General features: G+C 26.9%; 14 protein-coding genes, 1 long non-coding RNA gene and 2 pseudogenes across 31 annotated transcripts; 16 read left to right on the top strand and 1 right to left on the bottom strand.

Moving 5' to 3' along the window:
* The first annotated feature begins 3,410 nt into the window (after positions 1-3,410).
* LOC114126633 (putative histone-lysine N-methyltransferase 1) lies at positions 3,411-10,851 on the top strand. 3 transcript variants are annotated; one of them, XM_050198489.1, is made up of 3 exons: positions 3,411-3,524; positions 6,552-6,642; positions 8,926-10,851. In XM_050198489.1, exons 2-3 carry the CDS (start codon positions 6,559-6,561, stop codon positions 10,696-10,698), a joined length of 1,857 nt encoding a protein of 618 aa, XP_050054446.1. In that variant the 5' UTR covers positions 3,411-3,524; positions 6,552-6,558; the 3' UTR covers positions 10,699-10,851. The 3 variants fall into 3 exon arrangements, with proteins under 3 accessions (XP_050054446.1, XP_027846430.2, XP_027846431.2); XM_027990629.2 differs by lacking the exon at positions 3,411-3,524 and adding an exon at positions 5,592-5,742; XM_027990630.2 differs by lacking the exon at positions 3,411-3,524 and adding an exon at positions 5,624-5,927.
* Positions 10,852-12,803: 1,952 nt separating this feature from the next.
* On the top strand, positions 12,804-14,584 carry LOC114126634 (uncharacterized). The gene is made up of 2 exons (XM_027990633.2): positions 12,804-13,350; positions 13,454-14,584. The coding sequence occupies exons 1-2, from the start codon at positions 12,958-12,960 to the stop codon at positions 14,000-14,002; spliced, it is 942 nt and encodes a 313-aa protein (XP_027846434.2). The 5' UTR covers positions 12,804-12,957; the 3' UTR covers positions 14,003-14,584.
* A 437-nt stretch (positions 14,585-15,021) lies between these two features.
* Positions 15,022-18,250, top strand: LOC114126628 (tektin-B1-like). Its single transcript, XM_027990622.2, has 6 exons — positions 15,022-15,817; positions 15,887-16,103; positions 16,185-16,399; positions 17,129-17,351; positions 17,414-17,637; positions 17,710-18,250. Exons 1-6 carry the CDS (start codon positions 15,615-15,617, stop codon positions 17,840-17,842), a joined length of 1,215 nt encoding a protein of 404 aa, XP_027846423.1. The 5' UTR covers positions 15,022-15,614; the 3' UTR covers positions 17,843-18,250.
* Positions 18,251-19,314: 1,064 nt separating this feature from the next.
* LOC126548950 (uncharacterized) lies at positions 19,315-29,015 on the top strand. Of its 2 annotated transcripts, none has more exons than XM_050197072.1 (5): positions 19,315-19,491; positions 27,208-27,290; positions 27,356-27,383; positions 27,461-27,738; positions 27,827-29,015. In XM_050197072.1, the coding sequence occupies exons 2-5, from the start codon at positions 27,223-27,225 to the stop codon at positions 28,350-28,352; spliced, it is 900 nt and encodes a 299-aa protein (XP_050053029.1). In that variant the 5' UTR covers positions 19,315-19,491; positions 27,208-27,222; the 3' UTR covers positions 28,353-29,015. The 2 variants fall into 2 exon arrangements, with proteins under 2 accessions (XP_050053029.1, XP_050053030.1); XM_050197073.1 differs by lacking the exon at positions 19,315-19,491 and adding an exon at positions 24,560-24,781.
* Positions 29,016-33,490: 4,475 nt separating this feature from the next.
* On the bottom strand, positions 33,491-40,016 carry LOC126549409 (nucleolar complex protein 4 homolog B-like). 6 transcript variants are annotated; one of them, XM_050198525.1, is made up of 9 exons: positions 39,919-40,016; positions 37,289-37,442; positions 36,986-37,223; positions 36,712-36,906; positions 36,578-36,638; positions 35,604-35,714; positions 34,919-35,076; positions 34,651-34,844; positions 33,491-33,665 (listed from the first exon to the last, which is right to left on the bottom strand). In XM_050198525.1, exons 2-9 carry the CDS (start codon positions 37,400-37,402, stop codon positions 33,546-33,548), a joined length of 1,191 nt encoding a protein of 396 aa, XP_050054482.1. In that variant the 5' UTR covers positions 37,403-37,442; positions 39,919-40,016; the 3' UTR covers positions 33,491-33,545. The 6 variants fall into 6 exon arrangements, with proteins under 6 accessions (XP_050054482.1, XP_050054483.1, XP_050054480.1 ...); XM_050198526.1 differs by having other exon boundaries at positions 39,984-40,002; XM_050198523.1 differs by lacking the exon at positions 39,919-40,016 and adding an exon at positions 37,543-37,710.
* LOC114127215 (uncharacterized) lies at positions 39,106-145,884 on the top strand. Of its 3 annotated transcripts, XM_050198522.1 has the most exons (3): positions 39,106-39,160; positions 39,436-39,586; positions 144,030-145,884. In XM_050198522.1, the coding sequence occupies exons 1-3, from the start codon at positions 39,121-39,123 to the stop codon at positions 144,793-144,795; spliced, it is 957 nt and encodes a 318-aa protein (XP_050054479.1). In that variant the 5' UTR covers positions 39,106-39,120; the 3' UTR covers positions 144,796-145,884. The 3 variants fall into 3 exon arrangements, with proteins under 3 accessions (XP_050054479.1, XP_050054478.1, XP_027847197.2); XM_050198521.1 differs by lacking the exon at positions 39,106-39,160 and having other exon boundaries at positions 39,274-39,586; XM_027991396.2 differs by lacking the exons at positions 39,106-39,160; positions 39,436-39,586 and adding an exon at positions 142,316-142,994 and having other exon boundaries at positions 144,030-145,882.
* LOC126549411 (uncharacterized) lies at positions 42,608-43,142 on the top strand. Its single transcript, XR_007603526.1, has 2 exons — positions 42,608-42,781; positions 42,845-43,142. It is a non-coding gene; the product is annotated as an uncharacterized LOC126549411 (long non-coding RNA).
* On the top strand, positions 44,870-47,511 carry LOC114127219 (xaa-Pro aminopeptidase 3-like). Of its 2 annotated transcripts, XM_027991404.2 has the most exons (8): positions 44,870-45,069; positions 45,155-45,285; positions 45,357-45,657; positions 45,717-45,901; positions 46,047-46,350; positions 46,496-46,737; positions 46,822-46,942; positions 47,019-47,511. In XM_027991404.2, exons 1-8 carry the CDS (start codon positions 45,027-45,029, stop codon positions 47,186-47,188), a joined length of 1,497 nt encoding a protein of 498 aa, XP_027847205.1. In that variant the 5' UTR covers positions 44,870-45,026; the 3' UTR covers positions 47,189-47,511. The 2 variants fall into 2 exon arrangements, with proteins under 2 accessions (XP_027847205.1, XP_050054476.1); XM_050198519.1 differs by lacking the exon at positions 44,870-45,069 and having other exon boundaries at positions 45,151-45,285; positions 45,334-45,657.
* Positions 54,607-108,111, top strand: LOC114127218 (organic cation transporter protein-like). 5 transcript variants are annotated; one of them, XM_027991400.2, is made up of 13 exons: positions 54,607-54,781; positions 59,818-60,005; positions 103,007-103,281; positions 104,105-104,272; positions 104,339-104,442; positions 105,198-105,352; positions 105,418-105,586; positions 105,643-105,772; positions 106,270-106,459; positions 106,681-106,809; positions 106,880-107,064; positions 107,130-107,263; positions 107,362-108,111. In XM_027991400.2, exons 2-13 carry the CDS (start codon positions 59,894-59,896, stop codon positions 107,438-107,440), a joined length of 1,830 nt encoding a protein of 609 aa, XP_027847201.2. In that variant the 5' UTR covers positions 54,607-54,781; positions 59,818-59,893; the 3' UTR covers positions 107,441-108,111. The 5 variants fall into 5 exon arrangements, with proteins under 5 accessions (XP_027847201.2, XP_027847200.2, XP_027847202.2 ...); XM_027991399.2 differs by having other exon boundaries at positions 54,608-54,876; XM_027991401.2 differs by lacking the exon at positions 54,607-54,781 and adding an exon at positions 59,375-59,646.
* LOC114127223 (uncharacterized) lies at positions 130,913-133,080 on the top strand. The gene is made up of 2 exons (XM_027991406.2): positions 130,913-131,598; positions 132,027-133,080. Exons 1-2 carry the CDS (start codon positions 131,093-131,095, stop codon positions 132,766-132,768), a joined length of 1,248 nt encoding a protein of 415 aa, XP_027847207.2. The 5' UTR covers positions 130,913-131,092; the 3' UTR covers positions 132,769-133,080.
* On the top strand, positions 135,649-138,886 carry LOC114127216 (uncharacterized). Its single transcript, XM_027991397.2, has 2 exons — positions 135,649-136,229; positions 136,956-138,886. Exons 1-2 carry the CDS (start codon positions 135,751-135,753, stop codon positions 137,716-137,718), a joined length of 1,242 nt encoding a protein of 413 aa, XP_027847198.2. The 5' UTR covers positions 135,649-135,750; the 3' UTR covers positions 137,719-138,886.
* Positions 145,885-147,502: 1,618 nt separating the features above from the next.
* On the top strand, positions 147,503-150,555 carry LOC114127221 (uncharacterized). The gene is made up of 2 exons (XM_027991405.2): positions 147,503-148,109; positions 149,415-150,555. The coding sequence occupies exons 1-2, from the start codon at positions 147,619-147,621 to the stop codon at positions 150,214-150,216; spliced, it is 1,293 nt and encodes a 430-aa protein (XP_027847206.2). The 5' UTR covers positions 147,503-147,618; the 3' UTR covers positions 150,217-150,555.
* Positions 150,556-157,934: 7,379 nt separating this feature from the next.
* LOC114127212 (uncharacterized) lies at positions 157,935-160,033 on the top strand. Its single transcript, XM_050197763.1, has 2 exons — positions 157,935-158,498; positions 159,113-160,033. The coding sequence occupies exons 1-2, from the start codon at positions 158,017-158,019 to the stop codon at positions 159,852-159,854; spliced, it is 1,224 nt and encodes a 407-aa protein (XP_050053720.1). The 5' UTR covers positions 157,935-158,016; the 3' UTR covers positions 159,855-160,033.
* A 1,149-nt stretch (positions 160,034-161,182) lies between these two features.
* LOC114127214 (uncharacterized) lies at positions 161,183-165,677 on the top strand. Its single transcript, XM_027991394.2, has 3 exons — positions 161,183-161,563; positions 161,655-162,345; positions 164,830-165,677. Exons 2-3 carry the CDS (start codon positions 161,843-161,845, stop codon positions 165,647-165,649), a joined length of 1,323 nt encoding a protein of 440 aa, XP_027847195.2. The 5' UTR covers positions 161,183-161,563; positions 161,655-161,842; the 3' UTR covers positions 165,650-165,677.
* Positions 165,678-167,443: 1,766 nt separating this feature from the next.
* Positions 167,444-169,494, top strand: LOC114127210 (uncharacterized). Its single transcript, XM_027991391.2, has 2 exons — positions 167,444-168,042; positions 168,320-169,494. The coding sequence occupies exons 1-2, from the start codon at positions 167,561-167,563 to the stop codon at positions 169,056-169,058; spliced, it is 1,221 nt and encodes a 406-aa protein (XP_027847192.2). The 5' UTR covers positions 167,444-167,560; the 3' UTR covers positions 169,059-169,494.
* A 1,016-nt stretch (positions 169,495-170,510) lies between these two features.
* LOC114127213 (uncharacterized) lies at positions 170,511-181,598 on the top strand (annotated as a pseudogene). The gene is made up of 4 exons (XR_007603507.1): positions 170,511-170,983; positions 171,644-172,045; positions 175,241-176,418; positions 180,991-181,598. The product of XR_007603507.1 is annotated as an uncharacterized LOC114127213 (transcript).
* Positions 170,839-172,286, top strand: LOC126549204 (uncharacterized; annotated as a pseudogene).
* Positions 181,599-218,801: the final 37,203 nt, after the last annotated feature.

Raw genomic sequence — 218,801 nt, 5'->3', positions numbered from 1 at the left:
AAAACCAAGAAACCCTGCAGACGACAAGCGAAACTGATATCGACGGTATCTTAATACAATTAACTAATGAACATAAAAGGTTTAATTCAAAATAAACTTATTTTTACCTCAGAAAAATAAATTACATTTTACAGATTGTAGCTTTATATCATCAGAGAGGATTTATTTTTAAAAATTGTTCATTGATTTCGTGTTATTTCTTTGTAAAGGGTCTCTAACAGCCCCTAGTTCAAATTTAGCACCTCTTATTATTTTTTTATAACTAACTTCATGGATGGTTTTCAATGTAAAAATGAGTATCCTTGATGCATTTTATAAGTAAAAAGTAAGAGGCTTCAAGCAACAAATAAATGACTGAAAAATGGGAATTTTTACGCAGAATCAATATTTTGTACTATATTTGAGTTGTAACTCAAAAATAAATTACGGTAAGTACTTAAATTTTTCACCAAATGTTTATATTACCGTTATCTATACACGGTTAAATTTTCAAAATATATATTTACGCTTATTTTAAGGTTATTTATAAACATTTGAAATATTTGCTTATGTCGAGTGTTTTTTTTTTTATAAATGTCGATAACATTTTTTTGGCTGATTCAAAATACTTGAAAATTTAATTCAAAACTTCTCATGAGTCATGAGTTAGTCTTATAGCGACCCAAAAATTATAAGAATACAAGGCATAATTTTTTTTTTATTAGCATTTGAAATTCAAACATTGACAAGAGTTCGTCAAAATCATAAATATTTGCAAATTATTTTGCAGTTAAAATTTTGTATGAGTAACTAAAAATTGAAAATTTAATACAAGATTTTCCATAAGTTTGGCTTACAATAATTATAAAAAAACTTGAGCGTTGGTCAATTAAAAAAATGTTATCTTAACTTTAAATTTTTACGAAATCCAAAATTCTCGCGTAAAATAACGATTTACTATCACATAATTTTAGATTTTTGCTATAGTTAAAAATTACTAGTTGTAGAAACTTGAAACATACACCAGTTGTTTAAATTCGTATTTTCTGTACAAGATTTAATTTTGGGGTACTTTAAAACATAAATCGCCTTTTTCACCACCTACTGAACAATATATCCTAGGCTGACAAATAATCTCCGTTCAAAATCATTTTTTGTTTACAATATGGTACTTATCATTGCATTCAAATATAACACACCCATTATATAGTGACCTACTCTATGTCCGAGGTTCATTCGATAATCGATAGGTACCTAGTGTACAGCAGATCGCTACCCACTATGACCACCCTTTTTAATTTTAAATTCGCGTCCTAACTAAAATATTTAACTATTAATATAAACCATAAGACATATAGTAGACTTATTAAACAATAAACATTATCAATTTAATATCAAGTGCTTATTTATTTATATATAATAATAATTTAAATAATTTAATTCTTATAGGTACCTAACTTAATAGTTATTATATATTTATGTATAAAAGTAGGTATTAAATTATTCAATAAATTAATCAAAATTAATAATTAAAGTTATAAATAAACATTATGTAGACAGTGTACCTATATAATGATATAGCCTTTGATATACATGCATTTGCATTGGTTTTAGTTAGATACTAAGTATAGTATATATTAATAAATACCTACACATTATACACGTCAATATAATATGTGATACTATGTGCGTTTGTTTGAATAATTAATCAATATATAAATATATATAATAGTTTGTAATATTCAAAAGTTGGTATCGTTGGTATCTTTGTTAATTACTATTAGGTACATAATATTATATAATTGACAATTGTATTTCTCCTCTGGTCATTAAGATTTTATATATCGACCAATGCCATCTAGTCTCTACTACACATACCTACATGTGATTCGCTTATTATTTTTTTCATTTTTTACTAGATAAGTATACATTTATTTTTACTTATGTAATTTACATAGGTACCTACTGGGGTTATCTATAATCAGAAACATTATTTCGGAAGGAGGAAGAGACAATAATTTAAATTATGACACTCGTCTAAAGTACCTAAGTACCTACTAACATTATAACAATATTGATTATTAGGTACCTAGTTATTTATAAAAATGCATAATAATAATATATACTCCAAATTCCAAATATTATTTGATAATATTATGATAATAGACATGCACCTATATAGATATCACACTTACATAAATCATCACGTAGGTATTCAGTTGTGTTATTTGTTTGTGTAAATTAATAAGTAATATGTATTGTGTTTGTGTGTGTACTTACTAGATAGGTACCTAGGTTTTAACTATTATTGTTAATTTATGTATAAAAATATAAGAATTCATTTAAAGAAAGAGGGGATCTATTGGATCTAATATAATATTTATCGTTAGCCTGATTAAGTAAGTAGCTTGAGTTGTTTAGTCAGCAAGTAGGTATTACAATTTAAAATAAATAAATAAATTATAACAAATTAAAAAATACTGCTAAGTTGGTATATTTTTTAAGTTCAATAAAATCTTTTCAATGCGTTTTATTTATATTATGAATTTGCGTATACCTAATACCTACAATTTTTATATGCGTACCTAATAGCCAATAGGTAAAAAATGTTTATAGATAAAAAGTAAAATAATAAAAAAAATTTAATAGTAACAACAAAATTGTATTAAAAATGTTTATTTTTATTCTGCTGGCCACACTGACTTGATCTAATAATTTTACATGCCATTTCATTTATTATTTTATACTGCTGTAGTGCTGTCTGCAACTCCTACTATAATAGTTACTGCATACCATACTACAACTTTGTTGCCACTTGCCGCTGGCCTTGTTAAATACATTTTTTTTTCAATGTGTTCATACTAAAATTATTTTTGATTTTATAATATTTAAAATTAACGTAGGTAGGTACTGAATTGAAGAGTTTTAAGATAACTTATTATTAAATTTTTGCACATAATTTATTTTAATTAAATTAAATTAAAAAATACTAAAAGTATCTAGACACAACGATTAAAAATAAATGAATACATTTTAAAATATAGTAGAGTGACTAGAACACTATGATATATATATGCCATTATGTCAATATATTATATATATTATATATCATGCCATAGTTGTATTATAACTATCAATATGATATATTATAATTTATATCAATTATCAGCTTAAGATAAAACCATAGACCGAATAAATTCAATAAATTGAAAAATATATTATGAACTAGGAAGATAACGATAAATTCATTCATGGTCAGTGGTATAATATTATTTAACAAATTTTATGTAACTACATAAATACCGAATAACTATTAAAAAAAAACAACATATTTGGAATTAAATAAATATATTATACATATATTTTTAAAACAATAATATACCTAGCTAGAAAAATTCAAAAATTATTGACATCACTATTTGTGGTACCTATAGCTACCGTACTAGTCAATAACTCAGTTATTGCAGTTATTACTGTTATTTATTAAAATAATACGTGGAAAAATTACTAAAAATATTAGGCAAAAACTACGATTTTGTTGTTATGTAAGTATTTTTAACTTTTTTATGTAAGTAAATTTATTAAAAATATTTCATTTAATTATCAAATTATTATAGTAAAAGGGTATTCTACCACTACAATAAGTCAATAACACTGCAATTGTTTTAAAAACAAAACCTAGGTTATACCTATAAACGCTACGCTTTTATGAATTATAATAATGTATTATAATTTATAAGTATACGTACTTATTACCTATCATATAAATAATTTATTAATTAATAATTATTAATTTTTAATTAGGTACCTAGGTATTATACAGATAAATGACTCTTAAAATAACTACAATACCATAATATATAGGTACTATATATAGTATATAATATACTTATAATACATTTGCATAAATGAAATTTTGTATGCATTCAAAAGTATAAAACTTAGGGGGGGGGGGGTTAACATTTTAAAAACCCTATCTGGGTAACACAAATTGCAATTAAGATAACGCAGCAATACTCCACACCAAAATAACCCAACTAACCTGTCTTAGATAGTTATATAGACAGTCTACATCATATCTACATCGTTAAATTATTAGAAAACCCGTAATAAAATATTTATTTAACATTAAGTAACTTTTTTTTTGTTCTGGGGGGGGGGGTTGAACCCGGAAACCACCCCCGTAAATACGCCACTGATACTAATAAGCTATCAATTATAAGGTACCTACCTAAAACTTTCTAGTTTTGTTATACCCAATTTAAATAAATATTAAATAGGTAATATCAGAAATCGTTTGTTTGTAGTTTGTTTAGCTTTTATTCATTTATATTTAAAATAATTTATTAGTAACTAATTATAATACATTTATCGTATACAATAAAATTAGATACAGTAAAATCTCTCTATACGGACCCTCTATTAGAAGGAAAACTCTTTATAACGGAAAAAATTGTTGGTCCCAAGCGATTCCGTTATAGAGAGGTTTTACTGTAGAAATAGGTAGGTACCTATTTCTATACAAAATCGTATTGCATATATCGATTATAAAATAGTAATAAATCGTTTATTTAAAGATGCTAATGCCCTATATAAATATAATACAATTGAGTATAGTTTTTCTATTATTCATATTACGTCTTACATAATATGTTATATTATATTGTTTTAAAGACACAAAAATAACTAATAGATATTTATTTTATTAAAAATAATTTTTACTCATAAAGTAAATATTGAAGAACTTGTTACTTGTTATATCAATACATAATAATTTAATTTAATTAAAAATAATTAATATGACTCCTCCCAAACTAGGTTATTGCTCTTATTATTCGAGTACCTTAGTAGGTAACCTATAATGGCAAATAGCTAATACAAAAATTACTTGAAATTAATAATTACGCACGTAAATGATTTGTATATTATGTATTTTATAAACGTTTTATACTTATAATCAAAATCAATAAAATAATAGCCAAGTATATGTTAGTATTGGTTAAAATATTCATAAAACCTTATTACTTTTAAAATAATTAATTAATTAAAATGATAATATAAATGTATAAGCAAAACAAATACGAATTAAATAATTTTTATTATATGAATATGATTACGTTTATTCACCATTTATTGTTAAAATTAAGTGCATTAAAGATCGCATATTTGGGGCCAGCGGTGAACAAAGAGAGCAACAAGCCAGCAACTATTTTGTTCTGATAATATTTTATATACGTATATTATGTAGGTACCTATTATTTTTTATGTAAGGAAATTATTTCACAGGAATAAATAATTTCCTAAACATCTCTAAGAAATTTATTGAATCTTACAACGGTCACACTGTTTGCATGATCTTGGGGTATTGGGGTAGTATATTTAACTAGTTGGTTAAGTTAATCGATGTTGTTACATTTTGTCAAATAAATCGATTGCAATATTTTTATTTTTTATATTTGAAAGTTTATAATTTTTATTTTTATAATACAAATTTATCAAATTAATATCAATCATAAGTCATAACATTTATTTTAATTTTATATTTCGTAATATGAACATTTTTTAACTTTAATATTTTATAACTACTAGAATCTGAAGTTAACTAAATACAATAAATAAATAATAATAACAATAATATCTAATTTAATAAATAATTTATTATCGTAAAACGTAGGATACAATATAATGATGCTCATTATCGATATTTTACTTAATTCGATTGTCTACTCTCTAGTGCCAGTTGTAAGCCAAGCTGTAAATGAGGTGAGACGATGTTACTGTTTTAGTGTTTTGCTCTACCTTTTTTTCTACTTTCATTTTTATTTTATTTTTTAAATGTGTTTGCCAATTTTAATACATTGCTATTTATTTTAAACTAATCTTAAAATGCCATTTTAATTATCAAAAATATTTACCGAATATAACTAATTTTAATTTAATATTCCACGGTGAGTAACATACTTATAACTAGTTTCAAGCCATTATTAATTTTATTACATACCAAATTATTCATAATTTTTTTTTTTTTTATATATATTTATAAAATACAATTTATAAATTTATGGCAAATAATTATTTTTGTTTATTATTTATTATTGTCTCTTTAATTATTTTATGTTTACTAAATTGTAGCTATTTTATAATATTTTAGTAAGAAAAGTTTAAAATGTTTAAGATAGACCAATAATGAACTTTTAACCAATAATTAAATATAATGTATATGTAGGTATTACAAATTATATTTTATTAAATTGTTTATTAATTACTTAATTCTCCAAATAATTGAATTAAAAATTATTTTACTCTTAAAATAATGGACAATATTAGATACTAAACTTTATTTTGTTTAAATACCTAGGTATTATAATTTAATTTTATATCTACATAGGCACAAAATTAAATCTTTTAATTACCTATTAAAAAAACAATGAATTCTAAATTGTGATAAACTTAAAATTAATAATTGATTTATTCATTATTGACTTGTATAACTATTATTTTAAGTGTTTTAAGTTTTTCATTCTTTACCCTATGAGATATTATCATTAATTTAATAATTAATTTTGTTTTAGTTTTAAAATGACTGAAACAAATTTGAAAAAAATTCCATTTTTTAAATTATTAAATCTTCAAGCTGTTACTTCAGTGAATGATTCATCCAAGGTAATTATTATTTATTTATTTTATCTTTTTATTAAGTAGATAATTCATAATATTTTATGTATTATTATGCTGTAGAATAAACTATAAGTTAATTTACTAAAGATTAATAAATTATACAGAATAAACTTATTTTTGGATCCACTTACGACTTACTTATATAATATATTATATCAACATTTTAATTATTGAAATAAGCATACATTTTGCATAATTCTTTTAGAATCTGCTTACATTTTATTACATTTATATAAATTCCTTAGTATTTAATCATTTAATGATAATTAAATATCCAAAATATACTATTTGATCTACTTTGTAGGCTAGGATCACACTATGCGTTTTGTCGGTTGCTACCAACTGGAGCCGATCGGTAATTGAATCGCAACACTTAAAATAAAATAGGTTTAAATAAAAAACGCGTTATCAAGGCCAGACTAGACTGATTTGCAGAACCGTTTAAAACCGTCGGGAAGCGACCACAACATGTTGCGGTCGAACCGACTAAACACATAGTGTGATCCTAGCCTTAGGTACTCTCACAAGTTACAAATTTTTAAAAATAAAATAATTTATAACCTCATGATGAAAATATATGCTTTATTTATTATATTAACAAAGTGAAATCTTCTATTCTTATATGAAAACAAATTTTTTGGATATTTTCATTTATTCTTTTTTCTTGGATATTTTCATTTATATGACTATGCATTTAAGTTTGATCAGTTAAAAAGTTCATTAGTGTCATATTTATTACTTAATTAGCGTATAAATGTTTATGTAATTACTTAAATTTATAGAATGTAAGGTTCTGATTAAAAATTAGGACATTCATAACACTTAATAAAATTAAAATTATTTATTTTTATACTAACTATTTCAAGACATTGACAATAATCATTATTCTAGGTGAAATATGTTCAATCTTTCATAAATCATAATAGAGAATGTCTTAATAAATATGATAAAATAGGTGTCATAATAATATTATGTACTATACAATCTATTCTTCTGTATTAAAGTTGGTTAGGACTTGAACACAAATGTCTAGACCATTGTAATTTTAACTCTTGGTCATGTTCAATATGTTTAGTTTCTGGAAGAGTTCTCTAATTTATTATTTTTCCTTATTCTTCAATTGTATCTTCACCTTTACTAATTTAAAAATTTACTGTATGTTTTTTTTTTTCAAAAACCATCAATTTACTTCCTTAATTTCCATACCATAAGTATCTACTAGATGTATTGTATAATATATTAATGTAATATATAAATGTTACTTCATTTCTCTCATAAAATGTAACCCTAATATATTTTATAGTCTGTAGAAACATCTGTTTCCTGAACTTTTTAAAAAATTTTTCTTTAATAATTTAATTTTTTCTATCAATATCAAATCTAAGTATGAAATTTGCTCAGTTTTGCTGAACTCATAGTTATCAATAATTAGAGATGAAATTATATCCATACAGTTTTGTCTCTCAATGATTATCTACTTTGTTATGATCTCATTTATCTCTAGCCCTAACTTTAATGAACTATGGTTCAAAATTTATTAACATTTTCAGAATATAAAATTTATTGGCTATTGTTAAATAAAATTGGCTGATATAAACCTATATATTTTTTAATATCCAAACATACCTAATAATAATTACAATAGACTCATTAATCATGCCTGTACATCCAGTAATCTGACTGTATTTTATTTTTATTATTTTTGTGTAAACAATTAGAAGAAAAAGTCTTAATATCATTATTTCAAACAAAAAATAACTTTATAGACCCATTCAACACTGCTCTAAATTAGTATGTATGTATTATTTATACGTTCTAATAAAATAAATTAAAGTTTTTCAATAAATAAAAATGCATTTTTACCTGAACCTCTATCAATTTGGTAATCCGTTGGTCTAATTCAGTGGTCCTCACTAGGTTTTTAGAAAGGGCCAAATGTAATTTTTGAAAATTATTTGCGGGCCGCATACATTATTAATGATAGTAATAAAAAATATAAAAATTATATATATTATATGTATTGTTAGGAAAGAGTATTGTAGTGCTGTTAATAATGCGGGCCGCACTAAATCTGTTAAAGGGCCGCAGGCCGCATAGTGGGGACCGCTGGTCTAATTGATCTAATATCTGTTAGATTACTAGAGTCTACAGTATTTATAATCATTTATTTTATTATTTTTAAAATTTAATTATTATTATTTTTTAGAATATACATATTTTATAAATGTGTTTATATACCCTATACCCATGTATATATATTTTTTTCAGATTTTCAGAAATCATTTATTAGTTTTACCAGACCAAAAATCAGATCTCGTGTACAAAAATAACAGTATAAAAACCGGATATGAAAATTTTTGTATTAAAAAGGGTACTTTAAAATTGTATCCATTCAAAGATTTTGATTTTATTGGTAAACATGTTGTGTGTCAAAAATGTTGTCAAAAATTTGCTTCAAAATTTTCTTATAAAGCACATGTTGGAACTGGTATTTGTGTTAGAACTTACAATGGACCAAATCTTATCTACCTTAAATACAAAAATAGAAATTATAGACAAGTTCGAAAAAAAAATAAAAAAAAATTTGAAGAGGACTTTCACGGTCATGATATAAAAAAAAATTTATTAAACCCTGAAATGTTGAATACCTTACAGACTCGTAATAAATGCTATTCTGATATAACACATCAACGAAATAAAGTTAAAGAAAAACCAATTGATAATTCGGATAAAAGTAATGGTGAGCCATCTGTGAAAAAACCAAGAGGAAGACCTAGAAAAAACATTATTAATAATAATGATGTTGAGCTAAAAAAACGAGGCAGACCAAAGAAGTTCAATGCAGTCGCAGTTGATAGCTTAAGTCAAAATGATAATAGCTTAAGTCAAAATGATAATAGCTTAAGTCAAAACGATAATAGCTTAAGTCAAAATGATAACAGCTCAAGTAGTAGCCCAGAACTCGATGAGTCTGAAGAAACAAATAAAATTGTTCATTGTTCTAATTGTATAGCTGATGATGCATTAAATAATAATGTTAATGATCATGGCAAATTAAAATCATTAACTTGTAAAATGGAAACTCTATGTAAAAAGTTCTGGAAAATTTTTAAAAATGAGTATAAACCTAAAGATGTAGATATTAATGAATATCAATATCCTACCAAACACAAAACCCAGTGTGATGAAGAAAAAAAAGATGATTTACCAGCTGAAGAAAAAGACATTTTATATAAAATTGAAGAATTAGAAAATAATATTAAGTTACTTTCTAATCAGTTTCAGGGTTCTGATGAATATTCTAATGATGAATTAAATTTAATGCTGACAAAAATTAGTGATATACGTAATGAAATTAAACAAAGTAAACTGAAGAAGACTGATGTGAAGGAATCAATACCAGATGAAGGCAAAGAAAATATTCTACATACACTCAAAAAGAAGGAAAATGAAACTGAGATTGAAATGAATAACATAGATTTTGATAAAAATGAAAAATGTATAGGATTATGGTTAACTAATAGTAATACTGTTTCCTCCACTATAACCATAAAAATGAATGATGGTTGTAAATCCATTAATTGTACAAATGTAGATAATTTTAAAAAAGAATCCACAAGTCAGGACACTTATGGAAATAATTTAAAAACATTAACTACAGATAAAACTCCAAATAAAACTCCAAATATTACCAATTCATTTAATAACCATTTAAATGATCTTGGTTTAAATTATATCTATAACCCTATATTGAACTGTAGAAATTGTAGTAAAAATTTTACTTCTATTGCTGAATGGAAATTACATCGTTCTGAACATTTAGTTAAGTTAAATAAAAGTTTTTTATGTAAAATTTGTGGACTCAAATTCAAAATGTATAAAAATTTTATAAAACACATCAATATTCATAAAAAAACAGAACAAAAAAAATTGTACTACGATAAAAAAAATGTTAAAAACTTAGTATGTAAAATATGTAACAGACAGTATAATTACCTTAGATCATATTATGCCCATATTAAAACCCATATTGATGAATAACTTTTTTTTTTTAAATTTCTGTATTATACATACTTACATTTTTACATGTATAGTAAATTTTCTAAAACCATTATAGATTGTTCACCATATTTGAATTTAATTATTTTTGTATTATATGATTTAATTAAAATATACTTTGTATTTAAATTGCTATGATTTATGAGTTTTGGTATCTTTTTAAAATAAACTATTTTTTTATAATATTGGATTGTATTATGTATATTTTAATTATAATTAATTTAGTTAAAATGAATAAAAAAATCAAAACAATGATAAAATATTTAAATTGTTAGTAATATTTTATTTTTTAGTCTAAGATATCAAAACCATTAAGTGTATTTTGTATATTATGTAGATTAAGTGGTGTGCCAAAATAGGCTTTATTAAAGTGATTGCTTCAAGATCAAAATGGATGGGTGAGTAAGTAGTTACTGAACAATGGATTTAGTATAATAAAAAGTTTTTAATATTTATTCTTTAAAGTTAAAAAAAAAATTTATAGATTACAGTTGTGAGAAGGTGAGCTGTGTGTAAGTGGTTAAACAGTAGTTTGCCTTACGTCTGAAAATGTTGAGCATATGGCACCTACTATTTTGGTATATATTCATATACTCTAAGCCTTAAATTAAAAACAAAGCATATGTAATTTAATGATAACAAAATGTCCTAATGAACAGTTCTCTTGCAGTATGTTTAGTCAATTACCAGTCTGTGATGGTCAGCTTCTAGATCCTGAATAATTGAAACTGTAATATCTAATTGTCATCTGAATCCAGACGATGTAGGGGAATGATATATTTAAATTTTAGACACTGAGTATATCTAGAAATGTCTCGGTTTTACAATAATTTATATATATTTTTAATTAACTATAATACGCCAAGCACTTCTTGGTTTTGATGAGTGATTTAGAGTTATTATTTTACTACAACTTTGAAAATAGGAAATTTCATTCTTTTATGCATTTTCTTTGTCTTAGTGAGTTATTTTATTATTATTATTCAATAATTAAGATTGTTATGGAAAATTTATTTATTACAGACATAATTCATTTTCTAAACATGTCCTTATTTTAAGTTTTTTTAGAGATCAATTTATTAAATTGTGATTAATTTATCTAGTTCGATTTTATAGAGGGTGTATCAGAATGCATTATATCATGTAGGCGCAGCTATTACATTAGATGTTTTTTTTAAGACCTAATATCCTATTTCTGTATTCTATCTAGAATTACCTACTTTATTTCTAAAATTTATGAAATTGTATGTAGCATTTAAATATATTATATTATTTCGAGTTAAAGAATGGATGTAAAATTTATACTATATAATTTAGTACACAAAATTTATTAATATAATAATACAGTTAAAAAATATTCAGGAGACTAAACATATTTTTTACGTTGATTTAACCTAAATACCTAATATTATTTAAGAAATGCTATATATATTTATTTCCTTAATTCCATCAATACATAAATAAATGTCAATAATGTTATTAACATTTTTGTTTTATTAAATTTAATATAGAATACTAAAATATAGGTAGTACAATTTATTGATGTGCCATATGTATCATACTTTATAATCACTATACTACAATTAATGCAACATTATGATAGAATTAGAACACTATTGTTTTTAGTCTACACCAAATTAAAATTATCTAATACAAATTACAAGTTAATATACCTATATGAGACTACCGGTTAGTTGGTAAGTTATAAGAATTATACTGTTTTAATACATCACTTCACTACTCACAATATAAAAAAAATTATTTAACTGTTTAAGGATTAGGGAATTACTTAAAATTGCTTTTGAAGATAGACAATTATAATAATTGTGTATTTGTGTATACCAATTAATAAATAATTGTGAAATTTATTTCATAGGTAAAAAAATTTTCTGTTATAATAAGAACAAAAATAGTCTTGACCTAGATACAAAATGTAATGGTTTAAGCTAGATTTTTAATAATAAAAAAAAATTTCAAGGACAAGAAGGAGAAACAAAGCTGTAGGTAGCCGGGGGGGGGGGTGTTGTTTGTTTGAGAAATACAAATGTACGACGGACTTGAAATCTGTGTATAAACACTATAAACAATGTGATAAGTGATAACTGATAACAACTGTCATTGTTTAAAACAATTGTTTTGTTTCTGTAATTTAGAATTCTTTTTAGTCTAATAAGTAATAACTGTTGTGTATTTTAATGTAAATTGTAAATAAATTTCTACAGCTGTGGGGCCGTTTTGACAATGAATAAAATGCGAACGATTTTCATTTTGGATGCGGGGGCGTTATTTACCCTACAGATTTTACAATTTTTCTGTCTGGATTATTACATAATGATTGTGTTCCAGAACACTTATTACTCCAGATATCCAAACATACTGTTCCTAATGCTCAACATAGTATTGACATTATTGTTCTACCACACTTTCCTCAACTGTTATAGAGAATACAAATATGAACGCAGTAAACAGACAGGAAATCTTGTCGAATGCAAAGCTAAGTATCCTGTATACCTAAACTGCATCACTTGGGCCACATATGTGACTGTGTTGTTCAGTAAGATTATGATGATTTTTTCCAACAATGTCATCTCGTTGGTTTCCAATGATGATTTTATGGGACCACAAATGCTCAAGGTAAAGTACCTATTGCCTATTATACCATTATAATGTATAATCCATATTCACATACCTTTAACAATTTTTTAAATATTGTATTTGTTTTTTTTTTTTTTTGCAGTTACTTATTGGCGTTTCTGGTATTGTATTTTATTTGTTAATCAGTGCTGAATGTTTTGGACGACAAGTAGATCGTGATAAATGGCCTACAAATGCATGTATTATTGAGATTTTTGATTCTGTTGAAATATTATCGATAGTTATAGCATCAAATGCTAAAATTGGGTACATAGAGTATTTGATCTACACTACAGCTTTTTTAAACTTCATGTTACCATTATGGGTATTGTATAATGTTTCTCAGCCAGACATTGATACCAAGCCAATGGGACTTCCACAACCAGTATGTTATAATTTTATGCATTTAATGTTAGTTCAAATGCCTTTTTTGGGCATACGAATGTATATGTGGATTGTGTTCAATCAAAATGCCTCAGTTTTTATTATGAAAAATCTGTTACACTTGTTATTCTTTTTGCATTCATTGTATCCATACATAAAAGAAATTTCGAAGAAAAACCAATATAGTCCCGAAACTTGTCCCAATGAAGATGTGCCAGAAATTCTTTTGACTAATCGTAAGCATGATGAACCCATTGAGTTACTTTAAACGATAATGCATTAAAGACGTTAACATGACCTACTCATTGAAACAAAAGAAAAAAAATTATATTTAAGTTATAGATAATCTTTTAGTTATTACAAAAATGTCCCAATCATATATAGTAATATTAATTGTATTATTAAATAATCAATTATATTTTTAGATATGCATATACTTACAGTGAATATACATATCTAATTATTAAAATGTATATTTTATACAAATATATGTAAGTATTTACATTTTTCCTTATACAATTATTCTTATTTCTTACTGTTTACTTTTTTTTGTGTATAAATTAAATGTTCAAGAAAGACTTACCATGTGTTCTAAAATTGATTCTCAAACATTGCCAAATATATTTTATTAAGACTGATATTAATTTTATATTTTCCTAATATAGTTTATTAATGATCTGTATTACCATTGACGTAATGTATATTTTTATTTTCCTAACGTATAATTTTAATTGAGATGGAATTGTATGTGTTCAGTTTTGTTTAAGTAAATGATGTGTTAATTATAATAACGTTTTAATTAGAATTACATAAAATTAATGTAATAATATAGAATTTTTTTTACATTTTATTGTGGTTGTTTTTCATTATCTTTAATAGAATTTTATAATTAATAATACTACATTTTAATTATAAAATGTACATATTTTAAATAAAAATAATCTTTTAGTATTATGTATAGTTTTTTATAAGATGAGTTAAACTCAATACTTATACAAATACTTTACCATGTTTTATGAACTTATATTATGGTTACATCTTATATAAATATATAATACTATAAAACAAATTAACATTAATAAATTGTTTTGAAACTTATTTTAGAGTATTCTCTAAGTTATTATCAGCAAAAATTAGTAATGGTGAATGAATGTCGTAATTTACTTTCATTGTAATTATTATATTAAATAACTACTAATTAATATATAATATTTCAAATGTTTTAATTAAGAAAGCAGCAATGAAAGTTTAGGTCAATGTTTTAAATTATTGGGTTCAATAATTAATTGGTTATTATAGTAATATATGTATAATTTAATCACAAATATAAATCTTTATGTATCTTAAATTGGTAAAAATAACAATAATTATTTTAATTTTTGTAAATATAACTTTATTGGTATTAATAATCATTGAACAATACAGCTGCTATGGCTATTAGTTAATATATATTAAGACAAAAAGCTTACATAAAATATTTATATTTTTTTTTCTTGAAACTTGATAATATTTATGTTTGATTAAAAGTGAACCCAATGGCTACCAGATTTGTTGTGAAATGTGTTGTTTGTTTTTTGTCTGTGAATTGTTGACTGTTGGTATAGTAACCAATATTGTGAATAATTAGTATACTACATAGTGTGTTCAATAAGGCAAATTATTCATGAACATTTTATCTGATCAATAGTATTATTAACAATATAAATTATTTTTTCTAATAATAATTAACTTAAATTTACAGTACCTATCTAGATAATACTATTAATATATTATGACAAAATTAATATTTCCTTTTACCTAAACAATAGATATTTAGTTTTGTTTTATTATAAGTCTGGATAAATAAGTTTTTGTGTTTGCAAATATTTAGAAAAAGTATAATGTCTATAGTTACCTTTGAGAAACCTGTGCCTAAAGTAGCAAAGTCTGATTGGTATTACAAAATAACTGAATTAAAAGAATCTTGTGATGAATATAGGCGTTATACATTTGTATTGGGAAATGAATCACAAAAATTAAGGAATAATACAGATGTCACTACTTATTGGAGTACACATCATACCAATTCTAAGATTTTTGACAGGTTAGTTCTTATGGTTTTTACCTTGATTTTTAATGATGAAACAGACAAAATAACTTTTTATATTTTCAGGCGCATTGAAATAACACGCTGGAAATATTTAATTGAGTTATGTTATAAAAACTTGCAAAAAGAAATTAAAGACTTAAAAATTGAAAAAGAGAAAACTGAAAAATTTATAGAATTTCTAAATTTGAACTTTACTGTTACAAATCATTGCTTAAGTATAAGAGATGAAAGGGGTGCTACAGATTTGTGCCATGATATTGCATCTATTGAATTAAAAAATGTATGTGTTGAGTAGTTAAATTATAGATAAATAATTATAATTAAATTTATGAATAATATATTACATCAAGAGTTTGCTTAGGAACAAACTACTTTGGAAAAGCTGAAAAATTTGTTATCTGGAGTATGCCAAAATGCATGGGAAATGATAAATAAGTTAGAAGAGTTAGAAATTAATGTTGCTAAAGACTTACAAAAAAAGAATAATACAATAAATATTGATAGTAAGTTATTAGAAATGACAAAAAATTCAAATAATATCACGCTCAAACCAGATCCACTAAGAGTTCCAAAAGAGTAAGTTTTCAAAAGTAATAATATTGATGTTAAATACTTAGGTATGTAGCTTAAAATGTTTAACTATTTCATTGTGTTAAAGCTTATCGTCTTTAATTTTTTTTTCTTTGCTTTTATTATCTTTCATTTATAAATGTATTGTTAAAAAGTAACTAACAGTTAATAATAAATCTATAATATTGGGTATTAATAAGTTACAAATGGTTTTTCTATAAATTATAATAAAACTAGCTATATTAGGTATACACTTATTGACTTATGTTTAATGAGTTAATTTTTAATCTGTAAGTCTTTTCTATTTTAAAATTTAACAATAAAAAGTAAATTAATAATTTGCAAATAATGTTGTTCTTATCATATGATTGTGAATTGTGATACAAAAAAGTTTTAAAGTTACCTACTTCTATTATTTAATACTTTTCAAATGTTTTTTATTTATTGTATTAATGTTTTCTAATTTAAATATTATATAATATATATTATATGTTATTACTTATTAATAAATAAATTTGTAAACTTTACAAGTTACAATGAATTATAATTACTAGGTAGGTGGTAGGTAGGTATACATTTTTTAACAAATAATGTACCTAACTCAAATTAATTTTAAAACAAAAGAAAACTAAAACTACTTAGTTAAAATAAAGTTGTAACTTATCATTGCACAGCATTCATTATGAATAATTAATTTAATATAATATATATATTACTTCAAATTTAATATTATAGTTTCAATACATATGAAAAATGGCTTCAACAGTGCAATGATATAAAACAAAGAATTGAAAATGAAATACTTAGTTCAAAAAAATTACGCGAAACTATGTTTGTGCCACAAATTAAAACTATAAATGATCTGCTAGCTCAAAATGATAAAGTTAATTATAGTCTCAGAAGACGTATTTACGATACAGAAAGGATTAAGAACGAATTAGAATGGCAAAAATGGAATGTAAGACAATTAATACAATATAAGATTATTATTTAAGTACCTAATATAAAGATTATTTAAAGATGTTAACAGATAAGGATAAATTTTTGAAAGAAATTGAAAAATTAGAAAATGCTTTGTTTGAAAAATTGAATCCTAAAATGTTAGTTGAGACACGCTGCGAAGAAAGATTGTATAGAGATGGTATTGAACTGTGTCTTGATAAAACTACTGTTGGTTTACATAAAGAACATTTTCAACTCAATAATACCACCAAAATGTTGAATGATAAGCTAAATCAAACAAAGTAAAATACACCTGAATAATGCTAGTACATAGTAGTAAATGCCATGTTTTGATAATATATTTATTTTTATAGGGCTTTGCATAATACTCTTATTGAACAAATAAATGTACTTGACGAGCAATTAAAAAATAAGACTCATGCATTAAATGTGGACCAGAAATGTTTACAGTATAGAGTACAATTGGACAACCGGAAGTGTAGCTAATCTTCTAATCATTTTTGGGATAATTTGATTAATATTATAGGCATCTTAGACTTAGACAAAATTACTAAAAAAATGTTGATGGAACCTAACCTATGTCAGAACACATATTTTAGAAATTTCATTTTAGGATTAACCAATTTAAACAAACAAAGTCACAACTATTTTTATTTTTCTAGTTGCATCAGCCACTCTTCTATTATTATTTATTATTGGGTATATTCAAAATCAACATAGTTTTGAAATAGTTTGTAGTAGATAATTTATTATAATTTATAATTTTTTTAACCTTTAAAAAAATGTAAATTAATATGTAACTTTATTTATGTTTACTAATTAAATTGTTTGAATATAAATTTATGTTTTGAAATTTATTGGATATAAACCGATATGGCTATACCTAGTTATTTAATGAAATCACAATTATTATATTTATTATCTTTTTGGAAGTAAATAATAAAATGCTAAACAATTAATATAATAATATGTAAGTACAACAATTCTTGTGCATTTTTAGATTTGAATGTATGATTTTATATTCTTTACTTATTTACTAGTTAATAATGTTTTTAGTGTTTTAATCCTTACCCATAGGTTTATAAAAATATTTTTTTATATCTGTGATTGCACTTTATAGCATGACCTGTTCATGTAGAACAAGTTAAAGATGTCATATTCCTCCATTGGTTTATTTTTGTCAGTGACTAGATTTTTATTATTAAAATATTAATTCAATAATTTATGTTTTCAATATTTTGAATATGTCTGTTTTTCCTTATTTATGCATTGCTAAACTACTGGACCGATTACGACGAAATTTTGTACATAGATTACAGATATATTAGACCTATAGACAGAAGATAGGCCAAGTTAAAAAGTGATAGACCCAACCCCAGGAGGTGCTCAAACAGACATTTTGAGATTTACGATGGAAATTTTTGTTTAAAAATTAAAGACCGTTGTTATTAGTTTCATTAATAATAATAATAGCGCGAAAAAAATTATTATAATAATTAAGTATTAATTATTATTTATTGCCATGGAAACAAATAATAAAAAACAGCGGTAGATTATATTTCCTGGATACGAAAATTACACTAGCTTAAACCCGTGCACTTCGTAACCTGTTAAATATCCTACCTCTTATAATATGTCTTAAACGACTCAAATTCTCAAACTGTGTGTTAAATTCGTTACCTGTGATTATGCTTGCAGTACCTATAATTGTATACATAAAAATATATATTATCATATCATCCCATATCAGGAGAAATAAACATAGATTGGCTAAAAAACTCATATTGCATTTTGTTCGTTCAGTTCGTTGTTCAGGAGCTGATATTTACTGTAATATTGATATTTTCGTCAGGTTACGAATATAACATCAAATTTTAATCGTCAGTTTCGTTTTGATTTCGTATCAATCATTCCCTCTTGAACATAAGTTATTATTAAAGAGCTTCTTTATAATAATAAATCGTTCAATAGTCCATATAAAATATTTTGTTTCTAAATATGTATTTTAAAATAGTTCAAATTAATTTTAGTTTGAAAGTGACAGAACAATAAATTACACTATTAAATGTGAAATAACAAAAGATATTATCATGAATGTGTAATTTCGGCAGATTTACAATCAGTAGTCAGTACAGGTAATATACTAATATCTAATATTTTGAAGTTAATACTTGAATGGAATGATGAATATTATGAAATTTATATCGTTTTAACAATGATGCGTGATTAGTTAATATATTTTTTAGTTTTTAAAAAATTAAAAATGTACATTTATATAGAGACTTGAATTTTTATTAAACACTTAGGTAAATTAGTATTTTTTTAACATATAACTAAATTTTCAAAATATTTTAGATCTTTTGAAACTATTTATTAACATTTTAAATGTTCTACTTATTTTACTTTTTTTTCTATCGGTATTAATTATAATTAATAACATATTATTTGTGATTGTGAGTTATAAATTCTAAAAATTCAATAAAACTAGCACAACAATGTCCTTATAAGTTGTTTATACAGCAATTAAAAATATCGAAAATACATTATCATTATTATTATTATTTATGTGTACCTACTTAAGAGCATTTTAAATTAAAATTTTTACAAAATCAAATATTTAAACAAAAATAACTATTATAGTAAATCACTGTTACAAAATATATTTTCCATTGCGACTTGAAATCTTTTGTTACTATACATATTATTATTTATTTATTTATTCATTCAAATTTATGGGTCACTGATATATATTTTCAATATATTTAGATTAGTAGCCGCCAGCCGGTAGGTATATTGGTACTACTTAAGTTAATAACGTCTATAGTCCATATTATAGTAAGTTATTAAATAACACATATGATTTGTTTATTAAAACAAATTGGTACTTAATTCAAACTATCGCATATTACTAATAATAATAAAAAAAAAAAATTATTCGCTGGGTGAGTTTCCCGGTTTTTTTGTTGCACTTTCATTTTATGTACCGATTCTCTCCCAAATGAAACCCACTTAATGTCATGGTTGGTGAGCTTGCGGGCTCAGATATCTGATATTTGAGTCTCACAAAGAGGTTTTGAGCCAGCCCTTACTTTTAATAGTTTTTTATATAAACTAATTTGTCTGATTTATAACCTAAAATAAATGGCAAAGTGATGGTAGTATATTTTCCGTTATCATGCAGGGTGATTTATGCTAAGATGTTACTGATAAATAATAACACACGTAATCTTAGATAATCTAAGCACGTAATACACAAATTTCCCTTAAACACGATATTATTATTGTTATAAATTCAATTATTTATTTTCAAGATTATATATTTTTTGATGTTATATCATAGGTAGCATGATCTTAGAATAGTCAAAAATTCATATCCCCTTTTTAAAAAATCTAAGTGTTCCATTATTTTGTAGATATAATAAAAATAATGCACTTACATTTTTTATTTAGTTCAATTTAATTTTATATGTTTACATATTACATGTACAATGTATAGGACGCGTAGGTACGCATTTACTTATTTATATAATATGTAGGTAGTCATTTACAAGGCTTTAGCTGGAACAAATTTTCGGGGGGGGGGGGCGTAAATCAAATAATATTTTCATTTTAGGTAATTAAAAAAAAAACAACTCATATAAATAATATATATATTATGTAGGCTATGTATAATCTATTGATATTTAATAATTATTTTTTGGCAAATTCTATAATTTATTTTTAAACTAATAGGTGTTTTATAAAAATATAATTATAATTAGATTGTTTCGATTCTCTTTTTTCCATTTTTCATATAATCACTAATTACAATAGGTATTGAAAATAGTATCAATATTCAATATGTAAAACAGTCAATAATCATATTGTTTTATAATTATAAATAATGTAAAAAATATTAGGTATATTATATATTATAATTTAAATGATTGGTATTAATTTGTGAACTTGTAAAGCTGTTATGGGCACGAGCAAGTCTCATATATGTATAAAACTATTACCGTTGATAAATACTGCGAGTATTTCTAATATAGTAATATATTATGTCTGACCAAATAAATACACACACACACATATACATATAAATTGCTTATATATATTTTACCGCGGCCTTACGGGCAATGTGTAATACTAAGCAGTGTACACATTGCTTGGTTAATGTAGTCTTGCCCGGGTAATGTGAACCGCGAATAAAAACATTATAGTTATAATGATATTGATCTTTTATTTTATTGAATTTTAACATACTACGCAAACTTTAAAACAATTAATATGATACCTAATCAAAATTATATAATATTTATGGAATTATTGTTTACCTAATGTTTTATTTTTACTATTATACCTATTTATTTGTACAAGATTTAGTAGAATGAGATTTGGAAATTTGGAATTTATAGTAATTGGTAAGAAAATTAATAAATTAAGGTCATATACAGGTAGATAATATGCAATATATTAACAGAAACGCTTCGGATTTCGAATACTTGGCTCGTATCTGTATGGTACAGTAGTTATGGCCGAGTGCGGTAGAGCGGAATGACTACGAGTTTACGCAGCACTTGGAAGCGCTACATTGAGCGCTTTTAAACACTTTTTCTTATACCTACCAAACTTTCGATAGTTGGGATTTTTTTTTTTGTTAATCACAATATTATAATCCTGATATTGTTTTAAAATACTTTATTTATAAAAACAAATACATAGATTTTTTTATTCTAAAAATACTTATAAATTTGCCATCCTCTCTTATTGTGATCGCATTTGGATAAGATTTATGTAATTATTATTATTTATAAGCTAGAATTTTCTTGGAGTCTCCCACACAAATGATATCAGATAATCGGTAACATATGTGAATGTCTATACAAATTACAAAACTATAGTTTAAGTATGCGAGTTATACATAGTTTAGTAGGTATATAAGTTTATAATATTTTGAGTTCAATTGATGCGGAGCTTCGAGATTCAATAGATGAATAAAATATTTTATTTTTGAAAATCATTTAAATGAGTTTTTTTTCATTTTTTTCATGTAGGTAATACAAATATAGAATTTTCAAAACAATTTTAAATAATATAATGTATAGATTAAATAGATGACACTTTAAATTATTGCAATAAACATTTTATACAACTCTATACAAAATTATATCATGGATTCAAAAATAGTGTTTATACATGCCATCATGCCAATAATGTTATACTAATTACGGGATAAAACATTTATAACACAACAATTAACAAATGTTTATCGCTCCATTTACATTTAAATATTGTTAGTCATAATTCATAAGTCTGAATTAAGTGGAAAGGAAATTTATATTGTTATAATTTTAATTAGTGTAAGAATTATTTATGTAGGTAGGTACTATATACAAATGTATTTTTTCGTGTTGGAAGTTGGAACTTTCAACTTTTACGTAGCAGTACAAATGGGTTATTTTTACTTGGTATATGTTGTATGGAAACTTATACATTCACTTATATTTACTTAAGGACGGTACCTATTGATTTACTACACATGGTGGGCTAACCTTGGGTTTGGGAAAGTAGCAGTAGTAGCCCCCATAGACGTATTACCCCCCTATGCCTACGTTATCATTGCATATCAAAAAACTGTTATGTACCTATTTGAATGTGTAAGATAATTAATAATTATATAAATATATAATACACTCGTTCAGTTTCAAAACAACAACCAGTGGCGGGGCGAGGTAAAATTTATATGTGGGCGAAGTAGACTTAAAGAGAGGCCCTTTTTTTTTAAATATTTTTAGTAAACATTTTTTGAGTAACAAAGAACGCGAAGCCCCTTGGAGATGCGAGGCAGTGGGCAATTGCCCACACCGCCCACGCCTAGCGCCGCCACTGAACAACATAATAATTTGTTGTATGTTGTATGGTTATATTATATAACCTAACCTAACTTCTCTCTCGAAATTTCAGAAAAATTATCAATTATTTTTATTGAGTAAAAATGGTTTCTATCAATGAACTTTTTATTATATAAGTATAAAGATATTCAATCTATAGATACTCTAGTTTTTTCGCGGATAATATTATATTGTAATATTTTTTAATCATAACAAAATAGGTAACTCGTTTAAAATTAAAATGTTTAAAAATCTTATTTTGTCAAAATTAACTTAAGATGGCTTAAAAACATAATGTCGTGCCTATATGTATTATACTTTTATTACCGCACAGCTTTTAATTTAAATTTTTTTTCTAAATAGTATATTAATGTTATTAAAAAGCTGTTATCCTTCTAAACCCATTTCGGCAATTGCCTCAAAAGAGCCTACTTCGCACACGTCATTACTCTGGCTCCAGCACTCCCCAGTTTTTCATTAAAACTACACCACTGGTATAGTTTCGGCCGCTTTGTGTAAACAATATAGGTACATAAAATGGACTGAAATAATAAGATATTGAAAAATTCTATAATTCGTGTAATCGTGTGCCGACGACGTGCCGTATATAAGTATATTATAACGCGTATATTGATATACGCTTGCAGTGTGCAGGACACATGGGAATAATAATTATTATAAACTATTTAAGTGTTGGACACTCGGACAGAAAATCTTGCGGTTCACTCGTTTAAGATTCGTGACAAAGTATAAAATATGATAAATTGCCGCCGATTGATCGTATTGGCAACATATTAGTGGCACATTCAAATAAGATATTATAGACGTGAAACTTATTTGTGGCCACTAATCGCGCGTGGTTCATTGACCGCCGGGCGCGATAATATAATAATATACGAGTATATAATGAATAACAATATTATGGTTAAAATTAAAAAAAATTACCGGAGGCCTGTTGCTGGACTACCGCGTTTCGAACAATAACAATAAATAGATAAAATTGATAAACGAATATTTTATCGCACACACGGCCAGCCACCACACAGGTATTTATACACCTCTTAGAACTCATTGTGCAAACATTAAAAGCGCGCACGTCTTGCCGACGGTTGTCGTAATAATATTGTTATTATCGTACCGCGGTCGGCCGGACGGGCCCGTTCGTCACCCGACCGCCCACCCGGCGGGACACCCGACCGCCCAGTCGGTCCGACCCGTCCACCCGTCCGCCGCCCGGAATAACACCGCCCCGCGCGCGCGGGCCGAGGAGTCGTATCAATGTGTAATATCCCCGTCGCCGGTAACACTGACGACCGACGAGCACGAGCTACCCAATGCCACTATCTCCTCGACGGCCCGCGAGTGTGCATGGGCACATTCCCATTCCGAACGCGACCGACGTCCACCTGGATTCTTGGACGGAACGGCCCGCGACGACGGTACGCGCCACCATCGCCGGACTACGCTGTGCACGGTAATCGCGGCGGTGCCGTCGCCCGAGCTCTGCGACCGTTCCGGTAAACGGACGCTGAACGACCACTTCCTCGTCCGAGTAAGTTCGCAGAAGGTTTTCTTTCGTTGTTTCTGTACGCGGACGTGCGACCGTCACCTTTGAACGCGGCGCACGTGCGCCCGATCGGCGAGGCCCTCTCCAGGATCGCGGTGTACGGCGCTCGGCACGTATTCGCGTACTTATATTGTGTCTCCTGCGCGTGACTGCGCTTGACTCTCTCGTGTCCCCGCAAGACCGTTTTCTCGAGTCGCTCGATCGACGCCAAATACTTCTTATATATTGTATTGTCATTGTGCACTCTCGAGTGATCCACATCCCCGACGCGGTTGTCCCTCGAGATTGTCGGTCGTTTCACCCCCGCGACCACGGTTCCTTCCGTCTTGGTTTTGCCGCCGGCGCTCGTCCTCCCAACTCGATTTCCATTTACTTTTTTTCGTTCGATTCGATGACGATTTCCTCTCTGCCAGTCTCACGATTTTCGCGCGTTCCAGTTGCACTTGGTAAATTCGCGAATATTTGTTTTATGGATTTGTTTTTTTTTTTTTTTTTGATCCTTCAATTTCCCAAACTTTTTTTTTTCTAATCTCATTTCCATGTTTTTATTTACTTTTTTTATCTTTTAATCAATATCATCTCGAGTGTTATAACGATAAATACTGAATTATTATTTAAACTGTACACGGTCAAAAGTTTTTTTATGGTAGTATTCAGTCGCATTATTACATAATTTTAATTTTTCTATATAATTATGATTGTTTGCAGAAATACATTTATTCTAGCTTTGTAAACAATTATATATAGTAAAGATTGTTCGTTAATAATTTTTTATCAAGTTTAATGTAGTTGTATTTTCATTAAAATGTCTAGTGGACAATGTTTTGTTATCTCAGACTTTTTAAAATAATTTTTTATAAGCCATATTTCTTATAGATTAATGTGACCCATTTTACCAGCCCCTATTACTAGACACAGTTAATACAAATGTTAATTATTTTATGTATAAAAAATAAAAAACAATATTCGGTGAATTATTCAGCATATCATGTTGATAAGGAAGATGAAGTTTTTTCAAAAAAATATTTTTTAATTTTTCATTATTTTAATGTACATAAATATTTAATTTCAATTCGGAGTTTAATAACATAATATAAATATTAAATTAAAAAAATTATATACAGTAGAGCTCACTAATCCGGACATTTGGATAATACCTCGGATAATATGGACAATTTATATTTTGTACTTTAGTACTCATGCATAATGTATATATTCGAGAATACCCATGATAGAGATATTATCGTTTCGATTAATAACAATAATAATGTTTGATGTAAAATTGTAAATCAATAAATTTTTAATAATACATAAGGTGTTCTTTGAAAAATATTTGTTAATAAGTTAAAAAAAACATTCTGTTTGATTCGAATTTTTGATAATCCAGATAGAGTCCGTTCCCATCTAGTACGGATTAGCGAGACTCTACTGCACCTAATAAATATTATTTACTGACTAGAATAGTGAAATCAAGTGTCAATTATACATACAATAACCAGAGCCCAACTTAGACATTTTGGGGACCGGGTCTAATTTTTGATGGGGCCCTAAATTATACCATAAGTTTATAAATAATTGCCTATTTAATGATGGTTAATGCAAATAAAATAATGAAATTAAAAATATAAATATAAGTAAAGAAGTGTAGATACATTTTTAATTCAAACAAATGTTTACTGATATATTGATATAAACTTGATATCATGTACATTGTACACAAAGTCAAAGTGCCAAGTGGTACCTAATGCATTTTTCAACATAATCAATGTAAATAATAAAAAAATAATCTACATGATTTCGAATTTAAGACAACGGTTTTTTCTAGATTTTATTTCACTAAACTTTTGAATTAGATCTGAAAAATCAAGTGTGTCCCTTCAGCAGATAGACGAATGAGTGAGTTTAATTTTTCTTAGAGAATATCATTAAATTTCACAGTGCCACTTTAATAATTAAATATGAACAGAGGCCCGGGCCCCAAATAATATTGGGGCCTGGAGTTGCAGCCTAACCTAACTCTCTAGCCCCCTCATAAGTTGGGCTCTGACAATAACTGACTCATGTCATTCATTTGTGTCAGTATGTTTAAATTTGTATATAATATGTCATGTGTGTTGATAGAATTTAAAGCATCTATTTCTATAAAATGTGTGTAGCTAAAGCTATTGGGATAAGATAATAAGTACATAAAATACAAAATTGGTTTTACACTGATAAATTGGAGCAGAATAGTATAATAATATAATATGTAATGATATTTTATATCAGCAATACTAAAAATATTTATGACTTGGTTTAAAGTCACACCTGTTTAATTTATTTCTAACAATATGTTAATGATAATAATTAATTACTCTTTTGAAGTGTTTTAAAATACTTATTTAAATTACATTTTAACTTGGTTTTTTTAGATCACTAAGATAACAATGAAGGAACGTTCTCGAAAACAAAAGTTTTTGAAAAATTTTGGTCTTCTAGCCATTAAGAATCCTAAGTATGTATTTTTTTTATTAAGCTCAATTTAGTGTTTCAAAATAATCATAAATACACGTTTTTTAGGCTTGTAGACGAGGAAAGTGATTTCAATGTAAGTATGATAATTTATTGTTAAATGTTAATGTTATATTAAGCTATGAGTTTAAACTGTTTTTTTTTTTACTTCAGATATGCGAAAGACTATGTTTTTATTACTTTGATGATGATGCACAAGTGGTATGTCGAGGCTGCTATAAAAGTTTTAAAACATGGTTACATTATCGAATGCATTTTAATACATTAACATGCCATACAACTGAAGCAAATTACAAGCTAAACACTTATAATGATGTTTATAAGAAATACAAACTAAAGAAAGCTAAGACTAAGAAAAAAATTAATGATCGTTTAAGTGCTGCACAACTTATGGATTTGGAAACTTTGAACACTCGCAAAACAAGAAAAAGGTATAATTGCTATAATCTACTAATTTTAATAATTTTAATTTAGTGTAAGATAAAATAATAATTGAAATATTATCATTATATTATTTAGATGTTACAAAAACACTAGGACAGTTGTGACGGTTTCAAAATCTTCATCAGACTCTGGTTTATTAAGTTCAGAAAAATTAATTGTTAAGGCAATAAAGAAAGAAACTGTTGAGAATGTTATTAGTAGTGACGAAAGTGTAGGAGAGTTGAAAACAAAATCTAAACCAAAACCAAAATCAATTGGTTACAATACTGTTCAAGTACAAGACATTCCAAGTAGTACAAAAACTGTAATTCCAAATTCACCTCAAGACAATCAGGCAACATTAACCATAAAAACAGAATGGAAAACTAGTGATTCATCACACATTTCTTCAGACGATCAATCATCGAGCTCTGCTCATTCTTTACCAAAATATAGTCCCCAAAATAATGAGGCTTTAAAATACCAGTATGTTTGTGTTATTTGTGATGCACAATTTTCGAGTAAATGTTCACTTACTATGCACCAAGTACAGCATATCAAATCAGACCGCAGTAGTTATAACGTTTTTATGGCTGCATTAACTCAATCTACTAAAGTTTAGCCCATCAAATGTCATTTGAATTATGACCTAAAGGTAACTATCCCTATAATGAAGTATCAAGTCCTATTTTTTTTGTTTTGTTTATGTTACAATGGTTTAAATAAATTGTTTATTTGATGCTTATGGTAATAAGCAGATATTTTAAGAAAATAACAGTTTTATGTATGCGTCATTAAAGTTTTTATCATAGAAGCATTACCATTAAATTTCACAGCATAATGTGACCAATAACGTCTTTCAAATGTATTCTATTTACTTTTATTTGATTCCTATATTGTATTTTTTATTTTATATTATAATAATTGTAACCTTAACCCCACAATTGAATTGAGTTCTAGAACACTGAATGATATTGTTTGATGTTAAGCTTAAAGAAAAATGTAATAACTACTATTACTAGTAACATTATTGAGAATTTTCATAAATCATATCAAATATTATTGAATGCAAGTGTATTTTTATTTATTTATTTATTTTTAATTGTTTTTCCAACAATACCTGAAGTTGCTTTTTTATGTTAAGTTGGTGATACTTTAATATAGGGCACTAAATTTTAAGGTTTGCTTTTTATTTTGTAAAAAAAAATGCTATTATTAACATTTAAGATAATGTTTTGTATTTTCAGTGTACCTCATATAAAATAAATGGACATATTAATTTTTCTTTTGTCTTTGAGTGTTGTTTAAGTTTATGTTTAATATTTATAATGGTATATTATAGTAATGGACTTACATTTTATTTCTGAACTAACAAGTAACAACTATATTTCATTGAATGTTGAATCAACAGTGACTGAATTCTAAACTGTATTTTCAACCAAACGAATTATTATAGAGTCTATGTTAGTGTTATTTATCATATCTAAATTTAAGTAAATAAATTCTCTTAAAATCTTAAAACTTATCATTTAGTAGATTGTGATCTGCATTTACTATTATTCATAAGCAGAACTAGTTTCATAAGTGTATCCATCTAAACATTCTAAAATATTGTTCCTTAATTTTCTGCTCATTATATTGAACACCAAAGGTATCAAATCTTTTGTTATAAAATGTAAATACAAAGTAAAGTACAAAAATATAATTACACAACACTGTAGCAGTCGTTCGCAATCGGTAAAATCTATAGGCCTACACGGCTATATACAGATATAATATAGAATAAATTATGGGCCTATATAGCTAATTAGTTAATAGGACTATGGTTCAGTGGTTCCCACGCATTTCACAGGCAAAATGGTACCATTGAGGTCGCCTGACCGTTGTCGCTGCCAATTCGACGGATTATGTTGGGCGGTTTTTGGTTTTTATAATACTGCTTATTTCTGAAGACCATGGAAGTCAAATGGGAAACAATTAATAAATAATTAAAATAGGTACATATTTATTATTTTCACATGTTATAAACTCGTTAGGTATCGACTATCTTTCAGGTACTTTGTATTTGTAGGCAGGACAGGTGAGAACTTTGGTGGGCCTCGGGGCTGATCAGTTCCGGACCCTTTCACTTATATGTGCTTATTTATGCTCTGACAACGTCCCCCCCCCCGAGGGCTGGGGCTTTAGCCCCCTCTGCCCCACCCTCTCACCGGCCCGGCCTGTAGATTATAATAATAATATATTGATGGATATTATTTTTTAGTTGAACGATAACTATGTAGGTTTTACTCGACTACTGGTACCTATTTGCAAACAATATTAGTGTTATAATCAACGTCTCTGGACTCTGTTACTCTAACACCTGAAAACCTTAAACCACCCAACTTTGAACAGCTAACAGTTAAATGAAAAATAATAATTTTAACGCTAAAATCCATAAAAATAGCTTTATTATTTTATGATATTTTAAATATACTAGGTATATAGTATGGCATTTGAAAATCAAAAGTTGATAGTGGTTTTACTATTAAATATAAAAGTGCAAAAAAATAAAAATGTATAGTTTTAGAAAAGCATAAAACGAAATTTAAAAAAAAAAATTGAAGAAAGAACATTTTGAAATAACGAGTGTTTAATGATAAAATATGACTGCCTACACGGTTTGAAAGCGTGGATTACTCTTAAAGTTAGCAAACATTTTGAACTGCAAAATTACCCTCAGACTCATTTTATGAGAAATCATTATTTTATGTATGAGTATTCAATTTTGTCAAAATTTAAAAAAATATTTGAGGAATCACGTTCATTTTTTTATTTCAGCACGAGAAACTATTACTTGTATTAAATTATCAAATCTATAAGCCGTTTGGTAATTGGTATAAATATTAGTTAAGACATTTTTCATGATTTTGGCGTTAAATTATCAAGCTTTTTACTTCCAGGCATTAATAAAAACTATTTGTGAAATTAAGCTCAACTTTTTAAGTTACAAGGATTACATTTTTTAAATTTACGACCAATTGTTTTAAAAATTTTTTAGTTCGATATTGAAAAAAAAATTCATAAAACTATAAATAGCTCAAAAAGAGTTACCTAACATTTTCTGAAAATTATACTATCTAATATCTATACTAGAAGTTCCCAACCTTTTTTGACTCACAGCACCCTTAGTCATTTTCTAAAAATCTGGAAGCACCCTATAGACTACTTCGGTTTTATCTAGCAGTGTGTAACTGTAAAATATAAACAAAAGTAGAAAGACGTAGGTATAATATAGTACCTATATACACATATTTTATAAAACAAATTAATATATTGAATATTAACTATATATTTTTATTTTTAATTATTATTGTATAGTATTATTTGATTAACAAAATTAATTAAAAATGTGCTTTAAATAATTTAGAGGAACCTTAAATAAAATTCAAGGCACCTTGGTTGGAAATCTCTGATTTATAGAAATGTATAATACAAATATTTTGTGAAAATGTCATGTTCTATTCTATAGTTATAGTAATTATTATTCTTTAGTTATTTGTTTTTGAACTAAAACATAAAAAATTGATTTTTACGGAAACTATAGTTGTGATTATAAAAATTCCAGTTTTATTTTCTTTGTTTTCCCCAATTATTTTAAAAATTATTGGAAATTTTAAATTTTGACGTTCAAGCTTTAAAAACACTAACTAGATTCCCTTTATTACTACAAATTTTATTGTAAGTTATATTAGTTTAAAATCATACCTTTTAGATTCTGAACGAAATGATGAAGGTATTGATTTTACAATGATGTGTTTTTTATTTGTGTTTGTGACCTGTGTACAGCTTAACTTATCGTAATAATGCTTCAATTTCAAACTTCAGTGGTGGTTTCTGATGGAAAAGTGAATACCTATTCTTTGTATTTTCAATACTTGTTATTATTTAAAAAGTATAAGTCGTAGGTAAGATACTTGAAAATTTCACCAATTATTTAGATTGGCATTTTCTTTGCATAATCTTATTTTTATTTTCCCGCTAATTTTCACATTGAATATTTATAAATTATATGCTCCTATTGATTATTATAGGTATATAATCATTGTTTTAAATAATACACCTAATAATTTTCTTAATTTGTTTCTACTATTTTATGCGTGAACACAATGGCAAGGACCTCTTACTGCTATGGTACCTATAATTCATATATTATTTTGTGCACATGTAAATACAGCAACAATTAAACTAAATTTCAAATCAATAAAAAAAAAAAAAATTTGAAATTATTATTGTATTAAAATGTATAATGTATGTAGAAACAAATGAATCGTGTTTCTGTCACAAAACGTTTTTTTTTTTTTTTAATTTCTGTATCTATCATATAAATCATATTTAACGCCATGCTTTCCGCAGATGTTAGGTATGTGTTTAATTTTATTTATTGCCAGTTGAATTATTTTTTAAATATATACTGTACCTATTATGTATTGTGCTAATTGTTATTGTTTTCGTCATTGGTTTTACGGATAACATAAACACTATTCTTGTCTATTATACACAGTAAAATATTAAATTTTAATCTTGTGCGTATCGCATTTAGTTAGATAATTTGATCAACTGACGCTATTCGTCTTTGCTAACACACAAATGTAATTAACTTAAAGTTAAATTAAATTCAGTTAAACTAAAAAGGGGTTAACCAGTCTATAATAATTATTGTTATGTATAAGCTACTAATTTATATAGGTATAAATGTATAATAGGTATATATATAAATAAATATATTGTGCTTACTGCCTACACAGAAGTGTGTTGATTTTCGTTTTGTTTATATTAACATATATTTAATGGAAAAAATATATGATTATATATTATTGTTTATAAATTATAACATGATATATATATAGGTAAACACGCGAGGGCGACAAAACTTATATAGGTTTGCCTAGGTGTGTTAAAACGTTTAAGTCTGTTCTGCATGTGCGATTGTTGTGCGCTATGTTGACGCGCAGCATCGTTGCATCACCGTAATTTGTAGTGTACACACGTCCATCGAATGGTGCAATGACGCCAGAACGATAGGTAAATACGATAGTGTACGGCAATTGTGTCGATACACTACACAAGGTTGAACGTAGATTCTGATACAATACTATAGTCTATAATGAAAATTTATAGAATAGTACTTAAATTTAACTAAATCCTAATGAGTTCAGACACATTTGTGAATTAGAACTTAACAATTAACTTGCATACACTAATCATGTAGAAGCGTACAACCGGTAGCTGGTAGTTACTAGTTTTTGTATTTTTAGTTCGTAAAAACTATTTGTCAAAGAAATTAGACGTTATTAGGTACCTACATTCTATTACAGCAGATTCGAGGCTCTTAAGAAGACACTTTTTGACATCTTTCAAAGATTTAAGAAGTTATCTAGACAAATTTTATAATTATTTTCGAATTTTTAATGAAAAATAAATTTAACTTGCATTGTTAAATTATTTATAAAAAATAGTAGGTAATTAAAGTAATTTTATATTAGGATTTTTTCACTGTCCACATACAAGTCAGTATGACCCTAAGTAATTATTTTATTTATAATATACTTACCACTTGGTCTTGTAATATAACCAGGATTCTGTAAGTTGATACATTTTCTGTGAAATCTATTTAAAATCAATAATACTAGAATATGTTTGCCTCAAATCTTTAATGAAATTTATTGTTTTGGTAAAAAGTCATCCTAAATTTGTGGTGAAGAAAATTAATTTGTACAGTTTTATGAAAAATTAAAACATATTATATTGAATAATATACATGCATCAAAATAATTTAATCGTCTAAAGTCCATAAATCATCCATATGATTGGATAATGGTACAGAAAATGAAACTGGTTTTTCATATGTTAAGCTCACTTTTTGAAAATCTGTTTTGTATTCTTCGTCAATAATCTATTGCAAAACCAAATAAGTAAATAAATATTATATATTTGTTAAAATATATTAATGTAAATATTACTACATTAAACTGTTGTATGTAATTCAATTTATAAATTATAAGTTAATAATACCTTGTATCACATTAAGATTTCATAAATTTTAGTTGCTTAATTGTATACATTAAATAACTTTAGTTAGGTTAATATCCCATGGTAAATAATTATTTTTTAAGTCTTTTTATACAAAATAATAACTTTTTTTAATTTAAAAATCAATAAGATGGTTATTTTGTTTTGGATTTCACATGGCATAACTGATATGTAAACAAATGCCTAGCAATTTCAAAAAAATGAACAGGTGCTCATTTAAATGTGGTCAGAGCTGCACATTAGCTGCATGTTAGACCTGTGCGACTGCACAGGGTGGCAAATTATTTTGGAATTTTAGAGGCGGCATTGTTAATAAATAAAAATAAATTAATTATATAAGGGCGGCATATTATAGGTAATTGGCACAAGGCAGCGAAAAACTTATGAAATGTTGTCCTATGCACTGAATGTGATACTTCCTACCATTATTTTAGCCTTCGAGTAATGCAAAAAATATTTATTTCAAAAACAACTTTTTAATCTACTACCATTTAAAGTTTATATTAATAAGGCTTTTGATTTTTTTTTTAGAATTTGCCATCTAAAAACTTTTGGGTTTTAAAATGCATTCACTGGTACATACTATGTACTAAGTATAGATACATGTATCCATGAAATGGGAGCTTAGCATCTTTTTAGAAATGCGATAGCTGTCACTGCCATGCTAATACATAATAATATATTTAATGAAAATGTAGTTAAGATCTAGTAAATAAATGGACAGTATATTTAACACTTTTATATGTATAATGTACCTAGTATACTTTTTTATGGAATAAAATTGATTTTTTAGAAAATCTATGTAATACTTGACATAATATACTTTAAAGTTGGTTGTTTTAACTTACACTTTCATAAGAGTTGTCTAATAATTCGCTCATATCCCATTCAACTTGTGGTAATTTTTTAAATAAGAAGTTTACAGATTTTCCCACTTTTGGTAGAATGTGTTGTTTTAAAGAGACAAGCTCCCATAATGAGCTGTTTAATGCATTTGATTTTAGTGGATCTTTTTCTTCAAAAATATAAGGATCTGATCCAACTAAAACATGAAATTGTATTAATATTATTATTAAATTAAAAATATATATTACATTTTTAAATGAGCAAAATTACCAACAGAATCACTTTGGATCAATACTTTTAATGGTGGGTGTCTAATTAGTAAATTTCCTATAAATGCTGCCATAATTTGTATGTCAGTTGGTGGTGCAATCAATGAAAGTCTTGCCATTCGTTTGACAAATGCAGCGACTAGCAACTCCGGTAAATGACTATAATAAATACATGAAAATAAAACTGAATAATACACATATATTTAAAATAAATAATAAGTTATTTTAAAACTTTATAAAAAATGCTCTGACTGAATCTTTAGCATAAATAATTTTTTTTTTTTAGATTGTAACTTATAAATTGAATGTAAAAACAAAAAATATAAAAAATAATTAAATATTAGGATTTATACTATGTAAGATTATTTATGTTAAAATCAGTGATTAATTCTTAAAGATGACACTACTTATATATGTTTTGTCATTATCTTACAAACATACATCAATACAATAAACTAAATTTGGGTTAAGGTAAACCAATTTTATGTTGATAACTTTAATATGAGATTGAATTGGTTTATCAAACCTAAAGATAAAACATTATAATATTTGTGTTTGTACATTGTACATACATTTTCTTTGATATTTTGCTTTTTAAATTGCAATGTTTTATATACTAATATTACTATTCAACCATATATAAAAAAAATAGTTTGATTAAAATGTTTAGGTGTATTATTACTTACGTTGAACGAAGAAATATATCAGCCAAATAAAACAATCTTGTTTTATATCGATAATTAAACATGTCCGTGGTAAAAAAATTGTAAAGCTTTCCATAAATATTTGGACATTCTCTATTTAGAAACAACAATAAAAACATTAATTAAAATAAGTATTATTAATGGATTAACTTTATGTACCTAATATTATTTCAAAATTTAAATTACTTTTATTTTAGCATTCTTTCATAGAAAATAATTTTTTAGTAAATTTTAATTAGGAAATAAATCAGTTATTAGGAATCTCATATTCAATGTTCAAACATTTTACCCATTTATACATTTTTAACATTATTTACAAATAAAATAAATTTTTTCAAATTTCAAATGTCTATAAATAGCTCAAAATTTAAATTATTTTTAAAACTATTCCATACATAAAAAATAATGATATAAACACTTGGTGAAAATGTAAGTTTTTGAATTATAACAAAATTAAGAAATTAATTTTGTTAAAAACTAGTTTAGTTTTAGCGTGAAACTTCCTGTTTTTTTATTTGTTTTTAAAAAAGTTATTTTTTAGAAATTTTAATTTTGACTTCTCTAAAGAACAAACTACATCCAATTTTCTATTCAAAGCCACTCTTAAATTTGAATATTAAGCCTAATTAATGTGAATGTGTACATACACAAGATATAAACACACACACATTATTGAAAAATCTATACATTTATTCATCATTCCACTAAGAATTTAAAACAAATTCTGTAAAATAATAAATAGAAAGTACTTATTTTATTAGATGCTTGGATAAAATTCATAAAAACTAAAAATGGCTCATATACTTATTTAAAATTAGACTGTAGGAATATTATGAGCAATAGTAAATATTTTGAAAAATTAACAAAATTATAGTTTGTAAAATGAACTTTAAATTAAATGTAAATGATTAGAAAATATTTTGATTATAAAATAAATAATTTTTAGTATTACTTACAAATTATAATCCTTGACCAAAATAAAAATGCCTTGAAGGCCTAATATTGCAATAGGACCAGCTATAAATGTAACAAATAACATGTTATGACATTCAAATAATAAAGTATAAACAACATAAAAATATAAACATACGAGTGTCTAATGAGTCCATGAGAAAGTCTGCAGTTACAAGCGGATTATTTAAGTGCATTAACATTTTTTCAATCAACAATGTTAACATCTCTCGTCTAATTTTGATATTTGATGACATGAAAGGTTTCATACCATCCCAAATTTCCGTAACCCATGTTTTTAATTGTTCAGAATTATACTTAAATTGAGGACGTTCTTTCAAACAAATTCACAAATTTATTAGGTATTATTAATTTATTTTCCAGTCATCAATATTAATATGACGTATACTCACTGTTATTTTTAAATAATAATTTATCGTCTTCTTTTTTTTCATTAGGAATTTTAATAAATCCTAAAAGATTTGTAAACATATATATATTTGTTTTGTCTGTGTTTAAATGTTGTACAATAGATGAAAAACATTCCCACGAGTAATAACAAAAGTCTAAATTTTCAACATAATTTGTTAACATTTCTTGAAATTGTGACCATTGTATATTAGTAGTTGTAAGCATAGATGTGTAAATAGTCTAAAAAAAATATTTATAAATGATATATTAATTAATAGATTATGGATTTTACTAAATGTTCTCACTCTTAACTGATCAACAGGAAAATAATATTTCTTTTTCACAATTTCTCCGGTTGGACATTTATTTTCCCGTAAAAATTTTTCGAATAATTTTTTGAATTCTGTAACTGACGCCATGCTTAAAAATGTTTTGGTCGATTTTTGTTAGTTAATTACTCTGCAACACAATTTAAGATATTTTACTTAAAAACATTCATCTTGAATTGTGGTTATAAATAATTTAAGTGAGAACAATATGCTTATTGCTTGTTGCTTACTATAATATGGTAATTATTACTTGTTGGTGATCGATACTCTCAATTTTTTAAATATTACTATTTATTATTTATTATTTTGAATATTTTTTTATCAATGTACATTTCTACAAAATTATATAACCAATAAAAATTTAAAACCTCACGTGTGCTTACGAGTGGATCACTATTCACTGCAGCAGCAGTGCAGCTAGTTCCAAGTTACGTACGCGCACCAATTCCTACTATCAACCACTGAGATAGCTGATATACTTATCTATCTCAGTGCTATCAACATATCTTATCAATAACTGATAAGCACTTCGAAATTTTACAACTGTCAAATGCACAATCCGATATTATTTCAATAATTATTTACTATATTAATTTTTATTATTACATTTTTACAAAAATAATAAATATGTCTCAATATTATTTATTAATTATTATCATTAATTAGTAAATAAGGTAGTCGTCAATAGTTAATCTGATCTTACTAATAATTAAGATAAAATATTATTGTAACATTATTTATAATTTATTATACTTGTATAATAGATCTTCAAATTAAAAAAACCACTGGAAAAATGTATAATGAATCAACAATAAGTTTGAGAGTTGCTATTGATTAAGCTTTACCTTATAATAATATATTAACTAAGGTGTTATAATTAAATGTTTTTAATGAATAATAATCATTGTTATATTGTCAATAAGTTAATGCTTAGTTTATTATAGTATCGTATTAGTACATTAATATTACTAATAAATACGGTGAAAGCTTATAGGTATTAACTGGGCTGGTGGAAACAGAATATGTTGCTGAATGCTGAGAATCAACTCAGCCAGGGCCCCTGTAATAAATGTTTGTCCGGGTTCTTTACAAAACTTCTAAAAATACAATTTACCATCTATATAACAATTTTTGGAATAATATTTGTTTTTTAATTATACCAATACATTAATACAAATATAATATTCACTGTTAAGACACGACAACATCTGTCGGGTCAGCTAGTAAATTATAAAAAAAACCAAGATTCATAGGCATTTCAACATTAATAATGTCTTTTCTATTTATCATATAGGTATAGGTATCATTATTTATTGTTATTATAGTACTGTATAATAATGTGAAAATTACAAAATAAATAAATGTTAAAATGATTGAAAATCTTAATAGATTTATAAAAGCTATGTACATGAATATATTTGAAACTGAACATATAAGAATATAGTTATCATTTTTTAATTTTATATTCCTAAACGATAATTATTTAAAAAAAATATGCATTAATAAAATTATAATGAATTATTTTCAGAACGCATAAACTTATATTTATCAAGTGTTTTTTGTATGTGTTAAGAAGTTTGTTATTGTCAATTTTGTTTATTTAACTCGATAAGACTTTATCAGACTGATAAACATAGATAATAAAATCTATATTATCTATGCTGATAAAAAGGAATTGGTGGATTTGATTTACGAGTGGAATAGTGAGATAATATATTTTATTACACATTGAAAATCATTAGTATAATTAGTATTACACTTACGACGACGTATAACACTTTGAAAGAGTGTATTAACAACTAAAAGTTATGGAACAATTTATTAAAACTGAGACCATCGTGGCTGAAGGTGCGTTCGGTAAAAATTGTAACTTAGTGTCGTTCAAAGTGTATAATGATATTATTGAAAAAAAGGAGTGGAAATATAATGCAATAATTGGGGACATCGTCACATCAGACGATAGCTATTACTCGGTTTAAAAAGTCGAGATAAAATGATACGTGACAGTTCTGAATGCGATGTACTATTTCATAATGAATTATACTTTTATGAATATATCATCCCATTCTTATTAGAGTATCGTGGTCTTTTGGTAAATAATGTAAATACTTTATCATTACCAGGGTTTTTTTATGGCCGTAATAAAGGAGGTGAGTTAGCGGAAGAGGATCTTATTGTTTTCGAAAATGTTAATACCTTAGGCTACCGCTTTAGCGAAGAACAGCTGTTCATAGATAAGGATCATTTAATCATTGCACTTCAGGCTATTGCAAAGTAAGTTGACTTGATTTTAGAATAAAATAAATATTAGGTGTAAATGAAATAAAATAGATTATGAATTTTAAAATTTAATTCTATAATTTACTATAATAATATTTAAATTATAAAAAAACATACATATAGGTATAATTTTTTAACTACTATACACAATCTCACTAAATGGCATGTGACAAAAATTAGGTACTTATAACTATAAAAGTTAAAATAAAATTATTAGGTATCTACCCTATGAAAAACAAGCAGATTCAAATCCAATTAATAACAATTTTTTTCTTAAGAAATAAGTAATAAACCGATCAATTAAGTATTTGATATTATTACATTACCCATCTATTTCGTATTTCTAGGAGGTCATTTTTATCACACAATTATTAAAAATATTATAATATACTTGTTTTTGAAAACGTCAAAATGATTAAGAAGACTATTGCGTGTACTCTCTGCTCTCTTATCGCACAGCGTCTAAAGATGCATGACAAAATCTATTTTATCATATAAAGATGCATATCAATTTTATACTTGAATGATGTTGTAGTTTTAAGTAATAACTATGCACCATATAGAACTTTTTTGTGTTTGCTGATAATAAATCGTTTTAAATTAACCTTTTTATTTACGATAAGAACGGGAGGCAATTCGTATATTTTGGGAGGCAACTACCTACTATGCGCCGGGCTACACACGATCTGTTTTATTTTTCATTTTACGTATTTCATATACATATCATATATTTTGCTGAAATCTGATCGACCATTTAGTTACAGAAGTAGTATGAAATCATTAATTTTTTGATTTTTTTAGTTAATGCTTCGACTAATCGTTTAATGTCTGAATATTACTCTGAATTATTTCTATACAAGCTTACAAGCTTGTGTGGTCCATGTGCGCATTCTTCAGTTCCGTTTTACTTCTATGAACTTAATTTCAGATAACTAGATAAGTTCTTTCTATGGATAGCTCATAGCTATCTGTGTATGGTGTACTTTAAGGTTTTTATAAAAATACCAACAAATGCAGGGTGAAAATGATGCCATAACATTAAAGTCGTGAATAAATTCAATGCTAGAAAAAATTCAATACGGTACTGGTTTAAACTGGTTAGTATTTCAAATAAAATATTTTTTACTGTATACATGGAACATAATATACATATAAATATAAACAATTTAATCGATTATACAATACATGTCATGTTATGTCATTAACTTGGACTCTTTTCACCCCCCCCCCCCAAGTTACGCATATGTGAGATAGGGTCATAGGGACAGGGATTGCCGAATGCCATCGCTAGCAATGATATGCCGCCGGCCCTGAATGTATGTAAAATAATAATTAATACCTAGTTTTTAAAAAACCATGACATAATTAAATAATAAACTCAAAAAACACCATTTATTAATAGAAAACCATAGTTGCAACTTGAAAAAAATTTAATTTCAAGTACACTAAGTATTAGAAAACAATATACAGTGGAGTCTCGATAACTCGAATTTCAAGGGAGGCAAAAATTAATTTGACATGTATTTTTCGAGTTACAAATATCGCATTGAGTTCATACGAATTCCATAGGGACGAAAACAAATTCGAGTTATCAAGGTTTTCAAGCTTCTCTATAGATACTTGAAGGTAAACTTATGGAAAACTTAGTGTTGTATTTTTAATCCTTAGTTATAAACACAAAAAATTTTATGATTTTTCAACTTCAAATATTTCGCAAATATTCATAATTTTGACGAATTTTCGTCAAAATTTGAACTTCAAATGCTAATAAAAAAAAATTGTGCCTATGTATTCTTATAATTTTTTAATCACTATAAGAATAACATATGAGGAACTTTGTATTAAATTTTCAAGTATTTTGATAGGGCCAAAAAAATTTTATCGACACTTAAAAAATATTTTTTCAGAAAAATTGAAAATTTCAGTTGTCTATAAATAGCTCAAAAAAAGTCAAAATATTTTGAAATTTAAATCACGTAAAGAAAACGCGAATCTTAATAACTGGTAAAATTTTCAAGTATCTACGACTTATACTTTTTGAATAATAACAAATATCAAAAATCGTTTGAGGCTAAACTGTTATTTAACGCGGTTTTGTAAAAATTTAAATTTCAAACACTTATAAAAATTTTTTGTCTGAATCCGGTAGAGTTTTTTTTACAGATATTTGAAGAAAAATGTATGGAGAACCTTGTATCAAATTTTCAAAACTTAGTTATAAAAGAAAAAAATTTTATGATTTTTCAACTTCAAAATTACTTGCAAATTTTCGCGTTTTCGACAGATTTCGTAAAAATTTGAACTAAAAACGCTTATAAAAAAAAATTGTGACTAACGATTTTTAATTTTTTTTAGCTACATTAAAAACAACTCATAAGGAACCTTGTATTAAATTTTCAAAACTTTTTGGTCATCCAAAAATTTTTTATCGACACTTTAAAAAAAATTTCTCAAAAAAATCGAAAATTTCAGTGGTCTATAAATAACTCAAAAAAAGTCAAAATTTTTTGAAAATTTAACTATATACGGATACCACTGACATTAACATTTGGTGAAAATTTCAAGTATTTTCAGTGATTAGTTTTTGAATTACAACCATAAAAAAAAATCGATTTGGTCGAAAACTGGTTTTGCGTAAAAATTGCCGTTTTTCCGTCATTTTTTTTTTGTTTTTCTCGATTTTTTTGAAAAGTGTTGGAAAATGTTAACTTTTTACCTCTATAATGCACCAAGGATATTCACTTTTACATCGGAAACCACCCCCATTGTTTGAAATTGGAGCATTATTTCGACTAGTTATGCTGTACACAGACACAAAAACAAAAAAAAAAAAAAACACTATTTCTATTAACTTCTATTAACATGAAGATAAAAATTTGTTTAAAGCTTTAAATTGTAAATAAAATATATATGTTCAAATAATAACGTTATTTATCAAGTCCTATTCATTACCCTTACCTTATAAGCCCTTTGAAAATTTTGATTGAAACTACTTAGCAAAAAATATAAAATAATATACACTCATTAAGTAAATATGTTAATAATATTATTGCTCAAACAACCTTATTTAACTGGCTAATAACAAATATTAGGAACATGGCAACCTGCATTATTATTATATAAGTGAATTCAATTATTTAGCTAGTCGTTAAAATAAAAATGGACATAAACAAATCTTGTTACATTACAGTAAGTTTTATAGAAGTTTTCGAGTGAAAACAATAAAAATTTATAACTATTCTTATGTTATAGATTGAAGAAGATATCGAAATCAAGAATAAAAAAAAAATGTACACAAAAATAAGAAATTTCAAAGGTAGATGTATATGGATTGAAAAGTACATATACGACAATAATTAAAACATCCTTAAATGTATGTGCAACTGCTACGGGCTTGGAAGTTTGTCTTACAGACGTACGAAATACATTTTCAGTTGTGACTTACCGGAATTCGTTGATATTTTTGATCTTCAAAAGTCATATATAATATTATTATAATTAATAATAGTATTGTAATTGAAATTAGCATTAAATTTCTTATTTCTGTGTACATTTTTTTTTATTCTTGATTTCTGAGGTACCGGGGCCTCAGAAATAAAAAATAGTTATAATATTAATAATAATTATTACAATGGTAATCACACCCAGCCCTGAATACGCTTATTATTATTATGATTATGATTAATCGTAGACTTTGTTGAATTTGTTATGTTATTTTTTATTTCTGGGGTACGGGGTCTGTCGAAATAAATTTTTGTATAATTGTTAAAAGATGCGTTAGTCCTCCTTGTTGATGAGCCATTTGGAACATTTGAAAATCCGATATAACTAGAATAATAGACACATCCGTGTCACGGGGTGTACGGACATTGTATGGCTATGCTCATTTTTGGTTTTCTGGTGTCTGATAGTGGGTAGCTTAATATATGTTATATTTCTATATACCAAAGTTTGGAAAGTTCATGATTTTCTTAAACTGAGCTATGTTAAAATAATTTTTTTTTCATTATCATTTTCATGTGAAAATGGAATTGATTGAAAACAAAATAAATTAACCTAAGTGAAAATTGAATTAGTTAATTTCATGTTAATTTAAAAATTGTTAACTATTTGTTTGCAACAAATAAATATCAAATTGAGTTAAGATAGTTGTTAAATTAACAGAAATTAAAAAAAAATTAAATTAATTTGATCTTCTTATCTCCACCTCCAATCATCGTTTATTATAATAGATCCTATCTTGCCTAAAATACAATATGCCTTCTAAATAAATAGTATATATTATATATAATCATACCTATTTAATGAGTTTTATAATTTAAAGTTGTGTCACTGAATATCCTCTTTTCTTAACCAAATATATATACTAATTCCTGCATAATTTGTACATTCATGTAGCAGGTGATCTATCACTATTGGTACTTAACCACTTAACCACTTTGTCACGACCAGAACGATTAGCACATCCAAGCACACAACAAGTTTGTGGCATTATTTTAAATTAAAATTGTACTTTGTTCAATCTAGAGTAAAAATAAGTAACTTCTACTTTTTTATTTGTAAGTGAAAGTAAATTCAAGATACAATGTTCATTTGTTTGTTTTTATAAACATTAAATGGTGATGGATGTTGTTTATTTTTAGATCATATTTTTGTTTTGTACATATCACTATCAAACAGTAGCGTAGTTGCAAAGGAGGCGCTTGCCCCCCAACCCACTTTGAAAATTAACTTTTAAACAAAATTTGGTAATTTAAAAAAACAATATATTGAAGTTGTATAAGAAGTTGTATAGTATTAAGTTCTGTATTGTATAATATATTTTATTATTTTCATTTACTGAAATTAATTACTAATTACTACCTATATATACTTGCCCCCCGGCTCCCCAACTAATATTCATAACTACGCCCATGACAATATATATATTTTTTGTCATGGCTACGCCACTGCTATCTAATATTGCTTATTATTATAATAATTATATCTTATTATTTTATACAAGCATATTTTTACTAAATTTTAATTAATTTTATTTGTGTATAACTTATTTTACATTATATGTTTTTGTATAACATAATATTAATATGTGTGATGCGAGTATGTGACATGAAATACCCGCCAAATGATATATTTAAAATTAGGTATCACATTTATCGTATTGTATTATGATAACACAACAGAGCCCACAACCAATAGGACTTTTTTGGCGTCGGCTATTATCACTAGTTAGCAATCTAGTTTATTATCTATATCTGTGCTGTTGATAAAAAATATTTGTGCTTTACGATTATATTTTCGCTGGTTTGGATACACTACATTTGCCAATATGATTTTTCAAAAGAATCACTTTCAAAATTTTTACTGAATGTCTAAATTTGTTAATTTCAATAGATTTTAAATATTGTATTGTTTTTATTAAATTTAATACAAAATGTATCCTCATACCCGTTTATTGTGTTTGAGTAGTTATGCAGGTGAGAAAATTAAATAGTTTTTTTTTTTCAAAAAATTGTTTTCATTAAATGTTACAAACATAATATGTGTGACATTTTGATGCAGGGAAATTGACAGAATTTTGGTCAAATAGTAGATGTATACACCAGATGAGTATGAAAAATATAGTTAAAACACCATTAGTTTGTGGTCAACCAACAGAGGAATCTCATCCCCATTTAGTGATGAAGGGTGAAGTGAGTTTTTAAAAAAAATAATTGTGTAGAGTAAACTTATTGAAATAGTATAATTAAATTATATATTTCAGCTTGTCCCCGGTATACAAAAAGAAGAATTTATGATTAGAAGGCGCAATTTAATAGAATCTGTATTGAGTACGAGGAAAGATTTTTACCACGTAATTGTTATACCGTCAGCTATTAGGCAATATATGTCTGACCATATTCCATATCCGTTTAGACAAAATACAGATTTTTTATATTTTAGTGGATGCCAAGAAACTGACTGTGCTTTGGTTATATGTGGTAATTCTGTTGATAACTTTACTTCAACTCTGTTTCTTAAGCCTTATGATCCTCAGTCTGAGTTGTGGAATGGACCTAGTACAAGTAGGTGATTGCAATATAGTTAACAGTTCGTGTAACTGTTAAGAATATTTTGTTTGCAGAAGCTGAGTGTGCACCATTAATTTTTGGTGTTGATGATGGCAAAACATTACCACAGCTTTCAGAATTCATAATGTCTGAACTTAAAGGGCATAATAATTGTGTTATATGGTACAATCAAAAGCAAAAAGTCCAAAGTATTGTTGATAGGACTGTTAATAATGCTGCTGCAGAAAATTCAATTTATGTGAGTTCATCTTAGGTAATTGACGACTGATCATTATCTTTTATTATTTATTATTATTTTCTGTTATTTAATAAATTATCTTTTATTTAAATTTTGAAGGTTTCTGAATTTTATATACTTATTTTTATTTATTTTTTTTTGGCAGTTAGATGATAGTTTGGTCGAGCATTGTCACAAATTACGCTTGTATAAGTCATTAGCTGAACAAAGGTTAATGCGACAAAGTTGTCAAATAGCTTCTAAAGCATTTATTAAAGCAATGATGTCAACAAAACCAGGGTCTACGGAACATAAACTGTATGCTACACTAGACTATGAATGTCGAATGGGTGGAGCTGAATATCTAGCTTATCCTCCAGTGGTTGCCACTGGAAATAATGCTAATACATTGCATTACATTGACAATAAACAAAAAATCAAGGATGGAGATTTAATTCTTGTGGATGCTGGTGAGATCAAATTAATATTCATGTACAATTTATTTTGTTCCATATTATGTTTAGTGTCTATGATATAGTTACAATTTTAATATCCATAGTTATTATCTTAAGTTTCAATAGTATTAACAACAATTAACCATATGTGATTAATTAGGCTGTGAATATCATGGATACTCGAGTGATATATCTCGGACATGGCCAGCAAGTGGATGGTTTTCTGACGCTCAAAAGACATTATATGAAGCTACTCTATGTGTTCAAAAAGAATTGATTGACATGTGTCAAGAACGTCCATCATTAGACACATTGTATGAAGCCATGTGTTTTAAATTAGGAAAAGCCTTGGCAGCAGCCCATGTGTTTAAAAAAAATGTTGATCCTTCAGAGTTAAATATGGTAGGTATTTAAAAATGTTTTGGACTTTTTTGTTACAACAAAATTGTAAGATACTGGAGTAAAATAGGTTATTGACATTTTTAGTTGGCCCGTGCATTGTGCCCTCATCATGTTAGTCATTATTTGGGGATGGATGTACATGATATTGGTACAGTCAAAAAAAGTATTAAGACAGAGCCTGGTTTTATCATCACAGTAGAACCAGGTTAGTTGTAATGTTCTAACATTTTTTTAAACTTTCCATAAAATGTATAATGCTATTTTAAAATTATTTATTTTAGGTGTTTATGTAAGTAAAAATAATATAAGAGTTCATGAAGAATTCCTTGGATTGGGTATACGAATAGAAGATGATGTGTTGATTACTGAAAACAGTATTGAGGTGTTAAGTGAAGATTGTCCTAAAGAAATAGAAGATATTGAAAAAATCATGTATAATCAATCAAAATGATTTAAGTTGAGTTTGATTGTTTTTAGTTTCTTATACTATATTGTTGTTATACCTTATTATATTTAAGTCCCTTTCTTTTTTTTCTTTTTACTAATTATTTAATGAAAATTATGACGAATTTTTAAAGTAAATGTTGGCTGTGTCCTGTTGAAATAATATTATGTATTAAATATTAATGTTTATTGTGTTTACATTCTGTTGTATTTGTTAACTACAGATAATACATGCATTTGTACTACTGTTAAATACAATGTGAGTGTAAAAATGTTTTACTTGTGTTTAAGATTTTTATTCTGAAAAATACAAATATTTTAAACAGTAAATTTTTCTTCAGATATTATTTACTATTATTTTTCATAAATTTACCATTTAAGAATTTAGAAAATTCTACTACATCATAGTTACAAATAAATAATATTTAATCTAACATATCACGATCCAAGTATGTAAAATATTAATTACTATTTGGAGATAAAAAAAAAATAATGCATATTTTCAGTTGTTTCAAAATGTATTTCATTTCATTCAACTGTCAATCTAAAATTAATTATTGATTTTATTTTACCAATCAATTGAAATTTGTAAATTGTATATTTATTGTTTTTTTGCAACATATTTATTACCATAACAATTAGTAGTATTTAATATACATTATACAAAAATCAAAAACTGCCTAAATATGTTATTGCTATGGTCATTATGTTTTAAATATTTACTTATTAAGTGTAAATAAATAATTATATTTAGATGTTTAAATTTAACCTAATAAATATATTAATAATAATAAACATCCTAATGTGTGATGTCTTGATAGGTTCATAATCAGTGGTGTAGTTGGGGAAGTTTGGGGGTTCACTCTCTTACCATTACCAAATCCCAATTAGTAAATAAATAAGTAATAATAAAAATAATTTTTAATTAAAAAAATAAAAATACATAATGGTGAATTTTAATGAATACTCTTTGATTTAAGGCAGAACATGAATATTTTAGTGATACAATTTTACAAAAATGTGTTTGGTATGTACGACAATTACAGCCTAGCCATTACAGATAATTGAAAGTCAAACTCTCTCCATAAATAATCTATACCTACGTTATTGTCCATACTACAGTTGTAAATTAAATATAGATAATAGCGAATATTTGATGTAGGGTATATATTAATTAATAAGAATAGTGAATTTATAAAATAAGTACACGTGTTAAGGTGCTAATGTGAATATGATTAATATACCTATTTAAACAAGCACTTAATATATTACTTAATAGATTTTAATGTATATTGAAATAAACACTTACATCTTTTACAAAAATGAATTTGATGATAGTAGGTATATTAATATGGTTAAATCAAAAGTTTTTAAATAGTAATATAAATTATTGTAATTCTTATCTAGTGATTTTTATAAATTCTTTGTCTGACACCTGTAATATTTTTTTATATTATATCTATAATATAATATGTTTTATTGATTCACTTAAAAAAATATACATCAATGGCATAAACCACTGGACATTCAATGCAATGAATTGTGAAGAGCTATTTATCTTACTACCTATTCTTGATTTTATGTGTTTTATTTTCTTGAAAATAGTTTCTAAAGTAGTAAAAAAATATTACTTAGCAAGATATTACACAGACAGAAAAATGAACATTGGACTTAAAGAGGTAATTATGCATAAAATTATTATAAATATATTTTTTACAGAAAACATCCAAAAACTTAATGTACTTTAGCAAATTAACTAAATTAAATTAAATCCTTGAAATTATTGAACAAATTCAGATGAATTTTAAAAGTGGTTTTGAATTATAATAATTTATTAAAACCTAGGTGTTAACAAACTTCAGACATCAATTCAGCCGAAATAACTCAGGATAATGTAAAAAATTGAACCCATAATATTAGGCTGTTTCTATATGGGAGAGATTTAAAATTTACATTTTTATTATTAAAATAGTTATAAACGAGTGAAATAATATAAATAATTTACTATATGGCAAACAAAAATATCCAAATAATAAGTGAAGACTCATAGCAAAATTCGAAGAAATTTCAATCGTTGCTTAAAATAAGTATTAAAAAAAAGGTCGGCGTACGTTGATTCATTGTCTCATTGGTTTTACAATGCTGTGCGTTTCTTTTTTTTTCTTTTTTGACAATAGAAAATTCTAGACAGACATACTCTCCTTCAATGCAGTAGTACTTTTAATAAAAAAATAAATAGATCGACCTCGATGCCGAAGCAAAAAAAAGTTCCTAATGATATCACCATCAAAAACCTTACAGTTAAAAAAAAAGCTAATTTAAAGACAACTCAACAAAAAAGTTAGCCTATAAGAATATCTACATTGGTGTAAAGTATGTTTTATGCCTTATTAAATAGAAACTTGTCAACGAAAAACATAAGATCATACTTGGGTATCTGTGTTTGGTGATTAAAGTTTTATATTAAATTTTAATTATTTACTTAGGAATAATTACAAATGTTGTTTGTGTTATGAATTTCTGTTAATATTGTTAATAGATGCTGTATTTTATTAAAAATCGTTTAATACCACGATAAATCATAAATATTAATATAATATATTAATGAAATTAGCAAATGAGGACCACTCTTTCCTCATTATATAAATTCAGTTATAAATACCTATTAATTCTTAAGATAGCAAATGTTGCTTTATCACATTATGTCATACCATATTTACTTGAGCGCAAGTTCGTTTTTGTAATAAAAATGAAATATATAAAATAATATTATCTTTTGAAATCGTATCTCTGTAGCCATGAATTATATTTGCCTTCCTATAGAAAATGAACTATCGACTAGTATATTTTATTTATTCGATTTTCATAATATTAAAGTTATTCATCGTTGCATGGAATAAATCTCGGCGTTATTAATATTTTTATTTACCTATCTACTAGATAGGTATTTGGCGTTACTTATTTATTTTTTCTACATTATACGAGTTTTATTCTTATATTTGTCGTATATTTATGTCAAGTAAAAAGTACCATTTGAATTAAGATGTATAAATGTATTTTAATTTACATTATCGTTACCCTGTTAAATATTTACTTTACCAGTTTAAAAATAATTGAGTAATAATTGTTTAGCTACGAAGCAAAGAATGCATATTTAATATTTATTTAGTTGGTATTTAAAATTCACTTTACTCGATGATTTAATGAGATTTATAGCAAAACATAATAAATATCATTCAGGGACCTATGTAAAACCCATTAAGAAAATAACATTCCATTTGGTCAATAAGTAGCACAGCACACAGAGCCAATGTCGCATATTTTTTATGAACATATTTTACGTTTAAATCAAATACAAGGTAGTTGCACATCCTTGAATAATATAATTAGTACAATGAGTATACAACTATGGGGTAAGCAGCAGGAGTTATACCGTATTAATATTGTTTTTTATACATTTTCGAAGTATAAGATAGAAAACGTTTCTCATAGTTAAAAATTGAAATTATTTCAATGACAAAATATTCTCAACCTCGTTAGTAAAAAAATATATTATTACAATTTTGATTAATTGGTCTAGTTTAAATTTGAAAAATCATCTGTTGTATATTATGTCAATTCGTTTTTGGACGCAGGTATACCATTCTATATCTATACCAATACACACATATTATTTTGGACTAGACTACCAGAAATGCCTATAACTATCTATAGCAAATTAGACACCCAACATAAGTAATTTAATACGTAGTATATTTATATATGTAGTCACTAGTCACAGGCCACAGCTCAATAGACAATAAACTGTACCTATACCTACCTATGTTATCCGTACAGAGAGCATGATAAGTTCGCCTGGTTATACATGCACAAAAATATACGACCGAGAAAAAAAATATGGAGTAACCATTTGTTTGAGTATAAGTGTGTTATGGACATTTATGATTGACTGTAGACATATTGAATACGAAAAACATTAAATTCAGACGGAGTACACTTTTATGTTCAATAACACTTTTCGTCTCCCATATTTGAGCGCGTACGAGCAATGAAAAGATAGCTTTTACACTTTTTGTAAATATGATTTACAATTGTATTGTTTTAGTTTATCATTATTAGTTAATAGTTCTTCATTTATTTTACATGCCTAATACTATGTTTTTATTCTATATTTTCCTTCTGCAATACCTAATCAACAATATTTTAATATATTTCGTAATACTTTTGTGGTCTTAGCTTATTTTCTATACTGCAGACGGTCATCTAAAATTATATAAATGTTAAAATATAATATATTTGCAATATACTTATAGATTTTTATACATTTGTTATAATAAAAGTCTGAATAAATGTTGTAATATTTTACAATTTTTGAAAATTGTTTTTATGAATATAAATAAGAAAAGAAACACAATTACGCTTTAATATATCCTTAACTTGTATATATATATATATATATATATAAATGCGTTTTTCTATATAGGTATGCAGTGAATACATTGTATGTAGGTATTTATAATTCCACTTGTATATATTTTCGACGGCGTAGTAAAACTTGGAATCATATTTGTTTATTGAAAAATTATAGTTTTAAAATTTAAAAAAATACAAATTATTATGTAATTGTTATTATATTTAACATAATTGGCACTTATCTGTATTGAGTATTTCTATAATAATTGTGAATTTGAAAATAATGTTGTTTATCACTGACGATTGGAAAGTTAGGTATTTTAAGAAAAAGATTCTAACGATATTACATCATACATCAAACCAGTTAAAATATTTATTATTGAATTTAGGTAAACAATTTCCTATTACCTTTATACGTTGCTATATTGCATTTGAATTTGCATTGCTACATTAACAAGGATGTGTAGAATAAAAATTATCAATTACTAATACGATTTCATTTCCATTGAATTTGTTGAGGTGTAAACAACACAAAAGCACATTCATGGTTCATAGTATTAAAAGATAAACGGTTTTATTTATTTATTAATATTATAATAACTATACAAATGTATAGGTATAAGTACTATTTTGTAATTAGGTAAGTTATAGGTTTTTATTTGTAATCTATATTATATTTAAATTTATTTAACTAAAAAAATTTGAAAATCAAAAAATCGAAAATGTTTGTAATTAATTAGATAATGTTGACAAAGTAAATATTCGTTACAAATTATTTCAATATTTTAGTACATTACTTTAAAAATACTCTAGATACCTACAATCTACATTGTATATTTTTATATAGATATTAGATACATAGAATCATCTATTAATGTGTATTTAATATTTATACGTTTATGTTGTAAGAAAGCTGTAAAAATAGCCTAAATAATCAAAACGTAGTCCATAATTTGTTAGTTGGCATTAAACATAATATACATTGTAGTATTCATTACAAGTACTTGACTAACTTGACTCTTGTGTTTTTTTTGAGCTAATAATTAAAGTTTAAATTGTGTTCTTATAAATTTATAATACTATGTTAGTGTCTATACTTTACTGTACATGTCTATCTGAAAGTTTATGTTAGAACTGAAATAAATAACTGTAATTTTATTTCCAATCAATTTTTTTTTTTAAATTTTAGATTACTAGGTGTACATGCTTAAGTTTTTGATCGAACTTAAATTGCAAAGCAATTAGTGTGGGTGTTTATAAAAATGTATAATATGGTTTGGAAACACATTTATTTTTTATGCGCGTTATTCATTATTTTATCATATAATATATTATCTCAAATATTGAATTAATAATATTGTTTTATATGATGTAGGTAAGTAAAAAATGGTAAAATGATTTTATCTTAGCGTTTTGCACTTTATAAAATCTATATAGTTATAACATGTAAAAGGTATAGTTTATTTATATCGGTGCAACTAGAGATTATATATGGAGGTGGTGAGGTGCTAATATTTTATACTTATTATAAGTCTATTAGAAGGCTGTCTTATCAAATAGTAAAATGTTGATGTGTATTCACTAATCTGGGTACCTACTGTTTTTTTAGACTATATAAAATACATGTTTGATACTAGGTAGCTAAGACTTTTCTTGTTTTTAAAAATAATTTAATATTACTCATAAATCGCAAGGCTTTACATGCAGAGAGAATTTAATTTTTTGTAAAGTAAATAAAATTTAAAAATGAAAAAAAAATGATGTTTTTAACTAGTGGTAAAAATGAGTGAATTGTCTACACCCCATGTATAATAAAAAATTAAAAGTCAACCACAATATTTAATCGTGATTTACTCGTTATAAACAATTAAAGAATACCTACAGAAATATACAGTGATGTTTCTTATTTATAAAATACAATTTTTTTTTTGTTTATTGTTTTTGTTTGTCATATAATTATATAGGTCCTTTGGGTTTTTCTACAACCCTTGTTTATACTACTGTATTTCTATATTATATTATAATTATTGTGTGTTCGTATAATTTTTTCTACGAATATTGAATATTATATAGAATGCCGTATTACATTATAGTGTGACGAAAGTGCCGAAATCGCTTCGAATTATACATATAGGTAACGTAGGTACAACTGCATGTTTTCGTTTCCGTTGACGTCGGTTCGGTATAATATTATAATCACATAATGGTATAATATATTAAGTTACTCGACATTAATGTTACATATTTTGCTGTGTATGAAGAGACACAAGACGTAGGTATCCACCTACACACAATAATAACTCTAATATAAAAAACAACAACATAGGTATTATACGAAAAAAAAAAAACGTTTGTGTGTTGTGTGCGTTCGCCGCGGTAATGCGACTCGTCGGGTTTTTTACATTATAACATCCGTGCCCCGTATAGGTATGGGATATTATACGCGATAAAATAATATAATATTATATTCCGATGTAGCGTATATTATATGGTGAAAAAAAAAAAAAAACCTAACGAAAACGCTCGAGAAACATCTCAAATCCCAATCGTAGCGTAAACCGGTCGTTCGCCGTAATGCCCGAGAGTCTCCGGGCGCGCATTTTTCCCTCGCGGACGACGAGTGGAGGCGACCTGCGTTTTCAGCCTCGGACGTAATATTATATTATAGGTGGTAGGTATACGTACTTCTGTCGGACAGGCTATATTATAACGATATTATGTGTGCACATTAACAAGCGCGCTTACAACAATATATAATATAATATTATTATATACGTTATATCGGTTATAACTTATTACGGATGACTTGATTTTTGGTGGTGGAACTTCTCTGCGGTCGCGCTCTGCACGTTTTACGTATTTATTATTACATATTATTTTGTTTTTATACACACACATACACACACACACACACGCACAATATTACGTACATCTGCGTGTCTGTGTGTGTGCTGCTCGCGTATGTATATATTGTGTGTGTGTGTTTTTTTTTCTCCTCAATGACCCGCGACCGCCGCCACCACAAAAACCGGTGTGTCTGCGCGTATTCGCTCAAGTCTGGTTTCCGTCGCGTTACGTGCAGCACGCGCGCTCGCCCAGGTATTAATCGTGTCGATCGCGTCCGTCGTCGTTCCGTTTTGCACGTGTCGCGCGCGCCGCCGCCGCCGCTGGTCCACTGCAGCTGCAGGTGTGCATTAACGCATATATATATACATATACATATACTACGAAACGAGTGCACTTTTGGCCGTCACAACAAGTTGCACGCGACAACGATAAACAGTAAATGGATTATAATATATACCTATTATTCGCAGTAGCAATGTTTTACAATAAAATGATAATATTTAATATAATATGTTATAATCATGCTGCCGGCCGAAAGGTAAAAACGTCGTTCGTTCGTCTTTGAGATCCTTCGTCCGCGAAATCTTTCGTCTACACGAAATTATAATGACATCATATTTTAACCGCGGTTACTGTTTGTCCCGACGGTATCGCGATCGTATTCCGCGTCGTCCGCGGCAAGTCCGATGCAGTCCCGCGACAGTCGTTGATGTCCATTATACATTTTGTCGATGTGCCTTCGTTTCTCGCTGGTCGGCCCACCGCGCGTCGTACCTATAAGGAGTCGAGTCGAATACATTAATTATACTGTACACGCCTGTTAAGGCTGATTTGCAAGGGTGCGCATGGTTTTGGTTTGTCTGGATGGGATCCGTCTCAATAACGCGTACGCACTTGATATAAGTGATCAAAACAGTTTGAGGCTTGGGCAGTTGGGGTACCGTTTAAAAATGGACTTAACAAAAATGTGCTCCGAGTAAGCCATCAATGTAGGTCGGTTGAACGTCCAAATGCGTCGAAAGGGAAATTTCGACCAATAAAGAATATAGGGTAGTTTAACGGGTAAGTCTGCAGGATTTACCAATCTTGCAGACTTATGATGCAGTACAGTGGATTGTTGACGATCAGTGGTAAATGTGGTTTTTCAGTGTTTTGTTTGTAATTTGTGTTTCTAGTTACTTTCATGCTTTTTCCAATATTTGTTTTCAAGTTTGTTTTAGCATATATTTGACATCATACATGTAGGTAGATACTCGATTATTGTCTGCTTGAACATTAAAACTCACCCAACTATATAATTAAATACTATTAGTCGATCTAAGTAATTAAAACCCTAAGTATATTTTTTAAATAGACTATCTATTTTTGAATTGTAATAATTTATTATAGTTTTCTTATAAGAATCATTTTTTCGAAATGGTTATTAAAAAAATAGTTATTTACTGAGAGAAAAGATAAGAGAATTTAAAAGTGTATTCATTGATATCACGGTGTTATACAGGTTAGTTAGTAAATTAGTCGATCAAACGTAAATATATATATATATATCGCGATATATATAAAAACTAATTTATTTACTTTACTTACTTTATTAGTGCAGTACTAACTAGATGCTTTGGGAGAATCATATTTAATGCTTCTATTCAAAATGATATTTAATATAGTTTCAATAGGGGAGCAAATTTTAACTTTATGCTTGCGAATAACCTTTTATTGTGGCAATACAAATCCTTACATTATCCATTTTACAATTTTGTATTATCAATAAATCATAAAAATTAATCAGGTAACACTCCTTTTTTTAAATCACCATAATATTTTAAATACATAATAACCTATTTATATTTCTAAAAAAATATTGTTTTTTTAAATTTAATGATTTTCTTTTCTAAATTAAAAAATACATTATATTACTTATTGAATGTACACTGTTTTTAAAATCAGTTTTTTAGTCTCGAAATGTTATATAGTTAAAATTGTTTAAAACTACGAACTTATGAACATAAGTTTACAATCAGTTATGGTAATTTTGTTTTTAATAAGTTCGCATTAAAAAAAAAAAAAAGTTACTAATATTTTAATCGTTAATTTATTATTTTTTAGTAAGAATTTCTTGATAAATTATTGAAGTTGTGCATTATTGAATAGTTTAAAAAATAGTACTAAAGTATTGTGTGCCATATGTATTTAGCTCTGTGTTTGTATACAAGCAGTTATATAAACTATCGAATAATACATACCTACACTAGCGATTTAAGTACGATATAGTCACCTATTAAAATGAATAAAAACTAAAAAATGATAAATTGTATCATTTTAACCAAAAAACTATTCGTGATGTCATAAAAATAATTAAATAATACGTAATGTTTTGTAATTTATGTTCTGACATTTTATAAAATTACTGTAAATCAAAATAATGTTTACTTATATCACACTTTAAAAAATTTAAATTTTGTAAAAATATATTTCGAACATGGCATTAATAGAACCTATATTAAATGTATCGATTTTTACAGCTACCTATAATAGTTGAATGGTGTGAAATTTAACATTCATGGTCATAATTATTAATCATAAGACATGTTTTTTTCTCTTTTATCACAGGCGTTTTCTTCTAACTCTAAATATATACTCAATTACAATGAATTAATAATAATAATATTTCGTTAGAATCGTAATAACTATAATAAGCAATCAAATTAAATGTTAACTATTCGTTTCAAAACTATTGATGAAATTAGAAGTGTACGCGATTTACTTGTTTGCTATACAATTTATACCTACCACTTTTTGGCGGACTTGTGAAAAAAAAATAGTTAGAAAAAATGTTTTAAAAGTGTATTTCAGGTTAAAAATATTAAATTATGACTAAAAGTGGTCTTGTCAAACATTCGACTTGGTTTTAATATTTTGTTGATAGTTTATAATAGTTTATTATAGTTTATTTAGTTCATGATAGTCGATAAGTCTTCTGAAGTTCGCATCATACTGTTGTAGCTTACAATTTATAGTGATAGAGAGGTGTATAAGCGACGAGTTTAGGACATTCATAACAGCTATTTTAAGCAATTGACTAAATCACTAAATATTTAGTTTTCTTTACGATTTTCGTAGAAATTTGATTGAGATATTTTTGGCTAAGAAAGTAAAAACGATGTCTAATATAAAACTATTCTACGTATGATCTGCAATCGACCGGAACGGATTATCATAAATTCATATTTATAGTCTTATAATATTTTTAACCGAAAAATTAAGTGGAGCGACGGATGAATACTTATTTATTATCTAATATATTTTATATACAAATATTCGATATGTACTGCATTAAAACTTTTTATGGTTCAGTCGTTACTCGTTTGTCGATTACTTATATCTCAGCCAAGGATTACCTCTGGGCCAACGCATATAAATGTCTCAAATTTCGTACTGTAAATCAATATAATGCAACTAAAAATTAGTGAAAGCCCGAAGCTTGGGACCGGTTTCAAAATCACTTTTGAAAAGTTATTATTGAAAATGATATCAATAATAGAAATCAAAACCGGTAGGTACTAAAAACAAACTAAATAGTTAAAAATATGAAATCCAAAATTGAAACTATAATTTTTATTAAAAATTCTGGCATACATTAATATGTGATCATTCACATATTATACTTAAAATTTAAAACAATTAATAATTCTATAAAAAAATTTACCATGTGTGCTATTGAACATCGACCAATTTCCTCTCTCGTCGATTTTATTGTATTGTTATTATAATAAACCCAATACCCATAGGTATTTCATAAATATGCGATATCGTGTTTCGTACTTATATTATATAAAATATAATATTAGTAATATTTTGTATTTGAATGTGCACCAGTTTGCACGACGATAAAAATAACCAATATAATATATCTGTAGCATATTTTCAGGGGACGACAGTAGAGAGATATAAATTCCATTTGTACTTTTTTTATTTGGTTTTAGGGCAGTTATTTGATCTATTTTAATAATAAGTTATTTCTATAAATTATATATTTCTGTTGCTTGATGTAGATAAAAAGAGAAATTGAGATTTAAAGTTAAACCGTTTAAAGAATTAATAAATATAGATTTTTTCTTTAATAAATTTTTAATAGGTATATAGTATTATACCTACATATTACCTATAATTTAAGTACATACCGTATTATTATAAACATTAAAGGAACTGATTTTTAATGAAAAACAAAAAAAAAAAAAATATTATTTTTAGGCTTAGGATTTTTAGTTACATAGTCACATAATGTACTAAAAAAAATTGTATAGTACCTATCGGTACTATATTTTATTTGTTAATGATAAATTTCACTTTATTTTGGATTTTAAAAATAAAAGGTTTTTGTGAATTTAAATGGATATCGCTGTTTTTGGAGATGGTATTTCTACCAAACGATGTATTGTAACAAACCCTGAGCCCTCTTGCTCACACGGCCGGTGATGCGCGCGCTCAGGTGGGTACACGACACGCGCCGCACAAGCGCACCGACACTTATACGCACCGTGGAGCGTGTTTACAATAACAATACCGAATAATGGTATTATATGTGTACAATATATATATAATATTATTATAATATAATATAACATCGGTATTTTCGTTGTTGTCGGTTTATTATTATTTTAACTCCGAGTCCTTGATTTCCTGCGAGCACACGCGGAGTACGTTCCTTGAACTAAATTTTCTCGCACGCATATAGCTATAGGTAATGCCCGCACACACACGGACACGGTATACCTAGTAACCTATACAATACTTATTATGTTTACCATACGTGTGAATGATTATGTACGCATGGCGCATAGGTGTAAGTACGGACGTGTGTATGTGTACAGTCGACCGTCACTCCTATACCCTCGGCGTCATCGCAACTGCTGACGATCGCGACCGACGTCGGTTTTGCGATATAATAAATATATTGTAATTTGTATTTAAACAATATTATTATTATCATGACAGCAACGATAATCGTACATAAATAATTCTAATATCGCAATCGTGCGCGAGTTTTTTCCACCCACAATTATTATTATTATTATCGATTGTATATCATCCGCGACTGTATTCCGGTCGGTATCTGCAGCAGTTTACCGCCGACGGTGTCGAGATAATCGTAATACTAATTCCCTACGATCCGATCGTGCGGTTTCGTCGCTGGTGCAATACGTATAGGTACACGGTCGTCTTATAAGTTACCCCGGAACTAAAATTAATATTACTTAAGTCTTTTGCTAAACGTATTTCATAATATTATTATCATCCATCGCAATTATATTTTTCATAATAAACTGTTTATATTATTATCGTTACTCATTTTTTTTTTTATCTATTTGTTGGTATTAGTCAGTCTTATACTAGTTACTAGATGGAATCGAAGATCGTGCAGTATCGTCGTGCGTAATCGATCGGCCCCCTCGTCATGGCTAACAACACGGATAAATGGGTTGAAGAACAGGAGCCCAACTCGTTTCTCTTGGGCGAAGACCGCAGCGTGCAGCCAGGGTTCGTCAGGCAGAATCGTCGACAATCCGGTAAGACGCCTTTACAATAATATTATTATCATCAGAGTTTGCACGGAACTCGATAATAAATTTTTTTTTGAAGGGGGGTATTAAAACTTTTTTATAATTGTTTATCTTGAATGTTCCACATCAGTGGAAATTTGTGGTAATTTAACACTGTGTGAGCCCCCTTCCCGCCGCCGTCATCAATATTTTTTGCGAAAAAAATTACGAATAACCATTCATTGAAAAATAAATTACAATAAAACAGTATAGAGCGTAGACATTAACATGGTACTCGATGAATTTAATGCCATTGCAAATTGGTGAATTTTTCTTTAATTATTTTTTTTAAGTTTAAGTGTTGATAATTTTTAAATTATGTTTCTGTCTATCTGTTTGGTTATCAAACCAAGTTTATTACATTGTAATGATTTTTTATTACTATTTATATTATGTAACTATTGTTTCTATTTATAACAAATTTATTTTTATTTACATTTAAAATCTTAAAAATTACTACAGTCTACAGATTTAAATTTATAAGCAAATCGGTATTAAAAAAAGTCAAGCTACACTAGTCACTATTCTAATTTCTAGTATAAGGGTGGACGAAAATTGAAGTTTGCACTAGCCAATTATTATTAGGATATTTAGTACAATCATTTATTTACTCGTATTTATTCTTTAAAAGTAGTCTGCACTTATGGATCTTGTAATTCCATGTGTAATAACTAATAATATATTATAGACTATGAATTCAATAACACAAGATAATGCCGACTTCATTGTTGATAAAAATTATTAAATACCGTAACAGTAGACATAATGTTTTTAGTTTTTACAGTTCCATTTCAGAACAATATAAACACTCTTTAAAGTTAAGTATTCAAGTTTTGAACTTATCTTAAAATAAAGAAAAGACATATTGTTTTATTTTCATAATATGTTTATCTATAATAATTATTTTAGGTTTTTATTATTATATATTGTGTTAGTTACAATACGTATTGTCTTGTTTTTAAATATTATTTAAAAAGTGCCTAAGTTAGTGCCATAATAAATTCTGGTTTTAACGTCGATTTTAGTATTTATTTTTATGTCTAGTATGTAAAAACTATGTTATATATATTTAGGTAGGTATTTAAATATTTTAAGAGTAAATATTTTTTTTTGCATTCTTGCCATTATATGTATTATAGTTATAGATTTTAATTCCTATGTAGGTAATTTTCCGGATTAATCATTTTAAAGAACTTAAATGATATAATATGCTATATGCTATAAAAATGCAACGTTATAAAAAAGTGAAAATCTAAATAAATTCAACTCGTATGTATCTATAAAGTAATATACATAGCAAATACATAATACATACATAACACATATACTGTTTGTCTAGGATTAGAAAAATAACTACAATAAATAATCGCAGTAAATACAATTTAAACTGTCGACATTCAATTGATGATGTGTCACGTAAAACTATTGTGAAAGGTTCTTATGATATTATCTAAGAAGTGTTTTTGAAAAAAAATATATCATAAGTAAAATATTTTCATTTAGATCCAATTCATTTAGGCATTGTCCCAACTACTCAATTCGCGTGCTTTTAAAGTGATGAATTTATTAGAAAGTAAATATTTCCAACATACGTATATAATAATATACTATAAAACTATGCATCATCTATTTATTTATTCTAATCGCACAGCATACTTAATTCTTATATGCTACCAAGAAAATAATATATTCGAGTGAAATATTAGTATAGTTACGCCAGCTAATATTATTTAACTTACGGTTTATTGAGATTCTATAATACATCTAATAGACTTGTGTTGTACAGTTATGATATATTGTATTTTCTAGACAACAATCTATTATTATTTATAGTGTAATTCTGACTCGTTAGTGCACGTCTTATGCACGTACAGAACGACAAGGATAAACGTATTAAACACCTTAAATCATATGGCAAGTCGCGTCTTTTTCGCTACCAAACACTTGATGTATGGTGAAGTTTGAGTATTATATGCGCATTGTTGCGCGTACTTTTCAAAATAAATTTCACTTTAACTTAATGGGCATCTGTATTCTAAGAAGTATAAGAGTTATTTCCCGGAAATCCGTGTATTGATGACTGCTTATAGGGATCCAATGTACCCACGTGTGGTACACGATTCGATTACATTATGGTGCATAATAATATACCTACCAATAAATAATAACTTGTCTCCTCCTTCACGGTTATGATTGATTAAAGTTCCTATGGGTGTACGTTGTAAACGCCGTAGTACAATAAGATTGTAGGCACTATATGAACATGGTATTCTTCTGGCACGGGGGCAAACCGGTTGCGTATTAGTTGTTCATATTATTTTCAAACGGTATTAATTAATAATTAAGGCGCGCTTCCAGAAATAATGAATAATTGTATTTAAATTTTGAGTGTAGGCAGGCAGAGGCCGTAGACCATCGATAAACTACCCTAGAGATAATTTTCAGCACTATTAATCTGTTGGATATAATCTATAATATAATATGATACTCGAACCGACTCTCGATTGAGGATCGGATCGTGCAGAATTCGCGACCAACCGTTGTAGCGGTGCAGTCATTAGATTGTTTCACAGGCATCTACATTAAAGATACACTTACGTATATTACTGACATCTTGTCGATTTTCAGTCACTCAGATAATCAAATCCTAAACCATATTAACGTATATTATTAATGTTACCTATGTCGAGTTACAATGAGTTTTAAAATTCGAATTATTCGAATTAAATATCAATTTAAATATATTGAATGACTATGCGTTTGATTTCTATTGTTTTTAAGCATAAATATCAAGTCTGTTGTTTTCAATCGGCCTACATGTAACCTTGTCATTACTCATTGTTAATAAATGTATTATTTTAATCTAAGGTAGCCAATACCAATTTAACGAAAATCTATAGCTTAGTTGTATATAAACAAGTGTATACAAAAACGATTTTTTTCTTTTTGAATTGGCCTACATTGGGTAACTTTTCGGGACCTTTAAATTCGTTCTGTGACCTTAGTGTTCCGTAAATAATAGTTATTACTCATATCAGCTATGGCCATTTATGCATTATATGTAAATGTAATTGATATGTCCATTTATTTACCAAAAACAATAAAAAAATAAAAATAAAGTAAATCTGTGTTTTTTGAAAACATTAATTTATGCACATTGTACAGTATATTCACTACAATAATTTATACATACGTTATATTATAATCATACTTATATTCCATGATTGTCTTGAAAGGAATTTTTGTTTTCTTTTACTAGATTTATATGAGATAAATTTATTTTTCTTAAGCTACATATTACTTTATATATTATAGCTTCCTACTGCAACAAATGCATTATACTCGTAATAACTATTGTTGAGAATATACGTTAGTTAACGATTAAAAATACCATTTTTTATTTATTAAATTTAAATATTTTATACTTAAATATAAGAAATACTTAGTTATATTTCCTGCTTATGAAAAATATAATAAATTAACATTTAATAATTAGAAAACACATTTTACATAAAATATAATTGGATTTTTCGATAAGGTATTAAATTATATATTTATTTATACATAAAAAATGGTAATTATATATTTGATTATTAACAATATTTGTTAATAAGCGTTAATTATATATTTTATAATTTTTAAAGAATTTTAAAGAAGTTTTGAAAAATATACGTTTTTTATACTATTTATTAATAGCTATTTTCTAGGTAAAATATTGGAATTGAAGCTATATATTGTTTCGTGATTATTGGTTATCATAAATCTTGACACCCTTAAGGTTACGTCTATAAATTGACGCGACCGTTAATTTTGGATACTGGCCATGAACACGGCAGTGCAACTTAACCCGATGATGAGACACTTCGAGCGGAACCAACGAACATGGTATCGTTTGGATTATTCCTGTCCTTGACATTGATCTCTTAATGGCGACAAAGGTCACCGCAGAAGATCTATTAAAATAAAACCGCAATATTAATTTAACGTTTTCATTTGGTTTGATTTTTTTTTATTTATTATGATACGTATAATTTACGAGTACACGGGTATAATATAATAGTTGTAAAAGCCAACTAAAAACGTATAATACTATATTATAGGTGTACATTCTATAGCACAATTGTGCATTTATAACCACACATTTATACGACCTTAATCGGTATGATATGAAAATTATATTATACACGTTTCGTTCCTTTTATACCTACCTGATGGCTACCTATCCTTATATACGCCTCTCGACGTAGTAAAGTTTTAATTGAAAATTATATTGAACCGCACTAACACAGTATTACATTTATATATTATTTTGTTATGTAAATCGCCGGACAATAGTGTATAAATCGCACGTGGAATTGGACGTAATCCAAACAGGAAGTGATCACCTACACTATCGTTGTACGATATGGTTGATGTTGGTAATTACTACGAAAACAAAATATATACCTATATATGGTAAATATAAATTATATGTGTGCGTGCGTGTACCATCACGTACGGAATTTTGATGATTTATCCGGCGTGTAATATTTGTATTAAAGCCGTCGCAGATGGAATCACATTTTTAGTCGCCTGGTAGTAGGATAATATGTGTATAACATGATATAGAACATATCGCATTGAATTCGATGAAGATTTTCGCTAAATAAAGGATTGCCTATATGGCTGCTCAGCCCACGGTGTGTGACGTATTTCGTTAATAAATACCTATATAAATACCTAAAATCTAAATATTAATAAGAAATGTAAGGGTATAACATATTAACATACTACTTTTTACCATTTTTCTTAAACGTGTGGGTAGTTTAGTATATTATATACCTCGTCTTGTTAATAGTATATAATTAAATATATATGTCTCGTGAGTTGTTTAATGTATATAGGTATAAATATTATATAATGCGTCACAGAAATTATCGAGTAAATAATATTATATTGTAAATATATAGAGGATTAAGTAGAATTATAGAGGCTTTAGTGCTTTCTGCACGGGTTCTTGCGATTTCGATAATATATACATACATTTTTGTGTATCTTTTTGTACAACCTCTTGGTTAATATGACCAAATTACGTGGTTCCTTTGATATCGCATTAAGCAATGTTTATTGTATAATATAGTGCATATTATTTATTTATTTTTGGTTTCGGCTCCGCGACCCGGACGTCCTTGACTGAGAAGTCACGATTTTACTTGCAATGATCCCATATATGCCGTTTATAAGCATGTTGAGCACGTGGTTTTCACGAATTTTGTGTTTTATGTTTTATATGTTTTCTATTATTTTTATAATAATTAATTAGCGTGAAATCGCAGCAGTAACGATACCTACGTTAGAGGTACCCACGTGAGTAGATGACTGCACGACTGTGCGTGGGCCGTTCGAGATCCGAGTGTGTGTAATTGGGGAAATTAAATTAAAAAGTATTTAGAAATCTTCACGTTTCGGTTGTTAGTAAAAATTATGTTTAGTGTAGTAATATTGTAACTCATAAAAGTGATAAAAGTAGTTGGTTGTATTTATAATGTATTTGTATAAATTACTTATAAACAAATATTGAATTGTCAGTCTTAAAAATATACGAAGTTCAGATTTTTTATGATGTGTTAAACTCTTGTGAAAGTCATATTTTTAGTTTTAAGAGCTTTTAGAAGGACATGTTATTATTTTAATTGGTGTTGTTATTTTAGTACCTATCAATATGATATATTCACTTAAAGACGTATTTATTTGCTTATTGTTGTACTTAATGATTATTCCTGTGAAGAAATTTTATGTCGTCATCAAAATCAGGAATACAAACGTATCTTTAATGCCAGTAATCTGCATTACTTTGAAAATAAATATACTCGAGTTTTTAAGCTAAATTTAAAAATTTTAAATCAGTAAGCCAATAAATTGTTGTTGCCAATTTAAATTGATCATTATTGATATTGATGATATTTTATTATTTAACACAAATCAAAAAATTGAATAAAAATTGTAATTATTACATATTATATTGAATTAATTAAATTACACAGCACTGGTGTCTAAATATAACATTCTAAAACTTATATTAAATTTAAATGGATGATCATCGAGAAACGTAATACTCGTTCGAAATTCATAATTACATACGGGTAGTAGGTACTTTTTCTTTGATATAACTAATCTTTGGAGCCTTTGAGGTAATTATGATAATAATAATAATAATGTAGCTTTGCTTAAAATATATGAATTATAACTTTGGGTTGGCGATGTACATTTTTAAGATTAAACTACAAAAATTTACTTTTTATTAACACGAAAGCTGTAGGTTTACACTAATATAATATTTTTTCATAAGATTATTGATAAGAATACAAAATATGACGTAGGTATGTAGTGTATACTTATTTTTAATCTTAATGATTTTGGTGTTTAATATATTTTTAATCGTTTGTAATGTGAAACACCTATATCTTTGTTAGATAAGACATATAGGTTTCTAAATCTGTTATTTATTTTAGAGATTCTCTATGATACTTACGTAATCATTTCAAGAAACCACTGAATTTATACAAATTAAAAATATTTTTATGGATATTGTGTCAGAAAAATTTGATTATTTATTTTATTTTCACATGGGTAATTGGGTCTTTAAATTTATTTAAGATTATTCACAAGAATTTAGTTTATGGTGGTAAATTGTAATGATATTGATAACTATAGGCACCTATTGAGTGTTGTTTTTTTCCAATAGTTTCCAAAAGAGTTTTATGATTACAACTTACAATTTAACGAGTTTCTTATAGGCAAACGTGATGATAATTTGACCTAGTATAGTATTAAATTTAACAGTATTTTTGAATTAGCAAACTATGTATTATTGTGACAGAAATGTTTGAAATTAACTACTAGTGATACTACCGCAGATAATTAGAGTTATTATGATACCTATTTAAGTAGTCTGAAACAAATGATTTTTATTTACATTTTACACTCATATTTTTACATCAAATTAACCTCGGTAACATTTTTAATACAATAATATTTGTTTTTAATCTTAGATATTTTAATATTTTTCTTCTGGTATAAGTAATAATTAATGTTTAAAATAAAAAAATAATCTTCATATCAAAAATGTTAAACTTGAAAGTTTCAGTTTCCTTTGTTTGAAAATTATGAGCAAACTATTAAAAACAATGTATAAAATAAATCAGTAAATTTTAATTTATGTTCAGTAATAATAAACGCAATTTAAAAATGAAATAAATCAAATGATATAAAAAATAGACTTTAAAAGTGGTAATATACATTATGTTTACAATTAATGACCGCCGGTCGTATATTAACAGTGAATACAATACAATTATGACAGGTAGACAGTGATTAAATGTCATGAAAACATATTTAGTGATGCTACCTGCTAGTTCTGTTATTAATCGATAATTTAAAAAATGAAAAGATAGAATTAACTAATAAAAAACATTTTGATTTGTTTATTTTGCATTAGTGTTTGTTAAAACGTATTAGATATATATGTAAACTTGCAATGTATCAATATTTTGGATGATTGCGTAATATTCTTAGCAAAAACTTTTTTAAATTGTTTTTCGTTTTATGAAATATACATGACATACGTATTAAATAGAAAAGTATTATTCTAACTTAATTTTAAATATGTATGTGTAAAACAATATTAATTAAAAGAAAAATGTAACGCAAAAGACACAAGTCTTCTTTCAAAATGTATTTTGATGATGTTAATAAATCGTCTTATCAACAAATCAATTTAAAATAATAATTTTTTTAATTTAGGTAAATTGTTTAAAACAACTGACGTGTTTTAAGTTTATAACAGCACATTTATTCAGTATTTATATACACCTGGACAAATTTTAACTAGTAGTGGTTATAAGTTATAATCTTTTATATTATATTGTCGACATAATGATAATAAAAAATAAAATCACATGTGTTGTAACAAATGTTGAATTGTAGTCATTAAAATGTCTACATGTGTAATAAGTTTGTATACTAAACAATGAGTGTAAAGTTGTCAACGAAAATATTGATGTTTTCTTATTATTCTATACTATTTATCTTTAATATCTATTCATTTTGAAGCTATAGATTATTTTATTTTATTTTTACTTTTGAAGTATTACAATTTATCAGTGCGAGTTACCTAATTACTTTTTTGTGAAATCTGTAAAGTTTTAAGATCTAACTGTAATTAAACAGGTATTTTACCTTTGCTATTCACAATTCTACACTGTGTTCCTAAATAATATTGTTAAAATAACTTACTATAAAATATATTTCTATAGAATAACGAAATGTGTAAATAAAAACACTCTATAATAAAATTATAATATTCAAACCTGAATATAAATTATTATTTATTGGAGTATAAAAACAATTATTTTCTTGAGCCTTTAAATTAAAAATAAAATATTTTTTTTTAATTTCAGATTAGGTTAGGTGGTCTGAAACCTTAAGTAATATAGGAATTAATAAATAAAATAAATATCTTAAATATAATTGATATTATAATGAATTTGTTAGTTCAGTAATTTTGATTGTTGTAATTTAGTATGTTTGCTATATGTTATGTAAACGTTTAAAAATATTTATAACGAATTTTTTTTCATTTTAACAAATTAAATAATAAAAATATTTAGGTTCATTTATGCTACTTTTTTGATTTTGTATTGGTCCAAGAAACGATAAGTTATATTTTTCAAATATTTAAATAACAGTGGTGTGGTACAAGGGCTAAAATAACTAGTTAATGAAAATGAAACAAGGAACTTCATACGACCACGACGTGTCGATATTTATGATAGTAATCGTTGTTAGTATATAATTAATAGTATATCGTAATACGATAAAATATTTTTATTAACCATTTAAATAAAGTACGTGATATGCAAAATAAATTACAATCATAATAATAATTGCATAACTCGTTAATTAAAAGAAAAAATAAATGAATCATAATGTATTTTATTTATATTATTATCTTCATTGTCATGTTATTACACGAACGCCTTACTGAGTGAGAACGCAATTCAATATACATTGATCATCTAGAGTAATATCCAGTATTTAAAATGCCTATTATTTAGCGATCTGTTATTTATTTAAGTTAATTAAATGTCACTATGACATATTTTATGTATACATAAATATACATTTTTTTTTTATGTATTTATAACATTGAATTATAAACCTATTTATAAATTTTATAATATATATTTTGTATTATTTATTTATAATGATGCAAGGTAAATCGAGTACGTTTGTAAATTAGGTAACAACTTTATACGATACTGATTTCCTAAAGAAATACCCAATCTGGGACCAGTGGCGCTGATGTCATTTGAAATATCTATGACAAATTTCTATATAGTTGTAAACCTATCATCCACCCCATCAGAGTTTCTAACTCCCTTTTTACAACTAATTATAAGTACAATTTCAAGTTTTTCTTGAGACATGGTAGTTTAAACTTTAAAGTCTAATTTTTAACAGTTTAATAAGCTCAAGATATCCCACCCACTTACTTAAATTACCAATTATTGCATTTATCACAATTCACAGTTAATCTCTAGTGTTACTGTGTGGGTCGAAGTTGGATACGACATTTTCTTTTCATTACTATTAAGAGGTAAATTAAATTTTTTTATGGTTTTTGTGGCGTTAGTAAATTTATAGCATATTAATTAATTTATGTTTCACTCAGTGAATGCTCGTAATACTTTCTATTGATGAATTACACAATCCAATTATGTACAGTTATCAGGAAAGCTCTCTTGTTGAACATTTTCAATTAATATTTTAATAATATAATAATACATACTTACGACGTATCTTAGAGTTTATTTAATAATAATAAATAGTTGATACTCGTCACTAGTGTTGTAGGTATACTATACCTAGTTGCTACTATGCATAGCGCACTCCATTTCTTCAATATTATTAAAACATTAACGTTTTTTCACAACAAATAGTTCTTTAATTATTAATGACTAATGAGAGAGTAGTTGAATAATAATATCTAACGAACATAGTCAGTAAATGAAACTATGACATTAATATTGAGCAAGTCAATAAATTTGTTAGCATTCAATTATATTTGCTAAATTTCACAATATTTAATTTTATAACGAATATTTAAATTAAAACATTTTTTTTTTTAAATTTAAATTTAAATTGATTTATAAGTAATACAAATAACCTTGCTTGTTAGAATAATACCGGCAGTGTACTTATACATACTTGCATTTATTACTGAAAAAAGCAGTTTAAGCTCTCGAAAAAACAAAAACGCAAAAATGAAAATAATTAGTTCGTTATAATGCATAAAAATTTAATTCGTATACCCAGATTACTTTTAACCACGTAAATAAAATGGTAATTATATGTTTCAGTTTGTTTATAAATTATAATTTATAGGAATGCCAAGATAAAATCATGTGTATTGAATATTGATTATTAAGCTGTCTAACGGGCTTAGTGTGTATTATAAACCGATAGATAGCGCTAGAATTACAAGGATGGACAACTAGCTGAAATAATATTATAATAATTATTTGAGAATAAGACAAATAAAATATTGAAACGATTAAATTTTCCTGAATGCAATTAATTATTATTCACATGCGTTAAAACATGTGTTGATTAAAATATTGTCGATTTAGAAACAATTATTATTTTCGATTTTAATGAAATTATTTTATTTAAATATAAATTATTGTTATATTAAATTATCGTCGTACTTCAGTACCTGGTGGTAAATCTGTAATATTCATTATTACTATTCATGATATTAAACTAGATGATATAATCTATAAAGATTAACATATACGTTTTTTTAAATACTATTTAAAAAAATAATATAAAAACTAAATACTTGTGTAAGAAGGCGTAGGTACTTATCTATACGACTATAGTACTATACGTAAGATTTCTTATAGATAACTTATAAATACTTACAGTTGATTGAAAAATTAATTATTCGTTCCATGTTAGATAATGTGTGGAACGATTAATATAATGATTTTATAATCATGCCATATGTATATTGTGTAACACTTTACATTTTGGAGCAGTAAAAACATTTTGATTTTAAACTTTTAAGTTGGTTTCTAGTAGAAAATTATATTTAGTTGGGGCATTAAGGAGGTCAAAAACAAAACAAATTTAGAAAACGGAATTTTAAGCATAATCGATATTATTATTTTTTTGTAACTGAAATGAATGTAAAGACTTGGCATTTTAATTGAATATTATTATTTGAAATTACTTAATACGAATTAATTTTCAAAATATTTGGCTGATTTTGTGCTATTTATAGATATTTAAAATTTTTTATTTATTTTATTATGTATGATATATTTTTTGATTGCTAAACAAGCTTGACCATTTTGTATAAGGTTCCTTATAAGTTGAGCATATACCAATTAAAAAATATCGAAAAACATAGTTATAATAATTTTTTAAGGCGTTTAAAGCATACCTACAATTTTACAAAATTCATTTGTAACATTTGTAAATTATTTTATAGTATAAAATGCATAAACAATTTTATATATTCATACCTAAGGTATGCATTAACAAGGTATTCATAAGTTTGTATTAATGAAATTTAAAAAAATAAAATAACGTAGTTACATAGATTATCTATTTAATTAGTGATTTAATTTCAAATTTTGACGTCATTTGACGTTTACGCATAAAAACCAAATTTGTTACCAAATGATTTTCGTTTTATTATTTTTAATCAAAATAGAAACTTTAAACATTTTCACTGTTATTTAAAGTTATAATTTTTTTACTTCATGAAATTACACTAAATTTAGACTATTTAAAGGTATTTGAAATTTTTTATATTTATTTTTTAGGAGAATTAATAGCCAAATAGCCTGTTTATGTCTATACAGCCATAGTATTAATAATTTAAAAATAAATTACTTTAATATTATAAAGTTAATTTTATAATTTTAGTAAAATTAATTAACAATGATAGACTGTTTTCGTTGAGAATTGTTTTTTGTATAATATCGCATACAATGATTTATTATTGAATTGAAGTTTAACACATTTATTACAGTGACTTACTGAATTACGGGGCTTAATTCCTACTGTACAGCAATAGTTATTACTAAATATTTAACTTTTTTTTTTTATGAATATTACAACCAAAAAAAGTATATTTTAATTTTAATTGACCGGTTGAAAGTTAAAAAATTATTTTACCGTTAATGGATTTTGTTTTAGCAAGCTGATTAGTTGATGCTATATTAATATCTTTTCTGAATTAATGTTTTAAATAGTTTTGATTAATAAACAGGTGCATACATAAGGTAAAATGTAAGAAAACTTGGCGTTATTAATGTTTTTGATGAGGGAAAATATTATATTTAAATTAAAAACACCCACTTTTTAAGAGGATGCATTTTTAATGTGAAAAATAATATGAAATTGAATTAATATACATACTATGCCTGTCGATAACATAATTTTCGATTCATCCGGAAAAATAATTAAAAACAAAAATCTTCAGGTATTCATGACTTTTAACCATCAAGAATCAAAAAAAAACCTGTACGTATTTTATAACCAAGACATTTTTAAAATTTAAAATTATTGAAATTTATCTAATTATTAAAACGACTATGTCCCCACCGTAGTTTTGTTACTTATAATACACTAATCTATTATAAAAATTCTATAGCAATAGTTGATTTTTGTTCGTCGTTAGCGTTTAGGCAGTGTAATGCCGTTCGTTGAAAATTAGATTTATGGTTAAAGTTTTGCAACACCGGGTCGTGTTAAATTAAAAGCGAAATTTACACTTTTGAATCGCTTGGTCGTGTTTTTCATTTATGCGTTAATATTGAAGTGAAAAAAAAATCCCACTGTTGACGTTTTTGACAGGATCTGCTAGCGTCAATTTCGGCAATAGCTGGCTTTAGAAAAAGTTAATTTTTTTCCGACAGCATTATGACAATGACTCGTAATGGGGGACAGACGTTATCTACCCTTATCATCTATGACGACGGGGTTTATTATTATTATGATTTTTTTTACACGGACGCAACCGAGTAGCTGGTTGTATTATAATAGCTAAAGGGTCTCTTAATTGATATTTTACGGTTTACGTCTGTTTTCGATTTAGAGTGGGCTGGGAATGAAAGCCATTCTCTCGCTAGATTTTCATTTCGAAATTATTCTGATTCCCACATCCGCGATATCTAATAATTGATGAACCAGCCAGTAGTGAATTCGAAAATACGAGTTATACGATTTAATAATAATAATAATAATAATAATTAATATCGAGGAATGTGATAATTTCGATAAATCATTCGCATATTATGCCGTTTTGCAATGATGTACGTGATAATGAGTGCCGATCATCGTCGCCAAGGAGTTTCAGGTTTAATTTCAATCGATCACTCAAAATCCAACTGGATTATATATAATTATATATATAGTTTGATTTATAGTTTTTTTTTTATATAACAGAAACCTAATTATTGACAAATGATTGTGTACCTGTATTAATAAATATAATTTATGACTCATTGTTTTAGTATTTAGTAGAAATAGTCTAGTCAGCCATAAACAAAATATATTAAATTAGAACACATAATAATGTTGTTAATCAAAATTTATACTATGATGATCCGCTATTTAAATTTTGTCGTTTAAGAATATTTAAAAAAATTTAAGATCAAAAAAAAAAAAACATTTAAACATTTAAATGTAAATGTAATGTTTCGATAATATTAGTTAAAACATATTGATTACAAAACATTTGTAAATAATAATTTTTTTATATGGTGATATTGTTATAAGTTAAAATCTTTAATTTAATATTTTATTAATTCATTTTGTATATTTTTTGATGGAGAACATTATAAATAGTAAGATTAGTTGATATTAATAAATTGCATTGCATAATATTATATGCATAACATTAAGTCAGACGTAGGTACTTCTTATGGTTTTATCGGTAAAATTGATTATAATTTATAAACTAAAAATGTATTTATTTGAAAATATTTATTTTTTAATATGATATTTACAGTACATAATATTAATGTTATCAATTAAAACCAATAACGATATTAAAATATTATGTATAGGTTTGGTAAATTCGAATGTATCGAATGTACGGGGTCAGAATAGGCAATTTCTATATATAAATGCAACATATATTGAATGTATTATATTTGAAGGCTAATATTGTTCAAAATAATATTATTATTAATATACAATATTGTACCTAACATAATAATATATTACAAAGGTATTTATATATATTTGTATGAAATGTAATTTTTATTTTATATTGAAATTATTAGCTACGAATATAATTATAAAAAAATCAGTAATGGGACTCGAGCCTAAATGAGTATTAATATAATCCTAAAGCCAAAAGTGTATAAAATATTTAAGTAATTATTATAATTGCTGTATTATGGATCTTATTAAATTTAATCCGGCTAGTTGATAATCTATACAGACGCTATAGACTCTATCTAGACTTATGAAGAGTTAGAGTTTTAGGCATTAAACTATTTACTTTTAAAGAAATTATAATTTATATTTTATTTTTTTATTTAAGATTTTAGTATTTCAATTGTGAAAATTATTTATATATTATAAGGTATTTTGATATTTTGTTATTTTGCTTTGCTTATTTTATTAATGAACAATATGGATTTGTTACTGAACAGAAACAATAATATTTTTTCTGAAAAATACAATGTAATATAGTGATTTTAAGTAAATTATTAATTAATATTATAATCTTATAATTTTTAAATTTCTTATTAATTATAATATATTGCAGTACCTACATTTTTTTTTATAAAAATTATAAATGGATTTTTATAACTACATTTCAAAAAGTGAATATCGATCGTAGTATTATCTAAAAATCTATTTAAATTGATTAATTATAATTATTTGTGCCAAATGTTAACCAAACTGTTATTATAACAGATTGTTAACGGTCAATGCTAAAACATCAAACATTTCTTTTTAGAATTCATTGTAACGGATATTGATCTCTGAACTATATATGATATTTATTATAATATACATACGTATTACGTACAGATAGATACTGTGAATGTTTCGATTTATGTGAAACAAATCGATTTATTATGTTTTAAATTTCGTTTACCTTAAGACACATTCAGGAATCAGGATATTATAAAATGTCAATTATTTATCTAACCACAGATCAGAGTATCAGTGAAAAAACAAATTCAGTTGTATAATAAATTATTTTTAGCAGGTTATGTTGTATAATATATTTTATGTTATAATAATTATTAATTAACAATAAATTGTCATATCATCGTAACGGTATAGCTATCATGGTGGTTATTATTATTATTATTTTAAAATACAATATACGTAATACGTTGAATTACCAATTCACACTACAATATTATTGCAGCAACTCGTAACTTTTGTCGGTAAAGTCGGTGGTTCGCTTTGTACAAATACGATGGTGTGGTAATCGGATTCGTAATTTAAAGTTATTACTCTGCATGATGTGTGTTAATTATTATTGTTGGTGGAAATCGTGCAAGTTCTTCCGCTCGCCAAGACGAGCTACCGCGTACTCGACATCGGGAAATCGGATATCGGCACCGGGTACCGGAAGCGGTCGGCTGGTTAAAACGATCGTCCGGATTGGCAATCGGTTGTGTCCCGATGTCGGCGGGCGTCGCAATCGGTCTCGGGAAGCCGTCCATCGCTTTTTCGTCCAATGGTCTGCAGGCCGTTGGTTCACGACACGCACCGGTAGTTGTTTTTGCTTCGGAGTGACGATGAGCCGATCTGCGGTGGTGATCGGCCGACTGTCCGCTAGTCGGTCGTGGGCGGGCTGCAGACTTTCTACGAGTCCGTCACCGGTCGGCTTTAGGCTTTCCACGATTTCGTCACCGGTCGGCTGATGACTTTCCGTAAGTCCGTTATCAGTTGGCCGCAAACTTTCCACGTGTTCGTCACTGACCGTCTGCTGCAGTCCATCTACCGATCCGTCGACTGCGGTCGCTGTGGTGGTCACCTCAACTTCTGCTTCCGTTTCTGGTTCGGGGGTCGTGGCTAAGTCCTGTTGTAGGTATGCATCTGGTTGATCTTGCGTTTCTACCACATCGTCAGTGACCGAGTATGTCGTGGCCTGATCAGCTTTTTCGAAATCGCCTAGCGACCATTTCTTGTCGGGATTGGCAAAGAACAGAGCTGGTGGTGGGAATTGGACGGCCGTTAGCATGTGAACGCTCTCTTCGCTGGCCATCGGAATGTCAGGAAGCGGTATACTGTCTACGGTTATCCGCCGCTCATTTGTTTCCTCCACCTGGATACAGCTGACGATCGTCGATAGTGACCACCAAAGCGTCTGTACTCGAAATGAAATAAAAAAAATGTATAATATAATATAATACAACCACACATTTTTATATATTGGAAAGGTATTACTTTTTCAATATTATAGTACTATGTTCAAATCGACGAGCTATACATTTTTATATTAATTTGAATGTACCTAGACGGCCGTCGTGTGGTGTGAATTTAGTAAAGCTTGTAAATCTAAAACTCACCTCATTGTTAAATTAATAGTGAAATCGGTATCGTTGTTTTTGCTTACTCAAATACTAAAACTATTTTTGTAATATTATTTTATATGCTCATACAACACCGTCATAGTTCATAGGTGATATTGTAAGAAAAACTATAGAAGAGAGTGCGAAGAGTAGGAAATATAGACTTAAAAACGATTTTACTATACCTACTCTGACAGTTTCATATATATTCGACAACTTTTGACGAAGCTAAGCTCACAACTAAACTGTATATCTTCCCGCCGATGCGATATGAGTATAAACGTTATCTATATTAGGATTAGGAACTAGTAATCGATCGAGGAATAAACTATATTAAATGAAAACTCTCTGGAAAATCATTGAATATCGGTGGAATTTATTTCTGTTTAGTTCAAGTTTTAATTAAATGCAATACATGTACGTGTTATATTAAAATGCATAAATGTCTGTTTGATTTGTACGTAGAGAGACTTAGAACTTTATTAGTTCATCTATTTCGTATTTATTCATCATTATTAAAAATACGTCTTACACACAGTCGTAAATTTATAACACTTATATCCAAACACTTTAGTTGGTTATATCTATTTATTTTTAAATGCTGGATACAGAAAATATTGCCATATAAGGTGTATAAATACATACTTTAAACATTTTTTTTATTGTACCTAATTTTGATTGGTAGGTAGTCGTTTAAGGATGTTGCTTTATAAAGTAATGAATAGTAAAATAAAAAAACAATTACTTATTTTATGTATTTAAACTTCACGAGAAAAACATTAGGACTTCAAAATGAATAGTCGATAATTGAGTTTCAGCCGTTTCAGGAGAAAAAGTGTTGGCATTTATTGTAAATAAAAAACTCATTTATTTAGAACTTTGTGAGCAATTTTGTTTAATATATATAAAAACTAAAAAGAAAAAAAAACTAAAAGAAGATATTTATTGTTATTTAGTTTTAAAATAATAATAATCGTTATAAAATATAACACGTTTAAGATAATCAATGCGTATAGATAATAGTCTAGTAATTGTGATTAAAAAGATATGGCTACCTATACAATTAGTACACTTGTAAGCATTTAGCATACTATTAAAAAAAAAAAAAAAAAATACATTTTTACTTTAAAGTACCGAATTTGTTTTAAAAGTACTTACAATTTGTATGAAGATAGATTGAATGATCATGTTGGTTTGCTTGATTTTAGTACTTCTATTAGTCTGCATACGTATACACTGATGGTATATTCAATATTCCACCAGTTAAACTCTATCATCCGTTTATAAATATCAATTACCGTCTCGACGTTAATGATTGTGTTAATTGCGTGCTTGTATAACATCTATATTCTATGTAATTTAACCGAAATCGGGATATTAATGTTGAATATGTCTTTGTTCCGGTTTGTTTTTCTTTACAACACCAAACATTAATAGAAGCTTTTTCTTTTATGACAATAATTTTACACCGTACGTTAATATTGTTAGTAATTTACGTACTTATATATTAGTTTATGGATTAAATATTTTTGGCTCAATTACGACGCAATTTCGCATACCTACCTCAGAATATTAATCCTTTATTATTATCTATAGGCTATAGTTAACTATAAAATTGTTTCGAATATTAAAATAGCTAAGTCTTAATATGACATAACATGAAATACAATAATATGAAAATAATATTGTGGTATAAAACTTTTTTTTTTTTATAATTATTATCATTAAGTGATTACAATAATATTATGTATGTATAATTAATAACCTATTTATTAAATTACTAATCATGTAGAAAAGATAATAACTGACAGTAAATTAAATTCAATTTACCTTAATGGAAGGTAATTAAAAACATAATCGCTTAATATTTATTATTATTTAAGTTTATTAACGTTGAACGAACATTAGGTACCTACATACAATTTTGTTTTATTGTGTTGATATTTAATAACTTTTTTTACATTTGATTTAAAATAGAATAAAATATACTTTGAAATAGGTATGTATTTTAAGGAGGTTATATGATTAGTTGTACTATTTTTTGAAGTGTAAGAAAAACACAAATGTCGTAAATGACATTCTCTTTTTTCTTAATATATTCATTATCAGTAACATACAATTAGTATTATGGATTAAGGTCATATTTATATTATAAATACTTTGTACTAGATATTATAACATATATATAGATAAGTTCTGTATAAAAAGAACTGTTTTTCGAGGATTTGTAATATCTTAATATAATTTAAGCATATACCTAGTATTTCGATATTATTAGTAGTTAACACATTTATTGTTTAGTGTATATTTTAGTGGTAGATATTTGTATAATATCAATCAAATACCTATTAAGGTGAGAATATGGCAGGCGTCAAATAAACTTTTGATAATTTTTATAGTTTTATATGGTTAAATCAATTTGTAATAACAATTAAATAAGTAAGTTATAGGCTAGGTTATAAATTGTGAGTTACAGTTATTATATAAATTTATAAGTCTTTAAAATAATAACATATTTTGAAACTTTTGTTAAAAGTTTTGCATTGTTTGGTGACAAGAAACTCTAATGAAATCTAAGTTTTTTAAGCTAAATTAAACTTTAATTAAAAATACTTAAAATAACTTTTACCACAAATAATTAAATAATATAATTAAGTATTAACAATGAGACTGAGAAATTGCCTGAAAAATGAAAATCAATTTTTAAATGAATTTTAAAAAGTTAGATTATGGCAATTAGGCTGGAATATGTTGATATTATAATAAAACAAAATAAAATAATTGTTTTTACAGCAGAAAGAAGAAGATATAGGTTTTTAGTGTACAATACATATATGTACGTAAGGTAAAGAAAAACTTTTAGGTGATGAAGTAAAAATACATAAAATCTATACAGATTACAGGATGATTCTATTAACAGTACTTTGTATATTATATATTGTTAAAAGTATTGAAGTTTTTGAAAATATTTTATTTACACAATTTTAAATTATCTGATAACAGTGATAACACTAGAAAACATTTTGAAAAAGCTATACGAGTATATTATGTAGATTTTAGGAAATACTTTTGTCGTTATAAACTTAATAATTATTTAAGTATTTACTTTTTTAAACCACACACATTATATTTTTAGTTTCGTGTATCAGGGCAAAATATTTTAAATAATATTTAAAACGATTTAACACTAACAAGTGGTTAATTAGTTATAGGGCATAACTAGTTAACTCCCGTTTGAAATTTTATTTTTATAAATTAAATTTCTCAGAAAAATATTCTGATCTAACATATGTAATTAAAAATATGTGCTTATATTTTATAATTTATTAGTATTTAAAGTTAAGATTATGGGAGTTGTGTTACAAAAGTTTATTCCGAAAAATGTTTGTTTACTACTCCGCTCTCTAAACTTTAACTAGGTAGTCATAATATACTAAGTAAGTATTCGTTTAAAATCTACAGAAAAATAATCTGCTTTGAAATGTAAAATTAAAATTTCATGTCATCATTAAATAAAGTAAAAAAACTTTAAAATAATAACGATAAAAAAGTAAATAATTTAACTTTTTACATAAATATTGTTTTGTAATCACTTCAATTATGTAAAAAATATATTTTTCAAAACGTTAATACATTTCGAGATGGTGATTGTTAACTGTTAATAGAATCATCCAGTAGAAGTTAATCAAGACGAATAAAGACAAGTGTATGTATTTGAAATTTTTTTTTTTGTATAATTTATAATTGTTTAATGCATAAAACATTTTGTTTTAAACATTTATAAGATTTATTTGCTAAAATGTATACTGATTTATTTAAATAGTCTGATATTAATATAAAAGAGAAATTCATGTTGTAAATTATTTTTTTTTTTTATTATTAGCTAATTGTTTTAAAATATATGATTTCTACTAAATGTCATGTAGAATGTAAAATAATAAGTCCAGAATATGCGTATATTTGTTTTTGTGATATGCTTGAGAGAACAGTGTCTGTAATCGTGTATGAGGAAATAATGTACTTTACAAAAAAAATCAACAAAGAATTTGAATAATTATACATTGTCAGTTTCCGGCACCAACAATGTGCATGATTTTGCACACGGGAGCATGTTGTATAACAAAGATATAAATTATGTAGGTACTTACCTAATTTTTTTAATTTGAGATTTGATTTTTTAATTTATAATATATTAGTAGATTTTTCAATTGTTTTTTTTTTATTTCCATATATTGGTACTTAAATTATGCATGTAGTAATTATCAAAATTGCACTAAGTACTGGATTTTCTAAAGTTTTCGGGCTTTAATATCGAAGTGCCTAGATGTAGCATATACCCTTCGTATTGGATCGTTCATGTGCATTTCTATAAATGAAAGAGGGTACTTAGGGTAAGGGATTGGTATAGTCTACTTGAAAACTCTGCCATTAAGTCTAAGGGAGATTCAGCCACAATATTCCTACCCATCAAAGCCAAGGATCACGGACATTGTTTGGAGGTTTAGATTCTTGGAACTAACTTAACTGGGCCCATTTCCCATCTATATTAACGTCACGGAAGTATAGTGAAGGATATTAATTATGCTTTAGAATATTTTGTCGCCTCTGGTCTTACTAATAAGTAAAAGACAAGCAACTTTTTAGTGCTTGTACTTTGTAATATATATTATAATGTTGAATAAATTCCTGGAACCTATTTCAATTGTTGTTGACTTTAAGTACATACATATAATAATATGATTAATTTATGAATACATCATAATAGATAATGTCTTTCTCTAGAACACGCATCACGGTTATTGAGTAAAAAAATTATGTACTTTCGGTGTAAATAGTGTCCTTCGTAAAAATTATTAGATATTATTATTATTATTATTATTAGATTGTTCATAAAAACAATATGACATGTCCATTTATTATTATTTGTGTTGTTATGATGTTATTTTTACTACGGGTAGGTATAGGAATAAATAGGCTATAAAAAAATGATCGGTTACATTTTTGCCCAGAGGTTTGCACTGTCACTTTTAACTTCCGTATCGACGAATTCTGGTGTTTGGAAACATTTGTTATGCATCTTCATCGGACAATACGGTACATTGTACGTATGCAGCGTAATTGGATTAAGAATGTGATGTCCTCGAACGCTCATTTTACTGTATTGTGACGATGGCATGCAAATTACCCGAAGGGGCCATCTGGTTTTTAAATCTGGCACAGCCGTTGGACAAACCATGTGTATTACCTGCTGATAATATTGTTATTTTTTTCGTTACCTATATATATTTTATTCCGATCACATTTATTACCATAGGTACTAGAATATAGTATTATGTTATTATTATATTATGATTGATCGTGTGCGGGCGGTGAACATATTTGCTCGGAGAATCCATTAATGGATACAGCCGGTGAAAGGTTCCGACTGTTATAACCGTGAACGAGAACGAGCTTCGACGTACATTGAAGTGTCACTAGGCCTTCGATCCGTGTTTTTGCAGTATTCCGTTGCGATTTGTCAATTATACAGAAAGAAAAAAAACGATTGAAAGGGAAAAAAATGTCCAAAAATAAATAAATTATGTTCGAAACATCTGTGGTTCATTTCCTTTTTAGATATTATCATATATTTTTACTCGACCGTGAAAATAATATATAGGTGGGCAATACAAGTGCATCAGTCACGGGTTTTTTTTTACTTTGTAGTAGATACAACAATGTTAAGTAAATTAAAACCATTATCAAACACTGTTTTATTAAAATTTGGTCAATTATTAAACTTTTCAGATTTATTCATGTACCTTTTTATTTTATTTTCGACTAGGTTTGATCTTTAAAAAGTTAAAATATAAAATATTAAGTCTGACGTATCGTCGAGATGTATGATAGTGGTTTATAATGATAATAATATAACTATTTATATCTGCATCTGGAATACCACGGAACCCTTCAGAAATAATCGTAAAGTTAATCGATCACAGCAAAAATAAACGGATATTCATATGCATTAGGCTTGGTGGTCATTGTAAAAGTGACACACGCATAAAAATGGAAAACTAAATGTAATTAGCTAATTTGTTTCCAGATTTGACTGGATTTAATTTAATTGAATTTATTACCATTTATCGGCTCATATCCACGCGGGCACTGCACATACACATTACACATGTGTTTATTTATTATAATGGTTCCATTTGACTGGCTAATAAATCTCCACTTTCTATCATTGACACTGCACTATAGGTACATCATTCTCAATAATGTCAATAAATATGGAAAAATTAAGTCACTACAGAAATATTAGGCTGATAATTTGATATTATGTCGAAACACTATACAATAATCAATAAGTATTATCTTTATCAATCGTATAATTTTTTTATTAACTACAAAGCATAATATTATTATGGTTTATTAACTTTAGTGGGTATTATAACAAAAATACTTATATATATATATTTTATAAATTATACAGTAGATATTTTACGCCTATTTACCTAGATAGTTTGTGAATTAAATTTTGTTGAACCTCTGCTTGATGGTTAATATAATATTTATCATAACATATTATTATATTTTATAAATACAAGTACGTCTAAAAATTTAAAAAAAAAAATACATTCCATTACCTATTAATTTATCGAAACAAAGAAGTTATTTTTTTTTTATTAAATTGCCACTATAAGCGAACATTTCCAGCGGGGCTATCATTATCATTATTATTATGTTGGTGAATATAAATGTATATTTAACATAAATAATTTGCTATGATAGTAAAGAATAATATGTTTATAATATTTAAATATATATTTATGTATAAGTAAAAAAAAATTTACAAAATACTACAGTTAGTGGTTTCGATACATTTAAATATCAACGTAGATAAATCAGTTCGTTTGAAAAAAAAATAAACTAATTTATCATATTTTATTTTTATACAATGTAGAGTTTTACCGGTTTCAAGGTCACTAATCCCAAAATTATAAACTAATTTGTGTAAATACGCCTCGATATAATATCACAACGTAAATTATATTGTATCTCGTCAATCGGTGAGATATACATATATTTATAATGTACTTCATCTAATCAGTATTACATCGTTTGATAAACGAATTAATTGAATATTTTCATAGATTTCAATCGTATAATATTATTCAATTTTTATGCTCTTGGAAATTTTAAACGAACAGGATTTATGTGTTTTTTCTTTATATACAGTAGTTATCATAATATCAAATAAATTTGTATTAAAAATATTTTTTATGATGCAATACGATATATTTTTAACAGTAGGTAAAACTACTTTATACTTTTTAAATAGACAATTTAAATGTATGTTATGTGTATGGAGTGTGTGTGTATCTATAGGTGTACAGCATTTATGCGTACACAAGAGAAAATAGTGCTAAAATAATGAAAATTGTGTTCAGCTGTTTAACTGAGTGAAAGTATGACGAAATAATTGTGGGTTAAGGGATTTTTTCAATGATTTTATCACTACAGGTGTCCTGTTTGGAAACACCACTTTACCGGAACTTTTGAATGGTTTATTTTTTTCCAACATTTTTGGCATTGTAACCATAGGGGGTTAACTTTTAGTGCGCCGGAAATGTTGTCGATTAGCCCCCCTACGATTCTTCTGTAATTCATATAAGCTCCAATGAAATATTTATACTCAATACAAACGTATTAAATTAATTATTTGTATTTTGATAAAATCATAATATAAGCAAATGATCTTGGGTATCGGATTGGTTTTTTTATTTTTAATTCACTTCAACATTTGAACAACTATAATATATTTAATACATTTTGATTAATATAATTTATAATTTTATATATTTATATTCAAGTACAATGTACATAGAATTATTAAACTAAGTATATAAAAATGTAGTTTCTATATTATAAAATATATTGTTTATGATCGGAAAAGGTAAAATTATAAACTAAAATAAGAGTTATGTATATTAAATTTATTTTGTAAACAATTAATAATTGCTTACTATGAAAATACTTTTACATCAACCATGATTATTAAATTTATTATTTTGATTTCAATAATGTAAGTAGGTACATACGTATATAAAAATACATAATTCAATTTACAGTAATTAAAGTATCTTTTTAAAAATTAATAATAAGATTAAAAATATTGAGTATGTACTTAACGAATCACGTAACAATTGTATTATTATAGATTTTAATAATGATATTAAATTGATAGGTTTTTTATGTTCTTAAAAAATAACTATTATTGAAAAAAAAGGAAATAAAATATATACATTCCATATTGATGTATACAAATATTGTTTGATAATTTAAATAATGGTGTGTTTAATGATTAAACTAATGATAAGATCCTTGTGTCGATGCTTAAAAATGCATTGAAACGTTATTGATTAGCCACAGGCGTTTGTTTAGTGATTGAAAACCTTGATTTCATCTATTAGATGTACTTCTAACATCTGAGTACTTAGGTGAGAAAAATCGAGGTGTCTAACACCATTTTCAGACTGAGTCTGAGACACATTTATCCGTGACCTGCTGGCAATCAAGCGCAGACATAACTGATCATATAAAAGAATAGAAAACCATAAATTATAAAACAGCCTGTCAATCCATATAAACCCAAAAGCACTTCGGTTCTCAAATAGGATCGAAAAGTCCTTAACATATTATATTATAATTGCTGTGTCAAAACAATGACTGATCTTTGGCCCTGATGGTCAGTATTTGTTTACGGTGGGCGACAATAATGTAGACAAGCTGCATGACATATTTATAAAGTATAGGCACCTTATAACATAAGTATCAAATATTTACATAAATAAGTTCACTTCAAAAATTAATATTCAATGATAACTTGAATATTAGGTATCTATATATTTTATTTCGTGTAAGCTTTTTTGACCTAAAATTGTTATCATTACCCATAACAATTTAAAAGTTACACTTAATTACAATAAGTCCCGTTACTGGATGACTCCTTCTCTTTAGTTTTTAGTTTTTTTGAAATGTAGCTAATTCATTTAATTAATTTAAACTTGTTTTATTAACATTATAGATATAATTTGTATTTATTGTATAGGTATATAAAAAAATATTTACAAGCCGTATAAAATCTAAATTAATAATTAAAATCAGTTTTTTTTCTTGTAGAATTTACTCTATAATTTTAAACGATGTAAAAAAATGTCTATACTATCTACTGTTTTGGTGTACCTATATTTATTGTTAATTTTTCTTGTATAATAGAACTGATCTATAATTTTAGATCAACATAAATATGTTTTTACTGTTAATATAAATTAATTTAAATTTCATATGTGTTTAGCTAACAAAGTAATTTAATTAAAGATTATATTATATAGCTTACGAGAATGTGAATTAAACATTTTTGTAAAACAAAATCGATCTTAATCAGTTGAAAAGACAGTAATTAGATAATTTGTTAAAAGGAGAAAACTATTGGACGGAGTTTAATTTGAGGGTAATTTGTTTTCGACCTTTCTAGTTAACTTATCTCGTTGGGGGATCTGAGCTATTTTATTCTCTGTGGTTATCGCATGGTAAGACAAAGAATCTATTACAGCAATTTAAGAAAAACATGTGGGATTTAGGTTTATGGAAAATTTTATGACGTGTTTAATTATAACACTCGAATTGTACAAATGTAACACGCCTATTAACCATTGTTCATTACATTGAAATTATATAATTTTCTTTTACATTAAAAAATCAGTAACAAAAAGTGTTAATTATTAATCTACCTAGTGTGGTTAACACAACTACTCGCGTGTGAAATAATTTTGTATTATCCACGTTAAACACATGCTATTCTACGATTAATTTCAATAAAGCTTATGTGATATTGTCAATATCATTTTATTAGTATGATCATAGTTTTAGTATCTAATATATTTTATATTTGGGTCTTTATTTTTTAATACTTGCTGTATATACATTACTCTATAGAGATTTGTTAATTAGAAATACTTTCATAATCATTCGTTTGTGTGACTTAAAAATTATTTACGTGTTGTTAAAAATTACATATTTATTACATAATTAATTAATCGTTTAACGTATTGAGATATATCAAACAAATATTAATTTGAGAGTAAAATATTTCAAAATAAAGACGTTTTAGATAATTACAAGTACTTTTTTTTTTCAAAATTACCAATACAATGTTTAAGCGTAACATATTATATAATTAGTTTTAGTAAATATTATTTTCTTCTTCTTTTAAAATTATTAACGAATAGAAGAAATTCAGTATAACTTTCACGCAGTGGGTGTTCAGTGTTCTTCAGTACTCATTTTGACACACTCTACGTGTGACAAAAATATTTTATGATTGTCATGATTACGATAGTCTGTATTATTGGAAAGGCTAAAATACGGACAGTTGATTTCAAAAAATATTAGTCATGGCGTCTTCAAGTCAAATGCCCGAGAATAATGCTATATATATTAATAAAATAGAAAAATTAAATTATTGCAGGTGTTTTTTGGTGGTACTTTATTGATATGAACAGTTAACAGTAGGTACAGGTTAAACTATATTTTTCTTATGTTTCGTAAAATGAAGTCGAATATCGGTAAAATATTTAAGGTGTATTGCTGACCCAATATGTTATCCAATGTACCTACCGTCAAGGCTATCATCAATTGGTTTTTTCATTTCCGCATGGCCAGCTCGTTTAATGGTCGTAACAATACGACTGGTTTGGAAATTGAATTAAACTATCAATTTACGATATGAACGTGTGTCTGTAATATTTTTCTATTGACAGTAAACATTTTCATCTGCAATTCGACGAATAAAGATAACTTAAGTTATTTGTGTGATTTCAATAAGACAGCGAAATTAATTGTCCATGTCATGATTTTATAATGTTAATGATATTAATTTGTAGTAAAAACAAAATGACCCAAATCAAAAAAAGTTAACGCAATGGGTTAAATTTAAAATATATTATATGTAGTTATACAAAGTTGTAATAGCGTCATTACGATTCTGTATTCCATAAATGCATTTATTATAATATATATGGTTATTATTCGTTTGTACAAATGTTTTATTTTTTGTTATAAGTTAAATATTGTTTTTTAGTAGTTTTATGTAAATAAATACCTACCCATTCATATAAAGCCACGGAGTACCTACATAATATCATTGATAATATATAGTATATTATACATATAGTCGACAAGTAACTACATTTAATTTAACAATACGTCTTAATCTATAGATTATCTATAGGTATAATGCTATTATAATCACACACTTATTTTAAATAAATAAATGTATATGATTCGTATTGATTTTAATATTTTACGGATTAAGTAGTTTATTTTTTAAAAGAAAATTAGTGAAGTTTCAAAAGTGGAATACATTAAGTACCTATTTGAATAAACTAGCTCATTCAATTTCAGTGTAATTTAATACTAATGATGGGTCATTAGCAATGAATGCTACGAAAATATATTCATTAAAAATTTATTAGAAGCTGATTATGTGACAGCTCGGGGAAAAATAATTGTGGCAACAGAGTTAATTTTTAATCGAATCAGAATACTAGTATAATATTATCTATATTAATAAATGACCCGAAGAAGAAAACGCCCCATGAATTTAGAGCCCTATAATATCACATGCAGTATATTATACATACTGCAATGTACATAAATTTAAATTTGAAAGTCATGCCTCGTGGAAACGTTAATCATTCGAGTGTACGTATTGAATATTAGCTTTGTTTATATGTTTTATAATATTCATACGGTTATGGATTCTGTAAGGATATATTAAACGTAACCGGCCAAGGACAGTATTTTATGCTCCAAATGGGTCTGCCGTTTGCAATATTATTTATTTTATTTTATAATAACGCGTTTCATAGGTATTTGAACGGCGTCGGGCTGACTCGGTGCCAATAAATAGCTGCCCGTGGGTGTTCTGAAATCAGAATCGTTTACGTAGTATCCAGCATTTTTCGATCCTTAGATGTGTCCAGCCAAAGCTCACATCTTGGCTTATATGAAAAGACATAAGTACTGTACTAAAAACAAAAGAATAGAAAAACTTTAACCTCGCTGACTTGGTAGAAAGCAAAGTTTCATTTTACTAAATGAGTAAAAGTTGGGATTAAAGATTTTTCTTTTTATACAAATGTTTATACGGGCATAGTGTTTTATATAATGAAGTCAAAAATGTATTTCTATTCTTTTTTTACTGCATAAGATCATAAATCGCTTCAGTTTACTATAAGATAGTTTATACTTTTTTCAGTTTAATGCTACAATAAAATGTTAATATTTTGAATTAAGTCTAATTATTTAAAAATCAAGTAACAAATAAAATTTATTTTAATAATATGGTTGTATCTTATTCATAAAACATTTGATGAAGTATTTAAAGTAGTTAAAGTGATTTCATCATAATGTATGTGAATAGGTATAAGAATAATTCAACCATAAAATATATGTAGATGAATTATTATTATGCTTTTTAAATTTAACAAAAAAATTGGTTTATATAACTATGATAATTATTATAATAAAAAAAGATATCGAATAATTTAGTATTACATAATCATAAACTCTGAAAATATTATATTTATATAAAATACTTTCCAAAGTTCTAGTTTCAAGAATAAATAAAAAAATACAATGAAAATCTATTTAAATGTTGTTAATTATTTTTCTTAGTTACTTATCTTTGTTTGTGGTGCCATTATATTAAAAAATTCTAGACTTTCTTTTTTTAAACCTGTATTTATTATTAATTTAATTTTGGTTTAAAAAGGGTTGAATATTTTTTTATGTTATTTAAAATAATTGATTTTTATGTAAAGAGTTTAAATAAGGAACATTTTAAATATTAATAAACTAGAAAAATAGGTTATAATATAATTATATATAGTTGGAAAAACGTCCTTCATTTCCTAAATTATTAAATATAGTAAATAGATTATTATATGAAGTCCGATAAAGGCATAAATTACTTAATTAACATAGTATGATTGTGATTTATAATATTTGAAAATATTTTAATTATTTAAACATTAATTAATATGTTGGCGCTGAAAGTGCATTTAAATATAAACTATATGTAAAAATATGAATCATGAAATTCAAAAAAAGGAATTGATTGATATTTTGAGAAATATTTTATACAATGTAATAATATTAATATAATATACATAACCATACACATTTTATAGATTGTACTAAATAAAACGTTTTTATATACTCATTTTTATAGTAAAATTTAATTTTTACACCATTAAAAAAGATTACAACAATGACAGTTGACAGAGCACAATAATTATACAGTACTCATAATTATTATAAAACAGTTTAATTATAGTTTTAATATTTTATAATTTGAACATTTGTTAAATATTTGTTATTTGTATAAACATTTAAAATTATATAGTAGTTATTAAACGTCATCTTTCAAAGTTGTACAAATAATTCAATAAAAAATTACTGCTTGGCGGTATCTATCCAAATACTTTATTAATTTTACATACTCTGACCAAATAAATAATACGAAATGTCGATATATTGTAGGTAGTCAAAATAATAATATTAGAAAAATCAATTTATCTAATAAACAGGTCTGGTATTTAAAAAAAAAAAAACTAATAACGTTAAAAGTTTTCTTGTGTGCTGTCATTGGTTTTTCTCGGAAAGATGATGTGTTACAGAAATGTCGAATTTCAGTTATTTATAGTTAAACTTATTTTTCGTAAAGTCGTTAAACTCGGATAAAGTTTATAATTTATTTTTAGTTCAGATAAACAGTATTGACGTTCCGGACCATTTGACACTTTCGCATACCTACCTATCATAACACAACAAGTCTCGGGTATTTAATGTAAAAATAATTTTATTTAAATTATGATTTTTATCCGCTCGCTATCTACAGTTTGGTATTTTTATCTCTCTTTATTACACAACATAATGTTCAGGCATAATGGCGTGTTTAAACTAGTTTCAAGTACGTGTACCTTACACAGCATTAACACGGTTAACAGTGTCTTGATGATAATTACATTTTGCGGGGGCAGAGTCAAAAATGTATCGTCGTACCCGAAGGGGATGCGCTTATATAATAGGTATTGTGATATTATATTATATTACTATCGTGAGGGTTGGATGTGACTTTTTGAAATCGTTTCTTTTTGTTGCAAAACACGGGCCACGGCAGAGTAATATACCGCATAACGTGATCAGCCATCAAGGACTCGACGAGCCCAGGGATCGAAAGCCCGCAAGCACGGCCGTGTTTTTGTTGTAGTACATATTATTACTATTATTATTATATTGTTCATATTGTACACGGGCACGTCGGTTATACAACGCGGCACACAAAATACACGGTACACGATATTATGTGATAATAATAATAATAATATATTATATTTTAAACGTGTGCGGTTCCCCTCCACACGGTCGGTAAAAGCACGCGGCATGTCCTCTTCTCGGCCAATAATTGGTGCACTCGCCGGCCGCTTTATTCAGTCACATTCAAACGTGTCTTAGAATATAATCTTAATCTTGCCACTCGTGAACATACACACACATACACACTAAAGAAAAAAGTTTTCATTTTTAAAAAGTTTCGTCGTTTTATGGCTGTACACATACAATTATTGTTTATTTTTTATGCTCGTGCAATACGCATAGTATAAATATAATACGCACATCACTATACGTCTTAGTGTATACTTTTGTATACATATTTCCTTTTCGCGTACGCCAATCGTCCGTAATACTATCGCGTCGAAATGACGGTGATACCTACGTTTGTTATTGATAAAATATTTTCGAAAATATTCAGACGACAGTCGAAGAATTATACTGTGGAACGTAAGTACATAATATTATATTACATTGGTTAACTAAAAATAAAACAAAACACCACGGATTCAATGTAAGATTTTTTTTATCGATATATTCATCGTATAAAAGTTTTCAGAATAAGTTTTCATATTTTTTGAGCGTATCGCAATTTGTACTTTTATCTTGAATTAAATTTATCGTCTTTCGCTCACCGAACTAAGTTGTACTGCCGATTTTAGATAAGTAAAATATACGACTAAACTTATTTATTTTAACGTAGTATCATTAGTGTCCATCATATTATCTAAATAACACAGTATCGTTATGATTAATTGCTGTAATTAGAAGGAAATTAGAAATTCATTAAGAAGATACATATATAAGTTTCATTTGTCAACATAATACGTACACGGTGAGTCGAAGAAAAAAAGGAAGTTAATATTATAATATTAAACACGTTTTTGAAATATTCACACGCGAATCACAATTTAGAAAACAATTGATTTAAATATTAAACTAAAAACACTATTAAAAAGTTATGTTTCTAAACTTTACCTCATCTAGTTCTTTATACCCTATGCCCTATAGCGTATTATTTGAGAACGACATAGTTCTTACGATTAACATAATATGTAATTTGTGTGTTAGATAATATGATTACAAGACAAAGTTTAAATACAAACAATTTTCGATGTTTAAAAATATACATTCCGCATTGTTAAAATACACTGTTTTAGTAAAAATAATAATAAAAAATGAAAAAAACGAATAATAATAATAACGATCTATACAAACTTGCGTAATTAACACATGAAATAAGCATGTAACCGCTAACCCACTTGCCTTCTTTCTTGTACTTATTATTACGCTAGCAATGAGATTTCACTTTTCCACCACATCCAATTGCAATGGACATCAATAAAAACGATAGTTAAAATTTATTGTGAAACAATAGTGAAGATTTATTTTACAATAACAAAATTTAAAAAAAAAATACAAATTTAAAAAACTTATTTCATTAGGTAATTTATTCTCTTCTTGTTTTTTTTTAATATTATCTAAGATATTGTTATAATCTTATTTGTAATATAAATAACACAATTATTCCATACTTGGTATGTTATTAACTGTTCTTGTATTATTATCAACAGGAAAATGGTTATAATTGAAACTTCGTAATACTTTATATTTTTGAAATAATATTGATCCTGCTGGATTAATCAAGTATGATTTTACAATCAGTATAAGTATGTATGTAAGTGGTGTACATATTAATATAGTTTATGTGTCTTAATGAAAACGAGTTTTTTTATACTTAAGTTTAGATAGGCATAAAATAATTTTTAGATATTTTTCTGAGTATATTTTTCTTTAAGTAATATATAGATTTATTAATGATCGAATCAAAGTGTTGGTGTACAAATAAAATATCAAATTTATTTGTGAAATATATAAAATATCGCCATAAAATAACAAAAAAATGTAATTTTTAGATTACATATTACAAAAATAAAAATAGATATAGGCTTGGGTAAACTGTAGTGGGTTGATGGTATATATTATAATAGAGGAGCAGGTTTATTTTTTAAATTCTATTGATAATATTAATATTTAAAATTGTTAAGTTATACTTTTTAATCAGGTTTTTAATTGATTACCTACCAATCATATTGAGTGAACTTGAATAATTGACTTTGATACTTGAATGCTTTTAAACTCATACGGTCAAGTGTTTAATTAAATATAATAATAGTACTTATTAGCAAACGTCACAAACAATAACTAAAAATCAATCCTTAATAATAAACTTTAAATCTATAAGTAAATTGTATTAAATATGTATATACATAGATAGCAATACATATATATAATATACAATGTTCATAAATAATTTTATCGGTTTTTATGAAAATGCATAATATATTTACATTATCTGAGAGCTAAATAATAATATTGAATGTTAAAAACGTTATTAGAAGATTCAAAGTGATGCTTGTTAGATCAAATTTAAAACAAATTAAAGTTATACTTGTCGACTGCAGTGAGTATAAAATACGGAATATGGATGCTCGTTAAAATTATAGAACATTATAATAGTTATTAATTGTTAATAGTTAGATATTATATTATACTATTTGACAATTAAAAACGTATTAAATTACGCTGAAAGGTACAAGAAAATTAGTAAAAACCTAATTTATTGTTCAAATGTTGAAAAAAAAAATAGAACTGCTTATTCCATTTTTGAATAATAACGATTAACGATATTGTAGTTATTAAATAATTCGTAACCAGTTTCTTTAGATATTATTTCGTAAGCAATAATTTCGATACGAGGAAAGTGAATTTGTATTATGGTATAATTATTACTGTACTGCATGTCATCAAGTAGCAAATTTATTGTATACGAATATACTTTTTGCTTTCGGAGCAGCTGTAAAATATACGTTAGGCGCTTTTATAACATATAGTATTATACTAGACACACGTTTATCAGACACGATATTTTCCAAATCTGCAATACACCACGTACCATAACTGCCGTTGCGATTTATTATATTGTACACCCTCGACCAACTTTTGTTCCTTTTTATTTATTTTTTTTTTTGTCCCTCGAATCCGACGCCGTACACATGACAGTTGTGTCGTAGTTGCGTTCTATATTATGTGTCTCCGTTCATAAGGTGGCAAAAGTCGAAGGACGTGACTAATTTTTTTTTCCTTACACACCCATATATCCACTATCCAGTCGTGTATCGTTCAGCATGAAGTCGTGTTTTAAGTCTGCAGAAAATACATTCTATGTGATTTTGTATATTTTATATACCTAATATAATAAATAATAATATTTCACCCAATGGTTTTACGCTCAACGTATAAATATTAATTCATTCATTGCAACTGGTTTTCATCGATTCATTCGTATCACGCAATGAGTTTATTTTTTTCTTTATTTTAAAATGTAGGTATATAGTCCTTAAAGCGAAAAATTAATGATTTTATAAATGAAATTTGACGATTCTAAGTATTTTAGTTTGAATAATAAAAAAAAATCTCTATAAGTAAATGAAATATTGAAATGAACTCAAAAATGTTAATTATTGATAATTTAGGGATTAATCAAATATACGAATTGACGATTATTTTCTAATATCTAACATTTTTTTGAAGTAAACACATAGTTTAATTCAACTTAATTTCTTGTGATAATATTATTATAAATACATTCTATTTTAAAGATAAATTTCTTGTACACTCAAATAGTTTGTGTTTACTACTGAATTTTATTAGTAAACTACTACTAAACATAAATACCTCAGTTATTTTTTGCGGGTTTGAATCTAAATTTCACTGAAATTATTATTGCCTTGACATTATAATTATAAATTATTCGACAAGTTTGTTTATAATATCACTAATGATGACTATTTTATGATTTAAACAGAATTTTCATTAAAAAGAGGTAGTCATAGTATTACAAAATGGAAAATTTTTTTACGCATGGTGTGGTCTCACATTACTAATTTTTAACAATTGTTGATAAAAAGGTTCAAACGTGTGCGGTAAAAAGACCAAACGAGTGTACGAACTGTGCGATTTATAGTTACAAAATACATACAGCTTATAATAGCGATTGAAATTTGCAACTCAACAGCATCATCTAACAATACAAAATATCTATAGGTTATAACGTTTACCAAGTATATGATATTATGAAGTATAAGTGTCTTATCATGCGACCCGATCATATTCTACCGCAATAATTGTGTATTGTTACTCCGACTATGAAGGCGTATTGTTGATTTACATCTTGACAACTAGTGTATAATGAAATGTCTTTCAGCTTAGATTCACATGGATAAAACTATCACTTCGTTGGTTTAATGGGGAGAATCATAATTTCTACAAATATAATATCTATTGTATTTATTTCTTCTATGAGATTACATCCTATTGCGATTCTATATTGTATTAGGAGGGTACAAGTGCTAAATTCGATATTGTAAACTGACACTAATCATAATTAAGTTTTTGGATTATGAAATCATTAGATATTGTGTTAACAATGGGAAATACTTAATTTAATGTTATATGTTAAGAAATGTTGTCACTGAATAGCAAATCATTTATAATACAAATTATTATTTTTCTCAATACCGATAGGTTTATATATAATTTTCACGTTAGAATATACAATATTCAAAATCCTTATTGGGTATTTTACAAATTACTGTTATAACGTTACCGGAAATTAACTTAGCGAGGTTTTTTGTACATTATTAAAGATTTATAGTATATATTTATGATTTTTCAATTACAATTTATTAAAATGTTTTTATCTGCGAGTACTATAATCTATGCAATGCTTATGGATCAATTATTTAATGAAGGTAAGCTTGAATTACACTTTTTAAGCTTCAATTTACCATTAAATATACCACAATTATTTCTCAATTAGTAATTCTTTTAAATAATACATGGATGAGAATATAATACGTATAATTATCATGAAATCATCAATTACTATGAAATGTTACATATTATTTTTGGAAGTATTATTTATATTTAGCCAAATATATCAATTCGGCATATAAGCTACTTAACTTTAAAAAGTTACTTAAACATTAAAATAAAATAATATAAATTAAAATTACTAAATACATCAAGTGAAATTATTCAAAAATAAATAAAACAAGTTACTTAAATGAGTAGATATGAGTGAATAATAATGACTATAATGAGTCTATAATGAGTAAATATGTGTAGGTATAAGATATAGTGTATTTTACTATTATATACCTCGGTTTTAGATATATTATATTTTACATAGAAACAATTAAGTATCCCATGGATAAATGAAAAAATATGATTAGTCATTAAAAGATTTAAATTTATGTAATGATTATTTTTAATGATTTAAAATTCAAATTCGTAAACAAAAAATCTCTAATATAAGTTTTATCGCTTGATTGTATTATTATATTAGTTTCTTCATTATTATTATTTTTTTTTTTTTTTAACTTATCTTAATTTTTCATCAACAGTTAATTTATGGACAAATTTATATAACACAATATTTAAAATATTCATCTTTGACGTTAAAAAAAACTAAACATATTAATACATTTTTATAAAATTGTAATATAATTTATTAACATATTCAACTCGTAGTTAGGTAAATGCATGTATTATACTAGTTAGTTTTAGACTATGGGCGAATGACATATTTTTTTAAATTTCGTACAGTTTATTATTTTATTTTTTTACTGTATTTTTTCTATACTTTCATATTAAAAAAATAATATATTTACTATTTATGTAGTTATCTACACAGTACACATCGTCATTGACGTACACATACGTGCTTAATATGGGTACACTCATGCTATATTATTTTTCACGGATAATCAAACAATAACCGAATGTATTATTTCATTGTTAATATTCTAGTCTCATATTTTTACATTATATGAAAAATTTGATGTATTTTATTTATTTTGAGATAAATTAAAATATTTAATTGTTTAAAAAAATATTTTATTAATGTTCCAAAAATATATGAGTATATTATATAATATTATAATGAATGTTATTTAATTTATACTTTCTACATTATTTTTACAGTAATATTTAAATATCAATCTTCATTTCTAAAATTCCTATAAACAAATGATAAATGATAAATATCTATATATTTTGTAAAATATTTATTTTTGATAGTAAGTAATATTTTTAGGTTTTTTTTTTATTAAAAAATTCGACAAATTAATCTCGTGTATAAAAATAATTATCTTGGAGCTGTAAGTTGTAAAAAATATTACGACAGGACTTGATTATAAATAATTGAGATCGAATTATTTGATAATCTAACTTATGTTGACATGTTAGTGTATGAACTTTGGTTACATTTTATTTTGATATCTTATTTCAAAATGACCTTTTATCTAATGACGTATTTTATTAGTTATTACCTATACATGTCACATAAGTTAATCTCAGTTTAGTGAATGTAAAACATTCAGTAATAAATATGCCATAGAGTTTACCTATTGTTAATGATTTATAATATAAGATTATTACATGTTATTTTATCAATATAATTCAAAGCTATCGTTTATAAAATGTTTTATTGTGATAGATATATATTTACGATATTTAATGCTTTGATTGATTGCAAAATATAATTATATGTTTAGTAAAGATTTATTCATATGTGCCACATATTAAATTTATAATAAACTACTTTTATAATTTAATAAATAGAACTTTTATCCTTATTTAAATTTGAATTATTATTTTTTAATTGATAGACATATGATGAAGTTAAATACCTGAAATCGTATAAATTAGGTTTTCAGGTATTGATTACTGTTTAGTAATAGAACACCCGTGTTTGATTCTTTGACATCGGCTAACAAGTTACATAAGTCATTGATAAGTTATTGTTTCTTTTAAAACTTAAAACAAGAGATAAACATATTTTAAAAAATTATTCTAATTTTTATTATACGTACTTATATTTAGATATAAAAAGAAATACAATCAAAATTCTATAAACATCACCTTTGTGGTGAAAAATAGTCCCGCCAATTTAATTTTTCCCGTTGACATTGAAATATGTTCAAATACAATACTACAATAGAAAGTATTAATTTTGCTTAATGAACGGATCGTGGGTTTTGTTTCAATGGGTTGACAGCCTCGATGTATTGTTTGCACGCGCGACGAAGACGGGCTCTGCTCTGTATTGTCCAAACGTTCGTCCCGCGTGGTTTAACGTTTAATATAAATATAAAATATATTGTACACACACACACACACACACACACACACACACACACACACACACACACACACACACACACACACACACACACATATATATATATACATATTTTTTAATCTCTACTGCCAATTGAAATTCGGAGTTGTTCATTCAGGTTTTGTCGCTTAACGTCTTTTAAACTACGGATATAACAGTTAACGCCAATATAGGACAATAACGAAACGGTGTCCTACTGGACTTTTTTTTAGTACTTTCATGCGACAATTTAACAGTTTCATATTAGTAGTCATATAGTAAATCGAAAAACAACCCGTGTTATCGCACATTAAACGTTTACGGACCAACACGATAATAGAATCTGTGTATATACGTGCCAAACTCATAAAACGTCGAAACTATGAACAGTTAGGGTTATACAGCAGTCGAAAACAACTTGCACAGATAATATTATAGCTGCTAGTTGACAACGTACAATTAAGGGCGTGCCGGAAAGTTGTGCTGACAATTTGGCATAATACTCAGGAAGTGCATTCAAACGGTATCAAAAGCTCTTATATGAGTAGGTATTCTTGTGAATTTATTTTTGTAGTAAGCCTTGTTGATAAGATGCATTTTCTCGTCGCTGTACAAACAAAAGTAAAACTCTAAAAAAACCTCAAAAGAGACGTCGTCGTTATTTTCTAACTGTTATACTCATTGAACTTTTATTGATAAATGTATATTTAATTTGTTTATGTTTATAAGTTCTTCATTTTATACATCGTATTTTAAACTAAAACATAAAAAAGTATTGTCAATTATACGTTTTAAAAAAATATCATCAGTTTGTATATTTGTTTGAAAATAATATTAATTTTACTTTTTATGGGTAGCTAGATAGGTACCTACACACAAATAAAAGCATCTTAAACAATTAATATTTTGGATACATATTTCAAAACATTGTAGTATTTATTATCAAAAAACTTGTTATTCAATTAAGTAATTTAATACTGAATAAGATAGTTAGTTAGAAAACAATACATATTTTAAACATTAAAATCATGAAAACATTAATTGATGAAAAACTGTTTTTTGGGGAATTTTATTTAATCTTACATTGTTTTTTTTATTTACTAAAAGATTTAATTTAGACTCAACATGATATTTAGATAACAATATAATTTTACACTTCAATCTATTCATAACTGTTGGTACATAACATTAAGTCACGATTTATATATTTTAACTGATAATTAAGTTTAATTATAGCTTTGAAGACACGTGAATTTATCAAATTGTATTAATTATAGACCAAAAATTATAAATAATTTGATAATTACCATAGGTATTTGAATTTTATATGAGTAATAACGAAATTTAAATTGATAAATAAATTGTACAATACACATTACACATGCCAGTAGTATAGAACAAAGAATATTCTTAATTTAAATATTTTGAGCGTGATATAAATATTATTTATTTAATAATATTGATTTGCATATTTATTCTAAAATCATAAAAATTAAATTTATATTCAAAACTGTTGAAAAGAGATGGCGGAGAGTCAAGGTTATCTACTGATATAATATAATTATTAATATTAGATTAAGTTAATATAGGTTGAATATTTATTTACATTTTATATTTTTATTTAAATTATTTGTTTATACGTAATTTTATTACTTAATATTATGAACTACGGTCATTTAGAATTTTGGAGTTATGGTTTATGGATAACAATAATTATTGTACTTCCTTACAAATTGCATAGTATATCTATACTAAAATGAACGGCCATGACTCTGAACAGTTTTTGCAACGGAGTTTCCAATTATTTTTAGGAATACAGTTATTAGTTTATTACTTTTGGATGATTGTTTACGTCATAATTAAAGTAAAAAAATTGTATGATATGTAATTTGATAAAAAGTGTAGATATAATACCAATTCACTTATTACACAATTATATCTTCTCTATTTTTTTTTTTTGTTTTTTGGTATATTTTGTTTTAGAATTTATTGTAATTGGGTAGTTTCAGTCACAATGTGATGTTTTCACAATTTTTAACAAGTATACGCTTCAGCGATCAACTATACCTTTTATTATAAGGGACCCAGAGTGGTAACATTTTTTAATGACTTTAATAGGTTGAAAAACAACTGCATTTTATTGTTTTTAAAATTTACTATTGTATACATATATATAAAATACATAGTATTATAATAATATAACGTTTATATAACGTAAAATTATATTTAAAAAAAAAATTACATGATAATTTACTGAGAAATTGAGTTTACTTACCTGATAGTCAAATAAATTACTAGGTAGGTATACGTATCTTTATATCACTTGATTTTTAGATATTTACTATAATTGTTACTACGCAGTAACACGAGAAACCATCAAACTAGTGGTTTACGTTGTTTATACATAAAAAAAATTCACTCATTATATTATAGATAAGACGTTATCTATAGTTTTGCTAAATTTATATGTTGGCATATTTTTAGTGTTATCAAAAATTATTTATAAACTACGTGGTTTTTGATTACGTTTCGTATATTTTGTTGTATAAAATTTATAATTGATATTGATAGTTGTTGAGAATCCAAAGTCAGTCACGCGGCTGATGTTAAAGCCGTGGAATAGGTTAGGTTAGGAAGGAATCACACCTTAAGGTTGGATCAATCTGTGTTTATATTTGTCCAAAATTTGGGTGGACCTACATGGTAAATCTAATCTCAAGCACCCAAATATCATTTGAAATACGTCTCACTTACAGTTATTTCTCATTACTAATAACCTGCAATACTTAAAGTTTATTTTTTCTGCTAACTTCTAATTTAAATTGATACTGACATATTTTATTTTCCTTAAACCAATAACTTCAAGTAAAAATAAATGGATAAACAATCGATGGTTAGTTATTTATATAATACTATTAAACATAAACCGTATTTGATTTAAATTATAAAATAACTCTATGCTGAAACGACGGATAAATTACAAATAAAAACAATGGTTGGGTTTAGGTAAATAATAATAATTAATAATCAATTTCAAACATTCTCGTGGTTTTTAAATTTGATAAACAATCGACTACTTTTACGTATTATTATAGGTTCGCTACCACTGCAATGAACATCAAATCAATAGGTATACACACCGCTATTGTTTATGAGAACTCTGTCGGTATATTATTATTATCAATGCAACATAATAATATACATAATATTACAGTAGTGTACCGACCGGGTTACGCGCATGATAATTTTTTATAAACATTCGTGTCTGGGCACCGTAAGTGCGTATGTACCTGTACGCAAAAACCACAACACAGACGGATCGTCGTGGCCTGCATCTATTTACCTATGTACGCGTCAGTAAACGGATTTGTTTGATAGGTTTAGCATTCGAACGCAGTATGGAGGTCGACAGAGATGTAATCAATTTATAATAATATTACGTATGCGGCATGCGCGATACTTCGATAGATCCGTCGTATAGGTATATAATACTCACTATAGTATACCTATGTTCGTAGGCAAATATCCTTGGCATGGCGATAGTAATGTGCACAACTATTATAATATGTATATTATGTATATAGTACGTATAATACTATTACGACGAACAATCGCCGTTGCGCCTTTCTCCGGAGAATCGTTTATCCGTTCACGACCCGTTGAGACAATGACGGGCCTAGTGTCCAATAATCACGGTTAACCCCCCCCCCCCCCCCCTTCTCGGTTAGGTTAGGGTGGTTTGACGAAAAATAATATTTTATAGGGAGGTATATAGTTTTTTGACGGTGGACACGATGTATATCGCTCAGTCGAATTATAATATTGTTTTGTCATTAGGAGAGACACTTATAGACAACCGTGATGTGTTATATACATATTTCCGTTTCTACGGACGACGGGTTTAAGTTTTTTATAATATTTTATAACTTCAGTGTCTGACTAGTGGTCGCTTCGCGCATAACGAGTGCAACGAGTGCAAACGGGACCTAACCATTAACCGAATACCACATTGTCAGCGGAAGTAAATTCGCAATACGTTCCGTATCCTCCGGCTATGCATTCGCAGAAGGCCTCCTCCCCCGCTTGTCGATGTTTAACGATTTTCCACACATATACTCGGTGGCAATTTCATACCGTTCAAGGACCATTAATAATGATATAGTTTCCGGTTGTTAATTAATAAATGCGGTTTGAAATGCGATCGAAGTAACGTAAAAACATATATGATATATTATATTATATTATAATTCGGATCGTTTGTAATTCAATGTGGCAAGCTACACTAATATTATTATTTGTTACCATTGAATTTTTTTGCCTAATACGACGTACGATTCTACAGCTTATTATTTGAATGAACATTCAAAGTCAATTGAAAATGTACTACGTTTAAGTCACGAATTATTCAACTATCAACTAATATTTTACATCAAATACAATTTATTAAATTATGCTATTCATTTTAAACTCTAATTGAAAGAAAAAATAAAATATAACATTATATTCGGAATCCGCTTCTTTTATGTTTTAGTATCCAATTGTATATATTTGGAATTGAATATTATTTAAGTTACAACAGGAAAAATATTTATTGAAAACATTAAAATATAATTTAAGAAAAATAAAATACAATGTCACCTCATACTACTTTTATCATACATATTTAAATTATAAATTGGTATTTATTCTTTATTTTTAAGGTAATGTTGGAGTTTTCAAAGATGACAAACGAACGGAGAAGATACACGAAGATCCAGTTTCTATGGCTATCGGTGAATTTGGCCGATGGCAAGCTATGCTTACATTAATTCTGTCCTTGTTAAATTTGCCTTGCACATGGCACATATTCGTATTAACGTTCCAGGGGGCAGATACGGACTTCTGGTGTACACCGCCGCCGGGTGTATTGAACCGGATATCAGTGGATCAATGGAAAATTTTAAGTGGTGTTTTCTCAGAATCATTAACAACCAATGTGAGTTATTAAGTATTTTAAATTCAAGAAAAAATTATAATTGTTAAATAATTTATTATTAAATTAAACCAATTTTTTTATTTATTTGTCCAATAATAAAATAATAAAATGTTAAAAGAAAAAAAGTACCAATACTTTAAATTTAAAATAATAAATATTTTTTTTGATAAAATTACTCATTTTTTTTTTAAACTTTTATTTTAATTTAGATACATTTATTTTGAGTTAATGTATTTTTAATAACTCAAACTTTATATTTTCCTTCCCAATACAAGCTTATACTTATAGTTGAGTTTACATCTTTGTATTTAAAATAAAAAACTCAATTGATATGTATTATTATTGTTTATGCATAAAATTAACTTTTATTATATTGTTATTATTATTATTTAGTTTTTAAACAGCTTAGTATTGAGCTTTAGAGGATACTATTTTATTTTTGCGAGAAAGTTGAAACAGTGATGTTTATACTTTTAAAATCCTTGACTGTGATGGTCATTGAAATAAAACTATAAAATACTCACAGTGATTTTAATAAAAAATTCCATACAAGGTGTCAATTTTGTATCCAATGAATTATTTTGATTTTATTGGTCAATATTTTTTTGATTATTTGATAATTTAAATAAGTATAAAAATGATTTTTACTTAAACAGATTTTCTTTTTCTTTAATCATATAAATTACTGTTTTAATTGTAAATTATATAAGGTATTTAAAACAATATTATATTATGTGAAGGTGAACCTCAATAAAACGTTTTAATTAAATTTATTTTTTTATTAGTTAACAGATTTCTATACATATTTTTATTTTATACATAGGTTTCAGTATACGATCCTTGTCATTATCGTAACATTAACTATGACAGTTTACTTGCTAATAATAGTTACGAAGAATTACTTCAAAGAAAATCAGAACAATATGAGATAAAGGCATGTTCTTCGTGGCAGTTCAATACTACTGAATTCGGTGATACAATCACTTCTGAAGTAATTTTTTTAAAATTAAAAAAAATAAATAAAAATTTTTCATTTATTTGATACTTGGATTTACAGTGGAACCTAGTTTGTGACCGAAAAGAATTAAAAAACTTTGCAGAGATGATGTTTTTGATGGGTGTTGCTTTTGGAGGTTTCTTCTCCGGACTCGTGTCTGACAGGTAAGTCAAATTTTGACAGCTTTTAAACATTAACAAGCGAACAAATATTCATAATATGATAATCATTTTACAAAAAGGTATAAACTTTTAAACAGATTACGAAAATTATTTGACGAACAGTAAAATCTTATTATTAAACACTGTTAATGAAATTAGTTAAAATATGTATATACCTATACTGTTTTTGTGAAACTTGAATATGTGAAATGTGCAGTGTCATAATATTTTGTTTAATTTATTCATTTAAAGTGATGTTAGTTCATACTATAGTAATATTATTATTTAATAAAGAGTAAAATATAATGCGCTATTGTAGATATTAACAGTTTACTAGCGTATACCTACCTACATAAATAACGCTAGAAAAATAGAAATGACCAACATAATAAAGAAAAGTTCAAAATGTTATATCATTTTCTCTATTTTTTTTTTCATTTCCTTTTCATTTCAACCATTATATAATTTAATATCTTTATTATCTGTTCCGGGGTTTGTAAAATTCGTTTAAACATCACGTATACCCGAGTACGTAGGAATTATTGTTAATACTCGTAATTGTTGAAAATATAAATTAGATTTCCGGTAAATTCATTACATACATGTTTATTTTCTTTCTTTAACGATTTAAAGGGGGTCATTTATTGAAAGAACATAGTGATACATTAATAAATTGGTTTAAAATACTTAAATTTAATTAAAAAATTGCTTGATTTATTTGGATAATGATTGATTAATGTTATCTTATATATTTATAGATTTGGTAGAAAGAAGACATTGATGGCTTCTTTAATCATGCAGTTGGCTCTTGGTATTTTAGTGGCTATTTGTCCTTGGTTTGAATTTTATTTGGTACTCAGATTTATTTTGGGATTTGTTTGTGTGAGCATTGTCTTTAGTGGTTTTGTATTGTGTAAGTATTCTGTATATAATATTGTTTAATGTTATTGAATTTATCATGGTTTTTGTTAATTATAGGTATGGAATTGGTTGGTGGTAAATGGTTAACAATTGCTGGAGTCCTCTATTTACTCCCAGTTCCGATGAGCTATATTATAATTTCCGGAATCGCATACATATGCAGAGGATGGAGGTTACTGCAGTGGTGTGTTACATTACCCGCTGTATTTTTTTTAGTTTTGCATTGGTAAGACATTTGATAGATATATGGCGAAAATACTTTTTATTCATACGGATTATTAGGTTTGTTCCCGAATCACCAAGATGGTTATTAGCCATGGGCAGAGTGGAAGAGACAATGGAAGTTTTGCAAAAGGCCTCTAAAATTAATAAGCACCCATTACCAGTGAATATGGACAAAATTCTTAAACAAGTAAGTAAAAAATTAAAATCACATTAAAACTTTTGTTTTATTTTTGGCGTAGAATTTATAAACTACATACTTACTTTGATGTCATGTATATTGTATATTATGTACTATTATGTTTAGTACAAATGTAAAATGTATACTCCGTATTTTATTGTTTACTGTTGTTAGTGTTGCTTACAGTAAAATTGTTAAATTTTATGTCATGGCTTATGAGTAATATTTTGGTTATCTTGAAACAGGTCATCTTAATAGTATAGTATGTATATTTATGACTTCATAGGATTATAAAAGAATCGGTGCGTAATCTGGAGGCCAAGCTCAAATTCTTCGATTCAAAACCTATTATAATATTTGTCATTAATTAGTTAGAAATAAATAATATATGTATATTGTATACAAATTACTATTTTTTTCTTAAAATTGTTAATTTACTATAATTATAGTTAGGTTAGATTAGTCAAATATATTGTTTTTATAATAAATTGTTCATTTTGTTTCAGAGTATTAACAAATTTGAAATTAATGGCAAACCTAAAGTACGAGTTTCAGATTTATTTCGCACCAAAAATATTAGAAAGATTTCACTTGTTTTATACATACTTTGGTTCAGTCTTTACTTAGTATACTACGGTCTTGTACTTAATCTGTCAAACATCGGAGGAAATATATACATAAATACTATAATATCAGGTAATTTACAGGATATAATAATAATTTTTTTTTATCTTTTAAATATTTAAAAATAATAAATTATTTACTTATATTTATAAATTATAATTTATTTAAGTATTTTCGTTGATAAATTTAATACTTATTTAAATTTACAATAACGAATTAAATCGATCCAAGAGTAATATTATTAAGTTTAAACGTTATCTAAAGATATTGTTCATTATTGCATTTGAATTTAGGTTTGGTCGAAATTCCATCAATATTGATTAGTGTGGTAATATTGCTCAAAATGGGTCGAAGAATACCATTATGCCTTACCATGGTAGCTGGTGGAATTGCGTGTTTGCTTACTACAATTTTACCACCAGGTATTTATATTTATTTATTTAAATTTTATCTGATACACGTTTTTCTAAAAAATTGTATTATAATTATTAGATACGGATGAGTGGATATCGCTATCATTGGTGATGGCTGGAAAATTTTCCGTGTCGTCGTCAAACGTTATTATGCCTCTTTACACAGCTGAATTGTTCCCAACTGTTATAAGGAATTTAGGCGTGGGAACTTCAAATATACCAGCAGGAATTGCTCTTATTATGGTGCCATACCTTTGGAATTTAGTGAGTCCAGTGAATATTTATTTTAATATAAATTGTATACTTATTTTACTTTCAATTGATTACAGTCTCCACTGAGCAAAGTTTTACCATTATTAGTACTGGGAACAGTTAGCGTTATTGGTGGATTATCTGTACTTATGTTACCAGAAACAGGCAGTTATCTTTCTGATACATTAGAAGAAGTAGAGGATTGTATTAGGTAAGTTAAAAAAAATAAAAATAGTATTTCTTTAATTTTGTAAGATTTTTATTATTATAATATTTTTATTATATTTACGAATTTATGTTTTATTTTAGCACATCGAATAATTCACAGAAAAAATATATTGATACAATAAGCAGTAATGTACAAAGTTCACCATCCGAGAAAGAATAATTACTTTATAGTAAATATTATACGGTTTATTATTGTTTATTCATTTGTCTTCCTAAACTTTTTATTACGCTTTATAAGTATTTTAAAAACATATTTTTATTCATTCTACATATTTCTGTGATAATCATCTAAAGTTATTGTTGATAAATAAGTCAACGAAAGTACTACACCGATAAATTATATTATGTTAATATACGTAGCTTTTTTAAAAAACAAATTTAATTAAGTGAGTTTTTGTGAATAACTGGACTGACTTTGTCAAATTTTTTTTTTATTAATTATTACCTATGGATAATATAATATATATTGTTAGACATAGTTGTTATTTAAATGTAGTATTATCCTTATTTTTATTGAATATTATAAAATGTATATATTTAAATGATTATTATTATATTTGTATTATGTATAATGTATATGTGTATTCTATATTAATAGGAAAAAAAATATTAACTTTAATCATAATATTTAAGATAAATAACATGTTGTTATTATGTTTTTGTTAACCTAAAAGTAAATGAAAAGTATTAAATTAATAGATTTTTAGATTGTATTGATTTATAAAAAATTGTATTATATTAACTTAAAATATGCAGATATTGGAATAATTGACCAAGACTTAATATAAATATATATTTAAATACTGTTAATTATATTTTAATTTCTCGTAATGTTCTTTGTATGAGTTTGTATGTATTATGTCTTAATTTCATCGTTAGAGCATAGGTATGCTAAATAATAAATTCATTTTTATTTTTAGATTTTTAACAAAACGTTACCAAGTATTTACTACAACAGGTTAACGTTAACATATAAGATTCTTACTACATAGTTGTGGAAAACTGGGTCATAATTATATGTCTAATAATTTAATAAGTTGGTTCTTGATATTTGAGTATATTTAATGTCGACCTTCGATACTCGAGTATGTATAAATATTATCAGTGAAACAAGATTTATTCGATATTTTGATAAGTATAAATCAAATCTTGTTAACAGTTGTTCGGAATATTTAAAGAATATAAAACGAAGAATCTAAACACGTTTTCGAATTATTAATAATTCGATCGATCAGTGTGTTGAAATGAAAATAGATCGTTTGGACATGAAAAATAGTACATTTTAAATCCACTTAAGATTTTTTTTTATTTACAATGTTTACTACTTAATAGCTTGAAAAAAAATAATTTTTGGAATTGCGTGGCTTCAGTTATATTAATTTAATTTCCAATGTATTATTTTATTTAGAAAAAGCTTAGGTAAAAATGGCCATTGATTGCCATAAAAAAATATAATGTTTAAAAAAATGTTATTATATAAATTATATTTTAACACGTTTATATTGACATTTTAAATTGGTTTTAATTAATTTATAGATTTGTTTATGTTTTGGCCAGTAGGTATTCTGGTACGGACGTAACAACTTAAAACTTAAATTTTATTCCAGTTTTCTGCCTCTTAGTATGCAATGAAGTTTTTCTATTTATGTATTAATTAGATTTTTAGTGTATGTATCTATTAAAGTACACTAACATGAACCTAATTATAGTTTCATAAATTTATTAAAATAAACTCTTGAATTCAGATTTTAATCAAGTATGAATTTTCAACAGTGTGTTAACCAGAGAAATATAGCTAATATATAAACACCTAGGTAGTGCTCAAAAGAGGTAGGTACTCAGAATGCAGTTTTGGACTCACTAGTAATATTCACTATACTTATCCGTTATTATTTGGCGTGTTCTATAAACATCATTTAATCTTGAAAACAAAAAGTCAAAGTTATTACCCTAGTGTAAACTTAAGTGGCTATTAAGAATACGATATATAGGACATTTTTATTTTGGTTTTATGGCCTTTTATAGTGAAGCTCTTTAAGAGGGTCTGTTGTCAAATTGCCGAGAATACCGTATTATTTACTGCTGCTGGGACAGAAAGAATAATAAAACCAACTTCCTCCTCCTTCCATGTCACAGTCTGACAAGCCTAAATAAAAAAGTACTCTCACTGGACTTGCAGAAACGTATGATTAAAAACAACATTTCATTCTCAAACAAATCAAATTTAGATGAACCATAAGGCAAGTTTAAATATCAACAATATACTCGTAAAATTAAGTTATGTGTATTATTTCAAAAGTTAAATTCATTTTAGGTATTTATGTAATTAATTCAGTAATTTATGTATACGAGATACCTGATTAATTAATTATTCAATTATATAGATCTTTTAATAATGTGTTACTTTAATAATAATAATTTATTTCTATAGTTATTATATGTAATGAGTTTAATAGCCTATACGTTTTCAAGTTATGTGTAAAACCAAGTCTTGATATTCTTAGAATCTTTACAAAACAATATATTTTAAAATACATTATAAAAGAATTTTACTTAAAATAATAATTATATTACAATACAATTTAAAATTTGGCTATAACCTTATATTTTAAGCAAGTATAGGTATTAGGTACTATGCATCGTAGCTGTTATGTACTGAACTAAATTTTCTATTATTATCGTTGCTAATATTTCTATAAATTTTTCTATAGGCTTAATAATATATTTATACCTACTCAAAAAAAAAAAAAAAAAATTCAAGTAGAATATAAAATTAAAATGCTAACAGAATAAAGAACCAAATGTTTCTTACTTATTTTATTTCGCTTAGCATACTACTATACAACCGTGTATTGTGTTTTATATTTTTATATTAAACGCAGTGATGAATAATCACGATTAAAAACGTTTTGAATGGAGACTATTTTACTATAATAGCGTAAGCACATAATACGATGTTTTTAAAATTTTTTATAAAATTTAACTTGAAAACATAATATCGTTATGTCTATATTTCTGTTAAAGTGTTAAACAGTAATTTTTTTAAATTTCGCAAAACTATTGTTTTCTTTTTATTTTCTACAAACCAATCAATTTTATTTTAAGTGGGTGCTCATAAATATTTATAATTTTCTTTTGTTGAAAGTTTTACAAAAATTAACTCTATTAAGTGCACTGAGTATATCTAAATTAGTAGTGGCAATATATTATATTGATATATTATAGACAGGCAAGTGTAAAACCATTAATTTCTTATTCTACTTAGAATAATTTTGTAAATTCTTATTGCATATGGTTTAAAATAGGTTCATACTAGTTTAAGTGTTCAACATAATAAATTCTCTTATGTAATTGTAATAATTAATTTTTATCCTAACTAACAAATAAAAATATATCTGCAAATCAAACCAGTACTTCACCTAAATATTTATCATCTTTTATAGGTTTTATATGTAATTTAAGTTTTAGAAATAAAAACAAAATGTCCTTATATGATTCAAGTGATTAATAATGATTAATAAAATACATTAAAATTTGCTTAATTTTAACACCCACATTTATTAAATTAATTTAAATATCGATTATTATCATTTTCATATTTGACAATAGTAAATTTAAGTATTGTTATATGTTTATTTCTTTATTAATATGCGCTAATATAAGACTGCGACTAAAATAAATTATTTGGCCGAGTCTCTCAAGTAAATGTTGTCTAGAAATTCGAATAAAAATATGCTTTTCTATACCTTATCTCGACCAGAAAAATAAATTGCTTCTCGTGTATATAAGCAATGTACTTCCTCAATGAACAAGTAGGATACAGTGAAGTGTGTTCAGTACCCATCTCATGTTGCTAAATTATGCAATGAAACGTGGATTGGAAAATCCGTGGTAAAACACTGTCAAAACTGTTTTGAATATTTTATGCGATTTCTATTTTATTTTTTCACCCTACCGCTTTTCTTTATAGCAACTGAATGAGAAGTGTGCCGAGGAGCCGTTCATTTTTGTTATTTCATGAAGGGCGACAACACGTGCTCGAGAACGACGAGTTTACAAAAAAAGTACCAACTACTCGGGGGGTGAATGTTTAATGTGGAGAAATGTACCACGTCGCAATGCCAAACCTTCTACTAGAACTACCATTTCTTCTCTTTTACCCTCCCCTTTATCGTTCACACAAAAACGTCCTTGGCTAAACCTACATCAAAACTTCCGACCATGCACGTGCTTACAACTCGACAGCCGATGTTTTTCATAGTGTGATAAAAAAAAAATTCTTTATACTATATTGTCTGCATTACAGGTCATATACTCAACTTATGAAGGATTTAAAATTTAATGAGCTCCATCTGAAAATATCCTAGATATATATATATATATATATTGAATTCAGTAGGTATCTACATAAATAATTGTATAGTAATATCTGTAAATTAATATTTTTACATAATATATTTTAATATATTTATTGATATTCAAGATTTATACATAAAATTACTAATTATTTAAAATAAAAATTAAAATAAAGTAAAAATACAATTGCTTAATACTTATACGAGAAAAGTGAATATAGAGTGGTAGGGAAACATTTTATACTGGTGAAAGTCTTTTGATTATAATTTACTCTTCAAAATATAAATATTAAGAAATATTAAGATTATGTAGCCAATTATTTTTGAAATATAAGATTATCAGGATTATATATCTTTAAAATGTATAAATATATTTTTCAGTTCATATTTGAAAACATAAATGGAGATAATTTGAAAAATAATGATTGTTTTTAAGTACGACGATGAAAATATCAACTAATTTGTTATGTTTATTATAAAATAATTTATTTCAAAAAGTATTTATTTCAACACTAGCTCTAAGAAAATTAACTTAAAAGTATGTACTATAGCATGAAACTAACTTATTTAGTACCTATGTTGTTTAGTATGTCTTAATTTGACTTGGAAAATTAACTGCAATCAATCAAATAGTATCATAACTTTGTAAGTTTCGATTAATTTGGTTTATTTTCTATAATGTTTAGTTGTAATAGAATCAGCGACAGCCTATAAAGAGGTATAGCAGGAGTTAGCGAATGATCAACTTCCGAGTTTGTGAACTTTAGATAATCCAACTTTTAATTGTTATGAGTGAAAAGTCATGTTCGCTAGTTTACAAATCACAATGATTAATTTTACTAATGTTCTTTATATATAATGGTAAAGAGTTAATTAGCTTAATATTATTATATTGAAATTTAAACATAAATGTACCTAAAATAAAAATGGTTTGATAAGTAATTGATTTATAAATATTTTTTATATTATAGATTTATAATATATTATTTTATAAAAACTTTCATTGACAGAATGAATATTTTAATAGATCTAAGTAGCTCGATTTAATAAGTAAAAATCAAGTTTTGTTAATTAGTGTTTTAAAGTATGTAATTAATATTTATTTTTATTAATCTAAAGAAAAATCTTAGTGTATTTGTTTGAAGCTATATGATGTAACTATCGTACTATGTATATCAAATTAATTTAATTATTTGAAGTTTTAATATAAAATGAAAACACAGTAATACAATATATTATGAGTGTACGCTTAGAATATTATTAGTAAGTTATAGTATTGTAAAACTAAAAACGTTATTAAAAATAAACTTAAAGACATTATTATTATATTAATATACAAATAATAATATTTAAGTTAAATGAAAATTTATTAAAATCAGAAAAAAAATAGGTTGAAATACAATTGATATAATTTTGCTTAGAGTTTGTTTAGATTATATATATACTTAAAGCTTAACTTTCTTATCAGAATTATAAGATAGTTTAGAGATTTTATGTAACATATCATATTTGATGATTTTCTGGGATCACGAAAGACTTCACAAACAGTTTTTGATGTTTAACGAAACGAGAGAGCTTATAGTTATTTTTTTCTTACTTTAGAGATAGAAAATCTTGTTATAAAAAGACTGTTATTTAAGATTATTATTGGTCCCTTGGAAGTCTTTTAAAATAGCGTCCATAAGTCGAGAAGTTAATGGAAGAAATGAATCTACAAAAATAGTCAAATAAACTAGGTAAATATACTTTTTTTGTTTTAATTTAATTAATTTCAGATTTACCTATATTTCAGCTTCTGTAAAATAAATATAAAATAAATTAACACATAATAATTAATAACGAGTTTGTTCATTATTATTATTTTCCCATAAATAACTTAAAATATAATACAATGTAAATAAGTATCACTATAATGCGATTAAATACAAGCCATTTCTTTAGACTTTTTTCATTTATTTGAATATAAAAGCTCTAAAGCTCTATTTTTAACATTTTTAATTTTAATAAATTTCAAAAATTGATTAAGATAAAAACAAAATTGTGTGGATAGACAATCTCATAAGCACATAATAACAAATTCAAAATATTATTATATTAGTATTAAATAACATTTTTTTTATACCAATAATTTTATATTTTATACACTAAAAAATTAAAAGCTTGTTGGTTTTAGCCTTTCAATAAACAAATGTAATAATAATTATTTTTTTATTGTTTAATACTAAAAAAACTATAATAAATTTATTTGAATAAATTTTGGATATGCAATTAAAAAATTTTCAAATTTTTGTCGGAAATAGTGCTAAGAAAAATACTACAATAATATAATATATTATACAAAATAGTTAAATATAGCATTATAGTTTTCAAGTAAATACATAATAATATATTATTAAAATGTTAATATTAACTTAATTAGTCAACCTAATTTATGATATACGAAGAAATGTTAGATAATTAAAAAGTACTAAATAACATGAATTTAATTATCAAATGAAAAAAAATTGGCCACGTTCAAAGGTTGACATTCAAAACAGTCGCGGTAACATCACTACACAGGAGTTCAATACGAGTTTTATTGGTCGTTGTTAACCAGCACTAAAGATGGGATATATATAATATACTGTACTGTACGCAAAAAGCATAAGGTTATTTAAGCTTATAATTCAATTACAAATGGCAATTTCAATTGGGTACAGTCCTCCTTATGTCCCGTTGGATCAATGTACCGGACTTCTCGGTGACTCATATATGCGAATGATCAAGATTGTTTTTTTTTTCAAGTTTTAGTGCCTTCTGAATTATCCATGAAATACCTTCCTACGTCAATATTTTCGATATTCGAGGGTAATACACAATAACTACCTGTATTGAAATTTATTAGTTTTATTCTCATATTTTGCTTATCACATACACGGTAACGACGAAATACCAACCCATGGTATGATGTACACTATGTTTTCATTAATTCTTAATGAACATTGATCATTATCTCCCACAACAGTTGTTGTCAAATGGACTGTATAATAATATATTGTATTAAAATGTGTACATTTTTCGATCATGCAAAATAAAATTACTCTATATAGTCTATTGTACATTTTTATTAGAGTTCAAAATTATATTCAAATTTAAAAAATAAAATAGTATAATAAAAGCATATTATATTATTTATTATTGTTATTAAATATAGATAATAGTTGTAAGTACTTTTCAGCGTCTTGATATTTTTATAATTATAAATAAATAATCATCGGTTATACATGAAATCGAGTTTCTATCAAGAAACTAAATAGTAAATAGTAATAAACATTCTTAAGTTATTTATGTTAAATAGATAAAAAAATTCATTTAAATTCCTCGTGATTAAAAAACTGTATATTTTATAAATATCTTTTGAGAATTAAATACATTTTATTTGAAATAATAAACTCAAGATTCACACTTAATAATCGTATAGAATAATAACATGATTAAAATATAGTTACAATAATTTAAAACTTCATTTCATAATTTTTAACTAAAATTAGTCAAGTAGTTACAGCATTTTATTTTGTAATTTAAGAACAAAATAATAATGTGATGAAATGTATAAAAATTGTGCTGTAATATAGAATTAACATTTTAGATCGAAAATAAAATAATAAAAATTAATACATATTATTCAGCTTCGTAATATTTTAAAACTAATTTGTAAAAAGTTTCTTTTTGAAAAAACTCTTCTTCATGCAAATACATTTTATTGTGTTTTGTTTATATGTGTTTGTTTTAGTATCCTATTATGTACTCCAAGTATTTATTTTGTTGTCAAATTAATCTCCATAAATTAATTTATTTGAACCAGGTTTATAACTACTTATATAAGCAGTTATATATATAACTTGAAGACTGCTCTCGGATTTCATTCATTAAACCAAATGCATTCTTTTAACAACGTAGGTAGGTACTTAGTAATTTCATTCCTTGATTTAAAGTTAATTTTATCATCAGTGAGTACAAATTAGTATTTTAAAAATGTTTATTAAGTAAATTAAAGAATACTTTCATTTTTATTTATTAAATTTATAATATTTTATACTATACATTTTATATATATGTAGGTATACTGTTTTATGAAAATTTAAATTAATATACATATATACATATATATATATGTATTAATTTATTATTTTATCATAAAAAATACTAAGTAGGTATGTAGTTACGTGTTCAAGTAATAGATAATAATATAGTTTCACATACTGTATAGAATTGGCTGCTGGAAACATGTTATATTATCATTATATGTAGAATATCTTAAAACATTAGAATTTCGTACTTGGTTTCATTTTAAAATCAGATTATAACATTTGGTGTATTAACAATAGAGTGACATGTTAATAACAAAATATTGTCATAGCCATATAAAGAAACGATAGCTAAGAAAAAAACCTCTACCTAACGGGGCTATCAGCTATATTGGATTTGTCTAAACCCTCTGCGGTCACCGTGAAAGTTTCTTGATGTCTGAAATTGAAGTGATATTACCCGGGGATGGTGCGAGGGGCCAAGAAACGGTTTGCATCAGTTAAACGACCCGAGAGGGAAATTTCATGGTCGAACTAACTTGCTTCCACTCGTTTCTCGTCTACTTGTCTTGGGAGATACGCAGTTAAAAGATAACTGTGATCAATAAATTGAAACACAGGAAAAAAGAAAAAAATAAGACGAAAAAACAGAAAAAAAAGTCATCTAGTCAAATGCAAAGTGCTTTTTTCTTTCTTTACGACTGAACGAGATTATCTAATTTATACTCAATGACGTTATCAAAACCAAACCACTCGGATCTTATTACGCCTGTCCTTCCCAATATACCTGTTAATTTCATTTTGACAGCAGTTCAGGGTATTTCAATACGACGTAGTCGTTGCACTGCCCAAATAATAATTATCGTTTGACGTTCTTAACAGTATTGAAATTATTTGGTTTATAAAGCAATAAATTATTCAAATCTAAGTCAATCAAATAAAAAGCTATAGAATATCGGGAGATTATTTTCAGAATAATTATTTTTTTCGAAATAGTTGGTTACTGATGTCTGATAGAATGTTTTGATTAAATGATTTTCAACAAAACAAAAATATTCAAATACATTTTTTGTTTTACTTTTTAATGTTGAACACAGTATATACGAGCAGAATATTATACTTGTCACAACTTCGCCAGTTTAAACTTGGTCGCGCTTGGCTCATGTCACATACAACTGTCCACAGAAATAGAAATGCCATCATTTCCACCCTATACTGTAGAAGATAACGGTAAACTATATACTGCACAATATAACACCCCTAGTAAACAACAGTCTAAATTGTTAAGAAACATTAGAACTAGACGGTTGTCAAAACAACCTTTTGGTTGTAAACTAAAAACAAAAGTTATAAAATGAAATATTTGAAAATATAATACCTATTCCAAAGCCAAACCAACGTGTACAGTTTTAGGCAGGTATTATTATTTTCATCATGCAGATGGTGTAAGTCGTAGAAGCCTTGTAAGTCTATATATATAAATTAAATTAAAAAAGTTAGTACGTAAATTATTTACTCAAGTAATAAATAATTATAGGTACACACGTTTTCAAAAATCATAATCATTTTTTATCCACATAATAATGACGTAGGTACAGTTGCTTTCAGCGTATCGATTTTCGTACCTACATCCGTTGTGAACGTTTACAACAATAAATTGTGTAATAAAATAATCATCGTAACGTAAATCGGTGCAGTGTAAAAACAACGAATAATAATTGTTACGATTATTGGGCACTCAGGTACACGAAAACTATACGAATGACGTTGTAACCTATGCGGAGACAATATTATTACATCCACTTGCTCGTCGTTCACCGGACTTAGTCGGCGCCCGGCGGGGTATACGGCCGATAGCTGCGCGTGACGTACTTGCGCTTATTATATAATGCATTATTACAGTGAGCGACGGCTGCGTCGGCGGTGGAGTATCGTCAGCCATCGGTCAACGTTGTTCGCGGTCAACCGGACCCATTTGATATCCGGCCCGGAACTTTCGACCGCGTCGAGTTGTTTCCGGGTCCGCGCGGGAGAGCGGTCGGGGCGACAACTGTAAGCCTCCCCGACCACCCCTAAATTCACCCCCTCCCCCACAAACACACACACAACCATATCGCCTATGCAAAAGCGGCAAAATCGTCCACGTGGCGGGCGACAGGGTCTACACACACACACACACACATACACCTATTGTAAGCATATATATTTATTATGTATATAACTTTATTGTTATGTATATACATATTATATTATATTGCCACAGCAATATAACACACGGCATTTTGACAGACGCTCCCGCTAACCGGATCTGGGGCATAATTAACGTAATGGATCCTGGTGTTCGGCGTAAAGTGCATAAATGTCGCGCAGACCTCGTTCGAGGGGTCTATATATACATATTACATCGCGACCGGCGGAAGGGTAGACGGCTGACAGTTCGCGGTAAAACACTGTTGCCTCGTCGGTACAATATAATAGTATATATGTATTTCTGTGTTCGCGTTATATTATCTGTGGCGTACAACGACGGCGATGATAATAACAAATCACGTAGGGTACGGCGAAATGAATCGGGGCCGATATGCGATAAATCTATACGATATCATGACTTTATTGACGGGGTACGGATACTCGACCCTCAGCGCCGTGGCGACGACGAATGAGAAGTATGAATGCATCATAAAAGTGTTATTATTTCAATAACCGATGCATATTACGAGCGCATTTCGATCGAAACTACGACGTATGATGATAGGTATAATAACTCCAAGGCTCGGAACTTTATTCGCTTAAAGTACTCGAATATGCGCATATTATAATATATTAGTTAAAAAAAACATTATAATATCATGCAGTAAAAATTTGGCAAATATCCAAAAATATGCAATTTATTGGAAAAAGTAAAATTTATATAAATTAGGTAGGTACATGAGAAAAAAAAATTGAAAAAAAAAATAAAACGACCACTTTATATTGTAGTACAATATTAATGCCACTGTAAATTCAAATAAAAATAAATACTAGTCTCAGCCGATGGAAGCTATTACGATTTCTCAGTATAATACCTAGATATTATAATATTATAATATTATTGTTAAGTGCATAGAAACCAATACTAAAATACTCATGGAAGAATTAATTTATATTGTAAAACCAAATAAAGCTTAGAATTCTGGTTGTCTTATATCTAATATTTTTTTTGTGAATCTATAAATTTGTAAAAAAAAAAAAAAAAATTCGTGAAAATTTATAAAATATGCATTATTATAAAAGTTCTTATACCAACCTAAAATATGTAAATTTCTACAAAAAATAATGAAATATGTAAAATTATGCAACAAACATTTTAAATCTCTGTATCATGGATCGAATTTGTATCGAACCAAAATATTTCAATATGTGTTTTCTAAACAAATATGCAAATGTCTTAAGTTCCGAGCCTTGATTATAACTCAGCGTTTCCCAAAGCGGGCTATAGGGTTATTTAGGGGGTTGATGAATGTTACAAGCTTATTTAATTTTTAATTGCGTACTTATGTACCAATCAATTTTTCTTTAGGGGGGGGGGCGTTATTTTTTTTTACAAGTGAGTGGTAAAGATAAAAAGTTTGGGAACTAATAACTTAACATAAGTAATGATATTTAACCATAAGCGAAAATATTCCGGTTTTTTAGCAGGGGAGGGGGGTGAAATTCGAGTTCTTCGTAAAATAATATAAATTCAATAATATTCATACATTCATATATTATTAATACTATAAAGTACTGAAATAATATAGTCTAATACAAAACCTTGAACCAGAAAAAATGTGATTCGATAAATATTTATGTGATTAAAAAAGAACTATTTTAGGTACAATACATTAAAAATATTCTGAGTAATACGTGATTTAATTTTTAAAATTGATTGATTTTTATGCAATTTTATTTTGATTATTTACTTCAAGTTTGATTTAGTTACAAATTATTATTTTCAGTCAAAATTGTACGAAATTTACAAGTTTTCACTTTATCAGTATGTTATTTAATTACAATGTATTATCCTACTATATATATATTATATACATATTATATGCTTAAGTTGATATATGTTATGTAATAATTTTATTTATGTTTTAATTTTTCAATCTTTACAAAAGAACTTTGTGTCTCAATAATGACAAATTCATTAAATCATTTTTTAATTTATCGTCTTTCATACATAGTGCGTGAATTAATTTCAGATTTCAGTATTGAATATTCTCATAATAAAGTATAGACTTATGCTTAATTAACATATATTTATTCAGTGCCTATATTAAGTTTTTTATGTACCTATAAAATGATTGATGACAATATTAATTTCTATCGAAAATGTTTTTATTAGATATGTTATTTTTTAAACACATAAAATGTATGTTTTTCTTATCATTGTTTTAGATCATGTGGTAATTTAAATCTTTAGACGTTTAAAAGTCTTTGAATTATTACAGAATTTGGGAAGAAAGGTTATTGATTGTATTAAGGACTAGGGAGTGTCCTATATTTGCCTTATGATTTCTGGAAAACAAACACGTTAAAAGTCTGGTACACAGGTGTCTCCATGTAAAGACACCCGGGCAAAAGCTTGTTAATCCGATTAAGTTGTACACAAATATTAGCGAATTTTGCCTGGGTAAAAACGCTCGAAAATGTATAAAATATGTCAAGTATAAAATGCGGCAAGTAAACATTAGTGATTTGTACTTGTGTGTACCAGTACATAATACCTAATTAATCAAGCAATTTAGCCACATGAAATATATTACATTTGTACTGTTATTTTGTCGAGTAAAACATTTTAGAAAAAAAACTCGTTTTTATTTATATAATATTAATAGAACACATACTTTGCCTTTATGGTTGTAGTCGTTCTTAATGTATCCTAAATTTTAAGCTCTATAAAATAATATAGTTGAAACTTAAATATCAATATATGCCTACTGTTTTATAATACTATTATTTCATAAATATAATAAGTTTAAATACTTAATATGCAAACAATTTTTATTTATTTTATGATACCAACAATTTAATATTCAGTTCTATTTTTAATTAAATAGGTAGTCATTTATAATGATTTAAGTGTAGTACCTAGTTATCCACATTATTTTCATTTAATTTTTTTTTTAAACTTACTTAATAAATATTTGTACAGATAATAATATAGTTTAATGTTTTTTTTTTTTTTTTTTTTTATATTGTAATTAAGCGTAAAGAAAATATCATCTATATTATAATAAGTAAGGAGTTATAAATATACTTTTAAATTTAATCTAAGAAAGTGGATGATATTAACTATATTATAATAAATAACTGTATTAACTATAATTCAAGGCCATTAAAACAAATCTGTTTAGTTTTATATATACCAAAAAGTAAAAAAAAACTCAATTATTTTAATGCTAAAGATAATAAAACCTAAAACTGTTTGAAAGTAGGATGGTATAGTTATTGGAGTTTTCATTTGTTTTGTTGTGTATACTGTTTTTTAAATACTTATTTTGTTTTATACTGACATCTCACATTTGAACACATTTTAAAGCCTATGGGCTAAACAAAGTTTGAACATAAAATTATAACTAATTGACCGTACTCGATATTATTATCAAGTAGGGAGTATTCTGTTATTGTACTCAACATTTTTTTAAGACAACAGTTAACAACTAGCAGGTATCAGTATGAAAATTAACATTACCTTTGCAACTTCAAAACTTTCAGATGTACTTGTAGTAATAAAATCTCAAGGCCTTTTTCGTAACAATCTCGGACTGGTACTTTAAAACCAACTATATATTTATATAGCGGAACTCTTGAATATTCAGTATGTGTGTTGCCATTTATAATTTTACTGACAGAGTTAAAAATAAAATGGTTTTTTTTTGCATATAGTTTAAAAAATATATGTTATTAGAAAAAAAAATATTTAAAAACTATTAAATTTACATCTTTTGTTCGTACCTAGTACAAAATCATATTGCCTTATTTATTTCCATGTATATAGTACCAATTTGTATGGCAAGGTTAACATTGTAATAACCGCTATTGAATTTTGCACAGTTACCTACTTTGATTTTATGTTCAAGACAGAATAAATAATATCTATTGTATGTTGTTTTCGATCAATGGCGTTAAATTTTGTTTGTTTTTTTCCATAAAATGTTTTACGTCTTAAAGGTTTAGTAATAAGTAAAAAGTAATTACTAATTACTTAAACTTGATAATAATTGTATAGAGGAGTAAAAATAATAATAATAATAATAACAAAAAACGATTTTTAAGAAAATATTATCAATTAACAATATTCCGAACTCGTGGGTTACTCGATGATTCCGCATCTAATCGTTTATAATATTAATTAGTCGTAATCGCTAAATTCGTAATTGTTTAATCTGAAATCCGATTAATTTAAAACTTTCACAAGCTTTAGAGTAAAATCCAGATATTTCTTAATTGAATATAACATAATAATATGTTAGATACGTCATGGGCGTTGTTTAGGTACCGATATTTTAAGAATGAACGTTAAATACTAAATAACATTAAAAAAAAGTCTGTATTCAATAAGTAAAAATTGATAATAATATATACAAGACGTGATGACATAGTAGGAGACATTCAATGATACCACTTCAACTAAAAATTTGTTTTTTTTTCTTTGAGTGGCTAGTTGAGTAAATTACGAGATCGAAATCGTTAAAGACGTCAAAAAGAATTGTCGGGAATAGTGATAGAGGACAAATTAGAAATGAATGAGTTTGGATAGATGAGAGTATATACTCATAAACGTAATTTAATATTAACTTAAATTTATGAATATATATTTTACATTTCAATAAAAGAATCTTAATGATTATCATTGATTTCCATAAATATAGATTCTACGAATATAAAATACATTTTTTTTTGAAAGTTTAATTTAAAGTAGCAATAATATTTAACATATCAAATGCGTAGGTCTTCAAAATACATAAGCACTTAACACACGTGTTTCAATTTATACAATGATATCATATAATACAACAATACAAATGAACATAATATTAAAAAAATATTATTTGTAGATTTATTATGAAGTTGTTTCGTATGTAAAACTAATGGGAAATTATATTAAATTTAAATTTTTATTTCCACCGAAAAGCAATTTGTCCAATAGTATAAGAAACAAAAACGTAATTGAAAATAAAAACGTTTGGAATACATTTATTTTCTTTAAATTACCATATTTAAAATAGTATTTTAAACTATGTATCATTTTAATGCGTAGTGAAAATGTACATTTAACATATTTTGAATACACTAATTAGTCATAATATGTATATAGAAGAATGATATATTTATCATAAAGGCTAAAATATATGTTTTCATTGTATTATAATACGTATTATATTGATTATTGCTAGTCATTATACGTTTTGCACATTTTAACTATTTTATTTTTAGCCGGCAACTTACTTCTAATAAAATATTTGAAATGTACTTCTCAAGTTTAAGATAATTCATTTTGATTTATTTATTTATTAGATACATAATTTATTTAAAAATAAACTTTAATGTAACATTTAAGTTGTAGTATATTTTATATTATATATTTTTTTTTATAACAACTAATCAAAATAATAATATCAATTTAATTTTGTACACTCAATATAGACATCGATTGTCAAACGGAAAACTATATCTTATTTTTAGGAGAACTGAACTAAATAAATGTATGTAAAGCACAGTTTAAAATAAATTTACTTTTTATTTCATTTCTTTTATAAATCCATGTAAAATTGGATTTGAAAAGCTCATTTTCTCTATTGTTAAAGCTTAAGATTAATAAAAAATAAACAAATAAATAAGTACAATGTATTATGGTATTTATTATTTTCATAAATATTATTAAGCTTTCAGTATTTTAAACTTGATTAATCACTGAGATTTAAACTTAATGACATTGTATATGTGTTCCCATTATTTTATTTAAGACTATAAAATCCCTTAAATCTATTCTTCTCTGTTATCCTCTTCTTGGATTAACTTTATATAATGAACAACTTAACACGTAAGACACAATAACAGAACGCCGCGACAGCGATAACTATTTGAATTCAAAAAAATAATGAGATACGCGACACTAGAAAAATTGTGCACGTTATTATTCTCGTTATTTATACTCAAATTAAAATTGAATAAAACTTTTTTTTCTCTATTTTTGAGATAAATTCTTTTACGTTTTGTAATAAACAAAAGTAGGTACACTAATATTTATCAAGAAAAAACTTCATAACATGGAGGTCATCATCAATAATTTATTAAAACACATCATTTAATGTTCAAATACCTACCTTATAGAATATCTATGTACCTTATATGTTGTATATCGTATTAGTTATTGTCATGATTTATTTAGTATCTTGTACTTTAATACATTTTTTAAAGTATATTGATATTTAATCATCTGATTTGAAAGAAACGATCAAATCAAAATTGACATTATATATTTCCTAAATATAATTAATAATAAATAAAATAAAGCTTAATTTTAATTCAGTATCATTATACTTGGACCAATTTAAATAATATTATCAATGGTTTTAATGATGAGCCATGCGTAATGAATGAAATGGCTTCATAGCTATGTAGGGACATATTATATAATAATATAATAATAAGTGTATAAAATCTCAATATTGATTTATATGTATATATATATACATGACGAAGTTTTTGATGTTGATTACGACGATTACGTTCATAGACAGTCTTTTTCTTATCAGATTTTTGAATTTGGACTTAGTTCCTTCAAATTGAGTGTTATTATTATTATGTAGGTAATTATAATTTGAATAATTTAAGTAGATAATTCAAGTAAAAACAAATTTAAGTTAGTTTTGTGTGAGTACATATATATATTCAAGTTAGTTACACTATATAGATGCTGTGATTTCATATAGAATACTTATTACATTTAAAATTATATAAGTAAATATGTACAGTATATTTTAAACATTTTTTAGGTAATAATATCATAGCCATAAATATTGATGAATACATCGCTCATAAATATTCAGTTTATTTGCGTATGAATAGTTAAAAATGTAAAGAATTTATAGTTCGGTTTGCAATATTTTTTATTTTCATCTATAACGTAAATCATAAAATTGAAAATTCTATAAAATATTTATACAAAAATAAATAAAAGTTATATAACAAGAAAAAAATAGTAACTCACATAGTCGTCACATGCAGGAACATTTTTAAAATAGTACGTTTGAGAACTGTGTTGAACAGGAATAATATTACCTAATTACGAATATAATGTATGCCATATTTGACTATAAACATTTATATGGAGTGTAGTTTGTAACTGATTTAATTAACAAAATTTAATTAGTGTCTTTAAAAATCAACAGTAATTTAACCTTTTAACCTGTATTTACTATTTACTAATATGCATTCCTTGGACTGGGCTATTAGAAATAAATAATAACAAATAATTATATAGTCATAATTATAAATACCTAATATTAAAAAAAATTGTGTATTTATAATGCAGGTTAAAAATTAAACGCATATTAAATTGTTATATTATAATAGTTAGTTAATCTGCAATTACTTTTAATTTATAAAATTGTAGACATTTAAATAATTTATTTTACTATTAAGCAAAATTTAAAAATTTAAAAAAAGTTTATTCGTGACAAGTATGGTTCAACACATAATAGTTGAATATGTGAAATTATAAACTTAAATTTTACGAAAGTTTAGGTTTGATACATAATTAATTAATTTGGAACAGTAGAATCTGGATGAACAATTTAAAATTGCAATTAGACATAACAATTTTTTCATACAAATTATTATCAAGTATAAGAATTATTGTTTTATTTAATAGGTTTTCATATACTATAAAACATAAGCTTTTAAAGTAATAAGTGTAATGATGCAATATGTTATGTGTTGTTATATACCTACCTAATGTTTTCTGTAGTTTTTTTTCACGAATTCTTTTAAACCATTAAAGTTTTTTTATTAATTAATTCTATGACATAAACCCAATGAATTTTGCTGATTTATTTAATTTATACTAAATTACCTATCTTGTAAAAAACTGTATTTCAAATAACTTGAAAAATACCATTTTCTATAATATATATATATACACATGTTAGGTACATTAAAGTTCTCACTCATAAATTTCATGAGTGCAATTACACAGAAAAATGAAAACCATTTACAACATGCGATGAATTTTCATTAAGCTTCTCTGTTTTGTAAAAACAAAAAAAAAATAAAAATCGTGGAAGGAAATACTTTGTATAATTGTATTAATGTTTTATAAAAATTTAGACGAAATGCCAAATAGTAATAATTGTTTAACCTAGGTCTGTTACACCATAGACCAGAGTCAAAGCTCGAAGTTAGTGACCCGCGTAATTTATACGCTTGTGTATGGAATTGAATACTTTGGATCGCATCAGTAAGTTTTCATCTCGCATTTATGCGCCGGAGAAACGCACAAGATGCCCAATCCACGTGATGGCTACACAGTACACATATTAAACACAGTTGACCAATATAAAGTACAACATTTATACGATTTAATTTACAATTTAACTTAGTGTCGGATCTTCAACAACGCGGCAAATGAACGTGTAGAGATGTTTTATGATAAAAGTTATTTTTGACTGAAAATTTATTTTATTTCTCCACGCATTTATTGCATTGCAATAATTTTTATGTATTATTATATAACGATATTATCGACAATAATAAATAATTATATTATATTATCACATTTTTTTAAGAACAAATTAAATAAATCATCCATACATAAAATACCTACAAGTCATAAATTTTAATACTATTAGCTGTTGTACTTTGATTAATAAAGGATTTAAAATAAACGAAATTACTTGCAGTATTATAATCTTTGATATTAAAATATGATGATTAATAATTGTATATAAATTCCCTTAGTTCAACGTAAGAGTTCGTTCACGAGTGGCTTAGTTTTGAAATAGATTAATATTAATTATAAGTTATAACTTTAAAATTAAGTTCATTGTATTAATATACATTTTATGTGCTAGTAGGTTTTGAGAAGTTTGTTGATATAATGATGGCTATAGTTGGTGACTGGTGTCAAGGAAACGCATTAGGTCGCTCATTGTTCAAAGTTGGTGAACCAAAAAGACTGCACGTTGGATAGACACAACTACCATAAGCTAAGGGATCTTGACCCTCTAAATATATTTATTTTTATTGTATAAATAATAAATAAATAAAATTATTCATAACTATTTATACTAATTATTAGGTAGTTAAGTTTAAAATATATTACTTTGGGGCTGGTAAAATAAAATGGCCATAATAGTACAATAATATTATCTATAACGGATAAGGTGTGACCTTATTTAAGTATTTCAGCGATTATTTTATTTTATTTAGTCATCGTAAACACACATCTAGTTATGCCGTTAACCTTGTACAATTGATGCACTTACTGAAATGTTATACATTCTATATTTTTGGTAAATATTTCATAAAATAAGCGTTATTTTTCAGTTTTCAGTTATTATATAGGTAATATGTTAAAAATTGATACTTGAAAATTAAAAGATTATCGAGTTATTTGATTTTTAATTGGTTGTTAGGTCTGAAGTAACACTTCAGTAACATAATTACTGAGATCCAAACAAAGAATTTTGCATACATTGTGCATAAGTATATATTTACATTCTAAAAAATCTATTGGTGATTATATTATTGTGTAAATTTACCATAAAACTTCTTATAAAAATTAAGTGATTTTCACTTAAATATTTTTATTATCAGTGTGGAAAATATGTAAATGTATTAAAAAAACTTATGCATCATCTAAATAGTAGATAAATACTATTTGACATACTTATTAGTCCAAAAATTTAAATTAAAAATTAATATTTTTGTCATGTAATATAAAATTAGTAATCTATTGTATGATTTAATAAACGTAATTGCACATTGCGAGTATAATTAATGTAAACTAGAAATAGATGTTGATATAAAGTTTAATTTGTTAGTATATTTTAAATATACTCATCTATAAGGATAAATAGCATACGTATCATTATTCTTGTTTGAAAACAAAAAAATGTAAATTATTTATTTCTTTTTTAAAGCACATAATAGGTAAAAACTAAAGCAATGATTATAAAAAAGAAGAAAAATAGCAATCATTTAAAATTAACATGCAAGCATGTTATTAGTGAGCAGCATAAACCTTAAGCTAATATTCTAATAATCTATAATATATTTTATATTTATTTCATCTATAGTTTCTAAACATTAAATAATAAGATCTGGAAAAAAAAGATTTTAAACTAGGGCATTTAATATGATTATTTGATTTTCAATCACGGCGCTAGTCAACTATGTTCCCTGTAGATATTTATCAAAAAATCTTTTTATCCATGTAAAATAAATTAATAAATAATATAGATAATAGATTATAAATATAGATTAAATATATGATAAAAGTCCAAATCTTAATCAAAATTGATCTGTAATTCATCAAAATGTGTGTTATTTAATTTACAAGTTTGGAGAGAACGTGGGGACTTATGGGATCCAAACAAATACTTGTAGTAAGAAATACATATATTTCAATATGTTTTATAAAAAAATTATTTTAAAATAAAACAAAATATTTATCTAACGATAAATGCTGAACCATTTAATATAATCTAAAGTAAGTATCAGTTTTGTTTTTTCTTTATTACATCACAATTAATAATTTATTATAACTACAATTATTATTATAGTTATTATTAAACTTTAATATTATCAATATTTTATAATGAATAAATAATTAGGTAATTAATATATGTATTGTATAGGTTAATGGTTGTATACTAACTAAAGCTATAATACACATATTTTCTGAATAAATGTTACTAGTTGTTAATATAATACTTATAGTTGAAAAAAAATCATTAATGAAAAAATATGAGATAATATTTTTAAAAGTATTGTGTACTACTTTATTATCTCCAAAAGAATAAAGTTTTTGAAATTATATTTTTTTTTAGATAATTCAGTGATATTAAAAATCAACATAAGTACTTAAAAAAAAATAAAATATAAAATGGTTTTTAATTTTATAAGAATTATGTTTTTAATTATTTGAAGAACTGCTTATGTTTTTTTAACTTAATTATATCTGTTGAATATAGATATATTAGGTTAGTGTGAAAGTAAACTTTTTTTCTGGTCACATTTCTATGTAAATATTAAATAAACCTATTTTTATTTATCTTACCTAATTCGTTTATCAAAATATTTTGTTCAAATGTTTTATTTGTATTTTTATCTAAAATTTTAGGAGATGGGGTGTCATGAGTGGGTGACTTCTCCAAATCAGAATTTTTTAATGTTAATTATTTGCGTGTCATTCATACTATTATTGATGGCACGTCTACATTGAGTTTTTGAGAAAAAAGGGAGAGGGTTTGGTACTCTATTAGTACCGGTTTGTACTGCAAAATTTATCTTATATACTATCTAATTAATAGATATTTGTACTTAAATAGAAATTAAATATATTATATTTAATCAGTTTAATTAAAAATGACTGCTTACTTAACTATCAATTCAATAATAATTCCGTAGATAATAATATAACGTAGTAGGTATGTTGTTTATTTAGGACGCAATTATTATTGACATCCAGGTGATAATATGGTAAATTATTGAAGTAGACATTTACTATATGTAGTTTAGTTTTTACTTAGATAAAATATAATAAAATAAAAGAAAGTTGATTTATAATACATTATCACTCATGTGGAACTTAAGAAAATATTATACATCGGAAAATAGGTATTATAGAACTTTTGTATTATTTTATCATGTATTTTTTTCAAAAGATGTATTTTACAAAAGTATATGAGATAGAATATAAGTAAAATCGATAATCACAGATTATTATTAATTTAATTTAAGAGAGAATTAAAATACATAATTTTTGCTTTTAAAATGGTGATTTTTTATTTTAAAATTTTAAAATTATATTGTTGAAATTTAACAAGATGCACCTATCTTATTACTTATTTTTGTGGGTGATTAGCACTACATTATATGTGTATTGTATGTACACTCTACTGTTTAGTGACAATTATCTATACTGATTGGGATCGAGAGAGATACGGATAATGATTAAAAATATATAGTGAACATGAATTTTAATATTTTATGTAATTAAAAAAATAAAATAAGTATACTATATACATAGTATGATAAAATAAATATAATTTTTGCATTGTTTATAGTACTTAATATAATTAATTTAAATTTAAAATTTAAAAATATAAAATAAAAATATTTTTTATCATAGGTGTATAATAATACTGTATATTATAATGTTGGCAATGTGTAGAATCGGGGTTATAATATCAAATTGAATTTGTTGTAAAATGCACTACAGTGTATGATGGTATTTTTTAGGAAAATCATTATTGGTTTAAAATTTAATTTATTTAACAACATTGAAGTACTCCTACAATTATTTTTGTTAAATATCTAAATATTCCATTATTATTGAAGCTCTAATAACAATTTTCCGGCATGTTTATTATGGTTTATAATTTTATTATATAAACATCTGTATTCATTTGTTTTTTTTATTAGTTGAATAAATATAACAAAATTTAGTCTATGAACACAATATGTCAAAATTAATTTATTATATTATAGAAAAAATAATTATAAAATATGTATTGGTATATAATATAGTTAAATATTTATAAAGCAATTAACGGAGAATGGACGATTCGAAGGTGAACTAAATAGTGTCACGCAAACGAACGCTTGCGCTGAGAAACTAAATTCTTACTCCCTATCATTCACATAGTTTACGACAAAATATATGACAACTCGGAAATGTTTTTCTTCAGTATGTAATTATTAACCTTATTAACCTTATTCCCGCGGTATTATTAAGCCTATAGTTCGTAGACCGTCATCCGTTTATTTATAATAAAGTAATATTATAATAATTAATGCGTTTATGTTTGGGTGATAACCTACCTGAATTTCGGTGTCGGTATAATATCAGTATAATACTCGAGCTGATAATTTCACATGATTTATTGTGCGCGTTTAACTCTCAGGCACGTGTAACGTGTTCGACTTTCGATTTGCCACTAAAAAGCAGTACAGTAGAACTGTAGAAGGGAACAATTTTCATCAGGTATATTACTATCATCTCTTTGTAAGTTCTGGCTCAGTGTCTGTCCGATTTCAGTGTGGTGACACCAACCCGACCAAGGCAAATTTAGTGCACAGTTTTTTGCATATCAACAGTTTTATACGTTCACAGCTCTAACTCACCGGATACTGAAAATGACGACTACGACAAGTGCGGCGGCGGTCGCTGAAATGATCGAGACCGGAGTGTTTGGACCCGAATGCCGGTTCGTGTCGTTTGAACTGGACGGACAGCACAACGGTCAAGATCAGTTCGCGTCGTCCATACTGTACGGTACGGTTACGGTGAGCGATCGAGACTGCCACAACCGAAGCCATCGTCTTGTGTTTAAGTTCAAGCACCCTGTGACCGAGGTGAGAGAGTTTCTCAAAAACGACCTGCAGTTCCACAACGAAACGCTGTTTTACGAGCGTATCTTACCATTCCTGTTGGATTGCTACTCGCAGAACGACGAAGACGAGACCGCGAATCCAACGCTTTGTCGATACTTTTACGGGCGAAACGATTGCGGTGACCTTTCGAACCGGGACATGATTGTCTTGGAAAACGAGTCGATACGAGGATATAAGACGGCAGTGACCGACCATCGTTTGTGTTTAGATTTCGACCACTTGATTGTGGCGATCAGAGCTCTAGCAAAGTGAGTAGATGGCGTATTCTCACGCTATATTCGGGGTGAGTTCTTCAAGGGGACACGGGAATTTTTTCAAGTAGTTTCTTGGCGATGTATTTTGGTATTATTTAAGATTTTATACTTTTAACGAGTTGTTAAGCACAAATTATTCTCTGAGTATTTAACATAATTTAGCCGACAATTTAAATAAAAGATTTTCATTGACTCGAAAAATAATGTAAAACTTTTGTTTTTAAAAAATTGTGGCCACCCCGATACTTTGTTCTCGATAAGGAGTAAGCATTTTTATATGACAATTAATATGATAATATGATCGTGTTTTATGATAATTGTGTAAACGTTCTGTAAACTATTCGTGAACACCGCGCCTTACTGGTATAATAGGTCGATTTACCAACAATACATATAATATAATATTTGTATCATGGTCACAGGTTTCACGGTTTGTCGTACAGAGCCAAGCACGTGGATCGTAAGAAGTTCATTGATCTGGTGACCGACGTGAAAGAAACGCAGTGGAATGCCGAGGGACGGTGGCTTATAATTGGCAAAGGACTCGGAGGATTGGTTTCCGTGGCCCTGGACAAGATAATAGAACGTCGAGGAGACGACCGACGCGCACAACGTTTCCGGTCGGAACTGTTGGCCGACGCGTTAAACACGCTGAAACGCGTGATGCGACCCGATGGACCGCTGTCCGTCCTGTGCCACGGCGACTTCAACCGCAACAACCTGCTGTTCCGGTACGACGACGATGGCCGGCCGGTGGACGCGCTGGCATTCGACATGGCCACCGTGCGGTACGGGTCGCCGGCGCTCGACTTGTCCTTCTTCCTGTACATGAACACGGACCGCCAGACTCGGGACGATCACTGGGACGCGCTGTTGGACGCGTATTGCGAAACGCTGGCCGCTACCGCCGGCGACGTCCCGGTGCCGGATCGCGGCCAGCTGGACGTCGAAATGAGCGAGCACGCGTTCTACGGATTGGCACACGTGTCGTTCTTCCTGCGCATCATGTTGGAGGAACAGAAACCTGTGTCGCCGATGGAGTTCGTCGATATGACCGACGAAGAGGTGAGGGATCTTCTGTTGACGTTTGGCGGCGAACGGGCCACCGATTGGGTGGCCGACATCGTGCAACACTATTTGGACACGACGTTCGCCGAAAAGTGACCATTGTCACCAACGCGCGTATGTGGACCGAATGACAGACACGTCGTATTATGGATTTGCAGCTTCCAGTTTTCCACGCCTATTATAATGTCTTTGTTCGATCTTTATCCCATTATGACAATTTTCTATTGTGGTAATCAGTGCACTGGTGTTTTATGGTAGGTATTATAAGAAAATTTTATTTTTTATTTTATACCGTTTCATATTTTTCTGTACTTGTATGTGAATGTTGTGATTAATAATTATATGATTATACCTATACCATCATATCATTTTATTTTTAATAACTAATAAAGAAAACGAGTAATATTATTTCTATTGCATGCATTTAGATCGATCATACAGCCTAATCGTAGTATTTTATATCAGCCCATGGTTTGAAAAATGTAATGGTTTTTTGAATTGTTAGCTTTTTATATGCTATCAGTTGATTTATCTATATTAAAATAAAACGTTCATAATTATATATACATAGAAATCGATTATTTATGACATAAATTTGTCGGAAATAGTAATTAAATATTATAAAATATAAATTACACGTAATATAATTCGTATATCGTTTTTGAATGTTGTCCAACTTATCAAATCTTTAATAGGTATTCTGTAAGTATTTAATTAGTAAAAAAACCATTATCATTATAAATATTTTACTTTTACCAGTTAGCGATTGCCGCGCTCCCGAAATTCGTTATTGATAAAATTGATATCATCGTGATATCACATATATTTCGCACAAAAGACTTCTTTTTGCATACGTAGTTGATATTTGAATTTTTTTGTCTTATCAATTATTTTATTATATATAGACCTTACATAACATTTTTAAATTTATAGACTAGAAAAAAAAATCATAATTTATACAAAACAGCAACTTAATTAAAATTGAGAAAATTGATTTTTTCTTAATGTTCTGAAAAGTAATAATAAATGATTGGTATACATAAAATATACGATAAAAAATAACAATCATTGCTTAATTCAAATAATATTATAATAATAATTAATTTTGATTTCTTTGAACTTTTATAAATATGTATCCGAGGTATGCTTATAATTTAATATACACATATTAAAAGTTATATCAACTAAGATTACTTAAGATCAGGGTATCGGGGTAAGTGGAAATCAGATATTATGAACAAGAGCAAATAAATACAGTCTAGAAAAAAATGTGTATAATATAATTATACAGTAGTGTTAAATACCTAGTTTTTATATGTATTTTTGATTTTTTTTAATGACTGTAAGTTGGACTCAAGATTGAAGAAATTAAAAAAGTAGAATATTTAAAATTTATATAAATAGTTTAAAAAGTATCTATAAGTAAGATCTAAACGTATTTAGAATAACTGTACGTCCTTACCTCTAAAATAAGTACTAATTTGATAAAATTTTCTATACCAAGGAGCTACATTCAAAGGAGAAAATTGAGGCATTTTAAATTATCTTAAAGTATATAATAATAGAATGATAAATAAATAATCTATCATCGTAAATAAATAAATTTAATCGATTAACTCAAAATCAAAAATTTATTAATGTAATAATTACATTACGCAATACAACATAACATGATAATATAATATCACATACTCTACAATATGATTATTGTACCACTCTAAAATGATGTGTGTGCGTTTGGTCGCCTACTTATATTTTATATTTTTTAGTAACATTGAAATAAAAACTCTGTATATATATATATATATTATATTATTTTACTCTTCAAGCACTGGATTGTATACAAATAGAGAGCTCATAAAATGTGGCTAAACGTTTATACTATTGTATTACTAGTGTCTAGTCTGTATAACTGAATGATATCGATTATGACCACAGGTTGTGATTTTTATAAATAGTTAAACAATACATTGTATAATATAAAAATATATAATTGTACTATGTAACATATAATATATTTATGGAATATTTACAAGTTATATTATATAGCTAGTAAGGTAATTCATCAATTATGCCTGTCCAAATTAGCATTTATATGTTTATTTAAATTGTATTTTTTGGAATCTTTGTTATATTGCTTATTATGTATCATACTATTTTAAATTACTTAGTTTTTATAGTATTTGAGTATTTTGTGGCGATATAAACTTGCTTTTTGAATATTAATTTTAAAGCAGATGATTTAAAAAATTAAACATATCAATGTCTTTATTTGAATGAGATTAAAATAATACTGTATTTAAATTTTAAATATCAAGAATTTTAGAAGGTTAAAAAATATCGTGATTTATGGTAAATTTAAATATATTTTAAAGAAATTTAAATTGGTACTATATAATACACATAATAGATTGATACTTTTGATCAAAACATTTATTAGTTGTGTAATGGATTATTGATATATCCGTACATGGTTGGGAGCGCATCGCTATTTATTTATACACAGTACACAATCACATTTACTCACTATTAATTACTTACTATACATACATGTACACGACCCGTATACCCGTATACTCGAGATAATTTAAATGGTTGAAGATCATAATAGATTTATATAAGGCATGGATATTTTATAATCAAAACTTATTTTATAAATATTTTTTATTAAATTTTGTATTCCTAAACGATAATTATTCAAAAAAATAATAAAAATCAGAATTACTCCAAAAAAATTAAGAAAAAAAATATGATATAATATTAAACTAAAGTATACTCCAATAAAATGATAGTGAATTATTCTCAAAACGTATAAACATATATTTATCAAGTGTTTTTTTGCAAGTGTTGAGAAGTTTTTTTAGTGACAATTTTGTTTATTTAACTCGATAAGACTTAATAATCGTATTTATCAACTGATAAGGTGAAACATAAAAAGTAATTGGTGGATTTTATTTATGAGTGTAATAGAATAGTGAAATATATATTTTGTTACATACTGAGAATCATTAGTAAAATTAGTATATTACTTAAAACGACGTATGACACTGTTGAAAAGTTTATTCAAAACTAAAAGTTATGGAACAATTTATTAAAACAGAAATAAAGGCTATCGTGGCTGAAGGTGCGTTTGGTAAAAATTGTAACTTAGTGTCATTAAAAGTGTATAATGATATTGAAAAAAAGGAGTGGAAGTATAATACAATATATGGCGATATGGTCACATCGGATGATAGTTATTATTCCGTTTTGATTAAGTTAAAAAATCGAGATCAAATAATACGTGAAAGTTCTGAATGCGATAGATTATTTCATAATGAATTATACTTTTTTGAATATATCATTCCATTCTTATTAAAGTGTCGTGGTCCTTTGGTAAATAATGAAAATGCTTTATCATTACCGCGGTTTTTTTATGGCCGTAACAAAGGAGGCGAGTTAGCGGAAAAGGATCTTATAGTTTTCGAAAATGATAATATTTTAGGCTACCGTTTTAATGAAGAGCAGCTATTCATGGATAAGGATCATTTAATCATTGCACTTCAGGCTATTGCAAAGTAAGTTGACTTGATTTTAGTATAGTATAAATAAATATTAGGTGTAAATAAATTCGATTATTAATTTTAAAATTTAAGTCTATAATTTATTATAATATGATTAAAATTATTAAAAACATGCATATTGCATGTATATCAAACATAAGTATAAATTTTTATTGAAACTACTGTACTGACGTACTGTATTAACTATTTCTGTTTAATGATTTCAAATTGTATATTATTTTTTAGAATTATTAGGTTCTAATCTATTTAGCATACAAAAAACATGCAGATTTGAATTTAATTAATAAATTAATAAAAAAATAAATTTTTTTCTCTTGAAATAAGAAATAAACTCATTAATTAGGCATTTGATATTGTTACACTACCCATTTGATTATTTTTAAGAGGTCATCTATATCACATTGTTAGGTTATAAAACCATATTATAATAAACTCGTTTTTGAAAACGTCAAAATTACAGAGAAGACTATTTTGTGTATTCTTTGCTTTCTCTCTTGCATATCAATATTATTCTACAATAATGTGTTAGTTTTAAGTAATAACTATATGGCTATCTGCTACTGTACGCCACGTCAGAACTTTTTTTGTATTTGATGATAACAAATTGTGTATTTTGTTTATATATCACGGTACTGATAGTAAAATAAATAAGAATACGCGGATATTAACGACAAATGTTTAAAATTCGATAGTATAGATTTCTTTTTGTTTTGCGCACAGGTTTCACGGGCTTTCGTACATAGCCAAACACAAAAATGCCGACAGATTTCGCGACATCGTCGCCGACGTGTACGACGTGCAGTTCGACGTTAACGGTCCCTGGATGGCACAGAACGATCTGTTGAAGAGGATAGGCAAACGCGGCGTGGATCGACTGTTGGAGCGCAGCGGTGAACAGTATTGGGATCACGAGCAGTTGCGTCGGTTGAACGAGTTGTTCGACGACGCGGAGGGCACGCTGCGGTTGGCGTTGAGCGACCGCGAACCGCTGTCCGTCCTGTGCCACGGCGAGTATTGCCACGGGTCCGTGATGTTCCAGTACGACGAGTGCGGATGTCCGTTCGACGCGCTCATCATGGACTTCTTCAACATACGTTACGGGTCGCCCGCACTGGACCTGTCGTTGTTCCTGTACAAGACCACCTCGCAACGAACTCGTCAGACGCACTGGGACGAACTGTTGGACGCGTACTGTGCCTCGCTCGCGGCTGCCGTCCCGCCCGGCGTCCGTGTCCCGGATCGCGCCGAACTGGACGCCGAAATGGCCGAGTGTGCTATAGTCGGTTTCGCGACCGCGTCCTTTATGTTGTGTTACAAGCTGCGGGACTACAGCGATCCGTTGTTGGACTCAATGGTGGCCGACGACGACCCTGTGGAATACTTTTTGGCGTTGGGCGGTGATGCGGTCACCGAGTGTATTGCCGACATGGTACAGCACATGATTGACATGGCCTACACTCAGCCTTGTAAAGCCCTAGGGTAAAAAGGTTCATTTTTAAAAACTTTTAATATAAACGGTTACACCCTTTAAAAAAATCTATATTTAAACGTGGTATTTAAAATATTTAAAACAGCTTTAAAAAATATATAATAAAAATATATAGATTTTCATTTTTTTTTCTAATTTAACTTTTTATTATTTTTAATTTAATATAACAAAAAAAATAATAATAAAAATAAAAAATAAATAATAAAAATAATTCTAAACAATGATGTGCACAGTCTTAAAAAATAAATATGTAAATATATATAATAATGATAATTTGAGACTTCTATAATATTATCTGTTATTTCTGTATATAACTATATAGAAGTAGTTTGATACATAGATTCTTAAATTATCAATTATATTATATTGTTTATGAAAAACATTCAAAATGTTGGAGATTAATATATCCTTCAATTGAATCACCCATCAGCGCCAAGTAGCAGAAATTTCAAATGTGTCAAAATCGATTTTCAAAAATCAGAATTAAACTTCTAAAAGTGATTTAAATAAATATAAATCAGTTCTTAGATTATATAAAAAAATTGTTACCATGGTTATCGAAAATAAAATAATAATAATAATAAAAAAATCGGTAGGTATTTAAATTTTTTTTTTATTTTTCGTACAACTTTCTTAATTTCTTTTTAATTAGAACCTTGTCCTGATAATTACGAACACAACAAAAAAAGAATTAGCGAAATCGGTTCAGCCGTTCACACCTGATGTCGTGACGAAGGGAAATAGGGATTCATTTTTATATAGAGAGATAAAATACAATTTCATCGGTTAATTTCTTTGTTAGTATAATAGTATATAATTTTATTTGAATTTGAATTTAATTTCTTATAAAGTATATTCTATTTTAATTTATAATAATTGGCTGTGAAATGTTTTATTTTATCTATTACTTTCTTTATTTGTATTGCTGTCCGCTGATTTCAATAAGATATCAAATGTTATTAAATATCAGATAAAATGTATAAACCTTAATTTTTCTTAATACAAATATTGTTAAGCAATAAGTATACTATCATTAATTATTAATACCTATCTAGTATTTCAAATTTATCTATTAATATGCAAAAACATTTTTTTTAACCCCAGCTAATATTTTTTAGGTGAAATTTGATATATAATTGGAACGGTATTGTAGAATCTACAATATACATATTGAACAAAGATAGTTTGTCAGCCTAGAATATATTATCCAGTGGGTGGAGAAAAAGGTGGTTTATGTTTTAATGACTTGAATGCCCTAAGATTTCAGTTCTTTTAAAATTATTGTAAGCCAAATTTATGGGAAAATCAAGTATTAAATTTTCAACTCTTAGCTACTCGTACAAATTTTTTTATAAAAATTATAACTTCAAAATAATTTGCAAATATTCATTTTGATGAATTTTTGTCAATATTTGAACTTCAAACGCTAGTAAAAAAAATATATGCATACGTATTGTTATAATTTTTTAATCACTATAAGAATAACTTATTTAGAACTTCGTACTAAATTTTCAAGGATTTTGACTTAACCATAATAAATAAATCGATGTTTAAAAAAAAACTCAACAAAAACGAATATTTCACATGATACTTAAAAAAAAAATTCTCAGAAAAATCGAAAATTTCAATCGTCTATAAATAGTTCAAAAAAAGCCAGAATAGTTCTACGGGTTGGAACACGTGTCGTTCTTCCTGCGCATAATGTTGGAGGAACAGAAACAGATCGATCTATTGAAGGTCGTCGACGTAAGGGACAATGACGCGTTGAAGTTTCTATTGTCGTACGGTGGCGAACGGGCCACTGATCGGGTGGCCGACATCGTACAACACTATTTGGACACAACGTAAGCCGAAATGTCACCCTGATGTATCACATCATATTATTATAATACGATTTGCTTTGATAGAAAGATTCGGTTTTTTTTTTTTACATTCTGTTCTTTTTTAAGCTATATTTACATCCTTGTTCAATTTTTATCTAATATTAGTATGTTTTGAAATGCTTGCATCATAGTAATCAGTACGTTTTGGAGTAACGATTAAATGTGTATAATTTGAGTATTGCTTATGAGCGATAACTGGTTTAATAATATTTTTTACTTTTATTATTTATACAGCAGGAATAAAATATATCCCGTATATTATTTCCATCAGTGCATAATTTACGCCACCAAAAATTAATAAATACATTTAAATGCTTGTGTAATTTGCGCCACTACAATACATTAACTGGAATATGGAATCCACACCACACTTTCAACTTCAATTTATTGTTGGAATTTACCAGCTGATCAATTTACTGATATCATTAGCTATACTACTTAATAATACCAGCGTGTACCCGATATCATATTATGGTGGTTATGTTCTACTAGTAATAAGTAGAGACGATGTGTGTTACTATCTAATAAATATGTTCAATTTATTGTTGAAATATCGTACAATATTGAACATCGATATCGTGATAGACACAGTTAGTCCAATGTCCAATATTAACCGCATATGTGTTCACATTTCAGTAATGGATATAAATATTGGGTAAATGATTATTTACCATAGACAAAAATTTGTATTACTTACAAATTTAATATTTATCGAAAAGTTAATGAAATTAACAGTTGTTCAATATAACAGCGTTATACTATCAGAACTTGCACTGCAAAAGTGTATACATCTTTAGAAAATATTGTACAAATAGTTAAAATTATAAATGAAATACTGAACACGAAAAGCCACGCAAAATATGTATACTAAACCAAGTAAGATATTATGAACAGATATTTCTGAAAATGTATCTAATTTACAAACCATTATTACTTATGATGTATCACTAGTTTGACGAAATATTTATAATGCTAGAAAAAAACTGGTGCCAGCAATACCAAAAATAATGGAAGATTTGCAATTTTCACTTATTTAATATACATAAAAGTACGTATTTTTAGTTATTTTAAAGTTGAAAAAATTACAAATTTTGTAGGTATTACATAGTTAACGTTACAGTCGTTACACAATACCTTTTATTTAGTTTTTTATAGGCGTAATTATTCATATAAGCCCCAAAATTAAACTCACATATAACTTATTAATAATAGGTAGGTATATTTAATCCATTGAAATAAAATAAAACTTAACCCGATCGTATAAATTCGTATGTACTTTTTAAATCAAATCTTTGTGGCTTTGCATTTAATTCCATTACAACAAAGTAATTTTATTTAATAAAATAAAAATATAATACATCTTGGCAAAAATGTATTTTTTATATTTTTATTTCACTAAATTTATGTCAATTTGATAGCGTTTATATAAGTCTTTTTAAATTAGTAAATTGATATTGTTTAAGATAATGGGCAGACTTTTATAATAAGACTTATAAAACTAAAGTTATACTGCTGAACGTATATTTATATTTATTTCCGTATTTTACAAGTTGGAAACAATATGAGTAAATGACGTATTTTTAATAGGTTATTATTTATTATTATTTTTTATCCTTGTAATTGCAAAATATTTGCTTTCTTTTCTGATGTATAGTAAGTGGTGAGTGTATCTCGACAATGAGTAAATAATTGTATTAGTCAATGAATGTATTGAATTTTAATTCAATGATAATTGATAAATTAATGTACCGGCTTATAAAATTTAAATTTGATGAAAAGTTTTCTATGTGCCCAGCAGAGACATTTGTCCTAATTTCTAATGAAGTTTAATTTGGTATTTGCAACTAATGTAGGTTGAACTAATTTTGTCAAAAACAAATAACATATAAATATATTATAATAATACAAGTTAGCTATTATTCAATTATAAGTCAATACCAACGCACCATACAACTGCAAGATTCGTAGTATAAATAAATGATTTAAATTAATTTTAATATTCGTTAAAGTCCATTATTTAGAGTAAATACTAAATTATAGTTTATAGAATTTGCAAAGAGTTTCAGTTCCTACAAATTACATTATTTAATTAAAACTAAATAACTAAAATTGTTACCTTATGTTTGAATATTAAATTATGTAAATGTTTGGTTTTTAAATATCTATAGAAAAAAGTTGTACATTCTGCATTTTCGATATTTTTATTATTGTTTTTTAATTGTTGTATGAAGTACTTATAATCACATTAATATATTATACTTTATTGTTTTTCTAATTATGTCGTTAAAATTTGTATTTAGTGTTAAAAAACTGTGTATCAATCCTATTCATATTTGAGATGTAAGAAAATACAGGACATTATAATGTGTATCAATGGTTAGGTTAAATTCATATAATAATTATGTACTTGAGTATTTCTGTATGAACAGATATTATAGATATTAGATAATATTTTATCATATATTTTTAGACTTCAAATAAATGTTAAAATAATTGAAAATCTTAATAGATTTATAAAAACCATGTACATGAATATATTTGAAACTGAACAAATAAGAATATAGTTATCATTTTTTAATTTTATATTCCTAAACGATAATTATTTAAAAAAAATATTCATTAATAAAATTATAATGAATTATTTTCATAACGCATAAACTTATATTTATCATGTGTTTTTTGTAGGTGTTGAGAAGTTTGTTATTGTCAATTTTGTTTATTTAACTCGATAAGACTTTATCAGACTGATAAAGTGAAACATAAAAAGGAATTGGTGGATTTGATTTACGAGTGGAATAGTGAGATAATATATTTTATTACACATTGAAAATCATTAAAATAATAATTAGTATTACACTTAAGACAACGTATAACACTTTGAAAGAGTGTATTAAATTTAAAAGTTATGGAACAATTTATTAAAACTGAAATAAAAGCCATCGTGGCTGAAGGTGCGTTCGGTAAAAATTGTAACTTAGTGTCGTTCAAAGTGTATAATGATATTATTGAAAAAAAGGAGTGGAAATATAATGCAATATTTGGGGATATCGTCACATCAGACGATAGCTATTACTCAGTTTTGATCAAATTAAAAAATCGAGATAAAATGATACGTGACAGTTTTGAATGCGATGTACTATTTCATAATGAATTATACTTTTATGAATATATCATCCCATTCTTTTTAGAGTGTCGTGGTCCTTTGGTAAATAATGTAAATGCTTTATCATTACCACGGTTTTTTTATGGCCGTAACAAAGGAGGTGAGTTAGCGGAAGAGGATCTTATTGTTTTCGAAAATGTTAATACCTTAGGCTACCGCTTTAGCGAAGAACAGCTGTTCATAGATAAGGATCATTTAATTATTGCACTTCAGGCTATTGCAAAGTAAGTTGACTTGATTTTAGAATAAAATAAATATAAGGTGTAAATGAAATAAATTAGATTATGAATTTTAAAATTTAATTCTATTATTTACTATAATAATATATGATTTAAATTATAAAAAACATACATATAGGTATAATTTTTTAACTACTATAGACAATCCCACTCAACGGTATGTGACAAAAATTAAGTACTTATAAATATAAAAGTTAAAATAAAATTATTAGGTATCTTCCCTATGAAAAATAAGCAGATTCAAATTCAATTAATAATAATTTTTTTCTTAAGAAATAAGAAATAAACCCATCAATTAAGTATTTGATATTATTATACATTACACATTTCATATTTCTAAGAGGTCATTTTTATCACACAATTATTAAAATCATATTATAATATACTTGTTTTTGAAAACGTCAAAATGATTAAGAAGACTATTACGTGTACTATATGCTCTCTTATCGCCACAGCGTCTAAAGATGCATATTAATTTTATACTTTAATGATGTTGTAGTTTTAATTAATAACTATGCACCATTATGCACCATATAGAACTTTTTGTTCTACATAAATCGTGTATTTTGTTCATATAGGTATCACGAATACTGATAGTAAAATAATATAATATAATAATCATATTATAGTTCAATGATAATAATACGGATATTACGTACATTAATAAATATTAACAGCAAGCAATCGCATAGAGTAACGACAAACGGCCGTTAAATTCGAAAATAGGTATACCAAACAATCGAATAATATCCACTACTGTCTCGACCACTTTTGTAATGTCTCAAGTACTCATATCGAAATATGTACGAAAAGTGATAAGAGTTAACCCGATTTAAAACGTCATCCTGTCGTTTCGTGAACAGCCTTTTGCCGATCCGCTGCCGTGATCGTGGTATCGTTTACCGACCGCATTCCATCTGCAGAGTCGGATCAACTATTTGGTCATGACAGGACGGACTTTGCGTTAACGACGAATGTTTGAAATTCGATAATACTGATTAATTTTTGTTTTTTGCACAGGTTTCACGGACTATCGTACATAGCCAAACACAAAAACGCCAACAGATTTCGCGACATCGTCGCCGACGTGCACGACCTACAGTTCGACGGTAACGGTCACTGGATGGCACAGAACGATCTGTTGAAGAGGATAGGCAAACGCGGCGTGGATCGACTGCTGGAGCGCAGCGGTGAACGGTATCGGGATCACGACCAGTTGCGACGGTTGAACGAGCTGTTCGACGACACTGCGAGCACGCTGCGGTTGGCGTTGAGCGTCCGCGAACCGCTGTCCGTCCTGTGCCACGGCGATTATTGCCACGGGTCCGTGATGTTCCAGTACGACGAGTGCGGATGTCCGTTCGACGCGCTCATCATGGACTTCTTCGACATGCGCTACGGGTCGCCCGCGCTGGACCTATCGTTGTTCCTGTACGCGACCACCGCGCAGCGAACGCGCCGGACGCACTGGGACGAATTGTTGGACGCGTACTGTGCCGCTCTCGCGGCCGCAGTTCCTTCCGGCGTCTTTGTCCCGGATCGCGCCGCACTTGACGCCGAGATGGCCGCTTCCGCCGTCGTCGGATTCGCCAGCGCGTCGTTCATATTGTGTTACAAACTGCGGGACAACAGCGACCCGTTGTTAGACTCGATTGCGAACAGCGACGACCCGGTGGAATACTTTTTGGCGTTGGGCGGTGATGAGGGCACCGAGTGTATAGCCGACCTGGTACAGCACATGATCGACATGGCTTATACACAGCCTTGTAAAGTACTTGCAGGGTAAAAAGTATTAGAATAATTTTTATAAACTTTAAATATACAAGGCCAAACCATATAAAAATATATATGTATATACATACGTATATACCCAACATTTTAACGTGGTATTTAAAATATTTTTAAAAACCTTAAACAATGTACGATAAAATATTGATTTTCAATTTTTTTCTTCTAATTTCATATACCTTTTTGTTATTTTTGATTTAATATAACATTAAAAAAAACTCAAAACAATGATGTGCATAATCATAAAAAAATAAATATATAAATATATAATATAATATCATAACAATTTTTAGAGGCTTTTTTTTATTATTTGCTATTATTACTGTATATAATTATAGTAGTAGTAGTATGATATATAAATTCTTAAATTATTAAGAATTTAATATTGTTAATAAATAATGGAGATTATTATACATGGAGATTAATTGAACCACCCACCAGAGCCATGTAGCAGAGATTTCAAATGTGTCGAAATCGATTATCAACAATCAGAATTATAACTTCTAAAAGTGACCTAAATAAGTATAATTCAGTTTTTACATTATATACCGGAATGACGAATTAATTTGGAAAAGATACAAAAAAAAAGGTTACAATTATTACAGTTGCCATGAAAACCAAACATTAACAAATAAATAAGTATTATTTTAAAAATATATTATAAAATATCCTATGAAATATGGGCTATACTAGACCATCTCTATTCAGAATAATTTTTCGTATATAACATTATAAGATTTTTACGTTCTGATAATTATTATTATCAAAATATTTACATTTTGTATTTCTACGGTCCATTAACAAAATGGTTGAATTATCGTTCAAATCTATTTTTAATTAATATTTTTTACGGATATGTATCATTATTTTATGAGCAAAAGCACAGTGATTGTATTTTTAATAAAAACTATTCACTTTAAAATTCAATAAGATAGTGTATACATAATTTATGTATTATACTTAGTTTTTCAGGTGCAAATGTGTACAGAAAAATAACCTAACAATAAATTATTATATCACATTTTTATACAACATAAATATATCTAGGCATTATTTTATCACTTTTACTACTTTGATATATTTGTATCTTTAAAATTAATCAATAAATACTAATAATTATAACTAAGAAATTAAGATTTGTATACATACATTTATATAACATGTCTGTATTTTATACTTATAATTTATTTACTTTTTTTTTCATTAAACATTATTTGAATTTAATTTATTATTGCGTATTCTAATAATTTGTATTCAATATTATTGTTAATTGATAATTATAATTACATATTGTATAATAAACGATGTATCATATTATTGTATTCTATGACGTAATGTACAACGGTTATACCTTATACTTCATTCTTATATAACTATTATTATTTATTATATTTATAAAATACAATGCCATCAGTTAATTTGTTTGTTAATATATAATTTTGTTTGAATTTGAATTTAATTTCTTTTAAAATATATTTTAATCTAATTTATATTATTTGGCTGTGAAACATTTGATTTTATACTGTTTTTATCTTACTTTATGTTTCTTAATTTGTATTGCCGTCCGCTGGTTTCAATAAAATATCAAATGTTATAAATATCTGACAAAATGTTTAAACTTTAATTTTCCTTAATACAAATATTGTTAAACAATGAGTGCATTATATCATTTATCAATATCTAATATTTAAAATCTATCTATTAATGTGCCAAAAATTTTTTTTTGTATAAATAACTTAAGTTAATAGCTACCAAATTCTACGTGAAAATTGATATTTACATTGGAACGATAAAATAGATAAGATTTATATATAAAAAAAAAAAATGTGTACATACGCTGTTGTCAAGTCAAATTAAATACGAAAATAAGAATAAACTAGTATCACCATCTGAAAATTATTATATAACTAAAAAAAATTTTAATCGGAGAAGTTAAATAATTATTTGCAAGAATTATAAAAAAAAACATTTAACTAACAATTTGTATAATTGAAGAAAATAATAGGTATATATTGTTTGTCATTCAAATTTTAAATAATTATCCTTATATTTGTAGATTATAGACTTTAAAACAAAAATACGAAATACCTATTTTCCCATATAAATTATTTTTATGAATTAACATAGCAGTATAAATACTAATGCTAAACTGTGTATGCAATAATTAATGCAATATTTTAGAACATGTTTATTTTACAATTAAAATGGTTTTTATGGTTGAATTTCGACCAATACACGATATTAGTTAATATTCAAGTTATATATCACCAACATTTTAATATATAAAATGAGAAACTATTCATATTTATAAATTATTCTTAAAAAAGAAAAAAATGATGAAAATGATGATAAAATATTTAGAGATATAATTTCTTTATGATAAATAAATTAATAGTAATTTCTATTCTTACGGTATATAAGTATATTCAGTATTTAGTTCTTAAAATAAAATATTTTAAATCTAACAGACATAAATACAATTTAAAACATGTTGTTATTTATACAGTTATTTTTAAAAACTAAAAAATACAATATTATCGTATAGAATTTACATTTATTCATACATTCACAATGACATACACTGTAATTACAAATAATAAAAAAAAGACTCAATAAACTAATATTTTTGATATCTGTTAGTATGCTATAGATTAAAATGTTAATAAGTGAAGTAATAAGTACTTTAGAAGGCTGGGTTTTGAGATAATATACTGTAATGAAATTATTATTCGATTGTACATTGTACATAAATATTAGTATTCGATTAAATAACAAATAAATAAGTCGTATTAAATTGCGACAAACCATACAATTATTAGCTATGGAACGTTTGCAGGTAGAAAATGAATTAAATACAATTGTAGGTGGAGGTGCGTTTGGTAAAAATTGTAACTTAGTGTCGTTCAAATTATATAAATGTATGACTGATATGGATGAATGGTGGTATCAAAGAATATTTTGTAGCGTTTTGACTTCGGACGGAGCAGATTATAATATTATGATCAAGATAAAAATTCAAGACTCGGTACTGCGTGGATGTTTTGGATGTGACGTTTTGTTTTATAATGAATTATTTTTTTACAAAAAAATCATACCGTTTTTATTAGAGTGCCGAGGACCAATAGTTAATGATTCAAATACTCTATTTTTACCACGTTTTTTTTATGGTCGTAATAATTGTAGTGAATTGGTGACAAATGATTTAATTGTTATAGAAAATATTAACACTCTAGGATACTCATATTGTTCAAGTAACGAGAAAGTGTTTCTGGATATTGATCATTTAACAATTGCACTTCAGACATTAGCAAAGTAAGTTTATCTGAAATATTTTTTAAGCTGAATTTTTTATTCAGTTCTTAAAATTTTTTTTTTTGCAATTTAAGTTTAAGTTATAAATAAAATAAGAAAAAAAAACATACAGAAATCTGACTATTAACATAATCAGTAAAGATTATCACTATTTCGATCATAATGAGAAATTTCCATTAGAGTTATTTCAAAGATCTGGCCAATAGTAATGTTTTGAGAAGTTTCTTAAATTAAAAAAAAAAATCAAATATTAATTTCAATACTATAGGTTTGACCATTGACAGGTAACCAAATTTTGAATTATTTACAATCTTTGATGTTAAACATAACTTTGTTACTATGAACTTTTTATCAATCCACCTTCACGTCCATAACAAGTTATCAGCTAATCGGTGGGATGTGAATACACAAACTCAGAACTCTTATATTTTATATCTTTATTTTTATTTTGTTTCATTTAAACGATATATTGTAAATTATATTATCTAAACACAACACATAATTATTATAAAAATATATATAATATTGTTATTAAATAAAATTGAAACAAATTCAATGTTCAAAACTTGATTGTAATTACAATAATACTATGAATATAAATTGAATCACATGATTGAAACCGAAAAAAAATTAATTTTTAGCTTAGTAAAAGATGGGTGTATAATATCAAAATAGTCATTGGTGAGCAAGTTATTGAATATAATTGACTCAAAAGTCAAGTTAAACGAACACAAGATCATTAAGTTAGAAATATCAACATTTTCAATTACTAGATACGTTTTGCACTTAAATACACATAATATAATATTATTTTATGAAGAAACAATAACAGATACTGTTGTTATTGTATCGGATTATTTATATTTAAAATGGTGTGTAAAGTAATAAACAAATAGAACCGTTAAAACCAAATATTTCATAACAATTTAATTTTAACTCGATAGACTATGAATCAACCGAACAATTATAGCCAAGTTATTTCAACTGTCGATTGAATTAGTTAAGTTAAACAACAAAGATTTCAACTCAACCATTACTCTTGTTTCCGCATTAAAGATCGAGTTTTTTCCTGCAGAATTTATTTAACATTTGGTCGATACAAATAACGGACAGGCACGACTCTGGTGATTTACATCGTTACATTTTTACTTTGACCGTGAAAATCGAACGTCGATATTTTACGAGCTTGTAAATAGTATAAGTATCTTACGGACAAACTACGTGTACTAATACTCAGTTTGTAACCACTATAATATTCAATCGTTAACAATAATTTTCGTTAAATTGATTTCTTTAAACTTTCAGGTTTCACGGACTGTCGTACAACGCCAAGCACAGAGACACTTCGAAAATTCGCGATATCATGAAAAACGTTTTCGACACGCACATGGACGTGGACGGGCATTGGATGGCCCAGAACGACCTGTTTAAAAAGTGCGGTAAACGAGGGATGGACCGGCTACTGAAACGGGACGGTGACAGGTACCGGAACCACGAGCACATCGGACGATTGGGCGAGTTGTTCGACGACGCTCAGACGGTGCTGATGCGGACGCTCGACGCCCGGGAACCACTGTCCGTCATATGTCACGGCAATTGGTACCGCGACACGCTGTTGTTCCAGTACGACGAGCACAGACGTCCGTTCGACGCTACGGCCATAGACTATTCGACGCTACACTACGGATCGCCGGCGCTCGATCTGTCGTCGTTTCTGTACATGTCCACCACGCAGCCGGTGCGCGAGGCTCACTGGGACGACTTGCTGGACGCGTACTGCGTCGCACTGGCTGGGTCCGTGTCGCCCGGCGTACGCGTCCCGTGTCGCGCCGAAATCGACGCCGAGCTGGGCGAGGTCGCCGTCGGCGGTCTGGCGACCGCCGCGTTCGTCCTGCCGTTCGTCCTGCGCGACAGGAGCGACCTAACGTTGGAAACGTCGATGACCAGCGACGACCCGGTGGAGTACTTTCTGGCGCTGGGCGGCGACGTGGCGACCGAATACTTGGCCGACGTCGTAAAGCATTTTGTGGACATGGGCTACGCGGGACGTTGCGGACACTCGTCTAATCCGGTCGAGAATACAAACCCAAAATGTTCGTCCGCATAGCAGAGTCAGACTGATTTTAACGTCTTGTTCTTTATATTTTACAGTATAAATTAAATCAAATTAATTATATAATGTAAAGGTATACTGCAGTTGTCTGATCGGTGTCCTTAGACTGTATTATTAATATCTTCATTCCATTGTTTGATATGTTAAAATTAAGTCTTAATTATTGTGACATGGCCACACGTCATGGTCAAACGCCATCATTTTTGTATTATTAATGGACTTTTTTTTATTTTATTTTTTTGTTTCACGGTATTTGAATATAATAATAATGAAAGTGTATTACTATTGCATTATAACATTTGTACTTATTAATAGATTTTTAATTGTATTGTACTACTTACACAATTATTTTATAAAACGTTGAGTTATAATATTATTATATTGTAATTAATAATAAGTTCCTTTTTTCACCATGTTCATTAAAAATGTTTAACAAATATAAAAATAGCTTTGCTGCACAGAATCTAAAAATATTATAACTACAAGTATTGCTGGTTTTTCTTTTCATAGTTTTGAATTTTTTGGAGCTCATATTGATAACGTTGAAAAAAATAATTTATTAATTCACCTTATAGTCGTAAATATTATTTAAATTTTAAATATTACGATTTTTTTTTTTTTTTTTTTATTGAAACTAAATTATATTATAATATGTAGTTTTCACACAATATAAATCTATAAACTTTGCATATTTGCTAAGTCACATTTTTAAATATAAAATACATCATTATGTAAAACTTCAAATCTAGAAAAATAAGCTGGTTAGGGTTTTTTTAAATTAATTTTCATAAGTTATAACCTGCTATCTGAATATTACTCAAAAACATATGCAATGTTAGATAAATATTTTTATAATATATTTAGAGGGTATTATTGAGGTACAATATTATTGCAACAAATAAGTTATTTGAGTTATGGAACGGTTTATTGATAAGAATTGAATGAAGTTGTGTAGCTCTAAAGGTATTTAAAAAAAAAATTGTAAATTAGTGTGTTAATTGTTTAACATCTCACTTGATGATGGATACACTAATTTGGAAGTATTAGTATATCGTTATAAAATAAATAATCATTAACTTAATTTATGAGACTAAAGAATCGAAATCCGTATAATAATATAACCCTAATTAATATTTACCATGTATTAAGAACATTATTTCATTTTATTGAATAAATGGTGGATCGATTGAAAAAAATAATATTAATCTATAAAAAATATTTTAGCTTATAAATTATCTTACACAATTTACAATTGACTATATAATGTAATGATGGCCATAGTAATTTACCATATAAAGTATTACTTAAGTAATGATTTTTTTAAAACATTTTTTTGTAAGCTATATTATCGTTTTTAATACTTATCCTAATGTCACCACTAGTTTACGACTCATTAGGATAAAATAGTAAAGTATTCGAGGATTTTGAGTTTAAAATCATATTAAATATAGTTAACGGCTATCATTATACACAAATCTCAAATTTAATTGATGGTTCTTAGTGTTAATAATTTAAGTATAAAATATATTTATATGTGAAATCCAATTTTATTTATTTTAACAAAGAACTCTTTGAAATAAAAGGTTAATGATGAACTAATTATTTTACACGTTTGTACATAATATTATGACCAAGCGTATTTCAAAGTAATCGTATCGGACACTTTGGTTTCATTAAAAACAAAATCAAATGTTATACATTTTAGATCCACAGGCATTGGTTGCAATAAAATTTCAAAGTACAATATCATCAAATATATGAAATTGGTAACACTCTCCTGTATATAAAGTGTCGATTAGGTTAATATTGTATTATGTTTGTTACATTTAAGTTCAAAGATACATCATTATTATTATACGAAAAACGATTTTGAGCAGAAACAGTCTATTAGCTTATATCATCAAGTGATAATGTTTTTTTTTTCATATAGTTATTAAAGTCAATCATTATACTTAGTAGGTTGATATTATGTAAATATCATACAACAGTAAAAATAGATTCGTAGTAACTATGAATAGCTAATATTTTAATATGAATGAAAAATTGTACTATGTATAACAAAGTTCACGATTCATAATTATTTAAAATACTTAAAAGTTTAAGTTTTCACGAATAATATTTATAAATTATAACAAAATAATTAACATACTATTGTTTATCGTATTTTGTTCAAATCGGAACTTAAAACTTAAAAAAAATTATAATCTTTATTCTTTATATATTTTTATATTTTATGGTTCTAATATGAAATGCTTATAAGGAAACTCGTATTATATATAAAAAACTTAGCTACAGAAAGAACAATTTTTATATATTTTTAATTATAAAATAATTTGAAATTTTATTTTGAATTTTGTCAAAATTCTAACTTCAAATACTCATAAAAAAAGTTGTTTCCATTTTTTTACAGGTACAATAATATATTCTGTATCAAATTTTCAAGAATATTTTCTAATTGCATTGTATTTATATTATTCTAATGGATTCTAAAATTCTACTGAATGAAAAAAAAAAAAAAAATGATGATTATTATTTATTATAATCGCATCATTTTAGGTATACAAAATAATATTATCAATTAATAATGTTATTTTAATATATTATCTATTTAGGTAGTATAAAAATGAAATATTTACTATAAAGAAATAAGTACTAAGTTGTTTTATCAGTTATACATTAATAATTATGATATAGGTATATATTAATATATACTATATAAATATTGGCTACAAAATAAAAATACTGATCTACGATTTTTTTACGTCATCTAAAATAAAGATATTAAAAATATAGGTTATCAAATTAAATTTAAAATGTTAAAATATTTTTTTCTTTGAATTATAATAATTAATACCGGGTAGAATATTTTGATTAAATTGATATCACAATCGGTTTGTACTTTGCAGTGTGGGGACTTTGCACCACAAACTAATAATGTTCATTTAAATTTAAATGTGAGTACGTATGTAGTATAAACAAACGAATGATTAATTTCTTTTATAATATATTGCACAATACATTTTAAGATCCAAGTAATATAGTCTGTATATAGGTATATGAATATTTTTACTATAAATGAATATGTTCAATTTTTGTCGTTTTAAAATTATTTGATATGAAGTCAAATGTTTGACAAAATAAAGATTAAAATAAGTTAAATGAGTTATAAAATTAATAAGTTATAATTGTAAACAAAATATTAAAAATATTATTTTTTGTATACTTAATAATACACTGTAATTTAGAATTTATTAAATATACAAACGTATACCTGTATCAATCTAAACCTATTGAGATAATTAGGTACAGTAGAACCTCGATAACTCGAAATTCTATAAGTCAAATTTTCGATAACTTGAATTTTTTTTCGCCCCCAAACGATTTATCGTTTACGATAACGAGTTATCGATGTTCCATTGTACTTATATATTTAAACAATGCTAATATAATTTAAATAATGTTAATGTAATTACACTAATTTATTTCTTTATCGTGGGTACCAAAATTGAATACCTATAAAACAAAGTTCAGGTACCATAATGTATAGTAATTATGTATTCATTGTTAATTAATTTTTATAGTATAATGATCGAAATCAACGAAAAAAAATGTTTGATAAAAATTGTAGTATTTTTGGTAACATACATATTATATTAAAGTTTATTCAATAAAAATGTGATGGAAACTAATTTTAGAAATATTATAATTTTATTACTGTCATCACAGTTAATTAATAATAGCTATATTATGTTTAAATTTATAGAAATTTGGATAAACAGTTTTGATCAATTTGTAATGGAATACATTTGAAGAAATGTATAATTTTAAATATTACTTTATTTTATAAATAAAAAATTATCGGTTGAAGTTTATTTAAATATTTACGTTGGTATTAAACTCTAATGTATAGACAGAACATTCGAATTTAACTATTTCGTTAATTTATGATCTAATTATTTTATATTTTATATTTTATATTACCGTCTACTAATATCAATTATATTATTATATTTGTTAATATCAACCATTAGATGAATGGGTATGGATTAGTCACGATTTTATTTTAATGTTATATTCGAATATACGGTATGAATATTATTAAGTACCTATAAGATATATCACCACTACATTAGATTTTTTGGTTGATATGATATTGAATACCAACGTTACTGACATAAAACTTTACTTAAATAGTAGAAATATTAAATATTTTATACATTTAAAATTGAACTGTTAAGTTTAAGGTTTAAGGTTTAAAATTTAAAAATTAGTATCTGGCTAAATTTATTAAAATTACAAAAATTGAAAATTTTACTGTATAGAATTTTTTGATACCTAAAATTTGAATATCGGTTACAAAATTATTCATAAGTTTAAATAATAATAATAATAATAAAAAAAAAAAAATACCAAAAAGAGGGACATCATTTTTAATTATGACCATTTGAAACTCAAATTTTAATAACATAGCGTATTTATTCGTACAATATCTATTTAATCTCAAACAATTTTTACTATTTTGTATTTTTTAGTAAAAAAATTACTGTATAGTTACTTGAAATTACCTTCAAATTTTAATATTAACGCCCCATGATAAATTTATCAAAATAAAAATTTAGTTTTAATTTAAAAAATATATTTGTAGGGACTTAAAACATTTATGATTATAAATTCATATTATTCTTGTGATTAAATATTAGTAATAAAATAACATTGAATTTAAATGTAATATGTCTATTACGGTGATCTATTTTATACTTAACTTGTTTTTTGGTTAAAATGTATTTCCTCCTGCTGTATGTTTAATGAATTAAATACTTACGGTCTTTGTCTGTACATGTTCGTTTCTATATGTCTAATGTTTAGTTTTTGTAAAAGAAAATACGCTTAACACTTCAACGTTATCTCTGTTTTATAAACGTATTACTTAATGAATTAATTTTATTGATTTCAAATACAAATGTATAGTTTTATTTATGACCCTATTATAAATATTTAAGTCGATGATATTATCTATGGTTTTTCTTCAATTTTATTTAAAAAATATATAAATTATTTAATTTCAAATACATTTAATTGCCAATTAGCTTTAAAAAACAGAAAACGAATATGTATATTAATAGGGACTAAAAAAAAATAATACCTTCTATAATTATTCCAAATATTTTTTATAATTAGCTCGTTTTTTTAATGTAGTTAGTCGATTACTTTGAGGTTTACTACATTTTTTTTCAGTATGTATTCAAAATCATTATAGTTTTATATTAATTTACTTTGATCTAGATGTAATGTGACAAAATATTATGATTAACTGTTAGGTTCTTCATAGTTTAGATGTTTTTATTCTTATCGTAATATTATTATTGTATTTCTTCCGCAATTATATAGCTAGGAACCATATATAATAAATATTATAAAATATATTTTAGTATGTATTTGTATATTACATAGGTATTTTAATACAATAAGTATATAAATCGTAACAAATAATTATTGGATGATAATAATATATTTTGAATTCAGTTAACTGACAAATAAATTAAGCACCTGCTTACATTCAAAATAAGTATAAGTTAAAAAATTAAATAAGCAACATGTACTGGTAATTTTCTTAAGATTATAGTTAATTTTTTTTTTATCTAAATGCATTTTAAGTATGAGTTCATAGTTAATTATGAAAGTGATGTATTTCATAACATATAAATACAATTAATGTCAAGGACAGACGATATGTGGTGAAGTATTAACCACTGATTTCAACTTCATGTTTAGGTACTATTATACTAGTTGAAGTATCTCAACCAGAACTTACTCAAAAATCTATTTTTATAATTTTTGAACTCTTTAATAATACATTTTGTCTATGTCATGTCTCCTTATTTTTATCAAACTACTAGAACTATAAATATCAAAACGTGTAGAAGATATTAATTTTAAATTATTATAGGTACATAATATTACATATTGTCCTTGACTATAGTACAATATTGTATAAAAAAACTAGTTAGGTACATGTCTTATGTCTTGTGTTTATATATATATATATATATATCAAAAAATTAACAATAATATTATAATTCGTATAAATTTAAATCGATGTTTAGTGTTTGAGAAATATAACTTTATACTTTATAATTATAATTTGCACAGGATAAAAACCTTTGGAATTGTATTCTTTTATATTCATTCTTCGTAGTAGTATTTATTACAGACAAGTTATATCTTTAAAACGAGGTGATAATTTGAGAAATTCCAAAACATGATTTAACATTTTAGGAAATTGTTACAGATGGAGACATTATACAATTTCTATTAAAATGGTCATTGCAAAATCACAGGATTCGGGGATTAGGAATTATTAGCTAGGTATTTTTACCAAAAAGTATTATTTGTGAAATGTAGTTTTGTGAAATTTTAACGTAACACTTGTTTTATAAATTTATATGTTGTTGAGTATTCTTGGTTATACTCCGATATATTTTATATCTTTCTGGCATTAAGTCTAGACTATAATCGCCTACAAACACTTGTCAATTCGTCATATATCTCAGCGACTGTGTTTGATACTTTAACACTAATAAATTAAAGAACAATGGTAAACTAATTTGGTAAAATAGGAATTGATTGGCTGTTTGATCTCCGCGATGATTTTTATTCATCTTTAATGTACGTTTGCGATGGTTTAACTTACTTATTGGCCACAAAGATGTCACGTTGAGACAATATGCGTTCGATTCCCAAGAATAGTTGTCTATTGCGAGATACAGGAACTATAGTCTCAACAATGTGACACCAACCATAATTTGTCAACAAGATATTGTTCCAGTAGATGAGAGTGACTTCCGGTCGATGGGTTACTGTTTTATTTCGGAACTAATTATTACTCGTGAAAATAATAATAAGTTATAAGTATACATCTTAGAAAATTACAGTTTTAATGTTCTAATCAACGTATACATTTAAATTCTAAATTATTCAATTACATGAATAAATTAATATTAACTGTCGATATCAATATTTTATTTGCAAGTGATTTGTGTGAGTAGATTTTAATTTTACATTTATTATGGTATCATGGTAAAACAAACTCCAACTTTTATTTATTATGGGCAAGTAACATCTACAGAATATTTTTTTAAATGTATAGTTACTAAACTTATAGATTTGATCATACACCAGTGACTTAAGAAATTATTACATTTTAATACAGCCATATTTTAATGACAAACAATAGAATATAGTATTATTTTAATTGATGACTGGTAAACAATGAGATGTAATTGCGTTTTTTTTGATTCTACTATATACGTACTTATTCTAGTTATGATTCACTAAAAAAAAAATAGATTGTACATCACACAATCATTGTTGTGTTACAGAGTGATAAACAATATTTTTTAGTATTGAAGTATTGGTATTATTTAGATTAATATGAAACGAAAAATTCAGTCACCCACATTCGTATAATTCAAATCATCATACAAAGAAACACAAGAATACTTTTAGAATTTATGAATATCTTTTAATCTTAACTAAATTAAATAACTTTTAATTACCATACTTTATAAATAATAAAATTAAACTTTTTTTTTAATAATAATATCTGGTGAATTGCGTTGTGTTAATTACCACGTATACATGAGTTAGATGTGAAGTGCAAAGATAATATAATATTATGTTAGTTATATGGTATATATATAGTATCGTTCATAACTGAAACGAGTTAGTACTCTACTACACAGTACAGTGACTAAGTTAGTTAAACGTATTGTGTCCAAAACAACGATTTTAACAATGGACTCTTTAATACGAGAAGAATTGCCAGAAATTGTGAACAGTGGCGCATTCGGGAAGAATCTAAAATATGTATCATTTGATATAAATGAGGATTACGTTGGACAGAATCAATACAAGTCAACAGTGGTATTCGGTACAGTTAATACTTCTGACGGTTCAAAATTTAATGTCGTGATCAAATTAAAACTTCGAGATGAGGCACTGTGTTTAAAATACAAAATCCACTTTCATTTCAATAACGAAATTATTATGTATGAAAATATTATACCATTTTTATTTGAATCCCACCGATCACTAAATGGAATCGAAGACTGGCCATCATTATGTCGATATTTTTACGGTCGTAATAAATGTGGTGATTTGTTCGATAGAGATTTAATAATATTGGAAAACGTTGATTATCAGGGATTTCGATCGAGCAAAAAACACCCACTCGTTGACTATGATCATGTTGTATCTGCATTACGAGCATTAGCAAAGTGAGTTAACACAATAATATTTTAATATTTATTATAAAAATAAACTAAAGGACTATAAAACTAAAAATAATTTGATCATCTAAATATATATATATATATATATAACCTTTTTATAAATGTACTTTAGTAACTTATACCTTATATCAATATCTCTCTATAGTTATTTCAATCGCGTGAAATAAATATTATGCGTATATTTTAGATAAAGGCCGTAAGACAGTGTGATTTTATGACGGCACTCGTAAAACACGGCTGATATTTAAATACGAAAGCAATTTATTGTCCGACAAAAATGTTTAGACCACCAAAATTATTTTTTTCTAAAGCACTTTTTTTTCATACATCAAAAAATAGATTTTACAATTAATTTTATAGTCCTTTAAATTGTTTATAAATGTATTGAAGTTTGAAAGTTAATCATTAAACTATAACTGCTTGAGAATTTGTAAATTGAAAATTAAGCTAACAAAATAACATTTTTTTAATCGTTTGGATAGGTCTAATTACAAACTTATTTTATAAATAAAGGGAAGATAAGATTTTTAAACAATATTAAAAACAATATGATTTAACGTCAAGTCACATAACATTTTTATGATTTGTTTTACTTTAAGGTTTCATGGGTTGTCATACACAGCGAAACACAAAGATCCTGTCAGGTTACAAAAAATCATCATGGATCTCTGTGAAACTCAATTTGACGAAGATGGGCAGTGGATATTTAAAAACGATGCGTTTAGGAGATTTGGTAAGAGAGGAATCGACCGGCTGCTTGAACGAAATGGCGACCTTTATCGGGACAACGAGCACTTAAAACGATTTAACAAGATTAACGATAATATAGCCCAGTCACTAAAACGTGCGTTTGAACCACAAGAACCTTTTTCTGTTGTGTGCCACGGGGACTTCAACGTGAACAATGTGTTGTTTCGTTATGACGAAACGGGCCTTCCAATCGACGTGCTGTTATTCGACTTTGGAACACCTCGCTACGGGTCACCGGCGTTAGATATATCGTTTTTATTGTATATGAACACGACCCAAGACCTGCGAGAAAGTCATTGGGACGATCTGTTGAACGAATATTGCTTGACTTTGGCGAAGTCTGTACCCTCAGGGGTCCGCGTCCCAAACAGGATTGAATTGGACTCTGAAATAGCCAGGTGTGCCATTTATGGGTTCGCAAATGCGTCATTTTTTTTACCTCATCAGTTAAACTCTAAAGTGATATGCGATGAGGATATGACCGAAGAAGGAGTTGTTCAGTGGTTATTAAAAATGGGTGGTGACATTGGAACGGAACGAGTTGCTGATATGGTCCAACACATCGTCGACATGAAATTCACGAACGTGTGACGTAGTAAACATTTTTTAAATTGTTTTGTACTGATCTATCATAACTATATAACTTAATGTTTGCTTTATTGTTCACTTAAATTACAACACTATGCACATGTTTTATTATTTAGTTTTAAATAATAATATGAATATTTGTATTAACTTGTTTTAAAATATATATAAAGAATACTATGTTATTTGAAATTAATAATTTTAGTAAGGATTAGAAAAAAAGTGTACAATAAATATTCCAGTAAGGAAATAGGGAGTAAAGGTACAAACACATCCAAAATTAAATTATTAATGTTTACCTACTTTAAAAATTGAAAAATAACAACAAGTTAATCAATGATAAATGATAAAAATGAATAATGAAATGTGTATTAATAATCACAAGTAATTAAAATATGTAGTAATGTCGAACTAATAATATCTCATGCGTGTGAAAAAAATATGTAAACCAACCTTACGTATGTATAATAATATATCAACCTTGAAATCTTAAATGCAGGAAAATGAAATGTGTTATGCACAAAATGCACACAAATATACTGAATGAAGACACATACAAAAGTTAAAACACAATTAAAAAGAAAAGGGTCTCCAGGTCGTGGATTCACTATTTATGTGAAAAACAGGTCTTGTATTTGAATTAATTTTATTTCAATTTCTAAAAAATATACTATATTATATATTTTTTTTAAGTATACAAAAAAATTCAATTATTATTTATGAAATGCTTGTTATAACGTCTTAATTAATCCACTTTTTTGGATTTTTCTATTTAGGGAAAAATTATAAAGGAAAATTTATTAGTATTTAAAAAAATAGATTCATTAATCAGATAAAAACTTATTAATTATAGATCCTAATATTAAGAATGAAGTTATTAAAGAAATAGATTTATCTTATTTTAAGGTATTGTTATACTATCTGATTGTAATTTGGACTTATTTTATCGTTATACCTATATGATTACACTGCGTTTAAAGTTCAATATGTTATTTGATAACTATAAGTAAGCATATATAATTGAAAATCAATATATAAAATATAATTTAAATGCATAACTGCATAAGTAACAATAGTTATAATATTATAATAATAGTGTTCCACTAATCATCCAATGCACAGCATAACGGTACCCATTTAGTTGAACATTTTAAACTGACATCTTTGAAGGTATAAATTTTACCTTTTTCTAATATAATTCTTAACATTTGTTATTTTGTCTATTTTAACTATTAAAACATCTCACTATGATCAAGTGGCTAAGACTTCTAGTCTCTATATCGACAATTGTATTAAATATGGTTAGTGTAAAATTAATTAATTTAAATAGAATTGTTGTGCTTTTTATGGTTCTCAGTATTCATTACATAAACGCATATTATATGTTCACGTACAAAATCCGATTTGACATATTATGACGAAGAAAAGTCTTCGAGAGACAAGATTACAGTGTTCTCTCGATAAAAATAAACCATATGCACAGATCTCTACCAATCGTGATTTTAGAGCAATTGCGTGAGTTATTTGGGTTGTGTTTTTAAAAAAAAAAAACTCAATGTCCTCACTAAAATAACCACACCGGTCGGCCGCAATCCGAACAATCAGATTTCCAAGCGCAATATCGTCGGAAATGCCTGCAAAGTTACCGATGTAACGCGTGCAAATAGAAGTCACTGATGTGCGTGTGCTCGAGTGATAACCTCGGATAACACTAGGTAAGTTTATTACGATAACAATAACAATATTATAATAACAGGTATTAACAATTAACTCGTATCGAAATAATATATATATATTGTAATATAGCGTAATCGCCGTGATTCAACAACAACTACACTAATTGCACGGGACGGCAAGGTCCTAGGTGCGATTCACCAGTACCAACCTCGACGACACGCACACGCCAGTCAGTGCCAGTCCGACTGCGCGGACACGACGAACAAGACCGGTAGTCGACGCGCGGACGACACGACGACCGAAGCTCTCCGAACGCGATGACGTCGAAGGAGGACGAAACGATCGAGGACATGGTGGCGGCCGGAGCGTTCGGGACGGACAGCCGGGTGGTGTCGTTCAAAGTGGAAGGATTGCACACCGAACCTGACCAATTCGCCACTTGCGTGGTGTACGGCGTGGCCACCGTGGACGACCGCGACGGCCGACGGCGCGACCATCGGCTGGTGATGAAATACAAACAACCGACGGCCGAGTTGCGGCAACTCTGCAACAACGACAGGCAGTTCTACAACGAGATCCTGTTCTACGAACGGATCGCGCCGTTCCTGCTGGACCGCGGCTCTCGGCGGGACGGCGCCGGGACGCCGCCGAAGCTCTGCCGTTACTTGTACGGGCGCAACGGTTGCGGCGAAGACGGGCACCGGGACGTGGTCGTCTTGGGAAACGCCACCGCCGACGGCGAATACCGGGCGGCGGCGACCGGCCACAAGTTGAGTTTGGATTTCGATCACCTGGTCGTGGCACTCAGGACTTTGGCAAAGTGAGTGATCAAAACGTGTAAATAATTATTGTAACACATTGAGTTACGCTTTGGTTAGCTTAACTTTGGTGCAGGTCGTTTTGATTCTATTAACTGATTTATTCTATAAAACATTGATTACAATACATTACACGTACGATTTGGTTAGGGATTTTTATTTTGAATTCTAATAAACGGTTAGGTTATATAGGGTATAAACTAGTGATCAAATTAGGCCGAAAGTTATGTAATTATTCGGCTAGAGTCGAACGCATTACGTTTCAGCGATAGACTACGTTTATAGTTTCGTCCGACCTTCGTTTTTTTTTTTTTTTTTTTTTTTATCGTATTATACTGACGGTACAAACGGTATGGAAATATAAATGTAAATTATCTAATATCATATCAAAAATGCTGATATTTGGTTCCAGCACTTTGGTAGGTACACTATGAAATCGGTTACTTATACGCGTTTGTTCTATATTTAGATTTACCTATCGGTGATAGTAATAAAATTAATATTTCAATTGTAAATCGAAAGATCAAAAGGTGTACTTCGTGTTCCAGCGCGTTTGAAGATTTTAAATTAACGATAACAATATATTATCATAGTATATGATATAACAATAATGTTACAAATGTTTGAGCCAGAATAAAAACTATAATAATAATAAAAAAAAAAAAATGTTGATACTTTATATCATTATATAATTATTTATATATTGTACGGGTATTTACTAATTGCTAATGATAGGACCTATAATATATTATAATACGAGTATATTATTGACATGAGTAACCACTAACCATCTAATACATTTGTTTAGTTTTATAAAAATACTACGTTGCCTATTGTTTTTGTTATTATCATCATTATTTAATCAGAATTGTGTAAGATATTCTCTAGCAACCATTATGTTGCCATAGTTACATAGTTAATAATCGTATGATATGATTCGATGTTTTTCCGTGCAGCGAAGAAAACAACAAATAGTTTAGTTTGTAAATAATACTATATAAAAGTATGAACAAAACTGTATGAATATATTATTTATATTTTATTAAGACTTATGTAGTATTATTGTATCTCTTTACAGTATTTATTTTAATATTAGTTGTCCCCGAGCACTTAACTTCTTTTATGATTCAATCTTTGTTTAATCCATAATTCAATACTCAGTGTAACTAATAATATTCAAAACTTTTTTTAAAAAAAAGAGTATCATATAGTTTATATTCAAATTATGAAACGTGACACTAAAATGCTTATTATTTAATAGTAAATCAAAAATATTAATTTAATACTGAAATAGTAGAAAAAATTCGACATTTACTTATTCATGGTGGTTAGCTTAGTATACAAATAAGGCTGTATTATTTTATAACAGTCAAAGAAAATTCGTTATCTTATCGGTAAATGAGTTAATGATTGTCGATGCGATATCAGACAATTATCCAAATAGTTGAATAACGAACATCGAAACCACGAGAGTAGGTACAAAGTCCAAAAAAAAAGTTTTCGTTTACAATATTAGACACTTATTTCATCTCATCTCAAATTTAATACTTTTATAATAAACTTTTTTTTTAATTTAACGAATAAATTTATTATTCGTAAAACAACAGTCCTTTAAATCAGACAATTCAAAAAAAAAAAAAACAAATAAATAAATTTACAATAACAAAAAAAATATTTTCCCTGCCATTTTCTTATACAAAAAAGAATATTTCACTAAACTCAATAATACAAAAAAAAAAACAAAAAAATAGATTGGATATCACATATGAAATGTACATCAGCTTATCTGGAATTGTACCTATCTCAGTAGGAAATATTATTCAACAACATTCAGAATCAGCCGTCTTACACTCATATTAAGTCTAAAATGTCTATATTTATATTTCTTTAATTATTTTATTATTATACTAGACAACTATTTTTTTTTTTTTATTTCAAGTATAATTAATATATTTTACTTAAATATTTTAATTTAAAAATAGTTTTTATATAAAACAGAATCGTGTATTTATTATACAGTATTATTTTATATTAAAATTAAATGATAAAATACTACTAATTTCGTATGGTTTATAATACGCAAATTAAAAATAAAATAACAACCTACGTAAATGTACAGAAACTTTAATTGCATACACCTACTACTAACGGGCGTTAAGTGTTAAAATTGAAACTCAAAGTTAAGGCTAAGGTTTAAAAATTGAAGTTTTTATTAAACAAATTAACAAAGTTCAACAATTTGTAAAGAAATACCCAATATATTATTCTTCAGAGACCTGACAAGCTGAATTTATTTGTAATAGTTTTTAACTGGTCTTTCAGTATTTTTTTTTTGTTTTGTATCTGATATTAGCTGGTTCATTCCCCAAGAAAATAAAATACATTAATTTTTACGAATGTATAAAACTGTAAATGGTTTACAACAATAAAAAAAAATAAAAATAAAATAAATGTAATAATAATTATTATTATAACTCTGTTAACAGATTTCACGGACTTTCGTATAGGGCCAAGCGAGAAGACTCGATAAAATTTAAGGAGATAATCGATGAAGTGAAAGATACGTCATGGTCCGAAAACGGCGAATGGATTTTCCAATCTTCCGTACTCAAAGGATTGTTTGCATTGGCTTTGAATTGGCTAAAAGAACGTCACGTCGAAAGTGGTGGTAGTGACTACGACAAGAACGTGGTCAAGTGGATACGACAGTTCGAGTCAGAAATGATGGATGAACCTATAGAAAAGTTGAAGCACATCTCAGCTCCAACCGAACCACTGGCCGTGCTATGCCATGGCGACTTCAATCGAAACAACATACTGTTCCGGTACGACGACAGCGGTCGTCCAGTGGACGCACTTCCGTACGACATGGCGACCATCCGGTACGGATCGCCGGCCATAGACCTGTCGTTTATATTGTATTTGAATGCGGACCGCCAGACTCGAAACGATCATTGGGACGCGTTGCTGGACGTGTACTGCGCGACGCTGGCCGAGGAAGCCGGTGACGTGTCCGTGCCGAATCGCAATCAGATCGATGCTGAAATGCTCGAATGCGGATTCTCAGGTCTGGTGCACGTGTCGTTCTTTGCTCGCGTTATGTTAGAGGAAAACCTAATGCCAGACAGCAGTTCTTTTGTCGATGCCGATGAATCGAAATTTTTAGAGATATTGTCCTCAAATGGCGGTAACTTGGCCACCGAATGGGTTGCCGACGCTCTTCATCATTTTGTCCGTTTCAAGTATGCCAGGACACCCATACTACCACCAATAAAGTCGACACATAAATTGAAATATCACGAATAATAAAATAAATCATTATAATTACTGCGAATGTCGAGAAACTTTTTTATTTTTTGTTTTGTTTTCCCCGAGAAAAGTGCTTGGAACATTTCAATCGCGGGTTTTTAATCAAAAATAAATTTACTATTGTTTTTATTTGGTTACAAACGGTTTTGGGAAGGCTTCTAGTAGTCATGAAAGTTGAACGACATTGAAGAGAAAAGACTTCCGCTTTTCAATTTGTGTGCGTGTTCGCATTTACACGAAATGCACCAATTTTTTACTTCAGTCAAGTATATTCACGAACTCAAAAGTTTCTTCTGGTTTTTCTCATAAACTAAATGTATGTTCATAGTTTCAATATGGCCAATGGAGATTAGAAAATATTAACAAATATTAAAACTATATCATTATTTGTGTTATTTTGTCTGTTTAATTAAACTTTTTAATATAAAATTAAATTATAAGAAATAAGAATGTTTAAACTCTTTAATTATTACTCTACATAAGTAAAGAAACTAGTTATGTAAGGCATTAATGAAAAATGTATACAAATCATCCTTTTAATAAGGACTGAGCTAACTGCATCTTCAATTACAATACTTTCTTTGGCAATCCCAATTTGTGAGTATTATTTTTCACGTTATTTTCTTTTACGCGTCTACATATATAATGTTATGATTAGTATTTAAAATACCCGTACAAGTTCATAATTTAGTAAAAAAAAGTAGGTAATGTATATTCTAAATATTTTTACAATATTTAATTCAAAAAAAAATTATGTAATGTAGTAGTGTAAGTTTTACAATACATTATTAATTATGAAAAAATAACAAGTGATAATAAATTGTAATACTTCAACAAATGCAGTAAAATACAAGAACGTTTATACTTTAGAAGTAAATTATATCGTATTATGATAAATTAGTAGTAGTAGATAACGTGATAAGAAAAAATACAAAATATACATTTAAAAATGATCGTTGACGTTTCACGTATTATTATAAATAATCCAATAATTATGTTTGTCTTACAAAATGCCTAGATATTACTCCTTAAAACGCACCAAGAGTCAATGTCTGGCACATTTAGATTTTAAGGAACATTGTATAGGCAACTACTTTCCCGTCAGTATTTTTAATCTGTACCGAACCTGAAAAAAAAGGTAATAGCTACCAAGAATATTATACAGAGGTTTACAGTAATGTATCCATTAAAAAATAAAACAAAAAAAAAAAAAATGAATCTGTATTATATTTAATAATTTAATTTAATAATATTATTATAATTTTAATTTATGATATTTAGTTAGTTTTTAAAATTTGTTCATATCATTAGAATAATAATAAATAATATATTTTAAGTGTTGCATTCCTAATAAAATCATTAATAATTATATATTTTTAGATACTAGTGTACTAACTACTGTTAAATTAGACTTAAACGCAATATGCATTAGAAACAAGGCGTATGACAATAAAAAGGGATTAATAAATATAAAATGTTGAAAAAAAAATATAAACACATAGGGTTCTAGAAAATTATTAATATACTATTGATTTTTTTCTAAATAATAATATAGATTTATATCATTATAATTTACTATAGCACTCATTGTTGTTTTTATTTGAAATCAGTTATACTAATTTCAATACATCATATTATACCTAAAGTGTTTATCTTTTTGAACATATATTAAACATAAATATTTTTATCTCGAAAACATGTAATTGGTTAATTTTATATCCCACTAATCGTTATTACCATACAAACACGAATTGTAAATGAAGTGTGAAGATAATATAGGTATAAAATTATAATTTAATCTATCATCCTTATTATCGAAAACTTAATACTAATTAGTCAGTAATTATATAAGAAGTAAGATAGTTGTATAATGTACAAATTATTGCGAGTAAAATAATCATTATAAAAATGGATAGTTTATTACGGGAAGAATTGCCTGAAATTGTTAGTAATGGCGCGTTTGGAAAAAACCTCAAATATGTTTCGTTTGAATTGAACCAGGATCACATGGGACAGGATCAGTACATGTCCACAGTGTTATTTGGTACAGTGACAACATCTGATGAATCACAATTTCATGTCGTGACAAAATTTAAACTAAGAAGCGAGAAGTTAAGACATATGTTTAAAATCGACTTTCAATTTAACAACGAAATTATTATGTATGAAACAATTATACCATTTCTATTTGAATGCCACCGATCATTAAATGGAGTAGAAGACTTGCCATTATTACCTAAATTTTTTTACGGTCGTAATAAAGGTGGTGAATTTTTCGAAAGAGATTTAATAATGGTGGAGAACGTTAATCCTCTGGGATTCAAATTGAGCGAAGCACGCATGTTCCTCGACTATGATCATCTTATAACTGCATTACAAGCGTTAGCAAAGTGAGTTAACATAATAATATATAATATTTTAATATAAAAACAAATCAAATTGTATGTAAAATATATGTAGAAATTAAAAAGTTTGTCGTTATACCATGAGCTGTGATTAGTGTTATTTGTGAATTTGAAATAAACTAACAAAATAAATTTTTTTTAATCATTTGAATAGATCTAACTATAAATTATTACAATCAATAAAGGGGAAGATGAAATTTTGAAACAGTACTAAAAATAACGCCAAGTCAGATAATATTTAATGAATTTATTTTACTTTTAGGTTTCATGGGTTGTCATATATAGCGAAGCACAAAGATCCTGACACTTTACAAAAATTCGTCATGAACATTCGGGATACTCAGTTTGACGATAATGGAGAGTGGTTACTAAAGAACAACTCACTTAAAAGATTCGCCACACGAGGGATCAACCGGCTGCTTGAACGAAGCGGTGACCTTTATCGGGACAACGAGCACTTACAACGATTTCAGAAGCTCATCGATGATGGAGATAATTTACTGAGGCGTACGCTCAAACCACGCGAACCGTTTTCTGTCGTTTGTCACGGCGACTTTAACCGAAACAATATGTTTTTTCGTTATGATGAGGCGGGAATTCCAGTCGACGTGCTGCTCTTCGACTTTGGAACCTCTCGTTACGGGTCGCCGGCGTTAGATCTTTCGTTTTTCTTATATATGAACACGACGCAAGACATGCGTGAAAGACGGTGGGACGATCTATTGAACGAATACTGCTCGGTTTTGGCAAAATCGGTACCATCCGGAGTCCTCGTTTCGAACAGGGCCAAACTGGACTCTGAGATGGCTGCGTGCGCTATTTTTGGCTTTGCACACGCGTCGTTTTTTTTACCTTGCCAGATTCAACCTTCTTCTATAAATCCGGATTTGGACAATGAAGTACGTATTAAAATGATGCTACAGAGGGGTGGCGACTATGGAACGGAAATTGTTGCTGACCTAGTCCAGCACATTGTCGACATGGGATACACGAATGTGTGACGTGGTTATCGGCTTCTCGAATAATTAATCGATATTGATCACCATAATATTGTTTTCTTTAGCTTTAACAGTATTATATAAGTACCATAAGTATTTTTTTAAATTATTCAAAAATTTAAAATAATGTGTATTACTAATATTTGTATCGTATTTTGTATAAATAACTTTCATATACGCCATCTATTTGGCTCGATAGGATTTACATCATCATTGTATTTCTTTGAAAAAAAAGTACCCATGTTTAATACTTTTGAATGATAATTTAATTATTTCACGTATTATATAATAATAAATATTTTACATGATGTGTACAAGTTTAAATATTACTGATCAGTGATCACACATGAAAAACTGTGTTAGAGTTCTTAATTGAAATTATAACTCTATTCTTTAGTAGTTTAATTTTATTTAAATATAGATTTTAGTTTTTATGCAATGTGTATCATTAGCTATTATTTAGTATTAATTTTTGACTCATCTCAATAACATATTTAAACAAATTAAATTGACAAAAAACTTATAAACAATTTTACAATTACAATTTAAAAAATATTCCGGCTAGTTTACCTTATTATTATTTTAAAGGGTTATTTAACCTAACTTTATCGAGTACCCAAATTACACTAAAGCATGAAAGATTTTCACTGACACAACGTTCAATTAGTTTCGTTTACAAACTTATGTATTTAATTTAAAAGATGCTAATAACCATTGTTGTTGAAGCCTTAACAATTAATTAAAAAAATAAAACTATAATTATTTACAGGAAAATCGTAAAAATTGTTGACTAGGTTATGTATTTCAATTTAAATTATTTATAAATTTAAGTAAATTATTATTATATACCTAACATACGTACTTATTAATTGGAATGTATGCAAATTTTAGGACGGTCTAATTAAATATTTCTAAACAAAATTAAATGTTAAACAATTCTTCAATCAATAAATTTTAAATTATAACATTTTAATCTAGCTGTAAAGATTATACGATTACATATTTATAAGCAAAGTATTTGAGTCGAGGATTCTAATCTGACATAAAGTATAACAAAACGGAGTCTTATGTTCATAATTGTTTAAATTTATTAATTTCTAGTGTTTCTTAATAAGGTTATTTAAAAGTATAAACGGCGTTACATTTAAAAAAAATCAGTGTCCCCCACTTATTTATTATTCAAATCAGCATACCACTTAAAAGGAAATTTTTTTATTTAATATTGCTAAATGTTGGTTAAAATGTATATTATGCGTAAGCTATTGGACTTAGTTAATAATGAAACGTAATTAATTCAACACTTAAATCGGATGATAAAGAAATATGTATTGCAGTATACAATGATTGTAAATAAAGTGTTAAGATAATAATATAATATATTTTAGTGCATGATATTATAACTGAAATTAATTAGTAACTATTTAACTGTTCGAGAATTAAGAAAGTTGAACATATCATTGATTATTAATAATGGAGTCTTTATTACAAGAAAAACTGCCAGGAATTGTGAACAACGCGTCTCATTTGAATTAAATAAGAATAAAGTTGGCCATGATCAATTTATGTCTACAGTAATATTTGGTACAGTTACTACATCTGAGGAATTAAAATATCATGTTGTGATAAAACTTAAACTACGAGATGAGAAGCTCAGAAATGAGTTTAAAATCGATTTTCAATTTCACAATGAAATTACTATGTATGAAACAGTTATACCTTACCTAGTTCAGTGCCATCACTCTTTAGCAGGTGTCAGCAATTGGCCGACATTGGCTCGATTTTTCTAGGGTCGTAATAAATGCGGTGAATTTGCTTTAAGTGATTTAATAGTGTTAGAAAACGTTGAATCTAAGAGGTTCCAATTGAGCGAAGCACGTCCGTTCATCGACTATCACTATCTGGTTTATGCGATACGATACTTTAGCAAAGTAAGTTGACATAATATTTTGAATAAAAACTAATCTTATAGTTAATAAAAATATTTAAGTTTAAACAATTTCAATCAATACACTAATACTACTTAATAATTTGACGTACATTTTAAACTACGCTCAATATGTAAAATAGCTTTTCACTTATCATATGACGTATTGCAGGCTTCACAAACTACTTATAGGTATTGAATATTATATCAAATAAAAAAGTTAATAAATAGAATAAAGTTCTGAAATACTTCAAAGAATAATACGACTTAATGTCGTGGCGAATATAATATATGTGATATGTATATGTTTATACATTATTTGCTTTAATTTCAGGTTTCATGGGTTGTCATACACAGCGAAACACAAAGACTCCGAATCCTTCCATAAAATTATCATGGACATCCGTGACACACAGTTTGACGTAAACGGACCGCGTACGTTCAAGAACAACTTACTAAATAGATCGGGTAAACGAGGAGTTGACCGACTGCTTGAACACAGCGGTAACCTTTACCGGGACAACGAGCATTTGCGACGATTTAATGAGCTCATCGGTGACGGTGTCAACTCGCTGAGACGTGCGCTCAAACCCCTAGAACCGTTTTCTATCGTTTGCCACGGCGACTTTAACCGAAATAATATGTTGTTTCGTTATACGATGAGGCGGGACTTCCAGTCGACGTGCTGCTTTTCGACTTTGGGACCCCTCGTTACGGATCGCCGGCGTTAGATATTTTCTTATACATGAACACGACGCAAGACATGCGTGAAAGTCGGTGTGACGACTTATTGAATGAGTACTGTTCGACTTTGGCGAAATCCGTACCTTCAGTCGTCCGCGTGCCGAACAAGGATGAACTAAACTCTGAGATGGCCATATGTGCCTTTTTTGGATTTGCACGCGCGTCATTTTTTTTACCTCATCAGTTGAAAGCTAATGTGATCTATAATGATAAAATGAGTGAAGAAGAAAATGTGGAGTGGTTATTAAAGCTGGGCGGCAACATTGGATCGGATCGAGTGGCTGACATAGTCCAACACATTGTCGACATGAAATACACGAATGTGTGATGTGTGTTGACTGTTTGTTCAATTTGGTACTGATCACCATAATATTGATACGTCACGTTGATGTTTATTTTCAAAGTCCTATAATCAATTCCAACCTATATAACTGACTGAAAACTGAGTCAATTCAATACTATTTGTACTGATAAAGTATCAAAAAACAGCAAAATGTGTACAATTTTATTTTTATGGTTATTAAAAATTCAAATAAAAGAAATTATAAATTTATACACTTAAATAAATATTTTGTTTTTTACCAAATTTATATTTTTTTTTGAACATAATTTAAACATTTTATACTTTTTAATACCTAGTTATTATAACAATCAAAAGCGGCGTTGAATGACGGTGTAACAATTCAATTTTTTTTTACTTCACACGTAATCAAATACCAATTCTATTATTATTATTAGATATTTTTGTTCAAACTACTGTGAATCCATAAAATGTGATTAAGACTAATTTTTTTATGGTCGTATGATTTATACCATTATTTAAACACGTTATTCATATGATATTACGTTATTCGGTGACAGTAGAACACAACACGTACTAACCTCTTGATTCAGCATTCCGTCAGCATGTGATATGCGAATGTTTAGTGTGATTTTCGTAATCTGGTCAAAACATTAAAGATACATAATCACATTATATGCATACATTGTATCTTTATATCCTACTCTAAATTATGTTTTGAAAGCGTTTTTATTTTAAAAAGATATACTATGCCCATTCTTCGTTGTTTGTGACATTTACAGAATGTTCAATGAGTTTGGAAACGGTCATTAGACTTATACAATTGGGTGTGGTAAGCAATAATAATATGATAATATAATTAATGAGGTTATTAAATATTTTGCATTATAATTGTACAGTAGGTAGTGTTATTTGTCTGTATTCCTTGTATGTATGAAAATATGCATTGGTACAGCAATTCATTAAGATTTTCCTAACTTATTGAATACTTGGACAATAATATATTACTTAAATAAAGCTGATTTGTAAAATACTGAACAAATGTAAATATTCATTCTCTATATTGTAGAATACTAATGAATATAGTAGTTTTAATATTAGGTACCTATTTGTGAATTGTAATAATTTGACATTGTTTTTATTTTACTACTAAAAATGTATTGAATTAACTAAGTGAGTTTATCTTATCTTTAAGTGTTTATTTTATTATGAAAATTAACTATTCAATTATTTGACTCTGATAGTTACTTAAATACATTGGTAGGGAAATATTAAAATTTAAGTACGTATAAATGTTATTACCTATTTATTGAGAATATTTTGTGCATGGAAAATATAAAAAAAAAAATACTAATATTCCATTTTGCTAAAAATAAAGTGCATAGGTATTTTAATTTATAATGAATAAAAAATAAATAATAAAAATAATAATCGATCAACAATTAAAAATATCTGAACCGTAATTTGATAATTCGCACAATATTTTGCATTGTTGATATTGACTTGTCCCATGGTAATTATCTTTCATAATTTTCATACGTTGATCACAATATTTTTAAATACGTACACATAATTGTGATATACTTATTTTAATTTTTTTTAATATGTTCTAAATAAAAAATAAAAATATTTTTAATGATACCTTCAAACATTTAATAATATTCAACTGTTATTACAACTGTGAGACTCTTCAAATCACAATGGTCAATGTTGAAACTCCTAACTATGAAAAAAAAACAATCCGTTATTATTTATTGCTAATGATAATTGCAGAAACTTTCATACTAGCCATAAATTGTGTACAGTATAATATATGAATAAAATATGTTATATTTCATTACAAATTTAAAATTTACAACTTGTTTATATAAATTAAGTATTTGAACAAAAATAACTATTTTGTGTTTAAACACTCAAACAGCAATATTATATTCATTTTTCAATATATTATTTACGATTTTATAATTTATCAAAGGCTTGAGAGTATGGAAGACCTTGAATAACGAGTAAACATCGATAATTAAAATAGCGTTTTTGTATTATCTTGTAATATATTTTCCTTGGTGTTATGAATATATTAGAATAAAATATGTTTAAACTTAAACTATGTACCTATTGATTCATAATAGCTTAAGTTTTTCTTTAGTAGGTATAAACAGAAATTTCAAAAAATAAAATACAAATGCTATTATACTATTTATTATTCTACAATTTGTAGTATATTTTATTCAGTACATTATTACTTGTAATAATATTGCAAAATATTAAAACGAGCATTTAAAAAATTCAAAAGTAGATATTTTAAAACTTTATAGTGTTCTTATAATGTAATATGTATATTGTATAATACGTTATAATTTATAAGCTCATTTTCGCTTTATGTAAAATACTTTTTTTTTACATTATTTTATATTATATTATATTTTATACCATACAAAAAATTAATTTTTCATAACAAAGGGAAAAAATATAATTTTTTTAGTAATAAACATTGTAGTATTTACTTAATATCTGTGACGTATAGAAATGATGACAAAATACTATTAGATTCATAATAATATATGTATTGTATCGTACAAATTAAAATGTAATTATACAATTAATCGTTTTGAGTCGATAATTGAATCTTATCACGGTTTAAATATTTCACTCAGATAATTGTCAGTTCTAATTTTAAAACGGTCGAGTTTAAGTGGTAATTATAATTATGATAATAATAATAATAATAATAATAATGAAAAAACAAACAAATGCAATATTTTTATTTATGTATACGTGTGATTGGCGGAAAGTTAGCATTTGTGAGATTTTTTTTCATAATTCGACGAAAAAACGGGTAATTTGTCCCGTCGTCTTGTTATCGGCTTTTATGAAAAATTATATTTTCTGAAGACAGCATGTCTGGAATACAGAGTGATTGAAACGGAATATTTTTTTCGCTCACGGAGCGGTGAGAACACGACGACCACACTATTGACGGATTTCTTAGCGAAACGAGTCGGTTAAAACAAAACTTGCGACGGACGTACGAAATCTCGTCGGTGTCTCGTGGGCAAAATTTGTGCAGAATACACGTCCGGTGGCTAGAGAATCACTTTGTATACAGGCAAAGTCGACATAAATTGCTCAAGCCGTTCGGGCGTATTAGATAAAAATATAACAAAATAATTGTTGTGAGGAACTGTGGTCGTAGTGGTATGGGACACTCGTGTGTAAACGACCGACGGCGGCGGCGGCGGTGACATTGTAATCACGAGTGGTAAACATTCAAAGCGTTATCAGCTATTCGCCGCACTGGGACGAGAACGAGCGGAGAGGAGAAAAAAAACCAACGATAATAAAATAAATACTCAGACAATCGCGGTCGAGTGGACTGAGGTGTCGAGCACATTCGACGGACATCGTTCGACGACGTCTGACGAACGCGACACGACATCTGAACATCGAAATTTAACGGATCGAACGGCTGCGGTGACGATGAACACGAGCCGCGAATCCCTCAAGCAGTGGCTGTCGGACTTGCTGACGGCCGACGGGGCGTACGGCGCCACCGCCGATCGGCCGGCCACGTTCGACCCGGACAGGGACCCGCGGCACGCGTCCCGTCCCAAGCAGACTCAGCGGCTGTCGTCGGTGGTGGCTTCCGGCCGGCTGACCGTGCCGGCCGGCGGGTCGCGCGACCCGCCGGCGGCGGACGTCCGGCTGACGGTCAAGCTCAAGCCGCCCGTGGAGCTGTTGCGCACCGTGCTCAAGTCGGACAGGCAGTTCCACAACGAAATACACGTGTACCAGAACGTGTTGCCGTTCCTGACCGAACACCTGCCGGAAGGGACCCGCGGCCCGGCGCTGCCCGTGTTCGTGTACGGCCGCAACGAGTGCGGCGCCCGGTGGCCGGAAGACGTCATCGTGCTGGTGGACCCGCGCGGACAGGGCTACACGCCGGCCCGCGGCTCCGAACACGGCAGCGGCGGGGCGGCCAGCGCGCACATGGACTACAACCACCTGGCCGTGGCCATCGCCGCGCTCGGACGGTTCCACGGCATGTCGTTCACCACCAAGCAGAAGAACCCCGTGGCCTTCCGCAAGCTGGTGGGCAACCTGCGCGAGATCCAGTGGGACGAGGACGGTTGGCTGGTCAAGGGCAACGGGCTCAAGTCGCTGAGCATGCGCGGCGCCCGGCCGCTGATGGACCAGGACAAGTACCGGGACGGCAAGCTCAAGGGTTTCCTGACCATGATCCGGGAGGCGGACCGCAACCTCAAGCTGGCGATGACGCCCAAGGAACCGTTCGCGGTCATATGCCACGGTGACTATTGCAAGCCCAACATACTGTTCGAGTACGACGAAGCCGGACAGCCGAAGGACGCCATGATCACCGAGTTCACAGCCGTCAGGTAACTACACACCGACGATTACTTTTCTAATAATTTGTTGACTTTTCGTCGTTAAACCCCGTTAAGGGTTTCGTTTAAGTTTTGGTCGAACGAGGCGAATCCGTTAAATGAAACATTTTTTTTTTCTAATTCGTTATTATTGTTTTGTGTGTTTTTCAATTGTGAACTCGCAATTGCGTTATATTTTTTTTATTCCGTACAGTAAACATCAAAATATTAAATCATATTATTATAATTGTTATGTGATAACGGACTAATCGTATGTCTTTGTAAAACAAAATCGTTTTCATCACGGTCATCGACGAAATATGTTATTGACTTTAATAATTTCAGAACCCAAATTAAATCTATAGATTCTCTAGAATGTAGGCATAAGTGGATAATATAAATATTTTTTATACTACTATCACATGCGTTTACCACAGTATAATCTATTTGGTTTAAGTTTTGTGATAAAACTACCAAAATTTATATATGTATAATGTATATAATATATACATGAAAATACAATAAGTATATCGCGGTATCATAAAACACTGTAGCTAGAAGAATTTGAGATAGAAACGGAGACTTTTTCTAACGGATAAACCTATAGAGATTAAAATAGAGGCATATCGCACAAAGAAAAAGAAAAAAAAACGTTTTAAGCTAATGCAAATCGTATTTCATATAACTTAATCAACCCGGTTATTTTGTTTCGTCACACAATGGAAAACCCTAAAAAGCTTAATTCGAATACAACATAGTCCGATTTTCATGTCCCTGAAATTAGATGGGTTTTTATACATTTTTTTTTTTAATTACACGTTTTTAACAAAAAATTGAACTTAATGTTAAAACAATTACGTACACACGTCAATCATGTTTTATAAACGAATTACATTATTAATTTACATAATAATAATACGGTATATACGCACAATAATAAAATAACCATAAACTAAATATAATACAATTTAGTGTAGTGATATTTGAAATTACATTACACTACACAATGCATTTTAATTGTCACGATTAAATAATGAAATTGGTCTTTAAACATTTAAATATTATTGATTATTGCTGGTTAATAATAAATGCTATACGTTTAAATAGCGATGATGAGAAATTAATTTAACATAATAAATACACTAGTATATATATATTATTATAGGTATATACATTCTAAATGCGTTGTTTATAGTTATTTAGTTATTATTACATATTTTCATGCAGATATATTTAAATTTTTTTGAAATATTATATTACATTGATAATACTATTGTGGTGTTATCAAATCAGTCATTTGAAACTTTTGTATTAACATTTTTAGGAATGCGTACCTAATGTCAAAGTGAATTCAGATAGTTTTATCATAACAGTTGAATTTATGAGCCTAAGTTAAAATTAATATATTATAATATTATATTATATAGACATAAGTCTACATCTTATAAGCTATTGAATTTAGTAACAACTGTGTATTGGTTTTATTAACCGAGATAAAAAAAAATACCAACATCTATGAGTTATAGAAAACAGATATTACCGCATACTTAGCAATGAAAATGTTACTAAATTTATCTATATAAAACGATAAATCATTTAATAGTATTAATATTTTTGTATAGACAAATAATGTTTACCTAAACAAATTCACAATATAAAAAAAACACCCCTACGAAAATTCCCAAGATATGATCCGCTTCATACAATCGATAATAATATTGAGTTTATCATTCAAAAAAAAAAAAAAATGTGTATAAACGATCGCGACAATACATTAATCAGCTCCGCCCTTGAATTTGCCCACCGTTCCCCGAATATTTTTGATGGACCATTATACTGTAATATGTACCTATAATCTATATACAAACATATGTTATGGATGTTACCAGAAACACCCTCCGAATGTGAAGAAAAGATAAGATATTCGAGGCGTTAAATCGTGTACAACGTTTTTTCAATAAATCAATTTTTACAGTGCGAATTGGCGGGACTGTGCCAAAAAAAAAAAATAATATACAAGAACATAATAATAATAATAATAATAATAACAATAATAATATATTGTACAAAGATATTCTCACCCCGTGAACAGTTTGATTTTTTTTTTTACAATGTTGTGAATTTATAGTCGTTGTACTCCATGGAGGTTAGAAATATTATTACTATCCCTTTATACTGATAAAAGAAATTCTCTCTTCTTCGTAGCCATAGTGATATTTCTTTAGATATAATTTGTATTTTTAAAATATTGTAGAAATCCAAATTTATTAAAATGTAAAAAAGTAATACCTACACCATGTGTTTTTAAAATTAAATTTTAGTAACTGTACTTGCATTCATATAAAATTAAGTTTGTGTACAGACTTTAATAATATAGAATATATCCAATAACGTTTGCGAATTCTGTTATCCATTGACAGCATGACTGATGATTGAGTTTATTCTCATACAACTAAAATCAACATTATTCTTATCGCATATGCTATCATTGTACATTCGTAGATTGAATGAATATACAAATGTATATTATGTAGGTACCCGAATGTTGAATAATAACAACAAACAAAATATCACATAAATGTCTTTCAAATCTTTCAGTCCATTGTGCAATTTTAATAGGTACTATAACATAAATGAATAATAATACATACAGTTTTTTTTATTTTTATTGTGCAAATTTGAGTTAAATTATTATTATCTTTGCTGTAGTTAAAAATAGAAATACTTGTGTGCTAACCAGTTATGTAATACACCATCACAATCTAAACATCTTAAATAGAGTGTACCCATAAATAGTTTATGTGAATTAATAATGCAATACCTATTATTTTAATTCGTAAATAGATATACGATATTTTCATTGTTAATAATTCATTAATTAAAAAAGTCAACTTAATTTTAAACATTTTTTTCTATAATCTAATTTTAAGTACTAAACTAAAGTAGTACATTTAGAGCATAAACTTAAACAATTACTACAATAATGACTATTATTATGGCTTTTTTATTTGATGATGAAAATAATAAAAAAGGGTTAGTATATTGTTTTTTTATGTGCGTATTATTGTAACCATCAATTGATGCTGATGTTTATGACGGTCAGATGGATACATTAAAAATTACGATTTTGTGGGAATATTATTAACCCAAAATTTAAATAACTATTTTATTTGTTTCTAAATGACACGTTCTATTAGTATGTAGTACTATTAATACCTTAATCGTATACTGTAATACAATTAACTGAAATAAAATTTCTTAACAACAAAATTATTTGTTTTTCAAGAAAATTTGATTTTATATGAATCGATCTTAAGTGTTAAAGTGAAGTATGTAACTCTTATTTTAAACATGGTGTACTTTAAACTAAAATCAAAGGGGTTAGTTTTATTTTGTTTTTTTTTTTTTTTAAATAAAATTATATAAAAATAAAAGTTTAAAGCAAGGTTCCTCATAAATTTTATTAATATACAAGTTATTTAAAAATATTAAAATATTAAAATACATATTTTACAGACAATTTTTTTTCAAGACTTAAATTTTTACGAAATTGAATATTTAATGAAATATAAAATTTTTCTTTCAATGATTTTAATTATTTTATTTTAGTTAAAAAAAAAAATTATATTTATCGTTGAGAATTTTTTCCATTAAGTATATAATTATTTTTCATACATAAAAAATAATATCAACATGCTGAATTAAAAAAACACTTATTATTAGGGCCCTAGATGAATAACATATTATAACTATAATATGTATTACAAATACACATTACTCACTATGATAAAATTCTATTTATGTTGAAAATGTGTTCTAAAAACTTCAAATATAATTTATTTTTTTATTTTATTGAAATAAAACTACAATCTATACAATAAGTAGGCTTGATAAGTGATAAAGAAAATAGTTAACATGAATCTTAAGATTAGGGAGGTTACCTAATAGTTACACTCTAAAATATAAAAATGAAATCTGAAATTTGTAAAATTTTAACACAACTAGTTATTTTGATCAAAAACTAAATAATTTATCTTATGTTGAAATACCATTAAGTTTTTATTTTGGGTGTTAGATTAGAATTTCAAGTTGACTTAACTAATACTAATAATTTGCTTTAATAGTATCTTGAGAGATTAATATATTTTATTAATAATAAATATATTTTATTCTATTAGAAACTTTATCTTTGCAGAACATTTTTTGACTTGAGGTATATATATATATATTATTTATCGTACCTTTCCGCGTGGTTTATATTATAAAGATCATGACTCCTCAAAAGAAGTCAGTAATTCAAGGTGACTAAGGGGTGGTATAGAGGAATTAAAATCTTAAGTTGGGCGTTGATGATGCTACACGACTTACGGATAGAACTAATGCGTTTTATAATGGAAAACCGTAATATTTTTTCTAAAACCGTGAAGCAAGGTTTTAGTAGAATTATGGAGGGGAAACAAAACAAGACCAAACCAAACGTGCACTAAATCTTGAGTTGCTTATAAACATATACCGTCTTAATTGTGGTTATCGCTTCATGGTGTAACACGCCTTAATCTTTTTGGATTTTTAAACATTCAACAGGTATGGTTCGCCCGGACTGGACTTGTCATACTTCCTGTACAAGAACGCGGACAAAGACGTGCAGAACAACCGGTGGGAAGACCTGTTGGCCGTCTACTTGGAATCGGTGGTTGCCGTGCTGCCGGCAGACGTTAAGGCGCCAACCACAGAGCAGCTGCACCGTGAGCTCAGGTTCCACGCACTATACGGTTACGCACACCTGTTGTTTGCCGTGCCGAACATGATCAACGACAACCCACGTGGACTGTTAGACATCGACAACGACGACGAAAAGACCGTCGAAGACTTGCTGGTCGCCCGGATCGACGCGGCTGACGAGAAGATAACCGAAATCCTTTCAGAGACCGTCCGTCACATCATCGACCACGGTTACGCGGAGCAATACGAGTTCTCGGGCAATTCTCGTCTGTAGGACAAAGACGGATGTGGCGTTTTGTTGCTCATCTACGTCCGTTAGTCTGACGTTATGTATTATATTATTATTATCGTTATTACTAGGACTATGCATTTGTAGCAACGAGTATTTATTTTTATTAGCTTAATGTTAAATGTAGCTTTCTTAAGTTTGACTAATATAATATAACAATGGATTTAAGTTTAAAACATTATTTTTCGAATTCATTATTTATCGGTAGGTAATTTTTTTTATTTATTGCATTTAAATATTATGCAGTTTTAAAGATTTTAATTGTATTTGTTAAATATTTGTAGTATATTCATATAGTATTAATTATTATAATTTTATCTGTCCAGCGCTATATTTTCCAGTGCAAAATAGTTTCCTTTTGTTTTTAATCCTCGAAATACATTTCGCCTTCTCCGTCATAATGTTATCACCTCTTCAGACCGTTCGGTAAAAACTTACCGATGCGTTAATTATTCAGCTTTAGCCAGCGCTTTCACAAAATTATCGTCACGTCCCAGTCGGTCGGTATACCTACAAGTATACACGGTTGTGTAGGTGTCGTTTCTTCTAGACCGTAAAGTTCACATCTATAAGTTGTCCTCCATTTCATCCCTCTGGCTGAATGTCATTATACTACGATTGTTTTTCGTCCAATCGCGTACATATAATTCAATATAATATTATTATAATGTTTGCCAGAGATAGAAAAGAATAATAATAATAATAATAAAAAAAAACTTTCCTTATTCAATTAACCTGTAATTTATAATACAACAATATTTGTATTGTTATCGTTTGTTCGGTGTCGGACGAAACGAAAAAAAAAAAAACAAACAAACACAAAACAATTTTTCTTGCTCGTCCTCCTGCACTGCATTATTATATACCGTTCGATATCGCGGAAATCCCGTGTGCTTCCCCTTCCATCTCACTACCATAACCGAATGCCGCCGTGGTCCCGATACCATTTGCCCGAATGGATTTCCACCATATCCGATTTTAACTGCGCCCTGGCGGCCAATAAATCTGAATTTAACCGTAGTCCACGCGCATAAAACATTTGTCGTTGCCGCCAGCTAAACGCGCATTAACAACCCTTCACCTCCGTTACCAGGACCGTAAGTAAATCGTAACCGTAGCCACCGCCACCCGACGCCGCCACCTAAAACTCCGTCGTCCGTTCCATGTCCCGCAGCAGGTCCTTTCCTATATATTTTATGGTACGCTTGTCTTTTTACCTCTACTGCACGACAGGATGGCGGCATGGGGACATGAAGTGTCGACCCGTTGGGTATATAATATAACCCGATATGGTTAACAGATGTCGATCGCTACTCCGTGCGCGTATGCGTACGTGCCTGTGTGTGTGTATGTGTGTTTCTTATCGATAATCCGGCAGGAGACCAGAAACATTGTATTATTATTATTATTTTTGTAATGCAATAATAATATAGTAAATATACGAAAGCTGAAAAGTGTAAATAAATTTAAGTTGTAGCTTTTTTAAAGTTTTTTTTTCAGATGGAAAAAAATACGAAAGAAATGGGAAGTCGATTTCCATTCGCTAATTGCCTCATAACTCAAAACGACGGTATTTTTTCCGATACGCATTTTATAGGACTAGTAATTTTTCAAATAAAATCAGACCAGTAGGTATTATTATAAAATTATTTTCTTTTTTCAGAAAGTCACTCCTAATGTAATTAGTTTTTGACGTTTGTCGATTTTTCAAGAAATATATTTCCTTTGTTAACATTTATTTTTCATACCAATAACGAACTATACGTCCAGTGTGCATTCAATATTGTAAGATCATTAAACTTATAAGAAAAAACAGTTTAATATAATATGTCGTCATTACTTATTAAGTGTTCTTCAATTTGAATAGTGAACATGCTAGTATAATATAATTATTTTATGTTATTAAAAATATCGATTTAATTTTTTTAGTACCTGCTATATTTTATAAAATATTATTATTATTTTTCAACATTATAGCTTTTTCTCCATTTTTGAAAATAAGTTGTTAATTTCAATTTAAAAATGTAAAAAAAAATGTGAATGTAAAATTTCCCATTGTTTGTATTGAGCCTACAAATAGAAAATAATTAAATTAAGTTAATAGATGTAGTTTTTTTTTGCATAATAATATAATAACGAAGTTCAAAAAACTTGCCTACATTTTTTATATATTTTATGCATCATAAAACTATAATTTTTTGTAAATATTGATTTCTATGGTATTAGCTTAATATCAATTTCCAGATTTAATTTATCCGTAATTTTATTTTTTACTCAAATAATAACCTGTTAGAAAAGTGTATTGAATTTTTGATGGTTTTTGAGGGGTTCGACTGGAATAATTTAAGTGCAAACTGAGAGTACAACATCTGTGATGGGGACATCCACAGAAATTCGTATAATGTAGTTTTTGCGGTGTAGTGTTATCATAATTGAAAAATAAATGAACACTTTGACATACCGCTTTGTGTTGATTTCAATTTAAATTGAAGTTTATTTAAAAAATCTATTAATTTTCGATTTGTAAAATTAACATAATATAAATCCTTTGACAAAATGTATTTTGTGTATAGTAATCTATCGATTATAATTCGATTGAAAGAAAATATATTTATGTTTATACTTTTGAAAATATTATGATAATATATACAATTAATAAGGAAATGCATTTGTAGTCATATATTCAAATTCTTAAATTATTGTTTATATTACTTCAAATAGAATATCAAACAAAAATCATATTATGCTATTTATAAACTTTATAGAAAATAATGTTGAAATTGGGAATTCACCTAATCCTATGTTATTATTGGAATGTGACTAAATAGATAGAATACAAAAATGTTTTTTTAAGTTACTATGTGTAAATAAAAAAAAAATTGAGTTTGTTTGAAAAAAATAACTTTTCAAACCGAAATCAATAAATTATCCATTTCTAGAGGGTGGGTTTATTTGGTGTTGTTTAAATATAGGTTTATATATTATGTGCTTGGGCTATTTTTATATATTATACACTAAAACCATGCTGGATATAATATCTACAAAAAGATATTATATTTTGAGGTGCTAAAATTATACAAGGCTTACGATACATACGAGCATGTATAAAATTATGCTATTCTCTTATTCACAATATTTTTGAAAATAACAATTATCAACTATTTAAATAAAAGATTAGTAATAAATAATTTTATTGTCTTCAGTTGTAAAATTATTATTAATATATTTATTTTTTAATTGATTTGTTAACTTATTTAAATATTTAACAGTAATAAGTTTGGAAATCGTTCTTCCAAATGTTTTTTTGTATACTATTGTATTAATTTTTAATTAATAATAATTAATTCCCTAATTTAAGTAGGTAATTAATCAAACTGTTTGAGAGTGCTTAACAAACTCTAGCCTTCTATTATAGTTGCACCTATGATTCATACATATTATAAAGTATAAACCACGTGTATGCAAATATAATAAAATAATAAGAAGTAAGATGTTTCAAATTTATGTATTCCTTTTGTTTATTTTATTTTTTGATTTAGTAAAACCGTTAAAATTATTATAATTGGATGATTGTATTTCATTAATTATATTGAAATACGTTAACAAAAACATTTTAAATTTGACTATATGCAGTAAATTATTTTATGGCTTCTATAATATCCAGTGTAATATTATAAAATAATAAAATTATACTATTATAATATTGATCAAAACATTGGTCTCGAGAAGTTTTAATAATTGTATTGATTTTTATTTTCTTATGTAAAAAAAAGTGCGCGAAGAGCAATATTGATGTACAATTATATTATAGTATTTTTATTTATTCGTGATCATGACGTATAACGAGTAATGTGTACATAAATTATTGAGTTAAACTGTTTTTTTTTTTTTGTAACTAGATACTAAATTTATACTTACGTTTTTCAGACGATTACATCAATTGCTATAATCGCATCTCAATAACATGACAATATTCGAACCTTTCTATTTTTAAACAAAGAACCAAAAATAAAACAAATTAAGCGCATCATGTAATTCGCTTAAGGGGTTGCTCTTTCTCACTCTTAAACCACCCCCGATTATCCGTATTTAACAGCGGACGTATTTAAATGGCCCCGCATGACCTATTCGGTGAATTAACCGCTTTAACAAACAGAGAAAGACGTCGACGAGAGGGGACAGTGAGTTTGTCGGGCCCGCGGGCATCGTAATTTTGTGGCACGCGAGCAGAGAGTATACCATGAAACAAAAGCAAAAAAGTTCCAAAAAATAAATAATAAATGTACAAAACAAAAAGTCTAAAGATAAAAGGGAGCTTATATTGAAGGAAATTAAAGACGTCTACGGCCATTGAGATTTTTTGACGTATTTTTATATTGAAAAAACCCTTTCCCCTCTCAGCGCAAGTGTTCAAAGAGATAGCGTTCTTACTGCCGGAACAATAATTCACTGGAGAATCCATAAAGATTAAAAATCATCCCGTCCGTTCCTATTTTAATTGCTGCTGGAGGTTTGCCTTTGGAATAAAATTGTTATCTCTACTATGCAACCCGCCTCATATATTATACACCATTTTCTCTTTTAGTCAATAAATGTCGTTCACGTCGCCGCCCCAATGTTAATATGTTTCGTAGAAATCATGTTTCATTGACTGTTGCAGAGTGAGGGGGTGGGAAGTAAAAAATAAAGTTAATCATATTGAAACTTAGACTTTATTGAATTAATAAAATTCACATAATTCAATTTAATTCTCGACATCATAAAAAAACAATCAGTTAATTATAATGAAAAACGTTCATGACTTAATAAAAGTACATTTTATAGAACAATAATAAATAAAATTAATTATTAAATATTTAAATAATTATCAAGTATATAATAAATTTGTTATAATGATTATAATGGTACTATTATAATTATAATAGATTTTACTACCTATGTTGCCTTTGTCGCAAACATAATTTAAATATCAAAACATTATTATTAGAGCTAAATGCATTTTTAATGTCTAACAAATGTGTAAATTTATAAAAAAAGATCATACAGTAAAATAAAAGATAATATATTAAAGAAAAATTATTACCTTCTAATTTTATCTATATTATGGTAAATATTTAAGTATCAATAATTTTAAATCTTGTATTTTAAATTTTATGAAATTATCCATAACACCGTAATGATTTGATATAAAAAAATAAATATGTAATAAGTTATTTTATTTTATAAATTATAAAAATGAAAAATAAGAATGATTAGTTATAAACATCTAACGTAAAAGAAACTAAAAATACAATGTTTAATACGATAACGAAAAAATATATTCATGTTACCATGTGATATTATTATTATTATTATTAAACTGAAAGTAGTCTTTATATCATATTATGACTATATATATATATATTATATATATATATATGTATATATTTATACATGATCCACGAAAGGTAAAAAAATGGTCCTCAGCTTATTATTTGTCCAATTTACTTTGTGAAAATATCTAAGCCGAAATGATCCCACTATGCCGTAAACCCTTCGGTATAGTAAATAAAAGTACATGGTTCTTGATATAATATTCATGTTAAGTCATCATATCAGATTACTATTTTAAAAATGTATAGTTTAAGCAACGCAATGATAATAATATGGAATTTTCTTGTTGATGTTTTTATGTTACGAATAATATGAGAAATAGTTATAATTTATTTTAGCCATGAGAACTAAGGAGTGAATGATTACTTTAAAAACGTATGTTAAAATAACTATATTTTTTAACAAATTTTTTACTAAACGTTTAATTAATAGATACATTGACAGATTTTATAATTTATATTAAATTTTTAATTCATGTAAATTTTTATATAATATATTATTATATTGTTTCAAGTAATTTTATAAACATATTGTTCGAGTACAAATTCAATTGTGTTCACTTTTAATGTGAAAACATTATATAATATATATATACGTACGCTACTTTCATAAAATGTATGGCTGTAGTATTTTTTTACGAACGAATAAAAACTCTTACAGTAACGAAAAATAGTTTCATAAAATAATTTATTTAATATCATAGTTATGAGTATTGTAAAAAATAAAACAAATAAATATAAATATTATCATTTTTTAAACTATACTATAACATTTATAACCTGTTTAATCTGAAAAGTGTGTAGATGTTAATACACAAACAAAATTTATCTCGAGTATTGATTGGTTCTTAATTTTTTTTTTTTTATAATAGATAACATCGAACAATTGAAGCATAATATACGTTAACAATGAAATGCACTCTATAATAATTCTAAATTTGCTTGACATTTTTATCTGAATGAACACTGTGTCATTACATGTAGGTACGTAATGTTACATACTCGTATATTTGGATATTTTATCTAGTCGACATTCTCGTAAAAAAATAATAAATAGATTAACGGTTGTTTTTATTAGGAAACAATAATTATTTTGAAATACATATTGTTAAAACAATTACATGTTATTTAAATTTAAATTACAAACTTAAAACAGTACCTATCTATGTAGTTTTTTAACTGTTCTACAAAATATGTTTATTTCGAAATATTCACACTAAATAAATACTTCACCAATTATACATACCTACTCATTTCAAGTAGTTAATGGAGCAGCAACTTGCTGCAAAACTTTGTTAATATTACAGCAAAATAGACAGAAAGAAACCGAAAAGTTTTCGTTTTAGCGAGAAAACACATTACTGATAACTAAAATAATATGTTCGGCGGCGAACGTCAAGAGCTTTTACTTAAGAGTTTAGGACAAAACCAATCTTAAAACTTTTATATTTTATTTTTCTTCTCACACTCGTTATCATTGTGGGCGATTTATTACATCACGAGTAACAATGTGTCACTTTAAAATGGTTGCAATAAACCCGTGATCATTATTGTGTTTAATAATGTCTGTGCGCATAGTTATGTGCAATGTGTTTTAGACATAAGCTATATACGCTGTAATAAGAGATATCCATTTCAATTAAATTGCATTTTGAAGAAGAAAATAAACAGTGTTATAAAATATTTAGCATTATACTAAAATATATTAATCTGTTAGATGCAAGTATCAACATTCAATGGACGATAAAATGACTTTGGTACTTGGCATATTATAGGGTTTTTATAATGTTGTTTTATTGTTCTTATAATAAATATCATTATAACATAAATGTAAATAAATTGCCGATTTTAAACGCCGAAATAGTATACAATAGTCCTTTATATTAATGATACTAAATAAAATATTAATGTTTATTCATTTTAATGCATTCGATTGGCGAGATATTTGTTTTCAAATTTACAACCTTTAAGTTTTTATAGAAACATAATCATTATTTTTTAAATTGAATATATAAGGTGTACCAGGAATATAATAATATATGACAATTTTACATTAAAATTACATTTAAATGCGTCAGATTATTGAGGTATAGTCTACGTACAGTTTATACATAAATCATACAAATATTTAAAACAAATCATAAACTTGTGTTTATTTATGAATTGATTTATCTCTAGTATATTAATGTAAAATAATATTATTATACCTAATATTATTTTGTCTTACGCCGAGGAAAGCAATGTGAGGTCCTGTATCTTGTTTGTGTATTTTTTTTTTGTTTTTTCTCTCATCATACATTCCATTTTGAATTCCAGTCCGAAATTAATTAAATACGTTTCGGTTAATATTTAAAGCACGTGTTTGAAATATTTGACGATTATATTTTCCAATGCATTCCATAGCTTTACCGTGTGCGTGCAGAATTTCCAATTCAAATATACCAATAAACCACCTCGGGGTGTTCTTCCACTCGACGTTAAAAATGTTCGTCATTTTTGCAACAGTATACCGGAATACATTTAAATGGGGTTTTGTCGTTGTTCGATGAATATTCAAACACTATTACGTAATAATTTAAAATTCTTATGGTCAAAGTTGAAGCATTTCAATAGTCGAATACATCCTAATAGATCCGTATTTTGGCGGTCCGTATAATTTATACGTCTTGTCGGAAATAAACTTTTTAAAGTGTACGACGTTCCGACAACATTGTTGTTAACTTTTAGCAGCCCTGTTACCACGTAATCGAATTTGTTTCCTCGACTAGAATCCATTACCACGAAGTGAATGAGACTAAGAGAGTATAAAGGGGAAAAAGTTGAAACAATAAAAACATCTGGTCGGCTTCTGTGGTTCAGTGGTAATTAGATATTCAGGAAAGGAGACGTCGCGTAGCTTACACAATTTGTCGTTGGGTTTTCGTACTTAACTTTTCGGGTAGAATTACGCAGTGGACAAAAGCGTGGCAAAAGATATAGATGGATGAAAAGGAGGAGATTATTTAATTGCGGATCATAGCGTAGCTGGTATGGAGTTGTGTGGTTAAAAAGAAAACATAAGTAGTTTCTTAAACTCGGGCTCACAAATTACACCAATAAAATATTTTGTTTTGTTTTTTTTTATTATCGTTCATAAGTTCTGTCTGCAACTTAGAGGTATGTATTTATTAAAACAAAATCACAAAAAGACGATGATTTACGAATAATCATTATTTGTTTGGCTAGGTGGGGAGCGTTGTGGTTGGATGATTGATTGTGAAAAAAATTATTTAAAAAAAAAATACTCGACCAGATTTAAAAGACGTGTAGGATTACGAGAGAAAAATTACAACAAAAAGTTGAAATGCTCTAAAGGGTCGGCGGTACGTTAAAAAGAGTAGGAAAAAAGTAATAACGAAAAAGTTACGGACAAAGCGCAGTTGTTACGTGACAAATGGTCCTTAGGTATAAGTTTTGGGGAGGGAAAAAAGTCAACACTTGAGTAAAAATCCAATTGCTCTTTGGATTTTGAGAGCTATTTTGTTTAGGTTGGCTAATTTTGTACTTAAATTTAATATTTTCTATATTATGAAATATACGTCCATTTAAAACAAATCAAAATACGTAATGTGTTTAGACTAGTATTAAATATGTTTATACTTTTAACTGCCTTTCGGTTTACCAATAATTTTTAAACATATTATTGGAAATGGACGCAAATCTAATCTTTCTGTTATTAACGCTCTATTTTATAAGATTCGATTATGATGTCTAGAGAAATTTTATGAATTCAACTCATGTTAAGGCGTAAGAGTAACCATTAAAAGTTTGAAATCTCAGGGTGGACCATTAATATTACGAAAAAGCCATCATGAGAATATAGGTTGGATATTCGATAACATAATGTTAGATTTCCCACATCATTATATATTGTGTGAAAGTGTTCTTAATAGTAGACCGATACTAAGCTTTTTTTGTATTTATATATATATTATATATATTATATCAGTGATGAACTACACAATGACGGCTTAACATTATACAAAAATATTATATATCTTTATAATGTACACCCAATGACTACTCGAAAATCATTTATAACAATAGTCGTTAGTCGTTACATCATTTATTTATTTTTTATACTATAGTTATTATTGGCATGAAAATATTTTTGTTTTACACGAAATAATAATGTGCTATTTAAAGTTAAAATTTTAAGATTTAAAATTTTTTTTTAATATAATAATGCTCGTGGAATTTTTGTATATATATATATATATATATATATATATATATATTAAAATATTATATTATTGATCATAAATACAGACAAAATGTAACTATTATATTTTTATGATAATAGCGTGATTAGTTTTATAATTTAAAACTATCTTTACAAAAATAAATCTAATAATTACAAACCAACATAAACATAATATATTAGGTATATTTTAGTACATCAATAATTTATTCTGTTACAATAATATTGTAAAATGTATAATATTACCATACTGTATTACATATTATATCGTAAAGAAAGAACCATATTCATTCATTTTTATGAATTTTATACTATTTAAGTTTAATCATTGCAGTTAAATAAAAAATATTTTTCTAACAAATTAATAAAAAAAACATGCATATTATACACGTATGTAAGATATAATGTTTATGACAGTAATTATATGATTAGATTATACATTTTTATGGAAAATATTACTTGGTTTTATCATAATTCCACACTGGATAATTAATACCATATAATAAATATTTTAATATTATCAAGCATACAATAATACTAATCCTACTCATTTTAATTATTGTTAAACCTATTTTTAGTTATTGTAATTTATGGATTATTGTTTATTGATTTATTTTGTGTGCAATTTGTTAGATTAGTTTTATTAAACTTCAAGTTCTAAACGCAAACCTCTACAAATCATTCAGTGTGACATTTGGAATAATCCAGCACTATTTATTTGAAGGCCCAAAGAGATTACTCTGACTTAAAAGAGACCATTTAAATAGCCCCATACATAACTACCAATTTTTATTAAAATAATGTTTGAGGTTTAATTGTAATAAAAATAATACATTGTGGTCAACGAAGCTAAATTTACAGTTTATCTAGAATATTCAAAAATTATTTGAATTTCATCTGATCATTAAGGAATATTTTAAACACCTATCAAAAAATAATCTTTAATACGCAACTTAATATTAGGTAAACATCATGTAAAAATATTTAGTGTACGTTTTTATTTTAAGTACCAGGCATTTAACTAACATAAAATATCTACCACTTTATTTATATGGAAAACATTATAATTAATATTTTTTCATATTTCAGTATTAAAAAACCTATAACATATTGTTGTTTTCAATAATATCAATACTGTCGTCATAACATATACTATTTAATTTGTGTCTATTCAAATTATTTAACGCAAATAGGCAGTCTAATTATTATCTTATTCGTCAATAATATGGGTAATATATTAGTGTGTGACAAAAATATACATCGCGTTTAATTGGTGTAGATTGTATGATCATACGTATCATGTGTTACTGTATGTTCTGTGTAACATTGTTATATCGAGATAAAATACAAACGAAATGCAAACACGAGTTCAATCAATATGGGAGAAGAGCACATCTAGCAAGGACTATTCAATAAACTTAGATATAGTATTTTTTTATTCCAAACATTATACCTACTTGACAAGTATACATTAATAATAACGCTTTCAAAAAAGTAATTTCCATCGTGCTGGTCAACGATATTATGATCGATTAGGTTATGTATTACTTTTTTACGGTGACGAAAGGTACTTAAAATGTGCTGTTTCGAAATCGTGAAAAGCCATTTGACTGCTATTGCACAGTCACCCATGTACCATGTCTATGTATGTACAGGAATATATACACATAAACCGAAACCAATTGCCGCCGATGATATTTTTCAAAACGAAAAACCGATGTGTCGAAGCCTCTCGTTCATTGCGAATTGGCATCAGGTGTTCCCGTGCGTGGGATTTAGGTAGTGAAACTCTTTTGGCCTATATAACCGTTGAACGCTTAATATGGGTCGGTGAACGAGAGGGAGGAAAAATAAAAAACCTAAGCCGAAATCGAATTTCACGTAAACGATCGTGCGCTGCAGGTATAAAGGCTAGCCGTCGACTAATAATAAAAACGAAAAAATAGTAAGAAAAAGAGACGTCGAAAACTTCATGCTGTAAGAGAGATACGATAAAAAGTTTTATTAACGTCGATTATCCACGAAAAATAAGTAAAACCGTTGTCGGTACTCAAAACACTTAAAAGTGCTCATGAGTGGGTGTGTATATATACATAAAGGTACAGACTGTTTATCATACGCGAGCTAAAACGATTGTAACGGCGTAAAGTAAATCTTTCGTTAACGACATCACATTTTCATTCTTATAGTCTCACATTTTTCCTGCATAAGTTTCAGCCTTTCACCGATTTGCGCAACGTTTTCGTTATTTTTATTTTTTTTTTTTCGTACACTCCACGCCTTTCTACCAATCTCTATATATTCCAAGGCAAATCTGCGGCCATTTCCGGAGCTTTAAATTTCGTTATACGAAAAATTCGTCGCAGATGTTCGCCAGGCGTAAGTGCGTATAAAAGTTTTTTTTCCATTTTTTCCATTTCGCGCCTTGTTTCAATAAACTAATACCATTTGTTTTACATTATCGGCGATTCGGTCGCGTTTATTTTCATCGAAATATTCTTCGGGACGGCTGAAGTTTTACAATCGGAAGCTATTCATAACAACGGAAAAAATCTTATGATCAATAATTCAAAGTTAACAATAACTTTTGTAGATTTGCAGCTATTGCACATTTTTTTTACGCCAACTGCTTGTTTAAAGTACGCTATTATATTTCCGTTTTATATTATGTTACAGCTTACAAATAATAACCGATATAAATATCATATAGGTGTCTAATATATTATATATATATAACTCTGTTCATAGTCTGAACATGTGGATACTTCACAATATATTATTTCGCTAACTTACCGATTCTAAGATCACATTATATAATAAATAATATTATACGTGCCGTATATTTTCTAAAGTATTATATAAAGTTTTTTGTTTACTTCGTTATGCGTATGGTATAATTTATTTATACCATAGGTGTAAGTATAAATATAAATATTTTATATTTGTATTAAAATATGAAAAATGAATGAAACAATTAAAAAAAAATATATATTTACAATTTACGATTTAAATTTTATGTACGTGGAAAATGTATGTCCCGCCCGATGTCTCAAATATAAATAAATAACAATATTTTAATAATAATATATCGCCAGATTATCTAGTACATAAATCTGAATTTGAAGCATTAGGTATACCTTTTATAGGTAACTATCTGTTGTTGGAGTGAATTCCAATTCGTAACTCCGTATATAGTATAATATACTATATGCCTACATTAAAGTCTACTGCAGTACTTATTATAAAAATATGTGACACGAGAAAAACGCGATTTTTCATCAACAAACAAAAACAACCACGTAAAACTATGTACAATATAATATATGATATTATATTATACGATATCCATTATATATTTTATCGATGTGTATATAGATATGCAAATTGGCAACATGCGCGACTCAGACAAAAAGGGGTCTGCAGTGGCAGCGGCGGCGGTGGCTCACCCTCCGCAATTTCTTTTCTAGCGTTCAAATGAACGGTTTCATTTTATTTTATTTTATTTTTTTTTTTTCAAAATGTCACCTCGGGGCGGGCGCGTTCAATTTCTCACCTAATCGAATCGGTTTTTTAATACACACACACAGACGCGAAAGCGAGCGAGTGTAGGACGAGTGCGAGCACGTCACCGGATTGATTTATGCACGCACTGCGCAAAGGGAAATATCGTACGAGCCGCCGTAGGGCCACACGTCTAAGCACAGTATCGTGTGTGCGTATATTACACAGGGATTGACAATTATTAGATTCCGTCCAGATGTCGAGGCTTCACGGATGACGTCACGACGCGACGAGCACAACACTGTACACATTATGCTCGGCAACCCTTTCCAATTAAAATCTCGGTGATTGGTTTTATTATTCGGTTTTGACTTTGTGTGGAGATAGAAAGACGACGGACAAGTCGGGACCGGCTTGGGGGGGTATTACGAACGCGACTTTTTTCGTTATCGTTTTTTTTTCCTCTCCGCGTGCACCACTCGCTATTATATTATATTATGTGAGCGTATATTATAATATATATAAAACGCCCGCACTAGCTTAAATTAAATCACTCCGTCCCTAAAATATATTATAATACGGCTAGTGCGGCACATGTGACCCAAACTGTAATTACCAATCCCGTCTTCGGCTATACATGTAGCGGTTTAAAAACCCATTCGAACCTTTTCCGAACGTCTTCTGTTCATATGTACCCCACTTACACGGGACACACGGACGGAACGGTTAACGGTAGGTGGTATAATACCGTATACGCGTCAGAAAAGTAAATAATATTGTAGTCGCTATATTTTCATCCTCTTTAAGCTACAGCGAAAGTTCTATACGTATCTATGGAGTCTTATGGCAAACAAAAAAAAAAAACCGTATTATTCGTTGAAGAGATTTTTTTGAATATTAACCATATTATTATGGTATAATACAATATTTTGTTGTGGTTCTCAAAATTATTTCGACAGATAGAATTTTTATAGTATACCACATTATGCATTACTTTTTTAGCGTTATTAATCGTTTCTTTGTGGTTTAGAACAATCCCTCTACTTTTAACTTAAAAGAGTTAGCATCATAATTTATTACTAAAAAAAAAGAAGTATACTGTAAGATTAAATTTCAAATCAATTTTGATAATTTATATTGTTATGATACATTCTAACCGTATGCAATTTCCATAAAAATATTGTATTTTGTATAGGGTAAAAAACTTTTTCATTAGCACGTGACAGTGTTCATAAACATTTATAAATTCAATATATCAATAATTACATTTTTCATATGAAATTTATATAAAACTATAGAAACCGCTTAATTTATTAGAAATTATTTAGAAAAACAAACATAATATTAATTATGGTTTGGTAATTGTAAGTTAAATGATATGATTTTTAGCATAAAACTGTAAAACTATGTGCTATAATAGGAACTTAAATATTGTGAAACATGTAATTGAACTAATAAAATTGTTTAAGTTTTAATGAAGATAAACATTACTATAGTTTAGATTAAAATATTATATCCGTTCTTTTTATTTTAAAATTACATACAATATTATGTATTTAGTATTTTAAATAAATCCAGAATTCAAACTGAAACATGGCCCATAATAAATCTATTTAATTTGTTTGTTCATTTGTAAAGCATCCGTCTAATAATTGATAAATACATTTGATAATATAATATTGTATAATATTATCACAAATTTATGTAAACAGTAATTTGCATGATTTTGTTATGGTTGTACAACTATTAAGATGTGTTGTAGTTGTTCCGCATTGAAAATAAAAAATAAGCATACCTACATCTTTTATTGTTGTTTTTTTTCTAACATGGTATTTTTTGAAAAAAAAACTATAATTTTTCTAGGGAATTGTAAGTAATAAATAAATTGTATATATTACGATCAACGTTATTTAAACAGTTATTGTTTAATTATTTTATACTTAGCTGTTAATAATAATTATGTATTCATATATTTATTTATCATTTACCATAAATTATAGTTGTGATATTACATTATGTCATATAAAAATGTAAGATAAAATATGAAAAAAAACTTATGTTATCGTGAATTATTAAAAATAAAGAAGAAAACGTGTGCATAAAATATTGAAGTTAACAATTCTAGAATCTGTTTTTAAATAATTTAATTTGTCTTTGGTGTGTGATGTTTGTTTATATACACTTCCTGTTTTTTTACATTAAAAAACGTGGATTATGCATAAGATAATTTTATTTTACACTGCACCATTCATAAAGTCCCCGAAATCGATTTTTAACATCACTGTAATCTAAAGTTACTTGAAGTATTTGACCTAACTATGTTTAACTTTAATGTCTTACTAAGAAAAACAATAAGTATAAATTGTATTTTTGTGGCAATGACGACGGATTGTTTTCATATTATAATGTTGATAGCTATTTTAAAATGTAAGTATAAATTTGATAATATTATATAATATATAAAACTATTATATTCCATGTATATCTTTAATATAGATACCATATTAGCATATTTTATGTACTGATATATCTATATAAAACATAATGAATTTGATGATCACAATTTTCTAATATATTATATATGAGTAAACATATTATCTAATATAGTCTGTAATAAGTAATAACTAACAAGGTTAGTCTTTAGCTGATGTCTACTTTGATAACTATATAATTTTTTTTAAAAAAATACGGAGGGAAGGTAATTTATTTTTATATCTTATTCGCAGTTTTATAAATATCATATACCAATATTAAAGATTCGTAAGCCATATTAGGGCTAGCAATAACCCGATTCCGTTTCAATTCAATACTATCCAGAAAACTATTAAGAGATTTTCCGAGCACCTTACTATTCTCGCCAAAAACTATCTGAAAGTAAGTTGGGTGTGGCGTTTAAAAGTTAAGCTGCGATCCAAACACTAGCAAAGTAGGATAGATACTGATAGTATAAAAAGTTGTGGTATGGGGATATGCAGGTTTATCCCCACGGTTGATCTGATTGTTATTAGTTAGTGAGTTATACGGAAATTGTCTTTGTTAGAAAAATCAAAGATGACAGATGACATGACAACCACTATAGCGTGAATATAAACTTATAAATATTCAACAACAGCTTATCGACGAATGTGAAAGAATTCAAATTAAGATAGTATCAAGATTTTATGCTCATTAAGCTCATTATAATTATTTTAAGATTACAAAATATTATATTATTACGAAACTAAAAGTAGCAAATAATTACAAACTAAATAATGCATTAATAAATTATTAGTTCAAGACAAATTAATTTTAACAATAGAGTAAGTAAGCAAGTAAGTATTAAACATTTTAAACTACGTAAACCCTATAGGTCTTCAAAATGGAAAAATGAATATTATATAAATAAATCATCGTTATTTTTGTAACGTTACCATAAAATAATATTTTTTTATCTCTTTTAAAATAAAAATATGTATATTACTACACAGTTTAATAAAATTAGACATGGATTTATTAAAAATTAAATTAATTTAATACTTCTGGCCACTTTTTTATATTATGAATATAGTGTATACATATTATTTTTATATAGTTACTTTCTAAATACTATTGAATAGTATAATATTATTTATTAATTAATATTTAATGTTGTATATTGTTTATGAATTATTGACCTTGTTTTAAGTATATTAATTATTAGAATTTATAATAAATAATACTAATAAGCCTAATAAGAGCGTAGATATATAAATATATATATATGGTTCTAATTGGATGTTAGAAACATCAAATAAACCTAATTGATACATGTAGCAGTTAAAGTTTATTAACTTTATTTTATTTTACCTTTAACGTTAGTAGAACTTATTTTTTAATTATTGATTGTGATATTTTGTTCATGATAATAAATCAATTTCAGTACCATTGGTAATATAATGGTTATTTTTATTTTTAAATACAAATAAATTTGTTAATATACTATCAAAAACTACAGTAATTTTTCGTGGTATTTCAATTTTACAGAATACAAACAACCCCCTCAATAAATAACATTTATAAAAAAAAAAAAATACTTAATATTTCAATTTATGAGAATTTATTAATAACTTAAAATAAACAATTATATATACAAAATGCCTACTGTATATTGAGAATGGTATGTAACCGTTAATCTGTATAAAATGTTCGTTCATAGGTAGGTACTGAACAAAAATAAAAAACAAATGGATAGGTGTATTAACAGATTAAACTAAAGAATACCTAACATAATCAACGCATATTTCAAGTATATTATTATGTTAGTACTTAAAACTATGTTGCAACAAGTAAGTTTATACTGTAAGTATATTATTATGAAAGTATAAGCATGATTGTAACATAAAACATTTGTGTGAAATATTCTAGTTTAACAACAACGGATAATTTTATCGTTATTGGCACTGTAATAAATTAGGAAATAAACGACCTCAAACTGATGCACTAAACTGTTCTACAATATCATAGGTACAAAATAAATAGTATTGATTGTGTACCACGCGAAATAAATTAAATGCTAAACAAATTTAATTAATTTATAATTTAGTGTATGTTCTTCAATCACACAATTGTCAAAATACAACAGATAATATAATATTTATTTTTGTTCATATTTATTTTAATTTAGTACCTATATTAATTGTTTAATTTACTTGTATATTGTTATTGGAGACAATAATTAAACAAAAAATGTATGGTCAATAATCATCAAATGAATTTATTTACAATATTTACATGCATATAAGTAATAATACTTGTCTTTAGGTAAATACTATTTAAGCATTGTATATAGCTACACGTAATAATTATAATCTCTAGAATAGAGATAATTCGGTGATTTACCGCCTTTGTTAAAGTATTCTTGATTATCGGTAGTTGTCTAGATAAATTTAGTCCACTCACGCAGTTTCCAATCAAAAGTTCTTGGTAGATAACCGAAAAAGTATTTACCCAATAATATTGTCCTTTCGTATCAATGGATAAACTAAACTTTAAAATAGTATTCAAAGAAGAAGACTATTTTTAGAAAGTTTAATTTTACTCTGCAGAAGTTGTTACTTGTTACTGTTAACGATGTTATTTTGAAAATCAAAATTAGTTTTCAGTGGTTTATGTTGTAAGTATCGAGTTATCGATGATATTAATTACTAACAACATTATAACATTGTAATAATAAAAAAATATCTATTCTGTTCAGAATGATCATGATTTGTTTTACCTCGTTCAGAAAATTAATAAAATTTAGTTTGTTTATGTTCTTTGAATTTATTAAAATACTGAAAATCTATATACACCAAAACAAATTATCTAACCTTTTTTTTATATTAATTTATTCAAAAGTTAGGTTTATAATAAGTAGTATGTTTTGAGCTATTTTAAAAGTCTTTTATTTAATTTTATTTGTATTTAAGTAAAAACAAATAGATATTTATGAATAAATATTCTTGCAACATTAATTAATTCTCTAATAATATTATTGTTTTGTAGCGCCTTAGTGATTAATAAATGTATAATCAAACAGTATTATAATGTTATATAATACCAAATACCAAAGCTTTCTCTAGGGATTATAGAGATTTATCATATAAATGTATTATATATTTTAATTTTAGTTTCACATGGTTATTTAATAGGAATTTGGAGCTAGAGTATAATGAAATGGCACAGATAATGTGGCCAAGTATTTTAATATAGGACATTATTATTAGTTGAAATACAAACTGTACCGTATACAATAATTATTATTTGATTCTGTTAAAGGCCTGATAACCAGCTGTATTCGAGTTTGTTTGTCTCGATCCATTGAACCATGGACACAATTACAAAATAATAGATATCAAATGTATGTTATTATAATGCCGATTTCATCCTATGGTGTATTACTCTTTTAAAAACATAAAAAACAATAATAATAATTTAATATTTTGTCAAATAGAGATACTTAGTAATCAATAATTTTGTAAAAATTTCTATATTTTTTATATTATGATAAAAATAATATTTATTACAAATACATAATATCTTTTGAATTTTACGATTACGCAATTAATTATATTATTTTTAACTGAAACCCGTTTTGAATTTGAGGATTTAATATTTTAACTTGAAGTGCATATTATTAAAATAATATTTGGCTATATATGCACTATATAAAGTTTTTTTTTATTATTATTATACAACTAATGATGTACAAAACTGCTGTATTTATATTATACATATAACATTATAATAATTATTATAGCTTGTGAGATTGCAGTATTTTCTATAAACAGATAGTAATAGCTGTTTAGTGTAGGTATATACTATATAGGCTTAAAACTTAGATTAAAACTTTTAAATTAACAGTTTAATAATTATTTTGTTCGTATTATAAATTATTAAAATTTTGTTTTAAAATGAATTGTTATGCATGAAATATGTTTTAGAGTTTTATTTATTAACAAGTTAAAAATCAAAACAAACAAATTTAGACTCAGGCTTAAGTCAATAGCAATACTAATTTATGAAGTTAAACAAAGTACAAAAACTTTCTTGTTAACATGTTATAGTATTAACTCTTTTAATAATGATATTATTTTGATGGCATATGACACTACTTATAAACATTAAACATTGTATATATACATATATTTATGACATGCACATTTATTTTTTTATTTGATAAATAAATCCTTTATAATTATAATTTAAACATTATTATATTATTTGTGTTGTATAAAAGCGGGTTGTTATTTGTAATTAACAAAACAGAAATTTAATATTTAGATCACTATAGTTTTTATTTATCAATAATAAATTAATAACTAATAAACAGTATTTGTTTACTCATCGGAATTGCAATTTATCCTTCCTTCATTATGCCGTGGCTATAGAAATACTAAAATAATATTACGATGATTGGATATGAATTCAAACTAAATGCTCGTAAATGATATACATTATATATCTATATATAAATATTACAATGTACATCAAACAATAAATACACATACCTAGTTAGTCCTTTCATAGAAACACTTTGATTAATTTAATTGATATAAAATAAAATTTAAATAAATATTTACAAATGTATGATAACTTTTTTTTTAAATTTTATCTCACAATTTAAAGTCAGTAAAATAATTTGTAAAATTATAGTAGTTGTAAGCTATTATTTATGAATATTTAATTGAAAATGATGTTAATTTTGGTTGAAGTTATTTTACATAATGATATTAATCAATATCTGGAATAAAAATTTTACTTAGGTAGATACCTAATAAATACAGTTGATTTTGTTTTAAATAATATCAGTTAAAATTTAAAAATTCAAATACCATTCAATTAATACACAACAATATAAAATTGTATCAATAATCATTTTCCTGAAACTGTACTAAGCAATCTTTATATTTTACTGAATTAAGACAAATATAATTAGGTTTGATAATGCATTTATTTGTGAAACTTTAACTACTTATTCAATTAAAAACTAAAATGTTCTCAAATTTATTAAGAGCTGTTTTAACTCTTAATAATTATTTGAATTATATACTTGTACATCACATTTATCTTGATCAAATTTATTTTATAGTTGTTTAAATTTAAATTATGGTTGAATGTATTTATTCTAAAAACAATAATTGTTTATTATACTTATTATACTTTATTATCAATAAATTATTTAATATTTATCTTAAGAAAATCTGTAATTTTCCAACTTTAAAACCCATTAGTCATAAAATCTATAAAATAATTACAAATTTTAAAAAATAAAAATAAAATATTCTACAAATATGAGTTTTAGATAATACATGCCACTTAGAATATTGTTTTGAATCAAATTATTCAACTCAGTTTAAAATTTAAGGTGTTTGTATTATTATTATTCAAAATTATTTTTGTGTCAATGTAAAATGTTATTCAAACATCTAAACTTGGTATTTTATTCGGTTTCTCTTCATGTATTATATATGATTTTACAAAACGCGTTCTCATATATTTTTCCTTTTATAAATCATTTGGTGGTTAAAGCCAAAATAAATTCGTTGAAATATTGACAACAATGTCAAAAAAGGTTTTACTATAATATTTTTCGCACAATAAAATATATATTTTTCTTTTTCATAATATATTTATTTTTGTAAAGGTCTCGATAAACGGTGAATCATATTGAAGTTATACAATATACATAGACAACGTATATATAGTATTATGTTGGTATTCGGAACGTGTTTGAGATGTTTTGTCACTCAAACCCTAATCGGTTTTAGAATTTAACTTCGTCTAAAAATGAAAAGGGTAAAAAATGTATACAAGGTAAAAAAACAATGAGTAATATTATTCACGACCTGCATTTTTTTCGAATTGGTTTAATCATTTGGAAACAAACGCGAGATGTATACAAAGTATATATCATTAAAAAATCCTGATACGATAACTGCAACCGCCTTTGACACCCTTTTCTAAATAACAAGTTTAGGGTACAAATTTGAACAAATAAAGGCGAATGTTTATGACATGAAGTTTCATAAATTACAACCAAACAATAATTTATCATTTTCATTTTACAATTAGATTATTTTGATTAGAAATTCAGTGACAATATAGTGGGTAAAATATTAGTCAAGGAAAAAAAGAGAGAAATAAGTTTGTCCTCACTCCAATGAAAATGAGAAATCATTATCATTTAAAAAAGTTTTAGAATGTTTAAGATACTTATTTACAAATAATACTATTAATACTATTTAAAAGATCCATTGAAAAATTTATCAAATTTAATAATTATTACGAAACAAAGTTGTAGATTTTCATACACTTGAATATTATGTATAACGGATGTGCTAATATAATAGTGTCGTATTAAAAAAAAAAAAATATATTAAATATAAATCAAATCAAGTGTATTTAGACAGGTAAAGTAAAAATGCATTTGATAAAGCTGATGTAGATTGAACTTAATATTTCAGGAATATTATTTCATATAGAATTATGCGGAAGAAGCCTCTTGAAACTTTTTATTATTATTATTATTTTTTTTTTTTATAAATTTGGCACAAGACCGTCTATGCGACATCCGTTAGGGCTCTTGAAAAAATGACCCGCATTAACTTTAACCCCACTTAAACATTCTGGCGGGTAAAACGTATAAAGACGGGGTGAAAATATGTGATAAATCGAGGAGGTTAATAATAAAATAATAAACGATACAGACGAGAACGGGCTAGATGTAGACCGAACCATTTTAGTTGAGTACCATCGGCCGACCCCATTTAGACCTATTCGGAGAGGGTTTCGGTGGGATATCTAAGACAAAACGATACACGACACATCATACCGTTCATATCAGACGAGTTGGTATCGCGTTTGAAAATAAAAACACAATCAGTCGTCTCCAACTAGCCCCTCGCGTGTTCCTTCCGGCACGGGGGTTAGGGTTCATTAGTACCGACGTCGAAAATACCTGTACGCAGACGACACGAAAAGGGATTTTCAATCTATATTGATTGCGTGGCTCGACACACCCACACATGAATCGCCTGAAGCTGTGATTGCAATCGGTGGAATCGGTGGATGCGCAATGAAGTTTGCGTTTCGCTTCGGGAATACTCAAGTCGACTATACGATACCGAAGGGTGGGGATTGTGTGTTCCGGGCCAAATGACTGACCGCCGCCGGGCCTGTGTTGTACGTCAGAGAAGGATACATTATATCATGGTGTAATGTCACCGGACATGGACAGCAGTGTGCGCTGTGAAAGTAAAATAACTGCAGTGAACGATATAGTTAACTATCGGTTTTTTTTTTTTTTTTTAATATTTTTTTTAGTCAAACTTCAAATTATATTTTATTTTTGTTTCCGCAAGGCAATAATTTATTGCAGTCCGTCCTCGCATCCCCATCAGTAGTTTATGATTTAAAATTGTTTAAAAATAAGATTTAAATGTTTCTTTTTAACAAACTTGTAAACACGTGTAACGTTTATGAATAGGATACTAACGCATAATTATTATACACAACGTTTCGTTAAAAGTCAAAAATGATTATTTTTAAATACCCATTAAAATAGCATAATTTGTTGTGTACAATCAAATTCTCACATCGATAAAAATATAAACACTAATTAAAACATTTTAAAATCTTATACGAACAACTTATCGTTTTATCCACTTCAGACTCTCCTCTACAGATTTATTTGATTTAATTGGTCGTTAGATATCCATCTAATTGGTACACAAAGTTCAAGTATGCATTATATTTAAGTCTGGTGCACGCTATGATTTCTCCTCTTCAAAATTCTATTTTTGTTTACTTTTTTTCGTTTATCGGCTTATCGCCAAACTCTGCGTAGGTACCCTCTTTATAAACTCCTAGAGCATAATAGCCAGCCATCAGTTAACAGTTTAAATTTTTAAAATGTGCATTATCGTTTAATAATAATTTTCTACTTTTATACAAATAAAATAATTTTTACTTCCAGTCGATTGCAACGATCAATTTATTGTATAGACGGTATAGTCGTAGTATATGCAATTGCATAAACAATGGAATATAATATAATATTATGTAACTATCGTCTGTAATTAATTTCAGTTATAAACTGTATGATTTCAATCTAAACCAATTATTACTGCAATATTCACGGTGAACATATATTTTGTTCACATATGTATTAAATGTAATTATGTTAGTATGTAGGTCATTATTGTCTATCTAGAACATTACACTGATCTCATAGCATATCTCGCTTATAATTTATATTATAATTACACAGAAGTAATTTACCAAAGTTTCACAAAATTTAGTGAATACATAAAAGTACGTAAAAGAATTTAGGATACTCGTAAAAAAGTCGCTTCTAATATATTTTAACGTATGGTTTTTGAAATCTCCCTAAATCGTATGTTATTTATTAGCTAATATGATAGATTAAAAAAAAAGTTTTAAACAGTACGATATTTTAAAATACAGTATTTTTAAATTTAAAAATCATAGTCTTGTACCTACTTATATAGTGAGATTTCTGTCCCAGCTACGACATCGTGTCACATTATCGTTGGCACACAAGTTCTTGATATACTATAAATATAATATACCATTTTTTACACTGTCATAATTAATTTTTTTCAAGTTTTCATCTTAAGTTGATATTGAAATCGATTAATCAGTAAATCTAGAAATATTATTTTTTAAAACAGTAACTTATAAATATATGTATTAAGCAGATTGTTGAATAAAACATAACTCTGATTATTATGCTAAGTTTTATTTGAATATGTTTATATATTATTATATAATATTTTCAAATATTTATAAAAAGATAGTCTTTGATACACCGAATGTCTATAGGTAATAACAATATCTCCATACATAAACTCTAGTATTATTTAAAATTGAAGTATAAAATAATATTGAATTCTAAGTGAATATGTAAATTTAAATTTTCCAAGTTTAAGACAAAAACAACCGATCGTTAAGGGACAGTAAGTTGACATTTATATCGTTATCGACGAAAATTCATGACCCGATTAACAATCTTAACTTAATTATTTGGTTTGCATCCATTTGCATTGACAACGCCGAATCACTGCAGTACTACACCATTAGCAAATGGTGAATGAGTCGTACAATCACAATGATATCATTTAAATGACAGATGGATAAGGATCATACTTCTCATGAGAGCATTATAACACGTCGCGCTTTGTCCTTGTCCCTGAGGACATATTATTTTCATGGCAACGTTTCATCGTATTAAGGGAATACACGGTCAGGTTACAAACTTACAAACCTAGAGGATTTGATCATGTTAAGCAACTATATAGTAAAGTATACACGTATATAGTGTGTGTTGAATACACAATGCGACCCAAAGTCGTTAAATAGCTATAATTTGATTAGTTTGATTGTTATCTTTCAGACCTTCCGTTGATAGTACAATATCCGTGCAGTAAACAAAATAATATGCAATATTATCGTTATTAAATGGAATACTGTATTATTTCGCGACTACAGAAAATATTTGTCAACACGAAATGTGCGTTTGTAATATTTATTTATTTAAAAAAAAAAAAAAAAAAAATGTGGGGAATCGAAAATGTTAACCTAATACTAAAAGAGTATTATTGTTTTAATTTAATTTTAACAAATTCCCTCTGGTGAAAGTTTTTATGGCCGGTGTAATAATATTACAACTCCGGGTAAAAAAAAAAAAAGAAAAAAAAAGCGCAGTAAGTAACACTTGTTAAAAATCGTGTGTTTTAAAATTGATAACCTCCATAAACAACAAAACACACTTTGTAGATGGGAGGTGGTCTCGTCGTATTCGTCGTCGTCCACAGTCATAAATTGGTGTCGGCCACCGCCGCGCGCGCGGTAACACGTGTCGTGCAAAATGGGACAAAACGGTTTTAATGTCGTTTTCGGCTTGTAATCGAGTCGAGGATTATAATTTAATAACGGAATAAATATCATTACAGACATTTCCGTCGTCAGCGAATACGAATTCGCAGTTTTGTAAAAAAAAAAAAAAACTTTACGTATATAATATATATTATATTATTATGTATATACGAAGTAGTATACTATACGTTTCGTTTGTTCCGTCGCTAGCGATACGTGATAGGTAACGATACTGACGGTGAGATATGGGGGTGATGGTTTAATCAGTCGACCGAACAATTTTCTTAAGTCACGGTTCGCACAATGGCAGTCAAAGATCAAAATTGTATTTCCTATTTGCGCTTTTCTTGCTTTCAAGTATATATACATATATGTCCCTTTTCCCCGTCCCCCGTCATCGCTGAAGTCAAGTAAGCAATCTTGCGTCGTATCTGCAGCTAGACCAGCGCAAAAAAGTAAAATGAGAAATGGAGAGACAGTGTGGGAGGGATGAAATAATAATAGTAAAGAAAAAGAGAAAAAAAAAAACGTTATTCGGTGAGGGCACTGGTGCAATCGCTCGTATACGCATATAATATATATTATGGGAAATCGACGGTCCGGATAAAAACGAACGTGGGTTGAAGGGGCACTGTGATGGGGGGGCATAAAGGGGGGGAGTTAGTAGGATCTGTGCGTGAGCTTCGGGCTGTGTCCACCGCCGCCGCTGCGTCGTTTTAAAATTCCGAGGCCGTGCCGCCGCTGATCCGTCTAACACGCAATTGTTGTATCGGGACGTGACGACCGGCGGACGATCGGGCGGCGGTTATACCCCGCTGTCCCCCGACGCAACCCCTTTCGACCCGGGCCGACGGCAGACGTTTTCGGCGATTTATATATTATACAGAGCGCGTGGTCGGCGAAAAAAAAAAGGGGTGGACATACACACAACTGCAACATATCATTATTATTATTATTATTATATATAAAATATATAACGGTTGGCTATGCAGAGGGGTGAAAAAAAAACCTCGTTTGTTATTTTTATTCTCCTGCACACTACCTATATACATACCACACGCCAGGCGCATAATATACGGTAGGTATTCGTTGGCAATATATACGATGTATTTATTTTTTATACTTTATGCTTCCTTTTACTATTATTATTATTGTATGCGTTACATTTATTTTTCGAAATGCATTCGACGAGCGGGCACCCCCTCGGTCGAACGGCCCCGGCGTGCGTGTGCGCAATAAAAAAAAGGGCCGCTTCGACACAAATTCGTGAGTATAGGTACCTGCGAAAATGAAAAAAAAAAATGCGAAACTCCGGTTATCGCACGTGCGAATCATCGTGCTGCCAGCTTCGTATATGTGTATGCGATAATAATAATATATAGTATATTATTATATTATGTATATGTGGTTCCAGAATCGTGCGTGTGCCGACTTAAACGCTCTTCCAAGTAGATGTTTCCGAACTAGATACCGTGACGACGACTTTAGACTTCAGCGGTATAATATTATATTATACAGGTATAGGTATACACAAAGACATTCTAAAGGATTGTTTATGACTGCGCCATTGATTAAAAACGTTTTTGTTTTCGTGTTTATTTCGAAATGCTTTCATTCGGTTTTTTTTTGTTCCTATAAACTCTTTAGGAATTTTTTTTTTTTGTAAACAGGCTTCAACAAAGGATCTAATAAAATGTATTCATCGTTATAATAATCAAAGGAATACGCGAAATAATTTAACTTATAATCTTATTTGATTAATTTCTGCACGTAGTTAAGACAACCTTTTTGATATCGACCTTTAATTCTGGTAGATTATAAATGTTACACGAGAACAAATGTCGAGAATTCAGAGAAAACTCATTATAAGAAACTTTTTTTTTATGGGTACCCAATACACATTGTGTAATATATCAAGTCATGAATGCTATTACCGATTTAAAATATATATATATTAACAATTTAATTTACATGAATACTATTTTATGGACTTTATACTAGTTTGAGTTTTTTTTCAGAACATTATATAAATTGCATTAACATTTTAATATAATGCTGTCCCAAGACTGTTCATAACTAAAAAAAACTTCCGTTAACTTTTTTAAAACTAAAACATGAAACCATGAAGTAGAGAGCTATAGGTACTATTAATTTATCATTGAAGTTTTTAAATTAACCTGAATTATTAGTTTGAATACATTTTGTAATGAAGAATGATTGTTCACACAAGGTTTACATATTATAAAGTTATATGAAATTTTCTGCTCAGAATTTTTATAAATTATAGCCATTATTGGTAAAATATCTTATTCAGTTTTTACAAGCTTAAGTTTAAACAATTTATACTGAATCAATAATTGCATTTTATTGTAATACTTATTTTGTAGTTTAATAGCATAGTCGGTGTTATTTACTTTTAAAATGTATACCTACATAGCAAAAGGAAAAAAAATAAAACTATTATATAGTAGAGCCAAGCTCCAAACTAACTTATAAGATAACAATTTAGTAGGAAAACACTCGATCTATTTACTCAAAATTTGAAGTCAGTCAATGTTCGGAAAACATTGAAAAAACTTATCCGATTTAATCCATTGTTTTTGAAGGTTTACCAACAAACGTACTAAATTTCAAACTTTTCATGAAGAGTATTCCGCAAATGCCAAATAACTAACGCACGAACGAACATAACTGCGGTCTCCTCATTTTGCTACATCGTAAAATGAGTTTAATATAAAATATTCACGTTCTTTAGGGTCTGTGTGTCGCCTCGTGTGCGGATTATGAAAACGAAAATACAGCATTACTAACTTAGAAATGAAAAAAAAATATTATTCAGCTATCATATTTTGTTTTTAAATAATAATATAATCCAAAAACTATAAGTGAAATACATATTTACATTTATCTCATTAAAATATTTAAATACAAATAGAAGTATTAAATCCCATTTATATTCAGAGTACACGTTTAACTCATATAGTATATATATTTAATATTAATAACATAATGTTTAGCTACAAGAGTAAGTAAGTAAATACCAGTTTAATAATTTTTATTTTGTCTAATGATAACATATTTTCCATACAATTTATAGTCGTACACTGTAATGGTGTATACTATATTACGAACCATGCTATTGAAGATTTATTTCAATGAATTTCCTATTGGACTATATACAACATTCTATACCTTAAAATACATTATTTTTATTTATTTGCAAAATAAAAAAAATATACGACTGAATGTTTTCATATTACCATTATTTTACAAGCCACAAAATTATAATAATAATTAGTGAACTTGCAAGGATGTTTCCAATGACCACATGTGAACTATTTATTTCAGTTGTTTAAGTGGGTTTTGGTAATTAAAATGCCACAATGTAGGTATAAACATAAAATAAACTATAAAGTATTATGTAGGTACAATATAGTAATTTCCATTGTTTCGACTAATATGAAATCGATATGATTGTGCGCAGGGTTTTATATAAAAATTGAATTGTATTCGACATTATCTATAATATTACATTGAACACGTATGTAATAATGACAATCCCGGCACAGTGATACGCACTGATGTACGCACTACGCTAAGTCAGCTTAACATGAATATAATCAAAAGGTCATTACTAAAACGAATATGGTAAACTTATAGTAAACCAGTAGTTAAACACTGAGCTTAATTATTGTAAATTCCAAGTTTGTTTTTTGTTAGTTTTTAACTTTTAAATACGAGTAAACTGAACTTTGTAGGAATGGAATCAGTGATTTATAATTTTTTTTTTTTTAGTCAATGAATAACTTGATTTCAATCGAAACAAATTTAAAGCTACAGTTATCAACATACACAAGGATCATTTTTTTTATTTTTTATTATTTTTATGTAATTTAATATTTTTAAACCTTTCCAAATTTTGTTTTATTGATGAATTTTTTCTAGCTATTGTCTAATATAATTAATCATAATAAATGTTTAACTTTCGTAGAACAAATTTGCTGTTTTCCAATTACTTATCGGTCATTAAGAAACTACTGGGTAAGTGACGTTTTCAAAGTATTAACTATATTTTATAGATATACTCGTTTACATGTAATATAAATAGTAATTAGTTAAAACATTACTCGAAGAGTCGAAGAAGGATTCTTATAAGAGAAATATAAATTAGTTTCAATAAATACTTTAAATAGAGTAATTGTGAAATTCTCCCGTTCATGAGTTTATATTTTAATGTAATATGTAATGTAAAAATAAATGTTAATAAAAACATATTAAAAAGTATTTTAACAACATTAAATAGTTAGCTTGTAAAAGAGTTCTAATAATATGTCATAAGTAATTTGACTGGTTTCGTTTTATGCAAGGAAGTTACTCTTCCCTCCTGCCACAACTAGTCTGACTAGCAATTTATGTACAATTTAATTCGCTTGTAAACTCTTGCAGTTACACGCGATCCCATTTCAGATAACCTGGCCCCCGTGCTAAGATATTTTGAGGGCCGTGCAAATATAATTAATTTACAACCTGCTGGTTTATTTTAGCCGTGGGGTTACGTTCAACGAGAAATACATACCATAACTTTTGAGCTTAAATTAAATTCATAAATTCTATGCGACCAACGTGTAACGTTCGTTATCGATTCTACATAGAATAGTCTGTGCAAACAGACATATAATTATTTAGATAACATTAATTCCTCCAATCACTATCAAGCAACACAATAATAATGCATCATGAGTACGGCTTTATTGAAAATTAAAATTAATAAAACACATACATTTATATTTATATTTACATACCTACTCATTTAGTGTCTGCCATTTACTTTACTTTCTTGGATCGAAAACATTCTTTTTTTTTTTTAATTAATCAAAGGTTAAACTAAGCGGCATATTAATAATATATTTTTATAAATGATTTTACATAAATGTAAATAATTTATAATATTTATGTTGATGTAGAAATTTAATTACAGTTATTGTTATCACGTTTTTCAATTAAGTTGAAATATACATTTACCGATTGCCTGTTTACTTATAAATCACCTGATATGAAATAAATTATCCCGAACTTATAAGTTAAAATCATTTTATTAAAAACATTACATATTCAACTTATCATAATTTTATAATGAATTAGACTGCATTTTACAATAAATGACTACTTCATAAAATTATACGATATTATCTGGCTCAATGATTCATCAAAAGAAAAAATAAACACAACTATATTATACAAGATAATACAAGGCATATTAGAATATTGTTTATAAATGAATGGTACATAAATAATGTTTTATTTATAATTAACTGGTTCAATTGTGTGCTCAAAATATATGAAAAAGAACTCAAAAACGTAATATAACAAAATATGGGGAATTGGGTACCGCATTATTGTAAATTAGGTAACGAGTAAGTCCCCGTAATGTGTTAAATTTGAAATCAGTGATAAGTGTTGTTGTATACGAAAAATAATCCTGAGCAAAGGCGGTATGTCAGCCTATATCACAAGTAAATTTCTAATATTATTAGAAAAATTTATTGATTATAATAAAATGCATAATATAATATGTAAACATAAGTTTCCAAGTATTTAGTTTCAGTACAAATTACTCTTATAAGAATCATCATATTATATTTCAAACCTTCAATATAAAAAATGAAGATTTTTAAAGGTTTTAGTTACAAAATACTTGAAGTCAGTACATTTTTCAATTATCTTCGTAAAAATTTTAATTTCAGATAAATATAAAAAAAAAATGTGAGATTATTTTTAAAAATAATTTTATATAGGTACCTAGGTATAAAAATAACTTATGTAAAATGTATTCTTTAATTATCAAGTTTTTTAAAATGTTTACCTGTCTAAAATACAAACTAAATTTAATTTAGTAGTATTTGAAAATCAAAGCATATTATCGATTATGTATCATATTTTCAATGGATACAAAAAAATAAAAAAACGTATTATCGTAAAATGAATACATCGCTTCGTACAAAAAAAATTATATAAAATTTATATTATAATATAGTCTAATATAGTCTAAACGTATAATAATTATCACCTATTTAACGGATACAATACTCATAACTAGAAATACTTAATAATATAATATATATATATCAGTTATTAAGACGTATTGTTAATCTCTTTAGAATAGACAAAAAATCATTACTCATAATTTTGAAAGTTTAATTATTATTTATTTATATGTTTGTAGTACTGAAACTTATCAATGTAGACACATAAAATAATTTATTTTTGTATTAAACAATTTTATTACAATGAATAAAGTGTATTTTTTAAATTATGAATGAAAATTTAGAAAAAATTTAAATTGTTACATAGATTTAAAGTTTATATTATTATGGATATACTATTAGTAAAGATTTCAGATATTCTGCTGCATCAGAAAATGTTACATATTTTATTATCCTAACTAGTAAATATTATATAATTGTATATAAAACCTTTTTAATTATAATTAAGAACAAAGGATTTAAAAGATGCATTAATTCAAAACATTTTTATTAAATTGAAAAATATTGAATAGTTAACAGACAAAATAATAGTTTAAAAAAGTTATACAAAGGATTTTAAAAAGATTTTTTTATATTTAAAATATGCTGGTTTACTATCTGTAAATAATAAATACGATACGTTTAATAAGTAAATTGATGTGAAATACATGAGTAAGCGCGGGTGGAAAGTCGCCCAGTGGTGTCTCTTTACTGTGTAACTTTTTAAAAAATGAATAAACAAAATTTTTTTTTGTTATAGGTACTTAATTAGTTAGACATATAGGTTAAACTCAAAAATGTCAGTATAATTTATTGAATATTAGATTAAAATGCGTTAACTCATAATGTAGATCATCTTATTTAAATATTTAAATGTATACTTAAGACTTAACTGATTTACTTTTTTTATATTATTATATAATTTCAGGTATAAAAAGTTTTATATTCTAAATCCTATGTAAGAATACATATTTAAAGATATACCATTTACAGAGTAATTATTAAAACAATGTCAGACTATAAAGTAGAAACAAAAACATTTATTATTATCCTGTTAAACGATTAAACATTTAAGAAAATCAAATTACATTGACTCTTACATATAATAATCTAATTAAAAGTTAATTTTAAGACGTCTCGTCTGGAGTATATAAAAACGATTTCAAATTGAGTTTTAAAAAAAAAATGTATTACACTTATGCTGACGATCTTATCGCCGAAGAAGTCTTAAACGATGCCGGCAATGATGGTGGCGGGGTTTGCATGTTTAAACAACGGAAACCCTTTTTAGTAATAAAAATCATTCGCCTCATTTACCAAGTTTTGATAGGCGATTAAAACGCACAAAGGCATTTGAAAATCAAACGCAAATCAACGACGAATAATACCGGCACGCATAATGAACCCTTTAGAGTATGCGTATAATAATAATTATAATGATAATAATAAAATTTGTACAATATCAAAAGGGTCGCCTTTAAATTAAAATATCTCTCGAGCAGTCTTCATGATTTTTCTTGTGAAGAAAAAATATAACTATACACACACACACACACATAATATAGATATATACGTATTCCTATGTTATTTGTTTAAAGTACAAAAGAGGTAATTATTGCTACGAAATTAATCCTCTTCCATCGCCTTCAATACCAACGGGTATTGAGAGGGTGATATTCGCGATCCGACCAATTGTTTTGCCATTTTGCTCTCTGCCACCCACATCACCCGTAACCGTGCGGATGTTTGCCACCGCTCATCCACGGTTTTCACCGTTGAGTACACTTCCCCTCAGTCCTCTATACCACCGTTCCCGAGCATTCCGATATGAAATTAAGCCATATTAATAATAACCAGCTGGCGCAGTGGATTTTGGGAGGCCTTTGTCTTATTTACCGACGTCTGTCGGTCGGATTTAATGTCATTACGATGATACGGCTAACAATGCCGACGACGAGGAGAGTAGTGGTTGGAAAACGACGTTGGCGGGGAACACAATGTTGCCAGGGCAACTCCTAAGCCATCCTCACAGTCCTCTGTTATTCACACACACACACACACATATTACATATATAATAAGTTTAAACGTATATATTCACCGTGTTCATTCCCTACAACTACTACGTCACTATACGTCCATATTTCATGTACATAGGTAACCGAGAATTGAAATAAACTGTAATTTTATCTTAGTTGTAAACATCATCATAATATTATGACTACTTTAAATTCATTAAAATCAAGGGAGCTAGTGAAGAATTTACTAGTGCATTATGATGTGCATAATATTATAATATATGCAATGACAGATTGAAGCACGACTCCGTCCAGTCCATCACTGATGACGGCAGTGAAGATGATCGGGATTTTGCTCAAACGGAAATGCAAACAATGCTACAAGAAAGGCATACTATACAATGCGTACTTATCAGTAGTGTGATAGCTATATTATAGCAATGTTAATGTTTTGATTTAAAAATATATTTTTTTCTTTTTTGTTTTAACGATACAATCGAACCCATAAGTGAATTATAGTAACCATATGATAATGTAGCTAATGATTAACCTAACCCCGAGTTGTAATTATAAAGTTAAATAAAAAAAAAATATATTGTTTTAATAATAATTAATAATTATAATTTATGTTACATTTTTATTTATGTATTTAAATATTTTTTTGTATAAAACAACATGGACAAATAGCATTTTAATAAGACTAAAAGTCTAAACTTTTTTTTCATAATATTATGAAAAAAGAACAATAAAAATTTGATTTTGTTTTGTTTTCAAATAATTGTTATGCATGGAATAATATTTATTTATCACCATTATTGAAAATCAGCAAAAATAAAAGGCATTTAAAGTGTTGAAGGGATTTTTTTTTTTTTAAATATTATTGTAAAAATATTTTTATTATTTGTCTTATAAAGTAAGTAGAAATTGAACAAAATATGTGGTGTTTGAACATATTATAGTTATCTACCTGTATAAATATGTTTTGCTATTTTCGAAATAACTCATTTGTTAATTGAATTGCCCTTGTAGTGTAATAAGAAACCTTAAAGTAATCATACACCACACACACATTACTATGGGTACAGGATGAAACTAAATATGTTAACTAAAATACAATTGTGGAAATCAAACTTTTGAAAATGACTGCGTTAATTTAATACTTGAATGGTTAAAATAATACACGTAATACAGTACACATTTTCACAAAATTTAAGCTTTAATTAAATAGTATGGTTTACATAATGCTTTATGAATAGTGTTATTAAATATTATTGTACAATAAGAATTTAGTATTAATAGTACATATTTTATGTTTATATATTATTATCTAAAACTATACGAAAATAATGCCATGTTTTATACTTTCATATATTATACATATAAATTAATACTATGAAGTTAATAACTTTTCTCGAAAATATATTGAAAATATTAGAGGTATTCTTAAATAAGGCTATTTAGATAAAATATGCAATATTATTTAGTAATACATAGTTGACTTATTAAATAATATTTATTTTTTAAGAAAAGTTAAGATCAATAAATAAAAATCCCAATTAGCATTAATTAAAACTAGGTAAGTATTTCAGCATAACTATCATCCTGCAAAACAAATCGAAGTATATAAATATGTATCAACAAAGTCCTCCCATACAGTATACGTATAATATTATATAGATATTATGTTTTATTACTGTATTTATTTTTAGTTCACTGTAAATTTAATAATTTAATCCAATCATCACATTTTACATAATGTTATAATGTAATTTTGATTGACATATATAATTAGAACATTTTTATCATAATTTAGACATGTACATGTATAATTACTATATTGTATGTATTATTATTTAATTAAATGTTAATTTAAACTTTCTTCAAAATAAAAATCTAGTTAAAAAATTTAAAAAAAAAGAAACATTGCTAAAATACTATGTATTTATTATTATCCATAATGTGATAGAGATTAATAAATGCATATTATGATTTTATCAAAAATATAATATATAATAATAAAAAAAATATATTTTACTTCCAGTTTATATAATATAAAATACAAATTATTATACATAATATTTTTAATTATATAGTATTAATATTAACAATTATATAGGCGGATAAGTACCGCCCATTGTTGCTAGGAAACCCGAGTTATTAGTAACGAAGCCGTGTCCCACATATGCGAACGCGTGTTTAAAAAACCTACCGTTTCGTTCCCTATCATAATAAAAAAATCCCAGATTCACGGCCAATAGTCATAGTTTATGAAGTAAAATAAAAAAAATGCAAAAATGATTATAATAATATATATTTATCACATATTATAATATTTACTCAAATAATTGACAATTTAATAACATCTTTCTGTAATTATTGTAAACAGTATAAAAATAGATTTATAATAGGTAACCTGTAAAATATGTAATAAAGCAATTCGAAATAAATTAAAAATCTTATTGTGCATAGTAAAATTTGTAATAATATAATAATATAATTTTAAATAATTTAAAAAATTGAAAATTGAAAATGTCTATATATTTTATTTTTAAACCAAAACAAATACCATGAACGATTCTAGTTTAAATGTGATATGAGTACCTATATTGCCGTTATTTTATAATATCTAACTTTGTACTATTTATCAAATACTTAGAAAATTACTTAGATTTTTTCACTCCAAGTCAAAATATAAAACACATTTCATTGCAAATCAACACATTTGTCAATTAATATTTATCATACATTTTAAGCTGGTTAATAGAAATGATTGATGTTAAATAATTTTAGATATTTCAATTCAATCGAAGATCAGTTTAATGATTAAATATTGACATTTATTAAAGATGAAAACTACACGAAAATTGTTAAGTAATGTGATATTTTGTCAATAATATGATTAATAGTAATACTATGTTATACATACTGTTATAATCATTAATTATTATTATTATATATAAATTGTATTATTATATAAAATAGGCAATAGTGCATAGTACGAACTGTAATGGATACAAACCATGTAATAATAGTGTTTATCACAATAAAAAACACTAACACTATAAAAATATTTTAAACGTATATAACGTGTACAATGTCTAAACATTTTCACTATTCGAATGTTGTTGGTATTTACACACAAGTAGTAAAAAAATATAGGTAAATTTAATTTGCACTCGTAAATGTCTGTACGTCTTTTGCAATTATGTGAATGAATAACATTATATTATTACACTATAAAGTGAATAACACGTCTAATATAACAACATGTAAATAATATATTTTAAATTAAATACACTACACTATAGTATTAAATTGTACTAATTTAATTTACAAACTTTGCAGAAACTTAAGTATCTACACTACTATAATATTCATCAAAATATAATATAAATATAGAAACTATCGCTACATGTCATTTTTAAATCTATTTTAAATTATTAATGTCCATATATTATCAAAGTTTAATTTTTTCATCACTTATTATCATAAGATTTTACCTATGTTTTTGTGGACTGAAAGGTGATCATTTAATTTTCGTCAGAATTAGTGTTTATTAAATGTTATGTTTCTTTTTCAAATTTCATTATTATTTCATTTTAAATAATTAAAGTTTTTATATGTATATTGTATGCGTGTAAATAATTCATATAATATTGCGAATGTCTGTATATGTTTCATATTAACCATATTATTATAAATAAGGTATAATAATGTAAATTATAGTGAAAATGTTATTAGGAGTCATTGTAGATAAAATATAATGGGTAAATTATTGATTATAATTATTTATAACATAAAATAATTAACCATATATTATATAACGATGCCAAGTA

This window comes from Aphis gossypii, chromosome 1 (genome assembly GCF_020184175.1).
Source record: "Aphis gossypii isolate Hap1 chromosome 1, ASM2018417v2, whole genome shotgun sequence".
Lineage (NCBI taxonomy): Eukaryota > Metazoa > Arthropoda > Insecta > Hemiptera > Aphididae > Aphis > Aphis gossypii.
Note: the sequence above shows the minus strand (reverse complement) of the source record. Positions and strands in the feature narration are given on the sequence as shown.

Bases quoted from the DNA above. Each gene is read 5' to 3' on its own strand.
- LOC114126633 (XM_027990629.2), top strand. The intron at 6,643-8,925 runs GTAATTATTATT...TATTTTTTTCAG, and splicing joins CAGTGAATGATTCATCCAAG to ATTTTCAGAAATCATTTATT.
- LOC114126634 (XM_027990633.2), top strand. From the start codon at position 12,958: ATGAATAAAATGCGAACGATTTTCATTTTGGATGCGGGGGCGTTATTT. The intron at 13,351-13,453 runs GTAAAGTACCTA...TTTTTTTTGCAG, and splicing joins TGGGACCACAAATGCTCAAG to TTACTTATTGGCGTTTCTGG.
- LOC114126628 (XM_027990622.2), top strand. From the start codon at position 15,615: ATGTCTATAGTTACCTTTGAGAAACCTGTGCCTAAAGTAGCAAAGTCT. The intron at 17,352-17,413 runs GTAAGACAATTA...GATTATTTAAAG, and splicing joins TAGAATGGCAAAAATGGAAT to ATGTTAACAGATAAGGATAA. The intron at 17,638-17,709 runs GTAAAATACACC...TTATTTTTATAG, and splicing joins GATAAGCTAAATCAAACAAA to GGCTTTGCATAATACTCTTA.
- LOC126548950 (XM_050197072.1), top strand. From the start codon at position 27,223: ATGAAGGAACGTTCTCGAAAACAAAAGTTTTTGAAAAATTTTGGTCTT. The intron at 27,384-27,460 runs GTAAGTATGATA...TTTTTACTTCAG, and splicing joins ACGAGGAAAGTGATTTCAAT to ATATGCGAAAGACTATGTTT. The intron at 27,739-27,826 runs GTATAATTGCTA...TATATTATTTAG, and splicing joins ACTCGCAAAACAAGAAAAAG to ATGTTACAAAAACACTAGGA.
- LOC126549409 (XM_050198525.1), bottom strand. From the start codon at position 37,402: ATGGCGTCAGTTACAGAATTCAAAAAATTATTCGAAAAATTTTTACGG. The intron at 36,907-36,985 runs GTGAGTATACGT...TTTGTTTGAAAG, and splicing joins ATTATTATTTAAAAATAACA to AACGTCCTCAATTTAAGTAT. The intron at 35,715-36,577 runs GTAAGTAATACT...GTTTCTAAATAG, and splicing joins TTGGTCAAGGATTATAATTT to AGAATGTCCAAATATTTATG.
- LOC114127219 (XM_027991404.2), top strand. From the start codon at position 45,027: ATGTATCCTCATACCCGTTTATTGTGTTTGAGTAGTTATGCAG. The intron at 45,070-45,154 runs GTGAGAAAATTA...ATTTTGATGCAG, and splicing joins GTGTTTGAGTAGTTATGCAG to GGAAATTGACAGAATTTTGG. The intron at 45,658-45,716 runs GTAGGTGATTGC...TTTTGTTTGCAG, and splicing joins GTGGAATGGACCTAGTACAA to AAGCTGAGTGTGCACCATTA.
- LOC114127218 (XM_027991400.2), top strand. From the start codon at position 59,894: ATGGCTAACAACACGGATAAATGGGTTGAAGAACAGGAGCCCAACTCG. The intron at 104,443-105,197 runs GTAAGTCAAATT...ATATATTTATAG, and splicing joins TCCGGACTCGTGTCTGACAG to ATTTGGTAGAAAGAAGACAT. The intron at 106,810-106,879 runs GTATTTATATTT...TATAATTATTAG, and splicing joins TACTACAATTTTACCACCAG to ATACGGATGAGTGGATATCG.
- LOC114127223 (XM_027991406.2), top strand. From the start codon at position 131,093: ATGACGACTACGACAAGTGCGGCGGCGGTCGCTGAAATGATCGAGACC. The intron at 131,599-132,026 runs GTGAGTAGATGG...TCATGGTCACAG, and splicing joins GCGATCAGAGCTCTAGCAAA to GTTTCACGGTTTGTCGTACA.
- LOC114127216 (XM_027991397.2), top strand. From the start codon at position 135,751: ATGGAACAATTTATTAAAACAGAAATAAAGGCTATCGTGGCTGAAGGT. The intron at 136,230-136,955 runs GTAAGTTGACTT...TTTTGCGCACAG, and splicing joins GCACTTCAGGCTATTGCAAA to GTTTCACGGGCTTTCGTACA.
- LOC114127215 (XM_027991396.2), top strand. From the start codon at position 142,513: ATGGAACAATTTATTAAAACTGAAATAAAAGCCATCGTGGCTGAAGGT. The intron at 142,995-144,029 runs GTAAGTTGACTT...TTTTTTGCACAG, and splicing joins GCACTTCAGGCTATTGCAAA to GTTTCACGGACTATCGTACA.
- LOC114127221 (XM_027991405.2), top strand. From the start codon at position 147,619: ATGGAACGTTTGCAGGTAGAAAATGAATTAAATACAATTGTAGGTGGA. The intron at 148,110-149,414 runs GTAAGTTTATCT...TTAAACTTTCAG, and splicing joins GCACTTCAGACATTAGCAAA to GTTTCACGGACTGTCGTACA.
- LOC114127212 (XM_050197763.1), top strand. From the start codon at position 158,017: ATGGACTCTTTAATACGAGAAGAATTGCCAGAAATTGTGAACAGTGGC. The intron at 158,499-159,112 runs GTGAGTTAACAC...TTTTACTTTAAG, and splicing joins GCATTACGAGCATTAGCAAA to GTTTCATGGGTTGTCATACA.
- LOC114127214 (XM_027991394.2), top strand. From the start codon at position 161,843: ATGACGTCGAAGGAGGACGAAACGATCGAGGACATGGTGGCGGCCGGA. The intron at 162,346-164,829 runs GTGAGTGATCAA...CTCTGTTAACAG, and splicing joins GCACTCAGGACTTTGGCAAA to ATTTCACGGACTTTCGTATA.
- LOC114127210 (XM_027991391.2), top strand. From the start codon at position 167,561: ATGGATAGTTTATTACGGGAAGAATTGCCTGAAATTGTTAGTAATGGC. The intron at 168,043-168,319 runs GTGAGTTAACAT...TTTTACTTTTAG, and splicing joins GCATTACAAGCGTTAGCAAA to GTTTCATGGGTTGTCATATA.